The sequence below is a fragment of the Oryzias latipes genome, chromosome 13 (assembly GCF_053564925.1).
Source record: "Oryzias latipes strain Hd-rR chromosome 13, Olatipes_Hd-rR_3.1".
NCBI classification, from domain to species: Eukaryota; Metazoa; Chordata; class Actinopteri; order Beloniformes; family Adrianichthyidae; genus Oryzias; species Oryzias latipes.
This window is the reverse complement of record NC_136249.1, coordinates 7,554,193-7,842,550: the sequence shown is the minus strand read 5'-3', so window position 1 is coordinate 7,842,550 and position 288,358 is coordinate 7,554,193. Positions and strand designations below refer to the sequence as shown.

Genomic DNA, 288,358 nt, shown 5'->3' with positions numbered 1-288,358 from the left:
CCGTAAAAAAAATGAATGGGGCCGAAATCTCAAATGGAGCCGATTTTTTTTTTTTCAAGATACAGTTACGAAACCAAAACACGGGTGTTGGAGATATCCTAAAGAAGTTTTGAAATCATTATGGGATGGCCACACGACCTACGGCTTGGCGGCCATTTTGTGGCGAACTCAGAGAAATGGCGATTTTCGTGTTTTTTCACAATATGGGAAAACAACACTTTTGTTCAAGCGATTTTCACGAAATTGAATACATGTGCCACTAACACGATTCTACAACTGCCAAAGAAGTTTCGTTGACCTTTGACCTTGGGAACGGGCGGCCATCTTGAATTTTCAAAAAAAAGCACCTTTAGTAACAGATACAAACGAAAACTCGTCCTAGGGATTTTTATCGATCTTTTTGAAACTTCTCGGGCATCAATGGCAAGCTACTGTGGACAAAATGTTGGAATAAGAAATTGTAGAATTTGAAACGCGTGCGCGTGGCGAATTCGCAACCGTCGCCATTTTAGCTAGCTCGCACATATTATATCGGAATAGCCTGAAACTGAAATATGCGATTCCCTGGCCCACACTGAAAAAAATGATGTCACATACGACAAAATCGATAAAGGAATGTGGCCGTGGTAATCAAAAAACGATCGCAAAAAAAAGTGCTGACTCGGCTAAAAAAAAAAATTTCGGATTTTTTTTTTATGAATTGGCTAACGAAACCCAGATAACTTTGTCGGGTATATCCATAGAAAGTTTTGAAATCATTACGTGATGGCTACATGACCTACCGTTTGGCAGCCATTTTGTGCCAAAATCTGCCATTTTGAGATTTTCGCGATTTTACACAATATGGAAAAATGAACTTTTTTTCGAGCGATTTTCACGAAATTTGACTCGCATGTCGCTAGCGTAAGTCTACAATCACCTCTGGAGTTTCGTCGACCTTTGACCTCGGGAAAAGGCGGCCATCTTGAATTTTCTATAAAAAACACCTTTACCACTGGATTCAAACGTAAACTTGTCGTTGGAATTTTCATCGATCGTCACGAAACCTTTTGGACATCAATGGCAAGCTACTGTGGAAAAAATGTTGGAATTAGAAGTTGTAGATTTTGAACGGCGTGCGCGTGGCAAGCTAGCAAAGTGGCGCACTGTTATAACTCCCATGCATTTCTATACAATACAGTTAAAAATGAATGCATGCATTCATGCCTGAAACTGAATACATTGAAAAAGACTGGAAATGGACATATAAGGAATGTGGGCGTGGTTAGCATAAAACCACTGTTGCTAAGGACGACAAAAAGTTTACTTTTACCGATTTGTCCGAAACTGACTTCAATCTGTTCATCTTCTCAAGGGGACCAAAACATAAAATGGTTGCTATGGAGATAAAATAAACAAAAAAGCCGCCATTTTGGAAAAAGTGGTTTTTTTATCAACTTATGGCATATAGCTCTCACCAATGGAGGAATGTGTTTTTCTGAGTCAGTTGATGATGCTATTCGCTATATTAGCACTTTTAGCTATGTTAGCATAGCTAGCATAATTAGCATTTTAGGTAATGTGTTTTTCTGAGTCAGTTAATGATGCTGATCGCTATGCTAGCAATTTTAGCTATATTAGCATTACTAGCATAGTTAGCATAATTAGCATTTTAGGTAATGTGTTTTTCTGAGTCAGTTGATGATGCTGATCGCTATGCTAGCACTTTTAGCCACATTAGCATAGCTAGCATAGTTAGCATAATTAGCATTTTAGGTAATGTGTTTTTCCGAGTCAGTTGATGATGCTGATCGCTATGCTAGCACTTTTAGCCACATTAGCATTGCTAGCATAGTTAGCATAATTAGCATTTTAGGTGATGTGTTTTTCTGTGTCGGTTGATGATGGTGATCGCTATGCTAGCACTTTTAGCCACATTAGCATAGTTAGCATAGTTAGCATAATTAGCAAATCCAGCCTTGACTAGCTTTTAATTTGCGGGCTGTGAGGGCGGTGAGGTCAGCCGTGGTGCGTAGAGTTGGGCGTGGAGGCGGGTTGCGTCTGCGGGCCATACAACGCCGCTTGCGGCTTTAATTATTATTATTATTCTTCTTGCACACTAACGGCGTCTTTGAGCTTAATTTTGACCCCCGCCACATACCCGAAAACTCACCAAAATTGGCACACATCTGGGATAAATTGAAAATGAATTTTCGGCAAAGAGAACGTCACCCCCCCGAAGTCGATGACATCACAGCGAGCGTTCCCGTAAAAAAAATGAATGGGCCGAAAATCGCTTATGGGGCCAAAAAAATTTTTTTTGAAATACAGTTACGAAACCAAAACACATGTGTTGGAGATATCCCAAAGAAGTTTTGAAATCATTATGGGATGGCCACACGACCTACAGCTTGGCGGCCATTTTGTGGCGAACTCAGAGAAATGGCGAATTTCGTGTTTTTTCACAATATGGGAAAACGACACTTTTGTTCAAGCGATTTTCACGAAATTGCATACACATGCCAAAAACACGATTCTACAACTGCCAAAGAAGTTTCGTTGACCTTTGACCTTGGCAAGGGGCGGCCATCTTGGATTTTCCAAAAAAAGCACCTTTAGTAACAGATACAAACGAAAACTCGTCCTAGGGATTTTTATCAATCTTTTTGAAACTTCTCGGGCATCAATGGCAAGCTACTGTGGACAAAATGTTGGAATTAGAAGTTGTAGAATTTGAAACGCGTGCGCGTGGCGAATTCGCAACCGTCGCCATTTTAGCTAGCTCGCACATATTTTATCGGAATAGCCTGAAACTGAAATATGCGATTCCCTGACCCACTCTGAACAAAACGATATCATATACGACAAAATCGATAAAGGAATGTGGCCGTGGTAAACAAAAAACGATCGCAAAAAAAAGTGCTGACTCGGCAAAAAAAATTTTTTTGGGATTTTTTTTTAAAGAATCAGCTAACGAAACCCAGATAACTTTGTCGGGTATATCCAAAGAAAGTTTTGAAATCATTACGTGATGGCGACACGACCTACGGTTTGGCGGCCATTTTGTGCCAAAATCTGCCATTTTGCGTTTTTCGCGTTTTTACACAATATGGAAAAATGAACTTTTTTTCGAGCGATTTTCACGAAATTTGACTCGCATGTCCCTAGCGTAAGTCTACAATCACCTCTGGAGTTTCGTCGACCTTTGACCTCGGGAAAAGGCGGCCATCTTGAATTTTCTATAAAAAACACCTTTACCACCAGATTCAAACGTAAACTTGTCGTTGGAATTTTCATCGATTGTCTCGAAACTTTTTGGGCATCAATGGCAAGCTACTGTGGAAAAAATGTTGGAATTAGAAGTTGTAGATTTTGAGCGGCGTGTGCGTGGCAAGCTAGCAAAGTGGCGCACTGTTATAACTCCCATGCATTTCAATACAATACAGTGAAAATTGAATGCATGCATTCATGCCTGAAACAGAATACATTGAAAAAGACTGGACATGGACATATAAGGAATGTGGGCGTGGTTAGCATAAAACCACTGTTGCTAAGGACGACAAAAAGTTTACTTTTACCGATTTTTCCGAAATTGACGTCAATCTGTTCGTCTTCTGAAGTGGACCAAAACATAAAATGGTTGCTATGGAGATAAAATAAACAGAAAAGCCGTCATTTTGGAAAAAGTCATTTTTTTATCAACTTATGACATATAGCTTTCACCAATGGAGGAATATGTTTTTCTGAGTCAGTAAATGATGCTTATCGCTATGCTAGCAATTTTAGCCACATTAGCATAGCTAGCATAGTTAGCATAATTAGCATTTTAGGTAATGTGTTTTTCTGAGTCAGTTGATGATGCTGATCGCTATGCTAGCACTTTTAGCCACATTAGCATAGCTAGCATAGTTAGCATAATTAGCATTTTAGGTAATGTGTTTTTCTGAGTCAGTTGATGATGCTGATCGCTATGCTAGCACTTTTAGCCACATTAGCATAGCTAGCATAGTTAGCATAATTAGCATTTTAGGTAATGTGTTTTTCTGAGTCAGTTGATGATGCTGATCGCTATGCTAGCACTTTTAGCCACATTAGCGTAGCTAGCATAGTTAGCATAATTAGCATTTTAGATAATGTGTTTTTCTGAGTCAGTTGATGATGCTGATCGCAATGCTAGCACTTTTAGCCACATTAGCATAGTTAGCATTGTTAGCATAATTAGCAAATCCAGCCTTGACTAGCTTTTAATTTGCGGGCTGTGAGGGCGGTGAGGTCAGAGGTGGTACGTAGAGTAGGGCGTGGAGGCGGGTTGCGTCTGCGGGCCATACAACGCCGCTTGCGGCTTTAATTATTATTCCCGTTTCTAACGGATCCGTTGAGCTCAAATTTGACCCCCGCCACATACCCGAAAACTCACCAAAATTGGCACACACCTAGGATAAATTGAAAATGAATTTTCGGCAAAAGAGAACGTCACCCCCCCGATATCGATGACATCACAGCGAGCGTTCCCGTAAAAAAAATGAATGGGCCGAAATCTCTTTATGGGGCCAAAAAAAATTATTTCGAAATAGATCTATGAAACCAAAACACGCGTGTTGGAGATATCCCAAAGAAGTTTTGAAATCATTATGGGATGGCCACACGACCTACGGCTTGGCGGCCATTTTGTGGCGAACTCAGAGAAATGGCGATTTTCGTGTTTTTTGACAATATGGGAAAACGACACTTTTGTTTAAGCGATTATCACGAAATTGCACACATATGCCAAGACCCCGATTCTACAATAACCAAAGAAGTTTCGTTGACCTTTGACCTTGGGAAGGGGCGGCCATCTTGAATTTTCTTTAAAAAGCACCTTTAGTAACGGATACAAACGAAAACTCGTCCTAGGGATTTTTAGCGATCTTTTTGAAACTTCTCGGGCATCAATGGCAAGCTAGTGTGGACAAAATGTTGGAATTAGAAGTTGTAGAATTTGAAAGGCGTGCGCGTGGCGAATTCGCAACCGTCGCCATTTTAGCTAGCTCGCACATATTTTATCGGAATAGCTTGAAACTGAAATATGCGATACCCTGGCCCACACTGAACAAAACGATGTCACATACGACAAAATCGAGAAAGGAATGTGGCCGTGGTAAACAAAAAACTGTTGCAAAAAAAAGTGCTGACTCGGCAATAAAAAAAATTTTCGGATTTTTTTTTAAAGAGTCGGCTAACGAAACCCAGATAACTTTGTCGGGTATATCAAAAGAAAGTTTTGAAATCATTACGTGATGGCGACACGACCTACGGTTTGGCGGCCATTTTGTGCCAAAATCTGCCATTTTGAGTTTTTCGCGTTTTTACACAATATGGAAAAATGAACTTTTTTTCGAGCGATTTTCACGAAATTTGACGCGCATGTCCGTAGCGTAAGTTTACAATCACCTCTGGAGTATCGTCGACCTTTGACCTCGGGAACAGGCGGCCATCTTGAATTTTCTATAAAAAACACCTTTACCAGCAGATTCAAACGTAAACTTGTCGTTGGAATTTTCATCGATTGTCTCGAAACTTTTTGGGCATCAATGGCAAGCTACTGTGGAAAAAATGTTGGAATTGGAAGTTGTAGATTTTAAACGGCGTGCGCGTGGCGAGCTAGCAAAGTGGCGCACTGTTATAACTCCTATGTTTTTCAAAGGACTACTGTGAAATTTGAATGCCTGCAATAATACCTGAAACTGCATACATTGAAAAACACTGGGTATGGACATATAAGGAATGTGGGCGTGGTTGGCATAAAACCACTGTTGCTAAGGACAACAAAAAGTTTACTTTTACCGATTTGTCCGAAACTGACGTCAATCTGTTTGTCCTCCAGAGGGGACCAAAACATAAAATGGTTGCCATGGAGATAAAATCAACAGAAAAGCCGCCATTTTGGAAAAAGTGGGTTTTTTTTATCAACTTATGACATATAGCTCTCACCAATGGAGGAATGTGTTTTTCTGAGTCAGTTGATGACGCTGATCGCTATGCTAGCACTTTTAGCTATGTTTGTATAACTAGCATAGTTAGCATAATTAGCATTTTAGGTAATGTATTTTTCTGAGTCCATTGATGATGCTGATCGCAATGCTAGCACTTTAAGCCACATTAGCGTAGCTAGCATAGTTAGCATAACTAGCATTTTAGATAATGTGTTTTTCTGAGTCAGTTGATGATGCTGATCCCTATGCTAGCACTTTTAGCCACATTAGCATAGCTAGCATAGTTAGCATAATTAGCATTTTAGGTAATGTATTTTTCTGAGTCCATTGATGATGCTGATCGCAATGCTAGCACTTTAAGCCACATTAGCGTAGCTAGCATAGTTAGCATAATTAGCATTTTAGATAATGTGTTTTTCTGAGTCAGTTGATGATGCTGATCGCAATGCTAGCACTTTTAGCCACATTAGCATAGTTAGCATTTTTAGCATAATTAGCAAATCCAGCCTTGACTAGCTTTAAATTTGCGGGCTGTGAGGGCGGTGAGGTCAGCGGTGGTGCGTAGAGTTGGGCGTGGAGGCGGGTTGCGTCTGCGGGCCATACAACGCCGCTTGCGGCTTTAATTATTATTATTATTCTTCTTGCACACTAACGGCGTCTTTGAGCTTAATTTTGACCCCCGCCACATACCCGAAAACTCACCAAAATTGGCACACATCTGGGATAAATTGAAAATGAATTTTCGGCAAAGAGAACGTCACCCCCCCGAAGTCGATGACATCACAGCGAGCGTTCCCGTAAAAAAAATGAATGGGCCGAAAATCGCTTATGGGGCCAAAAAAAAATATTTCGGAATACAGTTACGAAACCAAAACACGCGTGTTGGAGATATCCCCAAGAAGTTTTGAAATCATTATGGGATGGCCACACGACCTACGGCTTGGCAGCCATTTTGTGGCGAACTCTGAGAAATGGCGATTTTTGTGTTTTTTGACAATATGGTAAAACAACACTTTTGTTCAAGCGATTTTCACGAAATCGGACACACATGCCACTAGCAGGATTCTACAATAACCAAAGAAGTTTCGTTGACCTTTGACCTTGGCAAGGGGCGGCCATCTTGAATTTTCATAAAAAAGCACTTTTAGTAACGGATACAAACGAAAACTCGTCCTAGGGATTTTTTCCGAGCTTTTTGAAACTTCTCGGGCATCAATGGCAAGCTACTGTGGACAAAATGTTGGAATTAGAAGTTGTAGAATTTGAAACGCGTGCGCGTGGCGAATTCGGAACCGTCGCCATTTAAGCTAGCACGCACATATTTTATCGGAATGTCGTGAAAATGAAATATACGATTCCCTGGCCCACACTGAACAAAACGATGTCAGATACGACAAAATCGATAAAGGAATGTGGCCGTGGTAAACAAAAAACCGTCGCAAAAAAAAGTGCTGACTCGGCAAAAAAAAAAATTTTCGGATTTTATTTTTAGGAATCGGCTAACGAAACCCAGATAACTTTGTCGGGTATATCCAAAGAAAGTTTTGAAATCATTACGTGATGGCGACACGACCTACGGTTTGGCGGCCATTTTGTGCCAAAATCTGCCATTTTGAGTTTTTCGCGTTTTTACACAATATGGAAAAATGAACTTTTTTTCGAGCGATTTTCACGAAATTTGACTCGCATGTCCCTAGCGTAAGTCTACAATCACCTTTGGAGTTTCGTCGACCCTTGACCTCGGGAAAAGGCGGCCATCTTGAATTTTCTATAAAAAACACATTAACCACCAGATTCAAACGTAAACTTGTCGTTGGAATTTTCTTCGATCGTCTCAAAACTTTTTGGGCATCAATGGCAAGCTACTGTGTAAAAAATGTTGGAATTAGAAGTTGTAGATTTTGAACGGCGTGCGCGTGGCAAGCTAGCAAAGTGGCGCACTGTTATAACTCCCATGCATTTCAATACAATACAGTGAAAATTGAATGCATGCATTAATGCCTGAAACTGAATACATTGAAAAACACTGGATATGGACATATAAGGAATGTGGGCGTGGTTAGCATAAAACCACTGTTGCTAAGGACGACAAAAAGTTTACTTTTACCGATTTGTCCGAAACTGACGTCAATCTGTTCGTCCTCCCGAGGGGACCAAAACATAAAATGGTTGCTATGGAGATAAAATCAACAGAAAAGCCGCCATTTTGGAAAAAGTGGGCTTTTTAGCAACTTATGACATATAACTCTCACCAATGGAGGAATGTGTTTTTCTGAGTCAGTTGATGATGCTGATCGCTATGCTAGCAATTTTAGCCACATTAGCATAGCTAGCATAGTTAGCATAATTAGCATTTTAGGAAATGTGTTTTTTTGAGTCAGTTGATGATGCTGATCGCTATGCTAGCACTTTTAGCTATGTTAGCATAGCTAGCATAGTTAGCATAATTAGCATTTTAGGTAATGTGTTTTTCTGAGTCAGTTGAAGATGCTGATTGCTATGCTAGCACTTTTAGCCACATTAGCATAGTTAGCATAGTTAGCATAATTAGCATTTTAGGTAATGTGTTTTTCTGAGTCAGTTGATGATGCTGATCGCTATGCTAGCACTTTTAGCCACATTAGCATAGCTAGCATAGTTAGCATAATTAGCATTTTAGGAAATGTGTTTTTTTAAGTCAGTTGATGATGCTAATCGCAATGCTAGCTCATTTAGGCACATTAGCATAGTTAGCATAGTTAGCATTATGAGCAAATCCAGCCTTGATTAGCTTTTAATTTGTGGGCGGTGAGGGCGGAGAGGGCCGCGGTAGTGCGTACAGTTGGGCGTGGAAGGCGGGTTGCGTCTGCGGGCCATACAACGCCGCTTGCGGCTTTAATTATGGCCCGCAGCAGTCATAGACTGCAAGGACCATATTGTAACTGGTACGAGGGTCGAACACTCAAAAAGTCCAAAACGTCAAAAAAACGCGTCAAAACGCCAAAAAATGGGGTCAAAAGTCGCCCAAAGCACAAAACGACACGACAATTGTGTAACGCAACAAAAATACACACACACACGCACAACACCATCGCACAAACGTTAAAATTGTAGTCGCAAAAACGACGACAAAAACACAAAAAAGCCCCAAAAAGCCCTCAAAAGCCGGGTTTAAAGCCAAACAGACATGCCCAGCCTATAGTAAAAGACAGGCCGCATTGAAATACATAGGCCACCTGACTGCAAAAACTTCTATATTGTTTCTGCTTCGTTTCATTATTATGGCCCGCAGCAGTCATAGACTGCAAGGACCATATTGTAACTGGTACGAGGGTCGAACACTCAAAAAGTCCAAAACGTCAAAAAAACGCGTCAAAACGCCAAAAAATGGGGTCAAAAGTCGGCCAAAGCACAAAACAACACGACAATTGTGTAACGCAACAAAAATACACACACACACGCACAACACCAACGCAAAAACGACAAAATTGTAGTCGCAAAAATGACGACAAAAGCACAAAAAAGCCCAAAAAAGCCCTCAAAAGACGGGTTTAAAGCCAAAAAGACATGCCCAGCCTATAGTAAAAGACAGGCCGCATTGAAATACATAGGCCACCTGACTGCAAAAACTTCTATATTGTTTCTGCTTCGTTTCATTATTATGGCCCGCAGCAGTCATAGACTGCAAGGACCATATTGTAACTGGTACGAGGGTCGAACACTCAAAAAGTCCAAAACGTCAAAAAAACGCGTCAAAACGCCAAAAAATGGGGTCAAAAGTCGGCCAAAGCACAAAACAACACGACAATTGTGTAACGCAACAAAAATACACACACACACGCACAACACCAACGCAAAAACGACAAAATTGTAGTCGCAAAAATGACGACAAAAGCACAAAAAAGCCCAAAAAAGCCCTCAAAAGACGGGTTTAAAGCCAAAAAGACATGCCCAGCCTATAGTAAAAGACAGGCCGCATTGAAATACATAGGCCACCTGACTGCAAAAACTTCTATATTGTTTCTGCTTCGTTTCATTATTATTATTATTATTCTTCCCGTTTCTAACGGATCCGTAGATCGCAAATTTGACCCCCGCCACATACCCGAAAACTCACCAAAATTGGCACACACCTAGGATAAATTGAAAATGAATTTTCGGCAAAGAGAACATCACCCCCCCCACGATGATGACATCACGGCGAGCGTTCCCGTCAAAAAAATGAATGGGCCTAAAATCGCTTATGGGGCCAAAAAAAAATATTTCGAAATACAGTTACGAAACCAAAACACGCGTGTTGGAGAAATCCCAAAGAAGATTTGAAATCATTATGGGATGGCCACACGACCTACAGCTTGGCGGCCATTTTGTGGCGAACTCAGAGAAATGGCGATTTTCGTGTTTTTTGACAATATGGGAAAACGACACTTTTGTTTATGCGATTGTCACGAAATTGCACACACATGCCAAGACCCTGATTCTACAATAACCAAAGAAGTTTCGTTGACCTTTGACCTTGGGAAGGGGCGGCCATCTTGAATTTTCATAAAAAAGCACCTTTAGTAACGTATACAAACGAAAACTCGTCCTAGGGATTTTTATCGATCTTTTTGAAACTTCTCAGGCATCAATGGCAAGGTACTGTGGACAAAATGTTGGAATTAGAAGTTGTAGAATTTGAAACGCGTGCGCGTGGCGAATTCGCAACCGTCGCCATTTTAGCTAGCTCGCACATATTTTATCGGAATAGCCTGAAACTGAAATATGCGATACCCTGGCCCACACTGAACAAAACGATGTCACATACGACAAAATCGATAAAGGAATGTGGCCGTGGTAAACAAAAAACCGTCGCAAAAAAAAGTGCTGACTCGGCAAAAAAAATTTTTTTCGGATTTTATTTTTAAGAATCGGCTAACGAAACCCAGATAACTTTGTCGGGTATATCCAAAGAAAGTTTTGAAATCATTACGAGATGGCCACACGACCTACGGTTTGGCGGCCATTTTGTGCCAAAATCTGCCATTTTGAGTTTTTCGCGTTTTTACACGATATGGAAAAATGAACTTTTTTTCGAGCGATTTTCACGAAATTTGACTCGCGTGTCCCTAGCGTAAGTCTACAATCACCTTTGGAGTTTCGTGGACCTTTGACCTCGGGAAAAGGCGGCCATCTTGAATTTTCTATAAAAAACACCTTAACCACCAGATTCAAACGTAAACTTGTCGTTGGAATTTTCTTCGATCGTCTCAAAACTTTTTGGGCATCAATGGCAAGCTACTGTGTACAAAATGTTGGAATTAGAAGTTGTAGATTTTGAACGGCGTGCGCGTGGCAAGCTAGCAAAGTGGCGCACTGTTATAACTCCCATGCATTTCAATACAATACAGTGAAAATTGAATGCATGCATTAATGCCTGAAACTGAATACATTGAAAAACACTGGATATGGACATATAAGGAATGTGGGCGTGATTACCATGAAACCACTGTTGCTAAAGACAACAAAAATTTTACTTTTACCGATTTGTCCGAAACTGACGTCAATCTGTTCGTCCTCTCGAGGGGACCAAAACACAAAATGGTTGCTATGGAGATAAAATCAACAGAAAAGCCGCCATTTTGGAAAAAGTGTTTTTTTTTATCAAATTATGACATAGCTCTCACCAATGGAGGAATGTGTTTTTCTGAGTCAGTTGATAATGCTGATCGCTATGCTAGCACTTTTAGCCACATTAGCATAGCTAGCATAGTTAGCATAATTAGCATTTTAGGTAATGTGTTTTTCTGAGTCAGTTGAGGATGCTGATCGCTATGCTAGCACTTTTAGCCACATTAGCATAGCTAGCATAGTTAGCATAATTAGCATTTTAGGTAATGTGTTTTTCTGAGTCAGTTGATGATGCTGATCGCTATGCTAGCACTTTTAGCCACATTAGCATAGCTAGCATAGTTAGCATAAATAGCATTTTAGGTAATGTGTTTTTCTGAGTCAGTTGATGATGCTGATCGCTATGCTAGCACTTTTAGCCACATTAGCATAGCTAGCATAGTTAGCATAATTAGCATTTTAGGAAATGTGTTTTTCTGAGTCAGTTAATGATAGTGATCGCTATGCTAGCACTTTAAGCCACATTGGCATAGCTAGCATAATTAGCATAATTAGCATATGCAGTTTTGACTAGCCTTCATCAAAAGTGGGCGGTGAGGGCGGTGAGGGCGGTGGTGCGTAGACTTGGGCGTGGAAGGCGGGTTGCGTCTGCGGGCCATACAACGCCGCTTGCGGCTTTAATTATTATTATTATTCTTCCCGTTTCTAACGGATCCGTAGATCGCAAATTTGACCCCCGCCACATACCCGAAAACTCACCAAAATTGGCACACACCTAGGATAAATTGAAAATGAATTTTCGGCAAAGAGAACATCACCCCCCCCACGATGATGACATCACGGCGAGCGTTCCCGTCAAAAAAATGAATGGGCCTAAAATCGCTTATGGGGCCAAAAAAAAATATTTCAAAATACAGTTACGAAACCAAAACACGCGTGTTGGAGAAATCCCAAAGAAGATTTGAAATCATTATGGGATGGCCACACGACCTACAGCTTGGCGGCCATTTTGTGGCGAACTCAGAGAAATGGCGATTTTCGTGTTTTTTGACAATATGGGAAAACGACACTTTTGTTTATGCGATTGTCACGAAATTGCACACACATGCCAAGACCCTGATTCTACAATAACCAAAGAAGTTTCGTTGACCTTTGACCTTGGGAAGGGGCGGCCATCTTGAATTTTCATAAAAAAGCACCTTTAGTAACGTATACAAACGAAAACTCGTCCTAGGGATTTTTATCGATCTTTTTGAAACTTCTCAGGCATCAATGGCAAGGTACTGTGGACAAAATGTTGGAATTAGAAGTTGTAGAATTTGAAACGCGTGCGCGTGGCGAATTCGCAACCGTCGCCATTTTAGCTAGCTCGCACATATTTTATCGGAATAGCCTGAAACTGAAATATGCGATACCCTGGCCCACACTGAACAAAACGATGTCACATACGACAAAATCGATAAAGGAATGTGGCCGTGGTAAACAAAAAACCGTCGCAAAAAAAAGTGCTGACTCGGCAAAAAAAATTTTTTTCGGATTTTATTTTTAAGAATCGGCTAACGAAACCCAGATAACTTTGTCGGGTATATCCAAAGAAAGTTTTGAAATCATTACGAGATGGCCACACGACCTACGGTTTGGCGGCCATTTTGTGCCAAAATCTGCCATTTTGAGTTTTTCGCGTTTTTACACGATATGGAAAAATTAACTTTTTTTCGAGCGATTTTCACAAAATTTGACTCGCGTGTCCCTAGCGTAAGTCTACAATCACCTTTGGAGTTTCGTGGACCTTTGACCTCGGGAAAAGGCGGCCATCTTGAATTTTCTATAAAAAACACCTTAACCACCAGATTCAAACGTAAACTTGTCGTTGGAATTTTCTTCGATCGTCTCAAAACTTTTTGGGCATCAATGGCAAGCTACTGTGTACAAAATGTTGGAATTAGAAGTTGTAGATTTTGAACGGCGTGCGCGTGGCAAGCTAGCAAAGTGGCGCACTGTTATAACTCCCATGCATTTCAATACAATACAGTGAAAATTGAATGCATGCATTAATGCCTGAAACTGAATACATTGAAAAACACTGGATATGGACATATAAGGAATGTGGGCGTGATTACCATGAAACCACTGTTGCTAAAGACAACAAAAATTTTACTTTTACCGATTTGTCCGAAACTGACGTCAATCTGTTCGTCCTCTCGAGGGGACCAAAACACAAAATGGTTGCTATGGAGATAAAATCAACAGAAAAGCCGCCATTTTGGAAAAAGTGTTTTTTTTTATCAAATTATGACATAGCTCTCACCAATGGAGGAATGTGTTTTTCTGAGTCAGTTGATAATGCTGATCGCTATGCTAGCACTTTTAGCCACATTAGCATAGCTAGCATAGTTAGCATAATTAGCATTTTAGGTAATGTGTTTTTCTGAGTCAGTTGAGGATGCTGATCGCTATGCTAGCACTTTTAGCCACATTAGCATAGCTAGCATAGTTAGCATAATTAGCATTTTAGGTAATGTGTTTTTCTGAGTCAGTTGATGATGCTGATCGCTATGCTAGCACTTTTAGCCACATTAGCATAGCTAGCATAGTTAGCATAAATAGCATTTTAGGTAATGTGTTTTTCTGAGTCAGTTGATGATGCTGATCGCTATGCTAGCACTTTTAGCCACATTAGCATAGCTAGCATAGTTAGCATAATTAGCATTTTAGGAAATGTGTTTTTCTGAGTCAGTTAATGATGCTGATCGCTATGCTAGCACTTTAAGCCACATTGGCATAGCTAGCATAATTAGCATAATTAGCATATGCAGTTTTGACTAGCCTTCATCAAAAGTGGGCGGTGAGGGCGGTGAGGGCGGTGGTGCGTAGACTTGGGCGTGGAAGGCGGGTTGCGTCTGCGGGCCATACAACGCCGCTTGCGGCTTTAATTATTATTATTATTCTTCCCGTTTCTAACGGATCCGTAGATCGCAAATTTGACCCCCGCCACATACCCGAAAACTCACCAAAATTGGCACACACCTGGGATAAATTGAAAATGAATTTTCGGCAAAGAGAACGTCACCCCCCCCACGACAATGACATCACGGCGAGCGTTCCCGTAAAAAAAATGAATGGGCCGAAAATCGCTTATGGGGCCAAAAAAAAATATTTTGAAATACAGTTACGAAACCAAAACACGCGTGTTGGAGATATCCCAAAGAAGTTATAAAATCATTATGGGATGGCCACACGACTTACGTCTTGGCGGCCATTTTGTGGCGAACTCAGAGAAATGGCGATTTTCGTGTTTTTTGACATTATGGGAAAACGACACTTTTGTTCAAGCGATTTTCACGAAATTGCACACATATGCCGAGACCATGATTCTACAATAACCAAAGAAGTTTCGTTGACCTTTGACCTTGGCAAGGGGCGGCCATCTTGGATTTTCAAAAAAAAGCACCTTTAGTAACAGATACAAACAAAAACTCGTCCTAGGGATTTTTATCGATCTTTTTGAAACTTCTCGGGCATCAATGGCAAGCTACTGTGGACAAAATGTTGGAATTAGAAGTTGTAGAATTTGAAACCCGTGCGGGTGGCGAATTCGCAACCGTCGCCATTTTAGCTAGCTCGCACATATTTTATCGGAATAGCCTGAAACTGAAATATGCGATACCCTGGCCCACACTGAACAAAATGATGTCACATACGACAAAATCCATACAGGAATGCGGCCGTGGTAAACAAAAAACGATCGCAAAAAAAAGTGCTGACTCGTCAAAAAAATTTTTTTGGGGATTTTATTTTTAAGAATCGGCTAACGAAACCCAGATAACTTTGTCGGGTATATCCAAAGAAAGTTTTGAAATCATTACGTGATGGCGACACGACCTACGGTTTGGCGGCCATTTTGTGCCAAAATCTGCCATTTTGAGTTTTTCGCGTTTTTACACAATATGGAAAAATGAACTTTTTTTCGAGCGATTTTCACGAAATTTGACGCGCATGTCCCTAGCGTAAGTCTACAATCACGTCTGGAGTTTCGTTGACCTCTGACCTCGGGAAAAGGCGGCCATCTTGAATTTTCTATAAAAAACACCTTTACCACCAGATTCAAACGTAAACTTGTCGTTGGAATTTTCAGCGATCGTCTCGAAACTTTTTGGGCATCAATGGCAAGCTACTGTGGAAAAAATGTTGGAATTAGAAGTTGTAGATTTTGAACGGCGTGCGCGTGGCAAGCTAGCAAAGTGGCGCACTGTTATAACTCCCATGCATTTCAATACAATACAGTGAAAATTGAATGCATGCATTCATGCCTGAAACTGAATACATTGAAAAACACTGGTTCTGGACATATAAGGAATGTGGGCGTGGTTAGCATAAAACCACTGTTGCTAAGGACGACAAAAAGTTTACTTTTACCGATTTGTCCGAAACTGACGTCAATCTGTTCGTCTTCTCAAGGGGAACAAAACATAAAATGGTTGCTATGGAGATAAAATCAACAAAAAAGCCGCCATTTTGGAAAAAGTGGGTTTTTTTATCAACTTATGGCATATAGCTCTCACCAATGGAGGAATGTGTTTTTCTGAGTCAGTTGATGATGCTGATCGCTATGCTAGCACTTTTAGCCACATTAGCATAGCTAGCATAGTTAGCATAATTAACATTTTAGGTAATGTGTTTTTCTGAGTCAGTTAATGATGCTGATCGCTATGCTAGCAATTTTAGCCACATTAGCATAGCTAGCATAGTTAGCATAATTAGCATTTTAGGTAATGTGTTTTCTGAGTCAGTTGATGATGCTGATCGCTATGCTAGCACTTTAAGCTACATTAGCATAGCTATTATAGTTAGCATAATTAGCATTTTAGGTAATGTGTTTTTCTGAGTCAGTTGATGATGCTGATCGCTATGCTAGCACTTTTAGCCACATTAGCATAGCTAGCATAATTAGCATTTTAGGTAATGTGTTTTTCTGAGACAGTTGATGATGCTGATCGCTATGCTAGCACTTTTAGCCACATTAGCATTGCTAGCATAGTTAGCATAATTAGCATTTTAGGTGATGTGTTTTTCTGTGTCAGTTGATGATGCTGATCGCTATGCTAGCACTTTTAGCCACATTAGCATAGTTAGCATAGTTAGCATAATTAGCAAATCCAGCCTTGACTAGCTTTTAATTTGCGGGCTGTGAGGGCGGTGAGGTCAGCGGTGGTGCGTAGAGTTGGGCGTGGAGGCGGGTTGCGTCTGCGGGCCATACAACGCCGCTTGCGGCTTTAATTATTATTATTATTATTATTCTTCCCGTTTCTAACGGATCCGTAGATCGCAAATTTGACCCCCGCTACATACCCGAAAACTCACCAAAATTGGCACACACCTAGGATAAATTGAAAATGAATTTTCGGCAAAGAAAACGCCACCCCCCCGAAGTCGATGACATCACAGCGAGCGTTCCCGTAAAAAAAATGAATGGGCCGAAAATCGCTTATGGGGCCAAAAAAAAATATTTCGAAATACAGTTATGAAACCAAAACACGCGTGTTGGAGATATCCCAAAGAAGTTATGAAATCATTATGGGATGGCCACACGACCTACGGCTTGGCGGCCATTTTGTGACGAACTCTATGAAATGGCGATTTTCGTGTTTTTTGACAATATGGGAAAACGACACTTTTGTTTAAGCGATTTTCACGAAATTGCATACACATGCCACAAACACGATTTTACAACTACCAAAGAAGTTTTGTTGACCTTTGACCTTGGGAAGGGGCGGCCATCTTGAATTTTCAAAAAAAAGCACCTTTAGTAACGGATACAAACGAAAACTCGTCCTAGGGATTTTTATCGATCTTTTTGAAACTTCTCGGGCATCAATGGCAAGCTACTGTGGACAAAATGTTGGAATTAGAAGTTGTAGAATTTGAAACGCGTGCGCGTGGCGAATTCGCAACCGTCGCCATTTTAGCTAGCTCGCACATATTTTATCGGAATAGCCTGAAACTGAAATATGCGATACCCTGGCCCACACTGAACAAAACGATGTCACATACGACAAAATCGATAAAGGAATGTGGCCGTGGTAAGCAAAAAACGATCGCAAAAAAAAGTGCTGACTCGGCTAAAAAAAAAAAATTTCGGATTTTTTTTTTAAGAATCAGCTAGCGAAAGCCAGATAACTTTGTCGGGTATATCCAAAGAAAGTTTTGAAATCATTACGTGATGGCGACACAACCTACGGGTTGGCGGCCATTTTGTGCCAAAATCTGCCATTTTGAGTTTTTCGCGTTTTTACACAATATAGAAAAATGAACTTTTTTTCGAGCGATTTTCACGAAATTTGACGTGCATGTCCATAGCGTAAGTCTACAATCACCTCTGGAGTTTCGATGACCTTTGACCTCGGGAAAAGGCGGCCATCTTGAATTTTCTATAAAAAACACCTTTACCACCAGATTCAAACGTAAACTTGTCGTTGGAATTTTCATCGATTGTCTCGAAACTTTTTTGACATCAATAGCAAGCTACTGTGGAAAAAATGTTGGAATTAGAAGTTGTAGATTTTGAACGGCGTGCGCGTGGCGAGTTAGCAAAGTGGCGCACTGTTATAACTCCCATGTATTTCAATACAATACAATGAAAATTGAATGCATGCATTAATGCCTGAAACTGAATACATTGAAAAACACTGGATATGGACATATAAGGAATGTGGGCGTGGTTAGCATAAAACCACTGTTGCTAAGGACAACAAAAAGTTTACTTTTACCAATTTGTCCGAAACTGACGTCAATCTGTTCGTCCTCCCGAGGGTACCAAAACATAAAATGGTTGCTATGGAGATAAAATCAACAGAAAAGCCGCCATTTTGGAAAAAGTGGGTTTTTTATCAACTTATGACATGTAGCTCTCACCAATGGATGAATGTGTTTTTCTGAGTCAGTTGATGATGCAGATCGCTATGCTAGCAATTTTAGCTATGTTAGCATCACTAGCATAGTTAGCATAATTAGCATTTTAGGTAATGTGTTTTTCTGAGTCAGTTGATGATGCTGATCGCTATGCTAGCACTTTTAGCCACATTAGCATAGCTAGCATAGTTAGCATAATTAGCATTTTAGGTAATGTGTTTTTCTGAGTCAGTTGATGATGCTGATCGCTATGCTAGCACTTTTAGCCACATTAGCATAGCTAACATAGTTAGCGTAATTAGCATTTTAGGTAATGTGTTTTTCTGATTCAGTTAATGATGCTGATCGCTATGCTAGCACTTTTAGCCACATTAGCATAGCTAGCATAGTTAGCATAATTAGCATATGCAGTTTTGACTAGCCATTATCAAAAGTGGGCGGTGAGGGCGGTGGTGCGTAGAGTTGGGCGTGGAAGGCGGGTTACGTCTGCGGGCCATACAACGCCGCTTGCGGCTTTAATTATTATTATTATTATTCTTCTTGCACACTAACGGCGTCTTTGAGCTTAATTTTGACCCCCGCCACATACCCGAAAACTCACCAAAATTGGCACACATCTGGGATAAATTGAAAATGAATTTTCGGCAAAGAGAACGTCACCCCCCCGAAGTCGATGACATCACAGCGAGCGTTCCCGTAAAAAAAATGAATGGGCCGAAAATCGCTTATGGGGCCAAAAAAATTTTTTTTGAAATACAGTTACGAAACCAAAACACATGTGTTGGAGATATCCCAAAGAAGTTTTGAAATCATTATGGGATGGCCACACGACCTACAGCTTGGCGGCCATTTTGTGGCGAACTCAGAGAAATGGCGAATTTCGTGTTTTTTCACAATATGGGAAAACGACACTTTTGTTCAAGCGATTTTCACGAAATTGCATACACATGCCAAAAACACGATTCTACAACTGCCAAAGAAGTTTCGTTGACCTTTGACCTTGGCAAGGGGCGGCCATCTTGGATTTTCCAAAAAAAGCACCTTTAATAACAGATACAAACGAAAACTCGTCCTAGGGATTTTTATCAATCTTTTTGAAACTTCTCGGGCATCAATGGCAAGCTACTGTGGACAAAATGTTGGAATTAGAAGTTGTAGAATTTGAAACGCGTGCGCGTGGCGAATTCGCAACCGTCGCCATTTTAGCTAGCTCGCACATATTTTATCGGAATAGCCTGAAACTGAAATATGCGATTCCCTGACCCACTCTGAACAAAACGATATCATATACGACAAAATCGATAAAGGAATGTGGCCGTGGTAAACAAAAAACGATCGCAAAAAAAAGTGCTGACTCGGCAAAAAAAATTTTTTTGGGATTTTTTTTTAAAGAATCAGCTAACGAAACCCAGATAACTTTGTCGGGTATATCCAAAGAAAGTTTTGAAATCATTACGTGATGGCGACACGACCTACGGTTTGGCGGCCATTTTGTGCCAAAATCTGCCATTTTGCGTTTTTCGCGTTTTTACACAATATGGAAAAATGAACTTTTTTTCGAGCGATTTTCACGAAATTTGACTCGCATGTCCCTAGCGTAAGTCTACAATCACCTCTGGAGTTTCGTCGACTTTTGACCTCGGGAAAAGGCGGCCATCTTGAATTTTCTATAAAAAACACCTTTACCACCAGATTCAAACGTAAACTTGTCGTTGGAATTTTCATCGATTGTCTCGAAACTTTTTGGGCATCAATGGCAAGCTACTGTGGAAAAAATGTTGTAATTAGAAGTTGTAGATTTTGAGCGGCGTGTGCGTGGCAAGCTAGCAAAGTGGCGCACTGTTATAACTCCCATGCATTTCAATACAATACAGTGAAAATTGAATGAATGCATTCATGCCTGAAACAGAATACATTGAAAAAGACTGGACATGGACATATAAGGAATGTGGGCGTGGTTAGCATAAAACCACTGTTGCTAAGGACGACAAAAAGTTTACTTTTACCGATTTGTCCGAAACTGACGTCAATCTGTTCGTCCTCCCGAGGGGACCAAAACATAAAATGGTTGCTATGGAGATAAAATCAACAGAAAAGCCGCCATTTTGGAAAAAGTGGGTTTTTTAGCAACTTATGACATATAACTCTCACCAATGGAGGAATGTGTTTTTCTGAGTCAGTTGATGATGCTGATCGCTATGCTAGCACTTTTAGCTATGTTAGCATAGCTAGCATAGTTAGCATTATTAGCATTTTAGATAATATATTTTTCTGAGTCAGTTGATGATGCTGATCGCAATGCTAGCACTTTTAGCCACATTTGCATAGCTAGCATAGTTAGCATTATTAGCATTATAGATAATATATTTTTCTGAGTCAGTTGATGATGCTGATCGCTATGCTAGCACTTTTAGCTATGTTAGCATAGCTAACATAGTTAGCATAATTAACATTTTAGGTAATGTGTTTTTCTGAGTCAGTTAATGATGCTGATCGCTATGCTAGCACTTTTAGCCACATTAGCATAGCTAGCATAGTTAGCATAATTAGCATTTTAGGTAATGTGTTTTTCTGAGTCAGTTGATGATGCTGATTGCTATGCTAGCACTTTTAGCTATGTTAGCATAACTAGCATAGTTCGCATAATTAGCATTTTAGGTAATGTGTTTTTCTGAGTCAGTTGATGATGCTGATCGCTATGCTAGCACTTTTAGCCACATTAGCATAGCTAGCATAGTTAGCATAATTAGCATATGCAGTTTTGACCAGCCTTCATCAAAAGTGGGCGGTGAGGGCGGTGAGGGCGGTGAGGGCGGTGAGGGCGGTGGTGCGTAGAGTTGGGCGTTGACGGCGGGTTGCGTCTGCGGGCCATACAACGCCGCTTGCGGCTTTAATTATTATTATTCTTCTTGCACACTAACGGCGTCTTTGAGCTTAATTTTGACCCCCGCCACATACCCGAAAACTCACCAAAATTGGCACACATCTGGGATAAATTGAAAATGAATTTTCGGCAAAGAGAACGTCACCCCCCCGAAGTCGATGACATCACAGCGAGCGGTCCCGTAAAAAAAATGAATGGGCCGAAAATCGCTTATGGGGCCAAAAAAAATTATTTCAAATTAGAGCAACGAAACCAAAACACGCGTGTTGGAGATATCCCAAAGAAGTTTTGAAATCATTATGGGATGGCCACACGACCTACGGCTTGGCGGCCATTTTGTGGCCAACTCAGAGAAATGGCGATATTCGTGTTTTTTGACAATATGGGAAAACGACACTTTTGTTTAAGCGATTTTCACGAAATTGCACACACATGCCAAGACCATGATTCTACAATAACCAAAGAAGTTTTGTTGACCTTTGACCTTGGGAAGGGGCGGCCATCTTGAATTTTCATAAAAAAGCACCTTTAGTAACGGATACAAACGAAAACTCGTCCTAGGGATTTTTATCAATCTTTTTGAAACTTCTCGGGCATCAATGGCAAGCTACTGTGGACAAAATGTTGGAATTAGAAGTTGTAGAATTTGAAACGCGTGCGCGTGGCGAATTCGCAACCGTCGCCATTTTAGCTAGCTCGCACATATTTTATCAGAATAGCCTGAAACTGAAATATGCGATACCCTGGCCCACACTGAACAAAACGATGTCACATACGACAAAATCGATAAAGGAATGTGGCCGTGGTAAACAAAAAACCGTCGCAAAAAAAAGTGCTGACTCGGCAAAAAAAAAAATTTTCGGATTTTATTTTTAAGAATCGGCTATCGAAACCCAGATAACTTTGTCGGGTATATCCAAAGAAAGTTTTGAAATCATTACGTGATGGTGACACGACCTACGGTTTGGCGGCCATTTTGTGCCAAAATCTGCCATTTTGCGTTTTTCGCGTTTTTACACGATATGGAAAAATGAACTTTTTTTCGAGCGATTTTCACGAAATTTTACTCGCATGTCCCTAGCGTAAGTCTACAATCACCTCTGGAGTTTCTTCGACCTTTGACCTCGGGAAAAGGCGGCCATCTTGAATTTTCTATAAAAAACACCTTTACCACCAGATTCAAACGTAAACTTGTCGTTGGAATTTTCATTGATCATCTCACAACTTTTTGGGCATCTACGGCAAGCTACTGTGGAAAAAATGTTGGAATTAGAAGTTGTAGATTTTGAACGGTGTGCGCGTGGCAAGCTAGCAAAGTGGCGCACTGTTATAACTCCCATGCATTTCAATACAATACAGTGAAAATTGAATGCATGCATTAATGCCTGAAACTGAATACATTGAAAAACACTGGATATGGACATATAAGGAATGTGGGCGTGGTTACCATGAAACCACTGTTGCTAAAGACAACAAAAATTTTACTTTTACCGATTTGTCCGAAACTGACGTCAATCTGTTCGTCCTCTCGAGGGGACCAAAACACAAAATGGTTGCTATGGAGATAAAATCAACAGAAAAGCCGCCATTTTGGAAAAAGTGTTTTTTTTATCAAATTATGACATAGCTCTCACCAATGGAGGAATGTGTTTTTCTGAGTCAGTTGATAATGCTGATCGCTATGCTAGCACTTTTAGCAACATTAGCATAGCTAGCATAGTTAGCATAATTAGCATTTTAGGTAATGTGTTTTTCTGAGTCAGTTGATGATGCTGATCGCTATGCTAGCACTTTTAGCCACATTAGCATAGCTAGCATAGTTAGCATAATTAGCATTTTAGGTAATGTGTTTTTCTGAGTCAGTTGATGATGCTGATCGCTATGCTAGCACTTTTAGCCACATTAGCATAGTTAGCATAATTAGCATTTTAGGTAATGTGTTTTTCTGAGTCAGTTGATGATGCTGATCGCTATGCTAGCACTATTAGCCACATTAGCATAGCTAGCATAGTTAGCATAAGTAGCATTTTAGGTAATGTGTTTTTCTGAGTCAGTTGATGATGCTGATCGCTATGCTGGCACTTTTAGCCACATTAGCATAGCTAGCATAGTTAGCATATGCAGTTTTGACTAGCCTTCATCAAAAGTGGGCGGTGAGGGCGGTGAGGGCGGTGGTGCGTAGAATTGGGCGTGGAAGGCGGGTTGCGTCTGCGGGCCATACAACGCCGCTTGCGGCTTTAATTTAACTTAATTTTAATGTGTTTAAATTAAACTTAATAACAATAACTATTTGTTTTACAGGCTGCTAGAAGTTGAAGCTATGGGTTATCTATGGTGCACTGGGGTTCTGTCTCTTTTCCCATCTACTTCTACTTCTACCCTTCCTCTCCTCTATTTTTGATCATTATTCATCATTTAGTTCTCCATGCCTCTGTTTGGTGCGGTGCGATTCATGTATTGTCCCTCTTTCCCTCTCCCCCCCTGGGAAGTGGGAGTGCTTCCAGACTCCAGTTGGCTCATCCGTGCTCCAGTTCCTGACCGTTTACCCCGCCTTTGCTCCTGCTCCTACACCTGGCTGTGGATCCTGCCTCTGGCTCATCTCTGGCTCGTCTCTGCTCTGTACCTGACCGAGTACCTCATCTCTGCTCCTGCTCCTACACCTGGCTGTGGATCCTGTCTCTGGCTCATCTCTGGCTCGTCTCTGCTCTGTACCTGACCGAGTACCTCGTCTCTGCTCCTGCTCCTACACCTGGATGTGGTTCCTGTCTCCGCCTCGACTCGCGCCTTTGACTGTCCCCCCAACCACGGCTAGATGAAGCTCGTCTGCTGGACTTTAAATATGTAGTTGTAGACTTAAATAAGTTAATTCTTCTCTAAGAGTTCTGGTAAATCGCCTGTCCGTCCTGGGGGAGGATCCCTCCTTCATGTGGGAACCCCTGAGGTTTCTTCGTTTTTTCCGGAATCCGTTTTTTTTTGGGAGTTTTTCCTTACCACGAAGGGGGGTCTAAGGGCAGGGATGCCAGTATATCTTAGTCAGTTTGTTAGTTCATTTTAGTATGTTTCTATTGAACTCTTTGTATTCGTGATCCTTTTGAGTTCATGTTTTACTTCGAAACCCATCGAGGCGACTGTTGTTGTGATTTTGGGCTATACAAATAAAATTGAATTGAATTGAATTGAACTACAAGCCCTAAAGATTGCCACGAACAAAGCCCAGCAGACCGCCTGCCACAGCGTCCAATCCTACTGGGTGAACCTCTGCATCAGTATACAGTCAGCTGCAAAGACAGGAATTGCAAGAGAAATGTACGAGGGCATTAAGAAGGCAATAGGCCCAAGACTGCACCCCTCAAGTCTAAAATGGGCCAGGTCATCACGGATCAGGGGAAGCAGATGGAGCAATGGATAGAGCACTACCCTCTGAATTATGGAGGCATTAGTCTTCTGAATACCGTGTATAAAGTGTTTTCTAGTATTTTAAATAATCGGTTATCTGAATATCTAGAAACAAACCAAGTCCTTGTAGAGGAGCAGAATGGATTCAGGAGAAATACAGCAGAGCGTGTTTTGACAATATTTATGTTTTGTCCTCGGTGGTGAGAGCTAGACTGCAAGAAAGTAAAAATACCTTTGTTTGTTTTGTGGATTTAAAAAAAGCATTTGACACGATAGACAGAGATCTTCTTGAATATAAATTACTTATGTATGGTATTAATGGTCAATTTTATAAAGCAATTAAAGCTCTGTACAAGGCTCCATTAGCCTGTGTTCAGGTGAATGACCTAAAAACAGGATGGTTTTCCACACCATTTGGAGTTAAACAAGGAGATGTTCTCGCACCAACTCTTTTTGCAATCTATGTCAATGATTTGGCTCAAGAAATTAAGAAAACTAACTTGGGAATTGATATCAACAATTTGAACTTGAGCATATTACTTTATGCTGATGATATTGTTTTGATAACTGATGAGGAAATAAAATGACAAGGAATGTTAAATACAATGACTGAATGGTGTAACAAATGGAGACTCACTATCAATGGTGATAAAACACAGATAGTTCATTTTAGAAAGCCTTTTGTACCTCAAAGTAATTTTCTGTTTTATTTTGGTAAAACTACTCTTATGTAAACTGATACCTGTAAATATCTTGGTTTTGTTTTTCATAAAAATATGATGTTCTCAGAAGGAAAGCAGCTGTTATCAGATTCTGCTGGGAGGGCACTTGGCGCAGTGATAAATAAGATGAAGGTCTGTCCTGAGTTGAGTTTTGACACGTTTAGTAAATTGTATGATGCCATGGTGGGATCTGTCTTTTATTCTGCAGGAGTTTGGGGTTATGCAGATGCTCTTGAGTGTGATAAGGTTCGAACAGGGCAATGAGATATTTTCTGGGTGTACACAGGTTCACCACTAAAGCCGCCATAGAGGGGGACATGGGGTGGAAACCTTGTGTGATCAAACAAAGAGCAGAAGTTCTCAGATTATGGAACCAGCTGGTGACTTTACCTGCAGAGAGACTTGCAGGAAACTTTAGTTGGTTATTATGAAAAATAATATAACATGAAACTGCTTCAAATACCAAAATTACGAACTTATTTGCAAATTAAGGACACCTTTTCTGCTGAGTCATACGTTATGTATAACTTAAAAAGAGGACAAAGATCCTTATGTGCTCAACTTAGAGCAGGAGTGCTCCCCCTACAGGTGGAAGTAGAGCGCTTTAAAGGCATTCCTGAGGAGGAAAGACTCTGTGAGGTCTGTGAACTGCAAGTGGTGGAGGATGAATTTCATTTTTTGTTTTATTGTCCTTTTTTTGAAAAACAGAGACTTCTGTTTGAAATCTTTTGTTTGGCAATTTTGTGTCAAAGGCATGGAGAATAAGAAAGGACACTTTGTATTCTGTTAGACTCTGATTAGGGGGGTTATTGAATTTTTGTGATGGGCATGTTTCTTTATGTATTATTTATTTTGTCTTTCAGTGTCATATAAGCCCGTGTGGGCTGGGCACATTAGTGCATGACACTTAAATAAATCAATCAAATCAAATCAAAAAAAAAAAAAACCTTCAGCTGTACGCTACGCAAAACACAGTAATTGACACAGCTCTCAACGCTATTCCGGACCTACCAGTCATGGAGGAGCTAGACACCCCAACTACTGTGGAATAACTCAGCAAAGCCATCGATTGCCTTGCCTGTGGGAAGGCGCCTGGGAGCGATGGAATCCCCCCAGAGGTCCTAAAGAGCGGAAACTATCCTTGCTTCACCCACTCCACGACCTGCCCTGCCTCTGCTGGGAACAGGGCAACATCCCCCAGGATATGCGAGACACCAACGTCGTCACTTTGTACAAGAACAAAGGTGACTGGAGCGACTGCAACAACTATCGGGGCATCTCCCTCCTCAGCATTGTCTGCAAAGTGTTTGCTCGTGTCGCCCTAGCCCGCCTTCAGGCCCTCACCTTCCACGTCTACCCAGAGTCCCAGTGTGGCTTCAGGGCTGGCCGATCAACAGTAGACATGACTTTCTCCGTACGCCAGCTGCAGGAAAAGGGCCGACCTCTCAAAGGCATTTGATCTGGTCAGTCGAAGCGGACCCCTGCAGTTTGCTGCAGAAGAACAGTGTCCCCCGCACCTGCTTGCAGTGGTGATGTCCCACCACGAGAACATGCACAGCACTGTTTGATTTTGTCGCAAATGGCAGAAAGGGCTCTGGCTTGTTTAGTAGGGGGCGAGCTTTGAGAAGGACATCTATCTACCAAAGCATTAAGTAAACACCTCTCACCAGGGCAATGGTGGAAGATAATTCAGAGAATTGAGAGAATGTATTAATGTTCAAATATGGGGAATAATTTGGTGGGCAGTACAGATTCATAATAGTAATTTCTTCACCTTGAAAGACACCATTGAGGATAGCATACCTCCCACATTTATCTTTGATGCAAGTCTCAATCTGGAAAGGAAAATTTAGCTACTATTTAGCTACTATTATTTAGCTACTAAAATGTTTATGTTTTTGCAAGCTCTTCTACTTTAAAATGATAAGTGCAAACGACAACAGCTAATGTTTATATATCTTTATTTTTTCCCCATATATTTATATATCTTTATTCTATACAGAAGGTTCTTAGTACAGCCTTTTATTGACATACATCAATCTTACATAAGCTTGAGAGGTATGAGAGAGAAAGAGGCAAGAGGGAGTTTTTTTCATTAGATAGTTTGGCATTTAACAGGACAACTGGAGATCACATCACCGACACACACGCGCACACATACACACACATGAAGATCACTGTACACACACCCACACACATCACACAACAGGGCCCCCACAGCACACATTCATGAAGGGAGGAGACAGGTATTCACATGATTACATCAATACCAGGCTGATCAGTGAATACACTTGAGGATGTACAGTGCTTGCCATAATTCAAATCCCGCTTTAGGAAACACACACACTCTCATACACACATAGGCACACATATTTGGTTTAAAACAAAAGATTTTTTTTCTAATTAGCTCTGATCCATATTTGGATCCAGTTACTGAAGAACAAGGTGTGCTTAGGACCGTCACCACGCTGACAGACTTCCTGCACAGCTGCATTCCAAAATAAATACATATATCTCATATTGCAGGTATAGAACGAATTCATGTGCATTTTCCTTCTTTTTGTTATTAAGTTTCCTCCTTCCTTTTACTCTCTCACACACACACACACACACACACATCCATATCACCACCAGACAGGGCTTCACAGTGTGGGGACCTTGTTACAAATCTGCCGTTCCTCCAAGAAGTCACCAGATGAGGACAGACTCACAGTCAACAGCGCACCACAACAGCTGTACTATCGAAAAGGTTTCAGAGACAGGAACAGAGCAGATCTGGTATTTGGCTTCAGTAACAGAGAAAATATACCTGAATCTGGCTACATATGCATAACTCATTAGTGTAATATGAAAACACAGCATCAACCAAGGAGGGGAGAGGGATTATCTGGCCTTTTAAATGCTTCATGTAACTTTATAGAAATATGCATGACATGGTTTCTAAATGACTTTGTTTAAAGGATTTATTTGAATGGACGAAAATAGTTCAAACAACTCAAGCTACGTTCCCACCTCCCCTCAAGCAACCACTTCCAGTGAAGAGAATAAGTAAACAGGCGTAAATGTAAGTTTTGGGCTTTAACACTTAAAGCTCATGCTGCCACTACACATTGAAAGTTAAACCAGGTCGACTTTGACCAATCAGGGACTTAGATTGGGTAGCTATGTATGGATTGCTTCCCTTTTAGTTCACGGAGGTGCCAACCATTTGAAAACTGATCAGGGAGGAGACGTTAATAATTGCGGTTTATGTCCGGCTGGAAATCTTTGACATCAAATCTTTCATATATCAGAAGAGAAGTGTCAAAGGAAAAAAACCTGGAGCAAGATTAACAAGATTTTCACCGCTTTGACATTTTCACCAAGACCCTTTCAACTGTAGATGACGGACATGCGCTACTAAACAGTAGCAAAAAAGAGAAGAAGAATCTCTTTCCCACTTGTCCAGTGAGAACACCATGTGCTTAACACATGTTCAAGAATGTGTGTTTAGCATGTTCTTGAATATACGTCACATGCTTGGTGTGTCTGGGGCTTGAGAAGTAACCCTAACCTCCTGACTTACAGCAATATTAATTTATCTTCTATTGAGGGCATTTCTGAACCTGGCTATCTCCCAACCCCTGCATCCTACTGATTTAGGTAATTTTGGAATCTACAGAGAACTTTTGGGGCTTGAATGTGAAGGGGATGGGGCTCTGGGAATTGTAGTTTTTGGTGAAATAAAAAAAATTGACTGGACTTTTTCTTTCTCTGGTAGTTGGAAGGGAAAATGACAAAAATTTCCCCAAGATGAAGCAGACAAACTGCTGTAGCATCACTCAACCAAAATAACAGTCTTAGGGTGGAGAGAAACAGCTAAAGTATGAAAAGAGGCAAAGATGGTGAAAGGTAGCCCCCTTGTCCTGTAATTTTGCAGTTTATCCAGAAGAGGGGGCCTCAGACAGGGGGAGAGGCGCCTCCCGGTGCTCTGCCCGTTTGGTCAGATTGCGTTGGTCACGATGTAGTCTCTGTGGTTTTCACTGCTGGGCTCCGGGGTGATGCTTTTTAAGAGGCGCTAGTGAAAAGAGAGAACAAAGAGAGAGGCTTAATATACCAAATTATACAACCAAATGAAATTTAGGATAAAGAGTTGGTTATCCGTGCTTTTTGAGGATTCGATTATTGAGGTTTACACACTTTAGGCCTTAATCACATGCATGTGGGTTAAATGTATTGTGAAGGATTCGTGAGGCTAATTTACCTTTACCATTTATGGTAAATGGTGTACACTTACAGTATATAATATTTTACTACCTTCTTTAAAGAACCAAAGTGCTTTACCATCACAGTTCCATTCACACACTGATGGTGGCCCCACTGCTGAACACTGGCACCAACCAATAATTACCAAGCACAATGTTGACTTCAGTGTATTACCCAAGGATACTTTGACAAATAGGCAGGTGAGGCAGGAACTGAATCTACTATCTTCTGATTAGAGGCCGACCGCTTTACCTCTGCCCCACAGCTACTCCGTGGTGTAGATGTACATCAGAAAGTACGGGTGATACAGTCGAACAGTGTCCTTACATCATACTCAGTCGTTAGTAAGGTGCAAGTACTGGGTCCTTACTGACAGCCACAATTGCTGCATGCATGGGATGTGCTTGTGATACTGCAGCAATTGGGGCCACTGGGTGCTGAGCACAGAGACATGGACCAAAGATAGAGCCAAGACCCAAAGGACCCAGGAGCTGCCCACCACCAAGCTGCAGTCTCGTCACCAAAGGCCAGAGCAGCCCAAGCAGCTGAGTGGTCAACGACCTTAATATTACATAAAACCTTAAGGTTTCCACATTTTTCACCTGCAATCATCCTGTTTCCACTTGTAAGGGCAATTGTGACCAAGTCACTGACCCACAGTTTCTTTCATGTGTTCACAAAAACAATAAGGTGGTTTGATTTCCTCATGCCTTCTCTCATCCCTCACCCAAGCTGGGACACATACTAATCTTATCTGATGGGTCTTGTGGAGTGAAAACTTGGAGTCTGAGCTGATGGTGGCAGAGCTAAAACTTTCTCCTGATCTGGTTACACAGCAGTGGGTGCATGCATGGGAGACTGTGGATGACTGCTTGAGTGATCAGTTTGTTGTTTGAGGGATTCCTCTTCTGGGCTAATCCTCTGTTTTCTCCTTTGATCATGATCCGTAGTCATGAGTTTGCAGGAGACAGTGGGCAGCTGACGATGTATGGACGGTGATGACAGGCGTCTTGCTTGCTGGACACTCGTCAGTTGGGGAACAAAGAATGAGAGGATGGGAGGAGACTAACAATAGAAGGGATGGTTAAAAACATAGAAGTCTGCACCTGTTTGAAGGTGCCCTTTGCGTTCAGCAAGTAGTAAACCATATAAGACGGCACGCAGATGAAGGAAGACACCCCAATGCAGTAGCCCAACACAGTTGTCCACGGTGGGTATGTGTAGTTGAACAACTTGACCTCTGGAGGAAAAGCCAGGAAGCTGATGATGATGAACTAAGAAGAAAAAGAGCAGATAAGTAGGAGATGTCAAAAGAAAAATAAGATTAGAGAAACTGCTGCTTCTGAATCTGACAAATGTGTAGATCCCAAACAGGACACCGACCAGAAGGAAGCAGGGGCAGATGGCTACCCAGCAGACTCGCCAGAAACACCCCGGGTAGAAACCAAGCATGACCTGGATGTCGTTACAGAAGCGGCTGGTGCCTTGAACACACACAGACACAAACCCCTGCCAACTTAATGATCCAGAGAACATCTTTACCTCGCTTGATCCATTTTTCGGCCTCGTGATTAAACGGACACAGAAACGAACCGCTCCCGCGCCCGCCCTTTAGCCAGGATTATCACATTATGCCGACTCCCAAAATAGGCACAGATTCCCACCACCCTCTTCATCATCATTACTCACCGTAAAACCAGGAAACGGCGATGACCTCTAGCAGCACCACGGTGATGACCGCGGGCCCTGTGGCATACTCTTCAAACAGCTTCACCACAAACGCTCCTCCCTGAGACATAAAACAGACCCGCAAATGGAGTTTTCCCTGACAAGCTGTTTATGAATTACGTTTATGCAACCGGCCTTGAGCGCTGAATGACCTATAGTGCAGCACACATCCACCTCACTCACCGCTTTTCTGGAGTTTATGATGAAGAGAAATGATGCAGTGATGCTATATTTCACATTTTTATGAGGACTTTTTGGAATTATGAGTGAATTCTTCAGACGTTTTGTAGAAAAAAGCATCTTTGGACAACTTAGGATATTTTAAAACCTCTCAAGCTGTAAAAACGGACACGGCAACTGTAACTTAAGTCCAATAATGCCAACTTTGTAAAGAAGAAAATCTCATAACTTACATATGTGAGCGTAGACAGGGCTCCCAGGTAGCAGACGCACACAAGCCCAAAGACAAACCACTCTCGCCTCTTAGCAAGCAGACGCGGAAACTCGTCCAGCATCGCTGTGATCACCCCTTCCAAACCAGCAAACTGGACAAAAACCACACAGAGAGTGAAGATGAACTACAGAGGATGTAGGGCGGAGACAAAAGGTAAATAAAGATGAAAAAATATGAACAAAACTAAAACATTAAAGCAGCTTCAAAGACCCACTCCAATGGAAATGTTTTTTTCTGTGTTTTTAACATGTTCTAAGAATTTTTTTATTTCTTATTCCTCATTTCCAAGGGGGCTGCATTTTTTTTGAGCACCAGTAATGTTAGGTTGGAGAACTTGTAGACAGAGAACTCTCAGCAATAGAGGGGGAAAGAGGGGCGGAGTTTCTTTGCGCCAAAAGTCCCACCCACAACTCAGAGGTGAATTTCTAATGAACTACTGGTGAATAGGATATTTGATTTAGTTAAAAACGACATAATCATGATAAACTCAATAGCCCCCATTGATGCAAGTTGGCATTAAACCACATTGGCTGCAAAATTACCTTAATTTGGCATCAACATGAAGGCAAAGACATAAGTGATTTTATTTTTTTCATAGCTGGAAATGAATTCAGGAATCAAAAAGTAAAAAAAAAGACCACTGAAAACAGAGAGGGACTTAAGGCCTCCTGTCAACATACACCCCTTTGGTCAGTCAGAAGGAAATGGTAAGCAAGTCCAAATTCAAATACACCTTCACGTTTCACAGTAATATCCTCAGCCATAAAGTCGAGGCAGATAACAGCCTCAATGCTGATCCCAAGATGATATCCCTGAATGACAAAAGCAGCGGCGTCTCCAGCTCGCTGCCTGATAACTGATAACTTACTGAGACCGCACACAGGAGGGGAATCACAAACTCCCACAACATTGTTTTTATCTGCTTGTATTCAGAAAGGCAAGGCCGAGAAATATCAGACAAACATCTCGATGTAAAATATGAGAGAGCAAATACAAGGATGACGGGGCAAAAGCTGTTTTTTTTTCCTTTGGTCTGTCAGAGTGCAGTCGGCCTACTAACCGTGCTGTCCAGACCCAACATTATGATCATGAGGAAGAAGATGATGGCGAAGAACGTGGCGGCAGGCATGTTCGCGATGGCTTCTGCATAAATGATGAACAACAGACTGGGGCCTGGATGGATGAAAAATAGTTATAACACAAAAAGATACAGAATTTATCATTAAAAATTGAAAAGACGCCAAAAAGGTTTTTTTTATAGAGCCTAAAGCAAAAGATCTTTAAACATCTAAACAAAGAAATCTTTTGTTGTTTTGAGATAGCAAACAAGCATATTTAGTTTAATTTAACTTTATGTCATGTTTCTGCTTTTTCAGTATTGGTTTTACCACAAATATTAAAAATTTTAGATCCTGTTCCATTCTTCTTTAATGTGTGTGACACTAAATGAAAATCAGACTTTTTTTTTCTGAATTAATGAACATGAGCACAGCAAACTGAGATCCAGACAGGCACAGTACCTGCATCCTTGGCCACAACATCAACGTTCTGCTGCCGCATTTCTGCCATGTATCCCAGAACTGTGAAGATGACGAAGCCTGACAGAAAGCTGGTCAGGCAATTCACCGAGCTAGTGACCAGTGCATCCCTGAGAGGAATAAAAAATAAAGGTTTGAGGAGGAAGGCCACGAAGATTTTCACCATGAACTTCTTTTGTGCTCCCAGGATGAAACTGGCAGAATAGCAGGCGGATGGATATGTGTGTGAAGTACGTCCTGGTCCATCAGCCCTGCTCTTACTTGTAGCAGTTGTTGTGAAATGGATTGTAGCTGGCGAAGGCGAGAAGCACGCCGAAGCCCGGACCCAGGGAGAAAAAGATCTGAGCGGCTGCGTCTATCCACACCTGTGAGGGCGTGAAAGCAGCCAACACTGATTAATAGTGAGGCTCGGGAGAAGTCAGGATTTGCAAAGGAAAAAGAGGAAGATGACTGAGAATGCGAGAGATAATGGGCTCACTGTGGTGCTGAGTAGTTTCTGCCAGTCTGGCTTGAGATAGAAGACCACGCCTCTCCAGGCCCCAGGTAGAGTGGCCCCTCGAATGAGCAGAATCAGGAGAACCAGATATGGAAACGTGGCTGTCACCCATACCACCTAGTAGGAAATAAAGAAAATGTTGACATTTTTTAAACTTCCTTTTTAGCTTTAGCTGCACAAGAAGCTCAATTGTAGACCTTCTCAATCAGATTTAAAGACCCACTCTGATAAAAATTGTGTTTTTGGTGTTTTTAACATGTTCTTGTAATATTTATTTTCTTCATGGTGGAAGACAGAATATTAATCACAAACTGTGTTTTTCTAAGTATTTCTTTATTTGAGTTGCTGTGAATCAGAAGCAGATAAAAACATGCAGTTTAAAAAGATCGTATTTGTGACATAGAAAATACACTGGGCGGGCCACAGCCTGGGGGAATGGGGAGGGGCTGGTCTGTACCAACGATCCCGCCCACAACTCGGAGATTAATTTCTAATGAAACGCTATGCAGAAACTTTGTTCTAGAAAACGACACAGGTTTTTAAATTTTGGCTAAAAACAGCCAATCATAACCAAAAGATCATTGGGATATGTTTACAATAGATTCTAAGATGATCAGAGGGAGTGTTTAACATGCATCATCTGCATTGGCCTTGCAGGGGCCCCGTTAGTTACCTTTCCAGACGTCTTGACCCCTTTCCAGATACTGAAATAAACAATGGTGAAGATGAAGAGCAGACAGAGAGCCAGTTGCCAGCTGACAGAGCCCAGCTGGTGCAGACCTGATGAGAGGTGGACCTGCAACACCTGGCGACTGCAAAAGTACCCAATGAGAGCCAGATTTGGAGCGAGAGGACGGTTTTGGGGGGCAGACATGCAGATATAAACACAGGATTATGAGTGCATCGGTAATATGACCATACAAAGAAGGTTAGAGAAAATGCTGGGGAGAAGGTAGGCTTGAGAAATGGGCTGCTTAAACTTTAACCCTAACCATCTATATCGTATTTGATAAGCATTTCTAAAACCCCTATGTCATTAGCATGATTAAAGTGTTCTTAAAAACTTAAATTGAACCTGGTCCATGGTTTTTGCCCTGTAGTACTCCACTAGGGGCAGTAAAAGGGCTTTTCCTCCGGATCTCAAAATGGTTGTTTCCATAAAATCTCAAAAATACTTTGCAGGAAAAGTTTAACTTAATTTTTTTTAACTTTATGCCATGGAGAGAACGACTCATCTATTGCTAGTCCCTTTTTTAAAAATAACTACTTGCTGGATTGGAATAATGCAAAAAAAAAGTTGATAATTTATTGTTTATAAACAGTTGCACCATGTTAAAAATGTGCGGCTCAAATTTGAGACAGGGGGTAAATAAAGGGCATTTTTCCTAAACATTCATGTCAGAATTTTGGGATTTTAATCTAACGTTGCTGTAAACAAACTTACCAATTCACCCAAAGAATCAAAATTGATACTATCTATATGAAAAATGATATTGCAAAGCATTTGCCACAAAGGGTGTAAAAACATCTTTAAAAAATGGATTTTTTGTTAATTTCTTTATATAGGCCGCTTTCCATTATTCTTTATTCCTGAAATTAGTTTAATGTATCTGTGTGATTATTTGTTGCATTGTCTACAATTAATGCCTGAAATAAACAATCAAATCAAATCAAGATTAAAGGGTTTGAAACCGTATAAAAAAGGACCCAATCTATTAACTCCATTTAAAACGAGAACCTGGAATGAAACAAATTTTAGGAAGGTCAATGGAAAAAAGCAGCAATTAAAGTTCATTTGAGTACAAGTCAAGGTAAAGTACAGGAAAGAACACAGCGTCTTGGCAATCAACCCCCACAGAAAAAAAGCAAGGGAAATAAGTCTGAAGTGAACTGCAAGGCTGATTTTGGGTCACGGGTTCAGCACACGGACCTTGAGTGATAAAGCAGCGTCGTGATTTATGCTGAAAACAGGAAATTCTGGCGCCAGGCTGAGTTGTGGAATTTGTTACTTTTAAACTTGCATAATGGAAACTCCGGCGTGGATAAAACCTAAATCTGCCTCTCTGAAAAAGCTCAGAGCGGTGTAATGAGCAGCTGTTGAGGCTCATTAGAGCTGCCCCAAAAAGGGAGTGACACAAAAATTGTTTTGAGACAAAACAGAAAAGTGCTTGGTGCGAAGGCTTTACAAACCCGCTGTAAGCCTTCAGATTACTGAAAAAGAAAGGGGTGCTGGGAAGCATCGGCCCCTGGGGTCTGTCCCCCCCCCTACTCTTCCACATCCAACTTACATGCACTTACGTATAGAACTCCTCGGCGGGGGACGTGGATAAGTTGGACCAAGTCACGTTTTGGTCAGAGGACAGGTAGCGGTAGCAGTTGACTGTGTTCCAGCTGTTGGTGCAGGTGGTCCAGGGCAGGGTGGGCCGAAAAGATGACAGCAGGTAATAGAGGGCCCACGCCATGATGGTGTTGTAATAGAAGGCAATGTAGAGCGCTATGATGCAGATGGCAAAGCCAATTCCTGCAAGAATTAGGCAGATTCATCTGATTAGCTTAGTAAGAAGATCTATTTTTTCTTTCTGAAACATATGACAGCAGTCAGTCATGAACGGGCTAATTGGGGGTCTTCATTCAAGCCTCTGTTGATTAGATGGGTGACATTTCCAAGCAACACATTATAAATGTTCTGAGCTTCTGGCATTTGCCATGGAAATGTGAAGATTTACATAACAGAGACTCAGAACATCTAACAACACGTCCACACACTCCGCATCCACATTTCAGAGGCCACAAAGGTCAAGTGAGCTGTCTTAAACTCAAATGGTCCACCATGTCCCGGTCCCGCTTGGTTTCCACCCTTTTGGTCCCTCAGCAGTTCTGCCCCCTCCGTTACCTTTGAAGATGGGGCAGATGTGCTTCCAGATGGAGATGCAGCCGCTGCGATGGAACTGCCCCAGAGCCAGCTCCATGTAGAAGAGAGGCACACCTCCGAACACCGCCATCAACAGGTAGGGTAGCAGAAAAGCACCTGCGGAAAAAACGAGGGGGAGGCGTTCAGGACAAGGGGAACAAGTGAAGATGGAAAAAAAGGGTTGAGCAGAAAACAGACAATTACACGGACATATGGATTGATTTTTTAGTCCTCTTTGCAGCAATATACATCAATCAGAGCAGTAGCCAAAAGTGTATTCAAGTAAGGCTAGTGCTACTTCAAAATAAAAATAAAATAAGTAATCATCCATAAAAAACATTAAAAAATTAAAAACTATTCAAGTAATGAGCAACAGTAAAAATATATATATAATTTGGGATCTAAATAAATAAAAAAACCTTATGATGTTTTAAATTCCGTTATTTTTTTTTGTAAATAATGAAATTTAATTCAAATAGGACACATTATATTTTAAACAGTATTTTTTTTTTGGTCACAAGAAGACATCAACGACCTATTAAGGATGCAAATTACTCACAATGTTGATTTAATGAAACACTATATCTGATGTTAAAACCTCTTTTTTCTGATTTGAAGATCCAACACAAAGTTTTTGTGTTATTAAATTTATAACAGAGAATGAAATAAGTGTTCATTTACCCCTAACATGTCACTGCTGCTTTAAAAAGATAGCAAACATCCAGTTTTTCTTGTCTCTTGGACTTTGAAAACCTCAATGAAGGTGTGCTAGCATGTTCAATTCTTCATTTCTGAACAAAAGTGGGGAAAATGATTGACAGGTATCTTCATACTGGTTGATTTCACTGATTATATTTTACCTAATTATTCTGATTAGATTGTGCTTAAAATAAATGTAAAATAAATACATAAAAAGAAAAATGCAGTCGATGTACATAAGGGGAGTAAAAGTTTCTGTTTTTTTATTACTAATCTACGTAACTGAGTGTAAAAAATGTCGATGCTGTAAACTACTTTAAGGAGTACAATTCATTCAAAAACTTACCCGAGAAGTGCAAAAAAGGGCATTAAAAGACCTGAATGAACTTTCCTCAGATTCATATCACAACACATTTTATGTTATGCTAAATTATACCTAAATCAATTTAAAAGATCTAGTTTTGTTTATCAGGATTACAGAGTTTAAAGGTTGAACTCTGAAGAAACAGGATGCATACGGATCTTTGCAGCGTAAGAAGCAAAAGTTTGATAACAAATCTCGCTCTTTCTTCCTCTCCATCTGATTATAGACTGACTGGGCGTGCACGCTTGCGTTGGTGTGTGACCGGCGTGGCGTGCGCACGCTTGCTTGTGCCTCTTTGTGACATGAAAGCAAAGATAAGGGTTGATTGAGCAGCTGCCTGGGAGACAGGTTATTAAGCATGGGAAGAAAAGGGACTAAAGGAGCTCTCATAAAACCCACAATTAATACTGTTGCCTCTATCGAGTGCCTCCCAGTCTCCATCTCCAGCTCGCTCTGTGAGCCCGCACAGAGAACACAGGAAATTGCAAAGGTTTTATTATTGCAAATTCAATAAAAACGGGGGGCCCTGCTTGCTGCTAGATGAAGATCGTGTGGCATCAGAGCAGGAGAGGTCACACGAGCTTTGTGGATCTTTATGGATGTTTAGGAGGTTTGTGGAAGTGACTTTTCCCTCAACGTTGTGGCAACTTTCTTGTTCTGACCCAGGGGGTGTCCAAACATTTTTCAAAGAGGGCCAGATTTGGTGAGGTGGGCCCACCATCTTAACTAACATTAAATGCACAACAATTAGCAATGGGAAACTTTTTATGTCTTTATAGAATAGAAATTTTCAATGCATTTTTACCAGAATTACTGTGAATTTCACATTTAAAGACTTTCACATTTAAAGACTATAAATAAAAGAAAGAAAAAGTTTGTCTGGAAAAAACGCATTTGTCAACATTAAATCTTGGTTCATGTGAAATGTTACACATTTGTTCACGATTAAACTAAATTGAAATCATGTGAACAGCAAATTAACACAAAAAATGATCTCATTTTGATCACAGAAACAAAGAAACCGGTTCCTCTCAGTTGGCCCTTAAGACTTCTAAGATCTAGGAGCCATAGGTTGTTGCCCCAAAGGCTGACAACGGCTCATTGCCTAATTTAGCCAATCACAAGCAAGAAATCCTAGTTCTTAGAAAGTGCTGAAGGCCACATATTACTGATTTCGTAACAACAACAAATTTAAAGGCAGGCCGCATTTGGCCAGTGGACATGTCTGTTTTAACCTATCTGCACAGACAAGGAACAACCTTTATTTATCTCCACTAAGAAATGAATCAAACCGAACGTTTGGTTTTCTGTGCATCGAGTTGCATAATTCACGCCATCTGTAATCAGTGAAATCCTTTCTGCCCTCTTTCAAAGGCACGCCGCCTCCTCACCTCCTCCGTTTTGGTAGCAGATGTATGGGAAGCGCCAGACGTTTCCCAGGTCCACGGCGTAGCCGATCACTGACAGCAGGAAGTCCATCTTCTTGCTCCAGGTCTCCCTGGGCCTGTCCAGGCTGGTTTGCTGGACCACCAGAGTTCTTAGGCCCCCGAATGGCGCTGAGGCCCCGGTGTCCCCTCCGGAGGCGGGGGGCATGCCCACAGCCCCCACCGCAGTGCCCAGCGCCTCTCTGGGACTCTGAGGGGTGGATGTTGTGAAGCCGTTCGACACCTGCTGACCTGAGCCGGAGGTCACGCTCTTGGGTCCTCTGTCTGCAAGGCCATCAACTAAGGGCAGGTTGGCGTTTTCATGCGGCTCCTCCTCCTGGGCCTCCGGCTGCTTGCTCCCTTTGTCCTCCTCGTACTCCTGCTTGTCCTTGGTCTGCATGCTTGTCATCATGGTATCTTTGGACTCCATCAGGGCTCAAGGTGTGTCGATGTGAGTGAGGTGGTTAGGGGTGAAGACAGGGTCTCAGTGTAGATGCAGGGAATTTGGAGCTGCTGTCTGATGTGGTGCCCATGAGGGGATCAGTGAGACTGGGAGACTAAGGGTAGGGAGCGGCGACCATGTGGGGCGACGCTGCAAAAGGCCAGGTTTGTCCGTTTTGGACAGGTGAAGGAGAGAGCAAAAGGCAGAGCAGATCTGAAAAACAAAGAAAAACGAAGAGAGCGTGTCAGAGGGAAGGAGGAAAGGGAAAGCAGCAAAAATCTTCATTTTGCAGCACAATAAATAAAAAAGACCCTTTGCATTGGGGCGAACGGTGACACAAAACCAAAAGATTAAAAAATCTATCCTCACTATTTAGAGTTTAATATTTTATTATTGGAGCTTTTACGGATCAGGAGTTCATAAATCATGAAAAAATTGCCATTTTCCACCTGCTTATTATAGTATCTAACACTAAAATTATTGGAAATTAGGGAGAGTAATTGGGCCATGTTTCTATTATTTTTTTTTACTGATGTACCTTTTTTTATCGTTTTTAGTTCACTCTACCAGTTTGAACATTTTCTGAAGCGCCTCATAAGAGCATCTTTCAAAAAAACAGGAAGCTAAATAAGAAAAAAGTCAGATAAGTGAAGCATGGGGGCAGATGTGGAGCTGTCTGTCATAACAATGCCACAGTTTTCCATCAAAATAAAAGCATTTTGTTTTTAGTTTTACTCGTTTAACTTTATATATATATATATATATATATATATATATATATATATATATATATATATATATATATATAATTTGTTATATGAAATGTGTCAAAATGTGTTAAAAAGTTTCAAGATCATGCATGACACGTTCAGTTCAAGTATCATGTTTCTTGTGGTATATGCATATGTTGTATTTTTCTAATAAGTAAACCAAAAATGGAGATTAAAAACACGGTTTTCTCTGAGCTGTAATTAAACATCCTGACTTCTGTCACATGAACTCAGGCTAAAAATCTGTTTAAACACGGATCGCATTGTTTGCAGTGTCGGCTCAATTAGTGACAGAGGCCAGGCTGTAGGAAGACTCAATTTACAAGGAATTCCATCACTTAATAAAAAGCCCAGTGTCCAGCTGCTTTTACACAACGTGACTTTCTGTCCAAACTGGTCTCTGACTCGCTCACACTCAGGAGCCTGAGTAGCCGGTGGTTTATCTGCGCACCAAAGGAAAAGCCAGTCCTCTGCTTGCTTTACATCCACACAGCACTCCAGCTCGTTTCAAACTCTATCTAGTTCTCTCAGAATGTCCGTCACTTTGGTATTTGAAGATGTCAGAAATGTTTTTTGTTTTTTTTCTAGAGAGAAGTGCAAAGACACTAATAATTTGTTTTAAATTCTTAAACAAAGTCTTTGTGTTGCCAATAAGAAACAAGTCAAACATTATTTTCCCATTCGCAGATTTTTTTTTAAATAAGAAAAAAAAACTGCTAATGGGATAAAAATGGTCTTATCAAGAATTAAAGGGGAAATAATAGTCACTAAGACATGTTCTCTCAAACTTTAAAATGCAGTTGAAACACTTTCTTAATGAGATGTTTTTGGGAAACAGAAAATACAACAAATTTTCTTCACTTTTTAAGGATTCAGTTTTTGCAGTACTTTCATAGTTTAGTAACAATAAATCAACTTTATGGAATAAAACTAGTTTTAAAAAATAAAAAGTACAAATCTGTTCAAGTTAAAAAACTCCTTACACAAACATGTGCAAAGAGTGTATAAACTATATGAGAATTTGTCTAAAATAGATGTTATCTTTCCATTTGAAGACTTAGATATTAATAAACAAGGAAACCATGTAAGAAAATGCTACATAAAACAAAAAACTAACTTCGTCAAATCTCGATAAAGACTTAAATATATTGCAAAATGATTTGATCCTGGCTCACACGCATGCTTTACCTGGAGGTGGTCAAAGGAGACAAGAAGAACTTGAAGCAACTTCTTCACTCTGAACCTAAAGAATCCTGAGGTACGGCAAAAAACTTGCCGGGAAAGAGCGTAAAGCAGCACATCAGGATCTCCCGTTTGCCCATTGAGCTCTCAGAACTCCCTCATTTCTCTATTTCTCTCACTCCCTTGTTGTCCCTCTCTCTCTGACTTACAACGCACACACACTGACACACATGCTGTGTTCGGAGGCTCACAGCCGTGCAGATGTATGCACAGATGGATGCATGGATGCATGCGCTCAGACACCAGACACTCGTGCAGGCACAGACCTGCACATTAGAGTGTCAGGTTTGTGTTGATGCAGTCATAACACAAGCAGAAAAAAAAAAAAAAAAGAAGAAGAAGTTTATGGTTCTGATGTTCTGGCAGAGTTCACACAATGAAGAACGGGAAAATCCTTCCCTCAATAAGCCCTGTAGACGTGTGGAGTCCACTCCGCAGCGTTGAAGTTTTTACAAGCCTTCATTCCTCCTCCTTTTTCCTTTCTTCTCCTCACCTGTCACTCACTCCTTCCCTTTTCCTTTTTCTGCTCCACTTCAAATCCTTCATTCAGACTTTTCCTACAGAACGGCGGCTCCAGATGCTTTGGTTTTCTGGAGCCCATGTTTTTTGTGTTACATCTTCATTACCTCAGTCCAGCGCTGGACGTCAAAAAATCTCCAAACACCTACTTTCCTGGAAGTGCATGCTGCAAATATTTGACCAGATGACACGGGTGCTTGCAAAAAGCATTACAGATCCCTACAATCAACCCCCCCCCCTTTGCTCCAGATGCTTCGCCTTAATTTGGTTGATTCACTTGGCATGCTAAACCTGCAGAAAAGAAATGGATACCTCAGTTCCTGGGTCATCTTTCTCACCAAGTTCGGTGAAAGGGAGTAGGAGGACTGCTTGTTCACAGTATGGTACTCCTCCAGGTCATTACTACAGTATTATTTTTCCTACAGTTTAAAAAACAAAAAAACCATTTGGAAGATTGATCAAAATCAACGCTCCACTTCATAGAAACTTGAGGACCCTTGGCAGCTTGATGAAAGATTTTCACGTCAATCTGTATTTGTGCTACTATGTCTGATTAAAGTAAAAAAGTCCAAAAACTGTTTCTATTTTTGTAGAAATGGTCAAACTTTTGCACCAAAAAGTTAAAAAAAAAAAAAAACAACATCAAATATTAAGGGATTCTACAACCCTTCCTTATGAGCTCTCCACAAGGAAACTCACTGACTATTTTTGGGTGCGATGTGTGAGATGCCTTTCTAACATCAAACTCAGCGGCTCCTCCAAGTTCTTCAATTCTCAGCCATGATGAAGACCCCCCCCCCCTTCCCCCATCTCCCTAGAGGACCAAATCATAAATCTGAGGACTCGCAAGATGATTAATGAGAACAGAAAGAAATAAAGGTAAATTACTGTATAGTTATGTGTATTTTTTTTTTGGTTAAAAATGAATGATTTTTCCTCCCTGGGCCTCATTTCTTTAAATGAAACCAGCTGAAGTACTTTTTTCTTTTTTGGCATCTTTATAAGAGCAAAAGGAATTCTCAATCACGCTGAACTGCCACAACCGTTCTAATTATTGACATTGTGTCGCATATTTTTTTGGTTTGTTTAAGTTTTGATTTATTTATTTTTGACAAACCAAGGTTGGGTTTTCTTTTTTGCATGTGGAATCAAAAAAAAAAAATCCCCCAACCATCAAAAGCCGAAATTTCTGAGAAAAGGGATTAATTCAAAGGATAAAAGTTCCCAGGTTTTGGGGTTATGGACAGTGAGACGACTAGGTTTCTGAAGTGATAAAGTGATCCATTAAAGGTATAAGTCTTCCCTGCTAATGAACTGTACAGCAGCTCATCAATCTTTTTTCTGGGTTTAACACAAAAAAACGTCAAAGTTTCAGCTCTGCGTTGGCTTTTGTAGCTTTTCCAGAAACATGTAAGAATAATATGCTTGTCAAAGTCTACAAATGTTGGTCAGACGGTTCTCTTAAGAAACAAATAAATAATATACTTGTGAATTTATTAGAAATGAAGAGAAGAGGAGGGAGATTAAATCACCACTAACTAAATTTCTTCCTTCTCTTGTGCAATTTCCTCCTTCTTTCCACCTGAGAGTCCTAATGGAATGGAGCTACGATGAGCCAATAACCACCAATATATCAACCTGACAAACCTTTTCCTCTGTCAAATAAATAAAATCTACTATTTCTTTCATATTTGACATCTAGATGGTATTTCACCATAATTCATGATCTGACTCACTACTTTTTTAGTTCTAATGTTGATGACTAAGAAACCAACAAAGCCTTTTGGGTAATCTTTGTGTACTCTTTGAAACAATAGGTATTAGAACTTAGTGTTTTGTTGTACTAAGGCTTTTAAATACATTTTTAATTATGAAGAGCCATTTAAAGTCCCAACTCTGATCCTCTTTTGATCCATTTTCCAGTGGTCTTTTAACTATGATGATGCAATTTTTAGGCAAAATCCCAAAAAAACTGTCATTTTCTAAGACATAATTTCTGCAGAGCACCAGGAGTTTATTAGAAATTTACCTCTGAGTAGCGGAACTATTGGCACAGAGCAACCCCGCCCCCCTTCCTGTCACCCATAACTGAGAGCTCTCTTTTAACACGCGCTGATCCGACCTTACAGCCCCTCACACCTCCAACCTAACACTAGCGGAGCAACAAAAATGGCGAGCAATAACGGAGTTATCCAGCCATTCAGTTTTGATCGAGAATCCAGCAAAGACGAGGAAAACAAAGACGTACATGGAAATATTTGTCTGAGTGGATGGATCAGAGTAGAGCAGAACATAAAGCTTGTGGCCTGCCGATTTTAGCTTCTACGTCACAAATACAGTCATTTCCAGAGGGCATATCTTTATCTGCTCCTGATTTACAACAACTTGAATAAAGACATACTTCAAAATTAAATTTTAAGCTTAATATTCTTCATATATGCCCTTCATCATGAGAAAAATGCTACAAGAACATGTTAAAAAACCATGTTCATCATAGTGGATCTTTAAACTCAGCAAAAACACACAAAAAAATCTGTTCTGCATTTGCTCATGCACACTCAACACCATTTGGTTATAGATTGATAAAAATAAACAGTGGAGACAGAAGACGGAGATTCAGACATTTACTTCTCCGCTCAATATACCGCTGCACCATGTGGGCAAACAGTTTTAACCTGGCCAGAGGAACTCACAGTAATTTACAAGGAAACTACACCCAGAACAAAAACCAAAAAAACATTTTGGGTTTTGATTGTTCTAAATTAAAAGGGATGACTGATAAGCAGATGTGAGGAAACACTTTTGGTGGCAAAGAACACTCACAGCATTCTTTAGAACAAGAGCTTCATTTCTTTATACAAGCTGAGAAATGTGGGAGAACACGCATTTTCCTGTGAGATTATAACGCTTTTAGATTCTAGGGAGACTGCTATCAATCTGTGTTTATAGTCAGATTTTTCTATTTTCATTTCTATTTTTTTAAACCTGCCAGACCATTACATGTTCTGTTGTGTTTGCTTGCGCTTACATAAGAAAGTACAATTCAAATCAGTTACACAGCTTTGTGTAGCAATCTGCTGTTTAAACACAGTGCAGTCCAATATTCATTGTTCTGTCTTTTTCTTTTTGCCTTAGTAAATGAAATAAATAAAAAACACATTCATGTGAGTGTCTCTACACATGAGCACATTTGAGTTTCTGTAAATTGAACACATTGACATTGTCCGTATTTTTATAAAAATTTAATGTGTTAATAGCAAAAGTTACTATCCAAGCATTTCAGAAACTTAAAAAAAATCTAATCAGTTCTGGGATTTTCTTTACTAGTTTTTATTTTTGTAAAGTATTGAGTTGAATTATATTGATTCTAAATCACATTAATTCATAAAATGCCCCAAAATACAACCTTTTTTTTTAATAACATCTAAAAAACTAGGGTTATGTCTGCACTCCTACTCACTACGTAGTGCACTATGAAGTGAAGTGAAGTGAAGTGCGTTTTCATTTTGAAGTGCCCTCAGAATCTACAATTTCAAAATGCAAGTGACCTAGAAATTTCCCAGAAGTCTCTGCATCAGTGTTCCTTAGATTGTAAAATGTAGATCACAATGCATTGCATTTGGAAAGTTTTGTGAAATAAAATGTTATTTAATTCATTTTTTATGAACCATCCAAGTTTTCATTTTCAGAAAACAGTGGACTTATGGTTAGCCATCGTAAAAAATTCAGGTTTATTACGTTTTTACTTTGGGAAATCGATGACGTCACATTTAACAAACAAAAAAGTGGTGAGCATGGTGTCCGAATTGCTTTAAAAATCCAGGGCACTAGATAGTTTCTTAGTAAATAAGGAGTAGGGAGGTCATTTCAAAATAGCCTCTTGTTATGACCCCTAGGGGGTATTCTAGAAAGCAGGTTTTGTGAGTTACCACGGTAAGTTTGAGGCTAAGGAAGTTGAAGTTGATAACCTCAGCTTTCGGTTCCAGGAGGTATGTTTCAGGGTATGTCCAGTTGCAACTCATGCTCTGAACATATCCTGGTCTGGAGCAGGTTTAGTTGAAGGTCAGTTTGTTTTCAGAGAGGTGAAGCAGCATGGCATGTCCATTTGAAGATGATTTAGTGGATGAAGAAGCTCAGATAATACTTTTTCCACCATGAGAGGATGATAAGACCACGTATGGATGTTGGAGAGATAAACCTTTTTATATTGATATAACTTAATTATTTGCTTCAGTTAAGAGAAATTATTTTTTTGGTCAAGACAGCTTAAAAATAACACGTAGTTATCAGACAGTTATTTTACTTTCATTCAAAATAATTCAATTAAGTAGGGATTGTGGGATACCATTCCCTTTGCCTGTCTGGATGGTGTAGGTACCATAACCGTTTGACCTGGAACTTCCGTTCTGGGTCCTTGGACTAGTGCTGACGTCACATTATGTGATTGGCTGTCCGTTGGTCCGATTGACGTGTCAGACAGTGATTGGTCTGGACAAATTATGATACTACCATAGAAGAAGATATTATTAATTCTGTTGTAAACAAACAGAGCTCTGACAGACCGAGATTATCTTCTAAGCGTGCCTTTATTATTGTTTATCATTGTTGACAACAACGGGCTGCACGGTGGCGCAGTGGTTAGCGCTCTTGCCTCACAGCAAGAAGGCCCCGGTTCAAGTCCCGGCTGGGGGACATGATAAACTACATCAACGGGGGACCTTTCTGTGTGGAGTTTGCATGTTCTCCCCGTGCATGCGTGGGTTTTCTCCGGGATCTCCGGCTTCCTCCCACTGTCCAAAAACATGCTACATAGGTTAATTGGCAACTCTAAAATGTCCATAGGTGTGAGTGTGAGAGTGAATGGATGTGTGATTGAAGACATTCTACCCTGCGACAGACTGGCGACCAGTCCAGGGTATCCCTTGCCTACGCCCAAGTGGCCGGGATAGGCTCCGGCAACCCCGTGACCCCGAAAGGGAATAAACGGTCAAGAAGATGAATGAATGAATGAATTGTTGACAACATTGCTGACAACATTTTCAGCCACGGCTGAACTTAAACTGGAATAACAAGCGGATTGTGGCAAAATCTCTTTATAAAGATTACAAAGAATATTGTCAGACACAATTTATAAGGGAAAATAACTTTAGGTTACAAAAGGGAATGTGAAATGAAAATTTGTAGAGCCCGAGCAGATCTCGACGTAAGTAGTATGTCCAAGTGGGGTTACTGTAGTGTGACGTTACCTTCAGTCAAAAGGACCCCGAATGGAAGTTCCAGGCCGAACGGTTATGGTACCTACAACGGATTTGGGTTTAAGTGTGGGGTTTTGACCAAATGTGTTTAGTTGTTTAGCTGTTTTACTGTGTATTGTCTAGTTATTTGTCCTGTTATGTTTAATTCTTTCTGCACCATGAGTGAGAGGGAGGGAGAGGATGAGGAGTTCACTTAGCACCCATAGTACCACACAGTGTAATGTTACAGTTGGAGAAATGGAACATGACTTTATACTGCAAATCCATTTAGTTTCATTCACTCTATTGTTATAAAAATGAGAATATCTGCAGGCCCAAAATTATACATATGAGAGTTCAAGAAGTAATTAAATTAAGATGAAAAAACATTTAACTGAATTGGAGTAATCTGACATTTAATTAAATAAATATGTAAATTTGAGTTGTAAAAAAATATTGAGTTGGATAGACGTAAGAAATTAGGTTGAATGAATTCAACTCAATTATTTGTTACCAATTGAAGTAATTCATTTAAGGTGGATAAGTTATTTATATATATGCGTCACAATGAAAATGAAAATAAGATCAGAAACTCTTGCGTTTACTTTGTCTGTTTTTACTACAAGCAGAAACTCTTTTTTTTGATGATGCAGCCGTGTTACTTTTTTGATGGACGTATAATCTTCAGACGCCGTCATTAAAATCTCAGACTCCGTCTCACTGAAGTACAGCGCTTTCTTTTTTCTCTCCACGCGTTTCCATGGTGACTCCGGAAATCGGCGATTGAGAATGTCTTTATGTATTTGACGAGCACGAGCATTAACCCAGGGTTAGCAAGTCGAGCGTAATTACGCTAACTCATATTCGGTCTTTTGGAACCGACATACCCAGAGTAAGCAAGTTCAGGCAGATTTCAGCCAGAGTTCAGGATTAAAGTCAGGCTAGTTTAAACATGCTTCCTGGAATACCCCCTGGTCGTGTCTGCTTGTTGTGTGTGTGTGTGTGTGTGGGTGTGTGTGTGAGAGTTCTAGCTCCTGCAGAAGTCCAGGTTCTGCACAGCTGCTGACTCCGCCCCCTCTGCAGGGCTGATTGAGGCTGCTTCCAATCGTCTGGCTTGGAGGGAAGCTTTAAAAGCTCCCAGGGTTCTCTGCTCCAGTGGCGGCTGCATTCCTGAGTGGGAATTTACTTTCCAGCCTGCCCCTGCTGTTTGCCTGGCCTTAGCTTGAGAAAGCCTCTGGTTTCCCCCTTAGCTTAATTTTGGTTTTGTCCTTTTGTTACATTGTGGTCTTTTGTTTGCATTTAGAGTAATCTTGAGTTTTGCCTTCCTGTCATAATTGTTTAGCTAAAAAGCCTGAGAATTTAAGTTATTTTTTTATTTCACTTTTTGGTGTCTTGTTTGTTATTTTCCTTTAGTCCCCTTTGATTCTTTCACGTGTCACCGAATTAAGGGCTGTGTGGCCAACCTTAACCCCGCCCGGTTATCTTCATTTTCTTTATGTTGTTCGTTTCTCCCTCCTCTCTGAAGAGGGACATAACACCTCTTTTGATTATAATTGCTAAAAATTGCTGTTTATATTTCTTACATTTGGACTTTCAGGATTATTCATTTTCCTATAAAATACGATTTTGGAAGGATTTTCCTAATGTCTTGGTTGGGATCATTTGGATTATTTTGACATGTTTACGGACATAATGACTTTTATAACACTTTAAATACTACATATTGTGCTTATGTCAGGGAATTTAACAATCTGTGCTTAATTGTGACTGTGAGGATTTCTGGTTCTTGTCTTGTCTTTTTTTACTGTTTGTATTGTTGGGTTTTTGATTCAGTTTCTTCTAAAATGACGCTTTCTGTTCCTGCTCCTACCGTGATGTCAGAACCACAGTTGGTTTCAGTTTGTAATCATGTCAGCTGGGCTTTGTTTCCTCATTATCCTTCAGTGTTTGTAGTTCTGCTACCTTGCCTGTTTTTTACCTGTCCTGTCCCTCCTTGCTGCTGATTGTCTGACTCTGGTGTTTCTGTCTGATTAACTAAACACACCTGGTCCAGGTAAATCAGCTGGAAGGAGTCCAGAGAAACCAGGAAGGATAGTGTATCAGAAAGACCAGGGAATGGCAACCCCAAACGTCTGCATTGAAAGGCATCATAAAGAGTCGTATTAAAACAAAACAAGTAAATAATTCAACTTTGTTTAACCATGCTGACCCACTTAGGAAAGCCTTTCTTAATCATAATTGACCCGATCCGTTTAAAGACCAAGTTCAATGACGATTATGTTCGTATGATTATGTTCTTTTGTTAACATCCTCACGTGTTTAAATCCATGACAGGTGAAAGTTGACACATTGAAACACAGTAGATACACCAAAATCAACAATTCTAAAGAAGTTTTCATATAAAAGTATCTTTAAGGGCAGTTTCACACTTCCTCTTTGATCTACTCTCAATTAAAGACCCGCTCAGAGGAAAATCTTTTGTTTTTGGTGTTTTTGACATGTTTCGTGTTGCATTTTTCTAATGACAGTGGACATATATAAAGACAATTAAGTTTAAAATTCAGTTTCTAAGTATGGCTTTATTCAAACTGTTGTGAATCAGGAGCAGACAACAAAAACGCAGTTGGAAAAAGATCGTAGTTGTTTAGTGGAAAATACAATGGGCTCCTTGCTCCAAGCTCTCCTCAGCAACAGCGAGGGGAAGGGGGGCGGGGCTGCTCCGCACACCACGCAACACTCCCACCTACAACTCAGAGACAAATTTCTAATGAACTAATGCCACTCTACAGAAACTATGTCCTAGAAAACGACAGTTTTTTTGGTTTTTAATAAAAACAGCAAAATCACAATTAAAAGACTACTGGGAACACTTTGAAATCGGGAGGATAGAAGAGGGGGACTTGAATAAAAACGTGTGATTATCATGAAGCTGAGTCAGTTAAGAAGATCTCCTGTTGTGACTCTGTTCAAAGTCTATGGGGCAAAAGCTATAAGCCTCCTCCATAAACAACATAAAGTGAAACTAAAAACACAATATGTTTGAATCACATTAAAAGCTAAACGTGACCTGAGTGTTTCCAGTATGTGTGTAGCTGATATCGCTCAAACCTCTAAACCGTTTGCTGAAAAAGCTGCAAATGTTGAGAAACTGAGGGGAAAAAAAGTAAAATGAATTAGTAAATATCAGTAGATCTTGCTAAACCAGCTAACTTACTGCTAACACTAGGGCTTAGAGCTAAGTTAGCAACGAAAAACTTCAGAACTGCCAAAATTAGGTAAACGGAATTAAGAAGTTATACCACAATTTGAAATTTTGGATGTAAATATGTTAAAGGATAGATTATAAATGTAGCCAAGCAGTTGTTGTTGTAGAAGCTACACTTCTTACCCAAATAGAAGGCTGCAAATTTTACCAAAAGAGCCAGACTTCCCTAGGCAACGAACCCTGATTTCCCATGAGCCAGTCCTAAACACAGCCAACTGAGCCATCAAACTAAGGAATTGATTTATTTATATCAACACGGATTATTGTTAAATGTGTAAAAGCGACCTGGATGGTTTAAAAGTTAAATTGATTTTTACTCTTAGGTAATGTTTTATTTTGTTAGTTTTATATCTCATCAAACCCAGAAGCTTTTGGATTTATTATGTACGTAATCCTAACCATGTACGTATGTATCATTTTAAATCCAGTATTTCTGTATTATAACAATCATTTTTAAAATCTGCGAGTTGTGTTGACTTTTTTATGATTTCTTTTAAAGCCATAGAACTTTTCAAAGTCTTTTGTTTATTTTTAAGGCAAAAAAAGAAAAGAAAAACATCTAACATTTAATGGATTATGATGTTTGAATATTCATCTGAATAACAAAGTGGAGGACAGATGACAGAAACAAACTGCCTAACGTGCACGAAAACACAACCACCCAGGGCTTCTTAGTGGCCATAAACAAAGGTTTGCAGCTGGTAATAATGAACTTGGCAGCCCGATGATGATGATTTGTGGAAGTGTGAGGTCCTACCTTAATATTGTCAACAGAAGATCCTGCATTGTTCCTGGAGGTCATCCGGAGCCCAACATGCCTTCTTCAGCGCTGACTAAACCCAATCACACAAATCCCACATGCCCAGGCTTACAACAGGTCGTATTCTGCTTTGCCCGGCTTAAGACGCAAACACACATACTGAAGCCGGCATGCACCCGCTCACACACCCTCTCCACTAAACACTCACACTCTGAGCCCAACAGGATTCTTGCCCCTAATCCAGGACTCCTTCATGCATGGAGGCGCAGAGAACACAAACATGAGGATCACGTAAAGTTGTAAAATATTGAAAATCATCAACGCAATGGAGCACTAGGATTTTAGTTTTGGCAAAATGACAGGCCTGACTAACCCATTTACAGCCACCTGTGTTGTGCCATGCCAAATGGCACTATGCCAGGCCCAGTACAGTCAGTCTTGTGGGTTTTAATTTTGGTTTTGATTTGAAAGTAACAAGGGCTTGAAACGTGTAAACATTGAGGTAAATTATACTAAAGGTCCCCCCCCCCCCCACAACTCATGTCTTATAGTCCCAAAAGCCATTGGCTGGAAATGGTGAACGTCATCCCAATCATCATCACCTGAAACAGTAGGTTAATCCGCACTGCAGCACCCAAACACGAAGGCTCAGACAAACACCTTATAAGACAACGGCAAGGCAAAAATGAGAGCAGCCTCGCAAAGGCCGTGTGAAAACGGCCAGCTAGTTCTGACCGCCCGACTCACAGAGCCGCTGTGATAAGTCTCAGTTTTTGACGTCACGACTTGTAAGCCTGGGTGAAGCAGTTCAAAGGTTCACAGCCCTACTTTGTTCTGCTTCCCAATAATTAAAAAAACATTGACAAAAAGCCCTTCCAGGCAAAATGCAGTGACTGTTTACACTTTTACAACTGTGGACCTTTGCCGTTTACAGTTACACGGCAGAGCACACGCCCAGGACAGAAGGGTCACTTATCTTTGTGAGTTCAGATTAAACTTGGTGGCAAAATTGATTATGCAATCAACTCTGAACACTTAATATTTTTTGGACCCATTCATGGGATTTTACCAAGTTGATGAGATGCTTTGTGTGTTTCTGTCTAAAATGTTCAACAAGGCAGTATACTTCTTGTATTTTTGGAGCATAAGTCGTTTTTCTTTGCATAGTTTGATGTGCCCTGCCCTTTAACTTATGTATTATCAAAAACAAACAGGCCCCTGTGTTTGTTTTTTCCCCACTAACACCAAAAAGCGCTGAAGGTGTCTATATCAGTATTTGCTACTGACAGTAACGAAGAAGAAGAAGCGTCAGCCTCGGTGGAGTTGTTCAGAAGTGACACAGAAGCTGAAGATTTCAGAGCATTTAGTGATATAGAGTTTAGTTGACAAACAGGCATATTCCTTTTATGGTTATTTGAACGATTGTTCACATGTTGCGCTAGTATACTAGATATTTTTTTTATTTCCTTCTATGTTTCATGAAGCTAAATAGAGTCATGATGAAGTGTGCATATATTTGGTCAAATATTGGCTTTTATTCTGTTATAATGATTTGCCTTTCAAGTTGAAATGTCTGTTTTTGTTCCCATATTTTGTTAATTAAAATTCTCCAAAAAGTGTAACTTAAGCTCCAGTATGACTTGCATACGATTTTTTTCTTCTTTATTATGAATTTTTTGGCATCTGCTATTTTTACACTGAAGTGACTAATGGCTCAAAAATCAAGATTTTAAATATGCAAAGCTGTCACACAGCATTTACTTACTTAAATGCACCAGATTTTTTCATTTACCAGTTTTTGGACCAATTATTAATTTTATTTTACCATTTGAGCCCACGTCTAGCCTTTTTGTGAGTCTGGTGATCCTTGATGCACTGGCTCTTGCTTCAGTCCACTTCCTTTGATGCTCCCTGAAGTTCTAGAACAAATTTGGTTTTATAATCTTCTCAATGTAGCAGTTACATGTGTTGATGCGCTCCTTTTCCTAACACACTTTGTATCTCCACTCAATTTTTCATGAAAATGCTTGAACACAGCACTCTGTCAACAACCAGTTTGTATCAAAGGCCTGAGGCTTGACCTCCTTGAAGGCTGTTTCTGACTGTCTCCTGGACATCTGTCAAGTCGACACAATCCCCATGAAAGTGTAGCTTACTGACCCAGACTGAGAGGACATTTAAAGGCTTAGGAAATCTCTGTGGGTGTTGAAGTAAATTAGGTGATTAGTTTGTGACAACACGAGGTTCCAACATTTTGACTTGAGCTTTTGATAACATGTGAGCCATAATATTCAAAATGACACAAAACTTAAGTCCTGAAGTACTGTATATCAATCTGTGTGTAGTGATTCTTTACCAAACAGAAGTTTCACTTTTTTCATACTGACATAAAATAATTAGCTTTTTTTTTAATCATAGTCAATTTTTGGGGGATTGGTGAAAAAGTTATATGGTTAGTTTAGCAAAGTCCAATCTAGCCTTCCTATTCTTGAGGCTTATGAGTGTCTTGCATCTTGCAGTGTACCCTCTGTATCTACTTTCATGCAGTCTTCTTTTTACGGTAGACTTGGATATTGATACGCCCACCTCCTGCAGAGTGTTGTTTACTTGGTTGGCTGTTGTGAACGGGTTCCTCTTCACCATGGAAATGATTCTGCCATCATCCACCTCTGTTGTCTTCCGTGGATATCCAGGTCTTTTAGCGTTGCTGAGTTCACCAGTGCTTTCTTTCTTTCTCAGGATGTACTACACTGTTGATTTTGCCACTCCTAATACTGTAGCAATTTCTGGCATGTTTTTTTTCTGTTTTCTCAGCTTAATGATGGCTCCTTTCACCTACATGGAGAGCTCCTTTGACCACATGTTGTCTGTTCACAGCAAAATCTTCAAAATGCAGCACGAGTCCTCTAATCAACTCCAGGCCTTTTATCTGCTTCACTCATAATGACATAACAAGAGAATTGCCCACACCTGCCCATGCAATAGCATGGAAGTCAATTGTCCAATTACTTACGGGCCCATTAAATGAAGGGATTGTGTTTAAAAAATGCTTTAGTTTTTTGTGGTAATGTACAGAAACTAAATTAGAAAGAATGTGTCTCTGTACAAATATTTATGGTCCTGACTGTAGCTTCATATTTCCAATCTACTCTATAATGTACCATGAGGGGACCCAAGCCAGTGTCTCATTATGCCAGTCCCAAGCCAGGAAGGGCATCCGTCAAATCTTTGCCCCACCAAATATGCGAAACAGACCTATAATACTCATTCCGGATTGGTCGAGGCCCGGGTTAACAACAACTGCCATCGGTGGTGTTCAGCGACAGGGTACCTAGGAGCAGGGTTCAAGTAGTTCCGTCATGGTGGAGATGGGAAGAGAAATGGAGTAGGAGTTTTCTTAAAAGAAGAGTTGTGGAGTTAGAAGTGTTGTGGAGGTAAAAAGAGTGTCAGATGGAGCGATGAGTCTGAAGATAGAAATGGAAGGTGAGATGTTAAATGTTGTTAGTGGGTATGCCTCACAGGTAGGATGTGAGCTGGAGGAGAAGGAGAAACTCTGGTTGGACCTTGATGAAGTGATGATGAGCATCCCTAGAAGTGAGAGTTGTCATTGGTTCAGATTTCAGTGGACATGTCGGTGCAGGAAACAGAGGTGATGAGGAGGTGATGGGCACGTTTGGTATCCTCAAGTGGAACTCTATTTTGATGTATGAAAGACTTCGGCCGAATCTGAATTCTTCCCCTACATTTAGCCTTCAGACGGAGAGTTATGGAAAAATCGTGTTATCGAATTTGGACGTTTCTCCCACTCAAAGACGTCATGAATAGTCGCCGGTCAGCTACGTTAGCACGGAGCTTCTAGCACTCGGAAATACATAACATCGGTTTTATAACTTTAAAAAGGTCTTACACTTAAATGTAAACTTCTGTGCATCAGAACACAAATAAATGAAGAAAAGTGCTTCTCCGCCGTGGCACAGCGTGACACAGAACACCCTTGTGGCAGAGGGCTCAGCCTCCCTTGAAGGTTAGCCTTTAAAAAAAACTATTTTTGACAACCCTGCCCATCCAAATGTCTCTACAATTGGAGGGGTAGGGAGAAGGAAGTCAGATTCGGCCGTGGTGTCATATTATTCCGGTGGGACACAAACTGCATTTATTAATTTCTCCTCCATGGTCAATTTAAATATAGTTGGTACTTCAATGAATAAAATGGAATGCCGTATATATACGTCACAACTAAATCTGAGTCCCTGATTGGTCAAAGTTTGACCTGGTATCATTTTAAATGTGTGTTCAATGGCCATAGGTTATGCTCATTTTTTTTTGCTCAAATGTGCATCAACGCAGGAGTTTTTTAACATTAAAGCCCAAAATGTGCATTTATGCACGTTTACATTGTCTTTTTATCAAAAGTGTTGCTTGAGAGCATGTTGCTGAGAACGGTGGATACACAGCTTGAGTTGTTTTTTTTAAAGCACCAACTCAAAAACACAAAGTTGGCCGAAGCAGTGGCTTAGTGTGGTGTTACAGCTCAGCGTTGACTACAATGTTTACGCTCTTTTCTAAAATAAACCCAGAATAAGAGCACTTCCACGGCTCTGATACAAACCTTGAGGACAGATATTCTGGGCATGTTATCAATCTTAGAGTTTAAATAATACCACATCATCCATCTACAGTAGCTTTTGGTAGCAGAATGGGCCACGCTGTTTAAAAACTGCTCCCTTGACAGTCCTCGTATAAACTACCCGTCTGTGGGGCGGTTTCACATTCCTCAAAGCTCTTTTCTCTTTAGGGTAACAAGGAAAATTGTAAAATATCACATCAAATCCTTCAAGGTGTACTAAAATAGGAGTTTTTCCTCACGCCAAAGCCTTGTGTCTATGGCTTATTGTAAAAATCAAAAATAAAAAAGAAGAGAACATATTTTTTCTTAACAACTGAATAGCAGCCATAACTTAACTGGTAGGAGGTCAAAAGTTCTCATTACATTGGCAGTTGTGGTTTAAAGCAGGAAGTCTGAACATATCAATGTCTGTTGGACTTTCAAAGGCAAATTTAGGTGAACACACACTGGACTCCGACTTCTTCTGCTCTTATATACATCGTAATCTTATGAGGGAAAACTATACGTGGAAAATATGTTTCTTGCAATTTTTGGAGAGAATTAAATTCAGCAACAAGAGAAAAAACTGCAATGATTTTGCATGATTTGGAAATAAACCAAATGATAAAAATAAAGCAGACAAATTGACACGAGCAGTCCAGTAAAAAAGACAACAAAATCTTTTATTATCTTCCTAAAAGAACAGGCTGTTTCAGAGGGAGGAGCTGGAGAAATATTCGGGATAAAAGCAGCCAGCGATTAGGGCGGAGTCAGGTTGGGCAAAAATATGGATTTGTATGTGTTTAGGCCAATGATCCCATTGGATCCCAGGCAGGAAGTATGATAGGCTCCTGTTGCATCACTTCTAGGACATCGGGGGGAAGAAACTTCTTGTCTACGACCACCTCATAAACATACTCAGAGAACCAGTCGTCTGTCATGATCAAGTAACCTGCAGAGAGAAGAGGAAAACCTTTCAGCTTTGATGAATAAAGAAATAAAACATCAATCTTGAATTAAGCAAGTCGTAAAAAAGTCCACATAATTCAGACTTATTTTATATAAAACAAAAGCAGTCAACAGTCACCAAAGAGCTAACTGGAAGAAACGATTAAAAGATATTTTCTTTTTAATTTTGTTGCTCAAACGGGGCATAAACTTTGCAATCTCTGAGATCTCATGTCAAATCAATATTGTTCTTCAAATTAAAGATGGATATTCCAAGCAGTGCCACTACATGGTTTTGAAAAACACCAGCTTTAGGTTGCACTTTAGTAAGGGGCCGATGTAGATCAGTCGGATATTATATTCAACCCAAATAAAGCCTTATCTACATGCACCCATATGGAGTTTGACCTGTATTGATGCAGTCAGTTTTTGTGTTAGGGTCAGTGGAGGGTTGTAAAGCAAAGGGGGCACATCTTAAGGGGGATTGCAGGGGTTTCTTGAATTTCCCTTGAGGCAAGTATGGCCACTTACAAGGGACGTCATAAAAATTAAGTATACCGCTGCTGTGCTGTGTGGTAAATTTATTATAAGATACCAGTAAGGTGAATTATTGTAGTCTGTAGGATTTGGGGTGGTGTCGAAATAATAATCTGTATGACATGCCTATGTTTTACCCTTTTGTCGTGTATAACTGTGTCTTACAACGTGTTGCTTGCAGCGTGCCCATGAAAAAATGTAAAACATTTTTACTTCATGGGATAACCAAACGGTCTACGACCTCCATATTTTGTGCGGGCCACCTGCACGCCCCATCTGTTATCTGCAGTCAGCACCACCTGTATGGGCAATTGGGACTGAAGCGTCACCACTATAGGAGGCCCAAGACCCACAGCTGACAATCCCACTGCAAGTTGACAGCACCTGGAGGCAGCAGTAATTCCAAATAAGAGTGGATTCAGACTGGAAAAGTCCTTTTAGTCCACTTCATTTGGTCCAGATTGAGTCCTGGCCCCTTTCTTTGGTCTGTATTCGACTGCCGTCAAGCTGACTTTTTCATTCTGGATCAAAACTCGTAAACAAAACCACGTGAACAGGTATTATGAAGGCGGGGCAAAGCAACAAGAGAAAGAATATTGGAAGTCCTGCCCTTTGCAATCCTTGTTGAGATAGTTCACTTATTCTACTCCTGGTCCCGGACCAGAGTCTGATTGAGAGTATTCAGACTGAACATTTGTTCAGGATTATCGGGGGAAATGAACTCTGGTTCACTTTAAGAATACTAAATGTGTCCAGTCTGAATACAGCCTCGAAAATAGCGGGAAAACTTATAGGTGCTGTCTTATAGGGCTTCCGCAAAACAAAGATTACATTTAGGAATTGAGCTGAAAGCATCAATTGTCTTTTGCTTGCCCATTGAAAGATTTGTACCTAGTTTTCTTTCATCAGTTCTGTTAGCATGAATGTATGTGGCATCATTATGTAACCTTTTTAGTTTATAAAGTCCTCTTCTCTCACACCTAACTTCCCTAGCCAAAGAAAGTCTATCAACACTTTCTTTGCCAGAGCAGCAGCAGTCGAGGACAATAAATTAATCAATTTATTTCTCACATAAAACCTATTTTTAAGAGTGTTTTATGAAAGAAATTAAACCGATTACAAGAGTACAAGAAATAGAAAGAGATAGAAACTAGAAACATAATTGTTTTGCCAGTCAGATGAGTAGCAGACAATAAAAGCTGACAGCATATCTATCAGTGCAGCATGAACTCAACACTTCTGCTATCAGCCCTGAACTCCCACCACAAAGAAGTTAAATGCCTGTCCAGTTCTCTCCGTGTACACACAAGGACAACGTGACTGCTGTGGAGTTATGAAAGTGTTCTATGAATGTCAAATTACATTTAATCAGCTCAAAATGTACCACTTAACCCACGCATACACAAAGCTGGATAAGAACTAGAAATTACGGCCAAAACCGAGTTAAAAGGACTTCACTCTCCTGCTCCCTGACACCAGCTCCTCATTTCCTCTGGTCATGTGATCCTAGCTGAACAAACACTAACAGGTCTGTTATTTGTACCATGAATACACTTTAACTGTGAGGGAAATGATGTTAAAAAATAATCCAGGATTTGTTTGATTTTAAAATAATTTGTCTATTGGTGCAGAAAAGAAGTATTAGGTCAAAAACAAAAGTCCCCATCATTACTTAAATGTAACCAAGGTTGGCAATGAAAGAGGTCAAACCTCTCCTGCAGGTCAAATAGCTCCTATTTTGGTCCATTTTTCCATGCAAATCTTTTCCAGATCTGTGATGTTAGTTTCTGCCCCAATACAGATTCTCTATTGGATCAAGGCCATGTGACAAGGCCACTCCAGAACCTTGAAATGCTTTTTACATAGCCACTCCTTCGTTTCCCGGTTATTCTTTTTGGGGTCACTGACATCCTGGAAGATCCAGCCAAGTTCTATCTTGAACATTATGGAGGGAGGTTTTTATCCAAAATCTCATCAAACAGTGATATATTAATACTTTCCTTGACACAGATCAGTCACCCTGTTTCATTTGCAGAAAAGCAGCTCCAAAATCATGATACTTCCACCCATCCTTTATGTTTGGTATGGTGTTCTTGGGATGCAACACAGTGTTCTTCCCCTTCCAAATATGACAAAGAGCGTTTATACCAGAGTTCCATTTTGGTCTCATCTGACCACACAACTTTCTACCAAATTAGAGAGTTCTGGATATGTGCTGGTTAAAGCAGGACATTGGAGCCCTGCAGGATTTGACACCATGACAATGTGTTTCTATCGTAACCTTTGTTAGTGAGTCCAGATCTCTTTAGGTCATTGACCAGTTTCCCAGTATAGTTCTGGGTTGTTTCTAAAATATTCTCAAAATCATTTGATCCCCACCAGGTAAGATCTTGCATGGAGCCCCAGGTGGAGGGAGATTGTCAGTGATCTTGTTTTTTTCTTCCATTTTCTAATCATTTCTCCAACAGTTGATCTCTTCTCTCCAAGTTGCTTGGTTATTGTCAAGGCAATGGCAAGGCAAGTTTATTTGTATAGCACAATTCATACAGAAAGTAATTCAAAGTGCCTCACAAAACAGGAAAATGCATTAACATCACAATACATAACAGTGCAAAGATTAAAAACATACATAATTATTATAAAATTTACTTTAAAAGACAGTAAAGAGAAAAAAACATGAACATGTCTTGATTCTAGACTGAACATTAACACAGTGGAGGCCTGTCTCACAACCTCAGGGAGACTGTTCCAGCTTTTAGATGCATCAGTCTGAAACACTGATTCCCCTAGCTTAGTCCTGACTCTAGGCACCCGCAGGAGGCCGGTCCCTGAAGTCCTCAAAGTCTGAGATGGTTCATATGGCGCTAACATGTCAGAGATGTACGTTGGTCCAAAGCCATGGAGAGACTTGTAAACAGGCAGTGCTGCTTTAAAGTCTAGTCTTTCAGCTACAGGAAGCCAGTGCAGAGACCTGAGAACGGGAGGCCAGTGAGCACGCCTTTACAGTAATCTAACCTGCTGGAGACAAATGCATGAATAGTATCTCGAGGTCTGGCTTTGACTCTATGTTTTTGATTTTGTCAATGTTTTTTAGATGGTAAAATGCTGCTGATGTTACTGACTTGATATATGTATTAAAGTTAAGGTCAGAGTCCATGATTACCCCTAGGTGTCTGACTTGATTTGAGGCTTTTCGAGACAGAGAGTGAATATAACTGCTGACACTTTCTCTTTTTTTCTTTGGACGATGACTTCAGTCTTGTCTGAGTTTAGCTGGAGGAAGTTGTTTTGCATCCAAGCACTGATCTGTTGGATGCAGCAACTGAGTGAATCCACTGTCCCATGTTTACCTGCTGTCAGTGACACATAGATCTGAGTTAGGGCTTTCCCCTACTTAAGGAAAGCAATAAGTACAAACGGCAGACAACTTAAAGCAAATTTTGCTTTTATTTAATAAAAATCAAGACAAAAGTAACCCCCATTTCTGGGATGAATAATAAATAAATGAACAAACTCTTGGAATCAAAGTCACAGCTGTGTTTTAAGACACACTTTGTAGTCTAGACTAAAAGGAAACAAATATTCACCTTGAGAGTTGCACCATTTTCTTAAGGATTAACAATAAGGTTTTAATTAAATTAATAAACCCAGTCTTCTGGGTTCGGTATACATGGGTACCATATCTTTAGCTAAATGCAAAGCGACCGCTACGGTGATAGTTTTGCACCGTGCCCCTTTCCTAGGGATAGGTACCGAGCCCCGGTATTGAACGAGCCCCGGGGCAACATATTTCAAGACCACAGTCTCCGTTAGATCTGACCTCAACGGTTCTGCTATCGGTACTGGAGAAGTCGCATTTTTTTGTGTCCCACAAGATATAAACTAGGGCTATGACGGTGTGGGATTTTTGATTACTGCAGTGATGAAGCAGCAGGAGTCGCGGTCAACCCCCCCAAAACCATGCAGTCTGAGACACAACCCCAAATTTCAACAAAATATTTCCTGTCTTCTAGATAGGACTTAAACCAACTAAGGGCAGACCCAGAAATTCCAACCCAGTCTTGGAGTCTGTGTAAAAGGATCCTATGATCAACAGTGTCAAAAGCAGCGCTCAGGTCTAGCAGGATTAAGACAGAGACTTTGCCAGTGTCAGTGTTCAGGTGGATGTCGTTAGTTACCTTGATAAGAGCAGTTTCTGTGCTATGATGGGGTCTAAAACCTGACTGGAAAACATCAAATGATTGTTTATTAAGAGAAAGTCAGTGAGCTGTTGGTAAACAACTTTTCCAAGAACTTTTCCTAAAAATGGTAAGTTTGAGATGGGTCTGTAGTTGTTCAATACTGTGACATCAAGATTGCTCTTCTTCAGGAGAGGTTTAATGACTGCAGTTGTTAAAGCCTCGGGAAATGTTCCAGATTGAAGTGACACGTTAACTATTTGAGTAATTGGTGCTGACAAAATGTTCAGTACAGACTTCAGAAATCTAGTGGGTAAGACATCTGTTAAGAAACTTTAGCACAGAGAATGTTCATCTGTTAAAAATAAATACTCAATGAATCAGTAAAAAAGAAAAAACTCAATGAATCAGGATTTATGTAAAAATAAAATGTGAATAATCTTTTTGCTCTGAAAGTTGATCTGAGACTTGGTTGTGTTCTCAGTGTTATAATAACATTCTATGAAAGAAGAAAAAAACTGGAATGTCGCTTTTATTTAATTTTTACAAATCAGAAACAACTTCTACAACAATTTTTCTTCACCAAATCCTTGTCATCTGCAGAAAACAACAACCTACAAATGCTTTATTTTTAAACTAAATTTCTTGCAGTAGCATTTTAATGTAAAAAATAGTTTTTTTAGAAACCAGAAGCTAAAAATTATCAAAGGTAAACTTCTGCTTCGTTCAGATCGGCAGTGGAAAAACATTTAATTGAATTGGAGTAATGTGACTATTTTTTAGATAAATATGTAAATTTTTGTTATAAAAATAATATTGAGTTGGATAGACGTAAGAAATTAGGTTGAATAAATTTAACTCGTTACGTATTGAATTAATTCATTTAGGTTGGATAATTTATATATATATATATATATATATATATATATATATATATATGCGTCACAATGAAAATAGAAATGAGATAGAAACTTGTGCGTTTACTTTGTCCGTTCTTTTTCAAGCAGAAACTCTTTCTTTTGCTGATGATGCAGCCGTATTACTTTATTGATGGGCGTATAATCTTCATATGCCGTCATTAAAATCTCAGACTCCGTCTCACTGAAGTATAGTGCTCTCTGTTTTTCTCCATGCGTTTCCATTTTCCATGGTGACTCCAGAAATCGGCAATCCATTGAGAATGCATTTATGTACTTGACGTGCACGTGCATTAACCCAGGGTTAACAAGTCTAGCGTAATTACGCAAACTCATCTCCAGTCTTTTGGAACCGACATACCCAGAGTAAGCAAGTTCAGGCGAATTTCAGCCAGAGTTCAGGCTTAAAGTCAGGGTAGTTTAAACATGCTTTCTGGAATAACCCCTGATTCGTGTCTGTAAACTAACACACACACTAATACACATATATATTTGAGTCTAATACTTATGTCATTAAATAGGAGTTAAAACTTCTGCAGACGCTTCTTGACAAACCACTCAATTAATGGGCAATACCAACTCCAAAAGTTGGCATTCCCGCATTTCACAATTAAAAAAAGAAAAGTTCACAGAACTTTATCACACTGTAATGACTGCAACTTAGATATATAAGTACAGACAACTCAATAAATAATGTTGACGTGTACAACTACCTTAACTTGCTGAACTGACTTAAATTGTTGAATTGATTAGTAGAACTTAGATTATAGAGTTATTACAACTTGAAAGATTTTGTTAAGTCAAAAAATTTAAATGGGATTTATTACAGTGTACCTCATTTCATTTGTATGTGTGGTAAAGGGAGTTTTTTCTTTGTATAGCACTTTGAGGTGTTTTTATTTGGAAAAGGGCTTTGTTACTTAACTTTTTCAAGCTTATTAGCGATTCATGGCTTCGAACTTCATCAATCTTTTTTCTTTTTGGGCTTGGGTGACAAGCATTTACAAGCTCAGTTGCACAGATTCCGGCACAAATAAAAAAAAAGAAACACGGATATTTAAAAACTGTTAATTGACAGCAAAATGTTACTTGTAACACTAGAAGGCGCAGTTCTTGCACTATTCACAGATTAATCTTTAGAGATAGTAAATATTTAAATATACCACAAGATCAATAATTTTCCAAGCTTTAATACGAGCTATGTTTTGTGAAAATCAGTTAAGAAATGAAGGAGCTTTCCTGATTTCTGTAGATGATGCCTGCCTTTCCTAAACTGGAAAAGCAGGTCCTGTTGATGTGACTTAATGCATAGTAATGGCACCTGCGTGTGCACGTCACTGTGTATAGCAGCAAATAGAGAAAGGCCAATCCAGTAACATATATCAATGGTTGTTGTACATTTGTTCATCCCAGTTGTGTTCAGATGTACAATCTTGGCCTTGGTGTCCTTTGACAGCTCTTTGGTCATGGCCATGGTGGAAAGGTTGCAGTCTGATTGTTTAAGGGTGTGAAAAGGTGTTGTTTATACAGATAACTATTTCAAACAGGTGACATTGAAACAGGTAAAAAGTGGAGGATAGAAGAGCTTCTTAAAGAAGAATTAAAAGTTCTGTTAGGGAAAACATTCTTGCTTGTTTGTTGGAGATGATTATTAATTTTCTTCTCCATTATACAAATAAATTCTTAAAAAGGCATATAATGTGATTTCCTGGATTATTATTTTTTCATTCTGCCTCACTCAGCTTAAGTATTACTGCGATGAGCATTACAGGACTTTCTAATCTTTTTTTTTGTGGGCCAACATGTAGAATCAGTGACTGACAAATACCTTTTGTCCCACTGTATCAAGGACATCAGGCTAACCGCAAAACCATGCTCCAGATCAAAACAACATATCAGGATGTCCATGTGAACCCTTTTTTTCTCAGAGTACGCACATCTAGGACGGTAAGTTGTCTTGTTCTCCCTGCGGTATCCATGTGTATGTTCACATGAGCTTCCTGGAACCCACGTGTTGGGTGGCATGGTGTGTGTGAAAATGTTGAGGGTTATTTGTTTTTGGGGATAGGCCGACTGCCTCGGAACAGATGTATGTGGAAGCTGTCCCGCATTATAACTTGAAAGCAGTTCAAACATCTCCTGTCACTCAAACGCACCCAGTCAAAATAACAATATGCGTTAAACATATGCTGTATTGCTGACTGTAGACTAAATAAAACGAGAAATATAAAATCTAAGTATATACAAGATTGAAGTGGCAAAAATTTAAACCTGTGGTCATTGTTTACACCTACAGCCTAAAAAAAACTTACCCAACAATGGAAGCAAATCTGAAAAATGATTGTAAAAGTAAATAAAAAGTAGTAAAGAAGTAAAAGACGACTAGAGGACTTCCTGAGGCGCATCGGGAGCACAACTGGACTGACTGGTATCAAAAAGGTTGCTTATGAGTATAGAAAAAGCAAACATCAGTGTGTTAAAAGATTATGTTCTTTAGATGTTGATCACCTTCTACATCTTTGCAGGATTTTTGACATCCTATTGAGGCAGCAAAATCCTACTCGGAAACTTAAGGAACCAAGAAAAAGGGTCTGATCTGTAAAGCTCTGGATCCCTTAAATTAGATTGTGTGAAAAAAATAAAACTGTTTGCCTCACATGACATAATTAAAACATAACAGGGACTCAGAAAAGGGAGTATCCTTGACTTCTGGAACAAATATGAACGCAAAGGGCTCTTCCTGTGCAAAGCAATAAGTGTCAACTTTCTTTCTCATTATTATGTGATGACATTTCCTTCTTGGATTAATAAAGCATACTTAAAAACAAATTCATCTTAGATGGCAAGAGTCAAATTATTCCTGAGTGTTTTTGTCCGACATCACACAATCTCTCACCCACTAGACTTACAAAGATCAGAAGGCGATGAGTAGAGTAAGAAACAAAACGGAATGACCATTCCATGGTCATGTTGACATAACAAGCTGAATCCTTATATCTCATGTAGCACTACTAGAAATACTTAAGTCATTTAATACCTTTCTAACATGCTAAAAGATGAAATCTCATTAATAGACCTGATGCAATGTTTGGTAATAGCAGATCATTTACGTTAGTTGCATAAGCAACATCTTCTCGATGGATGAGTCATCTTCTGTTTAAACACATCGAAAGCACAAAACGTCCTCAGTAATGGGTCGGTGAACATAAAAAACAAACGCTATAGTCGTTGTTTATTTTTGAAATGGGGTGCTGTAAGGAACAAACATCAGAAAGACTGCACACAGACCCAAAGAAACAAAAAGATCTGCTGCCAAACAGCACAAGATGTGTCCCAAGACTAATAAATGTACTGTTCTAGTTAGGGCTCATCTGTGTTTCTGGATGTACAAGAAAAAAGGTGGGCTGAGACGAGACCAAAAGTAAATTAATTTCTACCTGAAAACTTTATTTCAAAATGAACCCTTTGATACCGGAGCTTTGGCTCGAGTGTTGACATTGTTTTGACTACCTTAACTCTTCACCCATTTGCACAATTAACGTTTGAGAGTGGATTCTAAGGTATAGAAAAATAGCCTTGAACTGATATGCAGATTTATAGCAGTGAAGTGCTTATGCAACTAACGTAAATCAGCTGATTCTGACACGGAGAAAAGCGTCTTTGCACCGCTATGTAACACTTTACTTTAGTGACGTTAGTAAAGACATTTATCTCCACATCAAAATCGCCAATCGGGTAAAGATTTATGATGTGTCAAAATGTGTGTGTTACTTTGGTGTTGCCGGCAACTTCTCAAATTGTTAAAGGGATAAAATAGCAATGAAGAGATGAGAAGAATATCATGTTGGACAAAAAGTTTCAAATGATAGGAATCACAACATAAAAAAAGTTAAAACACTTCACCATGACTAACACACGACTATTTTTTTTAGCAAACTTCTAATCGGAGGGAAATAATGTTAGGGTTTGTCTTTGTCAAAATAATGAAAGTCTTAAGTGTTAGGTATGTCAGAGATTTGAGACTCAGCACAAGCCAAATGTACATTCTGCCTTGAAAAAGCAAACCCTTTGTGTGCTTCCAGGCGTTTGCCAAAAAAGGTGTAAAAGTACGAGTTGCTGAGTGAGCAGAGCCATTACAGTTGCTGTGTCAGGGGAAAGCAGAAAGTTAAACCTCTCATGAGAGATCTCCTTGGTGTCAGGAGAAACATTTGGGGGATCAGATCTTTTTATAGAAACACTTCCCTTTCTCTTTCACCACTCCATCTTCTTGCCATTAATCTTAAATGTCTTCATCAATATTTTTTCCCAAAACACCTCTCCGCATCCTTGTTTTTCATTCCTCACCAAACTGTTCTATTGCAACTTCATGTCGGCTTTGTCCATCTTTTTCTCCCGCACGTTCACCCCCTTTTTTCCCCTCCTACTTGATTCCCAAGTGGAGACCACTTCTCAAACTTTTGTCCTCAGAAAACGTTAATAATTTATGGTGACTTTGGTTCACGGCTGTCCTGTGTTTATGGAATAAGATACGCGTGAAATTCATTTGAATTGACTGAGGGGTTTTCACATGTTTTCCCAACAGTCGCTAAAAGGTTTGCGGGCTCGGGTGAGTATTTCGAGTATGTGCACCTCTGTGTAAATCTTGGGCAGTGTGTGTGTTGTTTCCCATTGACGCATGACCAACTTGAAATATTCCTCTATAATTTGCAGTGGAATTTCAAGTTCAGACACAGAGATGAGCCGGGTCAAAAGATGAGGAACGCTGATGAAAGGACAGTGGGGAAAAATAACAGCAGGCTGAGCCGGTAATGTGGTGTGGAGTACCTGCTGTGCTCTCTGAGGATCATGGGTAAGGCAAGCTGATGTCTCTAAACAAAATGACAAAGAACTTCCATTTTCCACCTCTTTGGTACATCTCAATGTTGAAGCTCGATTTGGGTAGTTGAATTTACAGATCGACTGTTGAAGAATAAATCACAAAACTTAAAAGTTCCTGGTTGGCCTTCATTGTGTTGGAGAATAGTTTTAAAACATGGATAAATCTTTCAACAGCTTTAGACCAGAACGTATTTAGATCATAAATTCTATTTAATTGCAGAAACTCTTTCAACCCTTTAGCTTCAACTGTTAATGTATCCAATGTCTTTGTTTTTAAGTACTCCAACAACAAGCAAAACATAAATCCAACTTAAAAAATTCAAGAACGAAAGGTTAAATCTGAAGGATGTGATCCAATCTAAAAACATGGCTTCTCCTGTTCGTTTTCCATCATCGTTTGAGAAGTCTTTCTCATAATTTACAGCAAAAGCAACAAAACTCTTCACATTGGTGTCAATATCGAGGTCGGAACAAAAAAACAACCGCTTCAGGAACATTACAAGACAGAAGTCAAACAGACAAAAAAAAACAAAAACTCGATCCTTTAAATCCAGCATGCGATTTTGCTCTGTTTCTTTAGTCTGGAGGATTAGCTCATTCAATAAACGTTACATAACTGGACCCAGAGGCAGTTAGTTTGAAGACAAAACAAACACACCAAAACAAAGCATTAGTTCAACAGTGCCATTTGTCTCAGTCTTTATGAAACAGGACACAGCCAATTAGAATTTCATAAAGCTTGCAACACAGGGGAACTTACAGAGCTGAAGTTTAAGTAACAAAAACAAAAGAATAAGTCACATTCGAGGGGAAAAAAATGATATATATAAAAATCACAAGTTGTGATTTTTAAAAGAACCTTTTGCTTTTAGGATTGAATGAACTTTAGGTCAAATACGGGTTATGGAGGAGGTGCAACAGATTAGAATTTATGAATTTTTTTTATTTTGTTTTACTTTCACCAAAAACCATCATTACAAAAGTCAAGGATTCGGGTTAGCCTGATCTAATTTGATCAAACTCCCCTTTGGTTCGACTCCTGTCTGATTTTCTCTTGAAGTCGGTGAACCTGAGCCATACTTGCAGTTTTGCTGCTAAAGGCTTTATGCCATTGTCATGCCATAGTTACATGCACCCTTTAAGGGTTGACCTGTGTGCATGCTGTGGGTTTTCGGGTTGTCCGGGCTTTGGAGGGTTGTAGACAGGAGCAGCTGCATCTTAAAGTTGTGTCTTAAAGGTGTGTCTCAAACTTCCCATTGAGGCTGGTGTAGGCACCTTATGGGAAAATGGAACATACTATTGTCGTGTATACAGTAAGTTTATTTTGAAATGTTTGTAAAAGAAAATTTAAAAAAAATCTGTTTTTTTTTCATCCATAAATGTATATGTCATTGTTCTAAATAGTATTTAGTATCTCCTTCAGCTTTTGAAACAAATTTACAGTTGTGTTTTTCTATTGACAACCCCATCTGTGTTGTTTCTGTATCTGCTATGGTCTTCCTTCTGTTATCCTTTCTTTGTTGATTTAACTTGTCTTTATGTCTAAGGACCATCAACCTGTCTATAGGGACTAAAGATGGAAATTAGCCTAAAAGGCAATCTTGTATCTAATCTAATCTAGCATATTTACACTTTTAAATGTTACATTGATATATGCCGTCCCTGTCTTAAAAAAGACAAGCATCCAAACAAACAAACACATGCAGAAGTGGTTCTTGTTTGTCTACTTCCTATCCCGTCACTGCTGCAGATATGAAATTACCGTATTTGTCTTAAAACAGATGTTCTGGTGATTTGGGGTGTTTCTGCTTCCTGTCAGATCGTTGCTGCGCTTACCAATGCTACACTGTGAATACCAACAGAAGGCTACAACTTCTTGAGTGAGGGCTGCTGGAGTCCAATATTTCCCAATGTTTTCCATGAGAACTATTATGAATTTATTCTGCTAAAAGATCAGTGGGACTCTTGTGTTTCATTTCAACACGGGAAAATTAGTAGGGATGTATTTGACTCATGTGCCTCCAAGAAGATGAAGCGCGTCAAGAGAAGTCTCAGGACAAGGATTCGGCCAATGAAGAGAAGTCTGTTTGGACAATGAAACTTGTGCTACTGTGTCCCAAACCCCAGGCAGCAGTCTATATTGCAAAAAGAAAACTGCAGGTCCATAAATTTACCCTTTTCAACTTGGGTTCAAAGAAAGCTACTGCTACATTGTGTAGTGAGGTATTTTCTCATCTTTAATAATGTCATTTTAAAGGTGTGATCAAGGCTATCCAGAACTCAAGGAGATCATAGTGTGAATTGATGGTTGCCGTAATCAGAATCCCAATGCATGTGTGGTGAATGCATACTCTGAGCTTGCAAGGAAATATGGTGTACTAACTCAGTAATACCTTGTTGCAGGTCTTACAAATGAAGTGTGACAGCATTCATAGTACCATTAAACAAAAAATGGTTAGCAGATATTTTCACCCCAAGAGACCATATCAGGTCAAACCAGGCAAAAAAGCTTGATATCCAACTGTGCATTACTTGCAGGCTCTTCAGTTTATCAGTGATGGCAAGGTCCATTCAGACTATCCTTCTCAGAAGCCTCTGTATGGAAGAACTGCCACAAAGGGTATTGATGTCAAATGGGCCATTGGTATGGATAAGATTGTTGTGCTTTGACAATCAAGAACAAATTTTCAGAACCTCCAGTCAATGAAACCCATCACTTCTTTTACAATTTTCAATACTAATAGGCATTAGACAAGAACCCTACAAAGAAGAGCTGAAGAGTTCCTGAGCATTATGTTCAGTTAGTTTGTTAGTAATGTTTTTTTCCTAATAGAAGGCTTAAAATTGCCTAAATCCCAAAGGCATGTTCAAAAATTTGCCTAAGTCATTTAATTCCCCCATGTTCCATGTTTGGGTAACTTTGTTGTTTTTGTACGTCAACAGACATGTGTTGTCATAGCTATTTTAATTAAAATTGTCAGTAACTATCATTTATTCAACAAACTTCAGTTTTTTGCTTTTCCTGAAAAATCAGAAAAACGACTTAGGCAATTATCTTATGAAGGTGACGATATTGGTCCAGAACGTTTAGTTAAATTACAACAATTATTTGACGAGATATCTAATTTTCTGTAAGTGTAGCTAATTCAAACAATCAGTTGTTAATTTGTGCTTCATAAATAAATCAATTTGAAGTCATTTTAAAACATAAAGCATTTGAGTCACTTTATTGTTTTTTTTATCATTTGGTACATTCTGTTGGTAAATTTAAAACAAAGCAGACATAATTGTAAAATGTTTTCCAACAAAAACTTAAAAGTGTAATAGTTTAACAATTTTATGAGAGAATAATGCATGCATTAATCGTGAATTTGTGTTGTTCCTTTGTAAAAATAGACCAAGTTTGAGATTCCCTACAGCAACCAAAGAAAAAGCCCACAATTCTTCTCTTTACTGAATTCATCCTAAGAGGTTATGAAGTCTGAACGATTTGACTGACGAAATGTCTCCTTTTATGGTTCCAAGAACACATTTAGGTGAAAACGAGGATTTTTGGGTTCATCATCGGCTAACAAGTGACGGAAAAAAATCAATTCACTATCTATGTAAAAAAAAAGTAAAAGTTGTACCTTTGTTTCCACGGTCGTCCCCCCAGGAGTTTTCCACCCTCCACTTTTCATAGCCTTCCTTCCCCTCCTGAAAGAGTGTGGACAAGAGGAAGGTTAGAGTGAAAAAGTGTTCGAACAGCTGCGTTTACTTACGAGAAAGGAAATGGACAGAATTATGAAAAACTTCAGTGGATTAGAGTGGTGTAAACAGACAGCAAATCTCTGGGAAGCTCTGAATGTGTGTGTTTGCGGTGAGTTTGTGCTTTTCGCAACACTTGAGGGCATAGTTGGTGTACGCATACCTTGTCTGTTACGGCAGTAAGGATCATGGCGTGAGTCATGAGGGAGTCTCCGTACATGAGTCTCTCTGCCTTCGACAGGTTCTTTACGGAAACTCCAAACACAAGTTCGTGGTTGAACCTGCGCACAGAAGCAACCGCTGAAGGTTAATTAGATGTTAAAGTTATTTCTCATGTCACCAGTGTATCAATGTCAAGACTGAAAAACCTCCAATGAAGAGTGATTATTCTAGAATGCTTTTGGGCAGGAAGATATGACCGTAACCCCAAACACTTTGCATTTTTCACTCTGTTTTTGTCTTATCATGAGCTAAAAGACAGATAGCTAATGTCTAAAGATGGAAACTAACCCTAATTACAGCTGCAACAGATCTGTCTGATGGATGAGCTCAGCAGACATGATACCAGACGTATGGCAGCACTAAGCTGAACTGGTTGAGTGAACAGATTTAAGCCTGGCGCCTGCAACTCAGACAGAGCTGCAGCAAACACCTGAAATTTATTGAAGAAAAAAAAGCAAACACCTGAAAGGCAGATGCCAGCTATGTTCTCCTCTGTGAAAATGGGTTGACACCTTATGAAGGTTGACTATTTTTATTAAGTTATAGCTGTCAGAAAGGAAGAAAAGTGAAGAGCCACATAATAGTGATATATAAGAAATATTTTCAAACCATGTTTGCTCTTTAAATTTCTTTTTTCTAAGTTGCAATTTACATAATTTAATCTTTTCTCGGCAGAGCTGTTGACAAAATAACACACGCTCCTTGAACTACTGTATAAATTTGGCCATTACCGCAATAAACGTGATTCCAACAGACTCAGAAAAAAGTGGCTTTACATCGATATGCAAAAGAGTTGCATACTCATGTAAAGGGTTGCATATCGGCGCAAAGTCACATTGCTTTGCTTTAGAAGCAGCTTATTTACGTTAAATCTGTCAGGACTTTACTACTGTAAAGTGTCGCATATCTGGCCAAAACTTCTGTTTAATCTAAGGGTGTATTCAGAATAAAAAAAATCATTTGTTCCGGATCGAGTCCTGAACCTTGCGTTTGGTCAATACAGACTGGCATCAAGCGACCCATTCTGTCACGGACCAAAGCTTGTAAACAAAACCACATGACTAAAGATCTCTTCCGACATTGGCCAGGAACTACGAGGGCGGGTCAAAACAACGGGCTGCACTTTACAATTCTTATCGGGACAGTTAACTTATTAAAACTTTACATTTCGATGACCAGTTTTGAATGTCTGGATCAACGCTTTTTACTTGTTACTTTGGTACGGTGGAGGCGTGGTGCAAGGAGGTCACTGGCAAGGAGACGTGCCGTGTGAGCTTTAATGTTAGCAGCTGCAGTGCTGAGGAGAAAATGGCTAAGAAGTTACACTGATAAGGGTTTATGACATGTAGATTGTCTAGAAAACAATGAAAGGCAATGTGTATCACGTTAAAAATTGCTGTAATCTGACCACATTTCAATGAATTGCTGTGTCTAATCGTTGTTTTACGTATTATTTTAGGAGAATTCTGTTAAGGAGCTACAAGGTAGCTTTTAGGATGATATCACGGCAGTGTGTGCCACGTAACGAGACACAGAAGCGCATGTAAGAAGCGTTTTTAGCTGTGTTAAAATAAACTTTCTAACAAGTGAACAGCTAGACCCTTTCTTCTGTTTGATAACACGACAATCGTTGTTTTAGATTTGTCCATGGACAAATCTGGAAAATTTGCTCCAGATTATTGAGAGAAACAAACTCTGGCTCACTTTAAGATAACCAAATGTGTCCACCCTGAATACACCCTAAATCACACAAGGGTTTTCCCTTATTGTTACTCACACATTCATGTCGTTAATGCCCAGTTTGCCATGGAAATGCTTCCCTACATCACAGCCAAACCACACGGCCTGGCATGAGAAGAACGAGAGCACAAAAGTCAAGTATAAAAAAAAGTTCAATTAGGTTGACAGTCATTTGGACCCTTCCACCTACCTCCCCAGCCTTAATAGAATCGGCTGCAGCTTTTTTAAGCAGCTGGATGGGCTGGTTGTTGTACAGAGTGTTGTGACCTCCAACCATGTTGCCCAAAAACTCAACAGTGTACAGCTTCCCGTACGGGTTTTGGGGTCGAGGGTCATTTACAAGGCAGACCTGAGGGTCATGGGATCAAAACATGGGCTCAGAAACAGAATTACAAGTGGCAGGTTAGGTAACTGAGGTGTGGTAGAGCAGTGTTTTGTGTGCATACTTTGTCCTGAAGGTTGTATAGGGGTTTGACATGTTCCCTGTAGAATTCCTGGGGGGTTAGAGGTCCCATGCGATGGAAGTTCTTATCCTTGTCTCGATACTCCCAGCTGATGGTGTCGGGAGGGCTGCCTAGACACACGCTGGCCACCCGGAACACCTGCGCAGACGGAAGCATTTTCATTTTACCGTCGATCTTAAAGCCGGTCAAAGTTGACGTACAACAACGGTGTTTTTTCAAGTAGACAATGACTTTTCAGCCCCAGAACACTGTCCTTGCTTTCATCAAGTACAGTTTTCCGATGTATATAGCAGAGGATATTCATTCATTCATTCATCTTCTTCCGTTTTGTCCCTTTCGGGGTCACGGGGCTGCCGGACCCTATCCCAGCTACTTGTGGGTAAAGGCAAGGGACATCCTGGACAGGTCGCCAGTCTGTCGCAGGGCCACATATCACACACCCATTCAGTCTAACATTCACACCTATGGACAATTTAGAGTTGCCACTTGACCTATGAAGCATGTTTTTTAACGGTGGGAGGAAGCCGGAGACCTCGGAGAACACGGGGAGAAAATGCAAACTCTACACAGAAAGGTCCCCCATTGATGTTCTGTTTCAAGTCCCCCAGCCAGAACTTGAACCGGGGGCCTCCTTGTTGTGAGGCAAGGGTGCTACCCACTGTGCCACGGTACATTCTATAAATAACCCAAGATAGGGGGAATCCGCAAAGTAGGATTGCATGTTTTAGGGCTGTCAAACTCCTCACTACACACAGTTCAACATTTTCAGACTTTTCTCTCTTTTTTAAACTCTCAAAGTTCAAACATTCACAGAAAAATAAGCAATACAAATAATTATAGAACAAAAAACAAGGATTTGATCGCGATCAAAGATTTATGTTACTCTGGCGAGGTGCATGTGCCACGTCTCTGTACAGGAGACAGCACAGTAAAGATAGATGGACATAAACAGCCATTCAGGATGTATAACATAGTGTGCTACTGAAAAGTTACGCGGAAAAAATCCACGAAACAGTGAGAACGTGAAAGATGAACTGCAATATGGAGAGGGAACACTATAACAGGTTACGCAACTCAGTTACACTTAATTTATCAACCTTTTGTAACAAATTGTAGTCTTAAAAGTAAAAAACAAAATCAGCGCTGAGTACAGTCAGAAAGAACACAAACTTGCTGTCTACTTGTGAACCAGCTTTTATGTGTGCTGGGTAAAACATTTATAGGACACAAAATAAACAATAACCTCAAAAATAGTAATCTGGGTTAATTCATCAATGAAGTTAAAAAGTTTAATTTTTGCTTTTAAGTATCCATCAATGCTTAAAGGAGTGCAGGATAAAAGAAGAATTCCAATAGTGTCACCAATAGATCCAATAGTGGTAGTTTTATTTTATAATAACACTTTTTTTTTACTTGAGTACAATTTTTGGCAGCACTGTACCTGCCATGACACTTTTCGAGCCAAGACCTCGGTATAACCTCCCCTACAGCTTCCTTTTTTCCATCCTTGCTTCCCTCACCACGTGCTTCTTCCTCCCGTGCAGGAGTTCAGACAGAGGTCCTATGGGCTAAACCGGGTTGTTTGGACTGGACCGTCTGTCTATCTGGCCCTTCCAACCTCTGATACAGTTATCTCTGGTATTTCCCTTTTTTTTCACTTCTCCTTTTGGTTTCCTCTCCCAGCACTTAGCGCATGCTTTTCCTATCGAATAGAATTAAGCGAAGACTGAGGGATTAATATGAACAGCAGAGCAGTGGTTGTGATCGATGACAGACTAGTAAATGCACTGAGAAAGACGGATTTGACAAAAAGCAGAGTCCCAGTAGGTCAACAGCCCAGTGTATCCTACTCTGAAAAAAATGTAATTGTGAAGCCAAATGAAAACACATCACACTCCCACTGCCTTTAACTTTTATCTTGCTACATGTTATAAACTGACAAACAAATGCACATCTATAAAGACAAAAAAGACCAGTAAATATACAAATTCACTCCTTCAATAGTTTTCTGAGCCGACTTCTTTTCAGTTTAGCCACTTTGTTTACGTTGACTTGTGAGCAAAATGCGAGCCGAGACGTTTGTCAACTTATGTTACTCAAAACGCGCCCTGATGCTTTTTTTTTCTTGCAGATGCCCTGATGAATACAGCTCTGTAAGAGTCAGCCATTCGTTGGTCCAACCGTAGGACCACTCATCACATCCCGCTGAGCAAAAGCAGGGGGCAGGACCGAAAAAGCCGAGCAGACAGATCGACACGTGAGAAAATAAACAGTTGCGGCGACACCCGAGTAGGATCAATATTAGAACACCTGCCGCCGTAGATTAATAGGAGTTGAAAGTTTAAAACACAACAAAAAGCTAACAACAAAAACTAAACATAAAAGTTCACAAAGTAATTCACAGGTTTATGCAGTTCACTCGAATTATAAAACAAAGACAAAAAGTACATTTGAATGCTTTAACTATTTAAACATGTACTTATTGTTAATCTTTCATCTTTGGATTCACAAATGCATGACACTTGCTTGAACTTAAATTGATACTGTAACACCACCTCCTCTTAAAATTTATACATATTTCTTTGGTTTTCTGACAAAGCGATTTCAGGAGCCATTTCAAAGTGATACTTTCACAATCAAATAACCTTTCAGCATTTTTACAGCAATGTCTGTTAAAGGAGATTAATACATTTCATACTTATTAATACAGATTTTATTTTGTTCAGATTTAGCGTTGCTTTATTGAGGTTCATTACAACCTTGGTTGAATGTGCACTTTAAGGACTGTTGCAGCAGTTAGTAAGGATGATGTTCACTGCGTTGTCAAGAATAAGTAGAAGTTGCAGATTAAGAAACAGTTTTAATCCACATCTTATTTCCTTAAAGTACTGAATCATAAAGCAGTGGATGCAGTTTATTTTTCCCAAAAAATGCAAGTGTGGATGTTTTGTTTGTTTATGCTACGTAAAGGAGGATAGTGTCTTTAACCAAACAAGATGAAACTACAGAGTGTTAACCAGCACGGTATTTCTTTGTTCAGGGAGTCTGAAGCCAGGAGTCTGCTGAAAAAATAACATCTGCAAGTCTACATCAGGGCTGCCCAATCCTGGTCCTCGAGACCTACCATCCTGCCTGTTTTCCAACTCTCTCTGTCCTTCTTGCTGCTGATTACCTGGATAAGCCGTGCTCCGTCAATCAGAATGAGGAGACAACTGAGTCAGCTAAGAAGACAAAGCATGTCACATAAGATGAACTATGTTCATCAAATGCATATTCTTTGACATTAGTCTGTCTTTCTTAGAAAGAATGTAGTCTTCAACTGTAAGTATGTTTTACTTTAAATAAACATGAAGAAATGACTGCACTTGTGCTCTGAAGTCAACGGCAAAGACAAATATATCTAAAGCTATAACTATTTTTTGCTTTAAATGTTGTGCCTTGAAACTTCTGAATAGTAAAAAACTCTTTCCAAAACCTTGACATAAAAGAGACGGGGGATCATTTGTTGTGAAGTTGAGCACAAAACTAAATATTGTGGTGAGCATTCAGAGGTCAAATGCATTTCTGACACAGCTGAACGCCACACTGAGATAAAACATGCCCTTCGCTACAACTCTGAAATCAATGCATAGCTTTTGTCTAGAAGCTGGAATTGAGAGCGTAAGCAAATGACACCATGCAAACAATTTGGATAAAATTGAGTGAGGTTTTGATGAAACGTCCATGTTTTGTAAATAATCCACACATGTGGTCATTGTTAAATCCCAACAGTCAGTGCAGAAATTGACAAAACGTGAGCAGACGGGCTGTTCCTGCACACATGTAGAAAACCCACCCACATCGAGCAGCAAATGAGAAGGGCTGACAGCTCCAAAAGTTCTGAGCGGCATCAGGAGGGCTGCTCTGTGAGCTGATGGCCGTGTCATAAATAAAGATCGTCTTCTACTTGATCTATGCATTTGGGGGCCAAGTTCAGAGGCGCACATGAGGTTCCAGATTCCATGACGCAAAGGCGCACGGAAAGACTACAGTCATGGCGTGTGGGGTAACATCTGTGTATTTTTCATATGTGATGCGCTGCATATATGTCCAGTCTCCAGTGATTGTATTTTCTTTTTTCTCATTTCAGTGTGCTGACGACTTGTCCATGCAAATGATCGAACAGGGGCCCTTATACATGCTTGACACAACATGAAAGAGAAAGACAGACTTTGAAATGTAAACCATTGTCCATAGTACGGACTGTCAGCTCAGAAACACACAAGACCCCACGAACGCTCCCGTTCTTACAGCAGGTGCTGGTCAAAGTGGATAAGAGTGTTTCTTTTGGCCAATGTTCCTAAATTAAAGATTTCTCTCAACAAACCTGCCTGACTGGGGCTAGCAAAACGAATAGCTTCTTGACACGCAAATCTATCCATTCTAGCCAAGCACAGCACAGCACGGGTCCATTAAATAGAAGCAGAGACGATGACCTGTCAGGCGAGCGTGTTTATGGTTGGTCTGACAGAGAGCAGGGCACAAACCCGATTGCCACACAGGCAGTTAGACATCATCCGCTCTATGCAAACTAAAGTAAAACTGACACGACACTTTGATCCTGCCTAACACATATGTGATCATGCAGAGGAAACTCAACACAGACACTTGTGTGAGGCCGACCAGTTGAACAGAAGTGATTATACAAAAGCGCAGGATGGCCAGACATTTAGTCATGAGGGTATACACCAGGGGTGGGCAAACTACGGCCCGCGGGCTGGATCCGGCCCGCCTCCATGTTTGGTCCGGCCCACTGAACAATATCAGAGACCCATGTATTTTTTTGTTTTTTTATCTGGCCACACGATCAAGACGTGACATTTTACTCCCCCCTTCTGCAGTCTGTGCTCCAACCTAAAACCTTCTAAAATCTCTGTCAAACAGAATAGAAGACAGTCTTTCCTTTCTATGTAGCAGTTCATCTTTCCCGGTTTAACTCGTCCTTTTAGAGCGATTATTCTGCCTTTTTTAAACAACGCACCCTGTTCCGTGTCCTGATTGGCTGGAGACCTTGTCAATTAATCTCCCCAGTCCGTGCCGTGTCTCCTGTACAGAAACGCGCAGCTCTTCAGACCAAAAATCTATGATCAGATCTTTGTTTTCATTCTAAGATCCTGGACCTAATTTCTATGAAGGTTTGAGTATTTAAACAAGAGAGAAAAAGTGTGTAAATGTCTGAGAAAAGTGTATTTAGGCAGTGAGGAGTTTTACTGCCATTAACGTCTAATCAGACTCCGTGGATTTCACGGTTATTTTTAGAACGTAACTCCTGCAATAAACGAGGAAACTCTGTACTGGTAAAAAGGTAACGCAGACATTTGCGTAGCTGCAGCAGAAAACATAGAAAAGAGCTTTTCATTATTACTGGATGACAAACAGACGCGCAGAACACAGCGCAGCTGCTCAAACTGATGAGCTGCAGTCCTCAAAGTCTATTAGGATTAGGATGGGAGAGGATCGATTATTTATTGGGTTTTTTTTGTTTTTTTTATGTATCAGTATATTTTTTCTGAAGTTTTGTCTTTGAAAATCATAGTGTTATTTGGTCATTGTTTTATTTCATAAATAATTTTCTTTTATTAAAAGGATCATGAATGAATGAAACTTTATTCATACAGCACTTTACAACTCCTTGAAGGTACCAAAGGGCTTCACAATTTCACATAGATCTAAAATTGGAACAAAAGTTTTAAACTAAAAACTCTATAATATTCTATTTTAGAATATAATTTTTAATCCAAATGTTTTCATCTACATTCAAGGTTAAATCATTCTCACTCCACGCATCTGCTCGTGGTCCGGCCCTTCTATCCAATTTTAGAACCCTATTTGGCCCGTAAGTTAAAATAATTGCCCACCCCTGGTATACACAGAAGCCATTGGGGAATTCATGAATTCATTAAGAAATTCATATGTTCCTAATTAGTACCAACTAATGTTTTACTGAACAAAATGAGAGAACAAGGACGTGTTTTCTCAGTGAAACGCAACCGCAGTAATGTGTTACAATTCATAATTGGCGAGGCTTTTAGAAGTGTTATTCTGTTATAGAAATCTAGAATGTTGGGTGTAATAACTGGCAATGTTTTTTACTTTCAGAAACATAGTGTTTAAAATCTAAACAAAATATGATAAAAAGGATTTCATAATGCATGATCAAGAAAGAGCTTATCTCCATAAGGAAAATCTGTTGTAGAAATGCATGTAGGGTTGCCTCTATAAGCACCAACATAATTGATTTGGTATCCCCTGAGCGATTATTGTCGTACAATAAAGGAATTGGTCCAAATGTCAGCATCCATCAAGTCCGAACTTGCTAGTCATTTGTCAAACATATCCAGACATATGAAAAAGTCCCAGAAAGATTTGAGAAAACTTCATCTGTATGAATGAAACCACTGGACCAGCTTGACCTGGTTCGCACCAGAGGACTGAACGGCTATCATTCAACAACATTGTTACTTGGCCAGAAGACCAACAGCTGACCATCCAACCAGGAAATGTGAGGTGGCTTTAAAAGGTTTTGAGACATTTTTCATAGGGTAGATGTAGTCATCCCACGCTCTTATAATTTTAATATGTCATTAGCATGTGTCAAATGCGACAACATACCAATTTTTGTCATTCTGGGTTGGTAGAGACGGCAGGACGTCTCTACCGACGAGTGTGGTTTAGTCGGGTTAAGCGAACCCGACTAAACCACACTCGTCACAGTTTACTATTTTTGGAGAATGTAGCTGGGACAGGAGGACATTCCCCTATACAACACTATGCAGACTTATGAACTGCATCAGACTGCTTATGGATTCAACTGCATGGTCAGGGTATCCGTATTTTTGTATTTTTTTGTTTTGAACAGTGTCTATGAGAAACAATGGCAGGTGTGGGAGGGGTTGGGTTAGGAAGTCAAAATGCAAACTCAAATCTTTTTTATTTCTATAGCGCCTTTCATTTCGAGCAGTTTATTTCATTAAACACAAAGCGCTAAGTCAGAACATGTACTATTATAGATGACGACTGTCAAGTGTCAGTAGAGACAACAAGTGAACAGATTGAAGTCATTGTGGGTGCTGTGATTTTGCCAACACTCTTCAAACATTGTCCTGATGGCATGTCCACCAGGACAATGTTTAAGTCCACAATTCCAACCAAGTTTTCAGCTATCTGACTGAAAGGGGAGTTAAAACAGATCTATGAGGGGCCGTATAAGACATTATTTATTCTGAACCATTCACATTCATACATTCTTGCTCTCACAGTCATATATACTCTCTTTCGCATACATATATTCTCTTACGCATCCATATATTCTCTCTCTCACATTCATACATTCTTGCTCTCACAGTCATATATACTCTCTTTCGCATACATATATTCTCACTTGCACATCCATATATTCTCTCTCTCGCATGCATATATATTACTTTACACATACATACATTCTCACTCTCATTGTCACTCTTAAAAAAGAATGTATGTATGTGAAAGACAAGTATATATGAACGTGTGAGGAAGAGTTTATATGTGTGTGTGAGAGAGGAGTATGCATGAAACGGAAGTGAGTTTGCATGAAAAGGAAGGCACTTTGAATGAAAAGGAAGGCACTTTGCATGAAACGGAAGGCAGATGATTTCTCGTGCTCTGATTGGACGAGAGGCCGCCACCTCCCATTTTGAACAGACGCTAACACGAACCAATAAGAAGGCCATCGGAACCTTAAGAAATATTTTATCTTCACCTCAAGTGGTCACAAATCTGTCTGCATCTCTAGAGACACAAAGGAATGTCTCAAATACCAATAATGGTAATAGAAGTGCCACCGAAACAGAAAATCCGTATCCACCTTATTCCTAGCCCCCATGAGCCTTTGCGTGAATTATGGGCGACACTTCCTGTAGACGCTGGAACACGCATTTACATTAAAACAAATTCCTCTTGTTTTCGATCCATAACTACATATAAATGTGGGAAAACCAGCTGTCATTTCTTAAAAAAGGCAACGGTGAGGTGGAGATGAAATATTTGTTAAGGTTCCGATGGCTGCAGGACCCCCGTGGCTACTTCTTGCCGGTTCGTTTTTTTTAAAAAATAAACTTTATTAACAATATCTTGCACAAACAAAATACCAAACACAAAACTCCACTGTGTGCAAAATACAATCTTCACGTTCGCCATGAGAATGAACAAAAAAACATAATGATAACCATGTAAAACAGGTTATGCAAAAAGAAAACAAAAATAATAAGGCAAAGGAATCTGTTAAAGTTTCAGGAGAGACCATGTTTCAACTGTTCTGACAGCTTTTTTGTTAGTGGAAGATTTAATACTGTTCACATACAAAACCATTTCTTTCTGAAAAACATAAAACACGGTTTTTTTGTTGGCATATTTACACTTGTGTATAAAGTATTTAGCCATAATTATAAGTAAATTAACTACATATATTTTTTCTGCATTAAGTCTTTCTTGTGTAAAATATCCAAAAATGATATGCTCGTAAAATAATCTATAATCTTCACATAGATGAGTTCTTATCTAATGTATCACATCTTTCCAAAATAGTTGAGTGAAAGAGCAAAACCAAAAAAGATGAGGCACAGTTTCTGGTGAGGAATGACAGAATGAACAGTTTATGTCCAGATCTTTTTTAAACTTAGTAAAGAAATGTTTCACTGGATAAAATTTGTGAAGAATTTTGAAAGAAATTTCTCTGATTTTATTGGTGATGAAATACTTTTGTGGCAGGGTCCAAACCTTTTCCCACTGAATTCTACATCCAAAGCTGTTCCAGTATGAGATAACATACGGTTTTGTGGCAATCTCATTTTGAAACAGAGAACGGATACTTTGATTATTCCTGCTAGCTGAAAAACATACCTTTCCACACCACAAGTCTGTTAATTTGGGATTTCTTGCTGGTTCATGTTAGCGTCTGCACTGTAATCCCTAGCGAGTTGACTGAACTTAAAAATTATTGTGTAACAGATTACGCAACAGTTAAGTTATATTATTAAAACTTTTAAGTTAACATTTATTAAAATTCATATTGTCAGTTGGCTTACATTTGTATTATTTCATATAAAAAATATTAAGATTCCTCAACTTATAAAAGAGAGATTATTTACTTAAAGTTTTTAATATTTTCCAACTAAAAAACGCTTTAACTAACTATATTTTTATATTACTTAACTCATAAAATATGTAAAATTCACTCAAATGCTTTATAAATTCTTAAATCATTAAATGTGTAGCATTGAAAATATTTAAAATTCTTCAGCTTAAAATGTATTCTAAACAGAGATATTGATACTGCCCCACTACATTTTAAAGGCTAACATTGATAAAAACCAACAAACGTGAAGGCCACACAATAGTGATTGCTTAATACACTTTTTTTAATTGCTCTTTAAAAAAAAGCACAAATATCAAGAGGATGAAGAAACAATAAGTGCAATAAAACTGCATTATAAGAGTGCCACACAACATATTGACAAAAAGAGTTGGTTTTGTAATGTACGGCAGAAAAAGCAAATGATCACAACAAAACACATTAGTTACATAACACTTAAACCAACAAATAGTCCATTCTGGAAGACTCACTCAACGAAACATTCTTCAGCGTCAATAAATGTCCTTTCAGTGGTTTGCTGTCCTCAAGGCTCAAGACAGCATTCTGAATAAATATGAAGGCAAGTTCAAGTTTTTTGGGGTGCTGTAGGTCCAGAGCATAGATGTCCCGAAGAGTTAGAAGAGATTAGTCAGCCAGATGTGTGGGACCACTGACGGCAGCATCAGGAGCATCACCACGACAACTGAGAGGAGAACCACAGCAGTGTCTGTGAGGTCTGGTATTCTGGAAAATACAAAACAAAAAACACAGATGAGTTCAGACCCTCAAAGATATTCATCACACTAATGTCCAAAACTGACATTCCTGCCATCTGTCAATGGGAATCTTTTCATGCTAACATTCTGTTAGCTTTTAATCAACTGGCTATGATGTTTTAAGGACCAACTCCAATTAAAATTGTGTTTTTAAAAAGTTCTTTAGCATTTTTCTGAAGGAGGACATTTATAAAATAATTTAAGACTAAAGCTTCATTTTTCTTTATTCAAATAATGATGGATCAGGAGCAGAAAAGGTAAACGAAACTCCACTCCTTCCAATCAGGAGTCCCTGATGTTCGCCTTTCATCTTCCGTCTCATTTTTAAAACCATTTAAAAATATCACTCAGTTCACAAACTACAAACAAGTGCCCTATTTATTATGTCACTCAATAAAATCTCAATCAATATTAAAGGATTAGTGAAAACCATTGACAGGGAGTCGTTTGCACTTACTGTACAGGTCTTGAAGAAGTTGGAGGCATCTTCATGCAGATAAACAGGAAGTGCAAGGAGGACAAGTGCCCGTCTCATGTTCACGTCACGCTGGTCCTAAAAGAATAAAAAGAAATATACATTACTATTGAAGCAAATGAAGGGCAAACACTTCCAATATTTATTTAAGGAACTTTAAGAAATAATAAAATGATACCTTTTCTAGATGTCTATTTCTAGTAAGAGGACAATACAGTGTTTATGGCATGATCCACTTCAGGTCAAAGACCCAAAGTCATTTTTAAGGCAAGTTACACCTTGGCTTCTTACAGCTGTTATCCGTTTTTGAATTATGCACATTAGAAATTCACCTGGAGGTCATAAATCCTAACCAAGCTGGCCAGTTCCTGTCTGTTTTGGTGGACTTAGTCTCAGAAAAGGGCAGCTTTAAGTTACACAAACATGTAAAAACTGCACAATTTCCTCTGACTGCATCTACTCTACATAAATCCGTTTAAGATCTTGACAGATGAGTTTTCATGGTTTCAAATGATGGAATGGTGCTAATGCAACATCATTTTATTATTTTAATATACTGTCATAAAGACATGACAATATTCCAAAGTGTCTCCACATACATGGCAGTGGAAACACTTTGGAATATTGGCTTTGTAGTACTGCAGTATTATATGTAGTACTGCATAGTGCCAAAGTAACAGAACACAACTTGCACCTCCATTCCATTGTGCCACCTTCAGCCTGCAATCTAAATATGTTTAGTTAAATTGTAAATAATTTCAGCTCTATTTAGACCTTTGGCTAGTTAAAATGTGCATAAATGTTTCCATGCTGCCGTATAAATCTAATAATGGTAATAGTTCAGGATGAATGTATTAAATAAGTATAAAACTCACCCACTGACACCTCTTTTCTGGTGAAATGGTGACTTTCTGGTGAACTTTCTGAAGTTCAGTATCTGAAAAAAAGTCCAAAAGAGATTTTTCAATGTTAAAAAATGTTTCAATTATATTCTGATCAAAAAACATTTATTGCACTACACAACCTATTGCATTTTTTGTTTTTTTAAAATAGCTCTAGACAAATAACTGATCAGGAGACAAGTTACCTGGCTGGCCTTGGCGTCTACCTGGAGGTGAAACACTGAACACTCTGTAGTTCGGTACCTGAACACAACACGAGCACGTTGATTAATTTATTTTTACAAAAACCCTTTTTATAATGGAGATCAGTGATTTATAAAAGCTTAAAGCTGCATCCAAAAACCAATGCTTCCATGTAGCAACCAGGCTTAAAACTGTTGGCGGTAGCTCCTCCCACACAACCGTTAGAGGCTTTGAGTGACATTTTTGGACAAATGTCCAGCAGCAAACTTTAGCCTAAGACAGAAGCCTCCAACGCGAATTTCACACGCGGATCATGTTTAGTGTGATTGCAGCATAACAGATCATTTCTACCTCTGAAAAAAAAAAACCTCATCACTGTCGTAACTTACGGGCAGAAATGCATTTTGGGTTTGGCTCGCCATACGTCTGCTATGACAAACTAATCATGTATACATTTCCACATTAATCTCTAAAACAATCATAACACACATATGTTTAAACAACAGTAAACCACATTTACGGTAGTATAAGAGCATTTTTAAAGCATTCATTCAAAATAAACCATGAACGATACTTACCAAATTAAATCAGGGCTGAAGACAAGACGGCACCATCAGCGATGAGGCGGATGAAAAAAAAACCCGAGGTTGGGGCGTCTTGAAGCGGGACGAAATCGCAACGCTTTGCAGAAAAATAAAATGCTCGACTTTCAATTTCAAACGTCGCATACTCGCATTCGGCAAATCCAACATGGCCACCTGAGCTAACGTAGAGAAAACGAAAGACCCTCCCACCAGTACGTGATGACGTCATAACGCTACTTCAGGGATCTTAAAATTTTTGAGTGCTAGATACAAATAAGCTTTAAAATATTTAGCACTGTTAAGTTAAATTTGAAAAAATCTTGATAGAGCTTAATACTTTATAGTTGAATCAACTACAAAATGACATTTAAGTTGTGTAACCTTAATAGTTATGAGTCAGTACAAGTGATAGGGTTTAGAGTGTGTTCAAAATGGGAGGTGGCGGCCTCTCGTCCAATCAGAGCACGAGAAATCATCTGCCTTCCGTTTCATTCAAAGTGCCTTCCTTTTCATTCAAAGTGCCTTCCTTTTCATGCAAAGTCACTTCCGTTTCATGCATACTCCTCTCTCACACACACATATAAACTCTTCCTCACACGTTCATATATACTTGTCTTTCACATACATACATTCTTTTTTAAGAGTGACAATGAGAGTGAGAATGTATGTATGTGTAAAGTAATATATATGCATGCGAGAGAGAGAATATATGGATGTGCAAGTGAGAATATATGTATGCGAAAGAGAGTATATATGACTGTGAGAGCAAGAATGTATGAATGTGAGAGAGAGAATATATGGATGCGTAAGAGAATATATGTATGCGAAAGAGAGTATATATGACTGTGAGAGCAAGAATGTATGAATGTGAATGGTTCAGAATAAATAATGTCTTATACGGCCCCTCATACAGATCCTCACCCTCACTACACCCAGACCTTGCTCCCTGTGACTTTTTGTTGTTCCCTAAACTCCAGGAAAATGGCATGGACAGTCGTTTTGAGGCCATTGAGGAGATGAAAGAATGTGTGAAGGAGGCTGTGATGAGGGTGGTGGACATGTTCCCACCGGTAAACGTCCTTCCAGAAAATGTTGGAAAGATACAACAAGTGCACGGCAACTGGAAATTTGTACTTTCATGCTTGTCCAAGGAAAATACACGCTGCTGAGGCCGACTGTAGGCTGACAGCATGAAATGGGCGGCACCAACAAGGAGCAAAAGGCGGAGACTCAGAAATCGAATAGTCTTACTTGCAGGTAGGAAAATATTCTTTGAATTGTTTACTCTCAAAGGCATAAGAAAAGCATGATATAGGTACTTGATATAGGCACATGATATAGGCACACAGAATTTTTTATCTGATCCAATAAGTTAAAAAACAAAAACGTAAAACTCCAAAAAGGGAACTTTGTGTTTAGATAAAACAGTAATAAAAAATAAAAAATATCATTGAATTTGAATTTATGATCTGAAATCATAAATTAAACTATTGATTAATAATAAATATATCTTTATGTTCTTTGGTCCTATATCTAAATATGAATAACTCTTATCGCAAAAGGACGAAGTATTAGCGTATTTGTCTTTTCAAAAACTCCAGGTGGCCCAACACGCCGCCAACTCCTCTGGTCTCATCTCGCCTACCGGTGCGACACGTGCAGGCTTACGCACAAAACCTCTGTTTGTGTGGCAGTCTGCTGTGATGACTGGGCATCTACCATGGCGCAGCGAGATATGAGCAACTGTTTAAACAAGCAACGAGTCAGCAGCACAATACAAGCCAACAGGTGACAACAAAGGCTGCCTAACCAAACCGCTGCTCTGCTACAGTGTCAATGGGAGGCTGATTGACTGACGCCCCCCTCACACAAACAGAGAATAATGTTTCTCACCTACTGTCCAACCAGGACTGAACCCCCCCACACACACTCACACTAACACACACACACACAGACACACACAAAGAGCGCGCTATATTTCGCAGGCACACATAAAGCATGCTGTTCTCATAGTACACGTGTTTGTTTACAGGCCAGCATTGTATTTTTGTGTTGGAGGTGAATACGTCTCGGGCTGTGCAGCATCAGATCGTGGGACTGTTCCATAAACAAGATCGCTATCATCAAGAGTTCTCTGTTTATTTGAAACGGCCAGGAGACCAGACGTGACGTGCGCGCGGCGAACGCACAGTTTTACATGCGTAAGAACTTATCTGAGTCGATAAATATGAAGCTCGCGGCATATCGCGCTGTCAACGGCATTCAATTAAACTGTCCTGACACCGTTTTTGCTGCTTTTATGGGAGGAGCAGGGAGGGAACAGAATTACAAAATAAAACAAAAATTTAAACAGATTTGCAGGCTAAGCTGGAATGTAGCAGGTTCTGTTTTAGGAAAATACTACTATAAAATACACTTTTTAATAAACAAAAACTGAAGTCAACATATTTTCTTGTTATTTGTACGCCGCGTGCTACTATTTTTTATATATATCTATATATGTATATATATAGATATATATATATATAAATAAATAATTATTTTTTTTAAACTTATTTTAATTAAAAAAGAACAAATTATGATGTCTTTCTAAAAATAAAAATAAACTTTTTTCTTCACTGCCACCTGTGCTTCTGTATTTTTTGTAGAGTCAAAGATTTGCAGCAATAAATTCAAATTGTGTTGATATAAACTGACAAGTAATGTTCGAAAAGACCATTTCCACATTTTATTGCTGAAATACAACATTCCTTTGGAAATGCAGACTTTGGTTATTTAGTGGTTGTTTAACAAAGATGCGCTGTGCTTTTACATCCACTGAGTGAAATCTGTTTATGAAATATTTCAGTGTCTTTCTTCGACTTTTGTAAAGAAACTGGAGATATTTGGTTTCTGTTTTACCTTAGTGAATGTTGCTTTGGTTCTGTTTCGTGGCTACAATCCACTGTTGCGGACAAATGTTGCAATGTTATTTAACATTATTACTCAAGTCTTCATCGTCAGGATGTTTTAGACTGAACCACAAGAATATTTGTGCAACAAAATACATTCACGCTAAACAGAATGTACTTAAAAAACCTCAAAGCAAAGCTCCGTTGTATTTAGAAGGAAAAAAAGACATACTTTTTTGGTACTTTACTGCAATCTAAGGCAGCTGACAAGAAGCCCAAACTGTACTAGTCTTCATGCTTATGTTTTACTTGACAGCTCCCTCTTCTGGTTAAAGTAGCACAGTGTGTCAAAATTTAGGTTGGACTTCATTTAAAACTACTGTGTTTCACATTTTCTTAAAGTTCAATTGACGTGAAAATGGCTAATTTGGAACAATTTTCCAAACTTCTGGAGAAAAAACTTTGATTTGAAACGAGAAGAGATGTTTTTGGTTGCTGCTGCTCTGGTCCACCGGTGGAACCTGTTGTTCACAAAGTGGCAAACTGCAGTCCTCAAAAGTGTTGGCTTGTCTTGAAAAACTTTGGTGGTGGAGACTCACTCGGTCAGTAAGTAAATAAAAAAACAAACTAGAAAGATGTTGAGCTTTGATTTCACCTCTTCTATCATGGAATCGATGGCGTCGGACAGCTCCCCTTTAGTTGCGTCGCAGGCCACCATGTTCCTCAGCCTGAGGCAGTATTCTCTCAACTGAAAGAGAAAAAACAGAATAACTGAAACAAATGTCACTCCAATGACTGTTGTGTTTGTTCATGAATTAGTAAAAAAAATGTAGTTATTCTGCTAGCAAAAGATAGGAGAATAAATACTATTAAAATTTTAAAACCTTTGACATTTTTAAATGTAAAAAATCTGGTATTTAAATTTGCATCTGAACTGCTATTCTGCAGTTTTTTTCTTTCTTCATTTTCCTTCTTTTCACATCACACACTTTTTAAAGTAAAATGAACTATATCATATTGAATTTAAAGAATCGTTTTTCTTAATTTGACATAGTAAAACCCTCAATAAACCTGTAAGTGTCTGCAAATATTTTCAAAAAACTGCTTCTAGATTTATATTACGTATTAGATAAAAAATGTTATTCAATTGAATTCAATTCATTCTTTCTTTTTTATAGCCCAAAATCACAACAACAGTCGTCTCAATGGGCTTCGTACTGGTAATTGTAAAGTAAACATGAAATCATAAGGATCATAAACGCATAGAATTCATTCTAACTGAACTAACTAAACTAAACTGGGCATCTCTGCCCTTAGACCCTCCATTGCGGTATAGAAAAACTCATAAAACAAAAACGGATTCCGGAAAAAAAGAAGAAACCTCAGGGTTATTTATTAAACAAACAAGGAATTCCTTATTCTGAATTCTGAAATTACAAGTGTTTAAATGCACTATTTTCCTTTTTTAAAAGGTGTTTATGTACATATAAAATGAAAAAAGTAGCTTCACCCCTGAAACAACCTACTTTTGTAAATGTGAGTTTTGCTGTAAGGCAGCCACACCCTCAACCGTACAACTTTTGTCTGTTCTCAGGCCAAACAGGTTTTTTCTAAATAAAAACAATAAGTAGTCTGATTCATTTTCAGCTGATCTCTCCAATGTTTTGCAGAACACACCAACCATCTGTTATGATTTTGAAAACAATAGGCAGAAATAGTCAAGTTCCACCACTTGATCTCATTTTTGTTTCAGAAGCAAAACTAGACAATCACCACTAGAAGGGTTTGTTGCATTGACTGTATAAGAGAGCTGGACTGAGTGGGTGTGACATCACCCACAGAAAATGACTTACATCCTGCTCCAATTAAATGAAATCAAGTCGCCATTTTTTAACAACATAGAACGCCATGTTGGAGCCAGTGGGCGTCAGTAAGTAGAGATTGGTCCCAATTTGGGCTGCACGATATGACGAAAACTCGCGATATGCGATACTAGTGATTCATTTTGCGATAACGATATAATTTGCGGTTTATAAACAAATAGCAAAACAACCAAAAACATCATTCCCATGTCATTGCAACAGTTTAAAAATTATTCTCTAAATGACTCTCGTCGACATAGATGACAAACATCTAACATAATAGGCCTCCGTCTGATTGGTCAACAACATGAAGGCGTCCATGCGATTGGTCAAATGCATAATGGGATTTATTTGATTCGTTAAATGCTTCAAGCTGCTATAAGATTGTTTTAACACATTTAATGTTTACAATTTATTGTGATTTTCGCCATATCTTGGGATATACATATTGCAGAGCTGGATAAAGATCAATTTGCGGTATATTGTGCAGGCCTAGTCCCAATCGATCTTAGTCAACGTTTCTATGGCATCTACTCTTTCCAATCGAAGGAGTGAGCTTGTTGGAAGTCCACACCAACTTCTACTTGAAAGTGGGCCCAGGAGAATCTGTCAATCAGACCTTTCGAACCTTCGAGATGAGACAAATACTTTTATTGAGGCCTCTGATTGGCCAGTTTAAACCTTGAATAACTTCTTCTGACCAATAGAATGACTGAGTAACAGCTGTTTCTTTCTCAATAGAGAAGTCTTTGGGATTTTGGCTTCTCTAAAGCAGCGGTTACTTCCTGCTTTGAATGCCAGAGGGGCGGGGTCTTTCAGTCAGTTCTCCTGAACAGTCAGTAGTTTTTATCTTCGTGACCAATCTTCCCGTTTAGATTTGGACTGAGCTAAACGTCAGAAAACACTGCTTTTGTACCTTATGATTGAGAATGTCATTCATTCTGCGTGAGGCCTCCGAGCTGTGGGACTCTGGAAAGCATTTCTTTGGAATCACGCCATACTTCTCTGAAAGCCAGAACACACAACACTTGAATCAGTAAAGTTGATAAACACGAACGTTAACCCAACACTCATTTAGCTCCACGCAGTTAAGAAATAATCCTCCTGATTAGTGCGATGAAACAGGAACGAACCAATGAGGTTCACCAACATGTCCCACTGTCCTCCGTCATTGGTTGGATTGGAGAGCAGGAACTGAACCAGGCGCCCGTCCACCGGCTCCTTCCTCTGCGCCGTATCCACACAGGCGTGGAGGAAGTAATAGCAACGCTCAACCTGTTCATAAACGTAAGAAGTTGCCTAAGTAACCTGGGTGTGGAGAATAAGAGCAACAATTGCCCTTGTGAGCATCAACTAAAACACACTCAGAAATACTTTCAAAATAAAGCTTTTAAGGCAGCTACAGCTGAAAGAGGCGCTGCTCAAGCATGACATTAGTGGAAACAGGACACATTAGGATAGATCCTCCCCAGCAGTGGACCCAACCTGAAGGTTTATCTGCAAATTCTTCCATTATGGGTTTGAAATCACTAATCTAACATGGCGTACTACGGCCATCATTAAAGAAGGAAAAGAATAAAATATATCAGGAATAAAATTATAGGAAAATATTCAAAGCATTATGACAATTCAGTAAGAAAATCGTGAAAAAAGCTCAACATTTTACGCGATAGAATATGTGCAATACTAGTCATAGACGTTTTAAGAGAATAACGTTATAAAATTATGAGAAAAAAACACAACATTTTATGAGAATGAAGTACCTGTAATAAAGTTATAAGAAAAAAGGTCCAAAATGTACAAGACTAAAGTTGCACAATTAGAAGAAAATAGTCATAATTTTATGGGGAAAAGAAACTAAAATTTACATGAAAATAGTTGTCAAAGTTATGCTTCAAAAGGTTACAATTTTACAAGGAAAAAGTCGTGCATTTCTGAAAACAAAGCGTTAATTTTTTTTATTGTTTTAGCAAAGACACATAAATTCAGCACATAATTCAGAAAAGTCTGTTAGACATCGGACTGCTTAAGAATATCGATTAATCGGTTTAACCTTTCAGTAAATCTACATCCTTATTTCCCTTAAATCACAACCTTAAAAAAAAAAAAAAAGCAAGACTTTTTTCTTTTTTTAACGAATTATTACTTATCATTACTTAATTTTACACCTTTACTCTTGTAAAATGTTTTTAAAAAATTCTAATTTCATGACTTTCGTGAGACAAAAAGCATTTTTTTGTACAAATGGGATATCTGAGCATTCAATGTATTTAAACATTTTTTTACGAAACATTTGAAAGAATGTGGGACCATGTCAAAGAGAACTAATGAGAATTTAGCTTGTTGAAAACAAAAATTTTGGGGGGGGGGGACAAAGCACGGCTTCTGTTTCTCATTCTAGAGGCATTTTTTGACTTTCAAAACAATCTTACTTTAGCTCATAATTTCACATTTTTCTAAACTTTCCGTTTTAGTTCAGAACTGATTGTTTTAGTCATTTGCTAAATCAATCTTTATTAATTATCTATCACTCAATCAATTTTTTTGTTGCACCTTTATAAGATTCAACATACCAGGTGTTTTATACCTGACTTTTTCAATAATTTTACTTTCTACATGTTTGTCCTGTTAAAATTAGTGCTTTTTATTTCTTGAATTTTTTTATTTGGGTGTGTGAAACCCTTATGAAAAGAGCTATAGCACTAAACTAATTTCCTCTAAAGACATAACACCTTTGGATTCTTAAACCAGCCAGGAAAATTAAAATATTTGTCAGGTAGCTTGAAAAAAATCACAAACGGGATTGGTATTAATAGACGGACATTCCTGTTTTTACAATCAAGAGTGTTTTGAACCAGCGTGTGATAAAGAATGGATGTATACCGGTTGGACCTGCATCTCTTTACACTGTCAGACAGAAAGGAGATGAGAATGACAAAAACATCGAAATGTTCCACGAGGTGTCACTGTGACGTCAGCCGTGAATGAGCTCCAGCCACGACACACAAAGAGGGGTTTAGCGGGACAAAGACGGCATGCTAGTAGAACGCAGCAGTGGACAAACACAGCGACATGACAGCGGAACAACAGAAGCATCTATTGGACCAGGGGGTATTCCAGAAAGCAGGTTATGCTAGCTCCCACGGTAAGTTTGAGGATAAGAAACCTCAGCTTTCAGTTCCAAAAATGGAGGTATGTTTCAGGGTAGGTCAAGTTGCTATAGCAACTCATTCTCTGAACATAACCTGGTCTGTAGCAGATTTAGTTGAAGATTAGTTTGTTTTCATAGAGGTGAAGGAGCATGCCGTGTCCATTTGAAGATGATTTAGTGGATGAAAAAGTTCAGATAATACTTTTTCCACCGTGATGGATGTTGGACAGGGCTCCAGACTAACTTTTTTCACTAGGAGCACAGTGGCCCCTAACTGAAAATTTTAGGGGCACAACCAGAAAATTTAGGGGCGCATACCGTAAATCAACATTCTAACCAAATCTACTCATTTCCACTGTATTACTTATAAATACTTTAATAATAGATGCAGAAATTACAATGTGCTGTTTCAAATTCAGTGTCACATTTTATTCTGCACTTTTGAAGATGCAACAAAACAAAAGCATCGCTGTCATGACAGTACAAATTTATCTTTGTGACACCAAATAGGTGCAGCCAAGATGCACAATAAGCGTGGTTGAGATCACCCAGGTGAACTCAACGCTGCACAGATCACCTGGTGTGTGACATATATTTTTGTTTTTGCTCCAACATCAACTGTCAATCGAGAAAGGGGTGGGAGCAAGGGGCAAACCTACCCGGACACAGCTGGAAACTGAACTGACTGAAAGCTGCCCTACAGACTACAAAACAATGCATTATGGGACATGTGTCCTGGTGGTTTTTGTAGTGGAGTGATAAATTAAAATAATTTAAAATACCAATTCATTAAAAAAAGGCTACATACATCACAAAACATTAAAATAATCATAAAATATATAATAACACAGATCATACTAAGGGGGAGAAGAATATTAAAACTAAATTGAATGTTAAGGACAACTCCAATTTCCTGTTCTCCTTCAGTCTTGCTGCAGATTCGCTTTCATCTCACAGCCCCCCCGCCCTCACCCCCCCGGTCTCCCCAATCATCCACGCGAGGTGCCGGTTCATCTTAAACACGTCTATCGTTGCATTTTCCCCACGTATTTTCAGTGTGTCTAAAACTAATGTTGTTTTTGCTCGAGCGTGTAGGTGTGGGACATTTATTCTCCTCAGCTGACCCGACTCCCGCGGGACGGTGTGCTGCCGTAACAACCGCGCAGGACCGTTTGATGCGCCGCCGTAACTGTAACCAAAACCTAAACCTTCCTCCGGTTCTGTGCGGCCCAGAGAAAAGTTCAGCACGGACTGCATGTATTTAGAAAATTACGAGCGAATAAATACGTTCTAAAGGAAAGTAAGGAACTCCTTAGTGTGGTCCGGGGAGGGGGCTGTCAGGTGTCCTGCTTTCAAGCCCTGTCATTGTCACGCCCCCAAGAGTCATTTACCCCACTGTGATTGGTTGGTCAGCTTCGCGCACGACAATGAAAAAGTGTCATTCATACAAACTGGCGGGCTGCAGTAACATTAAACCTTCATATTAAGGCGGGGACCGCAAAATATCATCTTGGGGGCCGCAAATAGCCTGCGGGCCGCGAGTTTGAGACCCCTGCTGTACACTCTGGCACTGGTACACTAGCCGCAGGTGGGAAGAACGAATCAATAGTTCGCTTGCTCATAGCTCAGACGCACATATCAGGTTTTGATATTTGTCTCTCCGTTTCCTTCCCACAGATGTTTACGCGCGCTCGATTATCTCTAGGCCCCTCCCCCTACACGCATTTTAGCCACTCAGTGTCTGTCCCTATTCTTCTCACACGCAGTGGCCGCCTCGCACACAGGCATCACGCGAGAGTGTATGTGCTCGCGTTTAATGAATATGTGCGCGAGTGTGTGTGTCTGCCTGCGTCCGTGTGCGCTTGCGTCTCATTAATTATTTCATTGATCATTGACGTGCCCCTTCCACGTTTAATGTATAAAAAATACGAAGGGTGGGGGAAGCAAATTTACTGGTCGCGCATGTGCGACTGGATGTAAAATTCAGTCGCACACTCTCAAATTTTGGTCGCAAAATGCGACCAATTGCTCGCAGTCTGGAGCCCTGTTGGAAAAATAAACTTTTTTACTTTGATCTAACTTAATTATTTGCTTCAGTTAAGATAAATCATTTTTTTAGTTAAGTCACCTTAAAAATGACACGTAGTTATCAGACATTTATTTTATTTTCATTCAAATTAATTAAATTAAGTAGGTGTAACTTTGGTGCTGATGTTAGATCAGCACCACAAGGAATTGTGGGATACCATTCCCTTTGAAAATACAGTATGTCTGCAGGCTCAAATGTAGACATGAGAGTTCAAGAAGTACAATAAATTAAGATGGAAAAACATTTCATTGAATTGGAGTAATATGACATTTAGTTAGATAAATATGTAAATTTGAGTTGTAAAAAAATATTGAATTGGATTTATTAAGTTGAATAAATGTTATGTATATATATATATATATATATATATATATATATACGTCACAATGAAAATAAGATCAGAAACTCATGCATTTACCTTGTCCGTTCTTTTTCTCCAAGCAGAAACTCTTTCTTTTGCTAATGATGCAGTATTATTTGTTGATGGACGTATCTTCATACGCCGTCATTAGTGCTCTCTCCAGAAATCGGTGATCCATTGAGAATGTCTTTATGTACTTGCCGTGCACACGCATTGACCCAGGGTCGGGCGTAATTACGCTAACTCAGGGGTGCTCATTACGCTGATCGTGATCGACCGGTCGATCTTCAAGAACATGAGGGTAGATCACAGATGAGCAAAGATAAATAAATAAAAATAATATACTGGACATGACTGACATGCAGAACGGCCAATCAGACATCTTCTGAAACATGTGTCACTGCACATGCGTGTATAAATTCACTGAGCGCAAATTCTGTCAGTCATCAGAAAGTCTTTTCTGCCCCGCGGCACGTCAAGTCCCCGGCAGAAGACCACTCCAGACAACCGGAGTGTTTATTGAAGCCGTCCTGCGTGTCTCCTCCTGCTATCAGCTCTGCAGTTCTCGCCCGATAAATACGAGTTCATTAAGGAAGCGTTTTTTTTTCTGTGGCACGCGCTTCGTACGCAGCCATCAGCGCCTTTGGAATGCCACGCTCCCGGCATTGCACGGTTTACAACAGAGCATGACTAATAATAATCGCTGCTTTCTGTCTTTGTAATAAAACGCCTCATCTGTTAATACAAAAGTATCTTTGGCCGCATTTACACTGCATGGTTCAAGTGACCCAATTCCGATTTTTTCCGCTCATGTGGCTCAGATCAGATATGACCGGTGAACGTGTAAGCAGGACAAAAGCGCATGGTTTCCGATTTTCTCAGATCGGAAACAGGCCTCACTCATATGTGGAAATAAATCGGAAATGAATCGGATACGTGCATTTGCGTGTGCCATGTAAGCAGACAAATCGGATATTCCCCAGTAAATGCGAGTCGTACGTGAGTGACGTCAACTCAGGACACCACCAACTGAGGTCACATGACTTATTAAGGTGCTTTTTTGCGCTGATTTTGCTGTTAGCGTGTTACCTTTCAGCCTCAGGCTTCAGACCGTAGTCGGAAACCGTTATTTCCGGTCCGGTCCTGGTCAGGACGCAAACGGTAACTAATGAAGCGGGACACCGTTGCTCTGGAAGGCTAGAAGCCGTTTATTTCTTTGCTTGGATCAAACTGTTAGTCCAGCACAACGTCTGCAAACACTTCCTCATTCAAAACTCAGAGAACATAAGCCTTCCGAGCAGCCTTTCTTTTTCCTCTGCTGTGCATCCCCTCAGGAGCACCCAAGGCAACGCCTCCTTACGTCGCTACGTTGCCTCCATGACAATCACAAAGAAACACAAAAAAAGGGGAGGGTTTCACCATGCTAAATGTTTGCCATTTGGACCAACGCATCTTCTATATGTGCTTTTATTACTGTTATGATTATTATTAAGGGCCTGCTCGCACATCATTTTTTAAATCCGTGCGGTCAGTGCTCAGGTCCACGGTAGGCGGAAATGCTGCTACATTACGTAATCCTCAGAACGTCTACGTTTGATAGTTTCAGGACTGTATAGTGTAAATGCAGCCTTTGTGTAATCTTACTGTGTAGTTTTTAATCATCAGTACATAAACAACAATGTACAAATAAACATGTAACTAATAAACAAACATTTACTAATAGTAAATGTTAGTAAATAGTAAAATACTACTTACTAATAGTATTTAAATGTCTTGAAGATCTACCTGTGTGCGTGTGTGTGTATATATATATATATATATATATACACACACACGCACACAGGTAGATCTTCAAGACATTGTCGATTCAAAAGTAGCTCACATGGCAAAAAAGTGTGAGCGCCCCTGCGCTAACTCAAATCCGGTCTTTTGGAACCGACATACCCAGAGTAACAAGTTCAGGCGGATTTCATCCAGAGTTCAGACATGCTTTCTGGAATACACCCCTGAATGTTTGCACAAAACCTCAAGCAAACAACAACAACAAAAACGAAATTCTAAAGAAAAATATTGAACAAAACAAATAAAGCTTTACGGCATTCGTTACCTTGTCCCAGAAAAAGAGATAGGACTGACTGAACTCAAACTCCTCTATGTTGAATTTCTTCATGAAGGGAAGACGCATGACGTTGAGGCACGAGAAGATCCAACATCTCCCTGTCGAGGACAAAGAGCAGAGAAAGACACGGAGAAAAAAGATTTTAGTTCAAACCAGAGAGAAGACCTGATAATAAACCAAAAGTACTTCCAAAAACAGAAGCTGATTTCTAAAAAATAAAAGGCAGATTTTCACAATAAATTTATTATAATTTTACCCAAATAAAATGTTGTCACCATCATTTCAAATAGATTGACACAAGGCACAAAAATGTTTTGCTAATTATTTTGACCAAATACGGTAGTTTACCACGTTTAGATATGTGACTTTGTCAGAAGTCCACATCTTTGAAAGCGGTTTTGGGAGAATTTGTCCATCAAACAATTTGAACATTTGGCATTTAGTGAGGCATCTGATTGGTCAGTTTATTACTTGAATAACTTGCAGTAAAGAAATAATATGGACAAAAAAATGTTAAGATCAGCAAGAAAATGTTAAAAAAAAAGTAACAGATCTTGGAGCCAGCGGGTACTTCTTGCATGGAACGTGAGGGGGAGGGGTCGCTCAGTCTAATTCTCCTATACGGTCAATGGGTCCGTCCAACGTATTGTTTACGTAACAAATACGGCCTTAATAAAACAGCATATTTCATCTGGTCCTGATTCTAAACGATTTGAATAAAGAAATAGTCAGAATTTTCTCTATACCCCTTGTGCTATCCTATGGGGTCCAGATGACCCGGTCCTTACATTGATGTGTTCTCCCTACCATGACAAAGGTGGATAAAGGTGGAAAGATTTCATTTAATCCATGGACACCAGTGAAGATCACAAATCATTGAAGAAAAAAGGTTCAGCGCACTGTCTAGTGGGTCTAGATGACCCAACTCCCAACGTTAAAGTGCTCAGGACAGCACAAGGGTTAACATGTCCTCCATTATGAGAAAAATAGATCAAACGATGATCATACTCAGTGGTTTGGTTTTGTTCTTGGTCATGTTTTTGGTTTTCTTTTTGTCAGTCACTCCAGTTTCAGGTTGATGATCCACAGCTGTCTTCAGTTCAGTTAATTGCCCTCAGCCTATTTAAGTGTCTTGGTTTCTGTTCATCCTTGTCAGGTCATCTGCTCTTTTGTGTCACCAGTTTGGTTCTCCCCATAGTTTTGTCATGTTTCAGTTTGTTTATTAAATGTTTTATTTCCTGTCCCCAAGCCTGGGGCCTGTTTCAGAAAGGAGGTTAAGTGTAAACTCTGAGTGCGTTAACCCTGAAATCAGGGAAACCCTGGGTTTTCCGTTTCAGAATGGGAGGTTTGTTAAACCAGAGAAAGCAGAGTAAGTCAAACCCGTTTCTGAAAGAGAGGTAACTTATACTCAGAGTCAGTGTCAATGATTACTTACGCTGTGAACCTAACCTGGTCGGGAGCAGGTTTTATTCTCTAAACTCAAGGTTTCTGCCGGTCCCCTCCCCTTTTTAAAGACGAAGTGGTATTTTTCGCTTTAACCTTCATTGCCCAAATTTCCGTCACACAGAGACGGTCTAAGTGACGTGAATGGCTTGTCCTTTTTTGGAGGACCCAATAGACGAGGAGGCTGCATTAATTCGTAGAGAATTACATTTACGTCGTGCGAGGATTTTGAGACCTAGACTCGATTTTTTGTCATTTCCCCATACGTTTTTGTTTGAGCGTTACCGTTTTTCGTTGCAGTCAATTCCATATATATACAATGAAAACAACATTAGGTCTTGCTATGTAGATGTTTCATATGTCAAATATTGTCAACAAAGCCTACATCCATGACATGCTCACATTTGACCTGATTGAATTATGTTTTTATACTTCATTTTTAGCTGCTGCCATGTTCTTTTAATTCCTGCAGGATTGCATCTACATGAAAATGAAATCAGGGACACTGAATTAGATTAATGTAACAATTACTTTTTGGAAACACAATTTCTTAGTACTGCTTACTTTCTTAATCCCATATAAACCTATACCACTTGATCAATACAAGGGTAGACATAAGCTCACTTTTAAAAACACAATTCTGTAGCAGCCCATGCAGTGTCTCATGTTCATGCATTTACTACTGCAGTTACGTTAGTGGGACTGTAGGGGGCATGTGTTCTGCTGTGCAAGATTTATAATAAAGAGACATGTGGAGTGAACAGACGTGTGTGTCTGAGCGCCATAATTTCATTCACATCTACCGACACCGAACCCTGTGAGGCCGGCTACAATTGCATGTATTAATATTAAACTGACCAACGTTTGCAAGAGGGTAAGGTTAACAAAAAAGTCCTCTAAACATTACAGACGTTAAATGCATTTTCCCCCTGATTGGTTCTGTACACTATGCAGCATTTCATGTAATTACACCAGGAATAACACTTCAAAAGTACACCCAAATTTCGCCATTTTTTATTTCACACCTTACGCTATTTAAAAAGTTATTACAGCCAATATTTTATAACAATGATTTAAATGCAAACTTAGGCATTAACTTGAGCAGCTATGTTTTCCCACGCTAACTGTCTCTGTTTTGCAGATGCAGCGGTGTTGCTTTTCTTCCGGAATATGTGCTCATATTCACTGTAACTCTGCAGCAGCACGTCAAGTTCAGCTGGCGAAACATATGCAGACCTCTTTTTTTCACGGTTGCCATGGTGACTCGTGATATCTGCGCTCCATTGATAATGGCTTCTTATAGTCGCGGTGCGGACGCTTAACTCCGAATCAGTCCACTCAGAGTTGATTGATCTAACTCGGATCAGCTTCTCTGAAACAGAAAACTCTGAGTTGTTAATCTCTCGATTGACCAACTCAGAGTTCAAGTTCAACCTCAGAGTTGGTTGAACCTCCTTTCTGAAACAGGCCCCTGGTCTCCTGCATTTTGGGTCCTCCACCATCAGTTCCTGACACTACTGTAAAATAGTTCCTTGTGGTCGTCCATTTTGAGCCAAGAAAAAAGAAAAAAAAACTGTTGCTTCACCAGAACAGCAGTAGTTCATTAGAAATTCACCCCAAAGTTGTGGGCAGGGCCATTGGCGCGGAGTAAGCCTTCCCATAATCCCTTTGCCTGGCGACTGTAGTTTTTTATGTAACAACCACTGTATTTTATCTTTTCTTTTTTAACTTTTCTTTTCTTTTAATGGACCTACTGAAGTGGTCAATTCTCCTGTTCAAAATGAAAATAAAACTTTTTCTTGATTTTCTTTGAAACTAATTCTTGCCATAAACCTTTTTTCCAGAAAAAAACTCTGCACATAGAGGAGGTTGTGTCCATCTAGATTTAGTTTTTAACACATATACAGCATTTCTTCAAGAGATCTGATTGGGAAAAAAAATCTAAAAAAATCTCAGACAAAAAAAGGAAAAACACAACTAATCACATTTTGTTTTGTCGAATAGATTATGGTCAATTTGCTAATTTTGTCTCGTTTAGGTTACAGAGGTGGTTAAGAGGTCCAAACAAACCAAATGAAGTGGGATGTGTTGCTATGAATGTGGTCGTAGGACTGCACCTGAGTTTTTCTGGTTGGTGATGGGTTTGCCCTCTGTTGGGATGGAGTGCTGGAAGATGTGAACGGTATCCTGAACGGTCTGCCGGTGCAGGCAGACCTCCAACGGGTCGATGCACGTGGACACATTCTGGGCTAGCAGGTACCGCGGCTCCGACTTCAGCCGCTTCACAAAAGAAGCTACTTTTCCTCGACTCAAACCTTTCCAGAAAGTGGAGAAGACCAGGGAGAAAGAGCAGTGAGAAGGGGAAAAAGGTCAAAAATTCAGTCAAACAATATTAAAATATGCTTCATAGCCTTTCCATGAGTCCATTTGTTTACTTCAACCCCCCCCCCCCGTTTAAAATTCTAAGTATCAGCTCTTGCTCTCAGAAGTCAAGACATTTCCTGAAAAACAGTCGATCAATAATCATGAACCCACAGCAGATCTTTCATTGCTTCGGAAAAGCAGATCATTTCCTATTAGATTGAATTTGTGACTAAAACTGGACTTCAAAAAAAAAAAAAGAAAAGGCTGTTTGTTAGGAAGACTCCCAGACGTTTGATGGACCATATCAGAAAATGTTGGCATCATTTCTCTAGCTCCATCTGTAGCACTCCAGAAAGCCTGTGCCATTGGACCGACAGGGCAAAACTAAGGAGTGTGTATCAGCAAGTACTGGCACACACACCTTAGCAGAATCAAGCTGTCTGTAATGGAGTGGGCTCTTCTAACATAGCAGTGCAGAGCAATTAAACATTGACATGGACATTGCTTAGTCATGCATGCAGCCTAGAGTTTGACCCCTCAGCTGCATTGTGTGATTTCCCATCTCAACAGAACTGAAATACAGTGACCACTAGGTTAGAACAGTGTCAGCTTTCATTTATAGTCATGAGCAATTTAAAAAGACAAAGTAAGCCTAAGGAGAAGCTTTTTTTTTTAGAGTGGCATATGGCCTGCAACTGGTTTCCCCATTGGGGTTTACAGCTGTTTCATAATCCTCCTTAAAGCACTGTTGACTTTTCTAGTGTCTTAGTTTCTACATTTCATTGGCTTCTATGAAGGGATTTTGAATTAAATTTGCTAGTGGTGTGACTAAACTGATTTAACCTTTGACTAACTTGCTATTTGACTCTGTTTAGCATCATAAAATGAGTAGTTTGAGTTACAAACACAACTATTTGACAGCTACTTTTGTCTAAATATGATAAATGTATCAACAGAAGGTGGACCAACCTATTTCAGGTTCCAATCTCTTTGTAATAACGCTTATGTGAAGTGTTTTAATGCACCGAAACAATGGAAATGTCCTGATTAATGCTTAATAACTGATCAATCAGATACCCAGCCTACCTTAAAGTGACTGATATTCTTCATCAGGTGTCAATAGAAGTGATTTGTAACTTTACACACAAGTTATTACAAAGCTGCTAGCTTAAAAGAAGCTAATATCCTAATTATATATTCATCACGGAAGTAATGATTGGCTAAATCTAGCTTACCTAGCAATTAAAAAACTTCATATGAACATGTACAAATGTAATAACAGGGTAATAATAACAGTTATGAATCAAGCTAATATACAAATGGAAAAGGTTGATGTGTTAAAATACTCGAAATAGTTTCTATAAATACTTCCCCTGTTCATTTCATTTCAAATAGAGGGTCAGTTAATTAGAAGAAGAAGAAGAAGAAGAAGAAGAAGAAGAAGAAGAAGAAGAAAAAACCGAATTAACATTATCTCTTTAAGAATTTGACAGGGTCCGTTTGATTCTAGAGAAGGCGCTCGGATGTTTCCAGACTGTGTGAAGCGGACATTTGCTAACGCGCGAGCTAAAGTTAGCTTCTCGTGGGATTCAGGTGTCGGAACCACGCTGACTTCCAGCCGCGTGACATGTCAATCCAGCTGAGAAAGCCACTAGGTGGAATGCTAGCGCACTGAATGCTAACCTGGCCCTGTGGCTTTCATAGTTGTCATTCAGCGGCTGCTAAAAGCCGCGCGGCTAAAGAAACACACACAAAAACCATCACGACTAAGGAGGGGAACCCTCAACCCTACCCGCTTCCATGTTCTTAAGGAGCCCGAGTGGCGGTAACTGTATTCCTGGAGAGACGCCGGGTCTTTGTTTATCTCATTCACTAACAGGCAGTCAGTGGGAACAGGGTACGCTCGTTTATCTGCTCTCTAGACAATCTTTAACGTGGCGGCTGGGCGGAGTTTGACAAATGCGGTTTGTGGGAATCCTTGTTCCCGCCCTCAGCAATACGTGGACAAAATCACGAACAAATCCGACTCTGTCAAAAAGTGATCTTGAAAATGCCACGGATTCACCCCCCCCCCCCCCCCCCTATATGCTATAAATTCGCTGTAAAGTTCAAAGTTCCCTCTCTTAATAGTGAAATGACTCACTGAAGACTTTTTATACATCAAAGTGTGTGAAGGTTTTGAATTGAAACATGAAGGTTTTAAAATTTTCAGGAGGTTGAATCGCCACTTTTGTTTCCTAAAACGTCAAAACGGGTAGTAATATAGTAATATCACTGAAATTATATTAGCCAAGGTCGAGCTGAGACCGCATTTGTTTACTATCTTCAGACTTCTTTATCACAACACATTTAGACAGATGAAGTTGACCTTAAGGTGGCCTATTTTTACCCCCCCGGGCTTCAAACTGAACTCAAAGTATCTCTAATTCAACTGGTACTCTTGCATTTTATGCGCTGAATTTGCTGAAAACAATAAACCATTGTTTTCCCTGACTTAATTTTAGTTCACATCACACCAAATAATTGGATTTATCTTTATTATTATAAGGAATAACAAGTACATTTTGCACAGTTTTAGTTTTATGACAAGGAGTAACATCAGAGCCAAACGTCTAACTAACCTATTATACCCCTAAACACTTTACTTTGTTCTTTGTAACTCGTATTTTATTTGGAAAAGAAAAAAAATAAAGTCAAGTAATAATTTTCAAAATACCTTTGTCACAAGGGCTTATTAATTAATACTGTCAATTAAAAAATCATTAAACTTTATTAACAGTTTTTTTTATCTGTATCATGAATCTTGTGCAACGACAACAACAAATCAAACAAACAATGCTTCCTGATGTGTCAACATTCAATTTCATAGTCAATATTTAAGCATACCAGGAGAATACGTATCAATCTCCTGCTTTAATAAAAAAAATAAAAACAGTTTTGTTTGGGCTAAATCTGTATGTTTAGCTTTAAAACTTTATTAGTATTTCAATAATTTTGTAACTACAAGGCAACAGTATCAGAACAACAGCTACTGCCCTTTTTAAGACATCAACACAAATTCAATCATAAGTAAACTAGACTGTATCTTTCTTGGTTTTTATTTTATTTTAACTGACACGTATTTATCGTTTTATGTCTCTGCAACCCCGTTTTTCTGTCTCATTGTGGCACCTTGCTGTGGTGTCGCTGGGTTCCCGCCTGCGATGCTGCACCTAAACTCTGGTCATTTGAACTTCCCATGGGTGACGTCAGAGGTTACCAGCTTACTAAACTCATCAGGTGTTCTGTTTTTTTTTACTAAGCCTAATCACAAAAGTTCAAGGTTGCTTTGTTTGGGCTGACATTTTAAATTACTGTAGATTTGTCAACTGAATCCACTCTGGGTTTGTTTTTGTTTTGTTTTTTAACTGAAAGCAATTTTTTCATTGAAAAATGAGCTAGAATGATGAAACACTGTTCATCGGTATCAGACAGTGGGTCATCCAGCTGAATCTGTTTTTATTTAGACATCCACAAGTCTACAGAATAAAAGGCTGTCCATTCAATTGATCATTTAAACAGGCTTGTCTGTTAATCCCTTATATAATAAAGATACCTTATTTTCAATATGATTACAGTTTCCAAAAATCTGATTGCATGCTCACATTAATCTGATTTATTTTGTTTTTTCAGATCCATTACTTCTAAATGCTGTTTTGACTGAACTTTTAGGAACCTGCAGTCTGAAAAATCTGACATGTCTTAACAATTTTGATCATGCAGATGAATTTAATGCTGACTAGGCGTGTTTATTTTTTTTGTTAAACATCACTTTGTTGTGTTCGATCATGAGAGAAACTCTTACTTCTCCACACGTTTGCCATTTGTAAACGTAAATTAGCAATTCACAAAACATTTTTTTTTTGTCTCTGTTAATAACTGTCCTCTTCCTGGAATAGGAAGGAGTTTTTCTTCACTGAGAAGGAGGATCTAAGGGCAGGGATGTTCAGTTTATCTTAGTCTTTTTAGTTTGGTTTAGCAATTACCTTTTATATTTGATGACTGGTTTAGTGTTCTTATACAATTACGGGTATGAAGCCCGTTGAGACAACTATGTTCTAAAATGGCGCTATATGAATAAAATTGAATTAAAAATAAATTGAATTCCTGAAATTCTGCATGATTTTCCATTTTGCATATGTTTTTAGAGTATTAATAGTCCATGCATGGACAAGAACAATACAACAACTACATGCAAACTACATCTAAAACAATTGTTGAGCAATTTTAACAGACAACGTTTGGAAAGGAAACTCCACAAACAGAACTATGAAACATTGTTTTCCAAACTTGTCAGTAACTGATGGTGTTCGGTCGACCTGAACCTTTCATAAATTAAGGTTAACATCACAAAACCCATGGAGAAAAAAAACGTTGACAGAGCAGATGAGCTGACAATGAAGAACTGAAAACCAGACACTTCATGACACTGGGGGTCATTATAGGAAATGAAAACAGAAGATCAGCAACCTGAACTTGGTGGGATTGACAGGAGACAGCTCAAAACGTGACCAAAAACATCACTGAAAAACCAAACTAAACTACAGAGCCAAAAAACAGTTTTATTATAAAACTTTAATGTATTTTTAACCCTTGTGCCATATAGTCAGAATTTTCTCTATACCCCTTGTGCTATCCTATGGTGTCCAGATGACCCCACCCTTACATTGACGTGTTCTCCCTACCATGACAAAGGTGGATAAAGGTGTAAAGATTTCATGTAATCCATGGACACCAGTGAAGATCACAAATCATTGAAGAAAAAAGGTTCAGAGCACTGTCTAGTGGGTCTAGATGACCCAACTACCAACGTTAAAGTGCCTAGGATAGCACACCTTATATATTGCAATTTTTTGTATATATATTTTTTCAATAGCTGTAGGAGGATTGTATGAAAAAAGTTTTAATTAGTCCGTTAAATGTGATCAGTATGCAATGTTTACACTCAAGCCACATCTGACTGGGTCCACTGATAATCGAATACAGATTTAAATTAGAAGTTATTAAAATAATACAATTTTTGGAGAACTTTAACTCTGGCTTTTCCTTCTATGATATCTATGAGACAAGTTCTGAAGGGTCAACAACACATAAGCTTCTTGTCATCAACGTTGATGCCTTCTTTGATTTTCAACATGGAGATGTGCAATAAGTTACATATTTGTTTTTGAGTAACCAATATTTGACATAAAATGATCCTAATTGTTTCTTCCTTCCTGATCCGACTCTACATTGCTGTTATGTGAGGTGGTTGCTTTCCTGTAATGCTGTGTGTGTGTGTGTGTGTGTGTGTTTGTACATTTACTAGAGAGTGTGAGGTTGGAGTGGTGGGAGGAGAATGGATCATGAGTTCCTTCCTTACTTCCTTCCTTCACCTGGTTTGGAAATGAGCAGCAGGCAGCCTGAAGGGTGCAGAGGGAAAAGAAAGTGAGGCAAACACAGACAACAACTTCGAATCCAGACATCCTTCTCAGAGAAATCCTCATTTTTCCGACTCTTTTTCTGTGTCTGCATTTTTTATATTCTTTTTTACAAGCAGGCTTGTTCTGTTTTTTGGGAAAGTAGAACGTTGACTTGGGAGCAGAAATGTCTTCGCTTTTCCTCAGTGCTGTGAGCTGTGTGTGCGTCTTTTATCTTGGTAAGTGAATTCTTTGGTCTGATCAGATCAACCTCACATTCCTGATGCAAAGGACTTTTTTGGTGTTGTTTTTGAGGAACACGTCCACTTTAGACTAAACAAGGTCAAACAGTTATGTGCAATCGTTTTTACCACAATCTTTGCTGCTCTTTGAACTTATTTGCTTTACAATAATAATACTCTGAATGTATCTTGGTAGGTCTGCTGCCTGTTAAAGGCATACATTGTCTGTATATTGAAATTAATGCATACATTTAACTTGAATCAATATGTTAACTTCTGGTCAGTTTTTTTTTTTTTTTGTAAAGAAATCCATCCTTTAACTTTAATGTGTTAATAACTCTTGATTAGAATTTGATATAAATGTATGTAAATGTTTTGCATTCAAGTTGTACTAGATAACAGTTTTAGCATAATTTGTTAGTAGGTTAAATCAGAGGTTCCCGACTGTTTTCAGGTCACAGACCCGTTTAATCTCAGAAAATATTTTCATGGACCGGCCGGTACGATGCAGAAGTTATTTTTCTTTTAGTTTCCAGTTTCCCTTAAATTCTGGAGGTAAACTTTATCTGCAAGCTCTTTCAAACGTCTGCAGCTTGTTTAAACTGTATTTGTACACTAGATTTTAAGCAGAAACTATGAAATTATGATATACAGCAGACTTTCCCAGAACCCACACCTGTCAAAGTGTAAATTACAAAAGCGGATGCCAACTTCAGCCTAAGGTGCGATGAATAATTACAGAAAAACAAGAAAAGTGATCACTAAAACGGATATTTTCTCAATATACTAAGGTGAGTCCACTGTTGGAGCAACTTTATTAGCAGCCTAACATAACATAACATAATGCTACGTTCACATCTAGCATGTGGAGATTGTCAGTAACACGCTCAAAGTGTTGAATGCGTGTTAAATGCGCGTTTAGCATACGGCGTTTACTGTCGCTACTAATACCAGCGCATGTCCACCACCTATAGTTGGAAGAGGCTTCATGTGAAATGTCAAAGCAGTGAAATCTGGTGGATCTGTCTCTGGGTTTCTTTTCTTTCTCAGCTCTATTCTGATGTATGAAAGACTTGGTGTCACACACTTTATTAGTTTCTCCTCCAAGGTTGGCACTTCTGCGAATTAAAAAGGACGGCATCCATCTGTCGCCATCAAAAAAGACTTTTATTTACTGGTACTAATCCTTGTGGTAAGTGGAATCTCTGATCACATCCATGAGCTGCAGGAAAACCTTCTTTTTCAGGTGCCTCTGCTGAGGCGTGCACACCTGCTGTTCTGGCGAAACGCGGTTCCATTTTCGTGTCTGAGGGACACACGTTGAGTTTGTCCTGCGTTGTCCAACACTGTGAAGTCACCTGGGCAGGCAAATGGAAGTGGGAGAAGTCCATGGACTCGAACAGCAGCATTGTTACAGAAAACCAGAGACACCGTTTGATGGTGAAAACGCCTACAGCGAGTGAGATCCAACTTCTTCTAGAAGTCCGAAGAGTCAAAGCGGCAGACATGGGGGCCTATCGGTGCAGTGTGGAGTGGGGTGATGGCAGCACCGAACTCGGACATTGGACATATGTGAACATCACACGAGGTAAACAGTGTAACACTGAGAAAAAGGGATTATATCCATCCAGAATATTCAGTATTAGTTTTTGTCCTCCCTTTCAGTGGTTCCCACTCAGAGAAAGGTCTTGCACAGGTATTATGTTTTGGCTGGCGCTTCCCTTTGTTTGCCAGTCATTTTGGGGTTGGCTCGATGTCTGAGTTCAAAGGTCAAACCTCAGCCTCAACACAGGATGCCGGTCATTTATGCCGCAGTGACCAAAAATCGACCCCACGAGGCTCCGCAGCCTCCGGCTCGACATTCTCTTCCACAGGAATGCAGTTCTCCAGCTTTCCAAGGTATCCAGTTGAATTTTCAGTCAGTGTCACTTTGAATGTGAGTTCAAAAAATGTGCTATCAACTTTTCACCTTCATTTTTTATCTTTCAGCCCCTAAATCCGAGCAAAAGACTGAGGTGGGTTTTAATCATACTCGTGTCATATTTTGTTAAGTGCTAATTGTTGGCCTCAGGGGATTCAAACCAGCTTTTTGAGTAATTTTGTCTTTTTTCTTAAATCCTGACATTACAGCTGGTGTATGCAGACATCTATCAGGATGCAAAAGGATCACAGCGAGGTGTGAGAGGTCCCACTGAGTCCACTGTGTACTCGTCCCTCAGGTCCTACTGACTGCAGCCCACCTCAAATGGAGATGACGAACTGTCCATGAACGTTTTTTACTTTTATTTTTTAAATTCTGGACTTGGAGGCATTTTTTTTTGAAAAACTGTTATAAACACAAAAAAAGCCCTCATTCAGCATTAGATATTGAAACGCGTACAACAAAAGAAAATGACACAAAATACAACATTTTATTTTAGAATAAATTTTTAGTGGCACATTACATAACCAAATATACATATATATGTTTAGACATCTCTTAAATTAATATATTCCTTGTATTTATTCGACTTAGTTTGCGTACTCTGCAGAGACATTTGTACATGACATCAATGCAAAAGAAGTTCATCTCCAATAAATTAAGCATCAACAAAGAAATTGCTGCAGACAACTTTTGGCAATTCCTGCAAAAAACAAACAAAACAAAGGAAAAAAAGCATCAAATCTTCCAGCTCATCACTGTTTTTCATCATATGATGATCTTTGTCCATTAATGTTTCCATTTTCATACAAAGTAAAGAAAAAACAGTTTTGTCTCAGATAGAATTCTATGAACAACTTACAGTATTTTGAACTTTAGTTATGAAGCTTTTTGTAAGTTTACAAAGATTACAAACATGTACCGGGTGTTTGTGTTTCTGTTGGTCACGTTAGGAAAAATCTCTGTAAATCCTTATTATTGTGTTTTTTTAACATTTTTCTGTGCTGCTTTGAGAAGCTTGATTTCTTTTTTTAACCTGTTCAAATAGCTTTTTAAGAGAATTTAAAAGGGAATGGGAAGTGGTGTATAGTTGGGAGTGCTTAGTGTGTTTCTGCAGCAGGCAGCACTCAAATCCCACCCAGTTTAAACAATTAAGGGGGCAACTTTGACAAAGGTGAAGCGAGAAGAAAAAAAAAGGGGGCCAAAATCTTTTTTTTTTTTTTTTTATATCCATAAAGACAAAATAAATAAAAAATAATCAAGCAATATTTGAGCAAAATGAAGATCTGTATATTCCCACTGCATAAGTTTTGCATCAGTCAAATAAATAAGGAAAAGTCAAGAGTACCAAAGGAAGTGAAAATTGAACTGTCAAATGCAGAACAGGAACAGAATAGAAGTAATTATGAAAAAAAAGTTGCGTTTGAACCACAGACCTTTGGCCGCTATCTCTTCAAAAATACATACTTCTTCAAATGGAAAATTTTATCTTCTGGAGGTGAGACAGCACTTTTGCTAAAAACATAGGTCCACTTTGAAAATGGCAAAAACAAGAGAAAACATCTGGCTCTGTACTGATTACAAAAATTCACATTCAAAGTAGTTCTTCAAAAAAAAAGACAGAAAAGAAAAGGACCCCCCCCCCCTCCCACACACACTGACTAAACACACTGATACATCCAGCTAGCAAGCTTCAATGAAGGTACAAGCAGGTGAAATCTTCTCAGCAGCGGCTGTGGGTGTCAGTTGGCCACCCACCACGGTGCTGTAACCAGATCCATCAGAGGGTCATCCTCTCGCGCCGTGAGGGATGCTGGGAAAGACCCGCCGCACACAACACAAGAGAAGAAGGGCTGAAGACAGATTGTAAGGCGCAGCTTTGGCTGGAACGAGCGAAAATGTGACGGCGGTGTCTCCCACTGTGTTCAGAGGGAGCAGGGTTTCATTTCACTAAGTGCAGCTTTAAGGTTACTTCAACAGACGGACACTGCGGGTGTGTTTGAGTCGCAAGGCAATGCAGCAGCTAACCACAGAGGGAAAGTGGGAAATGCAAAGAACAGGTTTAGTTTCCACACATTGAGATGGACCTACGAAGTGTTGCAACCATTGACCGTACAAGAGAACTGGACTGAGCAACCCCTCCCCCCTTTACATGCAAAACAGGAAGTAACAGCCAAAATCCCATAGACTTCTATAGAGAATTAAACAGCTATCTGTCAGAAAAACCGTCCTGCCTCTGCCGCCTGTTTTTAACGTGTTCCTGCCAGTCCTATTGTTTTTTATGATATTATTCCTGCAGTTCAAGTTATTCCAGTTTTAAACGGACCAATCAGATGCCTCAATAAAGGCATGTGGTGCCCGCTGGCCCCAACGTTCGAAACTTTGCTCAGAGGCGGTAATGGTTAGTTTGGCACCTCGGGGCGAAACACTGCAACACTCCCCTACACAAACACACACACACACACACACTCCCCTAGACAGACACACACACAAAGTCTCAAAGCCTACATATACACATATACGAGAACAAAATATATTATTTTTGTTACCCTATTAACTATATGAGTTCAATTTAAATAGTTTAATTCACAATAAAGACTTAGTATATGTCAGTTCACAGCACGCATCTGGACGGCATGGATGAACTCCAATAAGCTAATTAACAAGACTAGCCTAATTTGATGCCAACCTCTATTTGCCGTGTCGCAAATGGTCCTTAAACTTTTAATGCCAAAGGCATTTGATGCCCAGCGACTGTTCATTTCGGACACTGCCGGCCTACCTTTATCATTGGAGCATTTTTCTTCCCTTTCTCTTTTTTTCTTTTTAAACCAAAGTAGGTCAGTGTTAATTTTATGAATGAAAACTATTTGTCAATTTATTTTGAAGCAGCAGTTTGTGTTTTTTGCGGTCTGGAAATATAAGCGGTGAGTCTAAGTACCGCCATTTACTGCAAATGTATCAAATGTGTTAACACAGTCAGGAGGCTATAAATCAGTTGGGGGAAGCTCTCTGTAGTAGAGAAAACGTACGTTTGTTTTGAACACAGTAGAAGGATGTGTTTAAAGGGCTTGGACAGTCGTAAAGGAGGCAAAACTGTTGCAAAATGCTACTGGAAGCTAATCTTTTTTTCTTTTTTTTAATGAAGTACACGTTTCAAACAACAAATGTGCAAAATGTACAAGTTACGAGAGCTTATCTAATTTAAAATGACTTCACTCTTGCAATGTTGGCGACAAGAGGAAGTGATGTAAGGTTTGCCCATAAAGGGTATCGATCAGGCAGCGACAATTTTGTTAGAGCCAGAAGTAAAGCCTTTTCTATGGGTGACGTCACACTCAAGTCAGTCCAGTTCTACCAATACAGTCAATGGTTGCAACCTTTGAGGCTTTCGGAGGTCAACTGGATGTGAAGTTTTGTGGTGCGTGCCCCTATCCAAAACCTACCATTCTGGGACTAAATGTGAAAGGGAATTGAAACTCAACATTCGACAATACAAAGACTAACAGTTCGGCCATCAAGGTTTTTATGTCTTTATGCTCAAAGATGTTTCTGTCAAGGCTGAGGCGGAGCCTGGCTCAGCCTGTGCTCACGGTCCTACCACCATGCCAACGCCTTCTGTGGTGAGAACAGTTAACTTCTGTAATGCAGCAAAGTATTGAGTCATTCCAGCAGCTCACAGTTTGCTGAGAAAGTCAGCTGTGTCTCGTCATCTTACTCTCACAGTATTAGGGGCAGGTCTCTGTTGGAGTTACAAGCCAGATTCATTCTAGAAGGAAGTGGTTGAACTGTGATTATCATGATTCACTTCCGCTCCTCCAGTTCCACTTTTAATTGTGCAAGTCCGGGATTTTTGTTTCTTTCCTTTCCAGGAAGTTACTCAGTCTGAAAGAGAGAAGAAAACAGAGAGAGAGACTCAATCAATGCAATCGCATTCTATTAGAACAGGGGTGCTTGTCACGTCAGAAGGATGTGATGGCAGGTCTTTTTTGAGGGTTCTTGTGGCATTTTTCTGATGAAGAAAATGAAGCCCCAAATTGCATCTCTGAGTATCTTTTTTGTCAAAATTGTTGTGAATCAGGAGCAGACTAAAAGATTCAGTTTGAAAAAGATGGTATTTGTGACATGAATACACTGGGCGGGGCACAAGCTCCCTGCTCCGCTCCATTCTGATCATCCACTTGCAGACAAATAGATCCACGAACGTCTTTGTTGTCCTTGTCTGAGCTGAAATTTGGATCTAAAAAGTACGACTGGATAGACATTGCTCACCATTTTTGTTGCACCGCTAATGTTAGCTTGGAATTGTTAGGGGGCTGTAAGGTAGTGGGAGAGCAGCAATGGGGAGGGGGTTGCTTTGCACCAATAGCCCCGCCCACAACTAAAAATCACAATGAAAAGACTTTTAAAATAGATAAAAAGAGGATTGAGTGGGACTATCAGGAATAATAAATACAGTCTGAGAGGATCAAATGTGAGACTAAAGACCAAACGTCACTTCACCATAAAGGGGGGGGGGGGGGCAGATATGAAATGACTGCAGGGAAGACGAAAAAAACGTTCAGTCAATCAAAAAAATTCAAAGCAAATAGAAAGGGTTGTAAAAATAAATAAAAGTGAGACAATCAGATTCTTTATGCTTTTTTCACAATTGTTTGATGTCAGTGTGTGTTACTTTTTCTGCTTTAATGTAAAAATATTTTCTGTATAAATTTAAGTTTGGATTGAAAAAAGGGGCTCCATAAATTGTTCATCTTCATCCAAAGCCCTTTTTTTTAAGCTTTAAACATTTTCATTCATCGTCCTTCTGTTCATGACATTTATTTTGTGTTTTATCAGTTTGAAATAAATACATGGAATAATAAAAGTAAAGACAGCAGGTGGACAGACAGACACAGCTAAGGTTCTCTCTGCCCCGGTTTTTTTTTAACATTTATTTAGGATCTGCTGCATTTTAGGACAAACAGCTGATGTACAACAGCCATTTTGTTTTAAACTCACAGTTGCAGATGAGTGGCTCATTTTGTCGAAGCGGAATTTCAAGTGGGACCTGGGTGAAGTTTTACTTTTCCCATCTGTGAAGAGATATTATGAACAAAACAAATGAAGAAGTTTTGCCGTTGATCAAAAAGATTCGGTTTGTTGCAAACACTCACACAAACTGGTGGTTGGTTACCTGTTGGACTGCGGCACATGATGACAGGTGTGCTGCATCCCTGGCTGTCCACACTCAGAGTGGGGCTGAAGGCTGAAGAGGAAGCTGTGAAACTGTGCTGGGCGGCCTGGAGAGCCAACAGAAAGGTCAGAATCCTTTACTAAGGCAGTAAATTCATGTTTGCTACTGTTATTTTGTAACTGGACTCTAAATTGTCCCAATGTGAATGTGTGGGATTCTATGTGTCTCTGTGGTCTGACAGTAGCTGGGATAGGCTCCAGCAGCGCCGTGACCCTGAAAGGTAATAAGCAGGTTTAAAAAAAAGAAGCTGCTTTTCAACTTCCTGTCGACAAATGATTATTGAAAATGAATAAAAAAGGAATTTAGTTTTGTAACTTATATTCAATAAATTGAAAACTATGGATGGATGGAATCAAACAATTCATGTTGAAAGACCTGCTCATCCTACAGTGTTCAATTATGGAGTGATTATATAAATCAAATCAGAGTTTTGAAGAGCTTCTTGACACGATCCTTCTTAAAATCTTTCTATAGCAAAAGTAACATGTTTGTTTCAGTAAGAAAGGTGTTTAAAAGCAGCAGAATTGATGATTAGCTGCTGCAAGCAAACTTTTAGGATCCTCCAGATCATTCCCATTTTCAGACATTCAGGATGTTTGACCAGGTTTCAAGGTGCTCATTTGGAAGCTTTTCTAAAAATCAGGACAGTTGAGATTTTTTGTCTCATTTAGAGCTAAGCTCTAGAAATAAGGAAATTATGATTAAAATGAGTCAAAAACATTTTGCTTCAAGATTCTTGACAACAAAAAAATTGTTTTAAGACTAAAAAAACAAAACAAATTGTTTTTGGTTCAATTGTAAGTAAATGTTACATTTTGGAAACGATTTAGATTTTTGTTTGGTTTTAGGGTCAACTTGTTCTGAGATTGTATTCTGATTTTGTTCCCATTTAGTTGTAAAATGAATCACTTCCACACATTTCACTACTTTTCTTTTGTCTGTAATCAAAATGAACAGCAGTTAGGTACATAAAAACTCAAAAATACAAATCCTAGGCTTAGAACAGAAAATCCTACAACCTGGTGGTAGAACATTCAGTTAGAAGTCCCAGTAATTCTAACATTTTTCCCTTTTTAAATGCTTGTGTGGAACTCCTTGTTAAGTAAAAGGACTTGCTGCACAAACAACTGATTCTACTTCTTTCTTGTGTTTTTTCCCCTTAAAATTAGTTTTTTTCCCCTATTTTAAGGCTATTTTTTACTATAAAGATTTTTTTTCTAACTTTCAAACTATCAAGAAACTTCCAGACAAGGTGCTTCAATGTCCATTCAGCAGATGAAGCATTTAAGTTTCCTCCTATCAGTTTGGGACTAAAATCAAAATCTTTTTTTAATCATCTTCCATCACAAAAAGCTTCTTACTTCGATAACATTGCATAACTTAAGTGATATTTGTGATCTCAGAAAATTGGACAGTTTTATATCTCAAAACTTTTTTAGACAAATTTATTTTGAAATTTCTTATTTTAAGATGATTATAGACTAGAAATAGGGGACTGTTGTAATGCTTAAAATAGGATATATTTGGTGACAGTGTATAAATATGTGGAAGTGTATTGTATTTATTTAAAAAAAGGTGGGTTTTTTGTAAATTTTCATGCCCATTTCAAGAGAATGTTCCCAAAGGCCAGAGCTCTAGATCTAAATACAGTATTTATTGCTCATTTTAAGATTAAGTTTAGTCTTTTAAGGGCAGGACATCAACATTCACTTTAAGAAATATTACCAAAGCAATTAAGAGTAGTTTTATTGGCAGATTTTTTCCCTACATAAAGGCAAAACAAGTCTTACTTTATGTTATTAGCTTGTTTAGAGGACATTTTTCCCATGTGTATTTCTTCATTTTATTTCCAAAAGCTTTGGACAAATTAATTTTTAACTACATTGTTTGGTTTTTCCGTTTTTTTTCCATCAACCATATATGATTAGGTTTGTAAAACTCTTTTTTTTTATGTGCCACTTCCACTACTTACAGACTCCAGCTCCTCCAGAGCTTCTGTTTCTCCTGTGGTGCTGCTGAAGCTGCTGGTGCTCGAGGAGGAGCGGGAGATGTTTGGTCTGCAGCTGCTGGTGGATTCCCTCACCTTCATGAAAGGCCTGTTTATTTCAAAGATAAAAGGCATGGAGAAAAAGTTGTTGTTTTTTTAAATCGGCTTTTCTTAAAAGCGTCTGCGGAGCAACGGCTGCCTCACTTTTCTCTGTTGGGACAGATTTCGGGGGAGCTCGGATTGGATGACGTCTCTGACCTGACTTCCTGCGAGGCCGGGTAGAACTCTGCAGGTTTTTGGTCGCTGCAGATGAAAGGCACAGACGCATCAATCCTAGCTCAGAATCAACTGGGATGGCAGCAGGTGTGGATCACCTACATGCGCGAGTGCCTGTCTGCAGGGCTTTCTGTGCTGGAGTGGAGACGAGGGAAGAGGCCTGAGCGCCGCTTCACAGGACTCTTGAGTGGTGACTTGGCAGACATAGTAGGAGGCTGAAGTTTGCACATTTCAGAATAAACCATTAATATATCAGAGCTTGAAAGATGCAGAAAAAAAGATCACGTCAACCAGAATTAAAATTGGACAAAAATTGTTGTGTGGATATTTATGTTGCTCCCAATCTGATGAAAATCCTGCTTTTGGTGTTTTTAACATGTTTTGGGGGCATTTCCTGATGACGGAGATGATGAGTATTTTTTTATTCAAATTGTTGCGATGCAAAAAAGGCTGTTGGAAAAACAGCTCCCTGCTCTGCTCCATTCTGATGCATCACTCGCAGACAAACAGATCCATAAACATCTCCATTTTCCTCGTCTGAGCTGGAATCTGGATCCAAACTGTACGGCTGGATATCTCCAACACTGCTCACCATTTTTGTTACGATTGGAAAGGGCTGTAAGCTAGCAGGAGAGCTGTCTGTTATGGGTGACAGGAAGTGGGGCAGGGTTGCCTCAGACAATTCAGAGGTCAATTTTTAATGAACTCCTGTTCACTGAAGCTACGTCCTAGAAAAACAACACAGGCTTTTGGCTAAAAGCGGCATCATCATGTTTAAAAGACCACGCTTTTACAACAGATGATTGGAGGCGGACTTTAATAGAGTTCAGTGTAAATGAAACACTTTCAGAAAGTTTTGGAATCATTGTACTCACAGTGAATGTGCTCTTGGTGCATTCACTGGTGCTTTGAGGTAGCCCTCCACCACTCAGGCTGGCTGGAACTCCGCCTCCTACCCCGGGGCTCCGGTGGCGCTGAGACCCCACCATGGTCTCCATGGAGTGGCTCCTGACGCGCATGGCTCTCTGCCGGGTGAGCGTAGGAAGAGCATGAAAAACATGTGGGGTGGGACACGCATTAGGATGTGTTAGCGTATATACTTTTTCTTCTATTGTCTTTTTAAGGACTCAAAAAAGAATGCTGGCCCAATCTGTGAAAATCACTACCATAGGACACCACTGGAGGGCGCAGTTCTCACAGAAAGGGAAAATGGGTAGTGGCTGAATGTCACATCTTTCCTTTACAGTAATAGAGAGAAATGAAAACCGGAAACGGCTATTAAGACAATGAGAATAGCGCCCCCTGGGACTGAGTGCAGAAAGTGAAAAGCAGCTGTCCATAAAACCTGCAACAAGCAAAATGACCAAATCAGTGCATCATTTCATCATCTCCAGACACTAAAAGTATAAATGTTACTGTTTGTTCACTTTAACTTGAATTTTGGAAATCCAGTAAGTGATTATAAAGAATATTAAGAGATCTAAACAAAGAAGGGATGGAGGATTGCTATTTTTTATCATAAGCTCCTTGGCATGTAGATCTTATCTTCAAGTAAGCAGCAGAAAGGTTTAGCACTTTGTGATTCTGACAGACCTGTGACATTTGTCTGAGTCCGTCTGTTTGTGACAGAGATCACATAAATGTCAGAGAGCTGCCAAAATATTGCCAGGTGAACTTCCGTGTGAGTTTTTTTTTTAAATTTTGTTCACCTTAAAGGATTCAAGCAGGCCGCCGTGCCCGCCGTTCTCCAGCTTGTCCTCCTCCCCCACCTGGCCCAAACCCATCATGGCCTGACTCTGCCTGTGCAGCTCGTCGTGAAGGTTGTCTAGCAGCGCCGCCCGCGTGCGGCCCTGCAAGCCGTTCACACGTTTAGAAACGGCTCGATTGATGGTACTGATGAGTGAGTAACAAGACCCGATGTGGGGGTCTCGCTGAAAAGTGCATCACCTCCAGTTTGGCAAATTTGTCCGATTTGTAGCAGGCGTTCTCAGCATTGATCAGCTTTGTCAGCAGGAAGTCTCTGAACTCAGGACCCTGAAGGGGGGTGGAGGCAGAGACACAGAAGACAGGACAGTCAGCAAGAGTGACCTTTAACTGCATCACAGAGATGAGCCGTGCACCACATTGTGACTGGGGATGAATTACAACACAACTAATTAAAAATAACACTGCTTTCCCCTCCGTTTCTGTCTATTTTAAAATGCAATTAAGGCTTTTAGTTCAGTTCATTTATTTGGTTTGCAAAGTTTTTGGAAAAAAAACGAATGTCTTGTTTTGTAATCATTTGATTTTCCAAAAAAAGTGTATTTTTATTTGACTTGGATCATTTCCTACATTTAAAATGAAACAAAAAAAATTGTAGGCAAAATATTTAAAATTTACTGCTAGAGCCACCTCAGACTTTCAGCTTGGATAAAGTTATTTTCTGATTAATTTCCAACATGAATATTTCCATTTCTATATTTATGAGCATTCTCTGAATAAGGCTCTGTTTAATGGCAGACGACAGGCGAATGTGTCATATTCTTTTTCAGCTGGAAAACTGTCGTTTTATTGCATCGTATTTTCAGGCTTCTCAGTTTTCTAATGACACTCACACCCCAGCAAGCGGAGCAATGAGCCTTCTAAATGCGTTATTGATGTTCAAATCTGCTTGGGAAGTTTGGATTAAAGCTCCCAAAAGCTCACTTTCTGCACAGTTTTGGTTCTGCAAACTCTATTAAGGGACAAAACGAGTCATAAAAACGTCATCAAAGTATTTTCCAGCAATCTAAAAGCTGCACAGTCGTGGTGGAAACGTCGTTTACATGTAATATAACATTAAAGTCAAGAGGAAAAGCTTTATTAGAGGGAGGAAGCCAAATGATTGTCCTTGTGGGTGTGGGGCAGATTTTGGTAGCACTGATGGTTAAAAGACAAAAATATGGACAAACATTCTGACGATCCCTAAAGTCCCACTCAGATCATCATTGATCTAATGTAAAAGAGCTCTTTTGATTATAATTATGCCGTTTTTAGCTGTGGGAGTGTTGGTGCAGAGCAACCCCACCCCCCTTCCTGTCACCCATATTTTTTACACGCTCTCCCGCTAGCTTACAGCCCCTCACACCCCTGACCTAACATTACAATACTGGAGCCCATCGGGTTTTCTGCGGCACCATTGCACTCTTTTTTTCCAACCGCCTTTTTTCGTCTGCTCATGAATTACAACAATTTGAATTCAGAAATGCTATTTTGAACTTTATTTTCTTAATATTTGTCAGAAAAATGCCACAAAAAGATGTTAAAAACACCCAAAACATCATTTTCATCAGAGTGGGTCTTTCAGCACAGCAGAGGAAGGATACTGATTCGTGTTTTTCACCCGTTCACCCAATTCAAAAAGCTAAATTTATATGGCCTAAATATCTTAAAATAATTCTATGAAATGGTAACATTGATTCAATTCATTTACATTTCTTCAAGTCAAGGCTTGTCAATCCAAACCACAGCTTTATTTTTAATTAAAAGCATTTTTAAGTTTAATCTAAAAAAAAACACCAACAAAAAAACTAAAAGATCAAGATGCTGTTCCATCTGTCCCTCACCTTCTTGAAGACTGGTGGGTTTGGGAGCGGAGGTCCAAAAGAGGGAACATCTTCCCTGGCAGTGACAGACACCTGGGGACACATAAACGCGTTGAAGCAAAGCAACACAACTTTATTCAAACCTTTCAGTCCTCCAAAGCTGTCCGTCAATTCAATCTCTTTTCAGGGCTCACTTTAAGTTAAACATAGCTTTTTATTTTTATTTTATTTTATTTTAATTCAATCACACACCTTCTGTTGTAATTGTGCATGCAGAGTGGATGCATGACATCAGAGCAGAGTGTGTATACCTTGTAAGTTGTGTGCTCTGTGCAGGGGTTCTCCGCCTGCACCAGAACATAAGCATGCAGGAAGTTGGAGGCAATCATGTCTGGAACAAACGGCGTGGATTCTTCTTGGAAGACGGCGGCCACAATGTCATTTCCTATGTGCCGTTTCCTTTGGAGCTGCAGCCAACAGATGGATCATGAATATTCAGATGATTTCTTTGTTTTCTGCAGAATTCAGTTTATTCTGTTGCATGAAAAAAAGGTTAAAAATTCTTTTATACAAATATTTCAAATATAATCCTTTATTTAGTATGATGATGCCGCAAAACAAACTTTTTGGTCACATCTATTATCTATAATTAAAAAAAATGTCTTTTAGGATTTGGATGCCATCCATCCATCCATCCATCCATCCCTCCATCCATCATCCCTCCCTCCCTTTCTCCCTCCCTCCCTTAAATATGCAGTCTGACCTCAGTATTCCTCAGAGGGATCTTTGTAGCTTCAATTTTAGTGACTTGTAAACGAGCATTGTAGCATCCCACCATAGCTTACATGATAAAAATGTCATTATTTGCATGGGACATTTAAAACAGATTTCGTTTTTTTCTATAAGTCGTCCTAGCCAAAGCCGGGCTTTCACAGCCAGTGTGACAGCAATAAAGTGAGTATTACAGCCTGATACCTGCTGAACGTCGCCCTCTGTGAAGGGCAGCTTAGTGGACACATGGAACATAATCTCTCTCTGTCTGAAGACCGTGTAGATGGATTCGGACCCTGTCTGCCCGTGAGACACGTCCAGACCTCCACGGAACCTGGAACATCATCAAAGCACAAGGTCTCTGCTTCCATGTGCCACAGTATAACATGTTTTTTTTTTCCTTTCTTCCTGTTTTGTGCTTTACTTTGCATGCATTTTCCCATAAAGGGCGCCTGATGGTGAGGATTGTTAAGTACAGGTTGATACAGAAAACTGTTCTGGCCTCTGCTTACATGTCAATGTGGTGGACATGTAAAATGTGGACACACCAGACCAGTAACGCACATGCAAGAACATGCTAATAGGGCATTTATGAAGCCATGTTTAGCCCACAGTGTTCACACTGGACAAGCAGGGGGGGGCTTCTTCTACTGTTTACTAGCGCATGTCCACCACCTACAGTTGGACGAGTCTTGGTGTGAAATGTTGAAGCGGTGTAAATCTCATGAATCCTTCTCCAAGTTTTTTCTCCCACAGCTCTATTCTGATATATTAAAGACTGTTTAATTTTTGTGATTCGATTTGATTTGAAATGGTTTACCTCAAGCAATCAAAGCAAGAATGATGAACAAAGCGATACAATCAGCAGTTAAACAAAAACATAAAAAACTGAGGATAATTTAACATCAAATCTAAGATTGCTTGAAAGGGACAGGAAGTCATGTGTGTCATAGAATTTCGGATGGGAACAAACATCAGTTGTTAATTTCTCCTCCATGATCAATGTTCAAATGGTACAACTTCTGGGAATTAAAAAAGAAATCAAAGTTCAACCTTATTTACCTTTCAATTCACTTTCAATGGATGTGCGTTTTGTATGCAGACCCCGAAAACGGTCATAGAATTCTGTGCAGCTATGCGTGAACGCTCAAGTTTTGAGTGTAGAAGTGAATGTGGAAGCCCGAAACACATAGACTTTTCATTGAACGTATGTTGCAGAGGGTGGTGTGAGTGTGGCAGGGATTGCAGGTTAAAACAGAATTAATTGAGCCCTCTTTGAAATCCATTGCAAGGGTCACATGCTTCCTTCTTTCCTTTATCTGTCCTTACCCTTTAAAATCCTGTAGCTCAATGTTATCTCCTAAGACACTGAGAAACTCCTTAAAAGCAGGCGTCTCCTCGTTGTTTCCGAATAACTCTTCCTCCGACGTCTGACAAGAAATGACGTTCACAAAAAGGGGGAAAAAAAGTCAATCCAGGCACAAGTTTAGGTCAGCAAACAAAAAGAAAACTGCTCACCTGTCCAAACTTCTGATAGATAACCCCAAACTTGAACGTGTTGTTCACCTCGTGTTCATCGTAAGCAACTATCAAGCGAGATCCCTGCATGTCAACAAAGACACAGTTGCATGGTTTTGGTTACTCTTTAACTTGTAACCCATTCCGTCTGCCGTTGCCTTTGGGAAAACATGTTTTCCTCTTTTCCTGTATGTCTCAGGGGCAGGCCCGTGTTCCATAAGGCAGACATGTGACATGCCGCCATGGTCCCCAGTGAGGGGACGTAAATGAAGACACAGTGTTTTCTTTTATTTTCCTTTGCTAAGGCTCAGGCTGAAAGAAAGCAGCCCAATGCTCCTCCACAGAGGAAGACGAGCACATTCACTGCATCCTGTTCAAGAGGCGGTTGTATCATCAGTCCTCTCTGGTGTGATTTGATTACTGACGGGGGCAGATGCTGGAGAAGTGAGGAGCCAGCGAGGGTTGAAACGCAAACAGTAGTGGAGTATTTTTCCGGTTGAAAGCCAGAAGGGATTGAAAAGTTAATGACGAGCGGGATCAGGTCTGTGGCGCTGAAAAGAAAAAAGCGATTGAACGAAAATGTGGAGCACTTAAATGTTTACTTAAAAGAACGTGTACAGACCTGGAATAAAATAATGCACACTTTGAAGGTCATTAACCCGCTTATACCATGGTCATTTACAAAAGAAATAAATACTAACCAGTTTTTAGTCCTGAATTCAAGATTCGGCGACATATATGTGCTGATCGTCCCGATGGGTTGAATAAAGCATCAGTTCAGAGAGAAAGTTACCTCTTACCGCTTGTTTTTGTTCAGATGATGCAGCTAAAGTTTATTTTAGAGAAGCCAGCGCAGTGATATAAAACATTTCTGTTATGTGACCGGAATTGCGTGGTATATCACTGGGGTATTTTATGTTACTTTTTAATGCACACCCAGCAGCCAATCAGAATCGACTATTCACCCGGACCATGGTATAAGCGGCATTAACTAGTACGGCAAAATGCAGTAACATCTTGAAAATTACATTGCCATGGCAACTGCAGCAAATAGGAATAAGAAAATCAGATTAAGATTGCATGATGCATATATTTATTGGCTCTGTAGCTGTAAAAGTTGCGGTGTCTGTGGCTTGTTTGGCTTTAAAGGAAATTTTTGTCTCCCAGCAGAGCCAAGAAAGCAGAAAAGTTGACTCAGGTCAACTGGAATGAAAGTGCATGTTACAGTTAGAAGAGTTCAAACTGTTCAGAATGTGGGCCACAATGTGGAAGCTGAGGATAAACTCACCCGGGGGTACAGGACCGGGTTGAACTTGATCCCAGTGGCATCGTCACACAGAAGCTGGAAAGAAAGAGAGACATTCTAGAGTCTGGAGCTGCCACTGAAAGACTGAAAGGAGAGCAGTGACTTGCAAAAGTAACCCAGAGAAGACTTTCTCCCATGAAAACAGTGTTTTTGGTGTTTTTATCATGTTCTTGTGGCATTTCAGTCAGACAACTCATGCAGTAAAGAAGATTCATTTCCATATTTCTTTTAGTTTGGCATAAGGCTCCGTTCAGACACATAAAAAAAGATCTCCACCGAAAACACGAGTAATAAACCACTTCTAACGGAGCTCACGGGTGGAAGCCGGGGAGGAGAGTGGGGTGACGAATGCAGAGCTCGCGGAAATGGAAGAAGAGGGATTGGACCGCACACCTGGAACTTAAGTAGGACGCTGAACAGGTGAGTTGATTAGACTGAACCGCCCGCAGGAGGAGTAACCAGGTAAACGCACTGCTCGAGTTGCCTGCCTGAAATACTCCCACGGACGTTCATTTTTCTGATGATGGAGGACATATGTAAAGAAAATTAAGGTTAAAATTGCATTTCTGAGAATTTCTTTATTCAAATCATTGCGAGCAGAAGAAAAAAAATGAAGTTTGACGCAAATGTATATGTGAGAGCGAAAATACACTGGGCGGACCACAAGCTTCCTGCTCCATTCTGATGCATCCACTTGCAGACAAGTCGATAAATGTGCGTCTTTGTTTTCCTCGCCTGAGATGGAATCTGGATCCAAACTGTAGGACTGGATAGCTCCAACAATGCTCACCATCTTTGGTGCTCTGTTAATGTTAGATTGGAGGTGTGAGGGGCTGTAAACTAGTGGAACAACGTGTAAATAGAGAACTCTCTCTCTTGAATGCATTTTTAGCCTATGCTGTTCACACTGGACAAGCAGGGGGGGGCTTCTTTTTCTTTGTCGACAGTTTACTTGCGCATGTCCACCACCTGCAGTTGCAAGTGAATCCTTTTCCAGGTTTTTCCTTTCACAGCTCTATTCTGATGTACTTGGTGTCATAGAATACTAGCCAGACACAAACCGCTAAAACTGGTTTCCCCTCCATGATCAATTTTCAAACGATTGCGTGAATTAAAGGGGACGCCATCCACACATCACTACCAAATCAGAATCCCTAACTTAGGCACTTTTCCTTAAGCTCTTCATTGGAAGTGGGCTCTTGAATATGTGTTGCAGAGGGCGAAGAGAACGTAGCTTAACAGGGAGGAAGGGGGAATGGGGTTCCTCCACAGTAAAGGTCCCGGTCACAACTCAGAGGCAAATTCCTAATGAACGTCTGCCGCTCTGCAGAAACTATCTCCTAGAAAACAGCAGTTTGTTGTTTGTTTGTTTTGGTCTTAAAACTGCACCATCATAATTAAAAAAAAACACTGGGAACACTGTATATTATAACTGGATGAATCACTTGTGACGTCCGCCGTATAAAATGCTTTACTCCGGTTCCAACTGAATAGGGTTAATTCAGTCGCCATTTTTCTGCAATATGTTGCCACGTTGGAACCAGATGGCCTCAGTAAGCCGTGATTGGTCCGTCTACATTTCGATGGCAACCACTCTCTTCAGTGAGGAGTAAGCATAATAGAAGGCCACCCCGTCCTCTGAAAGCGGGCTTGGGAGAATCTGTCAATCAAACGATTTAAAAGTTCAATGCAAGGCCGCATACTTTTATTGAGGCATCTGATTGGTCCGTTTATTACTTTATTAACTTGCACTACAGAAAATATATTGCGCAAAAAATTAGGATTAGCGAGAACAAGTTATTAAAAAGTATCAGAGCAAGAATGGTTTTTCTGACCAATATAATAGCTGTTTATTTCTCTAAAGACTTCTATGGGATTTCTCCTTTTTGGGACTTCCTATTTGGAATGCGAGAAGGGAGGGATTGTTTTCTCATTTACTGTCAAGGATGTTAAAGCACCTAAACTGAGGCCATTCATGTAAATTCCCAACAGCCGACAATGGGTTCGTGATGACCATTTTAAAATGACATTTATGGCCATCACAGAGCAGATAGCAAATGTTTTGAAGACTATTTTTCTGTAATTGAAAATGAGGGTGTCACAGCAGCTGCATACTACAAGCAGTCTTTATATTCAGAAACATGGGGCCTGAGATCACATCTTAAGCTATTGAGTTCTGCTGACTGCTCTCAGTGGGACTTTTTTTTATGTCTTATAAATGCAAGGTCAGACTTTTTATTGATTTCTTTTATGGCCATAATGCTGATGTCGTTTTAAGAAATGATCTCAAAAAATGTAATGTGGGCAATAATCAATATTTATTCTAAACCTTCCAACAAATGAAAAGAAAAATGGACATTGCCTGCAGAAACAGACTGTTGTCCATTTTCAAGGAATTTGATATTTATTCTTTTAACAGTACATACCTTCACTGTAATGCAGTATGCAATATTCTTGTAGATATGTGTATAGAGGCATGAAGCCCCACCAGTCGCAAGTGTACTTCCTTGTTGGTTTATTTATTATTTTCCTTGTTGGTTTATTAGAAAAAAAAGTTCCTGCTGGAAATGATGAAACCAATGGTTTAATTTAGCACTGGCAGGATTTATTGGCCCAAAATTTATTTTGTCCATGTTTCTTAAATACTTACTCATGATGGGTATGATGATTAGTGATCAAAAACCAGAACGTTTTGTTTTGCCATGTATTCAAATACATTGGGGAAAAGGTTTATCATTCACAAATGTGCATTTTGTGCCTTTTTAAAAAAAGCTATGAGAAGTCTGCAAAGATGAAAACGATGTTTTTAACAGGTTCTTGTTACATTTTTCTGATGACGCATATTGAGAAAATTAAGCTCAAATGTACATTTCTGAGTATTTCTTCAAACTGTTGTGAATCAGGAGCAGACAAAAGAACTGGTTAAAAAAGAGCTTATATGTCACAGAAAATACACTGGTTTAGCCTAAAAGCTCTGAGCTCTCAGCGATGGGGAAGGGAAGAGGGGTGGGGTTGCCCTGACCTAAAAGTCCTGCTTAAAACTCCTGCCGCTCTGCAGAAACTATGTCTTAGAAAACGACCCAGGTTTTTAGATTTATTCTAAAAACGGCATAATTATAATAAAAGTCCACTGGGAATGACTGGAAAAATATTAATGCCAATTATCTCGCACAGCGACCGGGTAACCAAAGAGTGAATATTTAAAAAGCATTTCAAGGTTCTAGAGTGACCTGGCTAGTCTCTAGAACTCAACCCCATAGAGAATATATGGAGGGAGAAAAACCCCAAAACATCAGCTCTTGAGAAGATCTGCATGGAAGAAAGGACCAAAATAGCAGCTTCAATAAAAACTGCAAAAGACAAACAGGAAATGTTTGTTTGACCTCTGTCATTCATAACCTGGGTTACATTACAGTATAGAAGTAAACTTTTGTTATTGACTAAAGACATGTTTTCTACACTTTTATACAAGTCAAGTCTTTAAGAATCAAACAGTATGGTTTCCTGGATCCTTTTATTGCATTCTGTTTCTCATAAAAATATAAATATAGCAATGATAAACATCACAATCCTCTTCTTAAATGACCGTCAAAGACCATGATAGTATTACGACTGAGTTTTAGAGCAACCAAAAAATTAATGAAATAGTAAAATTACGAGATTTTCCGTCGTAGATTTAAGGAAAAAAAACTCGTACGCTTACGAGAAAAAAACTCACAATTTTACAAGTTTAAAGTGGAAGTGAGCTTACAGAGCAGACCGACTAAACTCAATGTTACAGGTAAGCTGAGTGTTTATTAATAATAGGCCAAATGTTTGATTTTCGATTTATCAATGTTTTATTTATTGATGGGTGGTTTGCAGGATCTCTGCAGCCGTTGATGAAGCCATCGGTATCCCTGCTCCTGTCCACTTCAATCCTTTCTTCCTCCACCAAACACAAGATCTCTACGTTTGTGTGATGCTTCCGTCTGAAGAGGAGCACTTTTTGGCATTTTCAACGTTCTAAAGCTAATATAACAGACTATTTTCATTCCTCTTTATTGTTTTATGTTGAAACGGGACGTTTCATCTGGAGGAGGGGGCGTGACTGTTTACACCTTGGTGTTCTGCTCATGACAGGTTCATGACGTAATGTGAGAAATGAACTTCAGGTTATGTGAATGAAAAGGAAAATAAAGGCTGCAGCGGTCCTCTACACCCAAATGTGTCTCTGAGCTCCTTATTTCACATATGAAACTCTGCTTTACCGACACCGAACCCCTCAAAGCCAGCTCCACTGAAAATAATCTAATCTCACCAAAAGGTTCCGAATCTCTGCGGAAATAAATCTTCACAAAAGGCTCCACATATTTCTTCTTAATTTTAATGATTCATTACTATTATTATAAGTTTTTGGTGTATATTAGGCTTAGTGATGGGATGTGTATCGCCTTTCCGTTTGGGGTTTTTTTTTTCCCTTTTGTTCTAGGTTTCAATGGGGGGGAGGGAAAAAAAAGTGTAATCATTGTTGTTATCATGTGTTTACTATTGCTGCTCTATAATCCAATAAAAACAATTTTGAAAAAAAAAAAAGGCTCCACATATTTCAAATTCAATCTAGGCTCAGAAAAACCTCGAGTTTTCCTCGTTAATCTATGACTTTTTTCTTGTAAATTTATGAGATTTCAAGTCGTAAATATACAAGGAAAAAACTCGTAACTTACCCAAAAAAAATCTTATAAATTTACACGTTTTTTCCTTGTAAATTTACGAGATTTTTTCTCGTAAATTTACTAGTTAAAAGTCGAAATTTAAAAAAAACTTTTTTTTGGTAAACTGGCCCTAAAACTCCGTCGTATATTAAAGATTGTTAAACAAAAGTTATTCTTGGCTATTTCGAACATTTTTTAAACTTTTAGTTCATTTTAAAATATGAACCCATTTTTTTTAAAGTTTTCAAACAACATTTAGGAAACAGACCTTTACTTTCATAAATCATATTTTTGTGAAGATGAGAAATGCTTTAGTCCCTGATGACATTTATATTTTATGAGGCATACAGACTGCATACAATATCAGAGTGACCAATGTTTTTCTGTATTTATCTATTTATACTTTGTTCATGTAGTTTTGCTTCACTCGCTTTATTTTGTGAAGTGACAGTGCAAAGCTCTGAGATCAGTTGATTACTGGAAATAAAAATTCTTCTCTTTTCTGTAATAGAAAAGCACATTTTTGGTGTCAAGTTCAGTCTCTAGAATTTCTTTTTTGTCTTGATTAAAAATTAAAAATAAGTGTTAGGTTTTGACTTACTTTCGCAATCTGAGGCACACTGGGAAGCTGGTTGATTCCGGCTAATGAAATTCTGTCATGAATTGTTTTGGTCCTTGATCTGTGAGCAGAAGAAAAATAGGATTACTGAATTCAAGGAGAATTTTATTTTTCAAAGCACCATCAGTAAAAAAAAAGGACACATTATGACAATAAAAAGGAAAAAGCAAGCAGAGAAAGCTGATTTCAAAACCTTAAATATGTCAAAGCCAGAACTCGTCTGGCAGTACCTGAGAATGATGCGCAGGAACTCCTGCGCCTCTGTCTCCTCGTGTTTCAGAGACATGATGAGGTTGCCGATGCTGCTGCCTGTGCAGTAATAGTTCATGTGCTCCTGGAAAAAAGCAAACAGAGGTCAGCTTAAATCAAAGGGAAAAATCCTTTATTGGGGTCTCATCTCAATCATCCAACCCAAAGACAAAGAGCTTGGCGGAAAGGTCCCGAGAGATTTTTTTCTTGGTTCTTGCTGGTGTTTCCATCGACACCTGAAGGTGAGGAGTGTCAGAACTGCAGGCTTGTGGGGCTTGTTGTTTTTCAGCTGTCATGACTAAAGCATGAACTTCTCTTTTAATTTTAACGGTCACAGAAATTAAAGCCAGAAGCTTTGTTTTGTAAAACTACGGGATTTTGTTCAACACATCCGTCCGTCTTAATGCGTCACATGACTTTAAGCAGCTGCTCGGACCGCTAAGTTAGTACCTCAAAGCTTAAAAGTTAATAAAAGACAAACAATAAAAATGTATTTGGAAAGTTTTTTTTTTTTTGAGGAGAATGAGTCAGTAAGGAAACCGAAGAAGCTTTCAAGAAAAATAAAACTGCTATTTACAGATAAAACCAGGAGTTTTCCTAAACATACAGATTTATTGAGACGGTTGTTCCCACATAACAAAAGCTGCTCGCTCTGCCTGACTCTTGAACGTTTCACACGTTGATAATAAAGACACAATAGATTCTTGTTTATTATTATATTTAGAAAATACTAGTTTTACGATGGTTGTGTCATTTTATTTTGCTTCATTTATCCGTCATTGAAAGTCAGACGCGGCTAAAGTTAGAATCTGGTTGTTAGCATCCACTTTGGCGTGAAATGGAAAATCTTCATCACCAAGTTTAAGTTTGAACCAGCTGCAAACATTTGACAGAAAATAAAGATTCAACCAAATAAAGTTGCTGATTCGTGTAAACCTGTAAAAAGGACATTTGTGAATTTGCCAACAGCAAGGGTGACTTAGGCAGGCATCTATTAAGAAACTTGAGCTCAGAAAATGTTCTTCTGTGTTAAAAAAAACACAATGAATCAGGATTGATGTAAAAATAAAATATGATAAATCTTTTTGCCCTGAAAGATGATCAGAGACTGGGTTGGGTTCTCAGTGTTGTAATAGTATTCTATAAAAAAACTGTAATGTTGCTTTTATCAAATTATTTACAAATCAGAAACAACTTCTACAAATCAACAACTTTGTTTAATTGAATCTTTGTCTTCCGTGAAAAAAAAAACTTGTGTTTTCAGATGCTTTTTTACCAAATTTCTTATAGTAGCATTTTAGTTTATAAAAATAAAGGTTTTTCAGTAACCCGAAGGGAAGAATTACTAAACATAAACTTCAGCCCTGTTTGGACTGGTCCATGAATACATTGTCTGACATTAGACTATTAGATTTGAAAAAGGTTGGAGACCACTGCTCTAGACTACTTGCCTGGCAGCTCAGCATCCTTCTACCAATATATTCACTGTCTCTCCTCTAAACATGTCTGAACCATCTCTGTCTGGCCTCTCTGACTTTATCTGCAGAACCTTTAACATGGGCTGTCAATCTGATGGATTTGGTCATAGTGGGCGGGGTTTAGGATCTCTAAAGAATGTGATGAATGTGGACCTAACCTTTCCAAGGAAGTGTTTGCCATAGGCTCGAGCTGTGCTGTTGCACTCCAGGCGAAAGCTGTGCGCCCCTCCAGGACTCATGGCTTCATCTCCATCCTCGTCCTCCTCACAGAAACTGGACTCTGAAGAGGAAGGTGTCCCTGCAGGTGCCTCTGAATCCTCAATCCAGTAACCACCAAACTGGGGCAGAATTACTTGGGGATATGGACCTCCTTTTTCTAAGACCTTTCAAGAGAAGAATCAAAAAAATTTAATTAGAAAAAAATAAGGTGAATCAACTTTTAATACACAATTTTGAGGCAATACTTCTGACTTTTTAAAAAAAAGGGTTCAATTGAAGAAAAAGTAAATATGTGTTTGAGATACCACTTACATCTTCAATCCGTGGGTAAGGAATGTAGTCATCCTGAAAGATGGAGCACAGAGCAAACTTTAAAAATTCAATACTTGCAATGTATTCTTTGACAGATAATGAACGTTCATGGAAAGCTACAAACACAAACACAAAGATGTGATGGACTTGGACTCCTTTACTAAAATGATGCAGATCCTTAAGCCTTAGTCAAACCCCCATGAAGGGGGGTAGACCTGTATGACTGCTGTGGGTTGTCCGGGCCTGTAGAGGGTCATGGACAAGAGTAGGTGCATCTCAAGGGGAACACAGGTGTGTCTTGCAGTTACCTTGAGGCTTTTGTGGCCAACTTAAGGGATATCATGAAAATGTAACGTATGATTGTCGCAAACGTGGTGGGTGTATCATAAAGCATTTGTCAGGCCATGCACCATGGAGTATAGCTGATGCTGTCGTACGGTGCCCTAACGCCACACTCTAGTCGATAGTGAGGTTCTGGTGGTGGTCAGACGATGAACGCACGGGGTGTGCAGTTGATACCTGAATGACCGCAGGATGCCCATAGGATAACCATAGGATTAACAAGCATTAATAGGCCTTTTGCTAAAGAATACACATATATATATATATATATCTGTAGGACATACTTCCATCTCACCTAATTCACACTTCCTTCTCCTTATGTGTTGTGTTTGTTCAGTACGACCTGCCGTCCGCAGTTTGCCAGTAGAAACACGAACAATTTGCTCCACTGGTTTACCAAGCGGTCTATGACCTTGATATTTCCTGCGCGACACCTGCGTGCCCCGAAGAGCTTTGCCCATTTTTCACCCGCAGACAGCATGTATCTACCCGTAAGTGCAGTTGTGACTAAGACCTTATAAACACCTGTGGTAGGTGTCACTTTTTGATTGTCTGAGAATTGTGTTAAAGCTAGTGAAACTTGACTAATTGCTTTAACTGTGTGCAGCCTTAAATGCCGCTGAACAGCTTCTGAGAATGCAGGGCCATGGCAAGCCAGCTATTTATATTCTGCAGCAGCAAGAGTCAAGGTATTGGCAGGCTCCATTGACAGCTGGACGTCTTTCAGCTTGTAATCAATTGGATCAAGAGACTATTGATTTTGCACTTCCAAAGGCAGTGAGAAAAATCTGAAAAACCTTCGCAGGGGAGTTCAAAATCTTTCACAAGCAGACAGATGAGGGGCAAAAAAAGCAACCACATACAAGACCAAAGGAGGGAGGGAACAATGAAAGCAAAATGCATCTGGATAGAGGGAGCATCAAAGGACAAACTCATGAGATCTACAGAGAAGATGTGAGGGAGGGTGCGACCAGCCACACCTTCCATTTTTTGGTCTCTTCCGCTTTAGGGACCTTATTAGTGTCCGTTCGCAGCGTGAGGATAGAGAAGAACAGGGGTCAAACAGCAGAGTCTGTGCATAGCATAACATGTCTTGACACATGGTATTCGTCACTGTTTGACGGCAAGAACAGGTTTTCACCAGTGACTGTATATAAGAACTGGACCGAGTGAGTGTGACGTCACCAATTGAAAATGGTTAATTTCTGACCCCAAAGAAATAAAGTCAATTCAGTTGCCATTATTTATTCGTGATATAGCCATTGCCATGTTGGAGCCAAAAAACGTCAGTAATTAGTGATTGGTCTGAGTTGGTCAAAATTTTTATGGCAACCACTCTCACCAATCAGGAGTGAGCACGTTGGAAGGCCACACCCCTACCACTTGTTTAGGAGAATCTGTCAATCAAACGCTTTGAACAATCGACCCAAGACCACCTACTTTTTTGAGGCAACTTGAAGAACTTGAGCTACAGAAAAAAATCTCTATTAGCGAGAAAATGTTAAGAAAAAACAAAAAAAAACAAAAAAAAAGTAGCCGAAGTCTATGGGATTTCAGCATTTGGGACCAGTGGGTACTTTCTATTTGGAATGCAAGAGGGAGGGGTCACCAGGTCTAGTTGTCATGTACAGTCAATGGTTTTCAGACATGCAGACATAAATCATTTTCTTCACAATTGAAATTTCTTCATTTATGATGCAGCAGCAGTGAGCCGCAGCCTGGATAGCTTTATCATGTCTTATGTGTGTAAATACACAAATATGAAAGAAGGAGGGTTTGGATAAGATGTATAGAATGTGGTCAGTTATGAAACAGGTCCTGACTGTGTGTTTTGTTTAAACACCCACCTCCAGCATTAGCTGGTCTACCGGCTGCAGCATTCAGCACATGAGAGGTCACCCTCTTCTGCGTCATGTCTGCAGATGTTTTTGTCTCTCTTAAGTGCTTGTTGATGGAGGCAATCATCACCAACATTATGAGATGGATCATAAAGACCCTCTTAAAAAGTTGCAATCTCTGGTACTATCACAAGAGATGAATAAAAAACAGGTAAATAAAGAAAGGAGGAAGAAGGAAAGCTCCTCTAAGATTCCAAACATCTAGATTTACATGACCTCTAATAATTTGGGTCTAATCTAAGACTTCAATCAGGCTGAAGGAAGACCTTTATCCTACTGATTTGGCCAAAGGACCCTCAAATTTACCAGAAATTTATTATTTACTCACTTCAATCAAATCACCATCCTGTCCCAAAACAATGTATTGCTTACTTAATAAGTTTGAATGTCAGATGTTTCGTCCTCAAGGAAGCAAAACTATTTCTGTCTTGATTTACGTAATATTAACAGAAACAAAAAAGCATTTTTTTAAATATTTATTTCCAATAATTATGACTTTATGTCATGGAACTTTTGCTAACAACTGATCTGTTCTTTGTTGTTCATTTGTCATCTTCATTTTATTTTGAAAGTATGTCACCTTTGTGCTCTTGGTTTGGTTTCACCCGTCACATTTAAAATCTCGTCCACCAACAGGATGTCCTTTGAGTTCAATGATGTAAACTATCTTTCTTTTAAATGTTTGCCAGTTTGGTTTATTTGCTTACATTTTCCATGGGTGTAAACTGGTCATCCGTGAACATACGTGGAAAAAAGTGAGAACAGTTTTGGTTCCTTACATGAAATGTTGACATGTGTCACGAATGAACCACATTAAAACCATGGAAGTATGAATATGTGTGAATAAACCACCCAGAGAACAGAACCTGCACTTCATTTAATTTTTTTATCTTGACTTTCAGAGACAACTGAGCAGAAACCGCATCACATCAGCACCATGGTTAGCGACCGCCCCGGGCCCTCGCAAATGCTTCGTTTTAATTATACAGTCCGGTCCCACTGATCCGCACCTGTTTTCAAGTCAAGGTTGTGTCACACTGCCACCATGTACATTTTGCGGCCTTACATTGCTAGGCGCTAGTCGAGGAGAGCCGCCATCCCTGGCCCCCGCCTGTGACTCACCTTCCACCTTGCATCAGACACCGCCCCACGAGAGAAACACGCATGAACTGCAACCGACCAAAGATTTTCAACAGCTCAAAAAAAAAATTTGTGTACAGACCCGTAAGCTGAAACCCATGACCAACATATGTGCACATCAACGAATGACGGATACAAAAAACGCTTATGAATTACGTATATCACGCATGTATCACGGATGACCGTAGTGTCATACGTGGACAATGCACAGATTGTACGTAGAGACAGTGTGACATGGCCTTAAGGGAGATTTACCAAATAAACTATGTTTAAGGTATGAAAAAATTATACACTATGTTACCAAAAGTGTTGGCTCATCCATCCAAATGATCAGAATCTGGTGTCCTAATCTCTTGGCCTGGCCACAGGTGTATAAAATCAAGACTGTTTGTGACAAACATTTGGGAAAGAATGGGCCGCATGGGCCAGCATGGAACTGTCCTAGGATGCCACCTGTGGAACAAATCCAGTGCTGAAATTTCCTCACTCCTAAATTTTCCGCAGTCAACTGTTTTCTCTCTCAGAAGAAAATGGAGAAGTTTGGAAACAGCAGCTCAGCCATGAAGTGGTAGGAGAGGGGTCAGCTGATGCTGAAGCACATAGTGCAAAGAGCTCGCTGACTTTCTGCACAGTCAATAGCTGCAGAGAGCTTCATGGAATGGGTCTCCATGGCCGAGCAGCTGCATCCAAGCCGCACATCACCAAGTGCAACGCAAATCGTCGGATGCAGTGGTGTAAAGTGAGCCGCCACTGGACTCTAGAGCTGTGGAGACGCTTTCTCTGGAGTGATGAATCACTCTTTTCCATCTGACAATCTGATGGACGAGTCTGGGTTTGGAGTTTGCCAGGAGAACCGTACATTTGGGACTCCATTGTGCCGAGTGTGATATTAGCTGGAGGAGGAATTATGGTATGGGGCCTCTTTTTCAGGACTTGTGCTCTGCTCCTTAGTTCCAGTGAAAGGAACTCTGAATGCTTCAGGATACCAAAACATTTTGGACAATTCCATGATCCCAACCTTGTGGAAACAGTTTGGAGCGGCCCGTTTCTCTTCCATCATGACTGTGCACCAGTACACAAAGCAAAGGTCCATAAAGACATGGAGGACAGTCTGGTGTGGATGAACTTGACCGGCCTGCACAGAGTCCTGATCTGAACCCGACAGAACACCTTTGGGATGAATTAGAGCGGACACGAAGAGCCAGACCTTCTCCACCAACATCAGTGTGTGACCTTATAAATGCGCTTTTGGAGGAAAGGGCAGAAACTCCTAGAAACACTCCTCAACCTTGTGGACAGCCTTCCTAGAAGAGCTGAAGCTGTAACGGCAGCAAAAGGGGGGCCCACATCATACTGAACTCTACGGGTTAGGAATGAAATGCCACTTCAGTTCAAATGAGTCAAGGCAGGTGAGCCAATACTTTTGGGAATATAGTGCACCTCAAGAAAAGGGGGGACAATTTAGTCAATGATCACATTCTTAGGTAGCCAATTTAAAAAGGGTGTATGTGTAAAATTTAAAGTTTGGTCGTTAAAGTCAACTTTATTCCTCACAACAATGAAAGCAACAATTCAAACTACTTCAAACAGACATTAGAGAAGCTTTTGTTGAACATGTTTGATTTTAAATAACACATATTTTAGAAAGAAAAACTAAAAACGTTTTCTGAACAGGTGGTATTCTATGTAAATTCATCCCAACAGACAATTTGTCTTTGCAGAAAAGCTTACATTTTAATGTAAATTTTGAAAAAGTTCACATTGGACTGCGGGCATGGTAAGGCAAATATGATACAGCATGGAACTCAGAGTGGAGAAAAGTTATTGACTAAAATTGTTAAGCTGCAACACCATTTTACCTTTGGACCCTAGTTATCACAGAAATTGTAATTTAAATGACACACACAATATTGACTTATTACATTGTTATGTCAACACAGCACATTTCTAAGCCATGCATTTAATTAAATTCTAGTAATTGGTTTTCTAAATTACTTTTTTTTTTTAAATGTTGTAAGCAATGTAGGTTTAGAAGAAACCACAGGAGGAAATTCTGTTTTCTGCAGAAAATCATCTTTACCTGCAGGTATTAACATAACACCCACTCAGCTCACGGATACATTGTTGTTGGCAGGTAATTATAAAACTGCTGCTATAATTCTTCTACTTCCTCCCTTTAGCCACTTGTACATATTTAGACATTTAACTTATTATTTCTTTGTAGCTTTTACTACTTTTCCTTTTCATCATACTATGCATGCTGACAGCTAAAAGCCTGAGCCCCACGGGGCCTTTGGAGTGCAGAGTGGTCCCACACAAAGAGAAGTAGACTTTACTGATAAGGAAAGAAAAAAAATCTATGTATTCCTGGCAGACAAAGAGAAAATATTCAATTTAAAAGCTCCCTCCCCATGATCAAAGAAAGAAATAAAACCCAGAAGTCACTGAGGGAGTTGGAAATACGTTTATTTTAGTCAATAAGTGACACGATAAGCCCTGAAAATACTCACTAGTGGCTCAAAGAAGGATAAGGCAGGCAAAAGTAAACACATTTAGGGGAAATATGTACAATTTAGAAGCTTCCTACCTGCATTTTTTCCAGCATATCGAAGAACTCTGCAGACTGAAACAGAAAAAAAATAAAAAAGCTTAATAAACAAAGTGAGACAAAGTCTCATTTGACATAATTGGCTTTTTGCTGTCCTTAATTTACACCTCAAGCAGGTGTTTTAACCCTTAATTAACAACCTGGCCGTCTGAATGTAAAGGTCCTACATGGATACATGGATCCTGGCAGGCGCAGAGCTGCAGCTCGCTGTTTGCAGCTGCGCAACTTCACCGTGTCAAGAGGGCAGGGAAGGTCTCACGCCCACATGTACACACACTGATAAAGAAACCACTTCCTCGGACGGCAACACGCCCAGAAACAACACACACAGGCGTGCACTCACACTTCTTCTTCCCAGGAGTTTCCTTCTCGCCACATAAGCAAGCTGTGAAGGTGATAATGGCTGACACATTTGTTGTGTTAACATCCTGCCATGCTTTTACCCAGGCTGCATGCACAGGTAAAAGGTGACACACTTAAACATAGCAGATTCAACAAAGTCAACTTTTTTGACAAAAAAAGTAATAAAATTAAAGGATCCTGACGAGCATCTTCACACTTCCTCTGTTCTACCCGAGGACATAAAGAAAATTAAGCCTAAAATTGCATTTCAGATTATTTCTTTATTCAAATCGCTGTGAATCAGGAGCAGAAGAAAAAATTCAATTTAAAAAAAGAGCGCATTTTTGAAGCTATCAGCAATATGGGGAGGGGGGGGGGGGGGTGGGGTTGCTTCAAGTCAACAGTCTGAGTCCACAACTCCGAGGCAAATTTCTGATGAGCTCCTGCCGCTCTGCAGAAACTATGTCCTATTAAACGACATGGGCTTTTAATTTTGGCTAAAAACTGCATAATCAGAATTTAGAAGACCACTGGGAAAACTGAAAATGGATGAAAAGACGATCAGAGTGGGAGTATGGAGAAATGAAAACACCTAAAGCAGGAAAACCTTGGGTTTGACTGGAGCTGCTGTGGACCAACTGTTTCATTCCAAGTGTACCTCTGTGTCTTATTAGAAATTGAAATAATATATTAAAAGTTCTACACCTTCACTCTAGTCAGAAACTAAATAAGCTTAAACATGCTGTAAACTGATGCAGACCTGTGGAGTCAGCAGAACAAACTACTATGTCGGTTTTCTTAGGAACTTTGCAGTCATGTGTGTTTTGCCTCTCCAGTGTAAATATGCCTGTAGGTGGTGCAGATCAGAGCAACCAGCAGAGAACAAGGATACTGTCATTCTAAACCATTATAAGCTTCACTATTGGACTTTTTACCTACTATACTGAGACAAAGCGAATGGTGTTCACACTTCACCTTTTAGTTGGTTCTGTTCTTGCGTGATCATACTAATTTGTTCTCAGCTTATCATTTCATACTGTTTGTTTTGTGACCTTTTCGTTGCCTTCTAATGAAGCAACTTCTGCGCAGCTTATCTCCAGTGGCAACCTCAAGAAGAACTCAGGGGGCCGACGACATCGAAAGCTCCCCTGTTTAAGAAAGAATGTGCACGCGTTCATGTTAGGTCATCAACTAAAGCAATCGAACGGATAGAAAAAGATGAAAAGAGAGACTGGGAAACTGATGAGCACAATCTCACTGTTCCGACTTTCATATAAAGAATGTTGATAAATTCATCAATTACTGTTGAAGAAAACTTCTCAGGAAATATTTGATACCAGCATCCTTGAGCTTTAGTCACATGCACTCATTCAGGGGATTGCTGCAGGTTTTTGGGTTGTCCATGCCGGTCATAGAGAGGAACTGTCACATCTAAAGGGGGAGCACAGGGGTGTCTTGATGCTTGGACGGCCACCTCATGTGGTAAGTGTATCATAAAGTATTTGTTAGGATAATTTAAGCTGCTTGCACTTATGACAGACAGGTGATGCTGCCGTACGGTACCATGACGTCATACTGTGGCCGTTACCAAGGTGTGTGTACTGGCTCATTACTTATTACGAGCAAATGCCGCACGCTGATCTGTAAGTGTGGGCATGACGGGTTTCGGAAGCCCACCCAAACAACACTGTGATTGTCTAATTTCCTAATTTCTAACAATCAAGCTGCACCAAGGAGCGCACACTTATGTGAGCAGCATTAACGGGCTCCTTGCGCAGTGCAGGGGAGGGGTAGAAAAAAAAGGCTGCGTAACAGTTTGCTGTATTGCTATTTCATGCCGACCACCTGTGTGCCCCGTTCAAGTTTGCCCTTTTTTTGCCCTCTGACTCTTTCTCTCTACCCATAAGGGCAGTTGTGACCAAAGCTTTATGTAAGATGCTGATGCTACTACTGGAAAAATAATGGCATTTAACTGACCTGAACTGTAATAAACTGATTTAGAGCAATAATTAATCGAATTCTCTAACAATCTGCACCCAAGTGGACTGATATGAATTGATTTAATCATAGATTATAGTGAGTCAAGTGAGAAGGTGCAAAGGACAACAAAAACCTTCAGTATGGATGTAATCAGACTGGACACATTTGGTTCGCTTAAAGTGAATCAGAGTTTTTCTTCCCAGATAATCTGGAACAAATTTTTATTCTGAATACAGCCAAGCGGACCAAACCGCTCTCTGATCCATCTTTGGAGGTGGTCTCGATTTGTTTCCAATCGGACTGAGCGTTGGTTCACTTTGAGATTTCTCAGTCTGAATACAATCCGTCCTCAGAACGGACCAACTGAACCAAAACGGCCACTGTAGCCGATGGTCACGTGATCCAAACACAGCCAGAATGTAGCAACAGATGAGCCGGAGACAAATCTAAAGCAACGATTGCCGTTGTGGGTACCGGATGTTCTCGGGTTGCCGGATGTTCTCGGGGTCCTTCGGGGTCCTTCGACCAATGATGACGTCACACTATTTGATTGGCTGTAAGTTGCCATGACCAATGAGTTAACGTCGCTAGGTTTTTTTTAAAACTTTATTGACAATTGCGGTATCATACATTAACAATGACATTAACGTTAACAACGAACAATAACAATGTAATGAATATTGCTTCGAAGATCAGTCACCATTGCCAAACATAACATATTAACATAGAAAATAAAGAATAGAGGGGAAAAAAGAAACAATGAACATAACACACAAATAAATAAAAACATAAGTAAAATAAAATAAAGGAACATAGAAAAAATCTAAATAGTCTAATACTAGTTAAGTTAGGGGTACTCGTGAAGCTTGTATTTCTGTTAAAAGTTATAAAAAGTGGTTTGGTCTTCAAAACTTGACCTCACCAAGATGGCGGTGCTCTCCTCCCATGTGGAACCACGTGATGTCTCCTCTAGTGATATAACTCATTGGAAGGAGCCTGAAGGACCCCGAGAACATCCGGCAACCCGAGAACATCCGGTACCCACACCGTGTATCAAACAGAAAAAAGGGTCCAACTCCTTATCTGTTACAATGATGGTTTTAACACAGCTGAAAACGCTTTTTACATGCTTTTCTGTGTCTCGTAATGCGACACGGGACAGGTGCTGCTATGATGTCATCCTAAAGGCTACCTAGTAGTTCCTTAACAGAATTCTCTTATAAACAATGCCATAACACCACAACGATGAGAAACAGCAACTCAATGAAATGTGGTCGGATGAAGGCCCATTAACACATTTTTTTATGTGATACACATTGCTGTTCACTGTTTTCCAGACAATCTATATGTATTAAATACAAGTATCAGTGTAACTTCTTAGTTGTCTTCTTGCCAGTAACCCTCTGCAGCATGCCTCCACTGGACCAAAAAAGCGAGTAAAAAGTGCTGAGCCTGACTTTGACACAGGCATATAAAATTGATCAGCCCAATATAAAGTTTGAATAAACTATCCCTGAAAAGGACTGCAAAGCGTAAGACTTCTATAATTATACCATATATATACTATATTTGCTTTGCCCTGCCCTCATAATTCCTAGCATTCCTAATATAAATGATTTATATTAGGCTTTGTGTGAGATACAACACTAAAAACACTTTGATCATGTGCATGCATTGACCCTGCGATTACTTGCTGTATCAAATCTATATAAATATCAGAGGGGGATCTATTAGAGCTTTATTAAGAGTTTCTAATTCATTCTTTCTCTAGCTAATGTGGTTTTAGGTTGGTTTCCAAATTTCCCAGCTATCAATTGTTGACTTTATATGGGAACTGGACTGAGTGACTCCTCCCCCACAGCTTTCCAAATACCACTGACTCCAATAAATCAAAATTTCTTCTTCACCTCTATAGGTAAAAACACAGCTATTACTCAGCCATTATATTTCTCAGAATAGCCATTTCTGCTCTGCTACCTTTCTTTATACGAATTCCTGCCAGTCCTGTAGTGCAAGTTATTATTAAACTGGCCAATCAGATGGTATAATAAAGGTATATGGTGCCCGCTGGCCCCCACGTCAAACGTTCTAATGTTTGATTGACAGATTCCTCCAAGGCCGCACTCAAGTAGGGGTGTTAAAAAATCGATTTGGCAAAATATCGTGATAGTTCATTTGCCGATACTTGTATCGATTCAAAATGTTGTCAGGATGATATTTTGTTAATTACTTCTGACCGTCCTTCAGTGTCAGTGTCCACTTCCCCCTCCGACCGCTAGTTGGCAGCAGAGCACACAGAGCTTCTTTGAGCAGCTCTACACCACACGAAACAACAGGAAGACTGCAGCTAGAGGCAGCTTTTTTCATTGTTATGAGACGTGAACTACTTAGTGTTAACTTGGGATGGGTACAGAACTGAAACTCTGTGCCATGTTGCTGTCAGTAACATATAAAAAGGCGGATTGCTGTGCTTTTTAGAGGCTCAGATGAGAATGAGTGAAGCACTGCAGCTGCACAGCGGCTAATAAGCTAATGCACTTAGCATAAACCAAAATGCAAAATGCTTAGTTTACTTCCGCGTGAGAAAGCGTGGCTGCAGCGGTTTAGTGCAGATATGTAAACAAAGCATCTTTGTCACATTAAAGGAACTTTCCTTCATTCTGTCATTCAAGTCCTTCTCTATGGATTATGTCCAGTTCTCAAATACAGTCAGTGGTCTCAACACGCAAAAAAGAAAAAGAAAAAAAACAAATAAAAAAAAGAAAGAAATGCACTTAAGAGATTGCAAGCACAACACAGTTTAAGCTTCAAATTTAAACATTTTCTGTTGTTTTTTACATTATAGCACCCAAATAAAGACTGAAGGTGACCTTTTTGGCCTCTGACCTCTACTACACAATTATGTCTACGATGGCTACATCACTACTCATCGCCCACTATGCATATACTGTAGGTCTTTTATTAATTAATATATGTCTGTATCTTTTGAATGATATCTAAGTGCATGTTTGGCTTGATTCCTGAGTTATGAAATGGTGTTGTGAAACGTTTCCACATGTAGGAGTGAAGCGTCTAATTATAGGAGAGCGAAAGTGTGGAGAGTTGAGGAGAAGCTAAATCAATCCCAGCAATGACTCTTCATAAGAGTATCTGTCTGAAGAACCATCCAGAACCACAGAACACTCTGTGGAAAAGTGAGTGACATGCATTCACAGCTGTGTAAGCAGATACCTGAAGTGTTTTTCTGTAGGTCATCAACCCAGGAGAAGGAAGGACATCTTTTAGCAGTAGCAGTCACGTCACAGAGGTAACTCACAATGAGAAACTCAATCAACAAACAACTGTTTTCATGTCTGATCTGGCTTTTGGTCAAAAAGACTTACCGTCACCGCAGCAGCAGAACCTACTATTTATATGCGCTGTTATTCTTGTGTTGCTGCTGATCATCAACTTTGAACTCATTGTGTTTTTTTGCTTTAGTGCCTTCTGCTTAAAGCAAGAAAGTCCAGTCAGACAGAGGAGCTACTCATTTGTGAACAGGTTATTCTGGTGTGTTTGAGTCTTACAACTCTCACTTCAACATCTGACAAAAGCAGGCGGGGACAAATGTAATCCTGCTGTTTCAGTGACTTTAAAAACGTGGTTAAGTGGTAAAGAGGGAATATGGAAATAAAAAGGAAAATCCTCTTGTCAAATATTAAAAAAAAAACAGTTTTCATCGACACCCTGGAGCTCAGTACAGCCTAAGTCACATGGAACCTCTAAGGTGTTGACGTGACTGGGTGCTGCAGGTTTTTGACGAGAGGAGCACAGGTGTGTCTTGCATTTCCGTTGAGATTTATACATCCACATCAAGCGAACTCATGAAAACAGAACGTACCATTGATGGGGGTGTGGTAAGTGTATTGTGAAGTATTTATAAGAATAATGTCAGTTCCACCCACTTATGAGACACAGGGTGATGCTGTTATATGGTGACCTTGTGTTACACTGATCATTATAAGGTGTGAGTACTAAAAAACACTCTGACAAACTACTTTTTTAAGCAGTCTACAGTGTTTGTGGGAGTTGAAAAAATGAAAAATCAGTACGATGTTCACTACAACCTGTCACCCGTAGCATGCTGGCAGGAAAAAGGTACATGAACATGATAAGGCAGATAAACATTGTTATGTCTTGCGTGCCCTGTACAGGTTTGCCCATGTTTTGCCTGCAGACAGCCCGTATCCACCTGTGAGTGCAGTTGTGACTAACGCTATGTGGACACCATGCGTTCAAGCAAGCACTTTCAATGAAAAGTCGACGTAAACATGCGTGAATGCGCGTAACTGGCTTCTGGATTCAAATCTCTTGCCTTCACAAAGGAGGTTGTTCTCCAAAACCTTGCAATACATGGCCCCGGTCATCCTCTCTTTATTACAGTCCAGTCGTACTGTTCCATGTGCAGACCCCCCCCCCCCCCCCCCCCTCCCACATAGCATTACGCTACCACCCCAATGCTTCACAGTTGGGATGGTGCTCTTGGGATGGTACTCATTCTTCTTCCTCCAAACACGGCGAGTGGAATAAACACCAAAAAGTTCTATTTTGGTTTCATCTGACCATTTGACCTTCTCCCATGATCCTCCGGATCTTCTAAATATCCAAATAGTCATTGGCAAACTTTAGACGGCCTTAGAAATGTGCTGGTATAAGCAGGGGAACCTTCCGTGCCATGCGTGATTTCAAACCACAACGTCACCTTGGAAACGGTTGTCCCAGCTCTTTTTCAGGTCATTGACCAGCTCCTCCCCATGTAGTTCTGGGTTCTGAGTCCTCACCTTTCTTAGGATCATTAAGACCCTACCAGGTGAGATCTTGCATGGAGCCCAGTCCCAGGGAGACTCACAGTCATTTTGAGCCTCTTCTATTTTAAAATATTTGCTCCAGCAGTGGATCTTTTTTCCACCAAGCTGCTTGGCAATTGCCCCGTCGCCCTTTCCAGCATCATGGAGATCTACAATTTTGTGTCTGGATAATAGGTGGAGTCTTTATTGTTTTGGGTGGACAGGTGTCTTTATGCAGCTAATGACCTCAAACAGGTGCCTCCTTATTTATTTATTTTTTTTTTTTAACTTGTCCTGTCCAACAGCTGAGCAGACAGATGAGAGCTGAAGGCCTCTTGTGTTGGACATATTTTATTTTAACAAAAGGGGTTCTGAATCTTCTGACAAACCAAAGGTATGACTGAATAAACCCCTTTGGTAATCGAGGCCGAACTTTATTTATTTTAATTGGAATCTTTTGTGTTGGACCAGACAGAAAAGGAAAGGAGGGAAGTCAAACAGGTGCTTCTGATTTAGAATATTAAGTGGAGTGGAGGTGGACTATTTAAAGGCGGACAAGCAATCTTTGAGGGTCAGGATTATAGCTGACAGACAGGGGGTAGACAAATACATTATTGAAAAAATCATGCTATGTGAACATGCGCAGTGGACGTGCACCTATAGGATGAAAATGTCTCTCCATGATTTTATAAGTGAGAGAACTTGTTAAATGGAAATATTTATTTGCCCCCAAACCTTACCAGTATGTGTAAAGATCACTCAGCAAATATTCATTTTTTGCAGGTGCTATCACTGAGATTAAAAAAAAAAAGATTGGCTTTGACATCTTATGCACTCAGACACATTCATTATCGAAACAGAAACTGTAGTTGTGATTTTTTGTCTTGGATAGACAAATCAGACTTTAATCAAGTAAATTTTGAACAAATAGTAAGTATTATGAAAAAAAAATGTGTTGGTGTTAAAGTTTAGAAAGCTAGAAATAATGAATTTCAATCAAACATTTGTCAATTTTAACTGTATTTTCTGATTTGCATGTCTTCTTGAAACAAATTTGCATTTCGACATTGATGATACAATCCTTGTCATTAAAGTTTGCAGCATAATTTTTGGTTGTCACTGGTAATTATAAAAAAATCCTTTTATTCAGAAGGACATTGATATCTTCTGGCTATAGTTTCCCCCTTATAGCCATTTTTCTGTCAGACCCTCAATCAAATCTTCAATTTTTCTTTGTGTTGTTTCAGACTCAGGAAGGATGTTTCACTTCAAGGTTATGTCTTTGTGATGAAAGCAAATGAGCTTTTTGTGTGTTAAAGCACTTTCTTCCTAGCCTTTTTTAAGTTCAAATGTTGTACATTACAACAAAACTCTTATCATTTGTCATTTGTTCAAAAACCCACTTATTTTAATAGTATGCTGCTTTTACTAGCAGAAAAGGCTTCTTCTTTTATTGTCTGTTCTGCATCAGATGTGCTTTTCTGCTCCTTATGCAAACATGCTGTTATCATTCTGAGCATTGAGTGATGAAAAATATCCCTAATTGTCCTGTGAGCAAAGAGCAGTTTGATTACTGTCTGTCTGGACAACATCACATCTAACAAGCTCCTATGAGCAATGAAAGCCCGGAAACTTGAAGATCTCAAGAGACGAAGTATGCAAGCTCCTTCGGTCTGATGGCCTCAAATTCATTTAGATTTCCTCTGATCAATGTTTCTATTTCGCTGCTTTGATTCCATCAGACTGAGAGTAAAGCCTTCAACCGTGTCCTGCTGTAATGCCGCAGGATTCGGTCCACTAAATACAGCTTCAATTGCTTTTTGAGAGGAGGATACATATTGGCCAGAAGGGGGACGTACAGGAAAGGTTCACATCAGAACCGCAACAAACAGAAAAAATTGCAGATTGTAAAAAATCTATTTTTAAGACCTTAAATGCTATGGGGCAGTCTAAATGGCTGCTGAAGTGTTTATGGACAAGGAAAATGTTAAAGGGATTGCACAATCCTATCAAAATAATGAAAACCCATTATTTCTCAACAAAAATGTAAAGACTGAGGTGCAGGGCAGCAGGTTCCTGCAAGAGCTTTGAATCTTGGACTCTCATTTCTACTGCCTGAAAAGGTAATCCCTGTATTAATGTCAAGTAATCCCTGTCTGGAAGAGCTGGATTTAGTTTGCACTGTGATGTCACTGTCTTCTCCTATCTTTGATGAAAAAGATGGAAAATAAGAACCTTCCTGTACTTGAAAGTGAACCAAGATATAACTGATGTTTATAAAGATAATGAAAAAAAAGAATTGGAAATCAAAAAATGTCTATTTCTATACATCCTTGAAAAATTGTAAATGGGATATTTAAGGTATCTTCAGGCAATAGAACTGATTTTAAAATATACACAAATCGTAAATATAAAATGTGATAAAAAAAAGTAGAAATGGTCCCTTGTGTAGATCTAGTTGTCATCTACATAAAAATGCTGCGCCTGTGCTAGTCTTACCTTCATGGTGGGTGGTGCAGTGCGAGGTGGTGATGGGGGGCATTCTCCAATAGGGACGTTGGTGATATTCAGCAGCTCTTGTTTCCTGAAGGAAATGAAATAAAACATTTATTTTTCATCTAAGGATCCATAAAGTTGTAGTTGTATCTATGTGGCTCAGAAAGTTTTCAAGTATAGCTTCAGACATGACTTAGCTGCAGCTTTACCTTAATTCCTCCTGAATGTTTTAATGTAAAGGCTGAATTAACTCCCCTGTGACTATGGATTCACAAAGGCTTCACCAGCATTTAATGCAAATATTTGCATTCACTTCTCCATAAGCAGGTCCAGATTTATTTGTTGGAATATGAATTTATTTTTGCTTATTTCTTAGTTTGTTGGCATGGATGTTGAAAGTAAAAAGCATTTCAGCATATGCACCAGTGTTGGCGAAGAGGCTATTTTATTCTGTAGTCCCTGGATGGGGGTAACTGTGTCTTCCAAAAAACAAAGTACAATTCATTCATTCATCTTGTATTTTGTCCCTTTTGGGGGTCACGGAGCCTATCCCCGCCACTCGTGGGTGAAGGCAGGGGAAAACATCCTGGGCCGGTTGCCAGTCCGACGCAGGGCCACAGATCACATGCACATGGGGCCTTCTTGCTGTGAGGCAAGAGTGCTAACCACTGCGCCAATATTGCAGAAAATATGAACACGCAAACTATATATATCCTACTATGTTGTAGTAACTATTTAAAGGTCATGCCTCACAGCTGCATTCAGGCTTCTGCAATAAAAACTCATGCGTTCACGCGTCCCTACCCGTTTTTGGGCTGTAGGTACAAAACACCCAGCGATTGAACACGCATTGAAAGTTAAACCAGTTGAGGGTAGCATCCTTTCCAATTCATGGAAGTACCATCCATTCAAAAATCAATCATGACAGACAAATGAATAATTGTGGTTTGTGCCCAGCTGGTATTATATGACGCTAAGTCTTTCATATCTCAGAATAAAGCTGTGAAAGCCTGGAGCGAGATTCACCAGATTTGCACAGCTTCAATATTTCACAATAAGCCTCTTCCAATTGGGAAAACATAAACTAGTATCGGGTAGCGCCAGTCCTGAGTGACGACCGTATACTAAAAGGACGTTTAAGAACCCGCTTATAGCACATTCTTGAACGCACCACACGTGACCGGGGTGTACACAGTTTCATGAAACATCAGAACCAAACAAAGCTTAAAAAAAAAACACCTTCATTAAAGGCCATTAAAAGCCACATAAACAGGTGTGACACTAAAAGAAAAAGGAAAATTGGCTTTAACCTATCAAATAAAACATGATTTATTCAAATATTATTGTCTTCTAGTTTTTACTTGCTGCACCTCCAGCATTGTGATTAAAACGTTAGCATTGTCAGGCTCGGCATTTCAGCACTGAGGGGATTTTATTCACAAAGTTGTGTTATTTGTCACCTTTACAGCTAGTTGACTGCAGTGTACACTATAATTTAATCCTAGAGTCATTAAAGTATCCCCACTTGTAGTTTTGTTTCAGCATTGAAGTACCTTAATTGAGGGTTTTTTTAAAGTAAGACTGTTGAAAATGTGCTTTTTAAGTGGCTCTTTTTGTGAGCTCAGAGGTACAGAGGCCAGTGAGAGACTGAGGGGTCATTTGGGGCGAAAGGACTATTGCCTTTTTTCATTCTTTGTATCATAGCTCACTCAGATGCATGGGCTCTCATTAATGAGACCAGATGACATGGCTGAGCTGTTACCGGGGGACAGCAGGAAGATTAACTTTTTGTGATAGAGTTCTATTTAGAGAAGCAGCCTCAGCTGTGATGTTCTGTAAAGAACAGTTGTCCCGATGAATGCAGGGCAAAAAAATAAAATAAAAATGTAAACAATTGAGCTAAATCCATTCTGGACCTGCTCTCTTACTAAACACCACAATAAAAGCACGTTGACGTTTCTCTGCTCCTACAGAGGTCCACAGCTTGGAGGTTAGTTAACTGGAATTGTCTGTTATAAATGTTAAATCAATTAGAAACATTAACAGCCTTAAAAGGCTTTGTAAAACACCCACATCTGATGTGTATTGATGAGTTTCACCAATATTTTTTTCTGCCTTTTTCAGTTCATTAAAAAAGGGAAAAAATAAAACCGCGAAACTTCAATACATAAAAATAACAAACAGTTTAATAAAAAAAAGTATTTGTGAACTTAACATGCCTTTTTTGTCTTTTATTACCAGGTAACAAAAAATACTTGATCTGTATTATATAAAGCTTATGGTCCTACCATAGGCCCAACATAGAGGACAGTGGATTATAAGGCACACCGATCAATTCTATTTTCAAACTTATGTTATAAATGAGGAGCACAGAATTATAATGTAACGTTCACCACAGGTATGCATTCAAGAACATGCCAAAAGTGTGTTCTTAAACGCACATTTAGCCCATGAACAAGCAGTGACGGGCTTATTCTTCTGTTTACCAGCGCGTTTTTGTTCAGGGTTATGTTGGGGAAACTGGGTGAGGGGAGGGAGGAATCTGGTGAGGGAGGGGGGCCAACTGTGTGTGATTGTCCTGTGTTTTTCTGTTTTAAATCATAATCATTTTTTATTTCATATTTTATTTGCTTTTATGTAAAGCGCTTTGTGTTTTCAGCCTGAATAAGTGAATAAAGTTTGAAGTTTGTAACTTCCAACCTTGTTAGTAACACCGAAGAAGAAGAAAAAACAACAACACACAATCCAGCACAGCTACACGTTAGCAGATTCACAACAACATCCAACCAAATATTTTGAGCGCCGTCTACCTCATCACTAAACAGAATTAATCCATATCTATATCGCTCTGGATTACAGAATACGGCGCTGATGTTTAAAAAAAAATATTGAGGCTTTTAAGTGCACCTTATGGAGCTGAAAGAAGAGAGGAGTAAAATGAAGAATGACAACATTTTTATCTTTTTCACATGCTTTGTGAGGCTTACACTAGCTCATTCAAATACACAGACACATGTCTATTAGAAAACACAGGGCGTACGACAACAGATCAACCCTCAGTGCAGATAAAAAGCCCACAGTGGCCATCTTTTTCCAACAGGGTCAGCGTTCAAACAATGCTCCACTGTGCTCTCTGTTTGCAATGGTATACTTGGAGTTATGAAGGAAAAAGATGGAATGAAGAGCTAAGACAAACCAAAAGAGTCCAAAGCACAAAAAAACACGATTTTTTCATTCTCTTGATGGACATCGTTGTTCTCTCTGTCTTCTGTCTCTTCAGACTACAGGAAACCCTGGTGGTTTTCCACGACTGACTTGTGAAAAGGAAAAACCTGTTTGGAAGACTGTCTTTGGGGGCAGATCTCTAAAGCCACCTTGTATGTACACAAGGATGACACCTTTTTTTTTCTTGTTGTAGCTTCACTCAAACATATTTGCAGATACTTTCAGAAAAAGGATTTAGTGCTCTATGGGAATGCACCCCCCCCCCAAATAACAACAACAGAAAGGCTCTGCAGACATGCATGTTTAATGTCAATTTAAGTCACAAAAGCTACCGTATTTTCCGGACTATAAGTCGCCCTTTTTTTCATAGTTTGGCAAGGGGTGCGACTTATACTCCGCAGCGACTTATATTAGAAATAAATTGAAATAAATACATTGTTAACCCTCCTGTTATGTTCATTTGTGAGGAAGAGAGATAATGTTCCTGGGTCAATTTGATGTATGAGGTATGTTAAGTGTTAAGAGTATGTTAAGTGACCCAGAGAATCAGCAAACCCTTTTTTTTACAGTAAGATCTTGAAGGCTAACAACATAATATTCTATTTTCCAATGATTTCATAGATTCAGAAATGCAATAAAAATGACTACATTCTACAAATACAGGATGAGTGTTAGTTGGCCAATGATGCTTCATGAAAGGAATAACGAAATAAGTGAGAAAGAATTACTGTGAAATTATGTGATAAACAGTCTGCTATGATTGTGTCATATGAGGTTGTGCAAGTCAAAATGCGACTTATAGTCCAGTGCGACTTATCTGTGTTTTTTTCCACTTTATAATGCATTTTTGGGCTGGTGCGACTTATATTCCGCAGCGACTTGTAGTACGGAAAATACGGTATGCGTTTATCACTTTGAACAAAATTCTGAACTGTGCGCATGTTTAAAATCAAGGCGAATCTTGGATTTCATGACTTAATAAAAAAAAAAAAAAATGGAATAAATGGGAAATACTTCTTACATCGCCTCACAAAAAAGCCAACATCTGTAGGAAATTAAGACAACAAAATGTAACAACCCCTGTGTGCTTCTCAAAATAATAAGTGTCACAACTACATTTTCCACAAGTAAAATGTGAAAAAAACTTGCATTTAATGAAAAGAAAAGTTTTTGTTTGGAGTGCTTGGAGGACTGGGCTTTTGCGGCGTATCGGAATTGACATATTTCGCAAAACTGCAATGGAAACACTTTTTTCAAATTATTATGTGAACACCAACTCCGCGCAGTTTGTCGATGGCGATGCACGTCTTGGTAGGAACTGGCTGTCTCGGGCACTGCCCGGCAGGCGCCACAAGAGCGTCACACAGTTCATCAAAAGTTGAGTTGTGTGTCATGGGGAATTATTGGATCCACAGCTCCACTGGAAAATCACCAACCACCATTTCCCATGATGCCGCCCAAAACGCTGCTACATGGCCGAAAAAAGACGCAGACGTCTCCTCTGATAGATGATGATGAGTGCTAGTATCTGCTGTAAATCAAAGTATTGTTCTTATCCCTCATAATGACTTATCACGTCATCTGTGTTTATTCACATAATGATGATTTAATAGTGTAATTACAAAATTGTGTTTTTGACATTTCTAGGATTTTGATAAAGTTCTGACATGTGTCATGGAAATGCAGCAAGACACAAGAAGAGATTATTAAAAAAAGAAAAAAAAAACCATTAAACATGGAATGAGAGGGTTTAAGAAGGGTAAAGTGTTTTTAAAACCACTCCAACAATTCAAAGGATACGCTCTAGGCGTTATAAGAGATGACACTACTACTTAAGGTTTTCATTTCTGGTTTTACATTTGTATTCCTTACGGCTGCAAGAAGTGTGCAGATACTTTTCTTTTGTTTTACAAATGATAGATTAAGTCTAAAAGGCTCCAGAATGCCTTTTATTAAGCAGTGACGGGATTCTAAAAGCCTCCAGAGCCCGTCTTCCTGGAGTTCAGCCATCCCTGTGTCAAATGAATCGTGGAAGGCTTGTTGCTTTATAGAAAAGGACTTAATCTTTTCTGAAAAGTCAGGTGCAGGTATAAACATTTCGTGCAGGTATTACATGCAGCTTAGCATTTTTAAAGAAGATGGGGATTGATTGGAGATGTTTTTTTAAAACACAATGCCATTATTCTTGTCTGCCTTGCCTACCAGAGGCAGTCACACACATGTAGAATAAGGAAAGACAGAAAACGTTTCATTTTCTACATTGTACAATTGATTTCTGGTTTTGTATCAACATTGATTAAGGCAATTTTTTTTACCCAAGAATACTTTTTTTATGATTACTTATAAAATCAAACTAATCCCACGGCGGATGGCTGCAGCTATTAAATGTCTAAATTATGGCTGTTTTGGCGTTTACAGCTAGAGATATGCATTCTGCGTCCATTCGACATCAACTCATTGGTCTATTGCACATCGCCGTTAAGACCTGTAGAAGACAACCTTCCCACAGCTTATTGAGCTGCGGTCCCATCATGCCTTGCACGTTATAAACAAGCCGCTTATTTTCCCAGAGAGGGCTACAGATAATTGAATTGGGTAATTAAATAACATAAAGTATATTTTAAAAGGTGCATTTATGGTTGTGTTATGGGCTTTAGAGACCATCTTTTAAACCTTTGCTAATGGACGAATACAACAAGTTCTGTAATCCTAAAAGACGATGTGATGGTGTCCGAAAACAGGACATCTTTGGTGAAAGTGACTGATCAAAGTAGAATTGTTTAAGTCTGTATTTATTAGCAGAGGTTGATGTTACTGCCGCATCTGTATTGTTATTTCATGTTTTTTTTGGGGGGGTTTGAAATGTCCCAAGTTGGGTTTTGTTTTCATAGGTTGAAAGTGAAGATGTGCTGCTCTGATTCTTCTTCGTTTCTGTGTGGAGTTTGAATGTTGCTTATGCATGCGCGGCGCTCTGGCTTCCTCCCACAGTCCAAAACCAGGTTTCATAGGTTAATCTGTAATTCTAGATCGCCCATCTGTGTGCATCTGTGTGTATGTGTGTGTAGCCCTGCAACAGTATACAAAGTATTTCAATAGATGCTTAAAAATATCACAAGATTAGATATTTCTGGTAAAGATGCATTTCTATATTAACGCGCATAAAATTGTTTTTAAATGAGCAATTGCTACTTATTGTTTGTGTATGTGTGAGTAATTACAGATACACATTTACTCTTTATCTAATGACAATGTGTGTGCGTTTGAGAAAAACCTGAAGGACAGACCGGAGAGAGCATAATACTTTTCAGCTCATGTATTGATTACTCACTTAAGATAAGATTTGGACAGAGAGACGGGGATGGGGGATAAGGCAGGATGCAGAGAGGTAAAGACTGTGTGAAAACTGGAGATAAAAGACTGAACACGACCTCTGTCTGAACACCCCCACAAAACCCAAAATCTGAAGAAAAGCAGGAGATAAGGCGATAAAAAAGAAATCAGGGTGATGGAAGGATGACGGAAACAAAGAGCTGAGGACAGAGATGGAGAACCAGAGGCGCGTTTTGGGGGCTGTTTCCAGCTGGTCCTAATATTTGTTATGAAACATGATAGAGAGCCAGATCCTCTAGCTGATTGGCCGATTACTCAGCTGATGATTTCACTAATGGAGTTAATACAGCACTAATTGAAGACAGAGAAATGTGGAAAGAAAAGGGCTCTGCAGGCAGAGAGGGGAAGGGAAAAATCACAGAATATGGTGAAATAGATGAGGAAAAACAGGGCGCAACTGAATCCTCTTCAATTCCACACACAGGATTAAACTTGGTAATTACTGCGCTGAAAAGCAAACTGAAAGCTGCACATGATGAGGAGCATGCAGGAAATAGAAGCCTGTCGCATTGCATAACCAAAATTGATCAAGTTAGGAGGCTTTGAACACCTATTACCAAGATTATCACCGGTGCATAATGCCGGGTGTCTGAGATCAGTCACTGATTATTTTTACATACAAGAAACATGACTGCAGTTGCAGGAAACAGAGCTGCCACGTCAACTTTAATGCCCTTTAATCGCCAGATTGAATTACAAGCACTTTGTCTTGTTGTCCTTCCTCCACTTCCTCTTCTGCTATCTATCACTCTGTCACTGTTACTACTTCCACTCCATAAACAGGGAATTAAAGCCAGCTTTCTGACCGGGCCCACGCTGACATTTACAATGACATGCAAAAGGGGTTAACAGAGCAATGATTGGGGAAGGGACCACAGCAGAAATCCCCAGCTGCTGACTGTGGGAACGTCAGCCTTCCCCGCTCAATTGCTGCCGTATGAATGGCCTCAGAGATGACAGCGGGCAGGAAATTAGATGCCTAGCCACAACCTGAAACATTCTCATTATCAGCAAGAGGATGAGATCAATAGATAGGGAGCAGCATGCCTGTGGTGAAAAGAGACGTCACCGCATTTGTGTACATAAATATGTGCAGGTTCTTTATCGTTAGAGCTGCTATATACCAAGGCAGTATGTAAATAACGTCTCCAAGCTGCTATTCCTCCACAGTGGAAGCAAATACATTTAAATTTGTGCGTGTCTGTGTGCACACTTCCTGGACTATCAGTAAGCTACTTTATCACAACTTATATGTATTCAGCCAACATTGTCTTTTCAACGTCTTCATGCTATAGATGAGGGAGTGGATTAAACATAAAACAAGAATTTCCAACCTTCAAAACAACCAAGGAGCTTGTATGACAATTTTAACGTCAAGTACTTTATTTTAACGTTTGAAATTGCATGCTGGGAATAGATTTTTAATTTTTTTTATGTTACTAAAAATAAGCCTATAATTTTTTTTATCTGCTGGCTGAATGAAAAAAAAAGCTATTAACTAATGTGTAAAACCGCCAGCCTTACCCACAATAGTGTTTTCCCACAATCCAAAGACTGACAACAGACATAGATTTCCTATAATGAATAATCTTCACGTTTAGTACCTGTTTTCATTGTCTCCTCTCTTTTTATCTGTTCTGTAATTAATCCCATCATTAGCCCAAGGTGACACCTGAGAAAAGTCTCACCTTCCCCAAACCCCTCGGGGGCCAACCAATGTAAATCACGCCTGTGTTCTACTTCATCCCTTCGCTGGGAAAAAGTCAAGTTATACTATCATCATTTTGCTCCTGTCAGAAAAAGGAAGAAACAAAAAAAAAACTGTCTGAGCTGTCACGAAATGTTCCAGAATAAGAAGGAACAGGAGTGACTTAAAGGCTCAAGAACTATTTGGTCTTAAGCATAGCAACTATGCAGCTGACAGCAAAATTATTGAGTCAATAAAAAAACTTTAAGAGCTAATTAAAATTTACTTAACCGCAGCTTTTGTTTAATCTCACAAATGTCAAAGAGGTTCTTCTGTTTCGAGCTGGGGAACTCGTCATGACCTTAGCAAGTCTTTGTTACCAAGTATGGGTATATTTGCATTTATTTTAGCAATCTGATATAAAACATGGGACAGTTTAGCTTTTTAAAAGTGTTTTGCTTTTTACAGGCTTTTTTACGATGTTCTTTTATGTCACAACAGTGGCTTTTTTGTGTAATAGTATCAGAACACATTCAACTTGTGGGATCAGACCTTGAATATTTTTAATCTGCCGATGTCTTTATGTTTTGTACACCAAAAAGTTTCTAAAGGCTTTAAAAACATGTCATAGTTGTTAAGCAAAATATGCTATTTTAATTTTACATGGCATAGAATAAATTAGTGTTAGTTTGTCCAGAATTTTGCTTCACAATCTTCACTTTAAAGGTTTATATTGTATTTATTAACGAGTTCTTCTAAAGGAAGTGAAGACATTCAAGCTGAAGTTCGTCTGTATGCAGATGATACAGATGATGCAGATGATGATGGCTGACTTAAGGTCTTCAGATTGCGTTTCAGGCGTTACAAAGACCCTTAAAAGGTCTGAAATGTTCATAGGTTACATCTTTTAAATGTGTATAATAGCTAAAACTTCTGTTTAATGATAAAGATAAATTATACATACATGCAGCCTCTTACACTTTATAGGGCTTTTTTTACTGCTGAATCTCAAATTTAGAAAAACAACTTTATTCATTATGATTTACTTGGTTAGAAATCATTAAGTATTCGTAGACTAGAGCATCTGAACAACTTTTATGGTTAAACTCCCAGATGCCCATTGTTTTATTGTGTTCGCTTTTGTAAAGTAGTTTCTGTTTAGACTATTTTAGATGTTCCTCCAGCTCAGAAATAACTTTAAAACAATGCTTTCATGTCAACTTTAAAAAACTTAACCCTTTCTTAACCGTTTTATTTAACAATGGAAAATAATGGAAAAGTGAAAAATATAGTCTTTAATATAGCCTCTTGAGTCTAGATGGTTGGCATTTTGTTTTATCGTGGGTGTTACCACAGCCAGGCCTCCTTACAACAAGTTGTTTCTGAATCTAAAAGAGGACTTCCTGCAATAATGGTAAATGTCCGGAAGAAAATCCAGACATGCTGCATGCTGGATAGGAAACTTGAAAGGTTGACTGATGCTTTCTCTGTTTCCCACATGTGTAAAAGCCGATGCATTTTAAACTTTCAATGGAAACGTGTTCAATAGTTATTTATTTATTTAGTGTTTACACTAAACCAGAAATACTTGATTTAAACAAAGCACTTCACAATGTTGACCCAGTGAAATCAATAGTATTGTTAAAGGGCACATGGTCGGTTTAGTAGAAGTAAACAAAAACAAAACAAAAACGTCCTTTTTTTCTGTAATTTGCTAGCTTTTCATACGTATATTATTTATGTTTCTCTGGCGCAGAACCATAGCCTTTTGCAGTGAAAAGCATGTCTAGCATCACAATTTTTCCTCGTTATATCCAACTACCACGTTTTCTACTCAAAGCCAAATTCCTCCTATATGCACTGTACTTGGCCAATAAAGCTGATTCTGATTCTACTCAAAAGGGTCTACCGGATCATGAAAAATAAAAGAGACAAAGGAGTCAGAGATGAGTCAGTCAGGCAGACTTTATCAACTACGTTCACAGTGAGCCACGCTAGAAGCGTTAGCGTGTTTACAAGAACACCTAACCTTGTTTGCAACTCACTAAAAACACACTGGTGCTGCTACAACAAAAGTTACTATGACTACGGTAACCGCCAACCTAGTTAGCAACACAAAAAAAACAACAACACAGGTTGTGTCAGAATTCCTTCCCTGATCACTACATAGTGCGTTCGCCATTTTGTAGTGCTGTCCGAATCTACTATCCCAAAATCAAGTGCCCTGGAAATTTCCCAGAAGTCTGTGTAAATAACCAGTGTGCTTCGATGCTCACTAGATCAGTGAATATAGACCCCAAGGCATCGCATCAGAACAAATTTTGCCCAAAGAATGTTTTCACATGGATTTATTTAATAAACCATCAATGTGGACTCATAAATAATTGTCGCAAAACACTCGTATCAATTAAATTTTAACGTTGTGAATTCGATGACGTCATATCCGCCGTTTAAAAAGAAAATAGTGAGCATGTTGTCCGAGTTGCTTTTAAAATTCAGGGCACAACATAGTGCTGCACTGTATGGTTTCAACAGTTCAACAACACTACAGGTTAGTCGCGTTTCAAGTGTTATCTATGTTAGACTATTAACAACATCTGTAACTTACAAACTTGATATAGTAACTCGTAAAACAAACACAAAACAGACTGACACCACTAAGAGAAACTGTGACTAACTCCAAACCTTGTTATTAACAGTTAAAAAAACACAGTCCGACATGCTACACATTACCCGCGTTAGCCGTGTTAGCGTATTCACAATACCTGTAACTCTCAAAGCTGTTTGTAACTTGTAAAAAAAACGATTAATACTGCTAAAACAAACATTACTATGACTACACTAACTTCCAAACTTGTTAGTTATGTGTAAAAAAATGACTGTCTGACACCGCTAGGTCACATCAAATCAAATCCATTAATAAGGCGCTCCAGATCGTTAAAAAATAAAATAAAGTTATGCTTTCAAGTGTAAACCATACTGCAGAAAATGTGGTAACATTTGTAAAACCTGTCAGGTCTTGTTATTTTCCTCTCTTAATCTTTGCTCAGCCCCCCCTTGTCTACTGACTCAAGTCAAAGAAACTGAACACAACTATTAATCTTCTCAATAGCTCAGCTAAGTCACTTAACTGGATGACCTTAACCGAGCCGAAACGATGCGAAGAAAAGGAGGGATAGGTGGAGTAAGACAGGGAGAGGAGCAGACCGAAAGGGAGACAGACAGATTGCTGAAAGAGAGAAGGCCACTGAGCGAGGTGAGGGGGAGAGACAATAAACTAAAAATAGCCCTTTCAGGCCTTGTGCAGCGCTAAGAGGGCTGTCTTGGGTGCGTCTCCGGGCACTTTTTCGAAACAATGCCATCTCTTCCATTACAGTCTGCGACAAAGCGGCATGTTGTGTTGATGTTAAAAATTTTTTTTTTTTTGGCCGTGCTTTCTTAGTTGACAGAACGTCTGAAAAAATGAAACAAGTGAGTTTAAGGTATTTGATGGAGGGGAAAACTACGGAGACACAGAGGAATGGAGACGCATGAGTGAGAGGACAAAATGAGGTGTGGGAAACTACAGGAGGAGGGTTTGACAGAATGTAAGGAGGAGAGCAAAGGAAAGGGGAAAAACTATGTAAGGGGTTTGGGAAAAGCCGAGTAAGACGGAGCGCTTTCAAACAGCACTTCATATGTCCAATAATGCTTTCTGTCTGCGAGTGCAAATGGGGCGCAGGTTACCTCAGCTGGCCGAGCGGCTGTACCATTAACTAAAGCCAAAGGTCCTTGTCACAGCTGGGCTAGATTTGAGTCGCAGGCAGAGGACCCTTAATGAAACTCATTTGACCACTTTGCTGTCTGTCAGTAAAAGACACAATCTAGAACACAGATTTAACCCTTTCATGCCTGACTTTATTTCCAATTATATACAAAAATAGTCTTTTTTTTCCCTTTGGTGCTAAATGAAGGTTAAAGACCCACTCCAACAAAAATCTTGTTTTGGGTGGTTTTAACGTGTTTTTGTGGCATTAAAGAAAATAAAGCTCATTTCTGATTATGTCTTTATTCGATTTGCTGTTAAATAGAAGCGGATTTAAAAGAAATTGTTTGAAAAAGATCGTATTTGTTAAAAAAGGAGCTGGGTGGACTACAATCTTCCCTTTCCAAGCTTCACAACAAGGATATGGGTGGTTTCTCCGCGATAACGATCCTGCCCACAATTGATATTTCTCGACATTTTTGTTGCACGCGTAATGTTAGGTTTAACCCTTGTGCTATCCTAGGCACTTTAACATTGGGAGTTGGGTCATCTAGACCCACTAGACAGTGCTCTGAACCTTTTTTCTTCAATGATTTGTGATCTTCACTGGTGTCCATGGATGACATGAAATCTTTCCACCTTTATCCACCTTTGTCATGGTAGGGAGAACACATCAATGTAAGGGGGGGGTCATCTATGATAGCACAAGGGTTATGGTGTGAGGGGCTGTTAGCTAGCGGGAGCTAACAGAGAGCTCTCACTTATGGGTGATGATAGAGGTGGGCGGGGTTGCTCCGTGTTAACAGTCCGGTGTGCGACTCAGAGGAAAATTCCTAATGAACTCGTGCAGGGCTCGACATAGCCATTTGTCCGCTGGCCCGGTCCTGTTTTTCGAGCAGTACGGACCACAAGACTTTATTTTTTACTTGTCCGCTCGGGCCACTAAAATATCTAACAATTAATACATTTTTCACCTTTTACAGTAAAGTATATTTTGCGAAAACGTGTAGATTTACCTCGTCTTTATAATTCACTTTTTCTGCTAGTCCTGTGTTCAGACTTCAAGGGTTTCTATGGGAAACCTTTTATCACTCTTCTCCTCCTCTCCCGCCTGCGCGCGTGGCTGTCACTGCCGAGCACCACGCGGCACGCGCTCACTACTGTTTTTTTTTCAAACTTTATTGAATGTAACAATTCAACACTAAACATTGTTAAACAGCAACAACGAAGGAACAAGCCAGTGGGTTATTATTACATCTTATGTAGATATATTTAAACTGACACATATCAGCGCGCCCCCTGGTGGTTTTTCACCACGATGATCATAAATCCAACACCGTCACTGAAGAGAGACTGAAGCATGTCAGAGATGTGGAAGACATGGCAGGAATAGATAGGAATATGTTAGATGGAGTGACGGGTGGAATTAGTGCTATGGACAGCAAGATATTTAATGAATGCATTGAAGATGAAACTGTATGCACTAAGCTTTAAGCTGAATGTCAAAGAATCAAAGGCAACTCAAAATACCTGAATCTCAGACTCAAATGGAGTATAAGGTCAAACTACTTAATTTTGTTTTTCTTTACAACACTGTAAGCAGTAAGTATTTCTAGTTAGCTGAATGATCTCAGTAATTTAATTGTATTTAATTTTTCAATTATTTAATTTAATTAGGTAACTAAAGTACCTAAAAAGTAAATGTAACTTTGCAACAGTAACAAAAAGCAGAACCTTAAGGCAGTCAGGGCAAAAAAGTAAATAAAACTTCTTAACTATTGATTAGGAACAAATGTGAAATAGCAGTGATTAGAGGCAGCATGAAAACTTCTTAACTAGTGTTTCCTACTACACTGCAGTGCTCTCTTCAAAACATCTGAAACAGACTAAAGCAGATTTAAGTTTGATATGCTCTATTTTTAGTCATTGAAAAGTGTATAAATAAGTGCTAGATGTCACCAGAATGCACCAAATTGCACCAGATTAAAATTTTGCGGGGGGGCATGCCCCCGGACCCCCCTAAAGTTGCAAGCACCTGCGGAGCGGCGGGTCTCGCTGTGCGCGGTGTCGGGCCAGTAACTTTCAAAAACTACTGGCCCTGTGGGCCAGTGCAAATTTCTGGGCTATGTCAACCCCTGTCGTGTAACGTAGAAAATATGTAATACTTTAAACGATAGGTTTAAAGATGTTTCTCCAGCTCAGAAATACCTTTAAAACAATGCTTTCATGTCAACTTTAAAAAACTTAAACCTTTATTAACCGTTTTATTTAACAATGGAAAATAATGGAAAAGTGAAAAATGTAGTCTTTACAAGGCAAATGGTAAATGGTGTGTACATATAGTAATTATTTTACCTTCCTTAAAGGCCCAAAGCTCTTTCCAGTCACAGTCCCATTCACACACATTCACACATTGATGGAACTGAACCTGGACTTTCTACTCAGGGATCTTTGGAGCTCTATCTCAAAATAAAATGTGTTTACGGCTATAAAAGTTGCATTTAATAAAATGCAGAAAGACATTTATAAATGTGCATTACATCTATGTATTCAAGCTGCAACAAATAATTTAGAGAAAAACAGACACTGGTCACATGGACCTCAACCAAACATGAGCAAAATCACACATCCGCCAAGTTTTTATGAAACCAACTAAGAGGAAAAGAAGTGAAAGCTTATTAACTCAACTCCACCATTATGCTAAGTGGGTAGCTCTTTATACAGCAAATAAAAGGTGCATAATAACTATGTGACAACAAAATACAGGCCCTACATAACTTTGGCCTTTCTCGTCCAATTATCTGCAATGCCTTTGAGCATGGCTTAATCAGAACTGATATGTAGGAAAAAATAAATTCAGCTAATGTGATTACGACTACATTGATCCTAAATTAGAAACCTCATTTATAGAGCTAGTTCAGTGTGTACAGGCTTGACAAATGCAGCCTGTCACAACACGAAAGCAGCGTCTCTATCAGCAGCTCTCTGCAAGGACATCTGTGCACAAACCCACTCAGGTAAAGGTGGGGGAAACTGTGAGATGTTTTGCTGGAAGCAAGATTATGCACTTTTTTTATCATTGCTGTTGTGATTCACCCATTTTCTTTAGTGTGAACAACATATAAATCGATGTTTCACTCTGCTTTCGAGAACCATCCTGCATTTCCTTCAGGAAAAATAGAATTGTGTCCAGTTTTCTGTGGTCTTCAGTTGAGATAACTAGAATGAGAGATGCGGTGCAGTCAGTGCAGATGGAGAATGTGTTGGCGACTGCAAATGCCACATAGCATTCAGACCTATGCTATGACTGAGTGTAGTCGCAGGTTAGTCTGACTTAGAAAAAAATAGAAGGAATGTGGAAGCCACATTTCCACTGATCAGTAGGGATGCCAGTTAGGTCAGCATGCCTTTGTTTGGAATGGTCTGGCGTGGATTTCCACTGCAGTGTGCCAGTTGGGTATAGGCTAAGATTTATTTAGCCATTCAGCAAGCTTGAAATCCTTGACAGTGACTTCATTTTAGGTTTGACAAATAATCTCAACATTTTCTGACTCATTTCATTCAACTTGAATGGAAGTAAGCAGTATTCTCCTCCAGTCAGGGCTAATTATTTTACAGCCTTTTACACTGAATAGCAGCACTTTGTGGACGTTCATCTGAAGGAAAAGTTGTCGTTTCTTTGCTTAGTCTTTGTTGCATTGTTTGTAGACTCAGTGAAACCCTTACACATGCATGTCACCCAGTTGTCATGCATGCTGACCTGGACGCATCCATTGACGGACTTACTCTTCTCCTCTTGCATTTCAAACAGGAAGTAGCTGCTGGCTCCAAGACGCCATAATCCCATAGATTTGTATTGAGATATAAACAGCTGTTACTCAATCTGTTTGTCAGAATAACCATTCTTGCTCTGATACATTTTCAACATGTTCTTGTTAATCCTGATTTCTTTTCATGCTGTTTTTTTCTGTAGTGCAAGTTATTCAAGCTATAAACTGGCCAGTCAGATGCATCGACAAAAGTATGAAATTTTAAATTTAATTTTCTTTATGTATCTCCTCTATCATCAGAAAAATGCCACAAGAACACCAAAAACAAGTTTTTCATCTGAGTAGGTTTTAAGACAAGTCGCTGAGCATTATAGGTCTTGTTTTTGGTCTTATTTGACTGTAATGTGAAAGAACACCTCTGTCTTTCTTGTACTCTGGTATCTATTGGTATTCAGTGCTGTAATTGTACTGTGACAACACCATTAGTTAGTTTCAGTGACTCACAGGCCCATCAGTCAATAGCTGTCTGAGAAATTCCTTCTTCTATGGTTGGTTCCTAAGTGAAATATAGACCGGAGCGAGTCAAATTTAATTTTCACGTAAATCTTCTTTGCTTTAGATATTTTAGCATCCATTTGTCTTCAGGTAATAGCAAATAAAAATCACAGAGTGAGTCATAGTGACGTTAATCTGGCTTTTCCTTCTCATTTGAACTAACTGGCAATCATCAGTGTCTGGCTCAGCCCGCCTGACAAAATCTATTTAAGATTTTTGGCTGTGATGAATTTCCTGGACGATTGAAACGATTCTGAAACATGTCAAAGGTCACTTGGTCACCTCAGGAAGATGTTACCCTTTCTCTATGCAAGTTTAAAACACAAACATCTACAAAAAAACAATGTAAAAGGCAACAGAAGACTGCACACGAAGGGATGCAAGAAAAACAACAAAACAAACAACAAAAGTACATTTTAAACTATGACATGGGAAATAGAACTAGAAATAGGGACTGGGATGGGTCAAAGATGAACAGCCTTTAATCTGTCCAACGTGTCACATAAAGTATCTACTGTCAAAGTTGGACAGACTTTTGATTTGTGGTTGTTATAACCATCTCCCTTAACTGGACGATTCTTTCTATGAGATTGAGGCCAGTTAAATCATGTATATATCTCAGGTCTCATTAGTCACAACTTCCCTTACGGTTATATATGGTCTGTCTGCGGGCGAAGAATTACCTGCAGGTCAAAGAGCGCTTAGTGACACCCAAAATGTTTATGCACATTTTTCTACTGGCTTCTTCTGCAAGCAAAAGATTGTAGTGAAAACTTGGAGAAAACATGTAAGCGTAAGAGTGAAGCAGGCGAGACGCAAGCCTGTCGTATGAATTTTTGACTTTCAACCCCACCAAGTCCTGCACGCTGCACCAAAAGCCCGGTAGTGCCATTCAAGTGATAAGTGCGTGCTGCATTGCATGAAGCCTTACTGTTAGAAGTGCGCAAACAATTAGAGTGTGACATAAGGGCACAAGTCAAAAGTGCGTGCAACTTTCATTATCCATACTTCACGATACACTTACCACATGCACAACAATGGTACGTCTCATTTTCATGACATCCCTCCAGTTGGCTGTACAAGCCTCAAAGTGTTCCATTCTGTCTACGACCCTCCATTGGCCCAGACGACCCATAAACGCACAGCACCGGTTTGGGTCATTCCCCGTTCAGGTTCATTTCACAAAAGCTTTAAATCAGTGCTTATTGGATGAAGCTGTACATGAAAGTTTTAGTGAAGGAACAAAATCAAGACTAGCTCTGTGTGGCTACTTTACAGCTAATAAGGTAATTATCTTCCTTCAAAGCAACATTGCTATTTCATCTAAATGCTTCAAATTTCTATATATAAGGTTCTAGAAGTTCATTTTATGTCTTAGTGCTGAAAAAACAGAAAAGTCGACTTTATTTTCCCATAAAGTCAACTTTAAGTCAATGGCATCTGGTGATAACGTAAACACGGAAACTGGAAAAGCCTTGGCCAAGTGGTCAGAAGGCCAGAAGCTGGGTACACTCCGAGCCAGTCACAGAGCGTTCTGAGATTATGACAGATGACGAAACTAAGAAACTAAGAATAAACACCTCCTGTGCCTCCTTTCTGAGGGGACATACAGATGAGTAAACTGCTTTACTCACATGGAATCTTCACAGAGCGAGGAAAAAGAGATGGTTTGTCCAGAGGAAAGCTGGAAAACTGGCATTTACATCAGTGTTTTCATCTTTGGTGGAGGAACACGGATTGTGAACATATTGCCTGGTACCGACAATTTGAAATAATTTTAGGAATGATTTGGCAGAATAATTGAATCTTTCACTCACATGCCCGCTCACTTCTGGCCGCACAACCACACATCGACAGGGAAATGAACCCAAACCGGGTCTTTCTGAATTGGTCTTTTAAGATGTGCTGCATGCAGAAAGCAAGAAAAAAAAACACGAGCACACAAACAAATCAAATTCAAAGCCAGAGATTAAGGAGCTATGGGTGACAGTGATGCACAGACAGTGGTAGAAACATTTAGATAGAAGCAGCACATCTCATGCTGTTCTACCTAGGCACATACAGTATGTGTCTATCTCAGATTCAGAGGAAGAGAAATGAACAAAAGGCAGGCAAGAAACAGGACTGCAAGCTTTTGTGTGTGCCTTTTTGTTATTCATGAGAAGAAAAAAAAGGTTAAAATAAATCAAGCAGCATCAAAACAACTAAATGAAAAGACAGTGCCCCTTCACCTGTAATGCGGTCTGCAATGATTCACTTTTCCTTTCATTCACGAGAAAAATAATTACATTAAGGACAACAGCCTTGAAATTCAAAGTTTGAAAAGATGCAGATGATCTTCATCACTCAAGGAAGAGCACCTTAAACACAGTGAAGTGATGATGTAGTGACCCGGCCACAGTGGCAACAGCCGAACATTTGGATGGGACTGGGAGGGCTTTGTGTTCCTGTTGCAGTCCAGACATGACTGTATAGTTATCAGTTGTTGCAGGGCAATAAACCACAGCAGAAAAATCACCTGCACAACAGCCAAGTCTAACAGGCAGGGTTACAATCTGAGATGATCATCTAAGCATGATGGTCACAGTGGAAGCTAAGAGGAACTGGTTTTTCCTGGTGGGTTGTGTTTATCTTGCTTCTTAGTTTAACCCTTTGTGGCCACATTCACACTAAACATGTGATGCGTGTTCTAGGATGCACAGAACGCGTGCATTCTTGAAAATGCCTTTAGCCCATGGTGTTCACTCTGGACCCTAGCTACCCGATAATATTCCAGAAGATTTGGGCAAAGAATTATTAAAAAAAAGTTTCCTCTTAAAGAGTTAGGAAAATCCCTGCCTGTGAGTATAGAAACTGTTCATTCAGTCAGCAGTGTATGTTTAGGTCGACCAAGCGTTAGCATTAGCCGTCCTATGTGAAATTCCATTATACGTTAGCATCAAACTGATTGCTGTTTTGCATCAGGTCACTGGAAAAGGAAAGGCATGAAAGATCAATCTCTACTGAAATGGATTGATGAATAATTTACTAAGCTTGGATCAATTTGGATCGATTAATCGATTTGATCGATTCAGCCCCATTAATAGCGTAACGCTTTAGTCACATGCGTCTGTACTGCAGTTTCCCGTACGGGTGCATGTTTTGGGTTGTCCGAGCCGATGGAAGGTCGTAAACAGGGGCAGAGGAGTGAGTGTCTCGCAGTTCCCTTGTGGCTCTTGCGATTACCTTCAGGGAAGTTGTAAAAATGTCACGTACATTGTCAAGTGTGTGGTCAGTGCATGTTGAAATATTTGTAAGGATAATGTCAGTGCCACGCCCTTATGGCATATGGGTGATACTGTCGTATGGTGCCCTATTGCAGCAGTCTAGTTGTTGTTAAGCTGCATGCACTGGCTCCTTACTGGCTGAATGCAAATGCTGCACGCAGTTAGACAATCAAACTTCGCTCTGATTGTTTAATTTCCTAATTTCTATTAGTCAAGCTGCGCACAAGGGGCACACAACCATCACTAGAACAGCACTAAAAGGCCCCATGCACATTACGCAGGGTTTAAAAAAATCAAAAATCTGTATATTGGTTACCTTGATATATTTTTTAGTCTTGACCATGACCTGTCGCCTACATCACGCCCATAGAAAAAAATGCCTATTTCGCTCTCTGGGCCACCAAATGGTCTCTGACCTTGGTGTTTTGTGCAGGCCACCTGCGTGCCTCGTACAGATTGGCTGATTTTTTTTTCCCCTGCAGACAAGCTGTATCCACCCGTGAGTGCAGTTGTGACTACAGCATTAAGTGTTGTCTAACGACAAGAAGACACATTTCCCCACAACAGCATCAGCTGATTTGCGTTGATTGCGTAAGCACCTCACTAATGTCAAGTGTCGCAAATCAGCGCAAAGCTGCTTTTTTCTGCTTCGGAATCCGCTGGAATTATGTTGTTTGCTTTAATGGTTGAAGATGTACGCTAGTCAAAAGAATGAATGAAAAAATTGGAACCAAAGCTCCAGTTTAAAATAGTTTATGAAAGAAGAAAAAATATTTACCCAGACTGTCTTTGCATCCAAATTACACTTTGAATGTACACTGAGGTTGCGTGAACTTTTGCAAAGTGTGTTAAGGTCTATTTTGGTCTGAGCTATTAAAACAAGTGCATTTGGGAGTCCTCGTGTAATGATTAAAGACACACACACATACACACACACCATGCCATCACAATTTCACAATCTCCAATGATCTTCTCAAGTTCCAGTCAACTGTACATCTAAAGTTAGCTTGGGCAAACCGGTCTACCAAACGTGAGGACAGGACATGTTGGCAGGCTGGCCCCTGTCAACTTCATGCGCCGTTTGCCACCAGGTGGACTGTTCTCAGGGATCTAATTCCTCTTGTACACAACCTAGTAAGGTGATCTCACTCCAGAGAACTGGGCAGGGAAAATCCCACTTTGCATGTGCATGTTGAATGAAAGTCTATAAGGAAAAAATGTCCGTTTACATGCAAATCTGTACCTTTTTTGAAGCTCTCCAAAAGCAAAATTGGTGTTTTTAACAATATTACTTGTGTTTTTGTGGCATTTTTTTCCTACTCTGCTCAACCTGGATGCAGTTAGTCAACCCTCAGATGCAGTCTTGTTCTGATGCTCTAACATAAGTGCATGCATCAACAAGTGCTGACTGCACAATGTGTTCAATATGAAAACAAATAGTGAGGGCTAGACATGAAGAGCTATATAGAGAGTTGGATACTGGAGGCCTTTTTTGTTCTTGTCCTGCTCTTTTTGCTCATCTCCTTTGTCCTCTCAGTCTCACTTGTGGGCTTTCCAAAAGCACTCAGAGCAAACCTCTGTTCACTCACACTCCTCGGCACCTTGTTCCCTCTTCCCCGTGTGTTTTTCTTTCCACTGACCCAGATACAAACACAAGAGCGGTCAACGAGGCCGACTCACTCGAAACACTCCAGATCTCTCTAAAGAACTGGACCTACAGCAGAACAGCAAATGCAAAATCAGTGAACCATTAAAGGATTAAAGTGTCCCCATTTCTCTAAAGTTACGCATTAAAAGACATAAGCTAGGAAAGTTCTTCCTGCCACTGAGCAGAGGATGCTTGACCCTGACGTTTTCTCCCAGCATGCACCTCTCATCCGAAGAAACCTTGGCACAAACTTCACCCACCCTTCGTTCTCCTCTCTTTCCCTCTCCCTTTCCTTGGCTTTGCGGGACTTGTGCAGGAGTCCAATCAGGATCACGGCTGCCCGGATGCCGGCCTTTTTGTTGTGGCACCGTCCTCTGGACTCAGACATGCCAGCAGCGTCAGCTGGTGCCAAAAAACAATTTGGGCGACAGCTGTTCCAAGGTTGGGCTTTCTTAGGGGTTTGCTGGATTCCAAGCTCGGAGGCAGCTGAGAGTTCTCAGCTGGCACCCTCCCCCCCTCCTCCCCCCCTCTCAATTACAGTCTCCTGACCAACAAACTGTCTCTTTCAGGAGAGATCCAAAAGTTGGTCCTCTTTGTCCCGGCAGGATGAATCGGTGAGTGTGAGTAGTAATTCCAGAGGTCCAAGTGGGGTACTCCAGCTCAAGGTGAACTATCTGCCCTCTTTGTTCCTGCAGTGAATCCGCACTTGACTGCAGCACAGTGCTTCTTGGTCTTTGATGAAAGGATGAAGAGGAGCAGCCTCATGGACACTGTAGCGCCGCATCTCTCTGTCTGCCAGCCTCTGTCTTCCCGCCTCTCCCTCCTTTTCTCAACATGCTCTGCTTCCTCTCCCTCTGTGCCTCTTGCTGCTGCTAGCTCCCTCCTCCACCTCTTTATAGCCACTCCCTTCCGCTATCCGATAGGTGCAGGGAGCACAAGGTACCGCCCCCTCACTCCTCTGTTCCCTTCGTTTTTCTATCTTGATGTCCTTGTTTCTACTTTAATAATTTGACATTAATCTGTTTGGCCTTGCTCCATCTGCTTGCCTTGGTGATTTCATTTCCAAGCGAAAACACACACGCTAACACCTTTCCCACCTCCCCACGTGTGCTCACACACTCTCACACACCACACATCCCAAGGTGTGAAATTTCAATTCAAGTCGGCTTATCATCTGATTGCCTGCTCTGCCTTTTTCAAGGACAGGAAAGCTGAAATACTACCTATAGAAAAAAAAAACTAATAAAGGAAAAAATGCATCATGTGAAATGGATCTTGATGTTTGCGACTTTGATGCTTTTGTTTTAAACTCAATTCACCTGCTCAACTTCTGCATCCTTCATGAGCAGGTTGGTCAGCCCTGCACTGCTTTGGACACTCGTCCTGTTCAGCGTGTGCAGGTTTTCTTTTCCAGTTGTTTAGTGTCAGTAAATAGAACAAAGGCAGTCACCACCACAGAACATATTGATCTGGAGTGTTCAGGTTCTGTCTGTGCTCACCTGTTTGCTTCTCCTTTCAGATCCACATCACCAACTGTTTGCCTTATAGCTTCTTTCTGTACGGCAATAAAAAACGACTTCTGACACTGTTGTATGGGTGAAATAATGTCCATACTCTCCAAAGTATGAGGCACACATAAAAGCCTTGATGAAAAAAATAAATGAAAAAAAACAAGTGTACCTTATAAACCAGAGCGCCTTATAGATGGATTCATTCTCATAGTAGTGGTGCTGCGGTAGGGCAGTCGATCTCTGATCGGAAAATTGCAGGTTCGATTCCCTCCGTGCCCGCCCACATGTTGAAGTGTCCTTGGGCAAGACACTGACACCACCCTGCCCCTGGTGGAAAGTTGGTGCCAGTGTTCGGCAGGATGTGAATGTGTGTGTTACAGGGTGACTGCAAAGCACCTTGGGCCTTTGAGGAAGATAGAAAAGCATAATAATAACCATCATGGTCATGGTCATGGATATAAGTATTCGCAAATTATTATTTATTGATGTCGAAGTGATCTCGAAAGGTACACTGTCAAAATGTCAGACGGTTTTCCTATGAGTTCCAAACACGGTTGGGTATTATTGTGGATATGCTAACGGGGCACCAGACTCCTCCAATTGTAGGTGGCGGACATGCGCTAGTATATGGTCGCGACAGTCCAGCCTAAACACAAAGGGCTACATGCACGTTCAAGAACGCGCGTTTAGCACGTTCTTGCCCGGTGTAAAGGACTAAGTTTCAAAAATAGACCATTCATTGACTGTGCGCCTTATAACACGGTGCGGCTTATAAAGTGGGAAAGACAATAAATAAAAATAATAAATTAAAAATGACAAGTAAACATGTCTTCTGCTTTAGCAAAACTAAATGAGTTGATTTGTTTTGTTTTTTTTACATGAAGCAAGCAGCGGTGCATTTGCAAAAGACAGGACGTGTGGAGTTTGCATGTTCTCCACGTGCATGCGTGGATTTTCTCCGGCTTCCTCCCACCGCCCACAAACATGCTTCATAGGTTAATTGGTCCATCTAAATTGCCCATAGGTGTGAATGTGAGTTTGCATAGGTGCATGCAATGAGATTGAGGCCCTATGAGAGACTGGCGACCTGTCCAGGATGTCCACTGCCTTCACCCACAGGTGACCGAGATAGGCTCCAGCAGCCCCATGACCCCGAAACGGAACAAAACGGGTTAAGAAGATGAATGAAAGGATCTGCTTGTTGCATTGCTTGAGGAACTTTATTAGCAGCATCCTAGTTACGTTTGAACTGAGTGGCTGAATATTATGCAGAGTGGGTTTGGTGTGTGTGGTAAAGACTCCAGGTTTTTCTCTCATAAATGTAGATTTATTTTTCTTTGAAGCCAGAGGTTCTTCTTCTGTTTCCTCATTGGCTCTTTTCTGCACAAATATACTCACCTAATATGTTTGTATTTTGGCAACTCTGCAAGCAATAAAGTGGTTGTAAGAAAGTAGTGGATGTAGTGGGGGGGCCATGGTGCAGTGGTAGATACGGTCTTTCCCGGGTTGGATTCCCACCTTGCCCACCCGTGTATCGAAGCATCCTTGGGCAAGAAACTGAACCCCACCTTGCCTCAGGTGGAAGGTTGGTGCCAGTGTTTGGCAGCGGAGCCGCCACTAGTGTGTGAATGGGTTTGTGACTGTAAAGCGCTTTGGACGTTCGAAGAAGGTAGCAAAGCGCTATATGAGTACAGACCATTTACCATGCAATTCCTACACGTGATCGAGCAACTTGACTTGCGGCAAGAATGAGTTGGATGTGGTGGAGAGAATTCAGTCGTTTTTCAAAATAAAACTTCAGAAACAAATTATAGATAAAACAAAAAAAAAAAAAAAAAACACGTAGGTTGTGTTTATTTCCCCTCTGCGGCTCAGTACCAACTGACCCACGAACCAGTCCTAGTCTTCTACCTGAGACCTCTATATTAGGCTTTTTAACCCTTGTGCTATCTTAGGCACTTTAACGTTGGGAGTTGGGTCATCTAGACCCACTAGACAGTGCTCTGAACCTTTTTTCTTCAATGATTTGTGATCTTCACTGGTGTCCATGGATTACATGAAATCTTTCCACCTTTATCCACCTTTGTCATGGTAGGGAGAACACGTCAATGTAAGGGTGGGGTCATCTAGGATAGCACAAGGGTTATAGCCACCAAGAAACATTTATTTGTTATTTGTAAGTACGCAAACGTCAACGAGACATCCAAAAAGGGATTGTACAGATTTGTACAAAGTAGTTTCAATCTTGCTCAGCTCTCAGCCTCTGTTTGAACTGCTTCAGAGAAAGACAAGCACACATTAGGTTGCTATTCGTGGGTTTTGACTCTTCTCTTTGCGTGCATAGACTCAAATGCCACGTTAAATGCTGGTAGGTATTAAAGGGGATAGAGGAGTGAAGCAGGTGGATGTGTAATGTGATGAACCAGTTTACATGCTGACATTTGGATTGTATTCAGTAAAGGGCAGTTCATTTTTCACATCTTTTTTCCTTTGTTTGAGTCTACTCAAATACACAGCAGATGTAAAAAAAAAGGGTTTGAAATGAAACCATGTAAGCTTGATATGTGGGAAGCACACAGAATGTACGCTTCATTAAACGCATATCAGGTCTTTCTGCATTGATTATACTTCTCTGATGATTTTATACCAAATTAGTCTTTTTGATTTTCTGCAGCATGACATATCAAACAAAAAGAACCTTGAAAGGAACAAATGAAGGTCACTTTTCTTCAAAGATAAAACTTTGCAGACAAGGACAAAGGCACAAAGCTACACATGAGGCTTCAAAAAGGCTGACGCAGCAGAGAAGCAGTGATTCATGATGCGCATTTGGTGGAACCTGTCGAGGTGACATTGTGCAACCATAATATAAAGGTGAGAGTAGTTCACCAGCTCAAATAGAGATACTTTGGCACTTGTACAATGGATAATTACCAAAAAAATGGATCATTCGGGACAAGGAACAAAGAAATCTGAACAGGGGAGACGCCTCAGTTATTCTCTGACAACAGCCAGTGAATAAATTAATTTGAAAAAAAAAAAAAAGAAGAAATACCCAGCAGCAATAAATGCAGCTATTAAATAAAAGATGATAGCTTTCTCTGTGTAAGATCAGCGCCATGGAAACCAGACAGCTGCCAGAGGATGGGTCTGGTTAAACCCCAGAGCTCCATCGTCCTGACAGCCACACATGGCACGCCTTAGAGGTTTCCACCCTCCGTGGCTCTTTTTCACTCTACGCTCCCACCACCGTTGGTGCAGGACTCGCAGTCAGTCACCTGGGCATTCCACCCTCCCTCCCCTACCACGTGGGGTGGCAAACAAACAAGCTCACCGCTGTTGTCAGCGATTCCCTGCAGACAGATGGTTACCAACTAATAAAAGCATTAATGTGCATGCACACAAACACTCAGCCTGTCAGGGATGGAGGAAGAGCCGAATTTAAACTTTAACCAGACACAAATGAAAAAACAGGCTGAAACATGACAACCCGAAAGAAATGGAAACCCAGTGAAATTCATAAATCAATAGAGTGCCTGAGAGGAAAACCATGGACATGAATACAGTCAGCACTAATCATCAGAAACAGGTGAATGATTATGAACCAATACCGTCCAGACCACCACACTGAGACACATTACCTAAAGACAACAAACACTGTAAAAAGCAGGAACACTAAATCAGGGATAATTCATCAGCACTCCTTTTTGAACAGGACACACTGATAGACCTTTAAAAGAACAAACAAAAAAACGCACTCTGTGGACAATTGTGCTTTTGGTGTTTTTGTTATGCTCTTGTGGCATTTTGCTGATGATGGAGGACATATATAAAGAAGAACAAGCTCAAAATTGCATTTCTCAGATTTTCTTTATCCAAATTGTTGTAAAGCAAAAAAAAAAACAAAAAAAATACACCATTGGAAAATCATTGAATTTGTGGGCCACAAGCTCCCTGCTCTGCTCCATTCTGATTCATCCACTTGCAGACAAATAGCTGCATGGACGACTTTGTTTTCCTCGTCTGAGCCGGAATCTGGATCTAAACTGTACGGCTGGATAGCTCCAATTTTGCTTGGCCTTCTTTTGGTTGCACCGGTAATAAATTCACCTTTAAAATTGTAAATGCTTGTCTCTCTGCATTCAAAACATTTCCCCTCCTTTCTGGAGCGATGCTTTGGACTAGTGGGCCTCTAACCACTACCGGCGCCTGGGTTCTGGGGATTGTCTGGTCTGAGATCGTCCCAAGAACGCAAGACCTGCCAGAGATTATGGACTTATTCCATGCTAATTTTTCTGCAGCACAATTTATTATTTACCTGCATTACTAATAACTCCCCTTATTGAAATGTATTCTCCTTCAATCACAAGGATCACAAAATATGTATATTTTTGTAAGTATTTACAAATGTTGAGATGGGTTTTGAAAGTAGATTCTGAAAAAAACTCTGTTAAAAAACCGCTCTGATCATCTTTTGAAGTTAAATAAATCTGTGTCGGACATAGTTTCTGCAGAGCGGCAGTAGTTCATTAGAATATTACCTCTGAGTTGTTGGCGGGACTGTTGGTGCAGAGCCACCCCGCCCCCACTTCCCTTCCCCTTTCTTGAGATCTCGGAGCAGGGACCTTATGGCCCGCGCCGCGGATCTCCGACGTCACAAATAATCTCTTTTTGAACAGCATTTTCTTTTTGTCTGCTCCTAATTTACAACAGTTTTAATGACGAAACACTCAGAGAGGCAATTTCAGATTAATTTTCTTTATAAATGACCTCCATCGTCAGACAAATGCTATTAAAAAACATGTAAAAAACACCAAAAACTCCATTTTAATCAGAATAGATCTTAAAACTCTTGTGTAGTATGCGAGTGATACAAGCACTATACCTAATGTACTCCCTCTTTCTCTGTTTTTAAACACAGCTCTGGTTACACACTTGCATGCAGCACAACCTTTCCTGTTTCTTCACAGCTACTAAAGTGTCTGGCAAACATGCAGATGCTGAGCTGTCAACACAACCTCTCCACATGACCTGCTTGTTCCTTGACAGCGCAAATGACACGCCCCCCCCCCCCGAAATGTCTCTAACGGATTACATTGTAGTAATCATTTCAACAGGTTTGTCCGTCTTCTTCCCGCGGCCCCCTCCACACACTCAGACACATGCACACGGTCGAGCCAAATGATCGACTGAACCACAGAATTGCTGCAGCGGAATGACCTTCACAGCTCCTGCAGAGTAAGCACTCCACCCCCAAAATACACAAGCTCAAATGAGAGATCTCTGTTTTCTGTGTTCTCCAGCGGATGTAATTCTGCAGATGTGTATCTCCACATTTTCAGCAGGGCCATCCACTTAGCATTGGTGGTCAAGGCACAAAGAACCGCAGGCTGCTGGCAAACAAGCAGAGGAGCCTTAGATGGAAATGACATAAGCGCCACAAATCCGGGTTTATCTCTGCAATGTTGTGTTTTCATAGAATTCAAACCCCAAGAGAAGAAACAAAATTAAGGAATTCCATCTCTTATCAGGACAAACGTGATGAGCAAAAAACCAAGCGACATGCAGCTGGCTGGTTTTACAGAACCCAAGAGCAATTTTCTGCAGAGCTTTCAAAGTTAATTTGGCAAATTTTTCCCTTTTGTTTGTTCATTTTGGGTAGCAGCAGTCAACGGCAGCCAAAAAAAAAGAACAAATATTAATATTAAGAAAATAAAATGACCCTATAGATTCTCCAGAATTAAAACTACAAACTGTAATATTGAGAAAACATCATTCTTTATTTGATAAAGCAAAGCAAACACACTGAGAGGAATTGTGTGCACTTTTGAAAGACCAGAGCATGATATCATGGGATGTGGGCAGCTCAATATTTAAAGGAGGCATTTGGTTAAAACAAAAAATAGCAAAATAGAAAGAAAAAAAAACGGTATTGATCATAAAAGTTCCCACTTGTTCCATCAAGACTGCTTTGACTGCATAAATCACATGGATGTTTCCCAGCATGGTGTCAAACAGCATAACCCTTAAGTAAACAGGATGACCTTTAGGAAAACTAGGATACGCAGGACTGAAGAGAGACATAAGGAAACATTTATCCATCACTTATGAAAACAAGAAAAAGAAAAACAATGTAAAGGGTAAAGGGACTTTCGTCTCTGAGGAACTTTATACATCCTGCAGCTTTAGTACTAAAAAAATGCACAACAAGAGGCAGTCATTGGGTGGAGAAATGCATTTCCAACACCTTAATCTTTCTTTCACAGACACATAAGTTCAGTTTACAGTTCAGTCTGGTGCATTCTGTTTGCCTTCTGAGAACACACTAGATGCAGTTTTGCCTTGATTGATGCTACAAAGGTTCAGAAAATGATTTCCCAACTTAAAAGTAAAACCTGTTCTCTGGATCCCATCCCCACCTCACTTTTAACCCTTGTGCTATCCTAGGCACTTTGACGTTGGGAGTTGGGTCATCTAGACCCACTAGACAGTGCTCTGAACCTTTTTTCTTCAATGATTTGTGATCTTCACTGGTGTCCATGGATTACATGAAATCTTTTCACCTTTATCCACCTTTGTCATGGTAGGGAGAACACGTCAATGTAAGGGTGGGGTCATCTAAGATAGCACAAGGGTTAAGTGTGAGGAGGAACTCCTGAGCACCGTTAACCGCTCTCTTCCCCACATCCTTAAAGACTGCTATGGTGAGATCCACTCTGAAGGAGAGCGGTTTAGATGCTTCAAATCTAGATGATTACCGACCCGTGTCAAACCTGCCATTTTTAAGGAAGATTTTTAGGAAAACTAGTTTTTATTCAAAAAAATGATTTTATTAATAAAAATGATATTTTCAGAAAATGTTCAGTCTGGTTTTAGACCACATCACTCCACAGAGACGGTCAAGGTTATAAATGATCTCAGGTCCAACTCTGACAAAAAGAAAACTGTTTTACTAACAAGGTTGGGAGCTATCATAGTAGCAGTGACTTTTGTTTTAGCGGTCTCCGTCTGTTTCTTTACGTGTTGCAGACAAGGTTGTGAGTTACAGGTATTGTGAATATGGTTTGAATGTAGTTAACTTGGTAAACAAATCCTAGAATTACTGTGAATGCTGTTATTAAGTCTGACTTTATTGTCTTGGTTATTGCACCTTATAATTTGCTGCATGTTGTTTATGACATAATTTCAAAATTAGACCATTTATAGATGGCGTACCTTATAAACCAATGAGCCCTATGAAGCGGAATGTACAGCAAATGTTTCATTTTTCCCAGTCAAAACTCTAATTCATTAATAATGAACCCCATAATACCTCCTCACTGAAACAATGACTTCTATATTCCTAAAAGCAAACACAGCAGTGGGAAAAGGCACAACAGCCCCCCCCCCCCCCCTTTTTTTTTCTGTTAAGTGAAAACAAATAAAGACAATAAATGTTTTTTTTTAAATGTGTCTTTGAATGAACTAAATTCATTTTTGATTTGATGTTGTATGAGTTTTACTGGCCTCAAGCAAACGAAACGAAAAACAAAATATTAGCTAGTGTCTGAAGTGGTTTTTGTTTTGTGTTGTTAAGAAGAAACATTGACATGTAATGGTTAAACATTTTATTTGGTTCAGAAGTGTGTTCATTTGCTTAATCTTTTTTTTATATCAACAAACTTTTTTTCTTTTTTTAATCGTGGCAAGAAATATTTTTAGGCCATCAGATCTTGTTTCTTTCTTTCTGTAACGACACTTCACAAGTCCAAATCTTTCATGAATGTTTGAATGTGAAGACTCAAATCAAGGAGAAACTCAAAACATAATAACCAAACAGAACCAAAATGTGGACCATCAAAAAAAAAAACATGTGGGAGATGAGAAGAAGCCACAGAAGCCGAGTCATGAGACTGAATAACGTCAGAAATGAGACTCGAACCTGGTGTGCTGTGACAGGCAGGAAAACAGACAATAACGAAACACAAAACTTGACTACAGAGCTCAAATATAACCAAAAAAAGGTGGAATTCCTTTAAAAATCGCTTTAAAAGGAACCGAGTGACATTTCCTTAAAGATTCAGAATCCTACAGTTCTTGCTGTTTTTGCCTCTACAGCTGAAATCTTAACACTTTTTGTTTTAGGTTGTGCAGAAAGATGCTGCTTATTCATTATGACTGTTATAGCGTGAAAGTTACCCTTCCCCCCCAAAGATATACTGGAAAAAAATCAATCAGAATGAAATGAATGTGTTTTGAAAGATTTATTCTTTGTTGTAAATATAAATTTACAGTAGAATATTGCAGTTCCTTAAGTGATAACTGGAGGCATTCATCAGGAGGAAGAATTGTTCTATTTAATTACTAAAATGCATCGTTTACAGTTTGCTGTTTTTTGACGTATTTTTTTAAACCAAACAAAGCTGGGTTCCACTATAAGGTTCATTTTGACTTTTTGGAACAGACAGATGACGTCAGAAATTGTCCGTTTAGTGCACATGTGTGTACGTGTCCAACATTCACTGTGAAACGGCCTTACTGACGATGTGAGGACGTCATCCACTGTGGAGGTGTTTAAAAAAAAAACTAAAACTCCTTTTTGGCTTTACACTACTTTTTACGTGTTTTATTTCGATTTTATGGATTGTTTTTCCCTGTTTGTATTTGTACAATGTGTGTGTGTGTGTGTTGTAGGGGTGTAACGACACACGTAGTTGGACTGAACCGTTTTGGTACGGCAGTTTCGGTTCGGATCACTTCTGTAGCGTTTCGGTACGTTTTTGTTTTGTTTTTTCCCGCACATGCATTGTAGCGACCCAGCTGGTGTGTCATTCGTATCGGGGAAACGAGAGCCGAGCTGCTACTGAACTAGCTGCGTTGACTGTCCTTACCTCATACTTCACACGCCCTCAAACAGTCTCAGAGAGAGAGAGAGTAGGCAGAGAAATAGATGCTCATTCTCCTATCTGATATTAAAACCCATTTATTATGAACACACATGAACGGCATAACAACATGAACGTCACTTCTCTTCACAGCTCTTAAGTGATGGTGAAGGATTCAACACACAAGATTTCACACTTCCCATGAGTCTTAGTGGCTATGGGCGGGGCTAACCCCCAGGTCGCCACAGTATTAACTTTGCGCCGAGGCAGAAGTAATGTTAGCCGTGAGTTTCCTCCGAGACGCTATTAGGTGACTGACAGTTAGCATGTCAACATGTGGCTAATGCAGACGCCAGGCCAGAGATGAGGACCCCCCCCATCTCCTTACACTCTCCTGTATGGGAACACTTTGGCTTTGCTGTCAGCATCCATGAAGGAAAAAGACAGTTGGATAAGTTGAATGCTCTGTGTTGACAATGTTACACAAAGATAGCGTAGGCCACAGTAACACATCCAATCTGTTGACAAACTTAAAACGGCATCACTGACTGGAACAATCGCGTCTACAAGAAAAAAAATGTGCAAGTTCAAATGTTTTTTTTCTGGTCAGTGTTGAGTTTTGGTTCCTGGCAGCTAATAGTTTTTCTTATTTTATAAAGCAGATCACCTACATAGGTCAATTTTAGTTATTAAAACCAATAAATGCATTTTGTAAGTAATTTTTTTCTGCCTTTTTTGTACCAAAGAAATACCGAAAGTAGATATGTAGATAAAAACTTCATTAATCTCCCAAGGGAGAAATTCAGGTGTCCGGCAGCAAAACCACACAAACGCACACAATGAATAACAATAAAATAATACATAAAATAACAGTTCATATCAGGCAGATGTGTTAAACAGCAGTACCGAACCGAAATGTACCGAACCGAGCCCTATGAAATTCTGAACTGAACTGAATTGAGATTTTTACTGTATCCTTACACCCGTAGTGTATTGGAGGGCTTTTATTATGATTGTTATTTTCCTTTTATGTATTTTTTTATATGTATTTAATGTAAAGAACGTTGAGGTTTTGTGTAACAGCGCTATAAATAAAGTTGAATTTGGTTCACAAAAGTAACAAATCCATTTTCTACGGATTATTTAAAAAGTGGATATAGAATCAGTTATAATTGGACAGCATTGGAAAGATGACATAAAATTAAAAGAAAAATGTTTTTTTAAGCAAATTGACTAAACTGGAGGAGACCCATGTGGCCTTGGCTGAGCTATGTTGTTGGTAATTGCAGATTCTTCAGTGGTTCCAACAGTAAAGTACCTTCATTTATGCTTTATCAGTGCTACTTGTGTTAAGTGGGATTGTTAAGGAATTTCAAGTGTGACCACCCTCTGTAACTAATGACCAGGAGCAAAAGAAGCACTCCTCTCTGAAGTCAGTCACCCTCCTGAGTGATAAGAACTAAACACATATGTCCCTTTTTTTGCTCGCTGGGAGCTTCTGGTTGCATCTTAAGAAACATGGACTGTGCTGAAAAAACTATCTTCATTTCATTGAGTTTATGCTGACGAAAAACATCTTTATTTAAGCCAATTAAAGCGCTGTTAAAAGCAAAAAGGAAAAACTGTAATTTTTCCTTTTTTAAATGGTAGTTAAACTAATTGTATTCAGTTGGGTAAAAGAAAAAAGAAAAATATTTTTGTATATATTTATATTTACTGTGAAACCTATTGTAGGTCCAAAAGAGGCCAATCCATTTCAACTTGGGTCAAAACTGGAGGAGCTGTTGATGACAACCAATTGAGAAAAAAAAAAAAAATGGACAGAGACCAAGAATCCTGGAGGCAGAAAAAGCTTGCAGTGATAATACTGTCAATGCAGGAAATAGAGACACATCATGTTAACCCTTGTGCTATCCTAGGCACTTTACCATTGGGAGATGGGTCATCTAGACCCACTAGACAGTGCTCTGAACCTTTTTTCTTCAATGATTTGTGATCTTCACTGGTGTCCATGGATTACATGAAATCTTTCCACCTTTATCCACCTTTGTCATGGTAGGAAGAACACGTCAATGTAAGGGTGGGGTCATCTAAGGTAGCACAAGGGTTAAGGGTTAAAACTGAAAAAGAAAAAAAACACAACTGCTAGGGTCACCAGTTAAATATGTGTTTTTTGACCATAATAGGGAATTGGAAAAAGGGATTTACTGGATTTGGAACAAAAAAAAAACAGACCTCCGGCTAACTATGTATGGCGCCATGTTGTTGTCAGCAACCATGTTTTCTTGGAAAAATGTGTCTCTGGAGGCACAGTAAGAGAGCTTGAAGTTGTAATCACAGTACTTCAAGCAAAAAAATATCAGTATCAGCTCTGACGCTGAACTCTGAAGCGCCGGTTGCAGCCCTGTAAACACGCAAGCTACACCCGCTGTAAAGATAAAGCCAACGGTCGAGCTAAACTTTATAGGGTGTTAGAGAAGCTTTTATGGTTCGAGTAGCCATGAAGGACACATAAAAAGAAAATTAAGCTCAAGATTTGCATTTCTGATTATTTCTTTCCTTAAATTGTTTTGAATCAGGAGCAGAAAAAAGAAGCTGTTGGCAAAAAGCTTGAAACTGTGACATAGAAAATACAATTGACAGGCCTCGAGCTCACCGCTCTGCTCTATTCTGACTTGTGGACAAATAGATACATATACGTTTTTGTTTTCCACGTCTGAGCTAGAATTTGGCTCAAAACTGTACGGTTGGATAGCTTAGTTATTGCTCACCATTTTTGTAGCATCACTAAGTTTAGGTTGGGGTTGTGAGGGGCTTTTTAAGCTAGCGGGAGAGAGTGTACACAAAGGGATACTGGGAAATGAGGGCAGACTCAATCTGTGCCAACAGTCCCACCCACTTCAGAGTTGAGTTTCTAATGAACTCCTGCCACTGAATAAAAGACCACGGGGAACGCTGCATGTCAAACATGCCATTTGTAGAGCTTTTTGTATGATTCAGCCGGGGATTTGAACTATCAACCTTCCAGTCTCAGGGTGGACACTCTGCCCCAAGGTCACTGAGTTGGTATTTACTCATCTTTTGGCTAGTTGTTTTCTGATGAATTGGTTCTTGCACTTTGACCTTAAAAACGTAAAGGAGAACACATGTCTTTGTGTTTACTGTCCACTTAAGCTGTCCCTCTGTAAAAACATAAAAAATAAAAACCCAATAGCAGGGTGGTTGTTTTCCATCATCTGACAGGTGCAGCATTTTCTGAAAGCACCAAATGAAACATCAGACTGGGTGATAGAAAAGTCTTTTCCAGAAGTCTCAGCAGCTGTTTCAACAGCTTCCTGCATCACAGTCGTGGACTATCAGTGTTGGAACTGCAAACCAAAACACGGAAGTCAAGAGATTATTCGTTTAAGATAAGTTTATGGCAGAGTGAGTTATGGCTTCATCCACTAAACCCACACACGTGTGCTGCTTTACAAGCATTTTCCACATAAAGTGACTTTTCTCACAACCACACCTTTAAAAGACAATCGCCTGGTAACCTTTTTCAGCTGCATATATCATCTCAGGTGACATGGGAAGCTCAATAGTGAACATTTCACACTACCAGAAAAGAAATGACAAAAATAAATAAATTAGGCAAATAGCATTCCAGTTCAGGAACCTTTAGGTCTTTGCAGCACTGGTAAAGGACAAAAATTGACGTCAGCTTTGACATTATTTTAATGCAATCATTGTGCCGTCTAATGCAGACTGCTTTTAAACAGGCGCAAAGACAAAAGTGGAGCTGCCTCTTCACGTGAAAGCGTGTCGCAGTCAGGAAATCGTGTCAGAGACAGACAGAGGCATTGGACTTCTTTTTTACTCAAAATCTTCTTTGGCTTGGGTGGGAAAAAAAAGTCTTACATTTCACAAATGATACTGTTTTGCTTCTTATTAAGAAAGCAGATGCCTGACGTTGCTTTTTCTCGCCCCCCACCCACCTCTGCCCCACAGCACTCATAGCTGACCCAGGCACAAACGCAAAGGAGTTTAGACTGAAGGTGGGGGTGTTTCCTGTTTAAAATGAGGTGTCCTGTTCTCTTTTGAATTTTTTTTTCTTTATGATCATAGGAGTCTAAAGCCTGTGGTATCAAAAGAACCTAACACACAAAGTTGTAGCTTAAAGAAAAGAAAATATTGATCTTCATGCTTGCTATGTCATATTAAAAGACAGAACATATACTTTATATTATAATTTCTATAACACACCTTGATAAAGACTGAGTAAGATGTATTCTCTTTCTTTGCAGGAATAAAAATGGCACTTATATAGCACTTTACTACCTTTATACTAGGCCCAAAGCGCTTTATAGTCACAGTCACATTCACTCATAATCTCACTGATGGCGGTTCTGCTGCTGCATGGCGCCAACCTACAACCACCGGGGGCAGTATGGGGTTCAGGGTCTTGCCCAAAGACACTTTCACTTGAATAGGTTTGTTTTCGTTGCAAACTAACAGCAGATATCTACTATAAAAAAAATCACAAGATATTATCCAGAAATATAATTGTAACATTTTCAGTGTAATTTCTTTGAATACATTTGTCTAAAAATTATGAGTTCAGAACACCTTCACTCAAAATTACTCAATTTGAGTTAGACATAGGTCACTATTAGCCTACTTTTTGTGGAAAAAAAAAATCGAAACAAAACAGCTATTTAAATGTTTCATTATCTGATAGTTTTAAATAAAATAAACATTAAAAAACACAATGTAGTACCGAGATTTTTTAAATTATTTTCAGTTCATTTGCACAATGTACAGAATTTTTGCATCTATTAATTACTTATTCCTCCAAAATATTTCAGGATATTTAAAAATAGTAAACTATGTTTAGGTTAAATTCATGCTTAAGTAAAACGGTTGAGGCACAAGCTTCACAAATGTCTTTAGGTTTGGGTACAGTTCCGCTTTTTGCTTTAAGGGCGTTCTTTCGCGACCTATGTGGACCATGAACCTCACGTTTGCCATGGCTAAGGTGAGTGAACCTTGGACTGTGTGTCAGCAGCGCCACCTCGCAGCCATCTCAGAGTTTACGACTGACATACATCACGTACCAGGAAAGTCCAACATTATTGCGGCCTGCCTCTCACGTGCGCTTTTGCCCCCCCGTGCTTTTTGGGAGCGATTGTTCTGCTATGGTCGCTAAGCAGCCTGGTGATTCAGAAATGTATGCCCTCCGCTCCGGCAGTTTGGGCCTCACGCTTGAGGAGGTTGTGTGCAAGATGGTGGTCCAACTCTCCTGTGTGATGTTTCCACACGACAGCCTCAGCCCGTAGGATGGCATGGCCGCATTTTTGACTCTGTCCATTCTCTCTCGCACCCACGTCAGTGAAGCTGGTCAGTTCTAATTTTGATTATGATGTTAAGAAATTGGCCTTTTCTTGCTTTGCGTTCACTGGCACAGTAGACCCCCCCCCCCCCCCCCCCAAGAACCATTTCCGATCCCTGCCAAGCAATCAGCCATGTGCACATGGGTTTGGCGGGTCCACTGCCTCCTTCAAAGAGTTTTGTTGGCCACGGTGGGTCGGACCACCAGGTGGCCCGAGGTAGTTCCTCTGTCCTCCACTTCGTCTGCCGACATGATCAGTGCACTCAGTTGCCTATTTTGGTCTGCTGATGGACATTCAGACAGGGGCTCCCAGTTTGTTTCAGAACTCTGGTCATCATTGTCACAACATCCCTAAATCATCTGTAACTGTGGAAAAGAACTCCACAGTCTGACACAGTCACATGATAACCGCATCAGAATTACAACAACACCCAAGTTTGTTTGCAACTCATAAAAACAAAACGCCAAACATTTGGACATTTTAAACTCTTCAACATCAGTAAACACAACCAGAAATGTCCATAGGTGGCGCTCTAGATTAAAAAGTGCACTGTCCTTCAAAAAAATGGGCTTTTAAGTGTGCATTATAGTGCAGAAAATAGACTACTGTGGTAATTATTCATTTTTTTAGTTTAGGATTAAAGCAAAGAAAAGTAAGTAATTTGGCATACAGCTGGATTCCAGCTCTCAATCCAACAGTTGATGCTTTTTTGGTTTGCAGTGTCTCAGAACTTCCAAAATTGTAAGAAATTGATTAAAATATCACGTTTGCCTTCAAGTCCATTCAGACTTTAGAAAAGAGTGGACTTTCTCTGCACCCTGCTGCATATTAAGCTTCAGACATGCACCTTGAAACCCCCCCTCCTCCTCACTCATCTGTCTGTCTGACCCTCCCCAAGACTGGTTCTCTTTTGTGTTAGAAGCGAGCTGCATTTATGCCAGCTTGCTCTTCTCATCCACCCCCCCCACCCCCTTTTGTGTCTCTTATCTTGCTCCATTCTCTCTCCTCCTCTTGTGTCTCAGCGGACATTGTTAATTCCCTGGCAAGCTTTCAACCACAAACGATGATCCAATGAACCCCAGTCTGCTCTCTGATATGTTAATATTAAGGATTGCTTTCTCCTTTCCCATTTTTTTTCTTCAATTTTTTGCCAGACGATTAACTTTGATGCACAGTAAGACCCTTCATACCCACGTTGTCTCAGTGCATGAGAGACAGAGGAGTGCAAGCATGTGCTTCAGTGGCTGTGCTTGAAGCCCACACAGTCAGGGCCCTTGCTGAGTCAACCGCACCAAATACCATGTGTTTCTGAAGAGGCGACAGATGGAGATGAAAGAGCAGAGGGAAGACGCAGGCTTTGAAGAGGTTTTATTATTTTTATTTTTTTAATGGGGAGAATTTTGTACTTTACTAGGTATTGCAAAATACAACAACTTGGCAAATAATTGCATTGTAATTTTGTTAATTGCACAAATGGTTAAAGAGTTACCGTTGATCGAAGAGCATCTTTTATTCTGTGTCGCCAGAGAAGAAAACCAGTAAGACATGCAGAATTTTTCATTACACCTGTGCTAAGGTTATCACTACACAGCCCTACCTTCCAGCCTGTGGGCAACTGTGGTGCAGCGGTAAGGCGGTAGACCTCTGATTGGAACATTGCATGTTCGATTCCCACTTTGCCCGCCCATGTGTCGAAAGAGTCCTTGGGCAAGACCCTGAACCCCAGCTTGCCTCTGGTGGTAGTTGGCGCCAGTGTTTGGCAGTGGAGCTGCCACCTGCATGTGAATGTGACTGTAAAGCGCTTTGGGCCTTTGAGGAAGATAGAAAAGCGCTATACAAGTATTTACCATTTCCACCTTTTCCGTTTAGTGCTGTTAACTTATTTTTTTTTTCCAATGTGTAGCACGTCACTCATCCACCTCCAAATGTAAAGAGATTCATGCTCCAAGTGACCAAACGGATGCTTGTTTGATTCATACCTGAGTATCTGATGGTTATCTGATGGTATACATGCCAACCATGAACTGCACAAAGTTCCAATTGCTTAGCTTTCCTAAGGAACTCAAGAGAGTTATCACCTTGTCAAAACTTAGGATTGGCAAATCAGAACACATGCAGATCCTACCTTGGAATCTTATCTGAGTGGCTTAGTGGTCTGCTCCACTTCATGTGCCCTTTTGATGGGGAGAATTGTCTGTACCGCTTCTCTTCATATCTGTTCCTGAGAAGGGGTTCGCCATGAATCCCTTCACTTCTGCTAGGCTGCAGGAACCCACATTGTTTTCTGGACTTTTTTTGTTTTGTTCATCCAGGTCCCCTCCCCTTAAGTGTTTGGGCATCTGTGCTTTTGGGGAGGAGTACTGTGAGGGTTCTGTTGTTTAGTTTGGTTTTTATGATCATGTTCTAAGTTTCTTTATGTCTGTCATACCAGGTTCAGATTGTTCATCCACAGCCGTCTTCATGTAGTTAATTACCCTCAGTGTATATCAGGGTCTGGTTTTTCGGTTCCCCAGGGTCAGGTCATCTGCTTTGCTTTACAACCTTTTAGTTTCTCCATGGTTTTTGTCATTTTTCAGTTTAATAATTGGGTCCCACACCACCGGTTCCTGACAGAATTGCTGCAAGGTCAGAAGTGAGAACACCACAGCAAGGCACTGCCTGAAAAGAAACCTCTGCACATCAATTTATTTTCAACCAACACTTTCTTCTGTCACAATCATGTTGGTGATACACCAACCACACTGACGCAAACATACATCCATACTCTGCTGTGACAGCCCAGACAGCTATTATGGACTGCTCCTTTGTTCTCTGGCCGTAAAAGGTTTGTGCCGGGTGATCCATCAGCTGGACAATTGGCGACATGTCGCCACTATGACCAAGACAGCCCAGTCACGTTTAGGCAATTCTGGTAAAAAATACAAAAAAAAACAGTAGGGGATCTTGGTGAAACCAAAGACATTCTGAGTGCAAAATCAATTAGCTTATCCTAAAGCTTGACTCTTTCTGTAAAAATGAAAAACAAATCTTTAGAAACCATTATGTAGACTGAATCCAGCTTTAAACCACCTGATCTTGGTTTACAGTGCTTTCCAAATTATTATGCAAGCTGTATTTAAGTGTCAAAAATAAAATTCTTTGTTTTTCAATTAAACTCACGGATGATATTGTGTCTCGGGGCTCTTTGGATCACTGACATCAATGTTAGACACCTGTGATACTTTGTTTGTCAGGTGAGTTCAATTAACGGAATAACTACTAAAAAAGGATGTACCCCATTCATAAGCAGACCAACATTTTCAAGCAATATCAGAAAGAAAAAGGATCTCTCTGCTGCTAAAAAGCATGAAATAGTTAAATGCCCTGAACAAGGTTTGAAAGCCTTGGATATTTCACAATAACTTATTTATGATCATTGTACTATTAGGAGATTCGAGGTGGATTTTAGGCACACGCGGGATTAAGAGAGCAGCTGCTAAAATACCATTACAAAGCACATATTTAAAGTTGCTGATGTCTCTGGAATACCACCAACATTAAGGTGTAGGATCCTCCAGGCATGCAGTTATACGTTAACCTTCTATTTGCCCCCCCCAAACAGTACTCACAAGTAGAAACGGTTGCAGTGGGCCCAGACATGCATGAAGACTCATTTTAAAACACTCTGGTTCATTGATGAGTGTCACGCAATCCTGGATGGTCCAGATGGACAGAGTAGTGGGTGGTTGGAGGATGGCCATGTTCCAAAAAGGCTGCGACGTCAGCAAGGAGGTGGCAGAGTCCTGTTTCAGGCCAGAATCATGGGGAGAGAGCTCGTTTCCCCCTTTAGGGGCCCTAAAGGTGTGAAAATGATTTCTGAAAAGTATGTGGAGTTTCTGACTGACCACTTTGTTCTGTAGTAAAAAAAAAGAAGAACTGTGGTTTTCTGTAACAGAATTCTTCATGCATGAAACTGCACTTCACCCTAAAGTTATGCCATGATCCTCTGATTCTTTAGGTAGGGCTTTGCACCAGAAACCATGTGCATTTCTTTGGAACTGTGGATTTCTCTTTGTTCTTTGCAGGTATTGTAATGTTTGTGTTTAAAGGTCTCCTTCACCTCTTGATCACAAACCCTCAAGGGGCCGATGACCAGTGCTGGGGATAACGGATTACAAAGTAATAAATTACTGTAATTGAATTATTTTTGTCCGTAACAGAGGAACGTAATGAATTGCAATTCAAATGTTGATAATTACATTTACTGGACTGTAGAAACCCTCATTACTTTGTTACTTAAGCTTTGTGGGATTTTACATTTTCTCTCAGTTAAATGAAACAAAGCAGAGGTTAATGTAAACCATGAAAAATCGAAGCTACTGGTGCAGACGCATGCACACGCAGACGCAGTTGGGATCAGATAAAGCACAGACATGCCTCATTGCTGCAGTCACATTGCTTTGCAAACTGGCTCAACTGTTGTCCATGTCTGGCTAAAGTGTTCTGTTCTAACATGGTATGGATTCCCTTTGATTTTGGCATTATATGAATGTCATTAGATAAAACTATCCCTAATTAAGTATAAAGAAACTGGATTGTAGTACTTTGGATTAAAGTGGACTGCAGAGATTGTTAAATACTTAGATCAGTGTTTCCCAACCCTGGTGCTCGGGGAACCCTGTCCTTCATGTTTTCCGTGTTGCTCTTGTTGTACACACCGGATTCAGCTCATCATCAGGCTTTGCAATAGGCTGACAATGACAGTCATCAAAGGCAGGTGTGTCTAAGCAGGTTTGGATTGAGAAAATGCAGGACAGTGTGCCCCAAGGACCAGGGTTGGGAAACACTGACTTAGATCATAGTTTACGAGAACACTGATGAAAGATCGACCAAACTGGTGTCAGAAATTCCCTTATGCCGCTCAGAACCTTTTTGCGACACTGTGGTGGCCTCAGTGGTCCTTTATGGAGTTGTGTGCTGGGCGGGGGGCAGTGCAGGCAGAGACATGAGGAGGCTTAACAAACTGGTTAGGAAGGCCGGCTCTGTCCTGGGCTGCTCACTGGAGTCCATCGAGGAGCTGGTGGACAGGAGGATGTACCCCCTCCCACCCCCTGCACCAAACTGTAGAGGCGCTGACCAGCTCCTTCAGCACCAGACTGTAGCACCCACAGTCCAAGAAGGAGCGCTACCAAAGGTCATTCCTCCCCACAGCCATCAGACTGTACAACACCGAGTTACGGTGACACACTACGGTCCCTGGGGTGTTTTTCTGTCACTCATTTATTTTTGTTGCAGTTGTTTTCAGTTGTTTTTTTCCCTTAACTTTTGTTTTTTTGGTGTGTACTTTTTTTTACTTATTTATCTATATATTTATATAGAAAAAAAGTGGATCACATGCTTGCAGTGGATCACATGTCACTTTTGCAGCTGTATTTATTTAATTTGAATGTCATTTTTGCTGTCATTTCTGAATGTCCTTGCTGCCGCTGATAAGTGAATTTGCCCATCATGGGATAAATAAAGTTATCTAATCGAATCTAAATATGGATCATATCTGAAGCTAAATGAATGTTCTTTCGTGTTTATATTGACTGAACACTTTCAGGATCAACTCAGAAAGCTTCATATCTCAAATTCTCAATTTCCTGTAATCCTGCAGTGAGGAAGATGATGCAGCGTGACTGTGAAACACTCAGATGGCTTCCCTAATGCCCACAAATGCCCTTGACATCTTGTACTCCACTGAAATGGGATAACCCTAGACTGTTTCATGGGAAGTTCTGCACTCATCTGCGCTCAGCTGGTCTCTCATTTCTTGCCTATTTCACACTGAATCATTTATTCTAAAGAGGTGCATTTTTCTGACACATTTCCCAAAGATAAAAAAAGCCGAAACCAACCATTAAGCAAAAGATCTAGTCACCCATGACTTCTTGGAATTCACTGGTGAATCAATTCCAGCATCTGTCCAGTCTTGTAAAATTCTAAAACCAAGTTAATGGACGGAGGTTATTGTAGGGTAGACAGAGAGGACGTATTTACATTCATTCATTTTCTAGATCACTTGTTCTTTTCAGGCAGAATGCACTTAGGTGAAGGCGGAACACACTGTTGACTTCTGCCAAGCACTGAGCTATAGAATAGAATAATATCTTCTCTAAGTTGTTAGAAACAAACTGATGCTGGAATACTAAAACTAAAAAGCAGCACATCCAGGAGAACAAGAACGGTTAGTTCTTCTCTGACGTAGTTTTGGTAAATAGCATCACAAGTGTGAGCAGATGAACACAAAGAACAGCAATGCTGGATTTACTTTAGTCTTGACATCTCGTCTTTATAAGCCTAGAAAAATGGTAACAGGTCTGTAATTAAGGCATTGGTGTTTAATCTGAGCTAGATGCATTTTCAGAAACTGAAATCCTTCTCAAATGCACCATAGTTTGTTTGCTGGTGTAGGAAATCATTTGTCAGACTGCCGTATGTTCTGCTTTATAAAGCACACCGTCAATGAATGGTCTATTTTTGAACTTATGTCATAAAGAAGGCGCACTGAACTATGAGGCACATTAAGTGAGACAAAAAAGTCAGAGATAAATCAGTCAGTAAATCAGATTTTATTAACTACATTCACATTAACTTTTTGGTAACACGTTATGCTACATTGGGCCTGTTGCCGTATGTACTTGTAACTCCAACCTTTGTTTACAACACGCCACAAAAAACAGACCGATACCACTAAAATGTTGCAATGACCCCGCTAACTTTGTTGGTAAAAACAAAACACAGTCCCACACTGCTACACTTAGACACAGCTCTGCGTATATCTTAAATTGCTTTGACATCAGAAAGCACAACCTGAATTAATCCATAAATGAGGGGCAAAAAAAACTAAGAATAATAAGGCTTTAAACCCTTATATTGTGTTTTGGTCAAATTGAACACAATATTACGCTTAAGTGCGCCTCACAGTGTTGAAAAATGAGTTCGAGCTTTTTTAACCCTTGTGCTATCCTAGGCACTTTAACGTTGGGAGTTGGGTCATCTAGACCCACTAGACAGTGCTCTGAACCTTTTTTCTTCAATGATTTGTGATCTTCACTGGTGTCCATGGATTACATGAAATCTTTCCACCTTTATCCACCTTTGTCATGGTAGGGAGAACACGTCAATGTAAGGGTGGGGTCATCTAAGATAGAACAAGGGTTAAACAGTGCATTGCTAAAAATGCAAAGGGTCTGTTTTTCAAATACAAGTATATTTATATCAGTGTAAACATGCAATACTGTACATCAGTGTTGCAGTTATAATATAATAATTAATACATTAATATTGTAGAATAAATAAATACTGCTTTTTCAGGGTTGATGGGATTATTTTGATTCTGGTTGAATAGTTTCTGTTGATGGCAAACTAATTTGCTCAAATTGTCCGATCCATGGCACGGTCAAGCATTTGTTACTTGCATAAAGCTTGGACTCAGTGTTTTCCCTCCTGTGGTGTGCACACGCTCTAACTAAATTACAAAACATTTTCATTAGAGGACATGGGAGGAGCTTCAAATGGCAATGCCAGAAGAGTGCATCACGCCACACAAGGGTAACACAAAGGGCAAATCCAAATGTCAAGGCAAAAAAAAGAAGTGGAAGAGAAGAAAATAGACAGAAGGAAAAAATGGAGACACGCTGTAAGTAAGAAGATGACTATAAATGATCAGGACACAGAGAATAAATGCAAGCGAGAGATGAGAGGAAAGGGTTAGAGGAAGACTGTGATAAGGGCGATGAAGGGCTGAGAGGAATTGGAGATAGAAGCCTTCCTTTTGTTCGTACTGATTACAGTGTCAAATCTCAGCCAGTCCTTCCTTAATTACCAAGTGTGCAGACCCCCGACCGGCTCTCTGCTGACTGCTGTCATGCAACAGCGACAGAAATGTCATCAGACAATTATTGTGTCGCGCAACTGTCTCACTCTGCTCGATGCGTTCTGGGAAATTAACTTGGGGAATTTTTGTTCCTTCTGCATGAAACAGTTTGTCAGTAATTGCAGAAATGACTGCTAATGGGCTTCAGACAGGGCATAAAGCACAAAATGAAGCCTCTAACTGTTAAAAACTGTGGTTTTGATGTAGCACAGAATACAAAAGATAAACGGATGAATATCCCCATATAATCCTAATATCGCACTCTTTATTATTTTTTTGTTCCGTTTGTTTTCATTAATCTTCTGTTCCCCTTTGTGACCACACTGTCTTGCACAGGTAGCATCAAAGAAGCAAGTCAAAGTCCTGCTTTTTGAGTTCGCTCGGCTGACTGATGCCGGCCGACAGCTGAGGTTCCCCAGCAGTTGCACAGAAATCCAGAAAGGCCTGTTTAAGTACGTACCTTGGGGATTCGAGGGCACTAGAGGAAGAAAAAAAATGTGGCGAAATGTTGGGAATGATGTGCCACAGACAGAAAAAAACAACAACATGACAAATGAAAACACTCTGTGATACTGTTCTATGGGTGCATCTCCATCTGCAAAAACTGATCGAGCCCCAGTTGTGTTTCTGTTCCTAAAAAACAAAACTATGAATTTAAAACTTAATGCTGCCTGACATAAATGCCCTCCATGATCTAATAAAAACTAAAAACACGTTCTTTCCACTTTAATAGATTTTTAAACAAACAGGCACTTGGAAGTTTCACGGGATGAATGCTATGCCAAGTACCTGTGCTGCCTGCTGACATCCGGAGTTTACAAACTATGTCAATCATAATCCAATGGTTAAAGGGGATTTTAGGGAAGAACAGCTGGAGCACAGACTCATTCAGAAATATCTTAACAGTGTTCCCTTGTTTGTCGCAGCGGTTTTGTTCTTAAGTGCTCAGATTTCCCTCTCCCCGGCCACTTCCTCCAGCTTCTCTGGGAGGAACCCGAGACGTTCCCAGGCCAGCTGAGGGACGAAATTAATAATGAGTTGTAATTCATTCATTCATCTAATTAATTACAGCTCAATTGAGCCTAATAGTTATTGTGAAAAGCCTCAATGTGAGGTATTTCCGTATAAATTTGTGACATTGTGGCGCAGTAAAAGATTAAATTACAACAAAAAAAAAGGGTACCAGGTCCAGAGTGCTCAAATTTAACACATAAAACAGCAGGAATATTTTTTTGAGAAATCCTAATATTATTGACCACAAACTTTTAATTAATACTATAGCACACGTTGACATACCTTATTCCACAGATTATTGTGTAACGCGATCAGCCCCCTGTGTAGTCCATTAACTGATGATAGCGAACACTGCATCCGGCTTTATTCCTTACACAATAGATGACAGTGGCATTGTGCGTTAGTTCTGTGAAGAGCAACAAAGTTGCACAGCAACAACGTCCCAGCAGCAACACGGCGCACACCCAGACAAGCACAGAGAGGGATGTTAGAGGCGTTTTCAGTTCAAATAAAATGTTCATAGAAGTACACAGCTGGGCTATTGGTTTATGTATTTCAGAACACAACAACATAGATTAAAAATGAGATTGAGCCAGCAAATTAAAAAACGCACTTATTTGTCTGTAAATAACTATTTATGATTAACACGATAGTTTGACACCACTATTTAAATGTTCTTTCATTTTTTAAGGAAATATGAGTAATTTTCACAGCTCATTTTCCTACTCGAAAGTAAAATGACTTGATCTCCGAGACTCCGCCTTTCGCTCCTTGTGGGTGGCGCCCATTTCATGACGTCAACCTAGAACCGGTGCATGGTATGCATATGAAAAGAAAGCGTTCTTGCCAAACACTATTGTGCTATCTCGTGGGGTCCAGATGACCCCACCCTTACATTGACGTGTTCTCCCTACCATGACAAAGGTGGATAAAGGTGGAAAGATTTCATGTAATCCATGGACACCAGTGAAGATCACGAATCATTGAAGAAAAAAAGGTTCAGCGCACTGTCTGCTGGGTCTAGATGACCCCACAAGATAGCACGAGGGCTAGAGAAAATGTGTGTGTGTTAGCCTAGGGGCGGTGCTGGCAGCACAAAGTCTTCCTGGAAGGGACTGTCCTCATTGGTTTACATCACAATGTGAATACCGGTTTGTTTTTGTGGATGGGGAGGGGCTTGCACCCAAAGCAATAGTCAGAATTGTGTAAATAGATCAAAATACCGCTTTGGGGTTGTTTTTTGTGAGAATCAAACAAAATAATACACTTTAAAGCTCTAAATATTGATTTTGCATGATTTAGGTCATTTAAAACCCCTCACAACACACTTTTTTGAAACAGACATAACACAACCACGTTATAGTTGGACAGCACTGTATATGCAAACCATGTAACCTGAGATCATGGTTATATGAACAGAGGTAGATAACCAGGCAAGTCTGCTTTTACTCTGTAATTGTTTTATAAACCAAATAATCCCTCTGGGATGTGCATTAAAAGCCTTATCCTTTTAGCATGCTACTAAAACAAGTCTTAAGATTCTATTTGATTATATTATTGCCTTAAAACAGTTTGCATTTCTTCTAACCAGTGCTGAAATACCAACACAACTTCATGCCAGAGAGGTACGTGCTGGGGGGAAAAAGCAGTATCAAATTACTGCTAATGCAAGCCAACCATTCTCCACTGCTGCACATTTGGATTTAAAGCACCTAACTGATGATACATGAGGAGACTTTTGTTTTTTTATTTTTTGTAAGACCTCAGTTTGGCCATTATTCTTGCTGAAGGGTAATGGCTAAAGAAGAAACAGTGAAACAACTTCTTGGTAGATGGAGTACCTTGATTTTTTTTTCCATCTTTCTCTGCTGTGTGAAGGCTGATGTGCTCTTAAAAGCAGATCATATTCACAGAATCATGGAGAACGACCAGGTTTACCATTTTTTAAGATGGTCAGACCTTTGGAATCATTTGACCCTTGGTTGAAACAACAAAATCAAGGTCCACAGAAATGTTGTCAAGGAAAAAGGTGGTTATCAAAGCCGCACAGCCTATGACAGAAGACCTACAAGGCATGTTTCTATGGCAACTAAGAGTCATCTTTTATTTGATGAAATGACTCTCGAGTAAATATCTTTTTTGAAGTTTTCAAGTGAATTATCTTTTAGTTTTTTCAATCTAAGAGAGGGTTTCTGGCAGAGTGTGTGCGTATAGATGTTTTCATTTTGACAAGTGTTATTATTGTAATCCTAGTCCAACTTCAGATGTGTCCTTCTTAAATTGTGTCAACAGTTGACAGCTGTTCTCTCATCCCTCTCCATCCCAATGCACTTGTAGGATGCTGCTATAATTTTGCAGCTAATTAAACAACTAAACTAAAACAAATAAACTTTTAGATAATCACTTTTGTGAAACAATAAACAGAAAAAAGATCTACAGGGAGCTACTCAAGTCACATAGCTAATAATGGCTTGTTTAGTATTCCACAGATGGCTTTTGATAATTAATTTTATGTACACTCCCAACAAAAAAAGCAGCACTGTTTTAGAAATTGCTAAATCTGAGAAGAGAATGGCATAGCAACAGTAACTACGGAAGGCAATGCTGAACGGGGTTTGTGTTTTACCATCTCTGTCCATTCAATTCGCACTAATAGCTGCAACTTCAGCAAAACAGCATAGAGCTGACCCAGCAGATCTAGATTCGCACCTGCAGCCCATCATTTGCTTTTGTTGGGACTCTGGGTAAATAAAAAAAAAAAAAAAAAAAAAAACTTTTTCTTTTAAGGAAAGGCACAACCCTTTTAGCGGCAATTGGTGCAAACAAACAGTCAAGGACCAGCTGAAAGCGCCAACTGGGCGTTGCTCAAGTGGAGACGAATTATTCCGCTGACAGAAAATTGGTTGGAGTTAAGTCCTGTCAGGGTGCGCACGACATGGATGCACTGAGAGGGAAACGTTGTGTTTGTGTGCATGGAAAAACACGGGTCAGAAGGAGACGACCAAATGCAGTTTCAACAGAGGAAACGCGGTTTGCTGGACCATCTGTCAAAAGCTGTGGACGTTTGACGATGACTATTAGGGTCACGGAGAAGGAACAGACACATAACTATGATTTACAACAGAGACAATAAATAAAAAATATGATAGCCTTCCTCGCCTCCTTCTGCTGGTTCTTTCTTTCTTCCTTCTTCTCATTAATCCCAAGAGGGCAGCCATTTAGTTTTCATCCGGTTTATTTTTCTCTCCCATTGTTGCACTCCTCTCTTTTTTTAAATCAACTCTGCATTGATAAAGAAGCATCCTCTACCCAGTATTGCCATTATCCTTCATTGTTTTGCTGGTGTCTTTGAAGGAGTCATTGTCACAAACAAAATCGCATTGTAATCATACCAATAGTCTAACTATCTGCAATACTTTCTTGGCTTTCCAATTCACAAAGTTTGCCCACATCCCCTTAGACAAACTCTCTTTTCTTACCTCTCTACAGCATCTCTTGTTGCCGTCGGATACGCAGGAGATGTTGCTGGAGATGCGTATGTTTGTTTACAAATGAGCAACAGAAGCAATCAGAACTTCACTTTAAACATCCTTTTAAGATGATCTCCAATGGCAACGCTGCCAGGCCTAGTTAGTTTTGCCAAAGACTCCCACTGACAAGACGGACAAATTGGTAAGACGGAGGATGGAAAGCAGAACACGTGCCGACATGGCTGTCGAGGGGTACTCATGAAACGACAGGTTTTCCTAGAGTTATTGCAGGGATTTGGGGGAAATTTCCTTCTGCTTACCGGTCATAAATGTTGGACTTTTTAATGACAAAAACAGTGCAAGTTCTTTATAGTTTTTTCTGTCAATAAGTAGACATTACACTACAAAAAAAGCATTCATATTTTGTGATGCTAACCTGATAGTTTATTTGCTTAATCTTCATCTGAGAGTATTCGTTCATCCTCTAAACCATTTTGTCCCTTTCAGGGTCACGGAGCTGCTGGAGCCTATCCTGGCCACTCGTGGGCAAAGGCAGGGGACATCCTGGACAGGTGGCCGGTCTGTCGCAGGGCCACAATCACACACCCATGCACCCTCACATTCACACCTTAGGACAATTTAGATTGACCAATGAACCTGAAGCATGAGAAAACCCAGAGTCTTTCAATGCCTAAATGAAACAAAGCTATAAGAAAACTTCTAGCAACTCCTTTAACAACCAACACACATAAACTCACTACTCAGTCATAATTACATGCACCAGTACAGGGGTCGATTCATACGGGCGCTGCAGGTTTTGGGGTTGTGTCTTGGCCCGTGGAGGGTCATAGGAGCAACTACAACTTAAAGGGAGTGCAGTTGTGTCTTTCAGTTCTCTTGAAGCTCGTGCAATCACCTTAAAGAACGTCACAAAAACGGAACATACTATTCTTGTGCACGTGGAATCGTGCGGTGCCGCTACAGCACCTTACTGACCTGGTGCAGGTGATACCTGTGTGTCTGTAGAAACAATGATTTACGCCAGCACGGACCAATCACTGCTTACTGACGTCATTTGACTCCATTTGACTCGGCATCTGTATTGGGAAAAAATGGCGACTGAATCGACTTTGTTTGGTTGGAACTGGAAGAAAATCATTTTCTATGGGTGACTTCACAGCCACTCCATCCAGTTTTCAGATACAGTTAATGTTTCCAAGAGTCGGGCTACATGAAAGGAGTTCACAATTATCATGTGAACGCCAATTATTGACCCCTTACACCAGGGGGGTCAAACTCAAATTCACAGTGGCCAAAATTAAGCAGTAAAGTAAAGTCATGGGCCAAACCCAATATTTATTGAAAAAATTAACTGCAACTGATATGTAATGTTTAACCTTTTCATATAGTGTCTTCTTATGTTATATTCTTTGGTTACTGCCACGTTAGCTCCGCACACAAGACAAACAGGTCTGTACTTTATATTCGTGAACAGATAACCTGCCTCCCGCCTGTCTTCAAAGCTCCTGTTGTCCATCTTTCCTTTGGCCATTTTTGTGGAGGATGAAATCAATTTGTCTGATGTGACTGGAGCATGGCTGTCAATGACTGTCAACAGATAAAAGGAGCGCTTGCCAGTTTTGACTGCGCGCCAACACACTGGCAAAGCATTGTGGGATTTGTAGTATTAGTTGTACAGTATATACCGCGGGTCAGCTCTAATGCACACGTGATATGATTTCGTGGGCCAATTATAATATATAAATGCCAAATCTGGCCCACGGACCTGAGTTTGACACGTGTGCCTTACACAGAGCACAGGGAACAATTTCGTGTGATGTTCCGGCGTCTCGCCTTACTCACCCTTGCGTGTTGTGTTAGTGTTCTCTACAACCAAGTGTGCATGAATGTTTTGGCTCTATGAGCTCACCGAGCGGTTTTAAAATTTTAAACTTGTGTGCCGCCCATTTTTGGTCTGCATCCACTTGGACAGTTGTGACTAAGGCCTAATCCTGTAAATAGGGTCCTAAAAGGGTGGGTCGTAACAAATGGTACAATCCTTTGGCAGATAAATCTTTACAAAACAGTCCTCTTACACATCTAGAATGCGCTCTATTTGTTACCTATCTTTGGTGTTTTGTGAGTTTAAGATTAAGCTACGTGCATCCAGAACCAGGGTCTCTCTGCACGTGTTTGTGCTGTTTACCTGTTCTGCACAGTTTACCCCTTCTGGAGCCCTCCATTTCTCCTAATACATGAGGGTCTTTTTTATGGGCCCTTTACAGCGGCACTCAGGCCAGATGGTGCGCTTATCAACCACTCTGTGTGTCTGTGTGTGTGTGTGTGTGAGTGTGTGTGTAACATCACGGAAATGGCAGGAGGTAAATATTTGTCAAAAACCAAGAGGCAGCTGGTTGTCTGGGGGACTTCAGAGAAACAAGTCTGAAGTCCTAACCAGAAAAACACACATCCACACACAAAAAAACCAAAACACAACAAACCCACTGGTGACTATATATTTAGAAGACCAGGACAGGGAATTGTTTCAGATTAGATTTTGCAACTAAAGTTTTCATCCCTGATGATTAGATAAAAATGGTTAATCTTTAGAAAACTGTTTAAAGTAATTAACTAACACAAAAATAAACAGAAGTTTGCAAAAGTAAGGTTAGAAGCTGTGATAAAAAAAATGATACGCATTAACCAATTGGTGCAGAGTCACTTTATACAGTAAGATGACTATTTTTAAATATTTTTTTAAATAGTTTTACTTTTTTTCCTATTTTTTCCCCATTGCATTTCCATTTTGATTGATAGAAAAAAAATTTGAAGCTCCTTTTAAACAGTAAGCAAACCTGTACTTTCAAACAGTTTGAAAGAAGATCTAATATGTAGAGACAAGTTCATTCAAATGACTCACATTTTCCCTGAACGCAGACACTTTAAAAGTGAAAAGTAGGATTTAGTGTTTTCTGGTATTTTCGGTCCTTTATTTGCCAGCTTGGATCAGAGTGTTGATTCAGATAAAGTTAATGACATCACCAATAGCAACTGCAGCAACCCTCCAGCTAATCAAATATCAACTAGCTCAACGTTGTTGCTTTGCTTCACTGCCACTGTTCTCAAAATTTCATTTTCCCATGTAGCCAGCAGCTGTTTTCACAACATACTTATATGAATTTCTTAAATAACAAAATAATAAAATATTCATTAAATGTGTTTTCTTAGAGAAAAGGTCAATGCTTACACTTTAATTCCTGCTTTGATCTGAAAGGCTTTTTTTTCCCTGAACTCTTGTTCAATTTTTCTTTATTGTTACTGAAAGAAAACTTTTACATTGACAATGTCTGTACCAAATGCTGATATTTTTAATCAGTAAAATACAGATTTACTTCTATAAGCGTTCCTGTGTTTATATTTGCTATAAAAATTAAAAATAAATGCCTGTAGAAAACGTCTTACCAAATTAAAAGCACACAGTCAATTTGGCGTGCCATTTCCCCAGAATATGCAGTGCTGCTTCCCTTGTCTTTGATGTACTCAACTACCTAAATCAGATTTAACCTTGGTGTGCACAGAGGCTCTTGTGTCTGATTGGTCACAAAGCGGTGCTACTCTCATGATCAGCGTTTAATAAAGCCGCTGCTCCTCTCCACACCTGCAACGCCCCAAACATCACTCCCGTCTGAGCAACGGCAGTGACTAAATGAACCTTCTCCTGCTCTCAGACTCTGCATAAATGTTTTTGCGATTCCACACTCCTGCCATGTATCCCCCCTTAGGTGAAACCCACACTTGCACACGCACTGCAGCTCCAAACACTCTGGTTGCTATTGGCAACCAGCAACATTGCACCCGCTCCCCTATTACCTGTTATATTTTGATGCGGCGGCAATGAAATCTGGTCTCAAGGTGAGACGACCAGAGCAGTCACCATGGTAATGAGCCATATTGGACCATCCCTTAGGTGACCATTAGCTTTGACTGCCATGGCAACAACTGTGGCTCCCTGTAGTTTGCAGCAAACAGTATGGCTGAGAAAACAAGAAGATCATATTTGGCACTGGGGATCTACAGCCATTAGGATGATGAAATGTGACGCAGTGTGTAAAGTGCAACTAGGAGAGGAAAAAATTGAGCAGGGAAGGTGAAATTAGAGGATGATAACATTAAAAATAACTTCTCTTAATAAAACTATGATGTTTTTAGCTTCCAATTCTTATTAAAGCATGAAACAACAGTCCTCAACAAGTTGCATGTTAACAGGTGGGAGCGCTGCAGCAAAGGAGATCATGGTGAAATTGCTCCCTCTGCTGAAATCTGCTTCCCCATTGAGCTGCTTTCATTACACAGACACACTGCGCCCTCTAGTGGCTGCACAAGAGGAAACAGATTCATGCAATAATATGGAACCAAAAGTCACTTTTCAGAGAGAAGTCTAACAAAAATGTGAAGCTGTCATTGGATCTGAAAGCGTAAATGTGCTTCGAGTTATTCTAATATTTGAAAGTGAAACTCATGAATTACTGAGCATCATTGGGAGTGAGAGGGGAGGGGAAGTGCAATTTCCTCCTGGCGGTTGAGAGAGCTTGGGTGGTGTTCAGTCACTTCTCACATCGCTCTCATACAAAGCGTCTGTGGCTTTGCGGTTCCACTTTCTGTACCATTTTTCACACACACTTTGAAATGACAAGTCCTGCATGTTTTATGGCTGCTTCAATCAAGTCCGCCCGCTCGACTGCATGTTTGTGTTGCGATAAAGCTGAATCCACCTGCTCTCAAAATCAACCCCGGCTTGGAGTAATATTCACAGCTACGAACCTCTGTCCTTTCATTACCGCTGCTCTCCTTTATCTCGTCCCGACATGGCAGGTTTTTATTAGGTCAGGCGTGTGGCTGCAACTGTGTACACTGCTTTAACAAGCACTTCTCATAAGCAGAACACAATGCAGCTGGCAGCTCATTAAGTCTCCATATGTGACTAATCACTGCTTCTTCTCCTGGCGCTGTAGAGCAAAGCCTGGAGCTTTAATAAGCCGTCACACAGAGTAAATATACCAGCAGATATGCAGTTTCATGTTTGTTTGGTGGTCGCAACTCGCCGTAGTTGCCTGGAACATAGAAAGGCACAGGAGGACATAGAGCAAATGCCATGCTCCAGAAATAGCAGCAGCACTTTTGCCCTTTTCCATGATGCCAGCAGTAAGATAACATTTACACCTGGCCCCTTTAAAACTAGGCTTTAGGCAGAGCTGCTTTTTTTTTATTCCCTTTTTTTCTTCAAAAAGATGGAACCTCACATCCACACTTTTAGAAAAGCCTTCTCACCTTTGTCATGAACTCCATTTCTCTGGAGCCCGTCTAAAGTATCAGCTTTACTTCTGTCGTTCCACTCTGGGGTCAGCTGAGAGCTTCTTCTATACAATGTGTTAAATGGAGAAACTCAAACGTCAGGGCTCTGACACTGAACACACCTGATGGCACTCTGAAGCTGCGTTCACACTGCCCTCGACATAAAACGTTCATACGTGCGTAAATGCACTTCCAGCGTTCGTGTTCAAAATGTTTCAGGACCGTTTTTAGGCTCTACCTACTAAAACACGTGTTGAAAGTCAAAGCAGGTCAATCAGGGACTTGGATTTGGTAATGATGTACGGGTAGGTTCTTTCTTAATTCAGGGAAGTACTAGACATTTGGAAGTTGATCATTGGGGAGAAATAATAACTACGATTTGCTTCTGGCTTTAATTCAATGTCACCAACTCAGAACAGAGCTGTGAGAGAAAAAGCCTGGAGGAGGATTGACAAGATTTACAGAAGGAGAAACTCTTCCCTGCTTGCCCAATCTAAACACCCAAGAAACAGAGCTACATTTGGATTTAAGCAGCAGGTTTGTTTGAACAGAGGAGAGAATAAAGGGGATGGTGTGAAGACAAGCGGGGTCTAAGGATGCAAAGAATAGATGACTAAGGTGAGGTCTCTGCAGCTGCAGCTGGCTGTATAGCCCACGAGCAGACAGGATCACTGGAAACTGCTGACCAGTATGAACATTTAGCTGTGAAATTCAGCTGGGGTGGAGCCAAAAAACAACAACAATCTAAGACAAGGGTGCCCGACCCAGGGGGCCCGGTCCGGTACCGGGCCATGGGCCACTTGGTACTGGGCAGAAAATAAAATGCAAACACTAACTAGAATAATTTCCGTTTTTTTTATTTTCTGATACTTTTAATGAAGGTTTATTTTGGAAAAATACTAAATTATGTTCAACACATCTGTCTGTCTTGATGCTTCACGTGACTTTAAGCAGCTGCTCAGACCGCCAAGTTATAGCTTAAAGCTACAAAGCAAACAATAAAACACATTTGGAAAGTTTCTTTGGGGGGAAAAAGAAGAGCCTTCAGCAAAAAGCAGTTATTTACAGACAAAACCAGGAGTTTTAATCGACATTCAGATTTCTTGAGACAGTTGTTCCAGATGCTGCTCGTTTACATATGCGGCGACTGACTTTTGAATGTTTCACACACGCAGATAATGCAGACACGGTGGATTCATGTTTATATTATATTTACAAAATACCAGTTTTACGACGTTGTGTCATTTTATTTTGCTTTAGTTATCCGTCACACATTAAAAGTCGGACGCGGCTAAAGTTAGCATCCGGTTGCTAGCATCCACTTTGACGTTAAAGGGAAAGTCTTCATCACAAAGTTTAGGTTTAAATCAGCCGCAAACATTTGACAGAGAATGAAAATTCAATCAAATAAAGGTGGCCTGAAAAGGTTGGAAAATCTAGGACATTTTTCCAGTTTCTTTTACTATACAGTAAAAAGTGTTAGTGGATGCAGAGTAAGGAGACAGGAAAGTGTGCTTGGTTTCCATGGTTAATTTGAAAACTGCACTCACTACTGTCCCTACAGATTAGTCTGCAGTTGCTTTAAACTCATCTTTTGGTATTTTCCACTTTCCCAGTGGTTTTTATTATAATTATGTCGTTTTTAGCCAAACTTATTAAAATATACTGTCACTTTCTAGAACATAGTTTCTGCAGAGCTGGTAGTTCTTTTGCACTTGCCTCTAAGTTACGGCGAGGACTGATTGCGCAGAGTAACACCGCCCCCTCCTTTCCCTCCCCCTCCTCATTGCTGAGAGGTCTCTGTTTACACACTCTCCCGCTAGTTTACATCCCCCTCACACTTTCAACCAAAAATGGCGAGCAGTATTGTAGCTATCCCACCGTACAGTTTAGATCCAGATTCCAGCTCAGACGAGGAAAACAAAGACGTACATGGATCTATTTGTCTGCCAGTGGATGATCAGAATGGAGCAGAGCAGGGAGCTTGTAGCCCACCCAGCGTATTTTCTACGTAACAAATGAGCTTTTTTTGAAAAACGGCAATTTGAACCAAGAAATACTCAGAAATGCAGTTTAAAGCTCAATATTTGTGTTATAAATGTCCTCCATCCTCAGCAAAATGCCATAAGAAGATGTTAAAAACACCCAAAACTCCATTTTCATCAGAGTGAGTCTTCAAACCCTTTGTGTTCTGCCTGCGTCAGTAAAAAAAATCCTCTTGGCTACTAAAGTGCGTGATTTGGAAATAAAATGTGTCCCAACGGGAATTGGAAGAGCTGGAGGAGCCGATCTCTGCTCCGTCAACTGAAGGGACGAGTTAATGATGGAGCTGTCAGCGCTGTGTGTGACAGTAATTGCTGGTGTTGAGTAACGCAGCATGAATCCTTCTGTGTCAAATGTTACAGAGCTAGGGCATGGTGTTAACCTGACTACACAAGGATTATCAGCAACACGTTTGACCCCCCCAGCCTTTCACTGCAGCCACATTTCAGTTGAGTCCCAAACACCGCTTGTGCTATATCTTGTGGGGTCCAGATGACCCCACACTTACATTGACGTGTTCTCCCTACCATGACAAAGGTGGATAAAGGTGGAAAGATTTCATGTAATCCATGGACACCAGTGAAGATCACAAATCATTGAACAAAAAAGGTTTAGTGCAGTGTCTTGTGGGGTCCAGATGACCCCACTCCCAACGTTAACGTGCCTTGGAGGCACGTTAACGTTGGGAGTGGGGTCATCTGGACCCCACAAGATAGCACAAGGGATACAAGACCAGTAAGGTTCAAGTTGGCGGAGATTAATAATATTGTCTAAAAGTGGATTTATGTGTTGATTAATTCAATCAAAGCACTTTAAGCAGGAGGACATTAACATTTATATAATATCTAAAGAAATTTTAATACACCAATCACCAATCATCCTTCCTTCACAACCATCTCATATATGAAACATTAATGAAAAGCATGAAAAATCTGTTTAAATTGAGCCTGATTGTTGCCGTCTTGCTGTGGTCCAAACGGTAAAGCAAATGCAAAACAGGTCATGTTGTTTTTCTCCAAAGAAAAGAGAACTACAACTTAGAGCAAGACAACCTTTTGCATTACTAGAAAAAAACACACACACACTCGTACAATCCTCCTCTGTTTCAGCTTTTTTAACTCTTCCAGTCCTACACGTTCAGTTTTTGAGACATCACTGCTTACAGAATTGCTTTGTGAGACCTTTTAGCTGCGTTTAATTAATGTGAATGAAAGGATACTCAGCGAAGGAATAAACAGCGGTTACTTACCAAAGTTTGCGTGGCATGGTTACACAAAATGTACAGACTGATCTGTGTGCCCCCTTTGCTCCCCGGACTGTTTTATTGCCCCTGCTCACCCTCCTGTAATATTCATCCTCTTCAAGACAAAGCGGATTCATGTGTTTGCACACACACACACACACATGATCACACGGGCACACAGGTTTGATTATGCAGTTATTAATGAGGTGCAGTGCGCACGTTTGAAGGCGGAGAAAGAGGCGGTTGGAGCAACAAAAAAGCCCAACGTCAGCACAATAAAGGAGGAAAAATGACAAAATAGCACCCTAACCCCCCCCCCCCCCCCCCCCCCCCCCCCCCCCACACACACACACCAAAACCTAAAACTTTGAAGTGAGCAACATATCTGCTGGGTTTTTTTTATTCCTCTGGCTTTCCACTGACCTTTCTTTCACCTTTCTTTCACCACCATTCTCCTGTGCTTTCCAGGTTGTACATTTTTCATAGCAGTCAGGTCATTGAGGAATATGGCAGCTTGAAAGCTAACTCTAAAAAACTGGATGCACACAAGCAGAAAGTCAAACTGCGACTTTTGTGTTTTAAATTAAACTTAACAAAGTCTCTTCTACTTTGACCAAGCATAGACATTTGTGACACAAGCTAAAAATGTCGACCAAATCTGCTCCATTAAACACAGAGTTGACATCCGGACCCTTTAAAGCCCACTGCATCAAAGAATGAACAGAAAATTCTTTGTCTTTAAAAAAGTTTTGATAATATCCACAAAAAAAGTCATATCAGCTTTTTATGCCATATAGATAGTAGTGATTTGGTTTTTGTTTACAACAATGTCTGATGTACTTTCACAAAGTATGATGCAATTGATTATTTAGAGTTGATTCATACAGATACATGACAAAAAAACATTTTAAATTGTTCCTTCAACTTAGTGCTCTATGTCAATGAGTTTGTATTTTTTTGCACAAATTAGTACTTTAGTATCTTAAAGTTCCTGCTACTAATACGTGTTCACAAAATATTAATTTGTCCACACATAATGCTAATTTGTACACACAAATGCTAATGTGTGCAAACATAATGCTAATTTGTACACAAAATGATAATTTGTACACACAAATTGCTACTGTGTGCACACATAATACTAAGTTGTACACACAAATTATTAGTGTGTGCACACATAATGCTAATTTGTACACACAAATGCTAATGTGTGCAAACATAATGCTTATTTGTACACACAAAATGATAATTTTTACACACAAATTATTCATTCGTTCACACATAATACTAATCTTTGCACACATAATGCTAATTTGTTTGCACAAAATGGCCACAAAATACAAAATTGTAGCCAAAAACTAGTAATTTGAGGAAACATTTATTTTTGTGGCTCTGTAGGTTAATCCTCTGTTCTCTGTCTCTCTTTTCTTTTTTTTTTTTACCGTGTTTGACCCTTTTCACCTGTGTTGTACACATCGACTGTGCATGCGCACACACACACACACACACACGCACAGTTCTCTGCGTCTGCAAAGACAAGAGTCACGACTCACTCATTCATATTCACAGCCACTCCACAGCAGAGGCTCTGAAGACACCTGGCCAGGCAGGAAAGGCTTTCATTGCCGGTTTGCGTCTGTGTGCAAACACCGCTGAGAACAAGCAGATCTTCATTTACATGTCACACGCTAACCAAATTTGTCCTGTAAACAAAGTCAACAGTAACCCTATCTGAAGTTTTGTGTTTTTTTTCACCTGCATGCCGCTCTGGGCCACAGTTGTGCATTTCAAGGTGCCGCCCCATCATCATACACCAGATTAATAGAAGACCTTGACTTTAGTCATTGACTTTCACTCAGACAAGCTTTCATGTGGCTGTCTGAATTATTCAATCCCCGGATGGACCCCCACTGCTTCCATTCAAATTAAGAAAATGATCAAGCGCCAGGTGCTACTAATTAAATGCACGTAGGAAAAGACAGAAGGAGGAAGAGGAGGAGGAGGAGGAAGGGCTTCTAAGTGGAAAATTAAGGTTATGGTTATCGCTTGGCTAAAAAAAGGAAGAAAATTATCCACAGAAATTTTTTTTTCATCCCATGAGTCAGAAAAGGGCAATAAAAATACAGATTTCAACTTTAATTAAGTGCTTTCAGATCTTTCTAGGGGAAAACAGAAATGTTCCAGCAAGTTCATCTAATGATTTAAAGTCTAAACAACTTGGAAATATGATTTATGAATAGGATTTAAGCCTTTTTTTGAGAATAAACTGAGTTTTTAGGATACAGAATTGTCCCTCTTTTCCTCTCCCCTCCTGGGGAGTGGGAGTGCTTCCAGACTCCAGTTGGCTCATCCGTGCTCCAGTTCCTGACCGTGTACCTCGTCTCTGCTCCTGCTCCTACACCTGGCTGTGGTTCCTGTCTCCGCCTCGACTCGCGCCTTTGACTGTCCCCCCAACCACTGCTGGATGAAGCTCGTCTGCTGGACTTTTATATTTGTAGTTGTAGATTTATATAAGTTAATTCTTCTCTAAGATTTCTGGTAAATCGCCTGTCTGTCCTGGGGGAGGATCCCTCCTTCATGTGGGCACCCCTGAGGTTTCTTCGTTTTTTCCGGAATCCGAGTTTTTCCTTTTTTTCCTTACCGCGAAGGGGGGTCTAAGGGCAGGGATGCCAGTATAGCTTAGTCAGTTTGTTAGTTCATTTTAGTATTTTTCTATTGAACTCTTTGTATTCGTGATCCTTTTGAGTTCATGTTTTACTTCGAAGCCCATCGAGACGACTGTTGTTGTGATTTTGGGCTATACAAATAAATGTGAATTGAATTGAATTGAATTGAATTGAATTGGTGACTGACTGATTTTATCCTCGAAAATGTTTTTAACCACAAAAATTAGAATAAACTTTAGTAAAAAAAACAAAAATGTAACAATATTTTTTTATCATAATCTTGAGAGAACAGTTAAATTGGAACATCTGCACGTTTTCTTCTGGACGGCTTCAATTTATTTATTTTTTGATCTACTCTACTTTCTTTCATATTTTTTTCTGGTTTTAACTATTTCAACACTTTTAGTTGTAAAGCTTGTTTTTTTTACTGACTGATAAACTTTTGTATAATGACAGCTTAATTATATATTTCTGTTTTTAGTAACTGAACGATGCCCTTTCTATGTTCTTTTATGTATTGTTTACATGTTATCAACCTTATAATAATTTTCAGTTTTTAAAGACTTTTTATGTTGTTTTATTATTTACATTTTATCAAGGCACATTGTTGTCTTAATGAATGAGTGTTGCACAGAGCAAAGATCAGACCAAAGTTTGCTGTGCTTTTTTACTGTGACTTCAAGTCAAGCCTCAATAACCACTAACTTGGAAAAATGTGTTTGAATTAATCATAAAGCATCTTTGATGCACTAACAACTTACAGCTGATCGTGGGATGAGAAGTTAGCAGGATCACACAAAACCTGCTGTTTATAGCGTCATTATGGCAACAGACCCGTCAGACTCAGATGTGTGGAAATTAGGATTCCCGTAAAATTCCTAAAACAATATTTACATTTGGATTTTCCCTGTCCGTGCATCCCCATAAATCCAAACCAAAACTTTTAAAGCTCCAGAGGAAAGAGGCTTTACACAACAAACACGACAAAAATCAGATGATACTGAAGTGGACTGCACGACACTAGCAGGGCAGGAGTAAGGACAGTGTGTTGTGATCAGTCTGCAACAGGGAAACCACTGATAAAAAAAATGTGGTCTGCTGCAGTAAATAAAACATCATTAGAGTGGCTCTGTCTCTGAACTGAACCTCATTAAACGGCAACAATGGCTTTCACCCACAATGATTTTCATTTGGAGGACTCACCAGCACAAACTTTCAGCTCCATACTAATGAGAAAATGTACAGCTCTATGCATTTTCATCTTTTCATGTGTGATTAAACGACACTATGTCTTAAAATTGTTATTATTAATGAGATGAAAAAGCAAAGAGATTTCTTGAGGTTGCAGACATACTTCATGATGATTGAAATCCAGTCACTGGTGACAGCTGCAGGGCAGCATAGAGGTCAGCATACTTAAAGTCCCACCCTGATCATCTTTTGATCTATTTTAAAAGTGTTTCCAGTGGCCTTTTAAATATGATCGTGCAGTTTTTGGACAAAAACAAAAAGGCGTTGTTTCATAGGACACTTTCTGCAGAGCAGCAGTCGTGCAACCCCAATCCCCCTTCCCGCCATCCTATTGATAACGCACTCTCCCGCTACCTTACAGCCCCTCACACAGTCAACCTGACATTAAGGGTAATTAATATCAGAGCTATCCAGCCGTCCATTTCAGATCCAAAATCCAGCTCAGACGAGGAAAACAAAGACGTCTGCAAGTGGATGATCAGAATGGAGCAGAGCTGGAAGACTGTGGCCCATCGTTTCTTTCTACGTCACAAATAAGCCCGATTTCCAACTGCATTTTTTTTTACAACGATTTGAATAAAGAAATACTAAGAAAGCTCAATTTTATTAATCTATACCCTCCATCAGAAAATACAAGAACACGTGAAAAACACAATTTTCATCAAGATGGGGCTTTAAGTTGAACTGTATTATGGCTGAAATTTGGTGAACTTTCCCATCTCAAACTGCTTTTACACTAAGGGCCTAGGGAACCTACCCCCCCCCCCCTCCTTTTATATACATATACATATATATATATAATACAGTATATACTGTATATCAACCACATTTACACTTCAATAGGTGCCTCTGACTCAGTCTGGGGTTAAATATCTCCTCTGAATACACAACCCTGTTAGCAAATCAGACTTTTCAGTCATGCTTTTTTCCTGTTATTTCCTCAGAATATTACAATTACTTGATGAAAAGGTGGAAAGATTGAATGTAACTTTTAGCATTCATATATCCATTGGGACTAAATATCGTGTTACAAAAGCTCAGATTGACTAAATGAGCTTCATCTGAGAAGAGTTTGAAGTTTGAAGTGACAGAAGTTTAGCAGACGAAGATGAAGAACTTTACTAGACTAAGGTTAAAAAAGTGTGTATAATCTAAAAACATGTTGATCAGAAGAAGCCATTATTTTATGCCCAGTTCTGCTAAAATGTACACACCTTTTGATGCGATCAACCAATAAGGGGATCATGTTTTTATGCATTAAGACACAATCTAAAGTAAATGACCAGAATCTGAAGGAGAACTCACCGAGCTCTTAGCGCAGCCAGAGTCGACTTGTCAATCCTGGGAGAAAGCCAGACAGAAAAAAGGCAGACACACACAAAGAGAGGTGTTATTGATTTCTCAAAGCAGCAGTCAAATGTATCACTATTAGTGCTTTTATTTTACAGGACTGCAGGGATAAACAACGGCTTTGTCCGCTCAGATCAGGGGCGAGCAGTAAACATTTATGACTTCATTTCCACAGCCTCCCCTGTGGCCTCTGGCAATATTTTCAAACAGGCATCTGTCTGTCTGCAGTTTGTCAGCTTTGTGATCCTTTTTGTAGCCCGCAATGTTTCATATGGCACAAAAACTCGGAGTATTTAACATTCTGACTTCCATGCGGGGTCAACTGGCTCAACAGCTAAACCTGACGCTGCGTCTGAGAAAAAGTCTGACATTTACCAAGGTCATCTCCCCGCAGTGTGCACCTACTGGTTGCTGCCTTTGTTTATAGGGGCCATATTCATGCCTCATAACAACATGTTCAACAACATGTTCACACGCTAAACACACACAATCAGAGACGAGCATTTTCACTTTTCAGTTCTGCTTCCAAATTTTGCCTTCAGGGTTTGTAAAATATTCAGACTCTGTTCCTACATTAATGACACCAACAACTGTCTTTAATATGATGCCTGAAACACACTAAACCTTTTCTGTGTTTCATGAAAACAAACATACGTCTATAACCGACGCACACAACTGCAAAAACACATTTATAGCAGCAGCTGAGCTGTCTTCTTAGAGGAGATTTGAATGTGGGACTGAAAGGGAACATCGACGAGGAAACAGACACAAAAACAAAGAGGCAACCATCTGATATTCAAATGTCAGGAAAATAAGTTTAGACTCAACTACAGTTAAACACGCAAACATGTTTTACACAGTTCGTGCTGCCACCATGTCTTTATAAAATGATAATTGATAATTAAACATATTAAGGGCAGAAGTTCACTCCTAATTCTATCTTTTTGTTTCATGAAACTGTTCGATGATTCTCTGAATTAATAGTGTTGGGCTTGTAGTCATGTGACCTAGTTATGTGAATGGTTTGATTTTCTTATGCCACAGTCACACCAAACTCCAGTTCAGTACCAAGTATTTCTCTCTGAGTCTTAATGGTTGGAGATGTCCTGGATTCATTCTAGTCAGTAAATCAGATTGAATCAAATTGCTCAAAATGAACCTAAATGAATGACGAATCGTATTGTCAATCACAAATTAAGTTATAAAAATGAATGCGTTCCACCTCTACATTCATGAGAAAGGACTAAGTTATGGATGTTGGGAAAAATGATGTATAAATTAATAACTCCTTTAGGACAGTGGTCTCCAACCTTTTTGGGGTCACGCTTTAATGTCAGGCAGGATTTTCACGGACCAGTCCGAACGGGCTCTCAGTTTGTTTTTAATATTTATTATGCTTCCGGTTTATTAAAAACCTATGTCTCATATTAAAATGCTAGTACAAACATTTTGTAAAAAAAAACATCTGAAAACAAAGATTTTTTTCCCTCACAGACAAAGATTTAATGAATCAAAATAGTTGATTTGTTGAAGTTGTCTATGAAGACTCTCATTCATCCAGGTTGGTTCCATTGTTCCTCTCTATCCAATGCAAAGAGAACTGCAATGAACAGTATCTAGGAGAAACCAAACAACCCCAACACAAGCGGCTTTACCAACATCGCAGAGCCAACCCAAGTGGACCTGAGTCTGCAGTGCATCTCCACCTGAAGGCCACAAACCACTCGTTCCAGGACAGTGAAGTCCGAATTCTAGCCAGAGAGAAAGGATGGTTTAAGCGAGGAGTGAAAGAAGCCATCTTTGTCAAGAAAGATAAACCTTCTCTTAATAACAATGGTGGTCTCAGGTTTATTTTTCCATCTAGTAAACCTACTACAATTTGTTGTTTCTGATTTGTAAATAATTTTAAAAAAGCAACAGTTTTTTTTTTTTTATAGAACACTATTTTAACACCAAGATCTCAATCTCTGATCATCTTTCAGGGCAAAAAGATTGATCATATTTTGCTTTTACATGAATCCTGATTCAATGTGTTCTTTTTTTAACACAGAGGAAAATTTTCTGTGCTCAAAATTCTTAACAGATGCCTTCCTAAGTCTCCTTTGCAGTAGGAAAATTCACAAATGTCTCTTTTATTAGTTCAAAATCAGCAACTTTATTTGATTGAATCTTTATCTTCAAATGTTTGTGGCTGGTTTAAACTTTAACTTTGTGATGAAGATTCTCCTTTTTACGTCAAAGTGGATGCTAGCAACCGGATGCTAACTTTAGCCGCGGCCGACTTATAAGGTGCGACGGATAAATAAGGCAAAATAAAATGACACAACCATCGTAAAACTGGTATTTTGTAAATATAATAATGAACAAGAATTCATCGTGTCTGTATTATCAACGTGTGAAACGTTCAAGAGTCAGGCAGAGCGAGCAGTTTTTGTTATGTGGGAACAACCGTCTCAATAAATCTCTATTTTTCTTTGGAGGAAAACTCCTGCTTTTGTCTGTAAGCAGCAGCTTTATTTTACTTTAAAGCTGAAGGTTTGGTCTTTGGTTTTCTCACTGACTCATTCTTCTCAAAGAAAATTTTCCAAAAGCGTTTTATTGATTGGTTCTTGTTAGCTTTTAAGCGTGGAGCTACTAACTCAGCGGTCCGAGCAGCTGCTTAACGTCACGTGACGCGTCGAGAAGGACGGATGTGGAGAACAGAATTCAGTATTTTCTCCAAAAAAACCTTCATTTTGTGTGAGAAAATAAACAAAACGGGAATAATGAAAGTTAGTGGATGCATTTTTTTTTTCTGTCTGCAGCCCGGTACTAAGTGGCCCAACAACCGGTACCGGTCCAAGGCCAGGGGGTTGGGAACCACTGCTTTAGAAAATCCATGTACTGAATTCCACAAAAACGTCACTTTAAATTTATACATTTATTTTAAGTTAGCATTTTTGCTTTTCCAGATGTAAGCAAATAAAAAACCACAAGTTGGCAAAGAATGATTTAAACTGAGTAAAGCTGGACCTTTTTGTTCAAAACATCGTTTCGTCCGAAACCTTTAAACCACAAACATTTGCAGAACAAATGAGTTTAATACGTTTTTACTGACAACCATCTGATTGGCGTGCTTTGATTTTGTCTCAGTATCACACATTAGCAGTGACTCAGCAGCGTAAAGCCCGGCGTGGCGTTTTGTCAGGTCCGTTACCGTCTGCTGCAGCCTCTCAGGGTGGAGGCGCAGCTGCAGGCGCGCCTGGGGAAGGTTAAGTGCTCTGAAGCTGCGTTTCAGTGTCAGAATGACTGCGAACAAGAGAGCCGGCATGAAAACGCTCCACCCGAGTGTGTCAGAGCATTAAACGCTAAATGGCCTCACAGGTAGTCTCCATGCTATTGCATGATGGGAAGTCCTATTAGCCAGTGTACAGCAGAACCGGAACAGAAAGGATAGAGGCTCCAGGAGGGATGGATGCAACAATAACATGCTTTTCATTTTTCACCACATTGGTGACAACATACAGCAAAACGGTCTGGTCTCACACACAAAGAGTTAGAGGTGTGAGATACTGAAGTCTCCCCACCCATCCTTCCTTTTCATGACAGGAGTTCACATTTCTGCAAAACCCTCCGTTCTCCCGTTACACCACTAAGTGCTAATATCGTTAGACTACTTGGAACAATAGGAAGCCCATTGTTTTAGAATTTAGAGGGAACATACCATCCAAATCCTCCGAAAGAAACACTTCTCCTCCTCAGCATTTTGTCCAAATGTCCTCAGCAGTTGTGCACTCTGCAGCTTCTTTCTTTGGTGAAAATGTGCGCTCTCCTGCAAGTTTACCAGCCTTTTTTTTCACAGACTGTGCACTTGCACTTTCTTTGCTTTTAGCTGACCCTCAGTCCCAGCCTACCCTCCCTCCTGGTTCTGGTTTCTGTTTGCCCTGTTTTCCCTGTCTCTTGCTCTTTTTTTTTGTGTGTTCTTCCCCCAACTGCCTGTCCTGAGCTGTCGTTTTTCCACTTTGCCACCTGACCACTCAGCCCCTTTCCTGAAACACCCCTTGCTCTTCGGTTGCAGCCGGCTTGAACACGCATAAACACTTGCAGCCAGCACATACAGGTATACACATATCAGCGGAGGGGAGGAGGAGCAAGTGAGGAGGGGTCATGGAGCTCTGTAATCACACTCATCAACACAACAACACACTTGCATGTTTGTTTGCTGTCCACTTCCTGTACTGAAAGACTCTTCAGTCAAATCCTCACATTCCACAGACAGCCTTCACATTGCATTTTGACTCATAACTCCAGATTAGGGATGTTGCCCCCGTCCCAATAATGTTTGCTGTTGATTTCAGGTTTATAATATGATCCACTGTCGACTATATTAGTCTACTTTCGAAGCAAAAGAGAGCTTAGCTGCAGGGAGGCTGCTGTACATAGAAACCCAGCATGCTGTGGCCAATGGGAGTGACTTCCTCACACCCTTCCTGTTCCCTGCAGAGATGACAAGTCTCATTTTCAGAGTTCACAGTGTTCAGCACTGATAGAGAAGCAACTGAAAAAAACTTGTAACCACTTCTACACTGACACACACGCACACACAGAGCTACAATTCAGTTTGCATCGTCAGTACTCCACGCTACGCTACGCTGCAGATTCCACTTCGGGGAAAATTAAGAATGAAGAAGTCTTACATGGATTATGTTGACATTGTGGCTGTGCTCTGAATTATTAAGCATTCTTTTGTTTGATGGAGAGTGTGTAGGGTGTGCTTCACACATCTGACACAGACAGAGTACTGGTATTCATTGTTCTGAAGTCTTCCTCTTTTTCTGCATCTCTTCTTTCTCTTAATGCTTTCTGTAAAGAAAATTAAGCTCCAAAATGCATTTCTGAGTATTTCTTTATTCAAGTTGTGATAAATCAGGAGTAGATGAAAAAATTGCATTGAAAAAATCTCGTGGTTGTGACATAGAAGCTATAATTAGCGAGCCACAAGCTCCCTGCTCTGCTCCATTCTGATCATCCACTTGCAGACAAACAGATCCATGTACGTCTCTGTTTTCCTCATCTGAGCTGGACTCTGGATCAAAACTCTACGACTGGATAGCTCCGATATTGCATGCCATTTTTGTTGCACTGCTAATATTAGGTTGAGAATGACAGGGGGCCAGCAATGTAAATTGATGGATGACAGGAAGTGGGGGGGGCGTACTCTGCATCAGTGGTCTTGCCCGCAACATAGAGGCAAATTTCTAATGAACCATCACAGCTATACTGAAACTATCCCCAAGGAAATTGCTCTGTTTTTTTTGTTTGTTTAAGTTTGGCTAAAAGGGTAGAATCATAATTTGTTTGCTAAGCTGAAGCTCAAACAGAAAATTGAATCATCAATGTCAGAGAATTTCCGTGTCTTTAGATGTGGTCAGATCTAAATGACAGATCTAAATGACAGATCCATTCTTTGCAGCTGTTCTCCAGTTTTTGACACTCCTGTCTGACTGTTGCAGCAGACAACATAACTTGTAGGCAACTGTTTTTTCTTTCAATCTTTTGTTTTGGGAATGAGTCACTGCGAGCTGCAGCATTAGCATCCTTACTGCTATGACATGAGTGGCAAAAGGTGAGACTTTCTGCGGCTGCATCTTGTCTGCAACGATGCTTGACGTGGTTGTAATTCCACTCCACAGCTCTGCTCTGACCTCTGGCAGCAACACAAGCCTTTTCCCCACACAACACAAACATTCATTTTACCGTCTCTGAATTCTAAAAATTGCATTGCTGCTAAAAACAAAACAAAAAACATGAAAAAGTAAAACTTTGGAGTTTTTTGTGGAGCCAGCAGCCTTGCCACATTTCATATTCGTCTTCAGTTTTGAGGCTAGAAACTTAATAAGACCATGTTGATCATTGGCTGCCTTTTGCTAACATGGAAAATGAATTGTTTTAAATTGTACTAAAAAAAAAAAGGCAGAAATAAAGTTTAGGCATGCAGCATTTGGAATTATACCATTATTTTAAATAGAAAACATTTAAACTTTAGCTTAAAATGTCAATTAAGTTACAATCAGGACAAGAAACAAACTGTAAGATAAACAAAGACGAAGTAAAAATGCATGCATTCTATTGGAGTTTGGAGACAATGGCCAAAATCTCAGGTCATGAAACTGTTCACATCAATGCTAATAAGTAAATAACGACACACTGCTTTGGAACATTCAAATCCTATTATTTTCTGACTCTTGCCCAGCAGCCCGCTGCAGCACTTGAACAGAGCGATGGGTTTAAGTTCCCTATAAAACATGTAAAAATCTATACTTAATGTGGAAACTGCCAAGGACGCTTTCTGTCATCGTTTGATTGAAAATCTTTAAATCAGTTTCATGACTTTTCCACAAGTAATGTATTTGATTTCACTATGGTTAAATGTATTTGTGCATTGAAACATGATTGGCAGTTGCCATGTGTCCATAGGTGTGGCACATAATAAGAAAAAACACTTAAAAGCTTTTCCTTTATGGCCATTTTTAGTTCACCGTGGTTTCACTGTGGTTTCACTATTATAACGCCTGTGAAAGAGCTCTTTGTTCAATCGAGGCTTTAAAGTTTGCATGTTTTCCATGTGGATGCCCCTGTTTCTCCACATACTGTACTGTATATAAGCACACATTTGATAGATTGATATGAAAATGTGTTTGTTGTTGTGTCCCTGTTGGAGACATGCAACCAGTTAAAGGTGTACCTTTGTTCTAATGGAGGCTCATGCCGTTCTCTACAAACAAAAAAAAACAAAAGCTGAAAATGTGTTTTTTTTTTATTTAGAATTAAAAATATTGACTGCTAAAGATTTTAAAAAGAGTACATTGTTTCCTTTTGTGTTTGGTAACTCCCATCTTTCTTTTGCATATTGTGTGCGGTTTCAGTTTTCTCTCTGCATCAGGGGTGTAGGTGTTGACTGCTTGGTAATAAAGTTATTTTACATTAAGATAAATGCCAGCACTGCTGTGTTGTATGGGTATTGAGAGATAAATGACTTCCCCCTGGTTGCCAGGTGCAGAAATTCATTGCAGTTTGCTGGCAGTCAGAAGAAAATAGACTCCGGTGTGTCGAATAAGTAGCTGTGATCTTTAGTGTCAAAAATAGAATCAATGTGTGTCATGAAATGCAGGCACATAAGAATCCAATCCCAGTACAACCACTGACTGCATAGGAGAACTGGACTTAGTAACTCCTTCCCCTTTCACTTTCCAAACAGGAAGTACCCGCTGGCTCCAAAAACCCCAAATCCAATAGACTTCTATTGAAAAACAAACAGTTGTTACTCAGTCATTGTATTTGTCGGAATTCTTGCTCTGATACGTTTTTTTAACATGTTTTTGTTAAACCTATTTTTTTCATGATATATTTGTCTTTATTGTAGGTTATTCAAGTAATAAAATAACTCATCAGATGTCTCAGTAAAAGCATGTGGTGCCCACTGGACCCCACCTTTAGCGTTTAAAACGTTCGACAGATTCTCCCGAGCCTGCTTTCAACTTATAGTGGTGTGGACTTCCAACAAGCTCACTCCTGAATGGCAACAGTAGTTGCCATAGAAACATTGAGTCAGACAGACTCGGAACAACCACTGCTTGGGGTTACAATCTGTCTCCTAATGGCGGTGTCCGTATCTCGGACAAATGGTGACTGAAGTGAATTAATTTGTTTAAAGATTGAAGTAAACCATTTTCTATGGGTGACTTATCTTTTTACTGTAGGGGTGCAACAAATAATCAATCTTATTAATGAATCGGTTTATATTCTTATGATCCAACGAGATCAATATTTCTGAGGCAAGTCGTTAATCAATTGGCTTATTGATTCTCCTTCTGAGCTTCTAGAGGTAGTCACCTGAAATGTTTTTCACTTCACAGGTGTGTCCTGTCAAGTTTAATAAGTGGGATTTCTTGCTTTATAAATGGGGTTGGGACCATCAGTTGTGTTGTGCAAAAGTCAGGTGGATACACAGCTGATAGTCCTACTGAATAGACTGTTAGAATTTGGATTATGGCAAGAAATTAGCAGATAAGTACAGAAAAATGAGCGGCCATCATTACTTTAAGAAATGAAGGTCAGTCAGTCTGAAAAATTGGGAAAAATTTGAAAGTGTCCCCAAGTGCGGTCACAAAGACCATCAAGCTCTACAAAGAAACTGGCTCACATGCGGACCGCCTCAGGAAAGGAAGACCAAGAGTCACCTCTGCTGGGGAGGATAGGTTCATCCGAGTCCCCAGGCTCAGAAATGGCGGGTTAACAGCAGCTCAGATTAGAGAGCAGGTCAATGGCACACAGAGTTCTAGCAGCAGACACATCTCTGCAACAACTGTTAAAGGAGACTGTGTGAATCAGGCCTTCATGGTAGAATATCTGCTAGGAAACCACTGCTAAAGAAAGGCAACAGGCAGAAGAGACTTGTTTGGGCTAAAGAACACAAGGAATGGACATTAGACCAGTGGAAATCTGGGCTTTGGTCTGATGAGTCCAAACTGGAGATTTTTGGTTCCAACCACCGTGTCTTTGTGCGACGCAGAAAAGGTGAATGGATGGACTCTACATGCCTGGTTCCCACCGTGAAGCATGGAGGAGGAGGTGTGATGGTGTGGGGCTGCTTTGCTGGTGACACTCTTGGAGATTTACTCCAAATTGAAGGCATACTGAACCAGCATGGCTACCACAGCATCTTGCAGCAGCATGCTATTCCATCCGGTTTGGGTTTAGTTGGACCATCAATTATTTTTCAACAGGACAATGACCCCAAACAAACCACCAGGCTGTGTAAGGGCTATTTGACCAAGAAGGAGAGGGATGGGGGGGCTGCACCAGATGAGCTGGCCTCCACAGTCACCGGACCTGAAAAGTGGAGATGGTTTGGGATGAGCTGGACCGCAGAGTGAAGGCAAAAGGGCCAACAAGTGCTAAGCATTCTGGGAACTCCTTCAGGACTGTTGGAAGACCATTTCAGGTGACTTGAAGCTCATCAAGAGAATGCCAAGAGTGTACAAAGCAGTGATCAAAGCAAAATGTGGCTATTTTGAAGAACCTAGAATGTGACATAGTTTCCATTGTTTCACACTTTTTTGTTATGTATATAATTCCACATGTGTTAATTTACAGTTTTGATGCCTTCAGTGTGAATCTAAAATTTTCATAGTCATGAAAATAAAGAAAACTCTTTGAGTGAGAAGGTGTGTCCAAACCTTTAGTCTGTACTGTACTTGAGATGTCAGCAAAAACTGATCAACCATCATTCCAGTCCAATGTTTTAAAACACTTTGAATTTAGCAAAGTCATGTGACCAAACAGTGTGCTAGAATGTTCTAAGAATGTTCCCTTTGGATTATTTGGATGTGGATAAACAAGAATGGGCTGAACTTTTGGAAACTAAAATGGGAATGGATTTGACATTCATTCTTGTTAACTTGTTTGTACACATATTTAATTTACACTTGATTATCTTGAAGAAATCCAAATAATCTGGACAACTTTACCGTCCTGTTCAGTACCAGGTATTTCTCTCTGAGTCACTGGTTTAGGTCAAAGAATTGAGAAATCCTATCAGCAACCACAAATAATGATATGAATTAAATCCTTGTTAAAATGAATTGTTACTTTAAACTAGAATAGGAAAAGTCCTAATGGGAGTGCACCTGCTGAGTGATTTTATTTTATGCTTTCTCGGCTGAAAATGTGATTTCAGAATATCTTTTATTATCACTTTACATATGTGTGATGACATTATTTGGCAAAGGATGAAATGTTTCTCCTTCACAACTATTGGGTGCAGGTTTGCGGGTAAGTGATGTATGTTAAGTCATTGCTGATGCATTTAGTGAGAGTAACTGATTTGAGTTGTTCGTGAGCCCTTTTGCTGAAAAAGCAGTTTTAACTTTTTGTTTTGTTTTAATAAATATCCCAAGAGGCTCTTTGGCCACCTTCCTTTTCCTTTCAGTCCTTTAACCAGCTCTGAGGAGTTCCTCAGGATTTCTTTGCCATAAAAAAGTTGTGATGTATAAAAAAATTTCGATGTAGAGCAGACAGTCATATAAAATGAAGTATCAGATTTTGGACACTAAATTTGTACATTTACATTTATTAGGACTAATAAAGGAGAGTCAAGGGGTGAAGCTAAAGTAGAAAAATGCGGATGTGCATGCTGAGCTGATTCAACTTTTAGACCATGAAATTGGTTAATATTTATTCAGATCAATAAAAGTAATAGATGTGCTTGATGTGCAAGGAAAAGCCCAGTATCATCAGCCTGTGCACACCACTAACATCACAACAGAAGACAAATTCTGAAATAATCACAGACTGTAATATGGGTGCAGTGATCACTATCACAGCCCTGCACAATGCAGGTGACGTGTTGAGTGGTTGTGTTCTTGTTGCTATGGTTTTAAAAGGACTGCCTGAAAGTTATAAACAATATGCCATACATGTAACACATAGTAAGGAGAACACAATAGTTCTCTGTTTATTTCGCATTTCTAAGGTTAACTCCTCAATGCCCTTAATTTATTTCCAATCATGTAAAAAAAATGTTTTCAATGTTATTTCCATTCAAGGTGATGCTAAATTAAGCTTAGTCCTGGATTTAAGGGTACGCTGCAAATTACAGCTTAATGTGTGAAGTGGTTAATCCAGTGACGGTATGACAGAGACTGTGTTGAGTCGTTCAAAGGCACACTACAGCAGAAACAATATGAGTGAAGGGTGCATATAAAAAGAAGTTGGTCATTGGAATAGTAACTCACACAATGTTATTGATACAAAAACAAAAAGGACGAAGAGAAGAAATCACATCTGGAGCCGAGCAAGCCGAACAGACTTTAAACTTTAAAGGCACTCATTTTGAAGTCCAATAGCAACCAATGAACATTAAGATGAGGGGCCGGGTAATTAATATTGGAGCTACCTCAAACATTATTATTATTATTTTTACCTCATACATTTTTAACAAAATCACAAAAAATGTAAGAGCTTCATAGAAACCTGAGATACACTGCCTTCAATTAGTGGATGAGACCTAATGTGAAAGTGATGCTTAATGATGTGGAAATGCAGGCGTTTTCCTTATTAACAGTACAGGACAGCAATGGAAAACATATCTTGGAAAACAGTTCAATTTTGGACATTTGTCCAAAACGTCAGCCACCACACTGGGAGCAACATTCACATTTGAACAAGGATTAGACACGTTAACCCACAAAGATGGGACTAAACTTATGTAGTCAGTCCAGTTTATGTGGGTTGGTTATGTATAAATGGTTTGATGTACGTGCAAATGCACATTTCAGGCTTCCGTGTTTAAAACTCTCGCATTCATGCATTAATTATCTTAATCCGTTTTTGGGCTCTTCATACAAAACATACATTCAGTGGTCAGGAAAGATAAAGATAAACCAGATGATGGTAGTGACATGTGTGTAGTGTCCATTTCAATTCACGGAAGTGCTAACCATTTTTAAAGTGATAATGAAGGAGGAATCAACAATTGCGCTTTGTGTTCTGCAGGATTTCCATGACACCAAGTCTTTCATATATCAGAATAGAACTGTGAAATAAAAGCCTGGAGCAAGATTCGCGAGATTTGCACCACTTTGACATTTCCCACTAAGCCTCTGCCAACTGTGAGTATGTGCACTAGTATGTAGTAGCAACAGTCCAGTGAGGACACTGTATGCTAAAAGCGTGTTGTAAAATACAGACATGGAAGGGCGAACGATCCTGATCTAAAAGGATCCCTCAAAGGGTGCAGTCCCATCCAACTACCGGCCAATAACCTGTCTCTCCACAACATGGAAGCTCATGTCAGGCATCATTGCAACCAAGATAAATAGGCACACGGATCAATTCATGAGTAACACACAGAAGGGCATTGGTAGAGACTCCAGAGGAGCCAAACACCAACTCCTGGTTGACAGAACAATCGCTCAAGACTGCAGGTCACGACACACCAACCTGTGCACAGCCTGGATTGATTACAAGAAGGCCTATGACTCAATGCCACACACATGGATCACTGAATGCTTGGAGCTGTACAACATCAACAGGACTCTAAGAGCCTTCATAGGAAACTCAATGAAGCTGTGGAAAACCACCCTTGAAGCCAATGGGAAGCCACTTGCACAAGTGTCCATCAAATGTGGGATATACCAAGGTGATGCTCTGTCCCCACTTCTGTTCTGCATAGGTCTGAACCCCCTTAGCCAAATAATCAACAAGACTGGCTATGGATACCGACTCAGAAATGGGGCCAACATCAGTCACCTCCTCTACATGGATGACATCAAGCTATATGCTAAGAGCGAGCGTGACATTGGCTCCCTGATCCACACCACCAGGATCTACAGTACTGACATTGGGATGTCATTTGGGCTCGAGAAATGCAGCCGGATGGTGACAAAGAGAGGCAAGGTGGTCCACACAGGAGGGGTCTCACTCCCAGAAGGACCAATAGCAGACATCGAGGACTGTTACAAGTACCTTGGAATTCCGCAGGCAAATGGCAACCTGGAGCAGGCAACAAGGAAAGCTGCAACAGCTAAATACCTCCAACGAGTAAGGCAAGTCCTGAGAAGCCAGCTAAATGGCAAGAATAAGACCCAAGCAATAAACAGCTATGCACTGCCAGTTATCAGATACCCTGCAGGAATAATAAGATGGCCAAAGGAAAAGATACAGACCATGGATGTTAAGACACGAAAACTCCCTCCAATTCAACAGCAACAAGACTGAAGCCATATTAATCGGTACCCATCACCAGATCAAAACATCATCCACCAAAAGCATTCTGGTGTCTGATCACAACATTCCGCTTTCTTCACCTGTGATAAATCTTGGTGTCAAAATCGATTCTACCCTAACATTTGATCATCATATACGTCACTTCTCCAAAGTCTCTTTTTTCCATCTGAAAAACATTGCAAAGCTCCGCCCCTCACTCACCCAGTCTGATGCAGTAAAACTAATCCATGCTTTTATCTCCTCCAGACTAGATTACTGCAATGCTCTCCTTGTTGGGATTCCTGGCAGGAGCCTGGAAAAGCTCCAGCACATCCAAAACTGCGCTGCTAGGGTCCTGACAAGGAGACGCAAATTTGACCACATCACTCCTGTCCTTCAGTCACTTCACTGAATACCCATTCGTTCCAGAATTCAATACAAACTCTGTCTCCTCACCTACCAATGTGTCCATGGAACTGCCCCTGCCTACCTCAGTGAGCTCCTTTTCCCGCAAGCCACTTCACGACTCCTCCGTTCCAATTTCACACACTGCCTTCATCAGCCAAGGACCAGGCTAACCACTATAGGAGACAGAGCCTTTCAGGCTGCTGCCCCTCGACTCTGGAACAATCTTTCACAATCCCTCAGAGCCCCACAAAGCCTTGGCACATTTAAAAAAGGCTTAAAAACTTTCCTTTTTAATAATGTTTTTTAGTACTTTCATTGTTGTTTTATTTTTGTCTTACTTTGTTCTTATTGTAAACCATTTTTATTTCTGCCTCCATTGTAGCGCTTTGAGATTTTATCTAAAATGTAAAGCGCTTTCTAAATAAAATTTATTATTATTATTATTATTATAACGAGAGCTCCTCACCATGCATGTAGGGTTCCATCCCAAATCCAGCACCCTGAGACTGTATGTTAGCAGCAAGGAAGGAGGCCGAGGACTAGTGAGCAAAGAAGCCACTATCCAGGATGAAACATCCAAGATGCATGAGTACATCAAGCTCAAGGCCCCAAATGACAGTGTGCTCATTGAATGTCTCAGGCAATGGAGAGCAGAGGATGCAGTGCTGGAGGACAGATCCTCATGAGAGGAATAGAAGAAGAAGAAGATGGTTTGATCCAAGGAAAGGAAAGACCTGATGGAGAAGTGGGGAAATAAACCAAACCTTTCATCCTGTGGGACTTCCCTGCATGGGATGTACCACCGGACCGTAACTGAAGTAGCTGATATCAAGAAGACCTACCAATGGCTAGAAAGGGCTGGCCTACAGGACAGTACTGAAGCACTCATCCTGGCAGCTCAGGAACAAGCCCTGAGCATCAGAGCAATAGAGGCTCAGATCTACCACACCAGACAAGACCCAAGGTGTAGGCTGTGCAAAGAGGCACCTGAAACAATCCAGCACATAACTGCAGGGTGTAAGATGCTGGCAGGGAAAGCATGGAGCGCCACAATCAAGTGGCTGGAATAATATACAGGAACATGTGTGCAGAATATGAAGTGGAAACCCCAAGGTCAAAATGGGAAACACCTCCGAAGGTGCTAGAGAATGAGAGGGCAAAGATCCTGTGGGACTTCCAGATCCAGACTGATAGGATGGTAATGGCGAACCAACCAGACATTGTAGTGGTGGATAAAGAACAGAGGAAAGCCGTTGTGGTGGATGTGGCAGTGCCAAGCGATGGGAACATCAGGAAGAAGGAACATGAGAAACTGGAGAAATACCAGGGACTCAGAGAAGAACTGGAGAAAGCCTGGAAAGTGAAGGTGACAGTGGTGCCTGTGGTAATTGGAGCACTTGGGGGAGTAACCCCCAAGCTGGAGGAGTGGCTACAACAAATACCTGGAAAGACCTCAGACCTCTCAGTCCAGAAGAGCGCAGTGCTAGGAACAGCTAAGATACTGCGCAGGACCCTCAAGCTCCCAGGCCTCTGGTAGAGGACCCGAGCTTGGAGGAGAAACCACCCGCGGAGGGTGAGAGGGCAGGTATATACACAGTATTGCACACACCTGTGCAATAATCATGCTGTCTAATCAGCATCTTGATATGGCACACCTGCGAGGTGGGATGGATTGTCTTGGCAAAGGAGAAGTGCTCACTATCACAGATTTAGACAGATTTGTGAACAATATTTCAGAGAACTGGTTATTTTGTGTATGTGGAAAATGTTTCACATCTTTGAGTTCATACCATAAAAAATGGGAGCAATAACAAAAGTGTTGCGTTTATATTTTTGGTCAGTGTCTATACATACATATATATATATATATATATATATATATATATATATATATATATATATATATATATATATATATATATATATATATATATATATATATACACACACATATATATACACATATATATATATATATATATATATATATATATATATATATATATATATATACACACACATATATATATATATATATACATATATATATATATAGTTGACAGCTTCTATAAATGATCATTTAAAAATAGCATGTTTATGTAATAATAATTGAAAATTAAACAGTAACAGTACACAAATCTTTGTGAGAAGATAGCTTTGCCGTGTGTATTAATGTTATTTTTGTAGTAATACACATTTTGGGACCGATAACGTGTGTTATTACAAAAACAGAAAACAGCGACAATTGTGTTTCATGCTCTGTTGTAAACCTGGTTATGGGGGGGGCATGACAATTTTTAAAGTGCAGCTCGTTAACCACTGCTGAGCAAATGGCTGCCCCTTCTCTGTTTAAAGGTCTCGAGATTATTATGGCCGGGCCTTAATAAATGCTCCCGCTGGCCGGAGTGGTGCTCCGCCGGGGATCCACAGTGAAGAAGAAAGAAAGAAAACAGGAGCAGAAAGTGCGCTCAGAGTGGTTAAACACACTGACGTATGTTCCAGAGGATGTTGGATTGGCCATTCTGCATGTCAATCAAGTGACCTGTAAGGGTGATGATTCGTTTACTGATTTTTTTTTTCAAATATATCTTTAATTTTTTGTTTATTCATCTTTGATTGCCCACAATACACCCACATCCTTTTCAATGAGCACCCCTGGTTTAGGCCAACTTCAAACAAAAATTTGATGCAAAAGCAAGATGAAGATGAAAGGACGTACTCTGCAGACAGATACATTTCCAGTAAACGTTTCTCCTTTTGGAAAGGTAACTTTTTTTTAAGATCTGACAAGAATAAAAGAAAAAATGGGACTAAGCAAAAGAGATTGGCCCCATATTCACCACACTAAACTGATACTGCCAAAAGAAGTTCCTATACACTTTTTGTGATGGAAGCTGAATGCTTTAGAAAGTCAGCATCCCCAACATCTGTGGATCCTGATGAAAGAGAGCAGCCCGTTGGGTAACTTAGTATTACAGGGAAAAAAACAACAACTTTACTTTGCCTTAACCAAAACAGTCTGTTACTTTATACTTTTTTAGGGGGGGCACGGAGGTATTGCAGGGGGGCACGGAGCATGGTAGTTTGTCCTTACCGAGAAGGAGGGTCTAAGGGCAGGGATGCCCAATCTAACTTAGTCTGTTAAGTTTAGCAATCATCGATTGTATTTTATAATGGATTTTATGTTTTGTACAATTAGTGAAGCCTGTTGAGGCAACTGTGTTGTAACATTGGGCTCTATAAATTTATTGAATTGGATGAAGCTCATGGCGCCCCCTGGGAAACGAATCCTGGTTTCTCATGTGTTAGTCTTACAAGGAATCAACTGAGCTTTTGAACAGGTGTAGCTGCCAAAATAAACCTGCTGAGGAGCACTGATAGACAACAATCAGGTTTGTTCAAATAGCTTCATAGTTAAAGTTTAATTTTGATAAATTGGCATTTATAGGTGTATCGCTCTTGGAAAAAACAAAGTCATTTTTTGATCTTTGGTGGATCAGTGGTACTTACTGCCATGACCAAAAACAGGATACCTGGGTAATAAGACCGCGCTGGGATCTCACTAATCTGCAATTTGCCTTTATTGTTCACATTTGCTTCTTGTGTCTCAGTTTTCTCTCTCCCATTAATCCCATTTTCTAGACCTCCCTTTGGTTTATTCTTCAATAACTTTCTGTCTCTGGTGCCTATTATTCTACAAGAAACCTGATGTTCCCATCTTTATCCCTTTTATTTCTTTAATGCCACTTCTGCAGTCTCTTCTGGCCTTGTTCTAAGGGAAATAGCAATTACATGGATTCCCAAGGGGTGGCATATGTGCCCATAGAGACGTGAGACCTTTCTGTTTCTTGCAATTTATCTCTCCCTGACTCCCAGACCACTCCCTCTCTGCGTTTCTAATAGGTTATTAGTCCATTTGAGGTTTTCTGGAATGGGATGCTGAATTCTAGTCAGAGCGGATGCACTGCCTTAATGGCCTCCGTCTCATCAAGATGAATCACGATCGTTTATATCACTTTCAGGGACACACACAGACAACACGAGGCCAGCCTGCAGCTATGTTTTCACACGTTTTCTATCCATCTGCAGAACTTTGCATGAAGAATGATGAACGCATAGTGATAAAAAACAGGTGCTTTTATCAAGTCACCTTTCACGTGATCTTCACTGCACATGCTGCTTTGCAGACAGGCATACTTAGTTGTTTTGCATCAAAACAACAACAACAACTAGAATGTGCTCTCAATTTCCTAAATCGACTCAAAGGCAAATATTAAAAGTGAGAGCAGACCTGTTGTCTCAGAGGTCAGCAAATTGTTGGATCATTTTCACAAAGACTATCATGGTAATAACTGCCTTAGACTTATAGAGCACAGAGAAACAGCAAACTGATAAAATATGCTAACACAGGTGGAAGCGCTTTGGAGCTTCTGAAACTACAGCTCTAATGGGACTACAGAGAAATTCCTTCATTTTTGTGTAGCATAGTGTAATTTATGAAACACAATTATGCCAAACAAGACAAGACCAGGAACAAAGAAAAATTGGAAAGACATAAAATAAAAATTACAAAAAAAGCATGTTGGTTTCTATTTACAACAGTTTACATTATAGGACAGTGTTTATTGTTTGTGTAAAAAAGAAACGCACTTAAATACAGACATTATTTAAAATATGTTGGTATGATGTAGAGAGATGAAATATGAGACAGACAGGGAGGTGGGAAGATTTCTGATAGGTGGATAACTTTGTGAAAAAAAGTATAGAGAAAAAATGATGCAAATTCAGGGCACAATGAATAGAAAAAGGAAATTTGTTTATCATACAACAGTAAACATTTCCCAAGAATTGTGACTTTTAGCTTCAGACTGCAAGTGTAGGAGGCTTTCTCTGATACAGCAGATTGATCCCAGTCCTGCTGACAAGTCAGGTCAGGTCAGGTCAGGCCAAGTCAAGGGCTGGAGTCTGCTGTAGGGTGATGTTGCTGTTGAGCTGCTGCTGCTGCCTCAATTGTTTTTCTCTGCCTTTCAGGGGAGATGTGTCAATATCCCATCTCTAGAGGCAAAGTGAAACTCTGCAGTCAGCGATGACAGACAGACAAAACTCCACAAGTCCAGTCTGAGACGGAGAAAAGAGAAACAACTGAACTTCCACTGCTGATTTTTAAACGATTTTCTCTTTCTTTCATAAAAAAATCATTTCCTTATATTTTGTGTGTATATATATATATATACATAAAGCGGTAAAATAACTGATGTGATTAAATGTTTTGATTTTGTATTTTTCCTTGATTGCATAGTTAGTGATTGTGTGTATTTTGTATTATATTGTAAATGTATGCATGCTTTTCTGTCTTTTTACAAATAATGGCCAGGAGACCACAGATTAAAAACTAGCTTTTCTGGCATTTTATACTTTGCGTAATCATGGGTTTCATATTATATTAAATGTTCAAGGAAATGAATTGTTTGACTGGAACTATTTCAATCTGAAGTTACAATACTCAAATAACTGGACAAAAAACTATTTAAAGACTCTCAAAAGAAGAAATAATGGACATACACTATTAATGACTGAAAAGAATCAAAAACATATCAGTTAAACTGATTATTTCCTGTATATTTCCAGTTGTCAGAATCTAGAATGATGTTTTTTGAAGACATGCCATCCCAGTATCGGGTGTGGACTGGTTTATACATTTTGGAGTTTGCAGTCTGATAGTGCAAACATCTCCTGCTAAGAATAGTTGAGCTGTGAACATGGTGAGGAAGTGACAGGAACATGGAAGGAGTCAGTCTGGTTCTGATGGTCGTGGCAGCAGAGCGTCTGCCGTTGCAGCTGCCGCTCTGGACGGGAGCCAGATGAAAAAAAATCAGGAGTTATGAAAAGTTATTTAAGGTATTGGGCCACAGCTGAAGTCATCCCTTCAAGTGATCTTAAGACATTTTGAAATGATGAAAAGAAAAGTTTGATTGATTCAAAACTAAAACATCTTGACTGTTTCAGAGAAAATACATTTTTTGACAGTGAAGCTAAAAAAGAAAAATACTTATTACAAACTGTTTAGCTGTCACAATGGAGGTTATTAATCTTCTTTGATATTAACTCGACAGTATTTCGAATTCATATTCAAAATACTGCAGAGTTTGGAAGTCTCCATACCTTTCCTTCATGGTTTTCTGTCTGACTCTCTTGTCTAAACCTTGTTTAGGCTGCATACTATTTTTATATATATCCCCTATTCTTCCTGTCTCTGTTGTTGCATTTTAATGAAAGTGACATTGAAGCCTCCTATGAGCCCATGCACACATATGATGCACACGCACACACTTTTGAATGTGTGCATGGACACATGCATCCTGCATTACACAACCTTAAAACATATTTAAAAAAAAGAATATTATGTGATGCAAAACATTTTTAAAATGCTTCTAGGTGTCTTAGCTAGAAAAAACAGGGGAGTACACAAATAAATAATAATAATAATAAATACAGTCATCTAATTATTAATTCACATGTTTTTAAAACAACAAGGAATTGACATTTTTACCCATGTACATGTTGATGTCAAAGAATTGAAACATGCTATTGCAAAAATCTATGGGCATTTTCTCCTTAAAATTAATTTTACTGTCCTTTTTTTGAATTTTTATTTTATTTTAAATGTCTTGTCACTTGGAGCGAACCGTTCAAAGGAGGATTTTGTTGACAAATCGACAAAATCTGTTGCAGAATCTGCATACATGTCACCCACATCTAAGTATAGAAATGATGTTAGAAAATACTAAACATAATTCACAATCATAGGGATGTAAAACACAACAGTAAGTATGTCAATTGTAGTGAACATCAAAATTCAAACTCATTTTTGCAAATGACAGACCAATCAAAGGAGGGGATGTTTCCCACATTTAAATTTCTATCAGTAATCAGAGATTTTAAAAAAACAAAGATGATGAGGAAAAAGTGAATATAAAACACACATGGAGTCCCTAATTCCATAGGTGATCATCCATATGCTTGTTTTGATCAAACACCCTTTTGGCTAAAATCAGTACAACTGCTATTGCTGAAGCCACCAGCAGAGGGTGCTGTCGGCCACAATACAGTCAGGTGTGGTGATGCGGACCCCAAAGGAAAACACATAGCAGGCTAAAGGTCAGGTTTTTGTTAAATACATCATAAAACAGTAGTTTACCCCATTTTATTTCAAAGCTGTGCTCAATTCTCTTTTTAGCTGATCTGTTTTATGCTCTTTGTTACTTTTAGTTTGTATAATTTAATTAATTGTCTCAATGTTCCATTTATAAACTTTCTTTAATAATAATAATAATAATACTTTAATAAAAAATACTTTATTTATCCCACAATTGGAAATTCTTTTCCGCATTTGACCCATCTTTTGGGCGAGCGGTGAGCTGCAGCCTAACCGCGCTCAGGAGGCAGTGGCGTTAAGGGTCTTGCCCAAGGTCCCCCACCCCACCATGTTTCAATAAAACATGGTTAATCTGTGTTTCCAGTGGGATATTTTACACCAACACAATGAAAAGGAAGTTGTTTGGATAAAAAAATGTCTTATTTACAGTCAAAATTAAAATGGGCTAAAAATCTGTAAATCCTTTAAGCAGGGTATATCATGAGAAATGAACTTTTTGAGCTTTTCATGGTAAATGGTAAATGGTAAATACTTCTATAGTGCTTTTCTACCTTCCTCCAAGGTCCAAAGCCTTTATACTCATAGACCCATTCACACATTCACACACACATTCAGACCGCTGCCAAACACGGGTGCCAAACTTCAGCCAGAGGCAAGGTGGGGTTCAGTGTCTTGCCCAAGGACACTTGGACACTTTATTAACCTGCAATTATCCGATCAAGGGTCGACCGCCCTACCACTTATGTTTATTCCTCACTATAAATATAAAACCCCAAAATGGTATTTTGATCTCTGAATATTCCAGTAAAAACCTGTGGTCTGAGAACCAGCCCCTCCCAATCCATGAAAACAAGTGGGTTCTCTTGTTGTGACATCACAAAGTGGGGGACTGCCCCTTCCAGGAAGAGTCTGAACTTCCAGCACCGCCCTCAAACTGACCCACACACAGACTTTTTCTCCACGGAGCTAGCAGTGATCAGGTAAACGCTTTCCTTTTCTAGTCATTAGGGAAGAGAAATGATGCTTCCTTAGGGATTCATTTGGGGCAACATTACCTCTGATATGTTGTTGGCTTTATACAACATGTGAGAAATTAGTACAGGACTGAAAAAGAGTTTTTTTAAATGTTGCATGCAAGTAAGAAAATAGAAAATTTCAAAATAAAATCCACTTGGAGAAGTTTTTTTCCCCCCCAAAAGATGTTCATTTTAAGTTCAAATTCTTAAAATAAAGAACTATTTATTGCTATTACTTTTTTGCTTCTAAATATTCTCCCTGAATTTTATTTCGATACATATTTATTTGTATTTATTTTTTCGTCAGACCACTCCATGATGGGCTTTCACTCATGTAACTGGAATAACCTCTTCAGGAGGAAGCAGGTGTAAATGATTGATGGATGAATGAATCAATGGATGGAATCTGCTTTCTTTCCATTTGCTAACTTTTTGACCACTTTGCCTTAACATTTTTTTTTGTTTGTTTGTTTTCTACAGCGATATAAATGAAGCTGGCCTGTATGCACAAAAAAATGATGCAATGTGGATAATGTTTCAGAACAAAGTGACTTTGGCAGAACCTTTAAGAATCCAGAAATAAATCTCTTATTTCTAACATTTGCTATTATGAGTGTTTCAAGTGGGCAGTGGCATGGCTACAACTGCATCTCAGAAGTTCTCTTTTTGTGCTGCATGCAGCGAAGATCCTGTTCCCTGAGGGAGGGGGGGGGGGGGGGGGGGGCTAGCACACACTCCTGCTCTACATTAACACGATTGAGCCCCCAGAGACTCGCAGCTGGAAATGTGTTTGTACGTGAAGATGGGCTGCTCTGCCTGCAGACAGAACGTAACATTTTAGCACAGATTCAGGTCTTCTGGCATGGCGATAAAAAAAAAAAAGTCAAATCTGGCAGCCGTGCATTTTAGTGGGTGTTTCAAATTAACTTGAGGGGGTGCAGAGGTGGCATTTAGAAATGAACGCATGAACATTTCTAAAAAGATTCTGCACTTGTGAGCGCACTTGGATGCAGAAGAAAGCTTAAAGTTTCACGCTTCAGCCCCTCTTGCCCCCCCCCCCCCCCCCCCACCCACGCTTTACACTGCAGCAGAGCCGTCGACGGTCAGAGATTTAAATGCTATTAGTCTCAGAAGCCGTTGCAGCACTGTTGCAGAATAACAGGCAAGGCGATTTGCGCGCCACCAGGCTTCCAAGGGTTCTCTCTCAGCTTGAACACTTCTGAACGCCTACTCTGCACACGAAGCACATCCAGAAAGGCTCAAGTTCGCGTGAATACGAGGAATTATGACAACAGATTTCCACTTCACTTGGTTGTGCAGGTATGCACATCCCACGTGTCGGGTCCAGCCTCCCCCCTGCTCTCGAGTTCTCACACAGATGTGAACACGCACAAATGCACATGCTCCCATCAGTCACCAGCAGACTGATCATCACGTCTGCTGTGGTTTTGCTGGGAAAATAAGTGGGGGGGACCTTACCTTGACTCCCCGGCGGGTGCTTTGAAAGCTGGGGTGAACATCTGGCAGTCAGGGGATGGTGCAGCATCAGCAGTGGACCCGCAGCCAGGAGAGGGTGAGTGTGTGACAGAGGGAGGCTGAGCGACCATCCGAGAGCAAAAGAGAGAGGGGAACGGGAGAGGAAGCGCGTACGGGGGAGGGGGGGATCATGAGACGAGAGAAGATGTGTGTGTGTGTGTGTGTGCGTGCAGGAATGGAAGACAGCGTTACCATGGAGAGGGCTACGCCTCAACTCCTGCAAAGCCTTTTAAGATCGCATGATGAGAAAAGAAAGAAGAGAGAACAAGGTTTAAGCAAAAAGGAGAAGAGAACCGAGTAAAAAAGCAAAGGAGAGGATAAGAAACACAAGTCAAGAGGTGAACAAGAGCTTTTGGCTCTTATTTCTGACTACATTAATATTTCTCTATAAGAAAGAGGCCAACATTTTTCAAAAGACCTGACCAATTTCAAATTAGACTATTATATTTGACTTTATTTGTGTTTGGATGTATTTTTATGATGAATCTTGATTTGTATGGCACTTTACAAATCCATTAAGGTGCCAGAGTGCTTCACAATAAAAATACAGCAAAACAAGAAACGTTTAAAATAAAAATGTAACTAAAACAAGTAAGGATATGTTATAAGATTCAGGACAGGAAGGGGTGGGGGGTTGCTTTATACCACTGGTCCTGCCTACGACTCAGAGGTGAATTTCTTTTTTTTCTTTTTTTTAACTTGTCCTGTCCAACAGCTGGGCAAACAGATGAGAGCTAAAGGACTCTTGTGTTGGACATATTTTACTTTAACAACAGGGGTTCTTAATCTTCTGACAAACCAGAGGTATGTCTGAATAAACCCCTTTTGTAATTGAGGCCAAACTTTATTCATTTTAATCGTATTTGAAATCTTTGGTGTTGGACCGGACAGAAAAGGAAAGGAGCGAAGAAGAGAGAGGGATGTTGGAGAGAAGGGGGGTTAGGAGGGTGATCATGAAGCAGCATAAAGTAACAGGTTTCTGGATGGTTATACTCATTACAGTGAGGTTCAGATTTAATACAAGTCCATAAGGGCGGGGCCTGTCCACACACACACTCAAATGTTATAAACATACCTGTTGGCTCCATAAAAGTTCAGGTCAACATGTACACAATAGAAATATTGTTCACACGCGCATACCTATGACTTCAAACCAACTAGTGTGAAATATTTCATTCATTCAATCACGCAAAATATTATTGCAAAGGTGAGCTAACACCTGTACTCTAGTGAGTATTTATGTTCTTCTAAAATGGATGATGGAATGTAAAAAGAAGGAGGGAGAGTGCCCAGCTATTCCCACACCAAGATCCCCGCCGCAGCAGCAGCGGCTGCCAGAACCCCCCAACACCACACGGCAGCAGATGGAGAACAACTGTCCCCCGGGCGATCAAATCTGCCACCCAGGCCAGGGCCAGTGAGACACAGGGGCCCCCAAAGCCAGAGAGCAGGGAGGCACTGGGGGACAGAGAGTGCAAGCTCCAGCCCAACCGCAAGGGCAGCCCCCCCCCCATCTCACTGGGAGGGCCCAACGCGGGACCCAACCCCGGAAGAACGCCCACAGCTCCAGACAAGTACCCCACCACCACCCAGGAGTTCTGGGCATCCCCCCACCTCAACCCCAGGTAAGAGCCAGGACCCCCCAAGGGAGACCCGCCCCACGCTCCAGGCAGCCACCCACCCGGCCCACGGATGGTCCAGGAGAGAGCAAGGCAGGGGCCAGCCGTCCCCGCCAGGAGGAGGGCACCCAAGGGAAGAGGGGACCACAAGGAGTGTTGTAAACATGGCCCGACCAGGCTCGCCCACAGTTGGAAATTTGGCGAGGCCAAAGGGGCAGGGACCAGAACCCACACCACAGGGACACGGACAGCCCCGACTCAGATATAATGTGATCCCCGGCTCTTGGTCTTGCAAGAGAACTCAAGGATCCCTCTCCCTGCGTGGAAAGAGGACTGCCGGGCCCAGGGAGCCAGCACCCATGGGACAGGGCCGCCGTTGCTGAGGGCCTGGTACCCCCCTCCAGGGATGGGGTAGGGCACAGATGGTCCAAGGTCCTACCTTCCTTGGGAAATGCATGTGTGTCAGAGTTGAATTTCTAATTACCCGCTCCCGCTATGCAGAGACTATGTCCTAGAAAACAACACAGGCTAAAAACGGCATTATCATTTAAAAAACAAAAGATTTAGCAAAGGTTCCAAAACCTATTGTTGTTTTTTTTCGATTGTAAAAATTATAATAGATTTAATGAGAAATTAGAACCTCAAAAAAAAGATGGACAATCAAGAATCTAAAGATAATTTAACTAAACAAAATTAAATAAAGGAATCGAATAGTTTATTGACAAACTGCATCAACTGAGAATAACGCTGAATGTGGCAGAGCCTTAAATAAAAGCAGTGTGACGACACACTGTAGGAGGAATAGCTAACAGAAACACAGGAAGTAGAGTGAGTGAAACACACCTTAAAATAAAAGAGGAAGGGTTTTTTGGAAAACAGTAACACTGCAACTTCCCAAAACAACCTCCAGGAAAACCCTTTTTTACTGGGGTTGGCACAATATCATTGTATTTACAACCAGAGTTGTAGATAGATTGTAGATTTGTCTCCAAGCCTGAAATAGCAGCTGTCTCTGGATTGTTTTGGATTTCTGTCCATCCATCCATCCATCCCTCTTCTTCTGCTCATCTGGGACCAGGTTGTGGGGGCAGCAGTCCAAGCATAGGCCCAGACTTCCTCCAGTTACTTCCTCTGGCGGACCCAGAGGTGTTGCTGGGCCAGCTGAGAGCCGTAGTCTCTCCGGCGTGTCCTGGGTCCTTCCCAGGGCCTCCACACTATGTGACATTTCTGGAATATCTCTCCAGGGTGGCATCCAGACCGGATGCCTGAGCCACCTCAAGTAGCACCTGGAATTGGAATATTACTATTCATTGAAAAAAACTTTATCAACTGTTATTTAAGGCAGTTTGAGCTAGGACAATAGTGGCCAAAATCAACACTAAGACCAACTGGTTCTCGGGTTGTTTCCGCTTTGTTGGACATCATTAGATTAAAAAGAAACTCACCACAGAGGAGTATGCTAAAAGGTTTTTCGCCAAAGGTCAGCGATCCTGATATGTGACACGCATTTTCAGCTCACGCGGACAGGAACGCTTTTACAAACATGCCCAGTGTGCAGCAAACACCGTGGGACAAAGGACGTCAAGTGTTCAATAAAGTTACTTTCAACTCAAGTGCACACAAACACATCCCTGACACGCACCGGTGTGACTGATGTGCAGCTCAAGGGCCAGTTTTCCATTGATCACTCTGAATAGAAATGGAAGCATCAGCCTCTATAAACTATTTCCCATTGATCTGCTTTTCCGCCTGCAGCCCTAAGCGCACAAACATACCCAGGTTTAATTTGATCTTTTCCTCCTAAATCAATCCTATGAATCACAGGAGCCTACAGGTGCACCCTCGTGCCAAATGAGTCCCCTTGCCCCACCCACACATCCATCCACACATCCCAACACACCTCTGTCTGTCCTTGTGTGTGTTTTGAGGTTGTTTCTTCTCTGAGATCCACATGCTGTTAAACATTAACTGTCCTTTGTCAGATGTAATTCATCCTGCTGGTTGGGGTTGCCGTGGAAACCAGTTAGAAAGTGTTAGCTGGGGGTCTGCCAAAGGTTTGGACAAGATTAGCTGTAATGACCTTCTGTATCCAACGCTCCTGCGTTTATGTAGACTGAGAATTCACTAAAAATAGTTCAGTGGTTCAGTTATTTTGGGGGGTTTTTTGCCCTTTTTTCCGTCAACACTATATACAAAACACAACTTGTTGCGACAAGATTCTTTGAAACTTTCCGGCTTCTTCTTTCTAGTCCACGACTGCAATCCAAAAACTGTCTGCTATTTGTGTAATTCATGGAGGAATCATACAATTTGAACTGGATGAGCCTTGGCAGGCGTTGGTCTGTGACAGCGGGTGATAGTGTTGCATTCTGCCTGCCATAGTAACAAGTGCCCCCATAGGCCTAAATTTGTCTCACTAACCAGTGACGTGGCGGAGTCTTTGTCGGGGTGGCGCCTGCCAGAGCCTCTGTGCCCAATTATCTCCAGGATCCTTTTTCAGTCACTCTTGATTTTATCATGACTCAACATAGATAACGTAAAAACACACATGCAGTGGTTGTCATCAGCAAATGCATGTGCTTGGACTAAATGATAAGGAAACATCACAGATGAGAAAACAGCATCTCAACAAATCCTTACCCTTGTTCCGTTCTTTTATCTCCATTTGCAAGCCTTTGAGAGGTTGATCACTCAGTCAAAGATCTGACTGTTCTTGGATCCAATTCACTCCCATTGTTCTGTGAAATGACATGACTGTGAGCAGCAGGTTCATCGCTGTTGCTTGGCGAAATTGTGCTTCCTTTTGGTTGTTTTAACTTTCTTTTGTTTTTTAAATGCACCCACAAGTGTGGATATTTAGGATTCTTTGAGATTTCAATCCTTCCCAAACTCTTCAATTACTATTTCTGTGTACTTCTAAATAAGAAAGCCCTTAAGTAGCCACTCTGATCATCTTTGAATCTATCGTAAAAGTGTTCTCAGTGGTCTTTAAATTCTGATTATGTCGTTTTCAGCCCAAAATGAAAACTTGTGTTGTTTTCTAGGACATGTTTTCTGTAGAGCAGCAGGAATTCATTCGAAATTTGCCTCTCAGTTGCGGGCGGGACCATTGGAGCGAAGCAACCCCCCCCCCTCTCCCATCACCCATAATTAAGCTGTTTACTCTCTCTCCCAATAGCTTTCAACCTCTCACACCTCTAAGCTAATATTACCGGTGCAACAAAAATGGCGGGCAACACTGGCGCTATGGTACAGTTTACAGCCAGATACCAGTTCAAATGAGGAAAACAAAGACGTTAACAGATCTATTTCTCTGTGAGTCGATGCATCAGAACAGGGCAGAGGCAGGAGCTTGTGGCTCGTCCAGCACACACATAAGCTCTTATTCTGACAACATTTTTGTCGTCTGATCCTGATTCACCACAATTTGAATGAAGAATGAGTCAGAAATGCAACGTTGAGGTTAATTCTCTTCACATATGCCCTCTTATCAGAAAAATACCACAAGAACACGTTAAAAACACCAAAAAACTGGATTTTCATTGGAGTGGGTCTTTAGGATTTTTCAGGCTTCATTCCAAAACTCTTAGTTAAAGCTGCAGCGACCAGCAGTTGTGACTGTGCTGTTTACCGCTCCAGATCCTTCAGGGATGACCTTGCGTGGGCATTAACAGATTCCAGCATGCTTGGGTTTGTATTCCAGACTGGACAGACGGTGATGAGTTATCTGCTGGTGACGACAAATGCTTACAAAAAATGTAAAGATCTAAGAAAAACGTTATGCCAGCTGTTCAGGAAAGACAGACTGTCTTTTGACCAATGAATGTAAAAGAACACCAGAAAATGTGCATTTTGCTGTTTACATGATATCTTAATCGTTAAATACCATCACGTGTAGTCATGAGCTATCAAATCACAGTCACTGGAAGGTGGTTTGGATCCACATTTGTATAGGTGTATAAGTTTGCTGACATACAAGGAAGACCTGCCATTTCAGGGTTAGCTTGATTGGTTTTCACTATATGAGCGCTGATTCTGAAGTGGTAATTGGAAAAAAAAAAGACCCAAAGGAACACAAAACACCTAGAATTTTCCCTTTTAACAACCCCAAAAGGACTGAAATGCTACAGACCAGGGTGACAAAACCAAAATCAGGAGCCGGCAGGGAGGACAAGTGAAATGTGCAAACACTAAACAGCCATGGTTCAACATACTGAAGGAGCTCATGAACTGCAAACTGAATTTTAACCCGACCATTGATCCGATCAAGATATTCTGCCCATGTAACCAGCTAGTGAGAAAGCTCACGGTTCAAATCCTTTCTGTGTGGAGCTTGCATGTTCTCAGGAGTAGAGCTAGAACAGGGCTGGGGGGTGGCAGAAGTCTTTGGAAGGAGAAGAGAGAACAGCAAATTGGAAGGCTGTTACAAAGTTTTATTGTAACTGTTGTTATTAAAACTGCAGGTCTTTTAGCTGAGGTGCTGTTACTAATATAAAGCAGTTGTGAAAAAAACGTGAAAGATCTTGGAAGATATCATTTTAAAATATTGCTTTTGTTATTTTTGCAAAGCTGACAGAAGTGTGTTTGATGATTTCTTAATCTCTGTCAATAATAATACTAATATTGCCTCATAAAGCGGGGGGCAAAGATTTTTGCTGCTCCACTTGTCCCCTATAGCCCCGCCCCTGTATGTTGTCCTTGTGCATGCATGAGTTTTCTCCAGGCACTCCAGCTTTTTCCCACTATCCAAAAACCTGCTTCCTGGGCTACTTGGTATTTCTAAAAAAGATAATGTCCCTTGGTGTGTTTGTGTGTCGCCTTTCAACAGACTGGCAACCTGTTCAGAGTGTACCCCTCCTTCACCTAACAGTGGCTGGGTTGGTTCCAGCAGCCCCCCGCAGGGACCCCAAAAATGGCTCATTGAGTTCTGGAGATGAACGCTTGACTCCTCCTCTGCTGTGGTCCTAAAGGAGCCGTTTGTGATGCACTACACAGACTTTGGGACCAGTACACATTTCTATGCACATTAATGAAAAACGGGAGAACAACTTTGTACGTCCTGCAGTTACTAATATGTAACTATATACAAGTGTAACTGTAAATTAGTGTGATATTTATACACACATTTGTATGGATCAGTGTTTTCCAACATTTTTTACTCCAAGGTCAATTTAAAAAAATCATAAGACACAGAAAATGGAAGGGGAAAAAAAAAACTCTGTAGTCTGTATTAACAGAACTGTTTTGAATAGGAATAAAACCAGTGGCGGCTACTGGTCTGTCAGAGAGGGGAAGCTCATCTTCGGCCTACGTCATAAAATTGTTTATTTATTTAAAAGTAAAAGATCAAGCTATTTCGCCAAGAAAATATCAAAGAAATAGGTTGCAGCAGTTTTTATTTCGACTGAACATCTGCGTTGGGACTGAGCGCAAATAGCTTCAGTGATTCCTTATAGTACACAATCGCTGTCAGTCAAGAGGAGATGCAGTCTTTCGACAGACCCTCCAATCATCAGACAGAAGCCTGGAGCGGGACATAATCGCAGCGTTTATCCAATGACCGTCTAGTTTTGAAGCGCTGAAAAAAACGTTCAAAGCGGCCCCATTGAAGTCAATGGACGTTGGGCTTCAATGGGGAAATGCACTGTGACGCTGCGGGAATGTATGAGAAGCAAATCGGGTCAGCCGACCTGCTTTATGTAACTGCTTCTGAACGAGCTCGTCTTTGAGATGAACGTTTCCTAACGCATCTTTAGTCAATAAAATGTTAATACAATAGTACATATTTGACCATTAATTATGTGACATAAGGCCTTGCAGTCGTAACCCTTGTGCTATCTTAGGCACTTTAACGTTGGGAGTTGGGTCATCTAGACCCACTAGACAGTGCTCTGAACCTTTTTTCTTCAATGATTTGTGATCTTCACTGGTGTCCATGGATTCCATGAAATCTTTCCACCTTTATCCACCTTTGTCATGGTAGGAAGAACACGTCAATGGAAGGGTGGGGTCATCTAAGATAGCACAAGGGTTAAAGAAATTGCCACTGAATCAAACGCACACAAAGAAAAAAATTGTCTTTTATGATATTTTATATTTCTACCTTCTCAGTGTGAAACCTGGTCCTGAGTTCATATCCAGTCATCGGTAAATGTTTTTAGGCCAATTAGGTGAAAGTGAATACCTTCCCATGGCACACTGGTTCAAAAACACTCAGAGATTTTATTGGGAATGTGGTAGGGACATATGACTATATTATCTAAAAACAAGTAAATAAAAAAGGTTGGATGATACAAAGTGATTTAAAACAATATTTTGAACCTTTTCACGAGGGTTAATCCATTACTAACATAGACTTCCTCTGGGATGATTAGGTACATCGATTCAGCTGTAACAGACCAAAACCGAAGAGTTGCTGCACTAGATTCTGACCATGGATCTCACAAGAGTCCAGCTGCTGTAACTGGTTGTCGATTCTAACCCTCCTCAGACTGTATAAAGTTGCCAGTTTTCATGCATTCATCCATCTTTTTGGCTTCCTTTTTGCTTTTTAGCTTCGTATTACTCGGCTTTAATGTTCATCCCAAGATCTGGATTATGAAGATTCATTCTACTGCTGACCTACTTTTAGAATGTCTTTAACTCAGCTACAATAGAAAGGCTCAAACACTGTTTTGTCTTTGATGCCTTGTTTTCTGCTAACCAGAATACCACAGCTGTCTGAATGAAATGAATGGAATATTTATTCTTCCCCCTCTGTGTGAAAAATAAGGGTAAAATCCATGCTATTCCACTCCAATCATCAAAGTGTTCCCAGAGGTCTTTTAATTATGATTATGTTGTTTTTAGCCAAAATCAAAAAGCCTGTCCACATTTTGCATCATCCTTTTGTATACCCCCCCCCCCCCTCTAGCCTACAGCCCCTCACACCCCCAACCTAAAACTACCTGTGCAACTAAAATGGCGAGCGATAGAGCCATCCAGCCGTACCGTTTAGAGCCAGATTCCAGCTCGATCTAGTCGTCTACTAGTGGAAGCATCAGAATGGAGCAGAGCAGAAAGCTTGAGGCCCGCTCTGCGTATTTTCTACATCACAAATACAATCTTTTTTAAAGATTGCATTCTTTTTCTGCTCCTGATATACAACAATATGAATAAAGACATAACGGTACTCAGAAAATACATTCTTATCTTAATTTTCTTTATACATGTCCTCCATCATTAGAAAAATGCCACAAGAACTTGTTAAAAACACATTTTCCTGTGGTCTTTAAATTGACAAATCTGAAACAGCTTAATGTTTGCATCATCCCCAGAGATTAGCTTAACACCTGGACCAAGATTTTCCGGGTTTTTTGTTGTTTAGGTGGAACCCTTAAGCTAAACTTTCCTTGAAATGGTGACTGATAAGGTCATTTTAACAAAGTTTAAGTGACTCTATTCACCTGTAAGTGTAAAGTGAGTCACTTTATAAATCAGGTCATTATTGATAAATGAAGCAAAAGCTACTTCTGAGGGCTTCTAAAATCCATACAGGTGAACAAAAAGTAGAGCTTCACTTCCGTTTTTTTCCAAGGACACCATCAGAATCCTGTCTGTATGCAGCTATGCCATTATGGGTTTGCTGACTGCACAACTAGTCTAGGAAGATTACATGGATTTGTCTTTACGTGTTCCTGAGTGGATTTGCAGGGTTTACTGATGAAATGTTTTCAGGATCATCACCCCTCATGTCATTACTCTCTAACCTTGTACCTGCAGTTTACGGCTCTACATTTCAGTCCATCTTCTGGAAAAAAAAGTGTTCGTAAAAAAAATAAAAATAAATGAGGAATAAATAATGTCTTTGGAGAAGTTTGTCTTTAATGCAAAACCTTTGACTGGTCATACTCCACAGGCTTACGAGCGGTAGGGTGGTAGACCTTCGATCTCAATATAGCAGGTTCGATTCCCGCCTTGCCCGGCTGTGTGTTGAAGTGTCCTTGGGCAAGACACTGAACCCCACCTTGCCTCTGGTAGAAGGTTGGCGCCAGTGTTCGGCAGCGGAGCCGCCACCAGTGTGTGAATGTGTGTGTGACTGGGTGAATGGGTCTGTGACTGTAAAGCGCTTTGAGCCTTAAGGAAGCTAGAAAGCGCTATAAAAGTTTACACCACTTACCATTGACTGTGTCATATATTTGGTTTGTGTTCAATCCTGGAACCGACAGTGGGGGGATATGGTTCATCCATTCTGAGTAGCCCCCCCTCCTGACGTTTCAAACAGGAAAAACAAAAAAAAAACAAAATCCCACAAAATCCCACAGACGTCTTTAGAGAAATAAACATCTATTAGTCAGTCGGTTATTGTGTTCCTGTGGATAACCATTCTTGCTCTGATACCTTTTATTAACATTTTATTGCTAATCCTATTTTGTTTTTGTTTTTTCATATTTTGGCTTAAAATCTTAAAGTTATCAACTGACTAATCAGATACCTCAATAAAAGTAGGTGGCCTCGGGCCAAACGTTCAAAGTGTTGTCCCGACCGTCCCGAGCCCGCTTTCAGTGGAAGGGGTGTGGCCTTCAAACATCCTCACTCCTGATTGGAAAGAGTGATTGCCATAGAAATGTAGACGGACCAATAAACGGCTTACTGAGGACATCCAACGTGGCGACGGAAAAATGGCGACAGAATTGACTTTGGTTGGTTGGAACCTGAAGTACTGTAAGGCGTTTTCTATGGGTGACGTCACACGTCATTGGTCTGGTTATATTCTACAGTACATGTGCACCAGTCATTTGAACAGTCCAGCACACAGAAACAAATGAGTCTTAACCTAAAGTAACGTTGCTTAGTTAATTATCATTAAGTTTAATGTTTAGAAGACAAGTTATAAGGCTGGTGCGTACGCTGGAATCCCCTTACCTGATAGATCAGGGAGTTAAATAGACTGAACAGAAAAATAACATGCAGAACACACAAAAGCTGACACTAAATGTTCCTGTAAGGGCATTTCAGGGCAAATGAATGGCAACAAGTCAAAGTAGAACTAAAATCTCTTCTCTGATGACTGTGGGAAGAAAAGTGAAGCTAAACTTTAGTAGCAATCAGTGGTTCTCACATCTCCACCAAAAACCAATAAAACCACGGTCGAGTTTGTTTGCACACAACTGTACGGACTGCTCTGTTAGATGACACAGCTTAAGATGAGCCACAACAGAATTCACAGGGAGCAGGGAAAGAATGCGCTGCTTTCTGGTTTTTGTTACTACAAATGATGGCTCATTAAATAAATGTCAAATTTCAAATATTTCTATTCACATTTGTCTTTGTTTCCCCAAACCTCTCAAGAACATCTTCAAATGTTTTTCTGTAGGAAACAAATATAAAAAAAAAAATTTCTTTCACTGTTTTATCGGCAACAAAGTCATTTCAACCAATTACTGTTTTTGTTATCACAACGCTGCGCGGTGTGTAAACTGATTTAAATATATAGCAGCACATTATTTGAATCTGAATAAACTGAAAGCACCAGCAGCCAGTATTGTGGCATAAAGTGTCTTTCTGTCAGAAAGCAAAACTTTATTCATCAGTAAAAATGACTGAATGAATCATGTTTCGTGGTAGCCAATCAGAACCAGCGTTGTTGAACACACAAACGCACTGCAGAAATATGGAGTACAGGGGGGTATCCCAAAAAGCAGGTTATGCTAGCTCCCACGATAAGTTTGAGGCTAAGGAAGTTGATAACCTCAGCTTTCGGTTCCAGAAATGGAGGTATGTTTCAGGATATGTCAAGTTGTCATGGTAACTCATGCTCTGAACATAACCTGGTCTGAAGCAGGTTTAGTTGAAGGTTAGTTTGTTTTCAGAGAGGTGAAGCAGCATGGCGTGTCCATTTGAAGATGATTTAGTGGATGAAGAAGCTCAGATAATACTTTTTCCACCATGAGAGGGTGATAAGACCACATATGGATGTTGGAAAATTCAACTTTTTTACTTTGATCTAACTTAATCATTTGCTTCAGTTAAGATAAATCTTTTTTTTTAAGTCAGTTTAAAAATAACACGTAGTTTTCAGATAGTTATTTTACTTTCATTCAAATTAATTCAATTAAGTAGGTGTAACTTTGGTGCTGCTGTTAGATCGGCACCGCAATGGATTGTGGGATACCATTCCCTTTGCCTGTCTGGACGGATTTGGGTTTAAGTGTGGCTTTTTGACCAAATGTGTTTAGTTGTTTAGCTGTTTTACTGTGTTTTGCTGAGTTATTTTGTCCTACTATGCTTACGTCTCTGCACCATGAATGAGAGGGAGTGAGAGGATGATGAGTTTATATAGCACCCCTACCGCTTTATGCTGTAATAACAATGATGGATAATGCTTTGATCAATTTATGCACACCGCGCATTTTTTCCCCGTCTTTTTTATTGTTATAAAATTGAGTATATCTGCCGGCTCAAACTTAGACATATGAGAGCTAAAGAAATATAATTAGTAAAGATGGAAAAAATATTAATTGAATTGGAGCAATATGACATTTAGTTAGATAAATACGTAAATATGAGTTGTATAAACAATTATTGAGTTTTATAGACGTAAGAAATTAGGTTGAATAAATTTAACTCAATTATTACCAATAGAAGTGATTCATTCAAGTTGGCAAAATTGGATAAGTTATATATATATATTTGTCACAAGGAAAATGGAAATAAGATCAGAAACTCCTGCGTTTACTTTGTCCGTTCTTCTACTCCAAGCAGAAACTCTTTCTTTTGATGATGCAGCCGTGTTACTTTTTTGATGGGCGTATAATCTTCATATGCCGTCATTAAAACCTCAGACTCCGTCTCACTGAAGTATAGCGCTTTCTTTTTTTCACCACGCGTTTCCATGGTGACTCCAGAAATCGGCGATCCATTGAGAATGTCTTTATGTATTTGACGAGCATGTGCATTAACCCAGGGTTACCAAGTCGAGCGTAATTATGCCAACTCATATCCGGTCTTTTGGAACCGACTTACCCAGAGTAAGCAAGTTCAGGCGGATTTCAGCCAGAGTTCAGGCTTAAAGTCAGGCTAGTTTAAACATGCTTCCTGGAATACCCCCCTGAACAGCCTGATGAAAAGTTGGCCTTTTCCAGGTGGAGATTCCAGACTATTTGTCTCAGATTGTTAGAGATGAATGGATTTCATTAGCTGCATTTAACATTTCATGATGTTTAACTGTTTACTTTTGAGGAAAAGAACTACAGATTTACAGAAAATGTATTCATTTTAGACTGTGGATTTAAGGGCTTTTTATGTTCCTGAAATGTTTGTTTCTTTCACTCTGAAATAAATATTGAAAGGTGTATTCTGCGGTGGGTAAACGTTTTGGCTTGTGGGTCACAAAAGGTTTTAAAATTAGACAGAGGGGCCAGTCCAGGCGCAGAGGCGTGGAGCGTTTTGGCTATCCACCCTAGAAGAAAGCAATGACATGGAACCTGGATGAAAATGTGCTCTAATTTGGATTGAAAATGAACAAATGTATTTTAAAACAGAACAGTTTGGAGTTTCTAATGGCAGAAATGTGGCCTTTGGCCTCATTTTAGTGCAGCAACAAGTTGATGTCCTTCAGGGAAAAACCTCAAACACTGCGTTCATGTGGTGTTGGAATGATTGGAAAAATGACTGACTCATAAAACACACATGAATGTCAAAAAGATTTCCCACCGCCTCCTGAAAGCAGAATAACTTTCTGCATCTAAAAGACAAATTCATTTGCAGCAGGGGAGACTGAAATTCGTAAGGATTATCAACTTCATTTATTCCAGATTTGCAGAACAGATGAAATAGTTTAATCCCAGTCCCTGAGCCGTAGTTTGCCCACCACTGGTGTATACACAAGTACATGTCTATTTTACACATTTCAGTTGATCATTTAAAAACACAGTGAAGCAAATAGTTACTTTTATTGTAGAGTAATTTAGCTGCCAGCTCAGTAACTTTTTTTTCTTTTAAAAACATGTTCCAAACGGTTTTATTTTAGAAAAGCATCTTAACAAACAAACTCCTGCAGATTTTAACACAGGAACATAAACCTGAAAAAAACAACCTCAGTGAACACATCACAGCCCCAGAGTGTCTGTCTGCACGTTGCAACACAAAAGTGCATTTCCAGCGGCCACACAATCGGACATGGAAGCCACTGTGGGGGGGTGGGGGGGTGGGGGGGGACACAAAAAGACATGAAATTTGACAGAGCAGAACTTTTACCAAAACAGCCGAGCAAACGCTGCTTCTTCTGCGTCATACCTTTCTGCGTTTTCAGCCATGACACGGCTTTCACTGCAATAAGCTCCCATTCTTTCTTTGCCTCCACCTTAGAGCTATGGAGCCAAATCAGAGCCAGAACGGTCGCCCACGCTGCTTTACTGACCTGAAGAATCAGAAAAGGCAGAAGCTTCACATAAACCAGCTGAGATGAGACTAACACTGACAGCATCATTTTCTAATGCCATATTTGTGCTTAACTGCACTTAACTTGTTATTATTAAATGCAGATGTGTCACAAACCTTTGTGGGTTTGGCTTTTTTCACTTCTTCTCTGCTTTTTCCCAGAATAATAGCCAGAGCTGGATCAAGCAGCCAGCGGCCACAGGCCTCCTGCAGGGAAACCAGCTGCAGCAGTGGATCCTCATACCGGGGCTTGGAGTCTGCATTCAGTTCAAATGAAAAAAACAAACAAACAAACGTAATGCAGAGACGTGCCGTCGTGTTTAAACGTGAATGAATTAAGACTCATAAGAGAGCAGAGGTGTAGCCAGATCAAAACAAGTCAAGAGGATGCCTCATGAAAGGTGTGCTCCCCCGTCAAATGCACAGCCTACCGTTGCTCTGCGGTGAGGGACGTCCAGCACTTTTAAGGCTGGAAGCAGGTAGTCTGCAAGCTAACGGCAACAAAAGATATATTTCAAAAAAAGAGAATCAGCATCATTTCACTTTTAGAGGCTATTAACAACACCAGCTTACACAGGAAATGTGCCGAGGGATCAGAGAGTCAGCTCTGTGATTCGCTCATGTTTGGGATAAGAAGACAGCGCTCACTTTTAAACCAGGTGAGACCAGAAATGAAGTGATTATGACCCTTGTGCTATCTTGTGGGGTCCAGATGACCCCATTGCCAACGTTGGCAGTGGGGTCATCTGGACCCCACAAGATAGCACAAGGGGTAATGCAAGTATAGATGTGCTGCATATACTTTTACTATTTGAAATAAATCATTAAAGGATTTGGTGACTGATTAAAACTAATCAATAAAGCAAGAAACAACATGCTGATTTTAATCATTGACATAAAAATAAAAATTCATCCAAAACAGATTCCTCAGGTCTTCCTTTTTCCTCAGTTTAACAAACGACACCAATTAATTGACACGTTTTAATGTTCTTCAAGTTCCTGTTATCCTCTGTATTTGTTGAAGGAGCAACAGAAATGTCAAAGGATCTGATAAGTTTGGAAAACGTACGAGTCGGATTTAAAAGGTGGATAAATGTTGGACTGATTCATTGGCATTCTTACCAATAAAATCTAAGTTAAAACGTTTTGATTGTTGTCCAAATACAAAGGCATTCATTATCAAATTTTTTTTTTTTTAAAAAGATTAATAAAAAATTTGAATTCTTTTTTTTTAAACTGGTGTACATGAGTTTTATAAGTTCTGTCTTAATAGAACTTAATGAAACAAAAAAATTAACAAGTAAATTAAAAATTGTAAAATGTCGACATAAAGTATTTTTTACTGCTTAGAAATGTTTAAAACAAATTTAAATGTAGCAAAGAATTATATTTTGTTTTAATTTGTTTTTTTTTCAGTCTAAAAAAGCAAGTTACGACAGTTAGTCCACAGTGCCCCCTAGAGGTCAAATGAGTCATTACAACCTAAAAGGTCTTGAGGTTTTCTCATTGCCAAAATTCAGAACAAAAATAAAAGATGTATTCCAATTAAAGGGGTTCACATATGGAACGACCTGAAACTATCAGCTCAGGAAACTAAACCATCAATCACATAGAAAAGATGTCTACAGAAATACAACTAATGACTTTGTTGTTGTGCTAAACTGGTGTAGAAAAGTAAATAAGATGAGTACATAGTGGTACATACACACAACATGTGTACATAGTTGTAGATGTACCTTTTGCTCTTTTGTTAAATGTGTAGCAATGCATGCAATGGGTGCAGAAATACATTCTGCTACCTTTAATTTCCCTGCGTAAGATCTATTGCATTGTTTTTAATGTATATTTTCTTGTGGAATTTTTTAAAGTTGGGTCTTACAGAAAGTTGAGGTGTAAATATCTCCAGTATCAGGACTTCACTTACCACACTTTTTCAATGAAAGGCTTTTTTTGGGCCTTTTTTTTAGAGATGAGTAAATCCTCCTGAAAACTGTTAAGAGAAGGAACAATTCAAATCTCATTTGTAAAGAAAAAGCAACAAAAAAACTCACAACTGAACTAACACAGTGTGATTATTCCAAATGATCAGTTTGCTTGAATTCTGACAACTATCTTTTGAAGTACAAGAAATGAGTTTGGCTGTGAGCGCATACCGTTATTACCGCCAAAAAGATCATCGTCATCATCTCCAAAGAAGAACAAAGAACCTTTTAAAACCACTTTGTGAAGAAACAGAAGAAGAGACAAATATTAAAGCACTCAAAGAATGTCAGAAAAGACACAAAAAAACGAAAGTACTTTCACCGACTGATAAATTAAGACGGGTCACTCACGGTCTGCATGAAGTTCTTGGGTAATTAGTGGGCCTTTTATTATTCTGTTATTGCTTTTGTCCACAGCGATGAAGGCCGTGAAGGCACTGCTCACTCCAGACTCTACACTAACCTCCACCAGCTTTTTCTTCACCCCTTCACTCTGCTCGCCTTCACAGCCTCTTTCCTCCATCTCCAGCCGGCGAATCAGAGTCAACGCAGCCAGATGGTGCACTGTGAGGCTGCAGAAAGAGGAAAACACCCCTGAACAATGGCTATTCTTCATAAAGAAAACATCAAAAACTAGCCTTTCTTAAGTTACAAGTTTGTATAACCGAGAAAACCTTTTAACCCACCACCATTTTATAAAAAAGCCTCAAAATGTTGCCAGGCAAACTGTTTTGTTTATAGGCATTTTACTTACATTCCAAAGTCACCAAAAACAGAAGTCCATCCATGTACATTTCATATATCTGTAGATTTACATGGGAAGAACTAAATGAATGTGTGCTTTTCTGATGTCATCTTTTTTGTGGGTTAGTAGTGTCTCTAATACATTTGTAAGCCAGTCCATAACTGAATGAGGTATAAATCAATAATTCAAAGACGCGTCCTCGCCAGAACACACCCTTTGACAGCAGGTTGACACTTTGCAGTGAAATTGTATGGATGAGCAGAGATTTCCTGAAAATTTCTGCAAGTCCGTTTTGTGCGTAAATGAGAGACTTTAAAAGGATTTATGTTTTTGAAAGACTATTTTACTGAGAATCAACAACAGAGTATTAGAAAGAATATTCCTAGATCATCTCATAAAAGCAGCAGAAAGCCTGGTTTCCTCTTTGGTTTCTATTTCTTTTTTCTATTTTAAGTTTTATTCATATATCATTTTATGTTTTATTATGTTGGGGAGGGTCGGGAGGGTTGAGGGAATTCTGTTTATTTAACCGCTTCATTTTTAATCGTTTTAAGTCTGTAAAGCATCTATAATCCTACTTTTGTAGGAAAAGGGCTTTATAAATAAATCTTGATGTGGTTTCATCAGATGATGGAACATTAGAGGATGGGGAGTCAAGAGTCTGGTAGCCCTTGTGCTATCTTGTAGGGTCCAGATGACCCCACTCCCAACGTTAACGTGCCTTAGAGGCACGTTAACGTTGGGAGTGGGGTCATCTGGACCCTACAAGATAGCACAAGGGTCATAGTAACTTAATTTCTGGTCTCAGCGAGCTCTGGCAGCAAGACAGGTGCACTGAACAAGCCGATACCCGTCTTGTGGGGGTCCAGATGACCCCCACAGGATAGCACAAGGGGGTATTAAAGCACCACCACGCTGTTCTCATGGCTGTGTGACAGCTAAACAACCGCTAAACAACACTTAACTATTGGAGATCATGAGGTGACAGCAGGTTCAAAGATGTCCAGGGGGTTTCACCTGTCTGTGCAGGAACCCATGGGTGCAGGCTTGAGGCTGAGGAACAGTTGGTTTTGACAGGAATGACCTGCAATGCTGTACTTCACAGTCAAAGAGCCCTCTCCTGTCTTTGAGCTCTAGGAAGGCAGGAAAAACAAAGACTCAGCGTTTAGACCAAACGCTTGATCATAAAATGCCTTTCCAAATGTTACTTGGAAGTGACAAACTGATGCTCCTACCTGACCTGTGAGCTGAGCAAATACCACAGAGCGCTGTCCCTGGAAAATGTTTTGGATGGTTGGAGAGAGGACTTTGGCGGTCACTCCTGCGGGTAAATCCCACGTGAGAGAAATGTCCTCCACAGACGGCTGCAGAGCAAGCCGCAGAGACTGCATCGCCTGACAGACAGAAGGGAGGATTGCAATATCAGATATCAGTGATTGCTTGTCTAAAAACAAAAAGTAAAGAAACATCAATTCTTACTTTTAGTTGCATCCTGTCATTGTCTGTGATGAACTGGGCATGACCTCCTCCCTCCTTAGCCATCCCATTGACGAGAGCAGAGCTGGCTCCTGGACCAATCCCGAAAGAGAAACACCTAGAAATTAAAACAAATTTAAAAAATGTTTGCCTCTTTATAAAACAGGTCCTGAAGATCTGGGGGGGGGGGGGGGGGGGATTCCAGAAAGCAGGTTATGCTAGCTCCCACGGTAAGTTTGAGGCTAGGGAAGTTGAAGTTGATAACCTCAGCTTTCGGTTCCAGAAATGGAGGTATGTTTCAGGGTAGGTCAAGTTGCCATGGCAACTCATGCTCTAAACATAACCTGGTCTGGAGCAGGTTTAGTTGAAGGTTAGTTTGTTTACAGAGAAGTGAAGCAGCATGGCGTGTCCATTTGAAGATAATTTAGTGGATGAAGAAGCTCAGATAATACTTTTACCACCGTGAGAGGATGATAAGGCCACATATGGATGTTGGAAAGAGAAACTTTTTTACTTTGATCTAACTTAATTATTTGCTTCAGTTAAGAGAAATCTTTTTTTTTTTTAGTTAAGTCAGCTTAAAAATAACATAGTTATCAGACAGTTATTTTACTTTCATTCAAAATAATGCAATAAGTAGGTGTAACTTTGGTGCTGCTGTTAGATCGGCATTGCAAGGGATTGTGGGATACCATTCCCTTTGCCTGTCCGGACGGATTTGGGTTTAAGTGTGGCTTTTTGACCAAATGTGTTTAGCTGTTTAGTTGTTTTACTGTGTTTTATCGAGTTATTTGTCCTGTTATGTTTAATTCTTTCTGCACCATGAGTGAGAAGGAGGGAGAGGACCATGAGTTTATATAGTACCCCAAGTGCTTAATCAAGTTGCAAGAAATGAAGTTAATGTTACAATCATAGTAACCAAATACTGGATATATATTGTTAATCCACACTGTATCATTTATTTTAATGTTATAAAACAAAGAAAATTTAGACATATTTGTATAGAGAGATCAAGAAGTACAAGAAATTAAGATGTAAAAACATTTAATTGAATTGGAGTAAAGTGACATTTAGTTAGATAAATATGTATATTTGAGTTGTATAAACACTAATTAAGTTTTATAGATGTAAGAAATTAGGTTGAACAAATTAAACTCAATTATTTGTTACCAATAATTTTTATATATATATATATATATATATATATATATATATATATATATATATATATATATATATATATATATATATATATATATATATATATATATATATATATATATATATATATATATATATATATATATATCTTTGCCCTCTCATTCTCTACCACCTTCGGAGGTGTTTCTCATTTTGACCTTGGGGTGTCCAGTTCATATTCTGCACACATGTTCCTGTATATTATTCCAGCCACTTAATTGTGGCGCTCCATGTATGCTTCACCTGCCAGCATATTACACCCTGCAGTTATGTGCTGGATTGTTTCAGGCGCCTCTTTGCACAAACCTACACCTTGGGTCTTGTCTGGTGTGGTAGTTCTGAGCGTCTACTGCTCTGGTGCTCAGGGCTTGTTCCTGAGCTGCCAGGATGAGCGCTTCAGTGCTGTCCTGTAGGCCAGCCCTTTCTAGCCATTGGTAGGACTTCTTGATATCAGCCACTTCAGTTATGGTCCGGTGGTACATCCCATGCAGGGGTTTGTCCTCCCATGAGGATCTGTCCTCCAGCACTGTATCCTCTGCTTTCCATTGCCTGAGACATTCACTGAGCACACTGTCAGTTGGGGCCTTGAGATTGATGTACTCATACATCTTGGATGTTTCATCCTGGATAGTGGCTTCTACGCTCACTAGTCCTCAGCCTCCTTCCTTGCGGCTAGCATACAGTCTCAGAGTGCTGGATTTGGGATGGAACCCTCCATGCATGGTGAGGAGCTTTTGTGTTTTAACATCCGTGGTCTGTATCTCTTCCTTTGGCCATCTTATTATTCCTGCAGGGTATCTGATAACTGGCAGTGCATAGCTGTTTATTGCCTGGGTCTTATTTTTGCCATTGAGCTGGCTTCTCATGACTTGCCATACTCGTTGGAGGTATTTAGCTGTTGCAGCTTTCCTTGTTGCCTGCTCCAGGTTGCCATTTGCCTGCGGAATTCCAAGGTACTTGTAACTGTCCTCAATGTCTGCTATTGTTCCTTCTGCGAGTGAGACCCCTCCTGTGTGGACTACCTTGCCTCTCTTTGTCACCATCCGGCTGCATTTCTCGAGCCCACATGACATCCCAATGTCAGTACTGTAGATCCTGGTGGTGTGGATCAGGGAGTCAATGTCACGCTCGCTCTTAGCGTATAGCTTGATGTCATCCATGTAGAGGAGGTGACTGATGTTGGCCCCATTTCTGAGTCGGTATCCATAGCCAGTCTTGTTGATTATTTGGCTAAGGGGGTTCAGACCTATGCAGAACAGCAGTGGGGACAGAGCATCACCTTGGTATATCCCACATTTGATGGACACTTGTGCAAGTGGCTTCCCATTGCCTTCAAGGGTGGTTTTCCACAGCTTCATTGAGTTTCCTATGAAGGCTCTTAGAGTCCTGTTGATGTTTTACAGCTCCATGCATTCAGTGATCCATGTGTGTGGCATTGAGTCATAGGCCTTCTTGTAATCAATCCAGGCTGTGCACAGGTTGGTGTGTCGTGACTTGCAGTCTTGAGCGACTGTTCTGTCGACCAGGAGTTGGTGTTTGGCTCTTCTAGAGTCTTTACCAATGCCCTTCTGTGTGTTGCTCATGAATTGATCCATATGCCTATTTATCTTGGTTGCAATGATGCCAGACATGAGCTTCCATGTTGTGGAGAGACAGGTTATTGGCCGGTAGTTGGATGGGACTGCACCCTTTTATATATATATATATATATATATATATATATATATATATATATATATATATATATATATATATATATATATATATATATATATATATATGTGTGTGTGTGTGTGTGTGTGTGTGTGGGTGTGTGGTGTGTGTGTGTGTGTGTGTGTGTGTGTGTGTGTGTGTGTGTGTGTGTGTGTGTGTGTGTGTGTGTGTAAATATATGCGTCACAATGAAAATGGAAATGAGATAGAAACTCGTGCGTTTACTTTGTTCGTTCTTTACTCCAAGCAGAAACTCTTTCTTTTGCTGATGATGCAGCCGTATTACTTTTTTGATGGACGTATAATCTTCATACGCCGTCATGAAAATCTCAGACTCCGTCTCACTGAAGTATAGCGCTTTCTTTTTTTCTCCACGTGTTTCCATGGTGACTCTGGAAATTGGCGATCTATTGAGAATGTCTTTATGTACCTGCTGTGCACGTGCATTAACCCAGGGTTACCAAGTCGAGCGTAATTACGCTAACTCATATCCAGTCTTTTGGAACCGACATACCCAGAGTAAGCAAGTTCAGGCGGATTTCAGCCAGAGTTCAGGCTTAAAGTCAGGGTAGTTTAAACATGCTTACGGAATACCCCCTGGTCTGAGTTTCTGAGCTCTCACCTGTAAGAAGCACAGTTCTCCTTCACCAGATCCAGAATCTCCTTAGTGTTGCTCACCTCGCCGTCAGTGAAGACAAACAACTAAGGAGTGCAGAGATGGATTTGACAATGTGAGCTGATAAGACACAGCAAGAGACGCAGTAAATGTATCTGTGATTCACAGCTGAATCCTGTTTCTGTGTTATGTGTGCTGTGATTATTAAAGACAACAACAGAACCAAAACAAGCCGACCTCTGCAAATGATATTGATACCTGTTAAAAGGTAAAATCCTCTTGATAGTTGAGCTTATTTATGATCAACCAAGTTTTTTTTTGGGGTTTTCAACTTTTAATTGCAGCTCATCCTATAGTTTTCATGAGCAGATGAGGTTTGTGATCAGGCTTGTTTGTAGTGTTTTGCTTAGTTCTTAAATAAATTAGAACAAAGTTCCCCCTTTTTCTTTTCCATCGAATGAAAGATGCATATTTTTCAATTTTCAAAACTTCCCTGTGACTTTTTGTTTCTAAATTTGAAATCCTATGAGATTTTTTAACAAGTATAGTCACATTACTACGGAGCCCGTGAACTGACATGGGTAAAAAAAACGCCAATTCGTTCCCACGAAAAAAAAGGTGACAAAAGGTGACGAAGTGACCTTTTCCACACCCAATATTTTCAACCGGAAACAAACCTAAATGCTTCCGGTTGCATCTTCATTGTAAATAAGATTTCTGTTTTAAGGCATTTGTCATGCCATTGCCTCATTGATGTTTCCATTGACTATAGCGAGATGATTGCTACTCTGGGCGGCTGGTTGCCGCCGGAGCGGCATAGCGAGCTCTGGCGGCGGAGCTCCTTTGCTTTCCACGCCGGCATCCGGACAGCTGGATGACAGACAGAGAGCCGCTGCAGGATGGGGAAGCAGCAAGATCGGGCCTCCTAAATCCTATGATATTTTGCTTATTTTAAATCAAGAAAATAATAAAAAGATTCCCTAGTTTGATTCCTGTTTTTACTTTCCCCTCTTGAAATAATGCGGGTCACAGAGACACGGATGTAGTGGCAGAAAGAGGCTTTTGCGGCAGGACGGAGTGCGTACCGGTATGTGAATGAACCAAGACAATGGAGACGTCATTACCGATGCTTTTTTTAAAATAAATAAATTTGATCTCTAAACATTCTCCGTGTCTTCCGTGCAATGTGATGAGACACACACAGACAGAAATGTGAAGGTATCTGCTGTAAGAATTGCTCACATCCCTGTTTATGAAGGACTTATTATGTAGATTATTATTTTGTGGGAAGGAATGAATTACTTTTTTACCCGTGTCAGGTCACGGGCTCCGTATATTACAATACTAACCAGGATATATATCCTTAATCTCATAAATTTAAATTGAGGGATTGCAGAGGATGCTAGAATGTAAGAAAAAGCACTAAAGCTGTGATTAACTTCACATTTCTTGATGATGAAATACAGATCATACAGTATATGTGTGTGTATGTATAAATGTATTACTTGTCTAGGTTGACCACGGATGCAGCTTTGTCTGTAAATATGCTGGAGAGGCTCCAGGATGTCAGTTCCTCCAAGATCAGCCGACATTTCCTCGACTTTTTTCAGAGCCTGTTTCATGGTCTTCTGGCTGTACCTCAGGCTTTTCCTGTTATGGAAAGTGTACGTGCATACAAACAACACACTACAACCAAAGTACAAACTTTGTTTGATTTAGCTTACTGGAAGAGGTGTTCAAAACGGTCACCAAAACTGTAAATGTTGAAATAGCAGCCCATTGGTAAACTCTTCAAGAGGAGCAGGAGAGTTTCCTTAAGAGAGGAAACAGGAAATACGTGACGTCAGGTCATTCAAGAGAAAAGGGCAGATTTTCTGCATGAATGTCTACCTTGGCACTGTCGATGCGAGTTCGATGATGGATGTCAGCCATAGGAAAATCCATGCTGCCTGATCGATCCAGTAAGAACACAAACTCTCCACAGGAAGACGAGGAAGACTGCACCGACTCAGGAAAGTTAGGGTAGAAGCTCGCCATCACCACTGGATCACCCATCAGTGTTCCTAACGAACAGGAGAAAAACATATGAATTAATGTTATGTCAAGTCAGAAAAACAAGTAAAAAGCAAGAATATTTTGAAATAGAAAAACTTGACACTCGGAATCCAAAACAAATTGCATCCAGCCAAAACTCCCAGAATCCCTTTAACATATTTAAAGGGCTTATATTGTGCTTTTTTTAAGCCTTTTATAGTAAACTATATCCATATATATGGTCATATATTACCTTTGGGAAAACGCAAGAACAATTTTTTTATTAAATATTAGTTATGCAAGTAATTACGACTCAATCCCGGAGGCTCCGCCTTTCGCTTCGTGCGGGTGCCGCATATTACATGACATCATTCTAGAATCAGCCTCGGCAGTGCGTCTGCCTTTCTCCCACGAAACCAAACAATATCCAAACTTTTGCAAACGTGGATGTTCATGTTGTGCACGTAAAAGGAAAGCATTTGGCTGATCACCGCTAGCTTCACGGAGAAAGTGGGAGTGTGTGTTAGCCTGATGGCGGTGCTGGCAGCACAGACTCTTCCTGGAAGGGGCAGTTCCTCACTTTGTGATGTCACAATGTGAGAACCTGCTCGTTTTTGTGAATTGTGAGCTGGTTGTCAGAGTGCAGGTTTTTAGAGGAATACTCAGAAATGTGTGAATGGATCAAAATACCATATTGGGTTTGTTTTTAGTGCGGAATGAACATTGCAACACACTTAACAAGTCAAGGATTTAATTTTGCATCATATACATTGAGGTCAATAAGTATTTGATCACCCTGTGATTTGGCAGGTTCTCCCACTTAGAAAACATGGAGGGGTCAAATAAGTATTTGATCACTTGATTCTCAGATAGATTTCTAACCAGCAAAGACCTGCTGTTCTGCTTTTAAATAGTCCAACTCCACTCTGCTCATGATTCTAAATTAGTGGCACCTGTTTGAGGTTGTTAGCTTACATAAAGGCACCTGTGCCCCCCACAATCAGTCAGAAATCTAACTACCAACATGGGCAAAACCAAAGAGCTGTCAAAAGACACAAGAGACAAAATTGTAGACCTTCACAAACCTGGAAGTGGCTACGGGGCAATTGCCAAGCAGCTTGGTGAGAAAAGAACAACCGTTGGAGCAACTGTCAGAAAATGGAAGAGGATAATGATGACTGTCAATGTCCCTTGGACTGGGGCCCCTCGCAAGATCTCACCTCGTGGGGTATCGATGATGCTAAGGAAGGTGAAGAATCAGCCCAGGACTACACGGGAGGAGCTGGTCAATGACCTGAAGAGAGCTGGGACCACCGTTTCCAATATTTACTGCAAGTAATACATTAAAACGTCATTGTTTAAAATCATGTATCGCACGGAAGGTTCCCTGCTGAAGTCAGCCCATGTCAAGGCCCGTCTGAAGTTTGCCAATGACCATCTTGATGATCTAGAGGAGTCATGGGAGAAAGTCTTGTGGTCAGATGAGACCAAAATAGAACTTTTTGGTCTTAACTCCATTCGGCGTGTTTGGAGGAGGAAGAAGGAGGAGCATCATCCCAAGAACACCATACCTACAGTGAAGCACGGGGGTGGAAGCATCATGCTCTGGGGGTGATTTTCTGCACAGGGGACAGGACGACTGCACTGTTTAAGGAGAGGATGAACGGGGCTCTGTATTGTGAGATATTGTGAAAAACCTCCTGACTTCAGTCAGAGCTTTGAAGATGGGTCGTTGCTGGGTCTTTCAGCATGAGAATTACCCGAAGCACTCAGCCAAGAAAACCAAGGCGTTGCTCCGTAAGAAGCATATCAAGCTTCTGGAGTGGCCTAGCCAGTCTCCAGACCTAAATCCAATAGATAATCTTTGGAGGGAGCTGAAACTCCATGTTGCTCAGTGACAGATCTAGATAAGATCTGTATGGAGGAGTGGGCCAAAATCCCTGCTGCAGTGTGTAGAAACCTAGTGAAGAACTACATGAACCGTTTGACCTCTGTAATTGTTAACAAAGGTTTCTGTACCAAATATTAAAGTTGTTTAAATCAAGTGATCAAATACTTATTTGTCACAGTAATATACAAATAAATTGTTATAAATAATTGTACAACGTGATTTCTGAATGTTTCTCCAGGTTCTGTCTCTCAATGTGGAAATGCACCTATGATGAAAATTTTAGACCCCTCCATGTTTTCTAAGTGGGAGAACTTGCTAAATCACAGGGTGATCAAATACTTATTGACCTCACTGTAGGCCCTATATGTCCATAAAAGGAATAATCTGTGTTTTCACTGTTTCTAAGAACATTATCAGCTTCTTCAAAGGTGTCAAAAAGTCTACGGCTGAAATAGGGCTGTGACGATAACCCCATCACCGCGGAGATGACCTCATCACCGCACTTTTTTTACGCACTTTTTTTTTTACTTTTTGCATATGGTGCGTGTTTGGAACTATAATAAACACATTAAGCGCATTCATCTTTGCTTATAATTTACTTTTCTGCTAGTCCTTTGTTCAGACTTTCCTTCTTTCTTTCAGACTGTTGTCTCCTTTTCTCCCACCGTGCGCGCTCTCACTGTCTGACTCTGCGCTGCACGTGGCACGCGGCTCCCTTTACAGTTACACAAACAGGCGCGCGCTTTCAGAAGCACACATCTTTATTCTACAACAGAAGTTTCCGTCTCGCAAGGAAATACGACAAATTTACTGCTTTCTAATTGTTAATTTTCATTGTATTCATTTCCATCACAAGCTGCGTGCGTTCATAAGAGCGCGACACGGCTGCCAACAATTTTGTGTTGGGGGGGGGGGGGGGGGGGGGGTATTACTGTCCTCCTTCACTCCGTAACACCAAACATGAACGCGCGCTGTTAGATTTCCATGAAAATCACTACATGTTTTGTTTGGGAACTATTTTTGCAGCGTAACGTTACGTTTCTGTATAAACAAAGGCGGAGCCTCCTGCCCCGCGTTCTTCATGGGTGTTAGGCTTCACGGCTACCGGAAGTGTCTGCAGTCTGCTTATTACTGGGCAATACATAATATTCTGAGAAGATGTCTGTACCAGAGAGCACAGGTGAAACTTGCGTGCAGCTCCAGAGCGGCCTGCTGCAGAAGAATCAACCCCCCCCCCCCCCAACACACGGGTGCGCTCCTTCCTACTATTCCTACACAAGACGCTTCGCGCTCACACACAGTCAATCTACAACACCTATAGTTAGTTCACCAGTTAGATGTGTAGTTGTTAGTTGTTATTGTTGTTTGTTAATAAAGACTAGTATGTTGTAATTGTATTTATTTTCGATGCGGCCGCCGGGGGATTTTGTGTTTTTTCTTTGGGGGGGGGGGGGCTGCGGTTAACCGCGACACTGCGCCCCCTGGTGGTTCATCACCGCGGTGAGGAAAAATTCGACACCGTCACAGCTCTAAGAAATGAAAGAATATTCACTATTTCTTTTAGAATGAAGCTTGTTGATCAATATACACAAGTGATGAAATGGTGTATTTATTCTAACAGAAGTTTGTGAACTTGAACTCACCAGGCTGAGCAGAGTCCTGTCCTGCCTCCACCACAGCAGAGGGCTGGTGAGCATCTTTGTAATAAATCAGCAGCTCTACATCTCTGTCAAACTTGTGTCCTGCAGCCAGCTTCACCTGCACACCAACAACACAAAGATGACGAAACCTTTGTATCTTCTTTTCAGCAACAACTACTTCTCACAGCTGTTTACTTACAGCAGCCTCTGTGTGATCAGTGTTCAGGTAGTGAAGAGGCTCCAGAGAACAGCTGGACTCTACTTTGGAAACTGGACGAGGAGAGGACACTCGTGAAGAAAAGGACAGACTGTAGGGAATCTCAGAGGCTGGAACTGAGCTCACCGGGACTCCAGGACCTTCACTACCTGCAAACACGGTGAGAGACCAGGAGGCATCAAAAACACGAGTATGTTAGGTAGAAAAGGGGAACGCTTTAGTGCCTCACTCAAGTTTTGTATTTAAATCCAACATGATATGGCTAAAAAGGTTATAATTTGAACATCTGGGTTTTTTTAAACATTTCATTACTCTGTGTTTTTCTTTATTCTTCTTCTGGACGGTGGGGGGGGCTCTATGTCTGGTCCTCATTTAATGCTCTCAGTCATTTCTGATGGTAATGTCTCCCATTTCTCCCACACCCAGGGGTTTTACATAACATTTGTCACACATACACAGACTCTATTAAGAGGTTCAGATTCATAAGTAAAACTGTAAACATGTGTTGTTTTTATGAGGTTTCTTGGGCCAAGTTTGGGAAATCTTAAGAACTATGAGAAAATGACCTCAAGGTCATTGTTGTTTGATGATAAATCTAACTTGTGTCAACAACAGAGCTTCCACCGCAGTTCAACAGAAAATAATAGTGTTAATGAACGTGAAAGAAAATAGTACAAATTGTGAGATACTGGCTTTTACAACCCCAAGAAGTGTTACGTTTTAGACGTAAAAAATAGAACATCAAAGAAAGTAAAATAGCTTAACTGAAAAATCTTCTTTGACTATACATGTATATTATAGGGGTGTGACAATTCATCTTAACAACGATTTGATTCATATCATAACTTGTGGTTGATGATTCATAGTTGATATTGGTTTATTTTAAACAATACAATTCACCGACCTAAAATGGATCCACAACATCTTTAGCCAAAACTTCAACCAACTTCATAAAAAATAAACACAACCTGCATAAGCTTACCTACCATCAAAGTGTAGCATTTAAGTTACAAAATAACACATTTTAAATCAAGTATCATGTTCATCTATAGAATGAGTCTTATATAAAGGGTTTTAATAATTCAGATTGTTTGAATATTTATTTGAACAACAAATCTTGAGGTTTTCATACCTTGAGGTTGGTAGCGAGGGTTGAGCACAGCAGGCAGACAGAACCTCAGCGCCCCATCAGCCTCCACAGCCAGCTCAATGACATACTGCAGCCTGATGGAGGCGCTCTCCCCTGGAGGCAGACTGCCCACACTCAGAGAGAAGATATCAGGATTCTGCTCACTCTCCTCCAACAGGAAGGCCTGCTGCCCTGAGCTCAGTGCATCGTCATACTCCTCACGAGCCTGCAGCAAACGTCAAACATGTCAGTGATGTTCACTGATCTGCAGCTGCTTTACAGAGACGGAAGCTTTCTGTCCACATCACCTGCTGCTTCTCCTTCAGCTCAGCTACAATGTGTGTCTGTCCAATGTCAGCACTGAAATGACACACAGCAGCATCTCCAGGCAGAGGGAAGACAAAAAGCGCCTCTATGGGTTTGTCCTCCTTGTTCTGGTAGTTCAGAGTGGAGATGACTGTAGCCACATGGTCCTTCACCTGCAGCTCCACCTCCACGCTCTTCAGAGGAACTGAGAAAAAAAAACACACAATTCTGGTTAAGTAAGTCCTCCATCCATCTTCTTACACTCATCCAGGACCGGGTCGCGGGGGCAGCAGTCTAAGGAAAGATGCCCAGACTTCCCTCACCCCGCCCACTTCCTCCAGCTCCTCTCCTCCCTGAAGCGTTCCCAGGCCAGCCAAGAGACAACGTATCTCCAGTATGTTCTGGGTTTTCCTCCTCCCAGTGGGACATGCCCGGAACACCTCCCCATGGAGGCGTCCAGGAGGCATCCGGAATAGACACCTGATCCACTTCAACTGGTTCCTCTGGATTTGGAGGAGCAGCGGTCCTACTCCGAGATCTCTCCAGATGACCCAGCTCCTCCTTCTATCTAGCGCCCAGCCACCCTATGGAGGAAGCTCATTTCAGCTGCTTGTATTCGGGAACTCATTCGGGACCCCATAGCTCATGACCATAGGTGAGTATCGAAACAAAGATCCACCGGTAAATTGAGAGCTTTCCTTTTTGGCTTAGCTCTCTCTTCACCATAACGGACCAGTACAGCTACCGCATAACAGCGGATGCCGCGCCGATCCACCTGTCGATCTCACGCTGCGATCTTTCCTCACCTGTGAACAAGATCTAAAAGTATTTAATTAAGCTCCTCAACCTGGGGCAGGAGCACTCCACCCCCTAGTCCCCAGTCGAAGTCAACAGCTCCTCACCTGCTCAGAAAACGCGGCCTGCAAAACCACTGCTTTCCCCTCCTGAAGTGCTGGATGCTTTGCCACAATCTCTTCTAGGCCAACCAACAGTCCTTATCCATGGCCTCCCCAAACTCCTCCCAGAACCCAGTTTTTGCCTCTGCAACACTCCGGGCTGCAGTTTGCTTAGACAGCGGCCCATCAGCGGCCTCTGGAGTCCAACAAGCCAGCCAGGCCCGGTAAACTCCTTTATCAGCTTGACAGCATCCCTTACTTCCGGTGTCTATCACTGAGTTTTGGGATTACCACTGCAACAAGCACCAGAGACCTAGTGACCACAGCTCTGAACAACGGCAGAGACATCAGAGGCGGAAAGCATGGTCCACCCGGACTCAATGTCCCCAGCCTCCCTCGGTACCTGTTTGAAACTTTGTGGGAGTTGAAAGCTTCTCTGATGGGGAGCTCACCCAGATGTTCCCAGCAGAAATTCACAGCACATTTGGATCTGTCACGTCTTTCCGCCCTCCTCCAGTGAATCCAACTCGCCATCACAATCATTGAGCAGCTCTGCCACTCTCTTTACCCAAAGGTCCAAGACACACGTCCGAATACGACTACAAACAACCACAAAGTCGATCATCGGTCTCATGCCTTGGGTGTCCTGATGCCACAGGTACTGATGGAAACTCTTATGACTTGTATGCTGTTGACAGAAAACCCGTATTTGTGCTTTACCCACCTCCCACCACTGGCTAACAGAAACAAACTCAGATCTTCTACATCTCCAAAGCTCCCAAAAAAACTCAAATTTCTCACAAAAAAACTCTAACAAGGTGTAATTCTAGTGTTATCATATGATGATCACTAAATGCAACCGGATAAATGGAAACCCCATAAACCCTGTTTCTAAAGCTGTCTGTGATATAAAATCTGTCCAGTCTAGCGAGGCTCAATTTCCCACCCACATTCCTGGCCCATGTGTATTGTCTGGTTTGGGGATTATTAAGCCGCCACACGTCAACCAAAGAAGAGTCAGAAACAATCTTTGATAAAACCGATGATGACTGGAAATGAGGTTCTGCACCTGTCCTATCTAAAGTAAAATCCAATGTGCAGTTCCAGTCACCGCCCATCACTATAACGTCCCCTGGATCACAGTTTTTCAAAAAATCCTCTAAAGTGAGGAAAAAAGGGATTCTGTGAGCACCTTCTGCAGGTGCATAAAAGTTAATCAAACAAAAATTAAACCCGTTCAGTTCAACCCTCACAGCGAGGAACCTGCCCGCGGCCACCTCACTGACGGATAAGATATTAAGACTCAGCCTAGGTGAAAAAAGAACCGCCACCCCAGCAGAGAGGACTGTACCATGAGAAAAGAAAGACTGACCCCTCCACCACAGAGCCTATTCTGCTTCAGTCAGTACATCACTATGTGTCTCCTGTAAAAACAAAACATCCAAAGCCTTATCTTCAAAAACATCTTTAATAATCGCCCTCTTTTCCGTATCCCTCCCACCATTAATATTTAAAGAGGCTGCCTTAACTGTAAACATGGAGTGAAGGAGGAAAATCATCCACACACACAGAGTCATAACTACTTCAACGTTTCAATCTTTTTCTTCATTTTCAACCTTCTGGAGCTTTTACCCTTCAAAGCCTTCAACTGTTTACGAACGGTAGTGACATGTTTCTTCAACCTAAACCGTTTCTTCTCGTCAAGTGTATTAAAGTCAACCAATTTCTGTAAAGTTAGTGACGTCAGAATGAATTTTTCTAAATCTGGAAAATAATCAGCCACTTTAACCGGTCTACCAAATGAATCTTCTAGGAAGTGATTGATTTCCTCAAGTGAATAAATGTCATCGGATGATATCTGGGACTCTGTCAGAGAGACACAGTCAGAGTCTGAATCCAGCTCCATGTCTGTGGTGACAGGAGGAGGAATCACAGCAGAAAAATCATCAGTAACAGCAGACTGTCCATCTGCACACTCAACCCCTTCACCAGTCACCCCTGTGCCCATTTGATCACCACTAGAATGGTCAGAAATACCGCCAACATTCTCCACACTGACACTCACACCACCTTCAGACTCCTCCTGAAGCTCTGAGGCAGGAGCAACAGCGTTGTCTCTAACATTAACCTCACTATTGCTGCTCTGAGCAGCTCCAGAGCTGCAACCTTCACCAGGATCTGTAGCAGTTAGAAGGGGCAGGGTCCCCCCACACCCACCGAGTCAGCAGCGGCGAGCCCCTGCTCCACCTGAGCGGCCGGAGCGGCCTCATCAGGCCGCCCGTCAGCCGCCCTGTGAGGGCAGGCGGCGCGCTTATGCCCAGCGTTCCCGCACTCAAAGCACTTCAGGCTACCCGTGCTTCACGCGGAAGGACACGTCCAGAGTCTGAGCAGAAGAGCTCAGAAACATGAAAACACCTGTCTGCGGAAGGACTGAACATGCTTCAGCTTCTCACCCCTGCATCCTAAACCCACACGACGGAAACCGCTGGCAAACTTTCCAAAACGCTGCAGCTCTTTCTCCAGAGCTTCGGTGGGGATGAACGGGGGAAACCCCGAAACGATGACCCGAGTCGACGGCACCGGGAACGGGGACACCTATAGGAACTCCCCGCCCACAGTGACGTCACACGCTATAAAATCAGACACTAAAAGCTCCTCCGTCAGAAAAACAATCAGTCCTTTGTTCATTCGAGAAGCATCAGTGATGTTAGCGTGACCAAAGAAAGACAGACAGACAGACAGTTCAGTCATTTTAAGCTCTGGACATGACAGACAGACAGACATTTTTCCCTCAATTTAACAATTTGTGGCCAATAATTAGGTTTTTTTAGCACACACATTTGGATTTTGTGAGTTACTATTTTCAATTATTACTACTAATTTGTCCCACAAAGTTCTTAGTATTAAGAATGTTCAGGGCTCCATGGTAACGACAAAACTTTAACAACACAATTTAAAAAACCAGCAGAGAAAAAGTCAATTCTGTACCTTTTTGTCTTTCACAGGACACCAGACCGAAGAGACATTCCATCCTGTCAATCTGTTAATACTTGCGGCACAAAGTAGATCACAAAAACAAGTAAAATAAAAATAAACTAAATCTTGAATGGAAAAGAAAAGGACAATACCGCCGGCGTTTTACGTGTTTATACAGTTACATTTAGGTTATTGTTCCCGCTATTACTATCTGGTTCCTCCTTCTTTCTCCCTTTCTAACGTAAATGCGTGAATATTAGATTGAAATGTTGTTTTAAAGCGCCTCTGCCCTTTAAACGACTGTCTGTTATGGTGACAGAACAACGGGGTTTTGTTTATGTTGAAACTTGTTACCGGAAAGTGACGATAAAGACGCACCTCTTTGGTCGCTTGTTTTGTTCACAGGGATGCACGGGAGGGGCGGGGCTTTCCTCTGAGTTGACCTAAGTCACAGCAGTTACTGATTTGCATTCTTTTAGTCTCTTTCTGTTTTCCGCTTCATAAAATAATAAACTTAAACCAAATAGTATTTGAATACAAAGAAAAGTATTGGTTAAAAAATAACTAAAAATAAAATTGTTACCAGTTTTTGATTTAATCTTCATTTAACACGGGTAGGTTTACATTATTTTTATTATTACATTATGAGTTGTTGCTTTGTTCTGATGGGTGGATCTGTGATGTGTATACATACATTTTTATATTTTAAGTCTTTAAATATATTCTTAAGTTTGACCTGTGACATTACCTGTCTGGTCCATAATTGATGGGATTGTTTATTTTTCTTTATTACTTTTAAGCTTATTAGCTGGAAATTTGCAAGATTTATTTAAGTTTTCAAATCTTTCGAGTCAAAGTCTTTTCTATTTTGAATAGTGTTTGTTTATTGATAATGTCATTTAACTGAAGCTTTTATTTTTTTCAGATCTCCCAGAATGTGTTCCTGTGCAGAAGCAGCCTCCAGAGTTTGGATTTTATTTTCTAATTCTAATAAATGCGCTTTCTCTTTGTGTTTTTTATGAGTTGAGTAAGAAATGATTTTCCCTCTCATCACTGCTTTTGCTGTTTCCCAAAGAAGACATGGTGAAATGTCAGGATTATTGTTGAATTTTAAGAAGGTTGCCCACTCTGTTTTAAAGAATTCAATAAATTCTTTTTATTTTAACAGAGATGTATTAAACCTCCATGTACCCGAGGGTGGGGATATTTTCCTAAATATATTTACAGAAACTGGTGCATGATCACTGATAATGACTGGATGAATGCTGCAACTTTTGATATCTTTTAAAATAGATTTACTGACTAATAAATAGTCTAAACTAAAGTGTGAGTGATGAACAGGAGAGAAGAAGGTGAACCCTTTAGTGTTTGGGTGACATGAGCGCCAAGCGTCACAGAGACCCAGATCATTCATGTACTGCTTTAGTCAGAGTGAACAGAGAGTGAGGTAAAGTATCTGTGGATTCGTCAACATTCGGGCCATAGACACTATCTATGCAAAAGTCGTTGTTCTGAACTCAGTAGCGGTTTTTGATATGGGCGATGTGGGCGGTCGCCCAGGGTGGTACTTCATAGGGGGCGGCATTTGCCGTGCCCGATATGTTACACATAATGTGCTACTATATTCAAAGAGGAAGCTTGGAGCTTTTAATTTGAAATTGCTTCAGCTGCCGACACTTTACGCTTTTATTTTGACACAACAGACTCTTAAAAATGTTTTCATCCTATTTCCTCTTCACACTTATGGTGCAAAAAAATAAATAAATTTAAAAAAAGCTGAAATAACTCAGAGTGAAACAACGTAAAACAGGCACATGAAAAGGAATTAGGCAGAACAAACACCCGTGCTCAACCCAATTTCGACAAAAGCAGGCAATGGGGATTATTTCCCACAATTCCTTGCTCCGACACAGCAGACCCGACGCGCACATGACCACCGCCCTCTGCTGCAAGATGCTTGCGGCCACACCTCTTTGCGGTAGTCTTTGAAACATAAAGGCCCGTACACACCGGTACGAATATTTGCCAGGCGTTATTCGCCAGCGTTTTTCGCCACATTTTTTGTGTTCACACCCAGGCGATTTTCGCTGACGATGAGCCGAGCGAACATGCAATTTCATTCCCTGACATTAGATGGCGCTTAATGTAAACAGAAATAGACCTGTACATAAGGTGGCGCTGCGCAACTTTACGCTTCTTAAAGTCGCTTTAAGAAGCAAGTATTTACGCGCTTGTCAGAATCATACAAAGAAAACATGAATATTTCAAGCACCAGTTGCTCCAACTGGTGCTTGAAATGGTGGTTCGGGGATATTTTAGAATGTCCGTCATTATTTCTTCGCGGCAATGTAGACGCTACTTGGCGTCTATCTTCTTCGCCGGTATATGTGCTCAGAAAGGCAGTTTTGTGTTTGAGCGCCCCCAAGTTGTGTTTTACTGTAACTTCAGAAGCTCCAGACACGTGTGCAAAAGCGCCATTCTCATTGGTTGTCTAGTTTTCGACGCAGCACGTCAAACCAAAAAAACGAACCCGAGGCGTTTTTTTACAAAATGGTGCTTTAAAGCGTGGCGTTTTTCGCGTCGGTGTGCACACTCACGTTGGTGCCCTTTGTTTAGTCACGAGGCGTTAAACGTCGGCGAATATCGCGCGCGAAATTCGTCCCGGTGTGTACCTGGCCTTAAGTCAAAAAACTCGAGAGGTGGCTGGCTGAATCACACTAACAGGTGATTGGGAGTCTTTTTCTATCTGACAATCAACTCTGGGCCACAGTTGCGCCTCCCGTCATAGAGACGGAGCCGCGTGTGTCAGAGGGAAGGGGAGGGGTGGTGGGCGCAGAACATTTTTTATGGATTGAGATTTTTTGGAGGATTTCTGCTGTTGTTGTTGCACAAATTTAGGGAAATGCCAAATATTTTTGGAGTAATCCCACTGATGAGTTCCATGATTTAGTCTTTAATGTTTTATAAGACCTAAACATATTAATCACAATAAGTTTTTTTTTAGATCTAATCACCTATGATATGTTTCACAAAGACACACACAGGACGTCACACATTAAGAAATTATTGCTAAAAATGAAGCAGGAGTCCAGCTCTAAAAAAAATGCTCTAAAAAATGATAAAAAACCAAAAAAAAAAACGGAATTATTGGTTGAATGCTGTATAGCATTCAACCCTTTGTTTTCCTCTTACGCTATCTTCCGCCGTTTTTCGGCACTTAACTCCTTCTACAATTTTTCACCTATTTTAACCATTCAACTATTAAAATGTTCAGCTCTTTCATCTTATTCCAGCTATGACATTTGGTCCTTCAAATCCTTGAACTTTTCTAGATAGTCCCGGTTATTCCCGGATTTTCCAATCTTTTTGCTCCATTGGCCACACCTTTGCTTCTTTAAACAATTGTAACTTTAACATTCTTTTGGCTAGAGACACCGTTCAAATCTTGAAATGTTCACAAGGATTTGGACTTCAACATAAGGCTCAAAATTATTATGGGATGGCAACACCACCTACAGTTTGGCGGCCATTTTGTGCCAAAATGTGAAGCAATTTTAAACTTCTTCAAACTTTCACCTATTTTTACCATTCTACTATTACAATGTTCAACCCTTTCATCTTATTCCTTTCAGCTATGACTTTTGGTCCTTCAAATCCTTGAACTTTTCCAGATATTCCCGGATATTCCCAGATTTTCCAATCTTTTTGCTCCATTGGCCACACCTTTGCTTCTTTAAACAATTGTAACTTTAACATTCTTTTGGCTAGAGACACCGTTCAAATATTGAAGTGTTCACAAGGTTTTGGACTTCAACATAAGGTTTAAAAATTATTATGGGATGGCAACACCACCTACAGTTTGGCGGCCATTTTGTGCCAAAATGTGAGGCAATTTTAAACTTCTTCAAACTTTCACCTATTTTTACCATTCTACTATTACAATGTTCAACCCTTTCATCTTATTCCTTTCAGCTATGACTTTTGGTCCTTTAAATCTTTGAACTTTTCCAGATATTCCCGGATATTCCCAGATTTTCCAATGTTTTTGCTCCATTGGCCACACCTTTGCTTCTTTAAACAATTGTAACTTTAACATTCTTTTGGCTAGAGACACCGTTCAAATATTGAAATGTTCACAAGGTTTTGGACTTCAACATAAGGCTCAAAATTATTATGGGATGGCAACACCACCTACAGTTTGGCGGCCATTTTGTGCCAAAATGTGAGGCAATTTTAAACTTCTTCAAACTTTCACGTATTTTAATCCTTCTACTATTACAATGTTCAACCCTTTCAGCTTATTTCTTTCAGCTACGACTTTTAGTCTTTCAAGTCTTTGAACTTTTCAAGATATTCCAAGATTTTCCAGGATTTTCCAAGATTTTTGCTTCATTTAAATACATGGAGAATCCTTGAAAACCTTTGTTGCTTTCAAGCATTATAACTTTAACAAGCTTTCAGCTAGAGGCACCGTTCAAACTTTGAAATGCTCACAAGGCTTTGGACTTCAACATACGCTTTGAAATTATTATGGGATGTCGACACAACCTAATGTTGGTGGCCTTTTTATGACAAAATCTGAAGCAAATATTGCAATAAACTTCATCCATGGCTGGAACTGAACAGATTGAAATTCACTGGATCTGGACATATAAGGAATGTGGGCGTGGTTAGCAAACAAACTTCGTTGCTAAGGACTTCCAAAGGTTTACTTTTTCCGATTTGTCTGAAACTGACGTCGATTTGTTCGTCATCCCATGCCGACCCAAACGTAAAATGGTCGCTATGGAGATAAAATTAATAGAAAAGCCGCCATTTTGAAAAAGTGGATTTTCTGTCAACTTAGAACATGTAGCTTTTACCAATATGATACTCTCAAACAATGTGTTTTTTTTAGTCAGTTGATGATGCTGATTCCAATGCTAGCACTTTTAACAATTTTAGCAACATCTTCAAATTTTCAACAGTTCAGCCATTTTTTCATCAACTTAAGCTTTCATGCTTAACTCCTTCTACATTTTTTGACTTATTATAGCCATTCTACTATTACAATGTTCAACTTTTTCAGCTTATTCCTGCTATGACTTTTTTTCAAATCTTTTAACTTTTAAAGATATTCCAGGATTTCCCAGGATTTTTGCTTCATTAAAATACATAGGAAATCTTTTTTTTAACTTCTTTCACAGTTTTTTACCTACTTTAACCATTCTACTTTTAAAATGTTGAGCTCTTTCAGCTCTGTTCAGCCATTTCTTCAGCAAATTCAGCTTTCATTCAGCATTATAGCATTCAACCCTGCATTTTCTTCTGGAAATGCAGCTCTTTCTAGTTTGATTTGTAATTTCTTATTAATATTTCCAGGCTTTCTTTGTTTTGTTCTGCAGCATGTTCATATTTGTATAATTTTGACAGAATATATTTCTATGGAGAACAAAATATTACAAGTTATTTAAGGTTTAACTTGAGTTATATATCTGGATTAATGTTCCTGTTTTTATTCATATTTATGTTCAAAAAGTTCAGTTTAAAAGGTTTAAAAGTTTAGCTTTAGTGTGTTCAGTAAATGTTTATCTTCTTCGGCCCAAAACCTTAAGCGTGTATTTAACTTAGGCCCCTGTGTGACTGAGTTTGACCGCCCTGTAATACGAGTCTAGAAAATTCATGCATTTTTTGTGTAAAATGGCTAAATAGAAGATAGGGAAGACGGCAGGATGTTGTCAAATTTTGTATGTATGCAGGGGGGGCTGGTGGGGTTACTTGCCCAGGGAGTAAGTTAGTGTAGAACCGCCACTGTCTGAACTGATATGTTGATGATTACAAATCTTCCAGGGGGGTATTCCAGGAAGCATGTTTAAACTACCCTGACTTTAACCCTGAACTCTGGCTGAAATCCGCCTGAACTTGGATACTCTGGGTATGTCGGTTCCAAAAGACCGGATATGAGTTAGCATAATTACGCTCGACTTGGTAACCCTGGGTTAATGCACGTGCACGGCAACTATCAACCCGATCTTGTTGCTTCCCCATCCTGCAGCGGCTCTCTGTCTGTCATCCAGCTGTCCGGATGCCGGCATGACAAGCAGAGGAGCTCCGCCGCCAGTGCTCGCTATGCCGCTCTGGCGGCAACCAGCTGCCCATCTCGCTATAGTCAATGGAAACATCAATGATGCAATGAAATAATAAATGCCTTAAAACAGAAATTTTATTTACAATGAAGATGCAACCGGAAGCATTTAGGTCTGTTTCCGGTTGAAAATATTGGGTGTGGAAAAGGTCACTTCGTGACCTTTTGTCACCTTTTATTTCGTGGGAACGAATTGGCCTTTTTTTTTTTACCCATGTCAGGTCACAGGTTCCGAAGTAATGTGACTATACTTGTTAAAAAATCTCATAGGATTTTAAATTTAGAAATAAAAAGTCACAGGGAAGGGTTGAAAATTGAAAAATATGCATCTTTCATTCAATGAAAAAGAAAAAGGGGGAACTTTGTTCTAATTTTATTTAAGAACTAAGCAAAAGACTACAAACAAGCTTGATCACAAACCTTATCTGTTCATGAAAACTATAGGATGAGCTGCAATTAAAAGTTGAAAAGGCAAAATCTATTATCTAATATTTATGATCATAAATAAGCTCACCTATCAAGAGGATTTTAATTTTTAGCAGGGGGGTATTTCAGAAAGCAGGTTATGCTAGTTACCACGGTACGTTTGAGGCTAAGGAAGCGGATAACCTCAGCTTTCGGTTCCAGAAATGGAGGTTTGTTTCAGGATATGTCAAGTTGCCATGGCAACTCATGCTCTGAACATAACCTGGTCTGGAACAGGTTTAGTTGAAGGTTAGTTTGTTTACAGAGAGGTGAAGCAGCATGGCGTGTCCATTTGAAGATGATTTAGTGGATGAAGAAGCTCAGATAATACTTTTTCCACGGTGAGAGGATGATAAGACCACATATGGATGTTGGAAAGAGAAACTTTTTTACTTTGATCTAACTTAATTATTTGCTTCAGTTAAGATAAATCATTTTTTTGTTAGGTCACTTTAAAAATAACACGTAGTTTTCAGACAATTATTTTCCTTTCATTCAAATTAATTCAATTAAGTAGTTGTAACTTTGGTTCTGCTGTTAGAGCGGCACCGCAAGGGATTCTGGGATGTCATTCCCTTTGCCTGTCTGGACGGATTTGGGTTTAAGTGTGGCTTTTTGACCAAATGTGTTTAGCTGTTTAGTTGTTTACTGTGTTTTTACTTAGACATATGAGAGTTCAAGAAATATAAGTAATTAAGATGGAAAAAAAATTAATGGAGTAATATGACATTTGGTTAGATAAATACATAAATTTGAGTGGTATAAACAATTATTGAGTTTTATAGATGTAAGAAATTAGGTTGAATAAATTTAACTAAATTATTTGTTACCAATAGAAGTAATATATTTAAGTTTATATATATATATATATATATATATATATGCGTCACAAAGAAAATGGAAATAAGATCAGAAACTCGTGCGTTTACTTTGTCTGTTCTTCTACTACAAGCAGAAACTCTTTCTTTTGCGGATGCAGCCGTGTTACTTTTTTGATGGACTTATAATCTTCATACGCTGTCATTAATATCAGACTCCGTCTCACTGAAGTATAGCGCTTTCTTTTTTTCTCCACGCGTTTCCATGGTGACTCCGGAAATTGGCGATCTATTGAGAATGTCTTTATGTACCTGCTGTGCATGTGCATTAACCCAGGGTTACCAAGTCGGGCGTAATTACGCTGACTCATATCCGGTCTTTTGGAACCGACATACCCAGAGTAAGCAAGTTCAGGCGGATTTCAGCCAGAGTTCAGGCTTAAAGTCAGGCTAGTTTAAACATGCTTCCTGGAATACCCCCCAGTTCTCCTTCACCAGATCCAGAATCTCCTTAGTGTTGCTCACCTCGCCGTCGGTGAAGACAAACAACTAAGGAGTGCAGAGATGGATTTGACAATAGTTGCAAGACTTCTTACAAATAAAAAAAATTAATACAAAGAATTTGTAAAAGAAATAATAAATCAATAATAATAATAATAAATCAATAATAAGTCAACAATAAGTCCAACAGTCAACAATAGATTTGCCCTATTTACCCTACTGATTAATGCAAAGTGTGGTCAGCATTGCAGATGACATTGCAGTATATGGACAAAATGAAGAGGAACATGACAGGAACCTAATCAACCTGACGGAGCGTGCTGCAAACACAGGTCTGGTGTTCAACAGTGAAAAATGTAACATTAAACAAAACCAAATCTCATTTTTTGATAACCAGTACACCACCAACGGCATTCGACCGGACCCAGCTAAAATCAGAGACATCCAAAAGATGCCAACTCCACAAAACAAAGATGAGTTGCACAGATTCATCGGGATGCTATCCTACCTGTCCCCCTACATACCAAGGTTCGCAGACAAAGCACACACCTTGAGAGGACTACTGAAGAACGACGCACCGTGGGTATGGGACACAAACTACCAAAATTGTTTTGATGACCTTAAAACAATAATCACTGAGGACGCGTGTTTAAAATACTGCGACCCCAGCTTGACCATAACACTTGAAGTAGATGCATCCCAGAAAGGCTTAGGTGTTGCTCTTGTGCAAAACAACCAACCTATAGCTTTTGGATCCAAAACACTCACAGATACTCAGTCCAGATATAGCAACATTGAGCAAGAAATGCTTGCTATTGTCTATGGAATACAACGATATCACACATTTCTGTACGGAAAAGCATTCATAGTGATCACAGATCACAGGCCACTTGTAACCATATGCAGAAAACCACTACATGCGGCTCCACCAAGGTTACAGCGAATGCTAGTCCAAGTTCAGGGGTACAATTTCTAGGTCATGTACCGTCCTGGATCACAGATGGTCCTCGCAGACACCTTAAGTCGATTACCCAACCCACAAAACAGCAGTGAAATAGAGCTGGATGAACGTATAGACGGACTGATTTTTGAACCGGAAGACCCTAAAATGTACACCATCGCACTTCTTAACCTCTCACCTGACAAAAAGAACACCCTCCGTGCGGAAACAAGCAAAGATCTCAAACTCAGTGCACTAAAGGAGGTGATTCATCAAGGATGGCCAGAAAAAATACAGGACTTACCAAAACATCTTCGTGCCTTCTGGGCCTTCAGGGATGAACTTGGCATAAAAACAGGAGTCATATTCAAAGGCAGACAAGTGCTGATTCCCGACTCTATGACGGAGAGCATTTTAAAACAACTGCACTCAAGCCATCAAGGAATTGAGAAAACACGTCGCCTCGCAAGAGAAAGCGTATACTGGATAAAGATGAACAACGACATTGATAAGATGTGCAGATCCTGCTCAGTGTGTATTGAAAACCAAGATGCAAACCCAAAGGAACCTCTTCAACCACATAAGGTACCAACTAAGCCGTGGCAATCACTCGCATCCGATCTGTTTGAGGTAAATGGTCGCCACTACTTATTAACTGTGGACAGATACTCCAAGTTCCCTATGGTGGATGAGATGCACACAACATCAAGTCATGCAGTTGCACAAAAACTACAAGCATACATGTCATTGTTTGGACGTCCAGATGAAATATTGACGGACAACGGGACACAGTACACAGGAGAAGCTTTCAAACAGTTCACAAAGGAGTGGGGAGTCAAACACATCACCAGCTCTCCTCACTACCCAAAAAGTAACGGATTCATCGAAAGACACGTACGACACATCAAATCCATCGTCAAGAAGACACTGAAATATGGTGGAAATCTACAAATGGCACTATTGCAGATCAGAGCAACACCAATTGACAGTAAACTACCATCACCCGCAGAGCTGATTTTTGGGAGACCTGTCATAAAGAAAAGAATAAAAATGACTAAATAAATATCCTGTCTGGAACATTCTCATGTATAAAGTAAAATGTTTTGTTAAAAACAACAATGTTGTTGCATAATGAGGAAATAAATCACTTTATGTTCTTAAGTTTTTATTTATTTATTTATTTTTTCGTTCTCAAAAAGTATCGATAAGAGTATCGTTAAAATACCGGATCGATAAGCAGTATCAATAAGAGTAGTAGTACCGTTAAAACCTTAACGATACCCATCCCTACTCCTTCGTGGACTCATTTTTCCGATCTTGGCAGAACAACCCGCACAATGAACTGGCATTTTGCAAAAAATGTTTTTTTTTTTTTTTTTTTTTTTATTGAAATATAATCATTACAAAACTCTCGCAGACACAACACACAAAGATGCAAGGCACAGCTCTTTTCAAAAACAAAGATAAAAAAATAAAATAAAATAAAGTATCATGTATAAAAGATATTAAAAAGAATCAGCATAAATTAAAATACAAGGTAATCAACAATCTGGATCCTAGATTTGTAACCATTCTGTAGCAGAGTTACAGATGTCATCAATGAAAGGATTTGAGTTGTGAATACATTTCAATGAGGATAAATACAATCTGACTTCATTTTGAAAACACAGGAGGTTCAGCCGATCTTTTTTCCACTTTTTCTTATGGATATAATATTTTCCCAAAAGCAGGAAGATGTTCACTAAGTTTGTTGACTCTTTTGGCAAATTACTGTTATAAAACAAAATATCTTTTTCTGTGAATTGTATGTTGTTAATTTTTTGACTAAGCCAGTTATGAAAATCTTGCCAGAATCTTTGGATCACTGGACATGAAAAAAAAACAGATGTCTGGTTGTTTCTGGGGGCTACATGACAGAAATCACACTGATCAACCACAAAGCCAAATCGACTTCTCAATGTCTCTGCCGAAGGGTAATAATTGTTTATAATTTTGAACAGCATTTCTTTAATTTTGGGGACCACTGGCCATTTTAGGAATTTCCAAAGTTGAGCACCTGATGTGACAGGTGTCTCAGTTATTTTATATTTCACTTTTCTATTGAAGTCATGGTATAATTTACCTTTAAAGGATTTGTTTAGGTATTTATTATCACATTTTTTTCATTAAGTTTTATTTTCTCCTATTACTAAATTTGGTAGTTTAATTTGAACATAGGAAGACAATACTGTATTTTTTATTAAATGTATTAAAGCAATTGGAATTGCTCTGCAGATTTTCTGGAATTCTTTGGTTGTGCATTCAATATCATATTTACTTTTGAAGTCTTTTAACTGAAGAATTTCTCCATTTGAATCAAGAATATCCCTCACAAAAATAATCTTGTGGTCAAACCAATTCTGATGAAAAAAGGTCTTCCTGTTTGTGGTAATGACTCTGTTGTTCCACAGGGTGGCGCAGTGAGGGGTGAAATTGTGGCTAAATATCATTTTCCAGTGGAAAAGTACTTGTTTGTGAAATTCTGAAATCTTTATAGGAAGTTTTGAAATTTCAAAGTCACATCTCACCAAAAAATCGAATCCACCGACTTTATTGAAGATGTTTTTGGGAATATGAAACCATATTGAGTCAGGATTAGCCATAAAGTCTTTTAACCGGTTTAGCTCGTGCTGGTTTGCGGCACCTTCCGTCCGGGAAACCAGGGTTCAACTCCGGGCTGCTCCCCGTTCCCTTCTCTACCCCTGTGCCGGTTCCAAGCCCAGATACATTGAGAGGGTTGCGTCAGAAATGGCATCCGGCGTAAAACATTGCCAAGATAACCATGCGACTTGTTCGCTGTGGCGACCCCTGATGGGAGAAGCCGAAAGAGGAAGAAGATTCTAAAGGTTCCAATCATTGATTCAAAATCTGTCGTCCTTATACCTCCTAAATTATATTCCTTAATTAGTTGAGATTTTCTGATGTAATGGATCTTATTTCTCCAAATAAATTTATAAATAACTGAGTTAATTTTTTTTAACATTCTTTGGGTTAATGTAGAGAGATTGATACGGATCAATTAATTTTGAAATTCCTTCAGATTTGGACAACAAATTTCTTCCAAAACGGTTAGATCTCTGATTAACCAGTGATTGAATGATTTCTGCATTTGGTTAATTTTTTCCATTATGTTTATTTCTTCTCTTTCTTTTTCATCTCTAATTAATTTAATTCCTAAATATTTCACTTCGTGTTTTACTGGGATTGAAAACATTTCTTTTTCCAGACAAGAGTACAGGGGTAGTAATTCACATTTTTGTAAGTTTAATTGAAGACCAGAAGCTTTTGAGAAAATGGATATAATTTGCAGGGCTTTCATTACCATGTTTTTGTCTTTTAGAGAAAAAACTGTCATCTGCAAACGGGCTAAGGCGGAATTCAAAATCAAAAACTTTAATGCCTTGAAAATTAGGGTTGTTTAGAATTAAGTATGCAAAGAGTTGAGTACATAGAATGAAGATTTTTGGTGATATTGGACATCCTTGCCTTATTCCACATGTTACATTTATTCTGGGTGTTAGTTCTGAGTTAACAGTGATGTAACTGTAGATATCAGTATAGAACATTCTTATAATTGAGCAATTTTTTTTTCCAAATCCAAAATGTTCCAGCGTTTGAAATAAATAGTTATGTTCTACAGAATCAAAGGCTTTGAAATAATCAATAAATAAAATGAGACTTTCTGTTTCTATCATAGATTGATAATCCAGCATATCCAGAATTAATCTTACATTATAATGTATGTTTCTTCCTTTTATAAAGGCAGATTGAAAACTATCCACTACTTTGTCTAGAACCAGTTTTATCCTGTTTGCATAAACTAGTGCCAATAGTTTGTAATCATTACACAGCAGGGTGATGGGCCTCCAATTATCTAACTTTGAAGAGTCCTTATTTGGTTTAGGGAGTAAGGTTATTGGTCCAGTTTTCATAGATGGAGTTAGGCAACCTTCCTGGATACAATCATTGAAAGCATTAATCATTAAATCTTTAATGTCCTGCCAGAAAAACTTTAAAAATTCTGCAGTCAGTCCACCTATTCCTGGTGATTTGCCATTACTCATATTTTTCAATGCAATTTCAATTTCTGATATAGTTACATCTTCTTCTAAACTAATTCTATCAACGTCTTCTATCTTTTGGATGTGTTCTTTAATTTGGGTAAAAAAGATGTCGCAATTTTCTTCTCTCTAATCCATAGAAGTATGTTGTTGTTTTTTTTTCTCCCTCTTCAGTCCACTTAGCTCTGGATCGTATAAACGCACCGTTTGCTTTTTCTGCATAAATCTCATCAAGTTGTTTCTGGAGCATGTTTAACTCGGCCAGATCTTCCTCTGAAGGATCAGCCTTGTTGGGTAAAATTTTCATATTTCTGACTATTTCCTTTTGCTTTATTTTTATATTTTTACAACATTTTTGGCAATTTCACCTGCTTTCAAATTTAAACCACTCCCACTTCCCTTTGTTTGTCATTTCCATTCCCTTGACTTTCAAACATAGAGATTTGATCTCCTTACTAAATATGTCATTTAGTAAAGTTTATTGTTAAATTTCCACATGTTTGGAGATGGTTGTGCATTTTTGCACAGTTTTAGGGAAAGGCTGATTAAAGAATGGTCATTAAGTGGAGACGGTTCTATTTCACAGTTTCCTACATGAGCAGATAAATGTTGAGAAATAAGCCAATAATCTATTCTTGATTGCTGGTTATTGCTTGAAGCACTAATCCATGTATAGTTTATAGACGTGGGGTTTTTTAATCTGCAGTAATCAAATGTGTTTGTTGACAAACAGAAGTTTCTGATGACATCATTGTGTTCTGGTTGTTGTCCTTTAACGGGTAATCTATCAAGCCAGGAGTTTGAAGCAATGTTAAAGTCTCCTCCAATAATTATTTTATCTGTATATCAAGAGAAATTTTCCATTCCACCAAAACCTTAGCAAGTTTTTCCAACATATTCTTATTTTGTACTTTGTTATTGTACCCATATAAAGTCAGAACAATAATGGCTTGCTCATTCATTTCAATAGCTGCTAACAACCAGTGGCCTTCTCTGTCTCCAAGATGCCTAATTAACTTCCCCGTAAACCTGTTAAACAGAATCAGGACTCCTGCTGAGCGGCTCGTGCCGTGTGAGTAAAGGAATATAAATAAAAATAAAATAGACATGAACACTGAGCAGAATACTTGGTGTCTAAATAAACGCTGAGATTTCCTGAAGATGCAGGAATGAGCAGAATGTCTGTCCAAAACCATAAAAAAACATAATTGGACCAACTTCCCCGTTGATAATAAAAGTTCTTTTTTTTTTTAATTATAAACCTTGTTATCAACTTTGAAATTACAACATTTTAATGCTCAACAAAAACAGACCTTCAAACTCTGTCTCTGGTCGTCATGGCATCACTTTCTTCCCTTCTATCAGCGCATATCCCTCCTTCAGAAAGGCTCTCTTCCCGCTCCGTCTGGCTTGCTCCACCATCGGCCAGAGTTTGGCTCTTGCTTCCCGATCTTCTTTGGAGAAGTCCTCCCTGAAGTAGATCTTTATCTCTTTGCAGACTCTGGCTTCCTTGGATTTTTCTCCACACTTCGTCTCTCACCGTGCGCATTGCAAACTGGATTATTATGGCTCTTGGCATGTTGTTATTCCCTGCGCCTCTTTTTCCCAGCCGATGAACGGTGTCAACGGTGTCCCGGAGCTTCTCCACAGACATCGGAACCACACGGGTGAGGATACCGAGGACGACCTCTCTGGTGTTTTCGTTTTCTTTCTCTGGCAGCCCCATCAGCCGCAGGTCCCATCTACTCTTGTATCTTTCGCTCTCCAGACATTTCTCTCTCAACTCTTTGTTTTCTAATGAGAGATGCTCCACACGTTCTTGCAGCTTCACAATATTTTCTGTGTTCTCTTTTGTAGATTTTCCAATCCCATCCATGCCATTTTCTATGCCTTCCAATTTCTTTTCCAAGTCGTCAAATCTTTTCAGAGCTGTTTGGATTTCATCCATACGTGAATGAAGGCCGTCAAATCTGGTTAGAATAGCCTGCATGGCATGAGTGAGGCTGGCATTACTAGCGCCATCTTGTTTTTTCGTTGCTCCTCGTTTCTTCATTCTTTTTGGGTTTGGGCTGTTTAAGCAGATCGGGTCATTCACATCCTCAGCAACTGCTTGCTCCATTTGCACTGTTTCTTCTTCCTCAAAACTGTTTTCAAGAGCCCGGAGGTCATAATCATGGTCACTAACGTTAGCTTGCCTTGGGTTAGCCATTCTTCATGCAGTAGAGAAAAAACGTGAAAAATATATCTAGAAGTTATCCGTATTTTTTTCCTACCTAATATTGATTTTCTGACACTTCTGGGGATGGTTGTTCTCACCACAATTCGTAATTGGACACAAAAATTGGTTTCTCTTTCAGACCCTGCCTCAAACACCGCCACTCACTCCGCCATCTTCCGGAACTCCATTTTGCAAAAAAATGTGTTCACATGCAATGAGTTATATCACCAGAGGAGACACGCCCGCTTTAGAAGCCTGGCCGACAGTGGCGGAGCGCGACGCCATCTTGGTGAGGTCGACGACGTGACAATGACACATGACAATGATTTCTATAGCCTTTGGTGGCATCTAAGTAGCTTTTATATGATTTATATATATTCATATTTCTATATACTTGTACATATAAATAAATATATAATAAATGCATATAATTTTTATATATAAATACATCATTTGTTGCTGTTAAATAAGAGAAACAGTCAGCCTTTTAAGCTCAAACTTTAATGAGAAATGCATTGTTGCAGGACTTCTTATAAATAAATAAAGATTACAAAGAATTTTTGAAAATAATTTTTAAACATTTCAAAGTTTTAGACCTCTTTGACATGTAATTTAAATTATTTAGAAAAGCCCAACAATACGTCAATAATAATTTTAAATGATAAAAGTATATAAACAATAAGTCAATAATAATAATAATAATGAATCAATAATAATAATAATAATAATTCAATAGTAAAGCAATAAAAATATTAAATGATAACAATAAATCAATAATAAGTCAATAATAATAATAAATAACAATATATAAATAAGTCATCCTCTTTGGCCGTCCTCTTGCCCTCCTGCCAGGCAGCTCCATCTCCAACATCCTTCTACCAATATATCCACTATCCCTCCTCTGAACATGTCCAAACCATCTCAGTCTGGCTTCTCTGACTTTGTCGCTAACACAGGCAACATGAGCCGTCCCTCTGATGTACTCGTTCCTTATCCTGTCTAACCTGGTCACTCCTAAGGAGAACCTCAACATCTTCATCTCCGCTACCTCCATCTCAGCCTCTTGTCTCTGTCTCACTGCTACCGTCTCTAACCCATAGAGCAGAGCTGGTCTCACCACTGTCTTGTACACCTTTCCTTTGAGTCTTGCTGACACTCTTCTGTCACACAACACTCCTGACACTTTCCTCCACCCGCTCCAACCTGCCTGCACTCGCCTCTTCACCTCTTTTCCACACTCCCCATCACACTGAACTGTTGACCCCAAGTACTTAAACTCCTGCACCTTCTTCACCTCAGCCCCCTGTAACCTAACGCTTCTACCTTGATCCCTCTCGTTCAGACACATGTATTCTGTCTTACTACGACTGACCTTCATGCCTCTTCTTTCCAGAGCAAACCTCCACCTCTCTAGCTGTTCCTCCACCTGCTCTCTACTCTCACTGCAAATTACAATGTCATCCGCAAACATCATTGTCCAGGGAGATTCCTGTCTTACCTCGTCTGTCAGCCTGTCCATCAGCATAGCAAACAAAAAAGGACTCAAAGCTGATCCTTGGTGTAGTCCCACCTCCACCTTGAACTCCTCTGTCTGACCTACAGCACATCTCACCACCGTCATACTTCTCTCATACATGTCCTGAACTACTCTGACATACTTCTCTGCCACTCCAGACGACCTCATACAGTACCACAGCTCCTCCCTCGGCACCCTGTCATACGCCTTCTCTAAATCTACGAACACACAATGCAGCTCCTTCTGACCTTCTCTGTACTTTTCCATCAACATTCTCAAAGCAAAAATGGCATCAGTGGTGCTCTTACGGGGCATGAAACCATACTGCTGCTCACAAATCTCCACCTTCTTCCTAAGCCTGGCTTCCACTACTCTTTCCCACAGCTTCATTGTGTGGCTCATCAACTTTATTCCTCTATAGTTGCTGCAGTTCTGCGTGTCACCCTTGTTCTTAAAGATCGGAACCAGAACGCTTCTCCTCCATTCCTCAGGCATCTTCTCACTCTCTAAAATCCTATTGAACAACCTTGTTAGAAATTCCACTGCTGTCTCTCCTAGGCACTTCCATACCTCCACAGGTACGTCATCAGGACCAACGGCCTTTCCGCTCTTCATCCTTTTCAGAGCCTTTCTAACCTCATCCTTTCCAATCTCTGCTACTTCCTGCTCCACAACAACCACATCTTCCTCCCTTCTTTCCCTGTCATTTTCCACGTTCATCAGCTCCTCAAAATACTCCTTCCATCTTTTCTGTACACTCTCCTGGGTTGTTAGCACCTTTCCATCTCTGTCCTTAATCACCCTTATCTGTTGCACGTCCTTCCCATCTCTGTCTCTCTGTCTGGCTAGCCTGTACAAGTCCTTCTCTCCTTCCTTTGTGTCTAACCTGTCATAATCATCGTAAGCCTTCTGTTTGGCCTTTGCCACCTCTCTCTTCACTCTACGCTGCGCTTCCTTGTACTCCTGTCTACCTTCCTCAGTCCTTTCTACATCCCACTTCTTTTTAGCCAACCTCTTCCTCTGGACGCATTCCTGTACTTCCTCATTCCACCACCAAGTCTCTTTACCGTCTTTCCTCTTTCCAGATGACACACCTAGCACCTTCCTACCTGTTTCCCTGATAATTTCTGCTGTAGTTTCCCAGTCATCTGGAAGCTCATCCTGACCACCCAGGACCTGTCTCAACTTTTGCCTAAATTCCTCACAAGTTTCTTCATTCTGTAGCTTCCACCACTTGGTCTTCTTTTCTGTTTTCCCTCTCTTCTTCTTCCTGACCTCCAGAGTCATCTTACACACCACCATGCGGTGCTGTCTGGCTACACTCTCTCCTACCACCACTTTGCAGTCAATAACCTCTCTCAAATGACCTCGTCTACATAGGATGTAGTCCACCTGAGTACTCCTACCTCCACTTCTGTATGTCACTCTATGTTCCTCTCTCTTCTGGAAGTAAGTGTTGACTACAGCCATTTCCATCCTCTTCGCAAAGTCCACCACCATCTGTCCCTCCAGATTCCTTTCCTTCACACCAAACCTGCCCATCACCTCCTCATCACCTCTGTTGCCCTCACCAACATGTCCATTAAAGTCTGCTCCAATAACAACTCTCTCTCCTCTGGGGATACTCTCTATGACCTCATCCAACTCATTCCAGAATCTCTCCTTCACTTCTAACTCACAGCCAACCTGTGGCGCATACCCACTGACTACATTCACCATCACCCCTTCAATTTCTAACTTTAGGCTCATCATCCTGTCTGAGACTCTTTTCACCTCTAGAACACTGTTTACAAACTCCCCCTTCAGAATCACTCCTACCCCGTTTCTCTTCCTATCAACACCATGATAGAACAGTTTGTATCCTCCTCCAATACTACGTGCCTTGCTGCCCTTCCACCTTGTCTCCTGCACACACAGTACATCTACCTTCCTTCTCTCCATCATGTCTGCCAGCTCTCTGCCTTTCCCTGTCATTGTGCCAACGTTAAGAGTCCCTATTCTCAAACCTATGTTCCTGCCTTTTCCCTTCTCTCTCTGGCCACGGGCCCTTCTGCCTCCCCTCTTTCTTCCACCAACAGTAGTCAAATTTCCACCGACACCCTGTAGGTTAACAGCATCGGTGGCGGTCGTTGTTAACCCGGGCCTCGACCGATCCGGTATGTCTAAAGTGTTGTGGATGATTCGCATGGTTATTTTGGCAATTTTTACGCCGGATGCCCTTCCTGACGCAACCCTCTCTATTTATCCGGGCTTGGGACCGGCACAGAGGCAACTGGCTTGCAACCCCTGTGGCTAGATTATGAATAAATAATAAATAATAATGATAAATCAATAGTTAGTCAATAATAATATTAAATGATAACAATTAAATGATAACAATAAATCAATGATAGGTCAATAATAATAAATGATAATAATAAGTCAACAATAAGTCCAAATGTCAAAACAGATTTTCCCCTTTAAAAAGAAACAAAAAAAAACAATAGATTTATACTGATTCATGTAAGTGATCAGTTTGTGTAACACAGATTGCTCGGTGTCGGGTTTCAAGCAAACAGTCTGGCCTCTTATCAAAATCTGTTTCACCAAAATCTTATGAACATATCCAGACTGTATTATTAGTTAGTATTAGTTAGTACCACAGTGATCCATCTTGGTTAGCTCTTTTTATTGCTAAGGCCCACTTTTTCCTTAAGTCTGAATCCATTGGAAACCTGCAAGAAAAGTTCAGTCACTGAGTCAGAAATGTATAAATCTATATTACTATATTAGCCTAGTCCTAGTATACTGTATATAGGTTTAACAAAATAAAGTTTACATTTATGTCGACAGCAAATTATACGTACATCATGCAGCATGTTGATAATAGCCCTGCAGCATCATACATGTCAACATGTGTTCTATTAATAAAGCCCCTCCAGTGGTAAAAGAAAATAATTATATTTCCTACCTGTGAAATGTTCTACCTTCCTCCTTTGTGGACTCTGATTTTGGCAGTTGAAACTTGCACAATGAACTGGCATTTTGCAAAAAATGTGTTCACATGCATGCACTGCAGCAGTAACTTGACCTCACCAAGATGGCGGTGCTCCCCTCCCATGAGGAATCACGTGAAAAAAAATAAATATGAAATGAGGCAAAGAGCCACGGTATCCGTATATTCACGACCATGAGGCGCACTTTCAGTTATGGGTGCTTTTTCTGTATTTGACACATTCAAAAGGTGTTAGGTTTTAGGGCTTGGGCACATTAACACATACCGGTAAAACATGCACGCTAGTGTGTATTTAAAAAAGGCAGCGGGAGCAAAACTGAGTTGGTCGTGATTTATTTTTCATTTTTTCAGTCATCAATCAGCATCCAAAAATCCATCAAAGTCCTCATCTTCTGGATCGGAAATGAACAGTTGGGCTAAATTTCTATCAAACACACTAGGTTCCCTTTCCTCATTGTCAGAGTCTGTCTCGTTCTCGTGCGGGTCCTCATCAATGATGCTGGCTTTTCTGCACTTCGACATTAATGCAAGCAGAACTTCTACCATCTATTCACAAAGTGTGGCGTAACTCGCCCGACGCTGCCTCCCAGTAAAAGGAGCGAAAGATGGACAGCTTTTCATTGTCACCCGCTGGAAGTTGCTGCTGTAGTTCTTGCCTGGATGGAAAGATGGCCCATTTCATAAAATGAAAGCAACAGGACGGACATCCTTAAAAATGTTCAGTTTGCATTTCTTCTACAAGCGTTAATTCCTTCAGTCAAGTCGGTCTTGGGCCACCTCGCTTTATTTCCGCAGAAACTGTCATGCTTGGCTAGAAGCAGTACCTTGGCTGAGCAGACCAAACGCTGAAACCCAGAACGACAGACACTGGAAGTGGCGAGAATGGATTTATTTTGAAAGTCTTTGATGGTTAAGAGTCGGGCTGCGGAGATGTCACCGGAGCAGGAGAAGCCGGGTGCAGAGGTGGATTTCTTCGGAGCCAAAGTGGAGCGCGGCTTCTTGGAGGTAAGTGGAGCTTGGTGTAGGAGGAACGGACTTGATGGCAGGAAGAAGTCAGAGCGTGGATGCTTCGCGGAGCTTGGCAATGAGATGAGGATGATGATCTTGTGATTGGACCCAGATCGGCACGGATGGATGAGAGAACTCTGTAGGCAGATGGAGAGCTTGGATTAGACGAGAGCTTGGAATTAACAAGAGCATAAATTCACTTGACGAGAGCTTTAGAGTAGACCAAGTAAGCACCACAGAGGGCAAACGAACTGGTGATGAATACTGGTCTGGAGCCATCTTAAATACAGGTGCAGGTGATGAGGTGAATGCCGACAGCTGGATCTAATCTAGGAGGAAGCAGAGAAGGGAGGGGGGAGGAGAGGACTCCCGGAGGTACCATGACAGAAACTCTGCTGCCATGCATACTCATTAAATCATTCCAAATGGTCTGTCTGTTCTCTGTTATTGTGCTTACAATGGTTATGCTGCTTTCAGACAGACGTATTTTCACATTGCAGCATTTAACCAATCGCATTTTAGCTGTCCTTTGTTGCCAGGCAGGATAAGGCCCTTCACCGTGAGTTGTGAAGGCCTCCTAATGCAAAATTATGGTCATTCATTTCTTTCAACCAATCAAATTTTAAGTTGGTGTCAACAGGACCTTTAGGGTTAGGCAACGTCACAGTTTTCAGACCTTCTGATTGGACAGAAGTTTCAGGAAGTCACATACAGCCTTGTCCAGTTTGACACAGAGCCACAGAGCACTTTTTGATCCGTTTCAGTTGAAAACCGAACTGACTGTAATGTACACCATGGAAGATTTAGCAGGGAAATTCCACTGATCTCCTTGACTTCCTTCATCAGAAAAATCTGAGTGAGATCATGAAGCAGCCGTACAGATTTGTGTGTTTGGCGCTGACCATCCCCGTGTTCACTGTGTCTGACGAGCGGACATTTTCGGCTCTAAAGCGAATTAAAACCTATGCAGAAACACAACTGGACAGACTGGGCTCTCAGCACTGGCCTTGATGGAATAGAAAAGGACGTTGATGG

At 40.1% G+C, this 288,358-nt stretch overlaps 5 protein-coding genes and 2 long non-coding RNA genes across 25 annotated transcripts; 1 reads left to right on the top strand and 6 right to left on the bottom strand.

The window, feature by feature from the left end:
• Positions 1 to 27,395: 27,395 nt before the first annotated feature.
• On the bottom strand, positions 27,396 to 52,274 carry slc6a4a (solute carrier family 6 member 4a). 2 transcript variants are annotated; one of them, XM_011482921.4, is made up of 14 exons: positions 51,540 to 52,274; positions 39,278 to 39,965; positions 36,806 to 36,940; positions 36,211 to 36,433; positions 34,586 to 34,724; positions 33,895 to 34,029; positions 33,678 to 33,781; positions 33,399 to 33,526; positions 32,939 to 33,051; positions 31,838 to 31,969; positions 31,386 to 31,485; positions 31,080 to 31,180; positions 30,803 to 30,970; positions 27,396 to 29,508 (listed from the first exon to the last, which is right to left on the bottom strand). In XM_011482921.4, exons 2-14 carry the CDS (start codon positions 39,738 to 39,740, stop codon positions 29,434 to 29,436), a joined length of 2,016 nt encoding a protein of 671 aa, XP_011481223.1. In that variant the 5' UTR covers positions 39,741 to 39,965; positions 51,540 to 52,274; the 3' UTR covers positions 27,396 to 29,433. The 2 variants fall into 2 exon arrangements, with proteins under 2 accessions (XP_011481223.1, XP_004075963.2); XM_004075915.5 differs by lacking the exon at positions 51,540 to 52,274 and adding an exon at positions 41,711 to 42,544.
• Positions 52,275 to 56,805: 4,531 nt separating this feature from the next.
• On the bottom strand, positions 56,806 to 104,173 carry blmh (bleomycin hydrolase). The gene is made up of 12 exons (XM_023961603.2): positions 103,920 to 104,173; positions 101,881 to 102,078; positions 98,309 to 98,418; positions 91,734 to 91,875; positions 91,517 to 91,605; positions 89,394 to 89,486; positions 73,762 to 73,917; positions 73,506 to 73,664; positions 73,353 to 73,420; positions 71,517 to 71,634; positions 71,236 to 71,302; positions 56,806 to 57,100 (listed from the first exon to the last, which is right to left on the bottom strand). The coding sequence occupies exons 1-12, from the start codon at positions 103,927 to 103,929 to the stop codon at positions 56,952 to 56,954; spliced, it is 1,359 nt and encodes a 452-aa protein (XP_023817371.1). The 5' UTR covers positions 103,930 to 104,173; the 3' UTR covers positions 56,806 to 56,951.
• LOC144981474 (uncharacterized) lies at positions 83,193 to 86,015 on the bottom strand. Its single transcript, XR_013647116.1, has 5 exons — positions 85,842 to 86,015; positions 85,266 to 85,323; positions 85,054 to 85,115; positions 84,161 to 84,256; positions 83,193 to 83,671 (listed from the first exon to the last, which is right to left on the bottom strand). It is a non-coding gene; the product is annotated as an uncharacterized LOC144981474 (long non-coding RNA).
• Positions 104,174 to 107,555: 3,382 nt separating the features above from the next.
• On the top strand, positions 107,556 to 110,405 carry LOC101174447 (uncharacterized). Its single transcript, XM_004075917.5, has 5 exons — positions 107,556 to 107,804; positions 109,054 to 109,395; positions 109,473 to 109,706; positions 109,797 to 109,822; positions 109,938 to 110,405. The coding sequence occupies exons 1-5, from the start codon at positions 107,753 to 107,755 to the stop codon at positions 110,034 to 110,036; spliced, it is 753 nt and encodes a 250-aa protein (XP_004075965.1). The 5' UTR covers positions 107,556 to 107,752; the 3' UTR covers positions 110,037 to 110,405.
• Positions 110,195 to 233,875, bottom strand: rap1gap2a (RAP1 GTPase activating protein 2a). 14 transcript variants are annotated; one of them, XM_023961596.2, is made up of 24 exons: positions 233,723 to 233,875; positions 210,872 to 210,907; positions 147,595 to 147,679; positions 137,927 to 137,962; positions 133,282 to 133,314; positions 131,960 to 131,992; positions 131,587 to 131,811; positions 129,932 to 130,035; positions 129,684 to 129,762; positions 124,371 to 124,424; positions 123,083 to 123,166; positions 122,894 to 122,994; positions 121,769 to 121,898; positions 121,105 to 121,260; positions 120,815 to 120,886; positions 119,175 to 119,261; positions 118,937 to 119,077; positions 118,103 to 118,252; positions 117,330 to 117,442; positions 117,156 to 117,254; positions 116,937 to 117,060; positions 114,905 to 115,010; positions 114,730 to 114,803; positions 110,195 to 113,613 (listed from the first exon to the last, which is right to left on the bottom strand). In XM_023961596.2, exons 1-24 carry the CDS (start codon positions 233,848 to 233,850, stop codon positions 113,605 to 113,607), a joined length of 2,259 nt encoding a protein of 752 aa, XP_023817364.1. In that variant the 5' UTR covers positions 233,851 to 233,875; the 3' UTR covers positions 110,195 to 113,604. The 14 variants fall into 14 exon arrangements, with proteins under 14 accessions (XP_023817364.1, XP_023817367.1, XP_023817365.1 ...); XM_023961599.2 differs by lacking the exon at positions 233,723 to 233,875 and adding an exon at positions 214,620 to 214,964; XM_023961597.2 differs by lacking the exon at positions 133,282 to 133,314.
• A 2,221-nt stretch (positions 233,876 to 236,096) lies between these two features.
• Positions 236,097 to 238,132, bottom strand: LOC144981471 (uncharacterized). Its single transcript, XR_013647115.1, has 2 exons — positions 237,820 to 238,132; positions 236,097 to 236,684 (listed from the first exon to the last, which is right to left on the bottom strand). It is a non-coding gene; the product is annotated as an uncharacterized LOC144981471 (long non-coding RNA).
• A 9,032-nt stretch (positions 238,133 to 247,164) lies between these two features.
• LOC101174937 (von Willebrand factor A domain-containing protein 5A) lies at positions 247,165 to 266,993 on the bottom strand. Of its 5 annotated transcripts, none has more exons than XM_020708464.3 (20): positions 266,805 to 266,993; positions 266,651 to 266,711; positions 262,769 to 262,971; positions 262,464 to 262,686; positions 261,314 to 261,480; positions 261,118 to 261,232; positions 257,440 to 257,612; positions 257,274 to 257,362; positions 257,055 to 257,199; positions 255,556 to 255,635; positions 252,025 to 252,139; positions 251,781 to 251,939; positions 251,563 to 251,678; positions 250,152 to 250,372; positions 249,972 to 250,037; positions 249,743 to 249,808; positions 248,250 to 248,309; positions 247,936 to 248,075; positions 247,675 to 247,798; positions 247,165 to 247,567 (listed from the first exon to the last, which is right to left on the bottom strand). In XM_020708464.3, exons 2-20 carry the CDS (start codon positions 266,691 to 266,693, stop codon positions 247,488 to 247,490), a joined length of 2,385 nt encoding a protein of 794 aa, XP_020564123.1. In that variant the 5' UTR covers positions 266,694 to 266,711; positions 266,805 to 266,993; the 3' UTR covers positions 247,165 to 247,487. The 5 variants fall into 5 exon arrangements, with proteins under 5 accessions (XP_020564123.1, XP_078785649.1, XP_020564121.1 ...); XM_078929523.1 differs by having other exon boundaries at positions 266,821 to 266,921; XM_020708462.3 differs by lacking the exons at positions 266,651 to 266,711; positions 266,805 to 266,993 and adding an exon at positions 263,090 to 263,276.
• Between the last annotated feature and the right edge of the window lie 21,365 nt (positions 266,994 to 288,358).

Excerpts from the sequence above, each read along its gene's own strand:
- rap1gap2a (XM_023961596.2), bottom strand. The coding sequence starts at position 233,850 with ATGGTCGCTCAGCCTCCCTCTGTCACACACTCACCCTCTCCTGGCTGC. Across the intron at positions 130,036-131,586 it reads GCAAACACTTCCTTGGAAAG|GAGCACATGAACTATTACTG; the intron begins GTTAGGTCCACA and ends GCTTTTTTCCAG. Across the intron at positions 117,255-117,329 it reads GCAGACAGGCACTCGCGCAT|CGACCAAAAACCTGCAGAGT; the intron begins GTAGGTGATCCA and ends TTTCATCTGCAG.
- LOC101174937 (XM_020708462.3), bottom strand. The coding sequence starts at position 263,195 with ATGTCCCACTGGGAGGAGGAAAACCCAGAACATACTGGAGATACGTTG. Across the intron at positions 262,687-262,768 it reads AGCTGAAGGAGAAGCAGCAG|GCTCGTGAGGAGTATGACGA; the intron begins GTGATGTGGACA and ends CGTTTGCTGCAG. Across the intron at positions 248,310-249,742 it reads CCTTTCATTGAAAAAGTGTG|CTTGCAGACTACCTGCTTCC; the intron begins GTAAGTGAAGTC and ends TGTTGCCGTTAG.
- slc6a4a (XM_011482921.4), bottom strand. The coding sequence starts at position 39,740 with ATGGAGTCCAAAGATACCATGATGACAAGCATGCAGACCAAGGACAAG. Across the intron at positions 36,941-39,277 it reads CTGCTACCAAAACGGAGGAG|GTGCTTTTCTGCTACCCTAC; the intron begins GTGAGGAGGCGG and ends TTTTTTCCGCAG. Across the intron at positions 36,434-36,805 it reads CATCTGCCCCATCTTCAAAG|GAATTGGCTTTGCCATCTGC; the intron begins GTAACGGAGGGG and ends TAATTCTTGCAG.
- blmh (XM_023961603.2), bottom strand. Across the intron at positions 71,303-71,516 it reads TTACTGCCGTAACAGACAAG|GAGGGGAAGGAAGGCTATGA; the intron begins GTATGCGTACAC and ends ACACTCTTTCAG. Across the intron at positions 57,101-71,235 it reads GGACGACCGTGGAAACAAAG|GTTACTTGATCATGACAGAC; the intron begins GTACAACTTTTA and ends TTCTCTCTGCAG.
- LOC101174447 (XM_004075917.5), top strand. The coding sequence starts at position 107,753 with ATGTCTTCGCTTTTCCTCAGTGCTGTGAGCTGTGTGTGCGTCTTTTAT. Across the intron at positions 107,805-109,053 it reads TGTGTGCGTCTTTTATCTTG|GTGCCTCTGCTGAGGCGTGC; the intron begins GTAAGTGAATTC and ends CTTCTTTTTCAG. Across the intron at positions 109,707-109,796 it reads CAGTTCTCCAGCTTTCCAAG|CCCCTAAATCCGAGCAAAAG; the intron begins GTATCCAGTTGA and ends TTTATCTTTCAG.